This window comes from Lepeophtheirus salmonis, chromosome 4 (assembly GCF_016086655.4).
Source record: "Lepeophtheirus salmonis chromosome 4, UVic_Lsal_1.4, whole genome shotgun sequence".
In the NCBI taxonomy this organism is placed as follows: domain Eukaryota; kingdom Metazoa; phylum Arthropoda; class Copepoda; order Siphonostomatoida; family Caligidae; genus Lepeophtheirus; species Lepeophtheirus salmonis.
In genome coordinates, this window is record NC_052134.2 from 26,468,731 (window position 1) to 26,757,088 (window position 288,358).

At 28.6% G+C, this 288,358-nt stretch overlaps 1 protein-coding gene and 2 long non-coding RNA genes across 4 annotated transcripts; 2 read left to right on the plus strand and 1 right to left on the minus strand.

The window, feature by feature from the left end:
- Window positions 1-3,957: 3,957 nt before the first annotated feature.
- On the minus strand, window positions 3,958-238,023 carry LOC139905189 (uncharacterized). Its single transcript, XR_011779753.1, has 5 exons — window positions 235,450-238,023; window positions 235,303-235,387; window positions 234,817-235,236; window positions 134,681-134,801; window positions 3,958-5,097 (listed from the first exon to the last, which is right to left on the minus strand). It is a non-coding gene; the product is annotated as an uncharacterized lncRNA (long non-coding RNA).
- On the plus strand, window positions 123,953-203,302 carry LOC121116750 (zwei Ig domain protein zig-8). Of its 2 annotated transcripts, XM_071887762.1 has the most exons (7): window positions 123,953-124,222; window positions 159,246-159,438; window positions 188,991-189,202; window positions 191,875-191,994; window positions 201,233-201,344; window positions 201,417-201,528; window positions 202,638-203,302. In XM_071887762.1, exons 2-7 carry the CDS (start codon window positions 159,387-159,389, stop codon window positions 202,978-202,980), a joined length of 951 nt encoding a protein of 316 aa, XP_071743863.1. In that variant the 5' UTR covers window positions 123,953-124,222; window positions 159,246-159,386; the 3' UTR covers window positions 202,981-203,302. The 2 variants fall into 2 exon arrangements, with proteins under 2 accessions (XP_071743863.1, XP_071743864.1); XM_071887763.1 differs by lacking the exon at window positions 159,246-159,438 and having other exon boundaries at window positions 123,965-124,222.
- LOC139905063 (uncharacterized) lies at window positions 230,465-231,375 on the plus strand. Its single transcript, XR_011779534.1, has 3 exons — window positions 230,465-230,990; window positions 231,045-231,184; window positions 231,247-231,375. It is a non-coding gene; the product is annotated as an uncharacterized lncRNA (long non-coding RNA).
- Window positions 238,024-288,358: the final 50,335 nt, after the last annotated feature.

Sequence of the window (288,358 nt, forward strand, 5' to 3'; positions counted from 1 at the left end):
TTACAAACCATATCCGATACATAAATATTATGTGAGTATTTGCGTGGATTTCTAGTTCACATCTCCTTTTTCTATGTTTCAAACGTGCTATTTGGTACCTTAAAATTTCGGTTCCAAATACATAAAATATTTAAGAAAACATTATAATTTTAAATATTATAACTACAAGGTGTTCTAAAAAGTTTCTGACCTGAACGTGAAGATAAAAGTACTTGTAAACAAAAGCTTTTCATATCTATCTTGTATCTGTTGACAGTTACTGACCAAAGTTAGAAATTTTCAGACCACCTTCGTATTTCTATATGTTAACAAAAGAAAGTGTAACATAATTCTTTTTTTAGAAGTAATATTTAATCCCAGTTCATTTACCACGATTAAAAAATATGTTTACTAGAGTGTCTGTCATCCAAAAACCGAGGCCCTCAAAGTTATTCTTAGCCAGCACCGGGACATTATGACAGAAGACTACATCCAAAGCGGCTGCCAGGACTTCTGCTGCCTGGAAGCCATCATTGCCATAAAGAGCGGGTATATTAATGATTCAGAGAGCTCATACATACATCTATTTATAGTATTAATTTTGTGAAAATGTAGTTGTTTATCAATAAATTATATCTTGCCTAAGTTTAAAATTCAAAGTATTCAGATTTTAATGTACCACTCGGGTATCTAAATGAAGAGACGGATAAATGGTCATTCAATAGCTAAAAAAAGTATATAAGAAAAAAATACTACAAATAGTTATTTGATATTATTTATATCTTCTGTTCAATAAGGTAAATCACAATGCACGATTAAAACTTAATTAAATAATGAGTTAATTGAATATTGAAGCTCTTCAGACACAAAATCGAATCAACGCTTGCGTGCCATGGCGATTTTGCTATTTTTTGAGCTGTTAGATAGCGGATATTTCTTTGCCAGCAGAAACGATGTTGTTTTAACCAATTTTAGTGAAATTTTGTGCACCATCTTGACGCTGCACCAGATATAAAGAATATTAATTTACAAAGGAGGACGTGAAGATGATTTTTGTCCGCAAAACATTGAGATTCAAATAGGGAGATCTCAAATGTGGGTCTTGGGGTTGCCAACAAGATTCATCACCTTGTGTAGTCTCAGACAGGTTATTAAAGTAGATTTGTGAATACTACTATGACTTGATTGGGAAGGAAATATGGCTCGCACTAGTCCAAATCTAATCTGATGGATTATTTTGTGTGGGGCTGCATTGTATCTACAAAAAACAAATCGAACATATCATATAAAATATAAATAAAACTCTCTGATTGCCTCTGTCAAAGCGACAATAACCAACATGCCAAGGAACTAACTCGTCCATGCCTGCCACTCCTTCCGGACTTGGATCAGGGATATAATTGATGCTGAATGTGGAGACATCAAATTAGTTTCGTTCAACATTCCTATATAAAATTCAAGTTATTTTTTAGTAAATCTGGCGAAAAATATGGCCTCAATGACTATATAACAATTTTTGAAAAATAGGTCGATTAGATCTTGACACATGATTGATGGATGATCACTATCTACGTAACCTCTGAAGATCACCTTCTCAGTTAGTTATGCAAAGAATATTGTTCATTACTGTTGTGATACTTAGGGCCTTTAATAATACTTTAATTAAATGTGTGTGACTCGTAAAAAGTAAAAGAATCAGTTCTTCAACAGCAGCAAGTCTTCGGGAGTCTTTATTTCTTCCTCAAATCACGAGGCTGATAATTATTTACTTCATTGTCGTCATATGGGATTCAAGACGTCAAATTTTACTCCGAGACAGCAAGTGTTATTTCCTTAGCTATAGTGGCGGAGGATATCCCCCTTCTTATGTAATGACTTTAATAAGAGGAAGATGAAAAACATCCATCTAATCGCCCATTAATTTGGATGGGCCTTTCCTTAATAACCTTAAAATTCATCAAACAGGATATAATAATCTATGTAGTTTAATAGATTTCCGGATCATTTGTTGACGAGTTTTCCTAATTTACATACTAAAATTTCAACATATAGGATTATATCTACCATATCTTTATAAATTATCAAACGCATTGAGGTTTTCAAGGAAGAGTTATTACCATAAGTGTACGGATATATTCTATTCACATATAGCCTTATAAGTATATAAAGATTACCCGGTGTGACAACGGGATAGTTTCCCCACCAAAAATGAAATAAGCTAGTCAATGACTCCTCTTAAGTCATTTTCCTTATCCCTTTCATTCTAAACCTTGCTTATCATCCTCAGGCCATGAGGATTTTAAAATACAACTCCTTTCGTTGTTTCCTTTACCGTTGATCCCATCATTGACTCGGTCTAAGCTTCATATTAATATATTTTATGAGTATTGATTAATAATCTCCTAATTAAATAAATTAGACATTTAAACTTTCTCAAATAGTATAGAATTAAAGCTCAAGGAAACACGAAAAATCCAATGATGAAGGTTTTCAGACTATGGTATTTGTGAGCTTCTTAAATTGAAGTAACGTTTTAAGATCATTATTATATTTCAGATTTAGTGTTTTTAAAATCTTCATCAAAAATAATGGTCAATTTAATTACTTGCACGAACTTCATATAGTTATTAAAAAACTTGCAATGACTTTGCTTCATCAATGTTTCAAGAAATTTCGATGTCATTTCAGGATCCAAATACTGTGTTACATAAATACCTATAATAAACGATTGGAACAACGGAATGGAGCCCGACTAAACGAAACGTATTGTTTTTTGTTTTTTTTTTAATGTTAATATTATATTAATTTAACTATTACACTACTATTTACATAGTCTGTTCTAAATAGTTTATATTGTTTGATTTAAACCCACAAAACCTAACTAAATAAGAAAATTTGTTTTCAATAAATTGATGTTTTTTTTATATTTTTATAATACAATTTTTAGAAGATGAAATATATTGTTAAAATTTCATGTCGGCTGTGTTGATAGTTATTATATAATGCAGATTTTTTGGTAATTACATTTTTAATGTTGTTATATATAACAATACATAAATTACTACTTTCAATATGTTAATTAAATTTTATTAGAATTGTATAGTTGTTAGTTATGAATTAAAATTGAGTTTCATTTAAAAACTCAAATAACTTGAACTCTTTTTGGAAAGCAATTCAAATCTAACTTTTCCTTCAATTCAGATAAAGACGAAACATTATCATCGTCCAAAAGAATTTCAGACATTTGATTAAGTTGATTCATTGTTTTCTTCCTTCCTGCTTCATCACAAGAAGATTTCGATGTTCTTCTGGTGCTCTGCTCAATCATAGAAGTTTTTTTATCGGCTTGTCTGAGCGTATTTATTCTGTATAAAAATATTCGTCTTTCAAATGAACAGAATAGATAAGTTTGTTTTTACTATCAACTAATTTTCCATCCAAAAATATTACAAAAAGTTGATGGGTGATGTCTTCTAAAATGTATTTAAAAAAATATTAGAAAAATATAATTTTTAAATCATTTATTTTAGAAAATAAGTTGTTTCCCAGTTCAATGCTAAATAAAGATTCATTACTGTTATTATGTCTCTTGAATTTTTAATGTAGTTATTTCAAGTATGATAGAGTTCCATTTTTCTAAAATCTCTCCATTTTTGCTAGAAAATCGATGAAAAGAAGCTTATTTATGCTCTTTAACATATTTTCCAGCAACTTTTCTAATTTTATAAAATGGAACTACGCATGTAGCACGTATATATTTTTAATAAAAATACTATTATATATTTTAGTATAATGTGAATTTAGAAGATTTATACGGATACTTATAGTCAGTTATATTTATATTGTTTATAAATATAAACATTAATTTTTTAAATCCAAAATATTCCAATGTTAAACTTGTAGGTCACTCCCTGTTTCAAAATTCCAATACAACAATTTATCTATATCATCATTCAATGTGTTTATGAAGGACTACTAAAGAGTTTAAAAAAATTTCTTGAGTTATTTTTAAGAGAAAAAAGTGAGCTTTTGAGGTTACGTTGACTTTTAAAATATCCACTCATCCATATATCTAGTAATTCATGGCGTGTACAATGTACATTGATAGTTGACTTTGACAGGCAAATCAAAATTGCTTCTAAATTAGACACTCTTCGCCCAACTTCAACAAATGATTGGTTACTCATCTTATAAATAAATTCTACACCTGTAATGCTTCTATACAGAAAAAACAAAAACAATGTATTTTTTTATATATTTAGCCTAGACAGTTTTTAAAACAGTAAATGTTAGCAAATAATATACTAGTTTTATTTAAAATATTTTTTCTTATGATTGATAAATGTATAGTTTATAGCATAATTTAATTCATAGTTTAAAATATAATGAACAAAAGACTACTCGGACAGGATATTGTAGCAAATTTGCAATAACTATAAGAAAATATTTGTATATAGAACTAAATTAAATTAATTAATTATACTTAAATAATAGATTCCATAAGATTTATTTTTGCTTAATTTTATGGAAACTATATAGTATAATCAGGAAAATTACATACAAAACAAAAAAAAACACAAATTTTTTACATGTAGGAACTTGTATGCAAACTTCAAAAGCAATGTCAATTACTCCCACTTGTCTAAAAAATCAAAAAAAAAAAAATTACTTTTCAAACGAACTGTGATTAAGAGTACTCATTGCACAAAAGTCAACAAGCTTCTTCTAGTGTTACCTTTAGGAAAAAAATATATCTAAATTTCACAGAGAAAGGAAGTCAATCTAGGAACATTTACATGTTACAATGGGATTGAAAAAGAAAAACAGAGAATCCCAAGTTTTGTCGAGTTCCAACCTTTTGAGTTCCCAGTTTTTGGTGTCGTTTTTTATGCATTTCATTAAACTCGATAAGTAATTTATGAGTTTTACTTGTGGTACATCAGTAGTGCTTATAAAAGACGATGTCTTACCTTCAGGATGTGTTGCAGAGTTATCTGAGTAAGTCTTTATTGTAATTAGAGTAGAATTGGGAATCGACATCGGAGTTATTTTTGCACAAGTCCTTTTTTATTTCTCTCTCTCCATCCTTCCTTGTCGCAGATGATTTTAGCTGATCTTCTACGAAAAAATAATCCAAATTATCAGGGGTACCACGTGGAATGTCGTTTTTTTTTAACATGCCATTTTACACAAGATTTTAATTGTATACGTACATAAAAAATGGATACTCGAAAAAATTATTTGTCAATGAGCATATTATAATTTTAGAAGAAAATATATTTACCGTATACTACCCAAAATGAATTAATCATTTACGGAATTAAAAAATTTGAAATACTCAGCATTAAAATAAGTCCCTTGTGTTTACAAAAAAAAACATATCAATTATATATCTATGTGTTTATATAATTTGTAACGTAGGTATCAAGTAAGTCAACCCATACAAAAAAAGGTATTATACTTTATTATAGTAATACTTAGTTACGAACTGTTATAAATTTTTTCGTATCCTAGGACGGAGAACTAAAATTTTCAAAAATCCATAGAAGTGTATGTATGATATAACCTTCAAATAATTAATTAATACCAGAACAAATAGGTAAAAACTTAAGAGGTATTAAGGGAAAGGGAGCAGTTGTAACACTAATGATTTGACTCAATTAAACCAAATAGACTGTTCACATATCTACATTAGACCTATTTAAAGAAGCAACAACACTTGTTTAAGTTTTGTTACATTTGTGTATTTTTTCACATGATTTGACATGTGAGAGGATAGAAAATCATCTTGCCAAAAAAATATCATTTACCGTAATTTTCCTGCAACAAGACATTAATAAATTTAAATGTCAATTGTTTAAATCTTTTACAAGTTTTAAATATAAAAAACCTGTACTGCCAACTATTTTTCCAATAATTGATAAAGAAGTAGTATATATATTTTTTTTTTTTTGAAAAAAAGACAATTTTAAAAACTTTAAGCAAAAAGTGCGAGGGTCTAGGGTGTATTCAGAACCCCCAAATTATTTTCTTTGTTCTTTCATAACAAAGCATGGGAAAAATACGAAAACCTATCAAAATTCAAAAAAGAATTTTTTTGAATAGGTCTAATCTACATACACATGTTTTATCTTATTTAAGGTTATTTAAAGGAGGTGTCAATACAAAAGTTTTTCAACAAGTTGCATTTTAATGCAGCACATTAAATTCTACAACTGTTACCGTAGTCCGGAAGAGTTAAAATTCTTACAAATATATCAAATTAAAATTAAAAAGTTTTAAAAATCAAACTAATACTCTTTTATGACGAATAAATAACTCGTCTTTTCATGATGTACAATGATTAAATTTCAATATATTACAGTAGATTAATATTTATTTTATTAATTGGATAAATTCACTCTCAAATATCTTCAGTAACCCTGCTTCTACTAAAAAACATCTGCTGGATGTAAAGTGTAACTATTAAAAATAATAAAGAAGAATAAAGAAATTGAAGAAAATTGCAGCACTTGATGCAACTGTTCCCTTTGTACTGAACCTTAAAAAATCTCTTTTTTTTCCATTCAGTGCGTTTTAAGTTTTAATAAAATTATATCAAATGAAAAAAATTCTACTTAATGACTCAAATGATATTTGGAACAAGAAAGACGATGAAAAATGGACTTCATTATTCAAAAAAAATTATTTTCAAAGATGTACTTAATTACTCAACTGCTCAAAACAGTTTTTATCCAATATCTCAATGGAGAATAAATCTGTATCATATTATACAATTGTGATGTAAAGTTAATGACTGGTTTTTTTTGTTAATATAGGAAAAAAAGAGACTGTTGCAAACGTCCCTTATACCAGCTGTCCCTGTTATCCTCTACTTTCATATTTACTTATTTATTTCGACCAGTGGCGATAAACAAAGACTATAAGGGCGACTTATTTTATAAAATAAAAAAAATATTGTTCTTAATAATAGTGATGCATTCATAATACAAATGTTAAAATACAAAAACAAACAAGAACAAGTGTCACACACAAAAAAAGAATTTACTGAAAATCGCTTGAGTTCAGCCTCACTTCTCTGGTGAAAGCAAAAAGTGATGGTGTTCCAAAGAAAAATAGATCTGTAATCGAAACTATGCTTCAAAATGTCCATCTTCGATTTTGGTAGGTATATGGTATTTTGAGCCTTTTGTAGCCTTTATTTAGTACCCAGGTTTGGAAGATAGGTTAATTTTCTTGCTTAAAATTCGGTCTAGTGTAATCATATCTATATTTGCTCAACAATTGAGACAAAGTGTCTTTTGATTTTGCATTCGTAGTTCTTGTTATCTCCCAATGAAGGAAAAAACGACACAAACCTTTTCTAAGGAATCAATCAGGTTTGATTTGGGGCTAAGTCATTATAAACATTGATATGCCCTAATACCAATTTATTATTTATTATAAAAATTAATAACCTAATTTTACTGTAAAAGTAAAATAAATATAAACATTGAGAAATTTTTGTAATAAATATTGAATTCAAATCATATTTTCTGATGTAATAGACCCTTCAGAAACTATGTTTTCAAAAATGAAATATCAATTCTTAACGCTTGAAATAAATTATTTTTCTCAGGAAATAATGAAAAACGGAGATGTTATTTATCTTCAACAAAACCCTCCCTTAAATATTATATTTAAGACATATTTTGATATTGATTTTATCAAGCATGAGTTATCTTTCAAAAAATATAAATACCTAATGTGTAGGTATTTTATAAAAAAAATATAGATCTTCACATTCGACCAGGTTTTGAGCCGCAGAAACAACAGATTTATAGTAGAATCACTTCAGGAAGATCAGGGCACTTTCAGAACAAAACATCCGGGCCAAAAAATATACTTGTGAGTGGTGGCCTCTGATGGAAGGTCAATTATAAAACCGAGGCTGATGCCTACTATAAGCTCCTGAGGTAGATCATATTGCCCTGGTTGAAGGCTAAATATCCTGAGAACAACAATGTGTGGACCCAAGATGGCGCCTCTAGCTTGAAGACACAGAAATTATGCAAGGAACACTTCGCTGACTCCTGAGACAAGACGTTCTGGCCCTCTTCCAGTCCTGATCTCAATCCCCTCGACTTCAGTGTGTGGAGTGTTTTAGTAAGAGAGTTTGGGAAGACATCACACTTAAGCAAGGGGCCAACATGTCTGGCGATTATATTGGGGCAGATTATGCCAAGTTCCAACCTCGTGTGGAGGCTGTGATAGAGGCTGGAAGCGGGAATATTGAATCATTTTTGAGAGGATTAATGATTAAAGTTTTTTCAATACAATTTTCCACTATACTAATAAAATAAAAGTTATTAAGGTTTTGGTTTAGTGTTTTGCTTCTTGATCGCAAAAATTATTTTTCCACTCCGTATAATTAATAGTTGATCAATAAATAATTAGTATAAGACATCGAAATTAAGTAAATTCTTATTGTAAAATAATTTTAACAACATGAGTTTGTAATTTCAACACGATATAGTTTGTGATCCTTATGTTAAAAACATTAAATTTTAATTTTTTGATTAACATTTCTATGAAACATTCATAATTGTATCCTAAAGAAGGTAATCCTTTATTTATTAGGTTTTGGTTATTATATAAAATATTAGCTACAATATGATAAATTGTTAAATAGTTTTGTATGACTCAGTTGTCACATTAAAAATTAAAAGAAATCAAAAGCAAAACAAAAGAACGACTTTTATAGAAAAAAATTAACTAAATTATCTGATCTCAATTGATATTGCTTAATATACGAATTAGACCTAACAAGTCGTTTTTTAATACAAATTAAGGGTTGCTTATTATCGGATTTAATGTTTCAGGAACATTATGAAAAGTTTTGGCAATAAAATGTAGATTCAAAGGAAGAAGAAGCTATTTTTTAAATCTCGGTGTGTAAAATATCCTAGTGGATGAACAGAAGGTTAATTACTATAATGGGACCACTAGATATAGAGATTAAGAAAATCAACGACTAAAGACAAAAAAAAAAGACCCCTGGGTCATTTATTAATAAAGGCTTCTTATATGTACATACAGGGGGAGAGGGGCCCGCATATTGCAGTTTCAAAAACTGCGGAATTTGGGGTACAATGCTCTCATATCGCGGTTTTTATATTATGTTAACAAATTTTAAAGGTAACAAGAATTTTTATAGTTCTTGATGAGTTTGTTCATAACGTTCCCAATATTTATGTAAGAGAATTGTATAATTTTGTATAGGGAGAGTGTCCTCAAAGTATTTGTTTTTATACTTTAAGACTTTTGGCCCATAATTATTATAAAAACTTACAACTACTTTGCTTGCAGAATATTGATAGTTTAAGTTCTGATTATTTAAATTTTATAGTATTGAAAAGACTGAATTAAAAATCAATTTTAATATTCAATTTTATAATTATTTTACATGTATCCTGTCTGGGATGTATTATTTAAAATAATTTATGATGAATAAAATGTTTTATCGCCCTAACCATACAAAAAAAAAAAAAAAAATTATAGTAACAAGTGGAATTTGCAATATAATTTATCTCATTTTATGTGTTTTAGTACTTAAAATGTCCTCATACAACCCAAATTTCATCAAACGTGATTTTTCTGTTTCCCAAAAACCGCAATAAGCGGGGCTCCCTGTTTATAGATTTGTATGTTTTAAGCACCGTCAGTATTTAAATAAATATACACAAAAAAGAGGGCGTGTTCTTGACAATTAGTAGAATCTTTGAAAGAAATGCAGCTTTTATAAAAACACCATAAACAAAAAAAAAGTCTAAATAGTGTGTGGAAGAAAAAATTTTCAGACAGATAAATTGAAATAAGTTTTCGGTTATTATTATAATACCATATTCAACGAGATCAAATCAGTTAATTAAAGTAAAATATTTTAGGTTATTTTAACTAGAATCAGTTGAATTAGTTGTATTATATCAAACAATAATTTATTTGTACATTCACATTTGCTACCTTTAATTTAATCAAATATAATGAAAAAAGTTGTTACTCTTCAAAACAAAATTAAAACAAGGTGTGAAAACTTTACCATTATTAATTTTGATATTTTCTTAGGCTTATTTGTGTTATAAATTTATATAAGCTAATACATTTAACAAAAACAACAATATATTTGTAATTATGCTAAATGTCATCTTGCATAATAAGTTGTAGATTATTTTCTATAAATATATGTAAGTAAGTGTACTTTTAAATTTAAAAAAACATTAATAAGTATATGAAATAAACACTTATATATTAATTTATTATATATATCAATAAATATATAGAGGGTCATCTAAATATTATTATTATAATAGTACAATAATCAAGGAATGACTTTTATATTGATATATACTTATGTTTTTATCAACTAAATATATGCTTAAACTAATTTCCCAGAATGCATTATATTGTCTCTCTTCATCTAAAACTTTATACATATTCGGAAACTTCTACTTTCATTTATATAACACACATAGTATAATCTTATGTTTATATAGGTATAATTAATTAATACCGTTTTTCATTCCAAGCTTGTGTTGTAACCAATTTGAAATCTATTCACCGCCCACATATGGAGCAACATTGATTAAGAATTATTATACATTTAATAGTAGTTTCACAGTAATACCATTTTGTACCGGTTCCAGTACCGAAATTTGAATTTGATATTTTTTATACTTTACGACTAAAAATATCAAACAAAAATGTTATTAAGGCCATGCATGTCTTGATGTTTTTGGTCATTTGTTTAAGTCACATAATGGCGTTGTAATTACCGTTTATATACATAGTGATGTATGATTTTTGAGTTCCAAGTCCTTCTTTCTCACCAATCTGGTAATGAATAGTCCGTTCTTATCTATGGAACTGACCTTTTTGGAAACTAAAAGGTAGTTACATGGGGTCTGTGATCTTCTGGATGCAATCCTTTTTTTTACGAGAAAATTGGAACATATTAATACTTGTTTGTTGCAATTTTTTATAAAGTATTTGTATATATACATAGTCGAAAAAAAAGTTTAGTTCTGAAAACAATTATAACCTTCTATTTTTATGAAAATAAAAAATAAAAATAAATATTTAAGCTTATATTACTTATGGACCACTTTGCAGGGTATGTGAGTGTCTTTTTTTTGTTGTTGTTGTGGTTACCAAGATTGACTCACAGATTACAAAATACGTATACGTATATATATCCAAAATTGTAATTTACCAGATTATGCCTCGGACATGAAATTATCTCTGGACTTGAATTTGAATTTCAAGTCGTCCTTGGTGTTAACGTTCAAGTCAGACAAGGACTCGTCCTGAAATTTGAGCGAGTCTACAGCCCTGTCCAGTATCCCTGAATCACCATCTAACCGGTATACACGAAAACTATCGTTTATATATACAGTTATGTAAAAGAAGAACAGAAGATGCTTAGCTCATTAAAATATTTAATAATTAGAAGCAATTTCCTCTCTTCATTATTACAATCTCATTTTTGATGACGAAAAAATAAATGATGTATGAAAAGCGGTTATTTTTTTCACAAATACCCCTATGAGTATTTAATGTACTTCTTATCATCCGCCTAAAGTGTTAATAAAATAATTATTTTAACTAGTAATCACTTTACATGTATAATTGATCTAGATTAGATGCTAATAAATTATATCATAGATAATTTTATATATATGAATGAAAATTTAAGTGGTCAAAAGATCATTATGTTTTTAATTAGAGATACAAAGTCAATATTCTACTTTTAATTTTTATCTCATACATCATTCATATTTAGATAATAATTAATACATATTACCATTCTAGACATTCCCACACTGAATTTGAAGACCTTGTCTGGTGTATTTTCTGGATTTACTTCACTATTTTTGGGGAAATTCGACTATTTGACTTCAATAATCAAAACTCGAAACATTTTACTTATAATGATCTAAAATTTATATTATCACTGAATAGGAAAATAAAAAAAACTAAAGACACACAAACAGGGTTGTCCCAATTTGCTGCTTACACTTTTAACAAATAAGCAAAAAAGTGGTCACTAATGAAGACGACGAAATCAAAGATGTATACTTATATTAGTGTAAAGCAATTGTCCCAAAATTATCAGAATCAGCAAACCTAATTTTGAAACTGCAGCTATGTAAATAAATAAAAATAAAAAATTGTACCAAATTTTTTTCTTGCACAATTGCAATTTTTAAATGCATATGAAGCATTTTTTGTTGTGTTTGTTTGTTGCTTTAAAAATATGTAGAGAAAGAAAATATGAATATAACCAAATACAGATTTTCTTGTTTATAACTTTTTTTTTCTCTCTACTTTCCTTGATTTTCGCAAACAATAAATGATCTTACCTAGACTATTTTTTGAATACATGAACATTATTAAACTTCACTTAATGAAAGAACAATAATTGAAAAAAATAGTTTTTGCTCTTTAGTTATTTTCTTTTTTACTACTTATCCTCTTCATATAATAACAATAATTTATAATTTTAATTAAATTAGTAACAATTTTACACATATAAATAGATCATTTGTCAATTTTTTAATACCAATTACTTCTTTCTTTCTTTCTGTTTCTGTATTATTATGATTATTATGTTTACTTTATATATATTAAACAGATATAATTCCAATATTTTATTACTTTATCAAAATACAATATCCAATTATTAATTGAAGTCATTAAATTTTTTTTGCAGTACTCATTATATATATTTCTATATAGCTTTTTTGCTCTTATTTTGGAGTGAATATTTATCAACGACTTGAGGATGTTCTGTAAGTTTTTTCTCTTTTCTATCTTTGCCCAAAAAGTCTTGCACTATTTTGACCCTTCTTTCTGCTCAATCGTTAACCACAGAAAAGTTTTCGATTTTATTTACGCTAATGCAAAAGACATGATCTGATTCCATTTTTCAACTGCTTTCTGAAAGAAGCTTTTATCTCTAGGCTCATAATATTAAAAAAAAAGACCAAAAATCTTTGCAAATAAACCATGATAAATTCAAGTCATCTATAGTATCTTTTAGAATCTGTTGGACGCTAGTTTTCCATATCTTGAATCATGCCTCTTTCTGCGAAGTGTTTGTTCTAAAGTTAGTAATTCTGATATCGTCTTTGTTTTGATTTGGTTTCCAACTTGATCACAAAATAATGCTAATGGTAAGAGTTCTTTAGGTAGTTACCCCAAATATGCCGAGAATGTCTTGATTACTGCATATGCAGAAGCTTTATAAATCATCAAGTTAAAGCCTATTACAAGTTTTTCTTTAAATTATTTGATTTTTGCACAGTTATATATTCTTGGAACATAGATTCAAACCCTTTGAACCCCTTTCACCTTGGTGATTGTAGTAATATGACCCTTATGGTAATGAGTATCACTTCTTTGTATTTGATGCAGTGGCCAAATTGAATAAATTCATAATTGAAATATTTGTAATGGCTAAATTTATTATTCAAAAAGATTCCAATAAAATTAGACTTGCAGTTTTTGATTTAGAGCCAATTATTTACGGACAATTTTAAAAATCAACTCTGTAATACAAGATGGACTCAATCTTTAACCTAATATTAATACGCCAAAATTCCAACCCAAACTAATAAGAAATGTACCAACTTTTTTTGAACATATGTACACGGATAATGTAATTAATGTAAGCATAAAGTAGAGAAATGTCCACATCATATTTCAGCATAAATGTTTTGTTTTTTTGCTTTGACATTTGTCTAATGGATTTTCCGTACTTAATTGCTTAGTTCAGCATAGAGAGACGTTAGATATCATTTTATTTCTATGCCAGAATTAGGTACATTTTTTTAAATGTATAACCAGAACATCTACAAGACAGGTCCTTCATCAAGCTATGCTGCAGTACTACTTTTACTCACTCAAAGCAAAAAAAAAAATATAAATAGAATAGTTATTCCTTATTCTTGTTGAACGATTTGTATAATACTATCTTAATTTACGTCGAATTTATAAAACAGAAAAAGAATTATAGATGGTTTTATATATTCAGTAATTCATATTTTTTCAATTACTTCCGCCAACGAAGTTAAACGGAGTTTGTATTTTCTCGTCTTTTTGTTTGTAAGTACAATTAGGGAAAAAGTTAACATCAATAGAGATGAAACTTATTACTGTTAACAATAACAGTCATTCAAATTTAAGAATTCAAGGTCATCGATCATAACGTTCGATAAAATGGGATACAGAACTCAAATTAAATTTTTAGAGGTTAAGTACACACACAAAAATGATTTACAAGGAGGTTTGGGGCTTATTGACTGTACATTCTTGTTGTAATCCTTTCTTGTCAACTTTGAGAAAAAGTTGTTGTTAAAAAATATATATACCCTGGATATAAGCATTGAATATGATTTGATACATTGTTAATACAAAATTTATATACAAGATTATTTGAACAGAAGTCAAAGTATCTATCAAGATCAGTAGCTGTTTTCTAATTTATCATTAAAAAAGAACTGATTATGCTGTCCTTTTTTTTCTAGGTCAATGACCACCTTCTGTATGCGGCTTTATTTCAAGGTAATACAATTTGTTATCAAATAAAACAGAAGGAACTAAATAATAAAATAAAATCCCTTTTGAATAGAAAGAATCGGATTTCACAAATATTTTATTATTTTTACATCCCTTGGATTACTTAAGGTTTTATAATAGAAAGTAGAGAATGTCCAGTTAATTCTACCTCTGAAATAATAATTTAATTTTCTTTATCGGACTAGTTCTAAAAAAATAAAAATAAACCAATTTAACCAAATACTGTATGGGGTAAGATAGAGGAGTACATATTATTTTTATGGTATTTTCCTTTTACTGCGTTACGGTCTAGTAGATTTCTATTTACAGAGAGGAATCATCCCCATCAAAAAAGATTAATTTGACCAAATAAAAATAAGAATAAATAAAAAAGAAGACATAAATGGATATTATCAACGTTAAAAGTATAGTATTATCCTTGTATAAAATATGTAAGCAACTGATTATACTAAATGCACATCAGTCCTTATATAACTTAGAATTACAGTCTTGTCCAAACATCAGTCCCAATAACTGAATCAAAATTATAAGTGATGACGCCATGAATAATGTTGTTTTTGTTAAATCTTTATCAAAGTTAAAAAAAACCTTTTAACGTAATTTTAATTATTACTAAACTTTCTTTTGTAGGATTTGGTATTTTAATATATTTATAGATTTGAGGTAGTGTATAATTTATACACTTGTTACGATAATAAAAAAAAGAATTTGAATAAAGTAAGTAATAAATACATCATATAATTTCAACATACATTATTATGAGGTATCATAACTACAAGCCCTTTTTCCTCTTCTCGAAAAAAGAGAGGAAAAAAAACAAAAAATAAAAAAAACACTACCCACCATATTTTTCCTTAGCCCCTCGAACACCTTTCTCTACATATACGTATAAATTTTGTTTAGACCATTATAAAACAAATGCCTTGTGGACTAAATATTGTTTAGTGCACTTGATATTTAACATTTGAGTTTACTTATGGTGTTTTGAGCCCCTTGGTCGATATTGCCAGATTCTCCAAAACAATACAGGAATACCTGGCTTTTGATTGGGGTTTTGCTTATAGTGAAGACAAAACGATGTATTAAAAAATTATTTTTTGACTTACAATTAGTACATTTTATTAGTTAAGAGATAGTTTCGAGAAAATATGATTAAAATACTCTGGTGCATTCATACCTTTATTTACTTTCCATTAAAATCTTAATTTGAATACCTATCTTATTATTATTAATTTTTCAACACCTCAATTCAAAAAGTCCTACTAAGATCATTTTTAGAAGGATTTTTTCCTTACAGGGTATTCTAGATATAGATATGTATATCAAGAAACAGTCCGATCGCTTTGATAGAAAAAGAAGCAAACTTTGGTAAACCTATGAATAACACAATTCAACAAAAAAAAAATTATAAATTTCAAATCCAATTAATTGATAGATTAGTTGTATTAATTGATTAGGTGATTACAAATCTGTAATTCGTTAATTTGGTTATCTCTTTAATCCCTGCTCGACGATTTGGTAGAGCACATTTTGAGTCACCATAACTTCAATATTTGCAAATAAATATATATTTTTTAGTTCAATTCATAAAAAATCATACATGTTCTTTAGGATGAACTTTTACCATGAATCGATATCTAAACCGTTTGGTAGTTGTATATCAAAAAAATTAAAAGTCTGTTAAAAAACAAACATTGATTGTTATTTTTTATGGTGTTTAAGAGTTAAAATTTGGGGTTGGAAAAATTTTGATTCTAAATTTAGGAGTATTTTTACCTATTTAATAGGTTTAAGTAACTTTTGATAATGTAAAAAAAATCAATAATCGCATAAAAGTTATAATATTGCATTGTTTAACGACGAATATTAGGAAATATATATTTTCTTTATTAAAAATTTCAGAACTTAACGTCGATAAACTTTAAATCAATATTGCAGCTTAAAAGAACTTTTGAAACCAAATACTTATTTGTAAATATAACCCTAATTATTCCTTTGGTGTAAAAAACAATTGAGAAACCAATAAGTTTGTTTTCCAAACATAACTCATTAAATATTTAGGTTTTTTTTTTAAAGCTTTAAAATTGTATTTTCTCGGGGTTAGATGATTGCATATCAAATATGAGCACAGATTTGAAATTGACATACAATTTCGCAAAAAAGAATTGTAGTTCATCATGTATTACTAGAATTGAATGTCAAAATTTAAACGATTTCTGAAAATGTATATTTTTGTTGACTTGTGTAATTTATGAATTAAAAATTAAAATAATTAATTATAGTTTAAAATTTTAGCATTTGAGTAGAAGGCTAAGCAATTATGTAAGTTTAAATATCACTTTATCAAAGAATTAATTATATAGTCTACTTGAAAACATTTTATATTTTTGCCGCAAACCTCGATGAATTACGATGTTGAGAGATTATTTTTAGGACCAAGGTCGTGTAAATTCCCAGATTTGTCTTTTTTTATATACTGGACTTGCTGGAAACAAAATCATGCATTTGTAAATAGTATGTAAATGAGATAAATGAAACTTGAATCCTATTGTATTTTCCTGCTGACAACTCCAGTGGTCTAATAATATAAAATGTCTTGAGGTATCTCTGAAATCAAATAGAATGACTAAATGATAAGATATAATAAATATTCATAGCTTAATGAAAGTTAAAATGGCATTCTGTCATGAATTATTTTCAATGAAATGTCACTGATAGAGTCACAATATAATCAAACCTACCTATAATAACGATTTCCCTTCCAATACCTTTTTCTTTAAGAAGAAGAATTGACTCCTGTTTTATTCTCTGACACATATACATACGCAATAAAACTTTTCTAATATATGTATACCATGGAAAGGATTGGTACAAATTTATACACATATACATTTGTTTATATAAGGAATTTCAACTTATCCAAACTTTGTATCTCAAAAGCTAAAAAGTTTACAGATGGAGGCTTACAGAAAGTTAGGAATTTGTTTCCTTTTGTTGTAAATATATATATATATTATGTACATTTCAGAACTTTACATACTACTATGTGTTTACTATTTAAGTTGTTTATCAATCAAAGGAATATACAAAATTGATTATTCATGGTTGAAATTCTATCCGTTTCTACTGTTTTCTTTTCTTACTTTTTTTTAAAGAAAGCTGAAATATGATAGAAAGTAAGATATCTTTTAATAGGATAAAAAGTGAAGAATATTCAATTTTTCTATACAAAGCATAAAAAAATGAGATTCTTATCTGTAAAAAAACAGTATATAATGGAGAAAAAGATGTTTTTATTAGTGTTAAGTCGGTTCTTATTTAAGAACAAGGACCGTGGTCCAGGTCAATCCCACTTGTCGCTCCTTAAAGTAGGTAATATTGAGCCTTTGGGACGTCATTGAGAGCGTTATTCGTTTTTTAAATAATTTCTTTATATAATATAATAAATTATATAAATAAGTAACCGTATAATATGATCGAATTATATTGAAGTATAATTTAAAAAATAATAGTTTTTACAAGGTCTGTCCAATGATCTGAATTAATATTAATAAAAATTCCAATTCCAAACTTGTACCATGAACAGACAGTCTTAACGTCTGTTCCCAATTATCGACAGTCCTAAGGACCTGCCATAAGACTGGACTTGATCTATTAAATAAGTACCATTACAACATTACCTATCAACATTTTAATGACAATTAAAATACCGAAAAAAGACATAACTGAAGACCTACAGTTCTATGGACCGTTCCCAAGAGCTGACACAACACTACTTTTTTTTTATCAAAATAGATGTATATTTATTATGCTTTAGGGACATGGTATTTTTTTTTTTCATCCCCTTTACAACAACAGGAGACAATGGGACGAAAATCAAATCAAATTAACAAATATGGTGCATATTAAATATAGAAAATATTTAATACATTCATAAAAAAGAATCTATGTTATAATTAACCTAATAAAAAAAGAAATTTGAGTCTACATTAAACCCGTTCAGAAGACTGGCTAGTTTAATGACGTTTTTTTCAATCGGTGATGTTATTTTAATACTTTTAAGGCCTTGTTTTGGTGCTATTAATTTTTGTTGTAAAAATGTGGTTTTAGTCGATGAAAATATATACCTCCATTAGGGGTATATGTTACACGGATGTCTTCATTTAATTGGAGATTTTGTGGCTTAAAGGGGATGTGGCTATCCCGTCTACGTACCCTTAAGGTGTGTAATAGTAGAAAAAAATTATAGTATTCAATTACATTTTCTGAGTATTATCACAAATTGGTACTTTACCCCCTTATATAATAGATCTTTAATTGATTTGAATAATAATCACTTAAAAGTGACGTTTACTGACATACATTGATTAAAGTTGTTTCATATATGTATAATAATACACAATACTAAGAGGTACCCGTATTATATAATTTAATTCGTATTATTTTATTAATGCTTTAAATAAGAATTTAGTAAAACTTGATTATATACAACATTTGGAGTTCTTCTATCCCTTGGGCCATTATAATTAGATTAATAAGAAATATGTTCTTCTTCCAACAATTAAAAAGATACATATTAAGACTAACTAGCTAATTCTCTTCCTAATTCCCTTTCTAATTCGCATTCAATATACGTTCTCCCTTTTTCAATTACTACAATAATTTTTTTTTTGGTATTTTTATTTTTTTCTTGCATTTTCGAATTGACAATCTATACCTTAAAAAAAACTTTGAGATACTACAAATTGATCTTGTTCTATAAAAAAAAATCAATTTATTTAAAAAAACCAAAAAAAAACTTGCCCTCCAGAGCCCAGGAATCTGGTCCAATCAGAAAGAAATATAGCTTCAGGGACGTATATTAGAATTCTAAACAACTTTTATTATCTGTCTAAAGTCTTTATTTGTCTCCTTTTTGAAAAAATACTCTACCCTATGCATTTTTATTAGGGGTATAGATCCAGTATAATATTACATTATAGTAGATTAAATAGTAATTTATCATTAGTTATATGTTTAAAATACATATTAAATCAACCAAGAAAAATTCACTAAGACTCTAATTGCATGTTTTGAGATAAGTATAGTACAAAATAATACAAATTGTAATAATTATTTCTTATTTAACCCAGGACTTCAGTCCTTGCATTGAAAAAATAAGATTAATACTAGAATCATATGGCAAAACAAAGGAACAAATTTAAACAAAACAGTAAATTAAATTAATTACACTAAAATTTTAAATTTGTAAAAATAAGAATAAATTTAAAACAAGGTATTATCAATATAAATAAAGAATAGCAAATAATCTCATTTAATGTTTCAGGAGCAAACTGAGAAGTATAAGCAATAAAATATAGATTAAAAGGAATAAGAAGCATTGATAAAATATCTTGGGGTGCATAATTTCTCAGTTCACAAAAATTATTTAATTAGGTCATTTGAAGATTTTTAGCATGTATTTTGTTCTTATGCATTTAGAATTTTTAAGAATTTTTTGATATTGTCAGAATCTAAAACGAGAAAAGAAATGCTTAATCAAGAATCACTAATAGAACTGACCAGTGTTAACTCTTTTCAGATACCCAGGTCACCTGACTCTAATTCTGAAATATTACCTTACGAAAATAATGAACAAAAAACCTGAAAATTATCCGTCCATAATGCTGAAGAAGTCTCGCTGGGCAAAGCTCATATTCCAGACCTTTTATCTAACAATAATTTAGACCCCCACGCGGAGGACCAAACTCACTATAAAGAATAAGATATCTATGGGCTCTTCTTAGATAACGTTAAAGAAGTAATAATAGAAATAACCCTCTTCCAGACCTTTCTTCCGAGAATAATTTTTACAACGCTGCAAAAAATCAAACCCATTGTACTCCAGACAAAATATAGCCCTCCCCCTAACTCTAGGGTGGACCAAAAGAGACATTCTCCATCTCCAAGTTGACCAGTGCCCCCCTCCAACAAGGAAGGCGACCCAATGTGGTTCAAGGGATTCGAACCAACCTCGCTCCACGACAGATGTCTTAATGAACCCTCTGAGGCACTCTAAGGATATAAAAAACTCAACATCATCGAGAAGAGGCTCCACATCTGGTATTGAGAAGGGTACGTATAGAATAATCAAACAACCGTAAAAAAAGGACATAGTTGTTAATATATATTATGTCTAGTCTATTTACTCATAAAATAAACTCAATTTCAACAATTGAAAGAGCAGAAAAGGTTTTTAGTTATTTAAAAGTCATTTCACTTCCGGAAGTAATCATTTTAACAGGTACGAAAGTTGATGATATTAATAGCATATCACACATCCTTCCCCAACCACGTGCATGCTTTTATGCTAAAGCTTCAAGAGCGCAGTCCCGTCCAGCCAGAGGCGTTATAGTGTTAATAAAAATTTCTTTAAATCCACAGCAGTTGTTTTCAGATCCAGAGGGAAATTATGTTTTTGTGAATTTTGACTTTCTTAGGATAAGAACAACTTTGTATGTTATTTAAGGACTTTATTATGATTATAGGGGCTGGTTCTCAAATATTTAAAAAAACTATATATCGACTCACTTTGGTGAGTATCTTGTGGCTGGAGATCTGAATATTATGCGTCCACCAGAGAGAGATGCAAGGGGATACAGAGGGCCAAATAATAAAATCAATGCAAGAGAAATGGAAGAGATCATCTGAGAAAAAAACCTTTGTGATTTAGGTCTAATATCAAACAAAACGCTCCCTAAAAAACATTTAAAAAGAAGAACAATGTTAGGTAAAGAGAAACATGGCCGACTGGACTACATTCTTGCAATTCTTCGGGTGTCTAATCTTTTTGAAGAGATCTATGTTCTGCCTTCATTCATCTATAATCAGCGTCCTTTAATTTCTGTTTTCAGGAATCCATGTAAACCAAGAAGCTCGTCTTGGAAACTAAATGTATCGTTCTTGGACTCAAGGGAAGCTCACCATGAAATATTTAAAACTATAAGTGATAATAAATTAAAGTTAGATTCTGGAAGTATTTCACCGTGGGAAACGTTAAAAAACATTGAGTTAAGTGCAAAAAAGATATTTATACGACGCGGTAAAGAAGCTGCCTTAGAAAGGAAACAAGTGAGGATATGGTTAGATAAAATGGTGACGAATGTCTAGATACAGAATCAAAGTTGTAGAAAACAACCGAATACCAAGGTAAAGGAGCCATGGTTAGATTAAGAAGGAAAATAGTAGATCTTAATATAAAGGGGAAGGTATCCTTCAAAAACTTAGAAAATTTGCTGAGGGGAAAAAATTATCCTGTTTAAGGTGAGGTTTCTCAGAATTCTGCTGAGGTATCGAAGGAAGTAGGTAGTTTCTACTCTAAACTGTATGTTTGCCCCTACTGTACCACTGATAAAATGTGTGACTTCTACAACTTCAGAATAAGAAAACTCAGAAAATGTATCAGAATGGTTTCACTAACCACTTAAAAAGATTTTTTTATATATTGCATCACTAATCAATATTTTAACAATATAAGTACAACTCTTAAACAGTGGCTAGAAATTGAATAACGCCAACTTACGCCTTGCACTAACTAATCTCTTGCATATTATCGATATTAAAAAGTATAAGTGGGTACAATGCTGGCAATCTTTTAATGATAAAGTAATTATTCTAGGAAATGGTGAGTTAGTCTTTCATGGATAATACAGAAGAGGAGGAAAGGAACTCAGTGGGGGTGGGTGGACTGAAAGATAATGCCCCAAGGTTCATGAGAAAGTTGTAGTACTTTACATAACTATATGTGATCCCTCAGTCAGATGATTGACTCCCTATTCCCCTCCAGATACTCTATAAGAAACCAACTCAAATCCTCATCCACATAATGAGATCATCCATCTACTTTTATGATCTCCCAAAGTTATAATTGTCCAAACATATAAAAACAGTCGAGATTGAACTCCTCCTACTCCAAAAATATATTCTTTTTAGTGAAGTTATTTCCTAATTATGAAAAGGTTGCGATAATTGAACATCGACTTTTCACTATAACTGTGTACAATTTTGAGATAGAACAAAATAAGTATGACGTGCGGAGAAACTGATACAGTATACCCGTATATTTTCGTAGTGAATCCACATTCAATTTATCTGTAAGTTTATTTTTGTTATGTCTGAACAGTATGCAGCACATTTTACTATGTTGAAATAAAAGCAAGTATATTCAAAATACCTGCAACAAGAATAACTTCTTCTTTTTTCTTTTTTCAAAACAAGAAAAGTTTTCGAAGGGATTTTGTTTGCTTAAAAAGTTTTCTCTTCTTAGTTTATATGGTATCCCCAATGGAATACAAAAATTATTAAAGCTTGTAACAACATAGAAAATACTTAATCGTTGTTATATGTATACCTATATGCAAATAGTAGGTATATGTACGGTAAACTGGATTAGAGCAGAGCTTTACTCTTCCAAATCTCTTCCTCCTATAAAATTTTTACCAAAATAATATCCTATTTTTTCCCTATTTATACTCAAGATTCAATTATTAAAAAAACAAATGTTTAAACATTAATTTCATATTGTGACATTTGTTCTATTTATAGAAAGTTAAATGGATTATATGAAAAACCAAAAATCTACTTTATATAACAGTCCCTTAGAATATTCAAATAAATTCTGAGTCATCTTTGTTTTTTTTTTTTTTTTTTTTTTTTTTTGTAATTATCATTTAATAAAGAAATGTTTCATTGTTTGATTCATGTTATTTTCTTTTTTTGAATAATATAAATTTATATTTGTATTATTCAAAGAACATGTTATGTGTTGAGCCATTCTTCAATTATAATTCTGTATCACTCTACATAATATATTATGTACAAAAGAATGGAAAGACATTCAATTCTGATTCCTTTTATCATATTATTCCAACCCTATTTTTTGAGTTCCCCCTAAGAGAAACAACTAGGGGTGAGGGGGAAAAAGTGAAGTTTGGCGTTGGTGAAAGCCATACATAGATATGTATTAGATACTCTACACTATTACTTGCGTAAAAACACATATAAACTTATAGGAGAGGGAAAAAACTTCCCAGGTGTTACCCATTGATTTATATCACAACGAATGGAAACTTTTTTTTTTCACAGCCGAATTTTATAGAAAGTAATATTGCATTAAATTACGATACAATATTCTTTTAAGGATTCATTCATGATATTGAGTACTCTTTTAAACTAATTCAATTAGTTAGATTGCTTCTGTATAGAAAAATCCTGGGATTGATAAGAAGAATGGATAATCAAGACAGAGACTTTAAAATTTACTAAAAATCAATATTTTCGATCAAAGATTCCCTATTTAATGATAACATTTCCTTTACTTTTATATTTAACAAAAACGTACTGATTAGAAATCAAAAGGGGACAGAAATTGTATTTGTTCATAAAAACTCCTTCATTGATTGGATGGATTGACGACTACTAATTAAAGTGAGTCCAACGTATTTCCTAATTCCCTTTGTATCACAACATAGAAAGCTATCTCCTCCCACATGCAATGTTCACAGAAGACACAATACTTGCCAAGATGTTTTTTTAAAAGGATATAAACGATGGAATATGTGTACATACGTTATTTCAATACGTATAAGAAAGATTACTCCACTTTCTATATGAAAACTTTAATTTTTCAAAGCTCAAATGTATTTTCCTTATTTAAACTTCAGCATAAATTTCTTAAGTTACAATAAAAAATTGACAAATTCATCAAATAACGGGTTTTTTTTATATGTATTCCTGTGCAGAATTAAAAAAAGCACGGGTATCGCTCGCAGTAGATTTGCATTATAGGCAATGAGATTTCGAAGGATGAACTTTATTGTTTCATAATTATTAAATTAACCAAACGATGAATATGAAAAAGAGTGATAGAATGGGAAAGAGAGATGTCTAGTAAGGAAAATTGTGTGTATTTTTTTATGTAGTCTGTTTTTTTTTGGAATTCATAATCAGAAAAATGAATTTTATATTCCTGAGCTTTTATCATTATTATTTAATTCCTGAGTAGTGAACTTTACTCAATTATTTGGAAAATGTGATTAAAACTTTTGTGTGTGCCCATAAAAGACGGAGAGTAACCTTGAAGATTTGTTGTAGAGTTAAAATTGTGAGCCCTTGTTGGACTTGGAGTAGAATTGAGGATGGACACCGGAGAAATTCTTTCTATAATCCTTTTTTATTTCCTTCTCCCTCTCCTCCCTTGTCACAATGGATCTATTGAAAAGTCATGGCAGGTAAGCTTCTTTCCTCTAAAACAATCTTAAAATTGTCTGAATCCCTTTTTTCAACGTCGCCTTGTTTTTCTAGAGGAGATTCATCTATTGTACAGGAATTTTATCGAAATGAGGAATGTATTTTGTTTCTGAACACAAATTTGGATAATCAATATGTCTTTTTAGATTTATTTGTAAATCCAGATGTATTTACCAAATAAAAATAACAATTAAAGGAATGTTTCTTTGGTTCTTGCCAAACTATAGGTACTCCAAACGACATCTTATTCAGTTTTCCTTTGGTTCATAGAGGAAAACTACCAAGCTTTAAAATATAATAGAACGGACTATTTCATTTGGAAGGAGATACTAGGATCAAAAGAATAAAGAGATCCATTCACATTGAGTAGATAATTTAATTTTTTTAAATATAAATAGTTAGTAATTATTATATTTGAATTAATTGATTAAGAGCGTTATTACTTTATGATATTATTAATTATAATAAATTAAAGAGTATGCCGTCATTATCATGACATTGAAATTGTAGTAAATATTAACATAATGTAGTCTATTTGCTAGTTCACCCTCGTAAAAAATAGGATTACTCATAAAATACCAAATCGAACAAAAATCCATGAAGCTGCATATTTTTGAATAGATATTTAAATAAAACATAGAATATTTTTCTATAATATAAGATATGATATTTCTAATCAATTTGAATGTTGAATAAAATATAAGGGTCTAAAGAAGAGTGTCGTTTTTCATCCTTTTTCAGCCTAAAAGAGGAAATATATTGAGTTTTGAACAAGATACAAAATTAATAAATCACTTTTATGATTATAAAAATCCCTTTTACATTAGTTTTATTCATGCTACTTTTAATTTGGTGATACCCTTAATGGTGAAAAATGTCATTTGAACAATAATAGACCCAAATTACTGTAATCCCAAATTTTTCTGAAACCTGACGATCAGATAAAAACTAAAATTAGTTATTGACTTTGCGCTCACAGGTAAATTATATACTTGCCTTCATTTCATTTTATGTTACCATGTGAAATTGTTCCTGTAAAATTAATACGTATTTGAATGAAAAGTTAGTCATTAGTTGGGTAATTAAGTATGTATTATAATCAATCTCAAAACTCAGATACACAGGTTTTTAGCGGATATTTTTGAATGGGGGTCATTTGGACCTTTTAAGACAACAGTTGTACATAATCAGTAAATACCATACTACTATTCATTAACATATAACACGAATGATCTAGGGCGAATAAACAACTATATATGTCTGTATATAGGTATAACGTACATATATTAATATCTTAGTAACTTTTTAACTAGAATCACGATATTCTATTGTAATTTTATGAATCTATGTTTTTCATTTTCAGGAATGTGTGCCATTCTTGGCACATATATACATAAATACTTGATTGCAAACATAAATCAAATATAAACGACTTTTTATAGATATAATCGAACCACATTGCTCAGAAGCTCATGTTTACAATCTCATAAAATGAATAATCGTTCATCTCTCATTCAATAAATATTAGCAAATTCAATATCCTTGTTCCACACTCCTTTAAACATTTGCAAGTTTGTATTAATACACCTGTGCTTGTATATAAAGTAGGTATGTATAAAGTGTGGGTGTAACTAACTGTTTATTTATATTTTAAGACATGTATTTATTCGCTGATTAATCATACATGAAAAATTAGTGAGTTAGTGGTAAACTGCCTATCATTATATTTTTAAAAGTACTTTTTATCATTCATAATTATGATCGAATGTTCATGTTTCATATATTTTGTTTTTCAAAGGAACCTCATTATCAATGTTATTATAACAAGGTTAGTCAGCAACAATTTTCAGATCTGAATGAAAATTTACAAGCATTACAAGCGTAACAGATGACATCATTAGGACCCCCAAATATAAGAATATTATTTTAAAGGAAAAACATAAACATAGTGCGAAGATATAAGGAATCAATGGAACGAAATAAAAGTTTTTCTTCATTTTTTACTTTTCATGAATTATATTTACCAAACAAATGTGACGTTGATGTCACTATAAAGATAAGGAGAGAGTTACATTGTGTTAGCTTAACAAGTTTCTTGTTGCCTAACCTTACTCCAATAACATATAGCTCATTATATGAAACATCAGTCACATACCTTGGTAAAATAGGAAATATTTCAATCTTGGTAAAATTGGGAGATATTTGCCACTTTATTTGTTGCTCAATTTTCTGGGAATCCTCTAATTTGATGAGTTGACAATGTATTTCCAATTAGTTCATATTTGATATCAAATCAAAGTTCTTATCACTTTTTATTTTATTTGATAAATGTTATTTGTATTTTTGTAAATTTTTAGCCCATTTTTCATGTGAAAGTTACTTGAAAATATGTTGGATAACTTCTAACAATCCCTAAAAATTTCAAATATTAAAAATGGGGCCACTTCGATTGTAACCCATTTATTGGATTTGTTTTGATAAAAGCAATGTGCAACATAGTTTACTCGTGATCACTGATAATTACAATGATCTGCAAAAAGAAAAAAAATCATGAAATTTATGGACAGTTTTAGTTTAATTTGAGGGTGCTGAATTCAAATTTGATCTTATATTTTCTCTATCCAATAACGTTTTTAATCTATAGGTTCTTTATATATATATATATATATATTCTTATATTTGGTAGTGTAGCAAAAGGGCTGGATTAAAGGAATTATTTTTGTAAACTTATTTACTACTTTTTAAATTTAATTATCTTGAACCATACATGTATATATAAGTACATGCAACAATAATACTTATATATTATTTATTCCGTAGGAAATATTCACGAGGAAACAGAGTTGAGTAAAATTTAGTATGTGGTATTATTGACAGTAGAATATAGCTCAGAAATGGAACTTTTTATATGTAACTCAATCCAAATCTGTTTTTTGAGGTCTTTAAGATAAATTAATTGGTAATTTGATAAATATTTGATTAGTGATATCTCGTAAATCACTTGAATAGAAATTCAGATAGCTTAACAATAGATTTATCATATTTTTATTCATTTTCAATATATATAAAAAAAGAAAAGAAGACCATAATTGGGCTTAAATTATTTTAAATTTTAACTATTTGAAGGTAACCATGTTGTGTAGAAAATTACTGGAGTTAAGATTAATAAAAATCATAGCACTATTCATATTGTATTTTTTTTTAAATAAAAAATATCTGGGACCATAGATATAAAGGAGCAACTATACACACATTAAGTATAAAAATTAGACTAAAAAATTGTTAAATTTTTGAACGCACAAAGTAAAAATTGGTTAAATAGTTCCCTTTTAAAACAAATATATATGTATATATATATAATTACTAAATTTGATGTCATCTTATCTCTTTTTCCTAGCAATAAAATATTTTCACAATATAGAAAGGAAAATATCGCGTAATGTATTGATTTTTGTTTCTATATGCTTGATCATTATTCATTAGTCATTGCATATAAATCATACATATGTATCATGTGGGAGAGATTAATTCAATATAGAAAAATTTAGAATCAAATTAATATTCAATCCGAAAGTAATCCGCACGATAATACATTATTCATAATTGCATCCTTTTTTTCCTTTTCTTTTTTTAAAGCTGAAAGGCATATCTTGTTTCTAAATAATTCATTTACTAAATCAAACAGAAAAAATTAACGTAACTATACGATATCATTATAATGTAAAAAAACAGCACTTGTATCATATGTTTAATTAAAATAAGGTTAACGAGACAAGGAGGAAAACAAAAAAGAAAAACCGGCACATCCATAGATCTGATAAGTAAATCAAATCATGAAGAGTGGATCTTGAGCCTTGCTATGAAAAATAAACTTTGGTAAATATTCTATATCGATGGAGAGGGAGTTGAGGATTATAATTGCATGAGAGATGTAATCATGGAGTCACGAAAAGAGTTCTTCGATCTTGAGCTTCACTGCGTATGTTATTCTTTGTACTTTGGAGATAAGCCACTCAATTTTTCACCTATCCTTATACCGTGGGGATATTACAATGAGCCAATCCCTGGGACTCAGTTTTACTTCAAATTTTATCCAGATATCTTCCTCCACCATTCCAAGGGCCGGTGTATTGTTTTTTTTTTTTTACATATTCGTAGAATAGATGAAACAAAGTCTCCAATTCTTCCGAACAAAAATAACATTTTCTCTCTTTAGGGATCTGTCTTGTTTGTAAAAATACACGATGTTATTAGTCTGTACCTCAACCCTTTTTAACGTGTATCAGTGAATGAATTCTTCAAAATGACATTTGAATCCACATGTTCCACACTGGAATATATAAAACAACACGAAATCCTATGTATTTGATATTAGTTTTAATTTTCTGTGTCTCCTACTCCTGAAGATTATTCTGAACGTTGATTCGTAGAACTTTATTTGGCTGTACTTAAGCTGTGAACAGTTATCTACGATTAAATATAGAATAGTGACACATTTGGAAAAATTTATTAACAACCATATAACTTTTAGCTTTTTATCTTTTGTTGTGAAAGAAAGGTTGATATATTTAGGGAAAGTACTGGATGATATATTCAGTATAAAACTTAAGTACTTTATTTGCATTGAAGAAGAAAAATCATGTTTCAACTAGTCTTACCCACTGAAAACACACGAACCTACGTTGTATTTTTATGGGTATTTACGTAATACTATTTATGATCAAAAATACATCGTCAGAAATTTATAAAAAGTTATTTAAATGAAAAGTATCACTAAACACTATAGTTTAAAATTAGTCTCTATATAGAATTTTCAAATTTAAACAAACTTCCTTAATAGATGCAATATGAGGCATTCAGAAAAAGCATAGACAACTAAATTGAACATTCTTTGCAATGATTATTGAAGATGATTCAGCCCGTACCCACTTGAAATTGGGCCGTGAATCTCCTGCCATTGGTAATCCTTTTGGTAGAATTCATTAACTGACTTTTCCATTCATCTGTTAAATTTAAAATAAAAATACATTTTCTACATACAATAATTACTATGAGCTCCAACAATTTAAGAAAATAATTGAACCACCTAAGAGTTTATCAGTTTCATTCCAACTAATCAACTGAAAATCAAGGTCAAGGAAATACTAAACCTCTAACCAATCAATATCGGGGTCCACAATTAAGTAAAAAAACAACTTGTTGCAAAAATTGGGCTAGATATTAAAATCGTGGCAAGACCACTTCCAAATGGTTCCTTGCTTCTTTTTATTGCAGAGATGTGTTTTATAAAATAATTTTTCTAGCCAACTTTTTTCCTTTCAGATTATTATAAATGAAGTATTTTTATACAAAATCCATGGAATGAGTTCTGTATTGTATAAGTCGATCCTTTTTTTCTATATTAAATTTACTCAACCTTTATTAACCCAACAGCGTATGTGGTTTTAGATGAAGACATTTCCATCACATTTATTCCAGTTTCATCATTTTAGCCATCAATATATTCATTTTTTAAGAAGGTGACAGTTGCTACTCTGGGAACTTCAATCCTCTCCTTGTAAGCATATAGCTTCGTATTTTAAAGATACTATTTAATTTCATCGATAATGCTCATTATCACTTTCATTATTTTCTTTAGATATTTTCGATAGGTAATCTGACCACTTATTGTTATAGCTTTTAGCAAAGTTGCGAATTACCTTTTGGACATGTTTAAGGTTCACTACTACAACTAATTTTGGTTTTTAAACCTTTAATGCAAAGAAATCTTGATATTACACACTTAAGGAGCATGCTTAAAGCAGATTTGCCGTTATTTTATTCCTTTAATCTTCTTTCCTGAAAAACACAAAGTTTGAACGATTGACAATTGTTCCATACTTCTCACATTTTACATTTAATTCTTCATTTTTCACATCTTCATGCAATATAGTAACCTTTTTCTAAACAATAATAATATTTCCGAAATAGTCTTTAATTGGTTTTTAAGCTTCTTACTTTTCCTTTAATTCATCCGTCTTGAACAAACACTTTCCTGATGATAAACTCATTTTCAACATGAGCGAAGGTAACTCCAATGCTCAAATCTTTGTTAAGGACTATAATTATAAAATTTCAAGCGCCAGTGTTAACATGAATTTCTTGAAGTATAGCCCTTGATTACAGGGTATCTAATATATATTGGACAGAAAGAGCCGGTTTATTTTTAATCCTTTTGAATATTTTATTCCTCATAACATAGTAGATCAACTATGAAGCTATTTAAATTTAACCAATAAATTAAAATTCATGCATTGAAGCCCCAAAGTTCCCTTAGGTAAATTATCACCATCAATAGTATTAAGATATGTTATAACTAGAAATGTACAAATACAAAAATGTAAGCCAATTAAGAATGAAAAGCAATCTATATAAACTATCTGACACCGATTTTAATTATTGATCAATATTATATATAAAGGACTTACATATACAAATAACAAAATGATTATATTATTAATGTTTAACTTTTTATTCACTACGGCTTCGCAAAAAAACACATTAATACATCAATCATAATTATGATTATAATTGGTCTTATATAATTTGAAATTTCTTATTACTTAAAAAGTTAGTTCCTCTTTGTAGTCAAAAGTCAAATTATTACTGGTTGGTTCATATATATTACCCGCCACACTAAAAAACCTAATATTTTCAAAGGATGGACCTAAATTTTGTTATCCAGAATTGTAATTTTTGTATTTATGATACGTTAAAATAAAAGAAAAATAATTTCATCGGGCCCCAATCGGTAAGAGCCTCTGGTCTTAAAATAAGATTAATCTCACATCCTTTGATTGGTTTGAAGTAATAAAAATTAGAATATTTTTTGTGCTTAATAATGAATAAGTAAGCACAATTATTGATAGAATCTGCAATATTGAGGAAACTCAGATACTTCAAAAAAGGCAGATTCTTACTTATTTCGATTATTATAGATCTTCTTTTAAACCACTTAGGTAATTATATGAAGAGTGACCACCAGCCATTAAGTTCGAAATAAGTTAGCTGGAAAGCTTCCAAGGAAGGACTAAAAAATGTCTGTCTTCCTGTATTTCAAGAAAAAATAAAAATAAACAAAATAGCTCAACAAGTATCCCTTAGCTACTTTAACAGGTGTTCTACCATTTTATATTAATACTCAAGTAGGTTTTCTCGGCGTTGCTAGGGATATGAAAAAATGATAGTATAAAATATAATCTCCTTTTTAAAAATTGTGCAATGATACATACCAAAATTTAACGAGAATAATTCTTAGAACTTTACAGTCTTTATTTTTGTTTTACATGTAGTAGTCGTTTATTAGTCAATTTAAAACAAAAAAAGACTATTTAAGGCTACCATGGCATTGAAGAGTAAAAAATGGATACCAGAACTATTTTTTGAGCCTTTAAAATCTACAAGAAAAATTTCATAGAAATCCATTCATTTGTTCGGTCGTGATTACGGGGGCTACACAAACAGACATTTCCATTTAATGAATATATTAAATAATATAATTAAAATACTAGCAGTAGTATCCGGTATTGCCAGGAGTTATTAGGAGTCGAAGAAACATTTTTTTCCTTCAAAATCGAGAAGATTACACACCACGCAATCTTGGTGTTACCCTCCTTTTTTCACTAAGATACTCAAACTTAGCTCTTCATTCAATACTTCAACATTCTTTCCTTAAGAATAAAAAAAATTATATGATTTGATGAATTAGGGATAAGCTCGTTGGTAATTTTCATTTTAGGTCACATTCATTTTTTTAATTGAATGTGAAAGCACTTCTTGCATTTTTTTTTTTACTATTAGTTGAAATAGACAGCTGTGAGATTTCATTTATTTTATACAGTGCTCCTTGTATTTTATAGTACCTTTTTTTTTTTTAAATTATATATTGCTATGTGAATCAGAGAGCACTCACTATAAGTAGTGTACCCGGTGACGTGTTTTAATACATTCATAAATTATATTTTACTCGCTAGATGGCACTAAAGTTGAATCATTGCTACTTCTTAAATACCTTTTCACAACAACTGGCAAGATTTTTTTTTGTCGAAGAACAAATGTTTCACTCAATTCGGTAAAATTGTATCAACTCAATAATGACTACAGTTTTGTGTTTTTTTTTTCAAAAATCTATAGGTATTCTCAATAAGTTAATTTGTTTCGGAAAAAAAATCCAAAAATCTACAGCTACTTACAAAAATTAAATTAAAAAAAAAAAATTCAAATTTTGATAAATATTTCAAAGATACACAGCCATTGAAAAAAACAGTTAAATTTAAAAAAAAATTAAAATTAATTTTTTAGGTAAAAATTTCAAAAAATATATTTCAAATAAAAAAATTTACGGTGAAAATTTCGAAAATCTTTAGCGCAACAGAAAATTAATTTAAAGAAAAGATTAAAATTCATTGCTGTTTACAAAAAAAATTAATTTTTTTTAAAAAAAGCTCCAAAATTCAATGTTGTTCAAAAAAAAAAAAAAAAAATGTTACATTTTTTAGAAAAATATTTCAAAAATTACTGTATGTTCACTAAAATTTAATTTAAAATATCATTTTTTTATGAGTTAATAGTAGTTATTAATATATAGATAGATGTTGTCTATTTAAGAGTTAAATAACAATGTCACATTTTTGGAAAATAAAAAAGCTTGTTCAGACTTACAAATATTTAGAAAAAGTCGTTTTTGCTTTTTAGGACATATTTTATATACCTTTTTACAAGGAAAACTATATGCAGCATAGCATCATTCAAAAAATAATTTATTTCAGTGAATCTTCAATATGTACTCAATAATTCATTGAATAAATTACACAAAGGAAATTTATATTATTTTATTGCTAAATAAGAAAATTCATGGGAAATTATCGTAGGTTTGAAACCCCTATAAATTCTAGGAAAAACGTTGTGCTGAGAGAGAAATTATAATTCGTAAGTGTATAATCTGGTGTATGAATATTTCGAAACAAAAGGAAATATAGTGCCATCTGGAAAGTTTACAAGAACTATTATTACATTATTAGTAATTGTAATTAGTAATTGTCACCTTTATAAAAGGTGTGCCATCTCTCTTCATATTACGTATAGATCACACTGAATCAGCTCTTTAATCAAATTATTTAATATTTAAATATAAAAACAGTATATGAAGATATATATGTATTTTTACAGAGGGCGTTTGATAACATAAGTACCTTGCTTTTGTAAATTGTTTACTCTTTCCTAATATGCCTTAACCATTGAAACCATAAGCTTTTCTTTTTCGATTCAATATCAAAAATAAGTGGCTATAAAATTACTTAATTTCAACAGGATAAAGATTTAAAAAATTTAATTGGTGTTTGTATCTATACATTAAGTGTAAACGTTTGTTTGGGAATCACGGGCAAACCAATGAATAAATTTTGCTTAAATTTGCTTAAATGGCAACATTTTTTTAGCTTTAAAATTTTTATAAAAAAAATTTCTACTCTCTTGCCATAACTAATAGTAGCTAACATTTAAGTTATTATCGATATTTCAATACTTTTTCAACTAAAAATATAAAACAGAAATGTAATTGAGTTCACTTATAAAATCATCTACTAATCAATATTTTGTGAGGTATATAGAATGTTAGTTTAGAAATTTGATAAAATCATTAAAGATCATTCTCATCTATAAATTGTTTTAAAAAGAACACTTTTGTAGCTGAAAAATTTGAGGGGTTACGCCATTTATGGGATACTATATCTTTATGATATAATGGTACTATAAAAAACATGGTATATTAATAGAATGTACAATGCCTATATATAATTTTTGAATTTCAGTAAATAAGTAAAATGCAAATATTTATAGTGAGTCTTTATAAAGCTAATAAGTTGTTCAAACTACAATATATGTACATACATAATATTAATTTACTTTGTATTTCTAAAGAATTATTCATATTGTTTAATATACTAAATACACAATTATTCACACATAAATAATTTGCTTAATTATTCGTTTACTGCATTTGCATTCAAATGTGTGGTACATACATATTTTAAATAACTTTTTGTACCAAGCCTTTTCTCGCTCAATCCTTCATCATCTAATCAAATTTCCATATATGAGTACATTGTTTCATTATATATACAATGAAAAACCAAATTTTTATTTTTGCCCTGGTCTCTTCTGCAAACAAAATCAATTAGTAACATTCTTTATATTAGCTTAAAATGTGTAAAGTACATTTTTAAATTTTACAAAACGACTATATCAATGAGTAAATGGTAAATTGATACTATTTTTGTGTACTTTAAAAGCTACTATTTGCTATTATATTTATTTTTCTCCGATTCTGAGGGAGGGTGAAATTAGTCACTTTTTGTAAATATTTTTCATCGTAAAAACTATGGTCGTTTACCCAACTTTATAGATATGTGAGAATAAATTGTTTTGAAAATAAGAAAATAGAAAATGTATGATTCAACAAATAACATGACACAAAACATTTAATTTGATCTTCTATGCAACTACTTATTTTTATGAACTTGTGGTTCAATATCAATTGATTTTGGAAAAAATTTGATTGAGCTTACTGGGATTATTTGAAGTGGGTAATAAAACCATTTTAAGGATTTGGTAAATATATATTGGAATCATTGAAATTTATATTTTAGTGATACTTGAAGAAAACTTATATCCTTTTTTTTTTTTTTTTTTTTTTTGTTATATATTTTGCCTTTCCTAAGATACTAAGTAAATACAATTAAAAAGAAGTATTTATTTAAGAAAATTAAAGATTTCAGATATACATATAAATTTATGTATATAACTCACTCTTCATCTAATATATCCAGTGATGATATATATGTGTATTTTTTCAGAGAAAGCATATATCTGTCAAGTATACATACATACATTCATATGTTAAAATACATTTTGGGTAGTAAAGAAAAAATGTTTACATACAAACCTTTTTATCCCATTCATCACTTTGTTCTCTTTCAAATTAATTAAATTCCTTATTCTACAATAAATAAATAAAATTTTATTTAAGTTTCAGCAAATAAAAAACTAACTTGATTAAATCCGTTGGATTTTTTGCTCTTTCTATCTACCCAACTCTGTTGTTACATTGAAATAATCTATCTATAACTTTGTAACTAATACCATTTTTTTCACAAGTAACATAATACATTCTTTATAAAAATATTATTCAAATTAAACAACTATATTCAACTGTGCTATTTTGACATATGCTATACATTTAGCCATTGTCTGATGTTATTTTGCTTCTTTATACTTTTCAGTTTAGACTGAGTTGATATAGAACGAGTAAGAGTTTAAAAAAAATAAAGAACGAAATAAAAAAATTACTCTATGCTACAAAAAACACTTAAAACATACAAAAAGTGTCAAAATGTATTCAAAATGAAAACGAAAAAGTACAAGAAGCTGATGTGATAGAAAAAAATAATGTAGATTAATAATTCACTCGTCGTATACTACTAATATATACACGGCAGAGAACCAAAACTAAATTTTTTATTAAAAGCACTATATCTCTTCTTATGTTCATTTAAGGAGGTTGTTTACAAACACATTTTAAAGTTACCATGTGCATGTTGTTGTTTATGCTCATGAAGTTCACGTAAACCGAATTAGTTTTAAAAAAAAATGAGTTTTTGATTTGCTCTTTGCATTCAGTAGCCAAGAAACTGTTGCAGACGTTGTTGGTGTATCCTTGGCCACACTCTATAATATCAGGAAGTGGTGGATAAAATAAAAGTCAACGAGTTTTTTCCCCCCTGAGTATGGGCAATTTTTAGTTCAGTAATAGCCGGATATTAAGTTTTTGGATTATACTATGTAGAGCGTTTTGGATTCCAAGACCAACAGGACCTCTCGCCCCAGTGTGGAGTCTCTGAAGTCCGCCATCACCAAGGAATAGGACAACCTTTCTTCATTAACAGTTGCTTGAACTTCAGACCTCGTGTAGAGACAAAAACTGAAGAAAAAGGGGAATGTATTGAATAAAAATTTTGGTTTAAGTAATTTTCCATATGTTTTATTGGACTCATTTATCTCTAAAATCGTTTCTATATGCCACATTTTTTCGAAACAATAAAACTTTTAAAAAATTGTAATTTTATCGAGTTATTAGTTATTTTAGTTATTTCAACAGTATTTAATGAATTTTATTTTACATACAGTGGAGTCTCTATTCTTGAACCCTTCATTAGCACTTGTTGCCTAAAAACAATAATTAATTTTTATCTAGCGGTGATAAGAGAAACTAGAAATGCAAAAAAGGAACATTTTAAGCCAGTTAATTACCCACCAAAATAATAGAAACTGTATGTGAGCAAAAATCAATTACTAAATAATGGGTTCTGAATTACTGAAATATTTATGGAGGTATGACATTGAATTTTATTATTATATTATGTATGACTTCCCTAATAAAAAAACACAACAATTTTATGAGAATTTGACTCGATTGTCAACTTTTAATTAAATAATTATAACTTAAGCACTAGTGTATAAATTTATAGACAAAAATAATTCTGGGGTGTGCTCTCAAATGATTTTCTTTAGATACTTTAGATTTGTAATTTAGAACAAACTAAGACTCTATGAGACTTATCTCTACAAATAAACACGTTCGTTAATTCATTTTTAGGTCAGATTATTGGTTAATATAAGTTCTATTAAGAAATATTAGGTATATTCATGATCCATTATATATAGAATAAACCTTTAACAAGTATTAAAATAAGGACTTCTTTAATTCTACATAATTTACAATTTCTTACTATTCACTTCATTCACGTTTGAAAACATTAACGTGGTTGTCGGATATTTTTTGACTATTTTGGACCAAGTGTTTACCCTCCAAGCTCTGCAGACCTAAATCCCATGGACTTATTTTTGTGTGGGGCGCAGTTGAGGGGCACGCAAACAGATTATCCTGGAACACAAAATCCGAGATGATATCCCGGATCTTGGATAAATTCTGTAGTCTGCCTAAGGAGACTTTTATCCAGGTTACCGTTTCCAATGTCGAGTGGAGGTCATTACTGTCGATAAAGGCGATTATATTGAATAATAAAAATCGAATGATTTATAAAGGAAATAATCCAATTTAAAAAAAAATCGTGTTGATTGTTAAATAAATGTCGCTTCTTGCATAAAACGCTCCTCTTCTTTTGTCAAAAAGTCAAAAGTATTATAGATATATTTTTAAATTTAATAAGTAATTGATGAAAAAAGATTAACGTTCCTGGAAAAAGGGAGAATGTAAATTAACTATTTTTAATGACTTCAACGTAATTAAAGTACTTTTAGCTTTGATAATATAAAAAAAATGAAAAATCTTCTGAACAAATTCCACTATGAAAAAAGAAAAAAAAATGTCACACATGAATGTAAAAATTCTTTCATACAATGTACATTTGTATTCAAAAATTTAAACTCCTTTCATTGTATACATTTGTATATACATGTACGAGTACATTGAGTATACTTTTGAGTTATACATTTTATATGCTCAAATGATTTATCTCCCTCATTGTATGAAATATAATAGCAGATTAAGAACTGGCAAAAATATTAATTATTTATTTAAATATTGTTTACTATCTTTATGCATTTACTTCTTATATAGAATCATAATTACACAAATACAAATAATATATTCAGTATTATTACTATTATTTAACATGTATGTACATAAGGGGGACCTGATACTGTTGTAAAATACCCTTTCCCCTAACATCATAAGTGGTATAGTTGCAAAAGTTCCTTCACAATTATTTAATAGAACACAAATTAATGTCCATTAACATTTTTCACGACTTTTTCCCACATATACAATGAAAACTGATTTTCTGGAGAGAAGTTATTGTATTGGAGTTACATTTTTATTTTTTAAATAAAACAGCTAGTGTTTCAATGTGTTTGCTATATATCATATAAATTATTGAATATGTTACTATCAATTGATATAACTTATACAACTCAAAAAATCATCTTTGATGATAAATTGAAGATATTGTCAAGCTCATTACAAATGAGGCAGCTACAAAAAGTGTTTCAAATTTCCTCATATAGTTTATTTTTTTATATTTACATTTAATTAAAATATATAATAGCCAGGACCAAAACTATAAGTTAAGTAACGAAATGATTACTACGTGATTAATTTTTTCATAATTAATTCGGCTATGATAATACTTTTTGACAGTTAAAAGTACCAAATATGACATGAATATTAATCTATGTTTAGCTAACTACCCAGTTTTTAACTTTTTTAATTGAATTAATCAGTCTAGTTCTGTATAAAAAAAATTTGCAAGCATCACGGAGGAATATGATCTTTCATGGCATTACCTCGCTAACAAAGTGCGTTTAATGTTCTCGGTTGTCAATTCCCAAGTCTCATTTGATTCGTCATGGCTATTTTAAAATTTATTATTTTTGATAAATAAACAAAGAAATAAGCTATATTATACTTATGTTCCGTTTTCAAAAGGGGAGGGACACAATTTCTTTATTGATCCATCGTCATGTACATATATGATTATGTTGTGTAAAAATTCCAATTTTGTACAATTAAACTGTACAAATTCCTACCAAAAAAATGATGTGACTTATTTTTAAATAAATGATTTACAAATTTTGGGATAAACACTATACAATAATTCAATATTTAATGGATAATCGATATATGTATTAGTGGTACAATTTTGAACTTTTCTAATAAAAATACTATTCCTATACAAGTTATAAAGTTCTAATACTCACAGCTATATTACTCATAAATGTAAGCATGTAGTTTTAATGGATCAAAATAAAATTATTCTAAGAAACTAATATTTGGTAATTAAAATTATAAATTTTATAATTAATTAATCGATTGGAGTTTGTTTATGTCAGTCAAGTGTTAATGAGTGCTCCATCCCTTGTCTCTTGATTTTAATTTAACTTCTGTGTGTTTATTGTTATAAATACGTTTTTGTTTACAAATAAGTGATTAAAAGTGTACAAAGTATGTTTTTATCAACATTTTTGGATCCTCAGTGATAGCCTTAACCTTTTTTTCTCGTCTGAATCTATTTTTGAGGAGAAGTTGTAACTATAATAATAAAGTTAATGAGAGTATAAATATGAATGGGAACTTTGAATGGGAAACTTTTGTTGTTCTTATTAGGACAAGGAAGAGAGTGAAAAATGATGTTGAAAAATGCTGATGAAGTAAAAGAAGAGGAGTATTTATAATTGAAAGGCATTGATAAATTATCCGTTAATAGGAATAAAACTTGCGTATTACGTAACTTAATACGTTTAAGTGCGTTGAAGAACTTAAAAATTTTGGTTGGTTAAAACAATTCGGAGAAATAATTTATAATCCCAAGGATCAAAGAGCTGAGGAATTATTTACTCAGTAGAAGAATATTTGGAGGGATAGTTATTATATAATGGAAATAGTTGCTGCTCTCATTTCACTTCCTCAAATTATACAATTTCGAGGAACTCTTGTCAGGTGAAAATTTGTAGGAAGTAAAAGGCCGTGTCAAAATTGTTTTAAACATTATTATAATCTAAATAGGATAAGAATCCTTGATTAAGAGAGAACATTAAAGAACAGAGAGAGAAAAATTAAAAAAATAACAATAAAATAAAACTAAAATGGCCAGAAGGAAACAGCTTCAAATGCAGAGGTGATTCCCAATCTGCAGGGAAGAGAGATAAGTAAGGAGTGTAAGTCTCATCATGTCCTCATGAAGCGTTTAATATCAATATAGCCCGGTGTGATATATCTACAAAATGTAAAAACCGCTTTAGCAACAACTTGTAACTTTTCCTGCTCTTTATGTCTTCCCAGCACGGCGTTACCTCGCTAACACAAAATACCCTAAGCATTTTGGAATCTGCTGTCGATTCCTTCATCTCCCTTGATACATCATGGCTATTTCATAATTTCTTCTTTTTGATATGTAAACAGAGTAATAATTTATTCTATACTTATGCTGAGTTTCCTAAAGAACAGGCTCACAGTTAATGATCTTATAACTCTAGTTTGCTTTGATGACTAGAAGGAGATAATCATAGGGGTAGAATGAATCTTAACTATCAGGGGAGAGAGTGGACCAAAAGGAAAACCAGGTAGCTTATCTGTCACCATCAGAAGAACGCCGCCTATAAACAATGGGACTCCCAGAATCATTGACCTGATCAACTGGTCAGAAGGAGTGTCAGAGCCACCTCTGAATTGCTCCTTAGCAACTTTCAAGTTGAAGAACTATATCCAAACACCAATGAAAGTGTTGAAATGACCATGCCACACACAAAGTTGTTAGAGGGTGACAACTGATATGCCCTGGCCCGGCATATTAATCGGGGTACAGTGTGAGGCGTTTCTGAGTGTAATACATCAATTCACAAAGAAAGATTACTTTGAATCAAGTCCTGTGGACATGCTGCCGAGCATCAAATTGTCTATTACTCAAAAATATTATTTATCTAATTTTGTTAATTTGTATTCAAATACAACCTATAAAAAAACGACTTATATAACAAATAAATAGATTTAATTAATAATAGACAGATCTAATTAAGTATCTCAATTTTTTGTGTTTCTAAATCAAATTAGCTCTTATTAAATGAAGAGAAACCAAAAAGTATTCCACCGTTTTTGATATTTTATGCATATATATTTTTTCTATATCTGTACAATTTAAGAGGGGCTATGAAATTTAAACTAGGGAAGTATATATTTAAAAAAAAATTATTAGATACATTATCAATTCTACCGATAAAGAGTATTACTTTATGTCATTGTTTTTCGAATAAAGATTTTGTACTAACTTATCTTACTGATGTATTAAAATTTATATTTAAATTTATAACCATTAATAATGATATGAGTAGTAGTCATAATAATACTAGAAAATCTTTTTCTACGAAATGAAAAAATAAAGTATTTTATCATGATACTCATTTTACTCATACTCTTTAAAATATTATAAAAGTTGTTTTAATAATATGCATTCATATACCTATCGAAATATGTATAAATGCATATTGACAAGTTTGGATAAAAAAATATTGAAGAAAACGTTTAAAAAGCGAAACTAATATAAATATTCGTTACTTGATGAAATATTTCATTTTTAGATCGATTTTTGGTGGAGCAATGGACAAGGTAGAACTATGCCTTATTTCCCTATAGAACTTTAATAATTTTACTTGGACCGTTGCTCCACTAAAAATCAACCCAATAACTATCAAATTAAAATTTTAAAGTTGATTATTACAAAATGATGTTCTTAGTATAATATTTGTACAGGCCGTTTCGACTGCTAACGACTCTGTCTCGAAAAAGTACGCATACAGAATCCCAGCAAAAAATTCTAAATCTACAACTGAGGCTTATAGTTTACTTATGAATAACTCAATTTAACAATAGCTGAATCTGCTGCTGTTTGAATTAATAGATTCTGCTATTTCCAAAAAGGATATTATTTTATTAATTTGAAAATTATATAAGTTTTTTTGTTTTTTTCAAAATAAACTAATTTGTCTATGCGGCTTGTACACATCAGTACGGTCTTTTATCTTCAATAATTTACAGAGGAAGTTATGAAAATTATGTTTTTAATTTAAGTATCAAATCCAATCCAAAGAGTTAGAGAATTACTTATGACTTATTTGGCAATGTTGTTAGATGTGAAAGATTCTGTGAGTCTCTATCTAATATATATTAGATAACACACAATAATTAAGGAGCGCAAGATTGGTTTTCCCACTTTATATTTAAACAATATTTAATTTTTTGTTCCTTTGGTATTTTCTCCTTGACATCCAAAGTTATCAAATGTAGTGTGAAGCGACACCATTCCTGGTTTAGGGCAATTATTAAAATTAACTCCACTGTTAGTGTGTTTTAGAGATATGAATTTGAGCCAACACATAAGACAGTCCAAGTTGATTGTATTTAGAGGAGGGAGGGATAAAACTTCAGTGCAATTTTTGGTTGTGTATCGGGCAAAGAGGAAAAGTAAATATATATTCTCCTTGTCTCCTCTTTATTACCTATTTCCCGACCTTTGCATTTTTATTGGAAACGCTCTAACCATTTTCCCAATTGCGTCATAACTGTGCTTGTATATTTTATTTGAATGAAAAAATAAAGGGAACAAATGCAATCCTTAAAAAAATAACTATGAATTAAAAAAAAAATGTTCAACAACATTAGACTCATATTAGACTCATGAAGTATATTATTAAGTTTGGTGTTCTTAATCAGGAATTCGTTTTGATTCATCCAGTACAAATTAGCCTTTTTGACAATTAAACGACTCGACCTCTTCCTTAAAGTTTCCATAAAAACGATGCAGGTAATAAAAAACGTACCATAGAACAACGGGTCATTGATCTACTTTGTTAGTTGCTCCCACCAAAAATCAAAATAATATTTTCGATTTGTTGGAAGGTACCCAATTTTATATATAAAAAAATAAATTACATTATTTTTATGTTTTCTACATTTTACCTGTTTATTTTTTTTGGTACATTTTGACGCTTTTATATAATTATAAACGGTTTAAGGATGTTACACCCCAGGGAGTTTAGCACTGGGAAGTTTTGCCCGTAGAAGTTACCCCCTCATACATATATTATAACATAATGTATCTTCCACATATAATTAAATGTTTAAAATGAGTCTCCCACCCCTTGAACTAATTTGTTATGTATTTTTGCCCTCATTTGTGTTAAATGAGTGCATTTAATTCAATTTTAATATATTTTAAAATAGAAAATATCAATCATGGATGTTGCAAATTTTTATAATGATTTAGAACGACTTCTTTATAAGCCATTGTACTTCTTATGGGAGAAAAGAGGAAGCAACTATATAGACAAATATAACATCATGAGATAAAGTCTTGTAATATCGCTTAGAAGTTCACTGATGAAATGCGCTTCGGGAAGGACCCCTACCAATAAGGAGTTGGTCAGGAATAGCATCATGAACTTCTTAATGAACCAACAGATCGCCATCAGTGAATCTTCCCTCATCTAAATTACTCCTGTAAAAAAAAAACGGTTTGAATTCATTATAATAAGAAACAACATTTATTTCATATGAATTACTTCAAAATGCCATCATTTCATTATTAATTGAAATTGACTTCAAGTAAAGGAATTCCTTAAATTATATGTGGAAGATACATTTATGCTATAATATACCTATGTATGTGGACATAACATCCGCGGGGAGAAACGCTAGGGCATAACTTCCCAGCGACTGCATAGGGCGTAACTTCCGGTCACCATTACATATTAATCACTTTGATGTTTTATATTTAGTCAGATGAGACGTGATTGATTACTTTAATGTTCAGTAAGCACTTAAAATTTTTGTAGTTTAGTTGGATTTTATTCGCATATTTGACAAAGTATCGTTAGGAATTGGAAAACCTTTAAAGTTCGAAAGTCAAGTCTTTTACCAATAATATTGCAATACATTATACTTTAAATTCATTATAAAATTACCTCGTTTTTATTAATGTACATATTTGCTAAAAAGTACCATATCATGACAACCCATATTAAAATATTGTATTTGAAAAGAGAAATATTGACCAATACTAACTTTAAAAACGCCATGTCGTGTTATAGGATACTTACATCCCTCATATAAATGTAAAAACGATGTAACAGATTTAGTTAGACATATTTTTTTCTATAAGTTAGTACTCAATTAAATTATAATTATAGCAAATCTTTGAGATGATGTAAAAGTTTTCCAATGGATATTCGTTTTTAATTTTTTTAAACGTGACTGTGTACAATGTACATAAAAACTGGAATCAGCAACCTCTGGATTTGTATTGGTTACAACAGATTGCGTCATATGCCGTTAAACACAAAACAACAAAAGAAAAACGATTTACCTTTTTTCTTGAAAAACTAATTTTGGGAAAAAATAAAGATAATTTTCATTTACATAAAGTATTTATTTGTTTCCCTAGTAGAAATCACAATCTTCAAACTCTTTCTTGGAGGTTTAATGATTTACAAATACTAGGGGAAATGACAAGATTACCTAATATCCTGGCCCTTAAACAACTATATTTTGTTATTCTTTGTCTCCATTATTTTTTTTAATGTAGTACTTTGTAGTACTTTTTGAGATTTTTAGGATTCATATGGTCTTTACAGCTTCTTCATGCCTCTTTTACAACCTAAAATACAATATCTGTGCTTCAGTTTTTCTGCCTTTGTGATTCTTTTTTTGTTAGGGATAAGGAAAAGAAGGTGATGTACAAAAAATGTATAACTTTAGTGGGTTAGTACGATGATATTTCATCCAAAAAATGTCCAAATATTGAAATTAAAAGGAAACCATGCGTCAATATAGCCTTTCTAAGACATATAATGTAAGTAAATAAATAAACCTAGTAAAAAAAAAAGTAAACTAGAATGACCATAAAAAGGAAGATTTGATAATATTATTAGAAATGGGTTTTTGTTTAACTACAATAAGTTTATGTTTTCTTGGGTTTTATTAATAACTTGGTTTTTAAGTTTCTCAAATATTTAAATGATTATATCATAAGCTATTTGTTTTTTTTTCTCAAAAAAATCTCTGGAAAAAAAAGCTAGTTCCCTACAGATTAACTTTTTAGCAAATTACTCAAAATTAATCAGATTGTAGAAGCGATGTTTTTTTTTTTTTTTTTTGGGGGTTATAATTAAAACAAAATGTAAATTACCAACAAATAATAGTTATTTTATTCGTGGTCCTTGTATAATTTTCAAAGATTTCAACATATAAGAAAAAAATGTGTCTCTGTAATAAATTACCCAAAGCTTGAAGTTCACCTTTTTTGTAATAATGTCATATTAGGCATATAAATTCATATACCCAATAAAAAAAAATAAAGTAACATTTGCAAAAGTATAAATTTGAAAGAGAATATTTGGGTGTTTTAAATTTCAAATTTCTTACTCTACATATATTCATATTTATTCACATTTTCTCTGGGGATACAAGTAGAACACAGTTGTATATAAGTACATTTACTACATAGAATGTTTAAATGTATTTGGTGAGACAAAGCAGGGTAGTCCATCATTTACTTATGAGTAGGAACATAAATATATTCATTCCATGAACATATATTCTAAAAAAGAAACCAACAGTGTATCTGAGACTTTTCTTTTTTTGGAAGTATCCTCTAGAGTTTACTTTTTCAGAATTGTATTTAAATTATACATACAAATATTTTGTTTAGCACTCCTGAGGAATAATATTTTTTAGAAAGTGTATATTTTTTATGAAAATTATCATTTTGATAGAAATAGGAAAGGCCTCCGAAATATCATTCTATTTCCGAAATTGAGGAATTTTGGATTTTATATGTCTTCCCGAACCATTTCAATCGATCCTCAACACAATACAAAGTTATGGGATATATTTTCTTTAAAGGAAATATTCTTTTAAAGCTATAGATGAAAGAATGCTTTTCATTCATTTTTGTGTTATTAAAGAGGTGTGTCTAAATCAACACTATGAATTAAAATAATAAATAGATATAAATTATAATAATTAAAACATTAAATAGATAATTTCGCAGTGAAAAAAAGAGTGAATGATATACAATCTACTTGGTTTTTCATTTTTTTTAAATCTATTTTATGTAGATAGTAACAAAATTACAATAATACATATTAATAATGGTTTTTTTATGCTGATTAAGATTACATTGCTTAAATGTTAAGGTGATACATCACAAACATGAAAATATACACTGAGCTTTTTGTTAGGTGTCTATATTTCTGCTTATTTTGCCTTGATGAGGGTTTAAACCTGGAAAAATTAATTTCGAAGTAGCTCATGTTAAGTTGTGAACAATTCGAAACGGAAGTAACAGGGAAATAACAGATTAATGTATGTTAAGTGTAATTATTTTCTTTTTAAAAAAACCAGTTTTTATGCTCCAAGATAGCATATAGCTAGCTAAACTATGTTTTTTATATCTACATTACATTATTAAAATGCTGAGGGGCTTGTACAATGTATGTAAACAAGTTTTTAGCTTTGAATCCCTCCCCTCTTCTCGCCCATGTTTGCACTTTGATAAACATATAGTAAATACTTTGATATAGCTTGAGTAATAATTTGAATTGTATATTTCATGGGAGAATACTTTTATTTATTTTTGTGTTACCCTTTTAAAACTAAATAAAGTTAAAAATGATTCATAATTTGAGAAAAATTCCAACCTCCTGAACTACTCAATGTTGTTTTTTTTTGGGTAATTTAGATTAACAATCCAAATGTAAATGCACAATCAATTACAATCGTATATCTGACACACTAAATTTTACCAATTATGTTATTCTTCCAATGCGTTGGACTATTTTTTATTTGACGGTTGATATATGTTCATATTTAAATCTTCACTAGATATAATTTGGGTTATGTAGATCATCTATCAGAAGAACAACAAGGGACGAGAGTAGATAAATTGACAGCTTGCCAAAATATATCAGAGTTTTTCGAAGCTGTAAACATACTATTTTGGTTCATCTAATGTACTCATACTAAACATTATGAATCTGTGAATATTTATACTATTAAATTCACAATAGTTCAACAGAAATGGAATGTGATACAATTGGTTAATTCGCATATAATTGCTAACTTTTATCTTTTCTTTTTTTTATGAAACAAAGGATGAAAGGTGCATAAAAACATGGAGTTGTATATAAATAAATTTATAAAATAAAACATCTTTACATATTTACATTTATCTAAATAAAACTATTATTATAATTATCAATGAATAACTAAAAAATTGTTGTTGTTTTTTTTTTCATTTTCTTCAAAGTTTTTGGGAGATTTTCTATTTACTTTTTTTATGAGGAACTAGTCACACAGTTCAATTGTTACGGACCCATTGTATAAACGACCATTTGCAGATACACAGGACTGCCTCTATCTGTAATTTCCAATTTTTTCATCACTAAAGAGCCACACTCTACTACTTACGACCATAATAAATATTTATTTATTATTCAGGTAATATATATATCGTAAATTCCTTGACGGTACTCAGAGAAGAACTGGTATTTGTTATAATTTAATAGACAAGTTATATTTATTCTCTTTTAATAGGTAATCACTACTAATTACGATACTTAAAATTGGTTTATTATAAATACTTACACATCAAACAGACAGCAAATACAAAAGTGATTAAGTGACTAAACTTTTCATCGTCATCTCAAAATATAAAAATCTTTCTCTCAGAATGCTGATTTACTTAGAAACTAAAAACAGTTGCTACATGGCCATTTTTCGCACATAAAAAAAAAGATACAGTAACATAATTGACATTACATTTAAAACTAACATGTCAACACAAATGATTCTTATTTATACAATACAAATCAACAACAAAATAATAACTCTATAGCTTTTTTATATGATAATTACCAACTATAATCTATTAAGAGTTTAAATAAGTACGAGGATAAATTGATTAGTCAGGTGAAGAACATTTTATTGGACATATGAATTGAACGTACAGAAAAATTTATATTGATATTTTAGTCTTGATTTAAGAGCTTTTCAAATAGGACAAGTCGTTCTTTCTTTTTTTTAATTGGAAAAATGTTAATTTTATTATAACATCACTTTTTACGTAAGAAACTGGAATCGAAAAATAGTTAGATTATTATTCTTGCGAATCTTCTGCAAGTGATTCACTGAATTTTGTAACAGTGATCTATCACTTAAGACGCCCCTAACATATGACTTCCCATTGAAGAGCCCACTCTCAAAATTCCACGATATCGTGTTGGGAGACAAGCTAGTGAAGTTATGAGAAATAAAAAACACTGTGAGCATCTAACAGGAACGATTTTCAAACATCTTGCATTAGCCTTTCTGAATTATAAAGCTTTTGACAAGGTGAATACTATATTCAACAACAATTAATGGAACAGCGTTAGAAAGCTCATTCAGTGGCTATTTCAAAAAATAATTTTTGCAGTGATTCATTATTTTATATAAAACATGGATATATTCTTACACATATAAAATAAAACAAGAGTTGCAAAATAGGGTAGAAGGAAATTAAATAGCTGTAAAGAAATCCAAATCTGTTCTTATAGTATACAAAGTTTTCTGAGACACACAAGGTAAAAAACTATCTATTTTCTAAAAGTGAAGATACTGAATGGAGTGTAATACACTTAAATCATCGAGCGGTTGAATAAAGAGATATAAGCAATGCAACCTCATCTTACACTTACTTCTGCCATTGCAATGGCGAAGATGCTGGAAACACGCTAAAAAGTCCTTTCTTATCCACCAGGACCTGGTTTCTAGTGATTTTTTGTTAATATTCTCAAACATAAAAAATGGCTAGAAGTTGCATTTAAAGAACAACAAATGTCAAATCAAACACAAATTAAAATATCAACATGAATTTTTCAGTAAGTTCCATCGCAACTATCTCACATCAAAGATGTTAAGTTTTATCCCTTAGTTTTATTTATTTATTAAATTTTACTTGACTTATCAATGTAAAATCTTTTATATAAAGTTATTTGGTTCATCAAAATCTAAGAAAGATATGAATATTGAAGACTACACTATTTTGAGAAACTTTAGTTTTCATTAAGTGGAACTGAATTTTTATAAGCAATGACTAGCACCAAATCTGCAGGAAATAAGACAAACTCACCCGTAGAACAAAAATATGGTTAAATAGTCTTTATTTTTTACAAAACATTAATATTAATTTCGGAACAAAATATTGTATTCAAATCTGTAAAATATTTTGAATATAATAAATAGAACGTCATTTTCAAACCTTGAGCAATCACTATGTAAGCCATCTGTTAATGGAACGCAAAAATGGAAGGAATGTGGAAAAAAAATATTTGACCAGTAGTGATGTCCAAAGGCAAAAAGTACATTTTGATAAACATATAGGTATATATAATTATTAGACTTAAGATTTGTGAGCAATAGCTCAATGTCTCAAAATGTACACTCACTTTGACCTTTTGGAGAAAAAACTGCTTTTTTTTCCCTTATATATGTAAAACTTGCTTATTTTTCTACACTGGTATAAATAAATGAAGAAAATTTGTGTTCTAGTTATATAAAAAAACAACTTTTGATTGTATTTTTCGAGGGAATATCCATCTCCAAAACCCCTTCTTCACTAGGCTCTCTTTTTGGAGGTAAAAATATGAATAATAATGAAATCAGAGTTTTGATTACATGATTGGAAATATGAGGGATGGAAAGGATAAATTTGACGCAAAATTAACATTTGAATAATCCCCCTTGAATCCTGCAAAAAAGGGAAATACTTATACACCAAATTGCAAAATCCTGATCTTCCATTTATTTAAAAAATTAAAAATATTTTCTTTTAAATTAAACTTTATAAAATGAAAAAAAATACGAGAGCTCTGCGCACGCAAAAACCGTCCGTTATTATCAATATCGTATGTTTATGAAAAGTGATAAAAATCGGTTAAATTTTTCTGCTCACCCTTTTTTTCGGAGTTGGTAATTTGAAGAGTAAGTTTTCTTATCCAGAGCTAGGTCTATTAACCCCTTCAGCTTTATAATATTAAACGGATATAAATAGATAAAATATTGCGTTTATTTTTTATCCAAGACAACTTGGGGAATAATATTTGGGATTATTGTATATTTTTATTTTAATTCTTTATCTATGTAGAGCTTTATTTGTTGCTTGTAGGCAAACAACAAGTACGATCTAAATACATGTATATGTTGCTGAAAAAACAACAACAACTAAGATTATATTGTTCAGAGTTGACACTCAATATTTTTTTGAAAGAGGGACTATGTACGTACTCATATATGACGCAGGATTTCGTGTTTATACCAACTTAAATACATAGCTATATGTACTTTTACAAATAATGTTCGATAATTATGGATCATAGTGAAGCCTTGGGCCCTCTAATTATAGTTGCTAGATTATGACTAAACTATGAAAAATATGTTTTTAAACATTTGTAACATTTATTATGTGATTAATCCTAATGACTATAACAGAGGGCCAAAAATTTCAGCATTCTTTTTGAAACGTTATTCTTTATTTGTAGCAATGGCGATACGAATAATTTTTCATGGGATATGGATACTAAAATCCAACAAATACGTTTTAATGAGGCAAATATCGATCATTAATGCAAAAACTTGAAGATTCAATAACACAGTTTAAAAAAAAAAAATAGTCACCATTTTTTTATTCTTATAGATCACTACATCAAAAGCAACCCCTCTATCATGATTTTAAAGTTCTACAATTGTTCTACTTGATTATTTTTCAATATTAAATTAGTTGTAGTAGAGATCACAATTACCTTTTGATTTCATTGATGGCCGTGGCTATATATACAATTATGTACCTATAAGTTGATAGATTTTCGACAATACATAATGAAATTATTTGTTCTATAAATTCTATGAAAACTATTACATATTCAAATAAATATAATTATTCTATTTATAAAATCATGATCAAAAATTAATACGTAATAAAAAATTGTCATTTCTGGGGTTGCATGTGTTTAGTAACTCCATAGCTCTCGATCTTGTTTTGTTTCTTTGTTTTTAAAGAAAAATTTTTATTTATTGTTTTTAAATTGTTAATAATCAGTAAGCTTTAGTGGATTACCAATTATTTACAAACAAATAAACTAATAAATCAGTCGATTTCTAATATATACATATTATAAATTTTTATACAAACTATAAAAATGTATTTTTTTTATGTTTCATTTTTCATATGATTTGTACATGCACAACCAAAGATTCAATACAGAAAATGTCCATTGGTTATAACGCATGTGCCTGCATTTTGCAGTACTGATCTATATATTTATAAAATATGTACTTTTAAAAAACATTTATATCAATTCTTCAGGAATATCATTTAATTTAAAATGTATCTCCATATGTAAAATATATGCATTGGGATTTTCATGACAGCCTAGATTATTTTTATATTGATAAAAAATGAACATTCATTAATAAATACTTAAATAAATGTACATAAGAGCAAAGGAAAATCTAATTTCTTATTCAAATCGATCAAATAATGTTTGAATATATAAAATATTATCTTCATAGACCCATATTGTACAATGTACCTACATATGTGAATATTTATTGAATATAAATATTTATGTGAGTATGAGCTCTATGTATGCAGTTGAATATAGATACAATTATTCTTAAACCATTATTTAAATTAAATAAGCATAACGAACAAAACCACATTTGAATTAAGCCTTTAATGTATTATATAGAAATATAGTTGTAAACTTTTTAAATATATATATATATTAGGGATCAAACGGAACGCGAACCCCACCATTAAATACAAATCGCAGTACACCATTCAGGGTACGCGGTTCAGTACATTATAATAGGTAAATGTGTTTATTTATGATATAATTAATATAGTTTTTAATTTTTTATTCTTTAATAGTTGATTTTCTGTATAAATAAATTAATCCTAAATATATTTAATAATTCTAAAAAATAAAGCGATATAAAACCATTTACACGAGTTGTATAATACTATTCCATATTAATTTATTAAAAAAATGAAAAGATGAGTTTGTCTAGATTTTGTGCCAATAAAATTGACTAATAAACAGTCACAATATTGCCAGCTGTAAAAAATAATATTATGGTTGATACAGATGAACCTGCTGTTGCAAGGTATCGTAAAGCTAACATGGAAATTTATATATATATTCCCCTTTCTCCTATCACTTGGTTTTTGTCAACTGGGATGGATTTCATTACTTTATAAGTCATTATCACTTTTTTCTATTTCTTTTGGATGGTGTTTTATTTCTTTTAATAGCAATTAGTAGGTAAACCAAATATTTATGCTATGAAATTTTTTTTAGTAGGAGGCTATTTCAACCGGATAATGGATTATTGTCGAATTGACTTCTTCAGATTTTTATCAATGGATCTTTTAATAATAAATAAACAAATACATAAGCCATTGATTATATAAAAGGATACTTATGGATTAAAATATTACCTCACTATCTAAATCTATTAATTTAAAAAAAATGAGCATAATTTCATAATAAAAAATATTTAATATGTTACTATATATACATACCGAACTAAGGGTAAAAACATAGCCAACTGAACTATTTTTCCCAGACCTAACATATATGTATACACATTATGAAGTTGGAATTGTTACTTATAGGTTTAATACTTGATTATAAAGTAGAGTGTTAACAACATATCAGTCGATTGTAAGCTATTTGGGTAGTATTGTGATAATTCTTATTTAAAACTGAAGACAGCAGTCTTTTCCAGTTTAGTCTCAGTCGAGTACAGTTCAGTCCTACGTATCCATTTACAAAACTTATAAAGTTTGTTCATTCTTTGTTTAATCAGTTCTAATACTGACAGTTCTAAGGACTAAAAATATTAAAGAACGGTCCCAAAGACAAATGAGAGAAGTCCTAAGACTAGATTGTTCTTAACCGAATAAAAAAGTATTTTGTGAATAAAATTTGTCAATTATTACACTATGCAACAAAATTTATTATCAGCGGGTAAAACCCCATTATAGGTAAGTGTAACTTAAGCCATAGAACAAAAAAAAGTTCATTTCAAAATTTCAATCGAAGTAGGTAGCATTTACAGCCATTTTTATATACAATTACCTGACAGTGAATGAATGAGTGCATAGATATGAAATTACATCTGAATATTTGATAAATCCTAAATATTTTATTTGAAATACTAATTAACACTTAATAGCGTTGACAAAATTGTTAAAACTAATATTAGTATAATATTATAAATAAAATAACTATAATTCCCATTTGGAAAAAATGTTACAAGTTTTCTTGGGCTCTTTTAAATCTAACTTTTATAAAATTTGAAACTTTAGCAAAATTGCCACAAGGCTACGTTTTGCAATTCTACCCATATAGTTTATTTTTATTTGCACTTCTATTAAAATACATGAGCCATATACATATTTAAACTGTCTAATAATAGGACTGTGAGTGTACGAGTGAATTGAATTTATATCACAAATAGGTGATTTTTCAATTGTTGTACTATCTTGAAAGTGAATAATTGAATAACTTGAAACGTGCAGTTATATATTATTTAAAAAAAATTAAAATCCAGTTTAATTTTCTAAATCAAACTCGATTTTTTTACTTGTAGTAAACGTCCCTGGCAACGGAGACAGGTACAACATTTGAGACGTTGCATTCATTAAAAAAAAAAACTTGTACATATTGTTAGTCGGTCGGTTTTCTGGCAAAAAATGATCATTTTCCTCATAAAAAGTGGCTCAGCCTTATTCTAATATCCTCTTGTATTTTTTACGTCACTAACTACGTAACTTCTCAACCATTAATTAGGATTGAGGATCACAGAATTATTTTTATCGAATTAAATATCAAAAAGTAAAATCCCGAGAAGGATGCCTATTCTCAAATACTCCACTTACACTTTAAATTCACTTAGGAACCATTAATTTTTATTTTTTTTCACGGATAGATAACTAACTAACACATTTCAGCGTGACAATACATAAATTTGCCTAGCTACTTTGTGATTTTAAGTACTAATATTTAATTGAACATTTAACTAATTAACTCCATTTAACTCTTAAAGTAACCATTCTTAATTACTTTTACAAATTAAAAAATGATTTGAAGATTTAAGTTAATATTTGAAAGTTAAATCAACATAAAAAAAAATTAATTTAGGTTGTAAATTCAATATAGCTTAGGATTGGATGTACTCACAATCTTCATAGAGCCGTAGTAGCAATAATTAGTGTCTATTCCACAAAAATGCTGGAGCATAACTCTTTGAAATTTGTTAAAAATTGAAGAATGACAACTGACCCCGTACGACAACTAGCCCAACTTACCCATAAGTAAATGTAATATTCACATTTAATTATTATTTAAAATAACTCAAATTTAACAATGCTAAAAAATTTTAATGAATAAAAGATGTGCACACTTTTTATTTAACTAAAAAAAGCTCTTCTCCTTGAGTAGCTGAAGCACATCTTTAGTATACACCAATGTATGTATTTCCCTATTGTATAGCTTAAAAGATTTTAAAGTATCAATATATGTTACCCATTCATTTTTGAAGTATTCTTTCATATTAATTTAATCTATACAAATCACATTCATTGTCCCAGTTTTTAAAAACATTAAAAATTTGTAAAAGGATGAAGGCAGAACTGTTTATCCCATCCGAATAAAAACCGTACAAATTAGTTATTTATACACAAAAGATTGATTTGTTAGCTTACAATATGATGTTTGATAATTATTCAGAATAATTAGAGGGACCCCAAGAGTCATTTCTTCTTTTGATTGAAAATAGAAAGATAAATACCTAAAAATGTTTCATGGCTTCAAAAAAACCGCCAACAAAGAGTAAAAAACTGTATGAAAGATGCTATTTAATTCTTGTAAATTTAAATGATAGTTCCTGAAATAAAAATGGAAACTTAGTAAATGAATTTTAAGATACTATTGTTCATGAAACACCTTCAAAACAGGGTTATTTGAAACAAAACAAAACTTTAAATTGTCTAATTAATTGCTTACAGGAAATATTCTGGACTGTTTTGAGACAGTCGGTATTTAAGAACCTTACCTCTGATGAGGAGTAATATTTATTTTGTTTTTATTTAAGTTAGCGGAATTATCTTTAAAATTTTTAAAACTAAGTATTGAATACATAAGCTATTATTGTTATGACTACAAATTGTTTCTTAATTTCAATTATTTTTAATCGTATTTTAAATTTGTACATATTAACAAAAACATTTCTAGGTTAATTTGAAATATGTCAAGTTGTATTCTTTATCCGTTTTTATGTTATCATTTTTGCATTAAAAAATATATCTTTTAATATAAAATTTGCAGCAAAAGAAAAATTTAAGATCTTCTTTGGTATTGATATGGTGACAACAATAGTCAGAACCAAACATAGGAAAATTTTCATGCAATTTAATAGAACATACTTTTGTCTTGATGTTTATTTTTAAAGCGACTTTAAATTTTTAATTTTTTTATTTATGAAGTCATTGAATCCAGACGTTCTTATGACTGAGTCTGTTCTTCGGTTGAGATATATTTAACCTATTATTATTTTTTTGGGGGGTCTTTTTTTATTAACTATTAAATTTCCTCACCTATACCTCATCTGAGAGATGATGTTTTTTAAAAACATTCACAATATGTTTTAAATTTTTCAGATGTTGTTCTGATTCAGAGGGTATGAACCTCATTATGTCAGAGGCAAAGTCCCATAACTTTCCATAGACTCTTGATATTTTGATATGAAAAGCAACGTATCTTGCTGTGGCATCTATTAAAATGCCTCAAAAATCTTCTACTCTGATCGGCTCTCTCAATGTGAGTTTTTGGAATATATGTTCCTTGGAATTTAAAAGTCAATTTGGTCGACAATTCCTTCTCACGGATAATCCAAAAACAATAATGGCCGATAGATAACTTTACTTTGTAATTATGAGACCCTTCATATTTACAGATACAAATATTCTAAGTATTTCCAGACGGGGGTACTCAGAAAATGCTTGGATGACCGAGATATACTTCCTGGCGAGATCTGAAACTGAGCCTTAAATTTATGACCGTCCAAGATTCCACAAGTGGATCTTAGTATTATTTTGATCTAGATTGGTGTGAGTGTTTAGTAATCTTATGTATTCGTTGGAAACCTTAATTTATTCGTCTAATGTAATTTCTACATATTCTAGTTTCAATGGCAAAGCTGCAGGGGCTTGGTTCTGCTTTGAACTTCTTATTAACGGATATAGTAACTTCCCCTTTGAGGAACTATTGTCCAAGAAAGCGTGATGGAAAGAGATAATATTTTTCTTCCCCGCTTCCAAAACTGCTGCATCTCCTTGTTGCTTTAAGAATTACTTCTTTTTATAATCTTGGTGGATTGTCCACAATGGACTTGTACACTGGAGAACCGCAGAATTCTTCCTGCTATAGACAATGATTCTGATATATCACTAATATGATTATTTGATAAATTTTTATCAAACAGAATCTACTTAAGATCTCTTTTTGAAAAGATATATTCTTTCCATTCAGCATCCTAACTTTTTGTGAAATCAATGAATATATTTTTATACATTTTTGGCTCAACTTTTTCCAAAAAAAAACTAGGCCTCCACCTAGATACTTCTTCGGTCGTTCGAGAGCAGTGATATATCTACGTTGAATTTTTTTTTCTAACCAAGACTTTTCTTCATTGAAAATTAATTCCCCCAATTTTGAGTTTGATGCCTCCTTATATAAAACTAAACGAACTACCTGGTTGTTGTAAAGGTCAATACGTTTTTGGAAGTTCAAATGTCTACAATTTTGCATTTTTATCAAAGTATGTCAATTCAATTTGGATAAATTTTTTTTCGATATCCCCCCCCCCCAACTACAATTTTTTCGAAGGCTTTCATGAATACAACGGAAAAATGGATTCTCATTTTTGTTTATTGTGAGACTAGTTCTGACCTAAAAAATATCGAAAAATTTCCAAATAATTTCATTCCCCTTTTTAGTTATTTTTCTGTGGTCCCCTCAATTATTAAAGTAATATCATCAGCATCAAGGTCGATGACATGCTTTGTTGTCCAAAACTTACAAAACTCCTGTATTTACGTTGAATTATTTCCGTAAGTTAGTTAAGAGAAGCTATGAAGAACAGCAGTGACATCTCATTTCCTTCCAGATTGCCTAACGTGACAGTCAATCTCCCATTATAAAATAGAGCTCTTATTGAATAAGAATATTCATTTGGAAGAAGTTTTTTTATAGGCCCCACGACATGTCTGTTTTATAGAGACAAAAGCTTTGGAAAAGTCAACAGCGATCAAGGCTCCATATGATCTCAATCAGACACTGCTTCATTTGCAAATTGGATATTATTTGATATTCTCCTTCCTTTTAAAACACTTTTTTGCTCAATACCAAGCTTTGTGTTCAAAATAGGGTCAATCTGATTTAATAGTGCATCTGATAGAATTCTACATGCAACATTTAATATTGTTATAGGTCTCCAATGGTTGAAATAGGTGCCATTGCCCTTTTTCGGTAATAGGACTATTCTTCCTCCAGTAAGAGGCTTTGGTAACCATAGATGTTTGGAGACTAAGAGGTTCAGAGAACTGTGACTCTGTTTTTTCTTGATTTATCCACTCATCATTTTTATCCGAGACACTTTTGTGCGATATAGAAAGGTATATGTGGACCCATGTTCGGTTTTTTTTCTTTTCCTATCTACTCATTACAAAGATTCAAAAACTTGTCAAAGAATACCATAACGTCAAAAAGAATGGATTTTTTATTTTTTTATTTTTATGTTAAAATTTGGGACCTCTAGTGCCTGTACGTAAATTTTTTAGTATGTAAATATCTTTTTACTGTATGCTTATGACATCCTACTAATGAGGTCTTAGAAATGTCCCTTCTCTAATAGGATAATAATTTTTTTGACTAGCTAGATCTAACCAGTATCGCGCCAATTGACCATATTGGCTCTCAAATAATTAAAGTTATTATGAATAAGTTGAAGCAAGAATTTTGTTTTAATTTAACAAAATTTTAAAAGTTGACATGAATATAAAGTTTTGGTCTGTTGTTATATCATTCTGGTTTAAGAGGTTTTGGAAATTAATACAATGCGAGAATAATTTTTCTTGCATCTATAAAATATCAAGCTCATTAAAGCTTTTGAAAAAGGGATTGATTGCTTAACCATTGAAGCATGAATAACAGTTTAACCAAATATATTTGAATATGTGATTTACAGACTTCATAGGATCTCCATAACAATTGGGAGACAACTATCATTCAATATTATTCATCAACAAAGTATTTATGATCATTGGTCTGGCTGAAATAGTTAGGGATTTGGTTGTGCTTCATGGTCGTGATAATACTTTATTTAATGATTATTCTCCCTAACAAAGTATATATATATACAGCTTTTAAACGGAAGCATAATGTACTCTCGTTTCTCCATATAGCTGTTCTTTCTTATACCATAGAAGGGCCTCCCAAGAAATATTGTTTAGCTGAGAAGGAAATATTTGATAATAATATGTAAATGTAACATATAATTTTGTTAAAATAGATTAATTTAACTTCAATTCAATCTACAACAAAAAAAAGAAATATATTATTTTCCCTTCAAGTTAATTTTGTTTTTATGTACCTCAAAAAATGTAACATACAACTTTCAAAAAGGAGTTATATGCACTATGTACATGGCAGGAAAGTTACTACCTAATGGCTATATATAATAGTTTACATAAATGACCATTGACAGTCCTCATGTCATTGAGATTATATATACTAGTATATATTAATAGAAAAATAAATATTAGTAATTTTTAAAAAAACAAAACAACTTTTGTCACAACTCATGGTACATATAATACTTTTTTTCCAAAACCTACACTAAACATATGTATATTGTACGACATAAAGAATATTGTAAAAAGTGTAAGCCTGAAAAGTAACACATAAACCTGTCAAAAAATAACTACCTTTCACTTTGTTCCACCCTTCTTCATGCTTCAAATGATGAATGAATCCTTGACAAGCGACCAAGAAAAATCAAAACTATGTTTTCTCTCTTTTTTGCTTAAAGAAAAAAAAGGGAGGGACGAAGCAAAATCAAAATGAACAGAAATTGAATTGAGAATTTTTAAATGTTTTTTTTTTTTTTTTTTTTTGCAACTCATTTATCTTTAAGTAAATATGTTTGGTATATTATTTTAATTAGTGTTAGAAGGAGGAAGGGGAGCTCAAACACAAGCAAACACTGAAAAAGAGATATTATAACTAAGATACATTAATTAAGAAAATGAAAACTCAACAATTATCACAATTAGAATTGAAGATTCTATTCATATTATAATTTTGCACAGGGATAATAGAATTTAAATGAATAGTTAGTTAGTTCATTATGTTTTTCAAAAAATAAATAAATACTGAATTACTCTCACAATATCCCCATAATTAATTTTTCTATCACAAACAGATGGAGAAGTTATAAATAAATTAATATTAATAGAATATTAACATATAATACAAATGACTTAAATACAATTAATAAGTTATGTAATAGAGGTAAGAAATTGAATAGAGCCCATATTTTATTTTTTAATATAAAATGAGTATATTGATTATGGAACAAAAGTTACCACAATATTTTATTGAAGTTTAATTTATTGTAAATACATTTAATATTTTGTCCTGTCAATCAACCTTCTCACATTTAAAATTATATTTCTATGAATTGTTTCTATATTCTATTGAAATAATATTTTATTTTTTTTGCATTTACTTTAATCTAAATTATATCTTAACATTTCTAGAATATAGAATTAAGGGTGTCTAAGGGATAAGATTAATTTTTTTTAAGAATTCGAACAATTTTTGCTTATTATCAAAATGAAGAAACATCTTTTGAATAAAGATAAAAACAATTCAGTTATGCTTAAACTTTGGTTATAATTTAAGTTTAAAAAGGATAGTGATATTTAAATCCAAATACGAATTATAGGAAATAAATTCACAAAAAGACCTTTAGATAAGGGGTATATTTATCGTCCAAAAATTGGGTATATCTAATTTGAATTATCTTGAATTTATTAAACAATAAATTAAGAATATTAACTTTCATTGTGCCCTATGTTTTAGATCAGATTTCTAATTATCTAATTTGTAGTTTTTTACCTAAATTACTTGATTTTAGAATCTCAATGAAACCCTTCCCACTATGATATTTTGGTTAGAAGGTTAATTTTTAATATAAGTGAATTTACATGTAGTTTTTTTGATACATATGGTGTTTTATAAAATAACTCAATGCCCTTTAAAACGTCCTAAATATCCTATATAATTTGGACCATTACTGCTTAAAAAACCATAGTTCCAGAGTGAGATTTTTTTTTCTTATTCGTGTAGTTAAGATCAAATAGTAAAAATATGCATAGTAAAAGAATATTTTAATTTTTTGGGGACGGACTAGTGTAATATACAAGAAGAAACAAAAAACCAAACTATTTATCAATTAGTTTATTTTACAAAAAAATATCAAATTAATAACTCATTACACCGAAATATAGGAATTCTTTATGCTAAATACTTCGTCAAATAGTTGAATAAAGATCGTGTATAATTACAAAAAAAAAATCAATCTAAAAGTATATAAGCAAAAAATTAATATCAAGTTAAGATATTATCCCTCAACTTTGATTATTAAAATGTTATCTCTGTCCATGACGCTTAGTCTGACAATAGTTTCTCAAAGTGGAAGTTAATATTCCTGTTAATAAGAAGTCCCAACTTCTTCGAAATAAGTATTTTGATTCAATGAGAGCTCTATTGTATTATAGGACATTGCCGTCACGTTAGGTAATCTGGAAGAAAGGAGATCAACAGAATGAGAAATTATCGTCAGCGCTGCCCCATGTCACTTCTACTCTTCATTGCTGCTCTAAGCGTTTTTACTGAAATAATTTAACGTAAATACAGGGCTTTTGGACAAAAAAAAAGCGTGTCATCGACGTAGATGCGTATGATATTACCTTAATGATTTAGGCAAACTCAGAATAACAACTAAATATGAAGGATTGAATTGTGTAAATTATTATTTTTTATATGAATATTTCAATAATTATTAATTTAACTTATTTTCCAAAGTTTTATTTCAATTTTTATTGTGCGTAAGTATCAAAGAAGGAGAAAAATCATACAAATTTAATGCAAAAATATTACATTTGAATTTTTTATGAGATATTCTGTTAATCATAACATGAAAAGGATAAAATAATAATTAATGCATTTACTAAGTTTTAATCATGTATCTTTAATTATAGCATATGTTTTATACCGTTCGTCATATTATGTGTTAAGGATGTAATGAAGAATGAAGTCAATTCAATTAAGTGTGTAAATGTTTTTTTAATATTTTTAAATTTTATTAAAACATAATCGATATTTATGCAAATTTATGACAAAATGAGGTATGTATGAAAAGCAAGGACCAAAAATAACCCAATAATCACAATTTGTATGGGTTATTACAAATTGAAAATCGATGGATATGGATTTTTAAAGTCGATATCGTTTATTGAGGAAAAAAAACTTATAACTAAATAATCTGCCAATTTCCCACCTCAAATTAACCCTTTCAAATCAATTAAAAATTATTACTCAAAATCCTAAGCATATCCATTTCGACCAAATGCAATGTAAATCTAGATTTGCAAAAATGATTAGAAAATCTATCTTACATATAATTTTTTAATATGGATATACAAAAGATAACTATAGATAATTAATTATAAAATAGGCTTGTTTTTATTTTATTCATGGTTGGTATGACCAGATCAGAAATCAGTGGCGTTTATAGCCCCTTTTTGGGAGGAAGTATAGCCCCCAAAAGAGTTTTTAAAGCTTCTCCTCAAAAATCATATCATATTTATTAGTCCATTTTTTATGTTATTACATATGACATCCAAAATGGTCGAACATATAAGTCTGAAATTTAGAAAGTAGATATATAAAGTACCATGGATGGTATTTGTTTCACCTCAAAGTTCATTAGGAGCCTGTTTATACCATAAATAATAGTAGTTTACCTTATGAGTAATTTTTCATTTATTTATTATTTATTTTTCTATCCTATTATTAAAAAACAAACAATGAAACTAATTATAAATGGATGTTTTGAATATAAATTGTATTTTTATTGTAAATTTCTGATAGTTTTAATATATATAAATTCTAGAATTAGTTTTGATTAAAATAAATGTCCATACAATGCAATTAAATTACCTAGAGTAAAAATTTACTGATCTTGAGGTAACCTTGTTATTTAAGTTAATTATAAGTTAATTTTCACCAAGAATCATGAATTCTAAGCAACTTTTTGTGTCTTTTAAGTTCATCTTCTTTTACTCTGGCTTGTTAAGTAGTTGTTGCAACATTTTATTCTATATTTAGTGAATGACAAGGGATATCAGGTAAATTCAAATGTTTCCTTTTACACAATTCAAAAGTTATTTTTAGTCTTAATACATTAATTGTCAATTTTTGAAGTTGTTTGCTAACCATCGTAACTAAAAGCAATTTTTTGGGAGTTGCAATCTTCTTATCTTTTAATAATGTATTGCCAGTGGTGGGCATCGACCGAGTGCAAGGAAAACGTGGGAGCGAGACATATGGTACTATTGATTAAAGGTATGTTTTCGGAAGATAAAATATCACGTGATTCTGCTATACAAATGAGAATCTTCAATTTTTCAAGTAACACTAGAACAGTTAATATAAAAAGTAGTCGAAATTTTGAAATTCAGGAATATTTGATTTACTTCGTGAAACTCATAATAAAAACTTTCATATTTCTTTATTATAGATAAATTAACATTGATATATCTTACATTTTTTCTTAAAGTTTATAATAGGATATGTTATAGATAGTAATAAAACACTAAAGGCTAATACTTCAGCCGTAGCAGTAGATTACTAGTAAATTGATAAGTTAAAGTATTATAAAGTATAAATGTTATATTAAGTTAAAAAATTATGGGTAAAATATAAAAACAACTATAAAACCGATTAACAATTACAAGAAATATTAATTGGAAATTTTAATAGAAGTTACACATAAAAAATCAAACAGGGAAGTTATACTAAAAGGATATTAAATAACACATATGGATTCATCAAATTAAACTGTTCAACAGCAAAAATGAACTATTTGGAATAGTAACTTCTTAATTTAGAAGCATAGTTGTTCAAATATTAATTTAAGGTTTAAGTCCTGACCCTATAATATTTATTTCATTTTAAGTGCCGCATCATGTATAGTATATATAGAAAAAAATATGTCAACTTTATCCAAAAATCATTAATTATATAAATTTTTGAGTTGTAGTGGTACCTCAAAATAATTATTGAGTATTCTCAAATATTATAGTAACTATTACTCGGATTGAGTTTTCATTATTTTTTGTAATAAAAAATAGCTTATTTGAAGGTCTATGATATGCCTTAAAATTTGAAAAACGAATATTGACTCCTCTAGCTTTTTTTTTCTCAACAGCAAGTTTTTTATTCATCATTATTTTTATAAATATAAAAATAAAAACATAAAAAGAAAATTGTGTTTGTAAAAATATAATTCAACATTTTGGTTAAGAATTAATTTCCTTTTAAAGACCCAAAAATAAAAAAACAATCACATTAACACATACACTATTAGATTATAAAAACTTACTAAAAAATTATAAAGAAACTTTTTTTTCATGTAAAAAGCATGAAAAAATGAAATTATAAGAACTATAAAAAAGCAAAATAAAAAAACAATAATTCTAAACTAAATATCATACACACAGACTAAATTTTTTCTTGTACTGTTTTTCTAAACTGTTTCATCATTAAATTTTAAATTTTTAAATCTCTGGCAGAGACTGATGAATAAAATTTCATTAAATTTGCAGCAAAATCCCAATTTTTTGCATTCAACTGTGAAATTCTGATGGAAAATATTGAATATCTTGTTGCTACTGAGATCATTATTCCTCGAATATTGTATGGTTAGATAAGTTTTTCTTCAGTTAATTAATGTGCTGCATAAGCTTTGACACAACTGATGTCGAAATTCAATGTCTTTTTTTCTTTTGTAATATTTAACTTACTAAAAGTAATGTCCAATAACAATGTAGCTTTTATAACATTGGACTGTGTTTTTCACATTCAAACCTAAAAACTTATTACCTTTTCACAGAATGAGACAATCAAAAAGGCATGCATTGTATTTTTGAAAAAATTTCCCTCAGTCTTTGTATGGTTAAAAATAACCTATGATATCATTCCATATCTGCAGATAATCACCTCCAATTATGAATTCTAATAACTGAACACATTATTTTATTTCCCAACATACTGGCAGATTTAGTATGTATATATACGGTTCAGTAAGATCAACTGAAGTATAGACAAAAGGTTTTGATGATTTTACTTTAGCTTCAAGTAGGTCTCTTATCATTTGAAATTGAGGACTAGGAACAGATTTTAAACATACCACACATTGTCTACAAGTTTAAATAACTAACCTTCTTCAACCAGTAATCCAATAACACAGACGTAGCGAAGCATGAGTAATACTATGTCTGACATTTTAACCTCAAATATTCATAATTTGGCTAATAATTTGGAAAATTATTAGTTAAATTATAATTGAATGTTTTAATTCTTCTTATAATTCTTTGATATAGCTCAAACGACCTCCAAAAAGAATAATATTATAGATATTGTACATAAAAATATATTATTCCATAATCAATCTTTCTTCGTGAGATGTTTATCACTTTCCAATTTAAAGCACAATGTTTTAAAATACTTCATTTACTTATGGCCTACTATGCTTGCTTGCATTGAGCTTTTTTGAATAAATAACACTAGTTATACACTCTATTTTAAATCATCCTTAAATCTAAAAAACTATATAACTCCTCAAAATAAACGACTCCAAATCGAAAAGTATTTGATAATTTATGAAGTCCACAACTTTTGCTTAGTTCAATAATAACATGATTATGTGGACTTTTTTTCTTGTAAATAACATTACTTTTTATATTTCTATTAATTGATAATTTCTTCGGACAAAAAAATTTAAAAACTCGCAACCAACTAGGCCTTTGTCTCCATAATTTTGTATGATATAATTATTTCGCTAATAACCCTATAATCGCCGTATCTGCTGGGTTTTGAATACCATCCATTTTTTATAGGAATTATTTTATTATTAACCACATATCGTTTCTATCTTGCTGGATAAGACTGTAACCAATACGAACAATAGTCGAATAAGCCCACGCACACAATTTTACCTGAAGACGTATAAGAGGTAAACATTCCTCAACAATTTTAGATGCTAATATTGTGAATACAATAGGATAGAATTTGATACTTTGATTTCAAATATGGCCTGATTATTTCTTTGTTAGCCCAATTTCGAAAAATTCTAAAAATATGAGTTCCTAGATCTATGAAATCAAGACATAATGAATGAATGTCTAGATGAGGGATGATCTTAGTCCTACAGGAAAGTTAATTTTTGTTTTGAATCTTCATTCTATGATTTCCTTAAATGACTCTGATTATTATTATTAATTTTCAGATATTGATGAATATATATTTACCTAATACTAATGTGATAATTGTACTATGTTCAAGCCATTGGATTTGAAATGTGTTTAATAAATGGTGTATGAATTGTAATGAGTATGTAATGGTTTAAATAACAATAAAGATATCTTACAAAATTTGAAATGAATATATGTTTTGTTTATCAGCCTGTATAAATAAATCTAGATCAAAGCATCTCTTTGATACGAACGAAAGTGTTGCTTTGATCCAGACTTAACTTTTTTCCAAAGTGTCTCAAAAATTTTATTTTTCATAAACTGGCATAATGTAATAATTCTTTATTCATTTTAAAGCATATTTAATATAAATTCGTGAAAGTTGCTAGAATCAAAATAATTTAACTTAATGTTGCTTAATTGGGAAGTAGTTAATGGAGTAAAATATTGTGTTTCTTATTGAAAAATTTATTCTTAAACATATGTGCTTAATATTTGAATCAACAAAAGTTTAAATTATATTAAATAAGATAGGTATACAATACTTTGATCCTTCCAGATTAACATTGATAACTTAAATAATTCAATTTGACATGAATATTATAAATTTCTAAGTAATTTTGACATCTGCTTCTATTCGTACTGAACGACATATGTACATGATCATAAAATTATAATATGAACCTTGCAGTCAAGGAACATGTCATATAAACCTGGGATATAATGAAAAAGGACGGATCACGGAGATTGAAATGAAACAACGTCGTTTTTGCTGAGGGGAACACTCATCCGGGGCTTTTTTTTAATCTCCTACTTGCTTTGTTCACAATAATCACACTTTATGGATAGGAAGTCCAATTGAAGATATGATGGATAGGAGCATTGACATCCAATTTCGGTAAATTTGCCATTGCATGATTATTAGTCAGATAAACGTATAACTAATTTGGTTTATTCTATATCTGACAAATTGTTGCTTTGATTGAAGGAGTGAAATATATATTTGTTCATTTATTAATTCCAATTATTTACAGCGTCTAGCTTACGAAAATGCCCAATTCGTATTTCACCTTTCACAAGATTAAGGACTGTATTTCGGGTTCAAAGATTGATGGGTCTATATCTTTTTTAGATTGCTACATTTTATTAGACATCGTCTTCAAAATATGACATGTGGAACGGCAATTTGAACATAACCTATGGGATAATAAAGTCCTTATTCAAAAAAATAATGAGTCGACATTTGAATTCTTGTGAGTGTATTATCCCTTCTATAGATATTTTTAATCCATAGCCTCCAATGACTTAAGATAGTTGGTTCCATTCCTGCAGCTTACGACACAGCATTAATCAGAATGGGAAAAAATCATTTGACTCTAAGTTCACGTCGAATCTCAAGGGAATGAAAAATTTCCATTGAGTCTGTATATGTCATTCAAGCTAATTCAGCCCTATAATATAGGGTCCATATTGTTAAATACTTAGTCTACAATATACTATCTTTGGAGACCAAGCAGGATCCCAAGACTAAGCTATGGAGTCCAAGTAAAGTCTCGAGTCTTTAATTGTGAGATCATCTTCAAAATAATAACTCAAGTTGAACTCGAGTCGCAAGTCTGGAGTCCTAGTTCCCACTTCCGGCAATAATCGAACACTATATATTAAATTATACATTTATTATTATAATAACATTTAATAAAGTATAAACGTATGATTGAAACCTCTTCTTCTTCTTACTGGGTTATTCAAAAACCAAGTAATAAAATAATTTATTTTTTCCCCGCAACAATTTTAGTGTGTAAGGCTTGCTACATCCCTCTTTATTTTGTCCCAGTATTAACATTTGTGCACATATTTACTTTAATTTTTCGATACATTTATTCAGTGAAGTAACATAAGAATAAATCATGAGCACAGTACCAAATAATGAGTAGAAATATTTGGTATAAACAATTAAGAAGTTAATTAGAATAATTTGATATCTCAAAGTTAGATGGCGCTTAGTAGTGAGAACGTCTTGACTTGGTTAATTTTTTCTTGCACTAAATCATCGGTGTTAATACAATGAAGACAAGAAACATAAGACCTCCCTGGATCACATTTCTATGTTTTTATTTAGCAACAATTCTATCTAGTAAATTTATTCTCTAAAAATAGTTTTTTGTAGAAAAAATGCCATAAAATATTCTTTATCAGAGACAAAAATCTTCATAGAGCCATTATACTAAAATATCAATAGAGAAATAGAAAAAAAATATACATATATGTATATAAATGGATATTTTATTTTGGATTTACAGTACAAATAGCAGTAATAACAATTTAATGTATATCTATGTTAGTACTTGTCTTTGATATTTTTACTAACTTATATGTTATTTTCATAATTCCTCGTTGTTAAAAATGGGTATTCACTATTCTCAATAAAAATATATGTACGTCATTATCCGAAATCGGGAATCGGATTAAAAACAAAATCAACAATTGAAACAAATACAAAGATCAAAAACTATTCAATTATCTATCCGATGAAACTTAAAACCTAGCTTAACCCTTTGTTACTTATCTAGGATCTTAAGACCCTTCCTTTTCTTTTTTTGATAAAAGTTTTTATAGTTTTTATACTTATGTTTTTTGTTCTTTCTTAAAGTGCAGTACCTGACTTATCCTCATTATTTTATATCTAATTTTCATTGTTTTGTCTCTTTCAGATCGAAATTTGTTATTTTATAATCTTATTTTGGCTTTATTTATTTTTTGTTAAAGAAGTAAAAGTAGATAGAAGAATCATATACTCAAAAGAAATAATAAGCACTTTGCCTCATTATCAGTTCTCCAATATATATCCATCAGGTTCTCATTAAGGTCTCATTTTTATGAAAAAATATATTAACGAAACAAGGCAATGATTACGGCAAATAGATACATAAAATCAAATTCTGATTTTAAAGATTTTACTTGCATATGAAGGTTGTATATTGGATATTAATAAAATAGTTGTGTAGACTTTCTTTTAACCTTTAAACTGGCAAAAAAACTGGCATCTCTGTTTCCATTTTGCTCACCAACTCCAATACAGCTCAAAGTGTTGATTGTCTTATTTATATTGTAAACAGTCTTAGACAGATGTTTACAGTCTTGGCAGTGTCCTTTTTGTCATTTGTGCGTGATTATTTTTTGGTTGACTTCCTCCTCGGTCATCCTTCACAATAGAAACAATTTTGATATAAATGAAAAGAAGATTATTCAAGCTTTACATAAAGATACTGTTTGACTTGTTACATATACATATAAAAGTATTAAAAATACTCTGGAATATTTTGTAATTAGCCCTTATGCTATAAATGATAATTAATATCGATTAAAAATTAGACTACCCATAAACATTTCACAGGCACAGTATATGTAATATATATAAAATTAGCACCACTAAAGAAAATACCGTAGTCATAGTCTTGCCTATTGTAAAACAGTACTGCAGTATTTTAATAAATGAACGTAACTGGTTACTATATACATATTGAAATAATAATGCCTTACTTGTGCCTTTGATTACTTTTATTAAATTCATTTTTATTCAAATTGGAATATGCATGGATGTTTTTTTAATTGTTTGTGTCATACTGTGTTTGTTTTTAATACAATTTTACGTTTTATTGGGCCAAGAATTTTTTAAATAAAAAATGCGAAACGTTATAGAAGATTAAGTAAAAAAAATCCATTATTTGTCTATTTGATGGTTTTAGTAACGTGTTGTTGAAATGTGACTGTTTACATTATATGGTGTTAAACAGATAAAATTTTGTACAAAAAAACTGTTAAAATAGTTTTGTAATTGTTTGAATCAGTATAATTTGAGCGTGCGTCAAATATACACCAGCAAAAAAAAAAAAAAAAACACCAACGTCATATTTCATAGTTTTTCTTCGAAAGATGCGTAAACGCCTGATGGGCAGATGAATATAAAAAAGTGTAAATGGTTTTGATACTGTAACACCCAACTATGCACTTTTTTTTGTCGAGTCCGTTCCGGTAGGTTTGATGTCAAAAATGTAGCACGCTCTGGAAGGCCAATTGTAGAAAAATGCTGAATGTACATCCTGGAGTCCGTCCGTCATTTAAACATTCTTTTAATTACCAAGGAGATTAAGATGAACTATAAAATCCATTAAAAATAATTGTTTTCTGATTACTACTTCTTATATATATTATGTCATTCTTGACTAGGTAATTTAAAAGTTTTCATTAATATTTGTGTTATCTTTTTATTTAAAGTTGTCATTATAGGTTTCTTCTAATGAAAAGCCAAATATTCAAATCACGTGTTATCTTAATTTGAGATGGAAAAAAGAAGATTATGTAGCTTCATTTCTCACATTATTTTTCTTGTTTTTTTTTTGGATGATGTATTTATGGGTAGTTATATATATATATATAATTTTACTTTCTTGGTCTCATTAAATATACAGTCAGAAGCAGGCCTTTCCAATTTATTTTCAAAAATAGTTCTTTTTATATATATACTAATAAGTAGGTATATCAAATTGTACTCTCATCTTTCAATATGAAAAAGAGCTCCAAAATTTACATAAAAATAGTTATTTTAATTAACGTTTGTTTTAGGTATTTCATAAGAATATTAAATATTTACATAACTAAATGTATGTAGGTATGTGAGAGCCCACTAAGCCAGAAGATTATTTTCTTTAAGTACATTTCTTGGAAACAAGAATAAAATTAGGTATTGTCTTTTTTCAAAAATTATTTCGTGCTACATATGATCACACTGATCATTGTTCAAAAAATCAATAATTTTAAGTCATAACTTAGATTAGGGGCAACATCTTTCATAGAAAAAACTTTCTTGTATCTCCCCCCCCCCCTTTTTATCCGAGAGAAGAAACAGAAAGGAGATTCATAATCAGCTACTAGTAGTTCCACAATTCTTGCCAACAATGGTACTATTCTTCAGTTAACCCTTTAATACATTTTACAAGATATTTATTGTCTTCAATTTCTCTTTTTGAATTCAGAAGCCGCCATATTTCATCTTAAATGAAATAAATGAGGTAATCTAAAAGAGAGATAGTTTTAGTTAACTTAAACTGGGATTAGAGTTGTTAAAAAGATAACCAGTAGTTTTTTAATTGAAAAAAATTAGGCCTAAACATATCAAGTTGAAAGTAGATTAGATTGTGACATAAATTTTAGGAAGTCTTTTATCAACGTGAATCCATGATTATGATGACTTAAACAGGCATGAAAGAAACGGATTTATGGCTTGTTTTTGGAAGATTTAGCCTTCCCACAGAGGATCGATTTATTCACTGATACAAGATCCATGGGTCTTTCTTATCTTAGTTATTATTAAAGTTGATCATTCTGAAGAGAAAAACGCGTGCAAGGAGAAGGGGGGAGGGGAAGAAAGACTTATAGTATCATTATTTAAAATACTGATGTGATTATCAGCTGCCAGCTTTATTATGATTTTTGAGAGTATAACGAAAGTATTTATTAGCAAAATGTTTAATGAAGATATACTACGTATAATTGACTTAGACGTTTTTTATCCGTAACAGTAGATTTGAAAACGTCACACTCCATGAAATTGTAATTCATTATGAACCATATTCTCAGAATAATAACTAATGAAACGACAAAGTAGAGTATTTCGAAATATATTTGAAGTTCCAAGTTTAAAAAAGAAGGCTTTAATTAATATATTTACATACTAAAAAATAAACCATCATACATTTATGTTAAATATACAAAATTATACAATTGTAATCATATAACTAATAATAACAATAAATTATAAATACAGAATATTGAAATAATCGATGGATGCAAATAATATTTTCTTGTTCTCACATGAATTCAGTTAAATATGTCATAACTTTAAGTTGGTAAACACAAACCAGAGGTGGAGTTTAATCAAAAAGATCATCACTCTTTTTTCCTAATGTGGAAGTTGCTATATACAACTGTGCACATCATAAATATATCTCAACGGATGAAATCTAAATAATTATTAATAATAAACTAAATGTCAAAATAATAAAATTAGACAATAAATATACTAATTTAAAAAATGTTATAATTAAATCCATCGTAAGGATTTAGTGCAAAAGCTAATTATGTAGTAATGTCCAGCCTTATTACTCCTTATTAGGGTCATCAAAAAAGATTTCCCCCCCGTTATTTATGCTTGTATAACAACATACTATTATCATGAAGGATACGCACCATTGCTAATTATAATGCTACACCCAATGTAACTACCCCCGTTGTTGTGACCATTTAAGCACTTGTTCTTGCCATTTAATGAGTGTATCATAATTCTTGATAATTTTAGCTTAAATAGAATCATATTTTATTATTTGATTTAAAAAAAATGAATACTTACTGTTAGATGGTACAAAATTGAGAGTTCCGTTTCGTAATTTGGTGTGAATGACTCTAAACATCATGAATTATCTTAACTTCACAATTTACAGTGGGGGTATTTCTATAAATGACATCATTACCAACATCCTCCGTTAATTTAATGATGATCCCTCGGGAAGGGATGGGTTTACCCATATATTTCTTCATCAATTTTTTGAATGTAAGATGATTAGGAATGGATAAGGTTATTTAAGATGCAATAATTATCTTTATGAGATCAAAGTTAAAGTCTGACTTGATGTATTCAACGTTAACTTGATTTTATAGATGAATATCCCTACTCTTGTTATGAGATGAGGATAATGAGTAGCGTGTAATTCTAGACAGGGGACTAAAGACACATTTATATCAATAAATCCGACAAGCCCTCTGATTCTCATCCGGTAAGTATTTCCCAAATTCCTGGGCCTCAATTTTCAGAAATCAAAACAGAAGGCGACGTTATTTTAGGCATTTTTTTCAGTTCTCTATTGATTATCAGCACCTAATATTATATTAATATTGAATAATAAAGGCGGGAATGATAACGTTTTTAATAGAAGATGTATATTATTTAATCAATGATGCCATAAGTATTTCTTCTCTTCTCCTTGCACGCTTTTGTATTCTCACTAAAATTATCAACCTTTGTTATGATACTTCTCTCGTAGTAGTGATGATGACAATTCCACTCCCCTCAACAAAGATTCATATATCGATGGCTGTCTTTCAGGATTGAGGCTACTATATTTATTTAATATTGTGTCTGGCGTGGTTATTTTACTAGAAATAATAATTATTATCCCAAGAAGTGAATAGATTTGAAAAAAAAAAAAAAAAAAAATCCGAAAAGGGGTTCATACAGGATGTTTTCAATTTAAAAGTGAAATTCTAAAGTTTTCTTGGAAATAAAATTAGTCAGTCGTTATCATTCCGTGGTGTAGTTAGAAATCTGGGTTTGACATCGAAAATAAATATTGCCAAAAAATGGATTGACAGAAAATTTTACAAAATTAAAACATTTGAAAGTAATTGAAATGTATCCCTTAAGTTAAATGCTTCAATTTCTAGTCTTAAAAAAAAAAGATTTTTTCAGCTCATTTTCATAATTTGAAATTTGTAAAAATAGAAACGCAAAAAACTTCAAGTTAATAATGCTAGAGAGCTTAAATTGGCACCATTGTATCAAATATGCTAAATTTTTTAATTACTACAATTTTTCTAATTCCAGTAATTGGAAATGGATTTATTCCAGATAACCAACATTTTAAAAATTCTTTAGAAATCGCTAATAACGAATTACCTAATCACACTCAACAACAACAAAAATTGATATGTAATTTGTTAATTTTTGTTGAATAATCTATCCCTCTAAAGCCTTTTTATTTAAAGTACATTTAAAGAGGTACTAAAAAATGTAAAAAATAAACTAGAAAACTCTTTTATTGCCTATTGGAAAAAGGCGGTTATGTTGTTTCACCCTGTAGTAGGGAATTACAAAAAAACTCAAATAATTGAATATTTTTCAAAATCTTATTCTGTTGTTGGACAAATTTGTAGTCTTCCTCAAATCTACTAATAAATAAATTTCCCTATTATGACAAACTTCTTAGGCATACGCTAAGTAAGTTGAAATTACTTCTGTCATTATATAGTTTTTGATTGTTTTACAAACATGACATAATCATAAACATTTCATAAGTCCAACTAATCAATTTCTATTTTCATTTTGAGACTGTACAATGTAAAGAAAAAAAAAAGAATGTAGAAAATTGGTTATTGGCCTTGAATATTTTACACACAACAACAAAAATCATATACAGCACTAAATATTGCTTCTAAGAGAGACACAAAATAACTAAATAAAAACATCAAGGTAGTATTTTTTGTACTTACTAAACAAAATTGAACAAAAAAGGTAATTTATGACCAAAGTTTGACTATATATGTTAAACTTTCTATTAAAAATACAAACATATGACTTTGTTTTTCAAACCTTTATATTATAGCTATTCAATATTTATTCAAGATGAATAAATAGACTTTTTTTAAATTAATGCCACAAATGTTATCCAATATTTTGCAATACTGAAAAATATAAAAATATCATTTTTGTGTTTAATTTGAATGTTGCATAACAATGTTTGATACTAGTTATTGCTCACAGTTAATTTTCTAAGGAAATAATATTATAATTGTCAAATACTATGCATAACTTTTTTTTTCATAGTGCACAGTTTGACATGTTAAAAGATTAATTACAACTTAGTTTAATTAATTATAAACAAACTTACTTAAGATTCATAAACAGTTATTTACAATGATATGATGACAAGATTAATCATTCTTAACCTATTATGTAACTCATTCATGTTACTTAAATATGACTATATATGTATGCTTTCTTATCAAAAATGATGATGTACAATAATAATCATGCTAATAAGCACTACGTATATACCGAGTGGTCCATTAAAAAATGATTACTTTGAATTTTAAACTTCAACAAGAAATTATGTATTGATAAACAAAATTAATACCATAAATAGGTGTCCGTTTAAGCTCTCTTAATAATTAATATAGCTGCCATTGGCGGCAATGATGGTTACCAGGCTGCGACATAAGTCCTTGCACATGCTCTGCACATAGTCTTCTATCATAGCGCCTCCGTGCTGACTTACAGTGGCTTTAAGGGCCTCGGTGAATGACAGAAACTACAAGCCTTCCCCTTGACATGCACTCAAAAGTTGTTATCGAGGGGGTTGGCATCAGGGCTGTAGGGGAGGGGGGGGGGTGGCAAAAGTCTAAAAAAAATATTCAAAAGAGTCATTCAAACGAGTATTGCAAAAGAGGAGATTGGTTTCTTTTATTGTTGGTGTCAAAAGTAGATTCTCCGCCCTCACAAGGCTCATTCCACCCAATTTTTTTATAGCTCTCTGGACAATCTGTTGTGACACCTATATATATCTTGCACAGGCCCTCATAGCTATGAGGGAATTGGCTTGTGCTGTTTTCATTCACTCTTCCAGTCCGAAAGAGCCCTTCTTCTTCTTCAACGTTTCGGAATTGCTGACAGCGTAAGTGGAGGTACTGGCGACGGCCAAATACTGGGAGTGTACAAATGGAAATTTGTCGATTAGGTTCAAGTGTCATTATCTCAACTTGTACGTAGGTTAGAGAGCTCACATTTGTTTTGTTTTGTAACTAAATGTATATTTTGTATTAGATTGAAATATGAATTAATTTCAATTACTCCACCTTCATTAATTATTTAATTAGTTATTGTTCAGATTTCAATTTTTAATGAGAAAAAAAAATAATCATGTAAATATTAAGAAGTAACCAATGATTAAATATATATTACTGAATTGCATGAAAAAATATATTAGATAAAGGGTTTTGATTGAATTTTTTTTTTAAAGAATGGATTAAATTAAATTTCGTTCAAATGTACTGTTTTGTATTTAAGAGACTAAACTACTAAAATTATGTTCAGATGAATGTGGGATTTTCGCAAAGTTCCATAGCAAGAAAGCCACGAGTTAGAGGGAAAAAATCCTAACTGACAAATTGGAGAGAATGGAGGTACAAAAGAATGAAATGAATTAATTGTAAGGGAAGATTCATTACAAAAAAAAATTATTTTATTTCTGATAAAAACAAGTATATCTATTTGGTTTTTAAGTAATATAATATAAAATAGGAATTTATATGTTAATATAATTAGTAGCACAATTCATCTTAATGTATTATCTAAAGGCACCGCTTCTCCAGCAATGTGAGAAAGTTGTTTCTTAAATAGAAGAGGACAGTTTCAAAATTTATTAATACCAAAGATACATAAAATATCGATGTACATGGTTCATACTTGAGTTGGAAGTATTACTTATGTTGGCTAAAGTATCTTGAAGTAAAAAATAGATCAACCTAATTCATTTTCTCCAATAGCAATTGTTGAATAAAACTATCAATGATCCTTAAATAAAGATATACAAATGGATATGAAGCAAAAAAATAACTAAAAAACTTTTACAAAAATTTGTTTATTTTATATTTTTAAGACAAAATAGTTTCAAACGGATGGCAAATGACATTTCAATATGCTGGTATTAATCAAATATACATATTGAAAAAATGTATCTAAAGTTTGAATTGATGGTATATACATTTGTATACTCGTACGTATATAAATGGGAATTATCAACTCTGCTAAAAGGTTCTCTTGATTAGATTCTTTTGAGGTGGAATGACTAATGTAAGGAATTTTCTCACAATCAAAGACATCTCTCGATATACAATTTGAAAAAGAACACTCTTTTAACTTGTTATGTTCTTATTTTTCTAGCTGACAAGATGTGCTCTCTAGCAGTGCAGTTTTGTCGCATTAAAAAAATCTGTGCAGGAGTGCAATGTATCCGAACTCGTGTACCCATCAGTATAAAGATCTTATAACTAACCCCAATAGATCTGGACTCAATCGACCTACTTCTTCTGCATAGATCACTTCGACATGGAGGATCATGAAAGAAGAAATCATTGTCTGACTACATAAGATACCTAGCACAAAGAATGAAACGTACTTATTCTGAACTATTACCATCAACCCAGAAGACCCCGCAAAACATTGAGAAACAAAAATTACTGGAAGTGGTGACAAATCTCGGTGGAACTTAAGATGAAGAAGACCCTATAGGTGTCACTGAATGTAGACAATAAGTATATAGACAGTCAGCAGAGGATATAAATATCTAAACAAGGCAATACCGTTAATCTGGAGATCAGATAAGTAAAGAAAGAGAGATCACCAAATGAAAATGAAATGGCAGCATCCAAAAAAGATAATCATTGCCAAAATCATAAATTCAGAAGTTAATGTATCTAAGATCTAACATTAAAAAATTATCGGGAAGATTCAGAGTTATTGAAGCGAATAGAAATGACTAATGCTCCAATCAAAACATAATTTCTTTGTTTAAGTTCTTGAACTCATTAAATTTTCTTTTTGGACACAAGAATACAAAAAAATGAAGGATGTCATTTTTTTAAATTCAAAGAATATAATTTTTTCATCAAACACGAATTTAAACAAATACAAAATTTGAAGTGCCCATCAAGGGGCTTACCAATATTTGTCAGAATTTGGTAAACTTCGATCAACATCTTTAACAATGAAGCTGTTATTCAAAAGTGTACAAAAATGATAAACCTACTAGATAGAAACTATATGAAAAGTTACTCGGAACTGTTGAAGTTGAGAAAGGAATACAAAATGCTATTGATGACATTAATTTGTACTCACAAGATGCAATTTGTTCATTAGACGCATTGGTGAATATTTTCGTTTTGAGTTAAACTATTATTTAGCGTAAGTCATTATTTTGTTGTGATTTCTTAGACAGTAGACTAGAAGAGAAGAAGAAGATATCCTTCAGCTTTGCAAAATGTTGTGCACTGAGACTTTAGTTTGAGGGAAACTGGTAATGCTGGTAATTCTCTACATAAGTGAGGAGAAAGAATAAAGGTTTCAACAGTTCATCTGACCTGGTATCTTACAAAAAGTTAGGTGGATCTCTAAGTTTTTTAATGCTATAACATTCAATCTGCTCACCAAAAATATTGTTCCAGAATTACCTAAGGTATTTGTCACTAGACAGCAAAATAAACTAAATCAATTTTGTAATTCTTTGTTACGTGTCTTGGTTTTTTACAGCTCCACTTTCTTCAGCAGCAACTTTGAATGATCTTATACCAATCAATAACTTGATCAGTTATATGAACGTCTATAAAAGTTTAATCAATCAAGGCATTCTCTGAACATTTGTGGTTCCTAACTCTAGAACTCGTACCATGAGCATTATATTTTGATCAATTTAGAAATGACATCAAAAGATACATGGTATCGAAATTACTGATTTAGAAACAAATTTTCTCCAAAAAGAGGCATGGCTCAAAATATTCCCTACCTAATCAAAGAAACAGAAAGCAAAAAAGAAATTGGTATTTAAAATTGACGAATGATCCATTTATTTAAATGTGTAGTAAAGTATTTACTAATTTAATTATAATTATAAATTATTCAATACTATTATTTAATTTGTAAAAAGGAAAATAAATAAAAAGGAAAAACTATTATTATATTTTTTTCTCAACTGAAGTTTAATTATGTCTTTTATATTTAATAAACAGTATATGCCCAATCTCTTATTATTTCATACAATTGAGGAAAGTAAAGAGAAAAAAATAAATTATAAAACAATACAATCTTTACTTGATTATAGAGATACGTTACTTTTCTAAAAGTTTTTTATATGACCCGAAATAAAAAATATTTCGGGTCTTTCATTTTGTATTTATGTTTTACTTACCTAGTTGTAGTACAAAAATTAGCTTCTGCTTATTCTGATAATACTGGGGCAACTGCATTACCCTAAAAAGTGAAAAAAATAATTTGGGGTTAGTGAAAGTGGGAGATTAGTTAAATTCTAGAGGGGTTCATCCGCTATTGGTGATGCTGAAAAATCAACTTTAGTAATACTCATTAAATCCAAAAAGTTACCACATCAACTATTAGAAACAACATCCCTTGGCAAGACCATGAAGACAAATTTGAGGAGGCTGTGATGGAAACAGAATGAGTACAGGAATTCAACAAGTGGGTTTGGGATTCTATCATCATACTAAAGCAGAAATACTTGAAATATCATATCTGGTCTCAAAGAGTTCTTCTAGGACGAGCAGGTAATCTGCAAAGAATGTAACAAAAAATAAAAAGCTTAGGATCGTATAATTTGAGGGACCGCAAGAAATTAGATAGGGTGTGGAGTCCAAATTTGGTAGGAAGCCATCACACCACGAACTCTTCTTTGGTTTTTGGAGAGTTAGCGATCTCAAGTGAGTTGCCTAAAATGTTCTTAGTAAATTACAATCCTTATTATCAAGAGCACAATATAATAATGTTTATCCCATGAAGAATTTTGCTCTTGTTTCTCTAAACGAGTTTGTGTGGACAAAGTCGGCCGATGAGAGAGAAAAAGATAGAGTTAAATGAATAGAATAAAATAAACTATCTAGCCAAGGCTAAAGTTCTAGGATTAATAATCTATTTACCAAGCGTCGGATTAAATAACTGGATCATCTCTTCTCTCATTCATGGTTCTCTTCCATTATGAGAGTAAGTTACTGTGACAAAATTTTGTATCAAAACTAAATTTTCAACTGTTTATATTATTCAAGCTTTTATTTAATAATTATATTGTTTTAAATGGATTGCAATGGTGAATGCTTAATATTTTTATTTATTAATTTATTAAATGCCTGTATTGCCATATTTGGAAAGTAAAAAATAAATAAATAAGGTTCCTATTTGGATTTATTTAAATAAGTATAGTTAGTTTATGTTCAGAGACTCTAATAAATTACTGTAATTTTGTTTGTGAATATTATATACGTTTTGGTTGACACTCTAAGACTGGTTACTCTTCATCAGGACACTCAACAAAAAACAGATTGTTTCAACTCGGGTCAGCGATATCAATTTTCCCACAGAAGAGTTACAAAATATAAGCCTTTACAGCTAAAAGTAATGTATGTTAATATTTAAACAAAAATAGTTATTAGTCAAAATATTGATTATTGTATAACTATCTATGACATTATTCTTCGATGATGCCTCAATAGTGCACTTTCAGTTGGAATGATTATGATGATAATGTAGAACATTAAGATTCAAAATATTCTTGCCAAGTCACAGTTAAAATTATGAAAAACATAGTTTGTTTTATTTTATTTGTAATGAAATGTTTTTTATAACATAATATAATTTATGTGCCTTTAGTGAATAATCTGTTTGGCTCTAATGTAGAATGATCCCATTTGTTATAATGCATTTAGACTCAAACTTTGTGTGTAGGTTTTATGTATTTATTCAAAGTATATTGTAAAGATATCAGTTTAGTACTCAATTTCTATTAACAATTAATAAATTACTGGTAAATAAAAAATAAGTCAATATGTTTGAAAAGTAAAGAGAACAGATCAAAAAATGAAAGGGGCATCTGTAGAATATTTTTTTTTAAAGGAAACAAATAATTTTTTAAAGATAAAAAGGACATTTAAAATCATTTTTTTAATTTTAATGTTCCATATCAGAGGGAGTGAGGTACATGTGGGGGAAAAAAATGAGAAACACTACTCTAAATCGATATATTTATTTAGCCAAAAATGTATTTAAGTCCACTTTTTCTGAGTCCAAATTAAATATGAGGTCATGTCATTCCAAGTCTTAGCCAATATAAAATATCTCGAGTACAACAGCACTTGATATTAAAAAAAATATTAACATGATTTAATATTTTTGATTTCAACTAAAAATTGATATTTGTTTCCTTCACTTATACAAAATAATCAAATGCATTATATTCTCTACCATTAATTTATGCTCCATTAAAGAAGATTTTTTTGTCATATTGAACATCCTGTATTTATATAGCTACAAGTCGAAATGAGAAAAATCGGCATTGTCCTGAATTAAGAATTATATAAAGTATATTTGAAAAGCAAAATAATTCATGTGTAGAAATGACAGCTTTTTCAAGAGGAATCAAAGTAAAAATTACTTGAAATTCTGAGGCAACATAGGTTTGAGTTCAAGATGTGTCTTAATCCCTTAAACGAATGACTTGAATATGAGTCCAGACCCAATGAGAATAAATTTTACTTGATACTCCTAGATATATCTTTAATTTTATGATAATAAGTTTCAATCATTATCAAATATGTAGATCAACGTTTTGAATATAGCATACTGTTAAACTTAATCGAATAGTGAATAAATTTTCCTTATCGTATATATTGACAGCTGTTGCTGATCCTGTTTTTTTTTTTTCTTGTAAGATTCGATTATTCAAATAATGAATAATTGATTTTGAACAATAATTTTTCCTAATGTCATCAACAACTAAGTTTTTTGTTGTTGTAACAACATTATTTATTGATCAAGATTATTCAAAAGTTTATTTGATGTGTTTACAGTTTAAAAACAAAAAAAAAACATTGTAGTCTATTCCTTGGTAACACATTATAATTAGAACTGTTAGCAAACAATGTGGGTGTGTATTTTGTAATCAACAAATCAAATTTGCACATTTTCTTTTTTTTCCTACGTTTTCCTTTCGGTGTTAGACATGCTATATCTCAAGTTTTTTTTATATTAATGAGTCTTATTTAGAAATTTTTTTATTTTTGATACTGGAATAACTTTTTTTTTTTGACTTTTTCCCAAAGAACAAAGCTTTTTTTTCTTTTATTTGATCTAATACGAAGAAAATATAAAAGAAGACAGAATACATGAAAATAATATATAAAATCAAGAATGAAAACAAAAAACTGAGAAATTATTTTATAATCCCTCTATGTATTTTATTAATATGATGAATGGGGTAGACTTTAATTTTATATTATTTTCATAATTAACCATAAATTGACTAATACTGACAATTTGAAGAATATTTGGACAAGGGGAGCTTAGATGGCATGATGTTATGAGAGGATATAGTAAACACAAACCCCAGCAAGAACATTTACCAGAATTACTCCGATGCCGATCCTAAATTCTACTAAGAGTCCAAATAGGTAGTATTGTGTATGTCCTTATTTAGGGCCGAGGACTGCGGTCTAGTCCAGTCACACTTATCAGTCTTCGAAGAGGGTAAAATCGATTCATGGTGACGTCATTCAGGGTTATTTTCCTTTTTTTAATTATTATGTTAAATACATTAAGTAACTGAGTAACAATAAAATATGTTCGTTTTATATACATTCCACTGACATTTTTATTAATAGTTTCAAGGACCGTCAGTTCAAGATCGGCCCTCGGACTGGACTGAAACGAATAAATCAGGATCAACAAAACACTACAAAAAGGGCTTACACATATAACTCCCCCAACAAATCCTCCGTGCTCTTCTCCACCTTTCATGAGGACAAATACTGGGGTTTAATTTATACTAAAAAAATATTTTTTTTAAAGATGAGAGAATAATAACAACAGGTTGGGGAAATCAAAAAAACAGTCTTTAGATGACCTACAACAAATGATTTCCACGCGTTTAAGGTCATATATTCTACAACTTTAATTATAACTCATCTTAATTGTTACAATTCCAATGAAAAAGAAACGAAAGCGAACGAATATGATCAATCAAGGTAATAACCCCATTAACCTATACATATATATTCATAAATTATTTAAGTGATCATCCAATTTTGCTTTATTTTATTTTCATATAAATTTAAATTAAAGGTTCTATCCTTCATAATATTATCTTATTTCATAGGAAAGATAAGAAAATATTAAATTCAAAACCATTAAAAATATCATAGTCATACTTTCTAGGTATTACAATATGAAAAAAAAAACATTTTTTTTTCAAATAATGTATGGGATACAAAATTGAAAAATGTTCAAATTGATACAAATACATTGATTGAAATATTTTGTTATGGATGTGAGGAATTTATTCTTTTAAAAATTGTGAATTTATATTTTTTGTGTTAGGATAATGTATAAGACCAAGAAATTTATCACGTTAGGATTTCTAGGAAAAAAGGAATGTTAATTATATTTAGTGATGTGCTACGAGCAAAACTCGTAAATTACTATTCGAGTTTTATTAAGTAAATAAAAAAAAAACTCAGAAAACTGGCCTTGTAGGCATAAAAAGCCGAGAGTTATTGGGAAATCTTAAAAAGGTCGGAACTCTTCAAAACCTTAGAACTTGTTAAAACTTTGGATTCTCTTTTATCTTTTTCGATCCCATTATAACGTGTAAATATTCTTAGACTGATTTCCTTTCTTTAAGAAATGTAGAACTAATATTTTCCTAAAGACTACTCTAGTTGAAACATGTTGACTTTCGAATAATGTGTACTTTTAATCCCAGTAGGTTTGCAAAGTAATCCTTGTTGAATTTTTTATAGACTAGCAGGAGCAATCAAAATTGATTGGAATTACACAGGCTATTAAGCACATACTCAAAAAAGTCCACCTCAAACTAATATACATATTAATCAAACTTGGGTTCATTTTGATAGATGAATGAATATTTCTAAATTCAAGAGGGAGGAGCCAATATTAAACATGTATTTGAAAGGTCAAATTTGATTTTAAATCTACTACATTCTATTTTTTTTTAAGCATATCCTTTAAGATTTAAGTTTTAACATCATCTCCATTCCTCTAGCACTTGCAGTATTTCAGTACTAGAGTGTTATCTTAGTAACTATCATTATCTTCTTTGTTTAAATATTAGGTAAATGTTAGAGTAAACTAATTTTTAAGAGAAATCTTTGAAAATAATTACAAAAACATTTTTAAATTGGAAGTTTCAATAATTCTTTAAAAAAAAATATATATTTTTTTTTGTATAAAGAGTTTTTTAGTGCGTAAAAGTTTTGGTGTAAGTAACGAGCATTCAAGCAGGTAACGAGTAAAGCTCGTAATTCCTCCATTATTTCTTTTAGTAACTCGAAAATACTCATGCAACAAAATTCAGCTCCAGAAACATCACTAATTATGTTTATTATTCTTTTATTGTTTTACAGTATCCAATTATTCAACTTTGAAAAAACTAAATTTATCTCATATTAATTATTATGGTTATAAATATTACAAACATGTAGATACAATAGATAAGAAAAGTTTTTCCACTTTGAAGAGAAAGATTAAACCAAGTTATTACTCTATCAACATAATTAAATATTATTTGGATGGTAAAACAATCAAAAGTCAAAAGTAAGTGTTTCTTTATATAAAAGAAAAACAAATTAAAATTTGATTTATATAAAATGTAGGATTATTTTTATATAAAATACATTTTTTTACATTCTTTGTTTTATAGCGAGACGTTAGCTCCCCAAAACAAAAATACCCAATATCCCTCTTCTAAATTCAAACACTATGGCTATTTCATAATTTATTCTGTTTAAAGAATAAACGAAATAATAAGCTCATCCCATATGTCATGGCCCTCTTATTATTTCTATGATGTAATTTTGGCTATCATATAAAAAAACAAAAACAAATGTATAGCTACTTTGTTAATAAAATATTTTTAAAAAAACAACCAGTATTATATTACAGCATCGAATAAAATACTATGTAGATTTTGATATTATGAAATATATATATGTAATCCCTTTTAAAATTTTTAAAGAAATAATACGATGAAGAAAGTCTAAGAGGACTTACGAAATAAACAAAATTTGATATAATTTACGTATTTGGCAAACTAACAGAGGGTTTTGGGCCTTTTTTCAGTTTTATTTACCTATAATTAAAAGATGTGTTTTTAAGTATTTATATTGAGCTAACATGAACCAATAAATTAAAATTAACGTGATGCACAATCGAAATAAAAAAAAGGGAATACATTTATTATCATTAAGTTCATATTGTATATATCTTTATGTTACATTGTGTATAAAATAATTAAGTCCACCTAATGCAAAACCTTAGATTTGGATAAACTTCGCTTAAAGCCATTGAATACAAAAGAAAAAACAGTGAGTTAAAGCATACGTACGTGTACATATGATATTTTTAAGCTAAAAGATATCACTGGATTTCTACCAAGTCCAATGGATCATCATACATTTTTCTAAATATTTCTCAATTTTTTGAAGCTGTGTTACATAAAATTTAACAATATCTTTTGGGACATATTACATATAAGCCTTAATTAGCTTATGCTTATAATAAATATTAAACTTTTTGAATGTGTTCGATAAGTGTTAAAAACGGTCCTGCCTAAACAAATAATCTTCGATTTCCGCAAGATCTTCTTTCTGAAAGAAGATCCTTTACATTTTGTTCCAAATAAAAAATAAACATATGTTCCTACCAGCTTTAGACTTGGATTTTTAGGATAAAAAAATTAAAAAAGTATTCGTTTGGGTAAAATTTGACTTTATCTTTCATACTGGGAACTCCAATTGTGTTACCACACTAACATAAAAATGTAGACGATATGTAGTTGTCAGCTGTTGATTTTTCTGCATTTTTACCGTTAAAACGTTGATTGGTTGAATTCAAATTGGCTCTTGTTAAGCTTTTGAGCAATTCCTAAAAGTTATTATGTAATAATTTAACAAGCGGGAAGATATGCCACCAAATAATTTTCAGCCTTTTTCTGTAACATTTTGAAAAAAAATGTTCCAAGATGCAATTAAGGCTATGACGTAAACAATCAGTCAATCTAAGTAAGATTTGAAACAAATTTCCTTGTTATATTTGTCTTAACGATGCCAAAATAATCTATTGACAATGGTAGAATACCTCGTTTTTAAGTATTTCTTGCTTAAAGTGTTACTGAATACTACGTTTCCTCTTGTATTTTTCTTTGGTAAAGTTTTGTCAAATTAGTGCTATTTAACTTCAGGCAATCCAGAAATACATATTAAAAATTGAACAGCTGTGTTGCATTAAATTCTCTTTAAATTATTCCATCAAAAGTTTCAATTAAAAAAAAAAACTTTTGTCATAAATTAAAACAACAAATAACAAACTCACATGTAAAAAATATATTTTAACATTTTGGTTGATTTATAGGAAAATGTTGGAACACAAGTTTATTTACTAATTATATTTCTTAATGCAACTCTATGTCAGCATAAATTGAAAACAATAAAAATACAAAAACTTATATAATGACTTAAATTTATTTTATTTTATTTAAAAATTTGTAAAAAAATATATAGGAAAATATTCTTTTGGTCGATACAATATTATATTTAATTGCATTATTAGATACATATTTTGATATAAAACATGAACTATGAAAACTTTTTGACCAAATCTAACAAAATAATTTCTATATTTAATATTCCATACTATTTTTTTATTATTTGAACCTAAATTAAATACAGTATGAAAAAAGACACATTAAAACGGGCATTTAATAAATTTATAAAGAATGATGGACTATGAGCTATATTCTACTATAAAGCTAAATATAACAATGACGTGTAAAATGTATTTGTGAATGAATAAGCATATCAAAAGATGCGATAGGAGTTATTTAGCACAATATTTTATATACAACTAAGATTTTTTGGTTTGACCATTATTATATGATCAAAAGTGCATTTAATTATATATATATAAAGTGCTTTTGAAATTGTGGGTCAAATATTCTAAAAGTGTAGTGATAACACATTCAGAGAGGCAACATATTTTATAAGAAAATTCATTTCAATTCATCTGCTCCAACAAGGCTCAGCTACGCAGGGGAGACCCAGTTGATTGGCATAACATCTTTCTTCCCATTGAAGCTGAGAAAAAAATAATCTAACCATAATCTTAGTAGGAGCTTTGAGTTGCGATGTCCTGTTATACCAGAGAGGAGCTATAGATTTGCAAAAGTTATTACCCATACCTTTTTTTTCAATTATATATTTTTCAGAGGAATTTTACATCCTGTTTTTTTCTTTTTATGTAGACAATGAATTTCTATCTTTTCATCTTTTTGAATTAATCTAAAATTTGATCCTCTCCCTATGCTCTGAAACCGCTCAACATATTCAGCATACGGATGCTACCTCCCCATCTCCCTTCCTATGACTTCACTACTACCTTTATTCTGCTTCCAAATATGATATTTGTAACAAAACTAATCATTGTTGCTTTTAATCCGTACTTCTTCATTTGACTTAAGTAATTGGGATATTTTAAACTTTACTTTGTTTGTTATAGATTAAAGTTTTTAATAAATTTTAAATTTTTAGTGTTCCTACAATTTTAGATACAGGTGCAACTATTAAGATTTTATAAATTATATCTATTTAATTATGAAAATACATCCATAAAGAATGTAAAGGCATTCTAAATATTATGATGCATAGGTAGACATTTTGAAAAATAACTTTCTCTGAAAGGAACTTGGGGGAATGTTCATTCATATGGCAATATTATGTAACTATGATTTCCATTCATACAATTCCATTTTAATAGACACAATATTGAAATAATTATTTGCCACGAGTTGCTTTCATTTAGTGTTCATTAATTAATTATTTGATTCATTTAAGACTCTTTCTCTTCTTCCAACATTTTTTTTCTTTTTAATCTATTTATTTATTGGGCAGTTGTCATTATTTTTGTCACAATAGTTCTAATTCCTATTTGAGCTAACTCTTGAAGCATTCTAATGACGAAATGAATCGATTATTAATTGATAAAATTGTAATTAGTATACATTATCTTTTACAATAGGAGTAACATGAATGGGAATCAAAATTTTTATTAATTCATCATGAATCACTTTCAATTTTTTTTAAGCATAGTCTCCTAGAACCATTAGAATGTTCATATTTTCATGTTATTGCAATCTTGTAAACATTTCAATCAGAATATAGGTGAAACTATACAACTTTGAAAATGATAAAATTATTCATCAATACACTAGCCTAGAATATCTTAAAAATAATTTATTATAAATCGCCATATTATCATTTGTGTTAGGAGGTTTAAAAATCTTAGAAGGGAAATCATTAACGTTAGAATTTGAAGGGGAAGTAATAGGAGGTTGTTATTGATGATGTGAAGTTGATTTTTAATATCATTTACCTCTATTTTAATATTGTTAAAATATGACTGTATTAATTAATTATTTAGTTGCTGATTTTTAATAAAAGTTAAGCCATCATATCTGATCGGATAATAGGAATTGAAGATGTTTAATAGATATTTATGGTTTTGATAGCCACACTTTTATTAATTTATTTTGCAGGAGATTCTTTTTTATTTAGGATTTATATTCCACCTGTATGCCTTAAAACACATTTGATCAAATATTTATATCTTGGCAGTTGTGCTTCGCTTAAGTGACAAACACTTTCACAAATATAATAATTGTATTTTATAGGAGTTGTTGAAGCCAATACGAATCTTAATAACAGTTATCATTTGATGGTCAGTTTTTGGCCATTCCTATTGCACCTACTGTAAGTCCAGTCTACAGAATTCTAGACATCAGTTTAAGATGTCCCAAAATTGATTCACTCAGTGCACATGATGCTGAGTTTTTGAGGAAAAATTACAAATCTGCTATAAAGATTGTGTATTGCCTTGTGATGTCAACGCCTATACAAAAGTTTCACTTCAAAATAGACTACTAAATCAATAAAATGTTATTTATTCTTTTCGCAGCTAGATGTAACAACTCTTGCATATTTATTGGTCTAAACATACTCTTTTCAAGATCCTACGAAGTGTTGGAGAGGTTTGATGTGAATGAACTGCTTATCGAGAATGGAAAACTACACATCTAATCTAAAATCTTTTTTACAGGTGGTCCAAATTGTCAAGCACATAATCTAGATAATCATAACTTTTTTAATTTTACAACCGTAAAGTAAGCAGAATATGCTTTAATGATGAAGAAATTATGCAAAACCTTTCTCATGTACGATATTTTTCTTCATAATTGTGACTGAGCCCTTATTTATCTAAACAAAAATAACTGGAATTATGGGTCTTTATCTTGTCATTTGATCAAAGCAATAATATTTAAAGGATAGTTAATACATTCGGTGATTATATTTTTGTGTCTTAATTATGTACGTACAACTGCAACAAACATTATGAATTCTTGCCATATTTATGAACTATTTAATTATGTATGTACCAAGGTATTTCTATTATTGTGAAAATTTAGCTTCAAACTTGTGTTTAAATATATAGTCAACTTACAATAAAAAAAATATGGATACATATTTATTCTTTTTCATAGGTCTTTTGTTCTAAACAATGATAAATTTATTTTATTCTTAATACTTATTCGACATTTGCGAGATTTTCTTCTTTGATTTTTTGGTATGTAAAACCAATTTGTTCGGTATGTTTAAGGAAAAGAGAAAAAAAGTCATTCGTTATAAACTAAAGATATAGTAATACGCATTAAAAAATTATTTTTTTTTTTAAGTTATGGATTAGAAGAGAAAAAGTACTTTATATTCATTAAAATGAACTTTTAAACAATTTACAAAGAACAAATAACAAAATATTTACTTTTCTAAAGGAAAGAGAAAATTCTTATAAAACTATTTTTTTTTACATGTTCCATATATTTAGACCCTTTATGTTTTTAAGACTTGGAGTTAATTATTACTACTTTATGTAAGTTGTTTTGAACATTTACAGTTGATAGAAATAAGTACAATAAAGTTTCAAAAATAAGCCAACATGGAATTTATTGGTTAATACATAACTTTTTTTTTACCTTTTCATTCCCGGAACGAGGAAAAGAACATCATCAAAGAAATAGATTATTCAATCACATTGCTACTGGAAAGTTTGAAAAACCACAAATTATTGAAAAATGCATTGTTTTTCTATAAATATATTTTCCTTTAATCGTGATATCACAATTTTAAGACTTATTTTTGTACTTTGTACTCGCAACTTTATTATCTTATAAAAACAATAATTTTTATTTTCGAGCACATTAAATACAATATTTTGCAATATTGCACTAAAATGCTAAGGGAATAGTTATTTTTGTACTTCTAAATTTATATATAAGAAATTGTACCTTTACAGTAATATAATTTATTTCGTCTTAGTCTTGGCAGGTATAAAAATATGAAAAATCTTAAGACTAAAGGCTCAATTTAAAAATAAATTTAAAATCTCAATTACTTGGTCTATTACGCTAAACTCGCTTGAACAAAAATGTTGGGATGTCTCCAGTGATTGTTTACAAAAGAAATATGTACTTTCTTCCGATGTTTTAGCATATAAACTTCCCAAGGTTAGTAAGCTATTAGTTACTAATATCTACCATCCGACTATATTCTTAAAGCCAACCCTATCTTTATTTTTCTTTATCTGCTCTAAAAATAGATTTACTAATTCAAAGCATTCTGAGCGTATTCTTTCCTATCATTTTCATATAATCAAAAAAATTACAGCTCCAGGGCCAATTTATCTTCTCTTAATATTATTTTACTTTCCAAAGTTTAATTTGCCATACACCCATTATTTTTATTAAAAACATCTACAAAGAAAGATATTTTTCTTTTTATTCAAGTATCCGAGTTTTATAAAATAGCAAATTAGCATTATTAATCATAATATCATAACTTTAGGACTTTCATTAAAAAATAGAGAAACAAGTGATTTCACGATTAAGTATACCAATCTGCCTTTTTGTAAAATAGGTTAATAGCATTTTATATTTTCTATAATTTCTGGACTTGATTATGTCGATAAAACTTGAATATTTTATTTATTTGACAAAATTGAGAACAATGAAATGAATCATCAAATACAATTCAATATTTTAATGTAAATTCTTATGATTAAAAATTCAAATTTGAGAAATATCTACAGATTACAATATTATATAAATAGCCTTCAAATCATTTTTTGTTTCATTTATGGGAAAACATTGACGTGATTTTAGTTTGTAATGTAATGGCATGTCCAACAACTTGTGTTACTTTCTTTACTACATGCTTTCAGCTTCCTTAATTACATGATACATAAATACAATGTCATGCAACCATTTCCCAAATTTCATTTATCATATTTGAAAAGGGAATATCTTCAGTTGTATGATGTAATTTTGTTTTTGTAGTTTATCATAATGGCCATTTGTGACTTAGTGTCCACTTATGCAAAAAAGCGTGGACATGTAAATCTACACATAATTAATAACCACTATAATTGTCAAATGAAAATTTTATTTTTTAAAATGTATAACTTTATTATATTTAAATAGAAAAAAATCGACAAATTATTCAATATAAATAAAGTTTATTAATGTTATCAAAGGTAAATTCCGTAAAATTTGCAGAACAGGGTACCATTTTTAATTACTTTAGTACATTGGAATGTATACATACTTACTTATCACAATTGAAAACACTAAATCAAGCTAAATTTTTTTTTTTAATTGCATTTGAATTACCATTTTATTCTTCAAAAAATTATCGTCAATTTCTATAAACAATCTTGTTCTGATTAATTTTATGGAAAGGTTTCAAATTGTGCATAATATATCAGAAATTTGAAATTGAAAGATATATATTGGGTGGTAAAATTGAAATTTGAACGCATACTATTCAATAATTAATGAACATTGAGTGATTGAAATTAATTCATATTTCGATATATCAAAGAATAAAAAATTATTAACAAAACAAAACAAATTTGAGCTCTCTAGCTTACGTACAAGTAAAGAATATAACACTTGAACATGATCGTTTAATGCCAGATTGTCCTGTGAGCTAAAAAAAAAAGTGGGTGGAAATAACCTTGTGAGGGAGGACAGGCCTCTTTTGATAAGTGGAATAAAAATAATAGTATCAAAAAAGTTGAAAAATAAATTAAACATGTGTATACAATATTTTTTTTTTTTTCATGGCTTATGTTTGTCTTAACTAAAAGAACAAAAAATATTCAACTTTTATTTTAAAAAATCTGTGTATATTTCATCAGTCCATAAGTCTCGGACCTTACTACCAGATGGTGCCACTAACAAAATTCAAAACGTTATTGTGAAAATTACATGATGTTTGGATTTTAATATATCGAGTTACAGTGGTTTAAGTGACGCTACTTTTGTGATTCTTAAGAACGATGAATTGAAAGCAATTTCGTTTGTTGATTTATCACTGCTTTTTGATGGGAAAAAACAACGTTCAATCCCAAGCTTGGTTTGAAAAATGTTATTCGGATTCTGCCCCATCGAAAACAACCATCAAACAATGTTTTGCCGATATCAAACTTGGTCGTATGGACACCGATGATGCTGAACGCCCAGGTCGGACAAATGAGGCGGTTATTCCAGAAAACATTGAAAACGCAAAAAATCGTCATGGACAATCGCAAAGGGAAGTTGCAAGTGATAGCTGGTACTCTGAAGTTATTTGTTTATGAAAAAGTTGTTTTCCAAATGGGTTCTGTGTTTGCTCACGCCAGAGCAAAAGCAATAACAAAAACATTATTCCAAGAGCTGTTTGGAGATGTTCATGCAAAAACCGAAGAAGTTTTTGATTCTGTATATCACAATGCATTCAATATAATTATCAAATTTTTTGTAGCTTGGACAGTCTCAGTTTGGTATATCCACTGAAGTAATTACAACCCAGGTATGGAGTATTGGAGTCCTCTACATTTGTTAAGTTAGAAGACATTACAATTGGGTTACATGTCTTTTAGACATTGTGAATTTAAGTACGACAATTATCTAGTTTGCCTGAATTAATATATATATTGAGGTCATTTTATTAGACCTTAAGAAGTTTATAATACTATTGCAAAAATTGATACTATTTTTATTTTTTTTGCAAACTTTTAAATCAACAAGTAGAGTATGGACATAGGATACCCATTTATAACGGTTTTTGGGAACAATAAAAATCCTTGTTGTATAGGAACTTTTTCGTTCCAAACCCCGTAAAATGGAAAAAATTGTTTATCAAAGTCCTTTTTTTTTCTTCTTCTTTTTAGAATTCCTAGAAAAATAAAAACCTTTTATACATCATAAATGGATTATCAAACCAGATAGTTGTAAAATAGTTGCAAAATGTAATCTGAATCGGGTATTTACTTGATTAAAAAAAAAAAAACCCGATCCTTTCCTAACTTTAAAATTTAAATAATCTGAACCTGACCGATATTATTTCAGCTATCTTTTGAACTGCAAGTTTGTATAATAAATAGTAATCAAAAGTTTCAAGTCTAGGTATAAAATCTAATACTTATAAAAGCCTCCCCCCTTTTTAAATTTATACCTTTCTATCATAGTAGGAACAAACTCATCAACAACTACAAAAATTCTTGATTCCCTCAAAATATAGTTTTATAATTTATTATCAATATATAAAAAAACTCAATATGAAGGAAATATACCGCATTATACGGAGAGACAGAATAATTCCGAACTCCACGTTATGCAGTGTGCTTATGAATTTTTTTATTTGCACTATTGTACAACTTTTACCCTACTTTTGATGAATCATTCAAGTCATGCATACTTTAAAGTACGCAACTTGTACTTTAAGATTATTTAATAGTGAATCAGGTAATAATAAGCATTCATCTTATATTGGAACTAACAAATGAAGTGTTGTATGATAACTAAAAAATGCATTTTCATAATAATTTATAATAATATACCTAGGAGTCAAACGCTTGTCAAAATATACAATTTTTTTATAGGGATGTACACAATCATGTCAAATTTTAATATAATATTGTTTCATTGAACAGTAATTTTTACAAGTCATTAAATAATCATGTAAATTCAATTGATGTATTATTGGATTAATCATCAAAATGATTTTCCAAAATTATTCTTTAAAACATTTTGGGAAAAGGTTATTATAATTTTTTGCAGACAAAAATGTCAAAAAATGCATAACATATTTGCTCAGTATTTTTTATATGTAAAGCTTTTTTATTGCTAGATGATATCATATTTAAATAAACATTACAATAAATAAAATTCGAATTTATAAACTTCAATAAATTATAACATGTACTACATTTTGTTTGTGTTTTAAAAACCATTTTACCATATATGAATATCTTAGACTTACTCTCTTTAAGTATTTAAGTTAGTAAATGTATTCAATAAATTCAAATAATTTTTAGAATTAATGATATCCATCTGTAATTTTTCGGAATTTTCGTTTAATGAACTTTAACATAGTACATTATTTAAGATACAGAGTTTTTTACGTTATTTTTGTAAAAATACAAAAATAACAAGGCAGTGAAATGCATCTATTATGTTTGTTTGCTAGGAATCAATCACGTATCACCGTTTTTAATAGAATTACTTAATCCAATTCATGTACATATAAACTAACCAAATTCATGAATTGACATATCAAGTTCATTTTATTACTTACGTCATAGGTAAATAACAAATTAACAGTTACGATGAAAAGGCTCCCCAAAAGGAGTGAAATATATTTTTGAATACTAAAAAAATTGTGTTTTTGTATCCTGAGTCCAAATAGGAAAATTGTTGGTTGTGTTACTCCAAAATTAATCTTCAGTAAATAACAATTTAAATCAATTATTGGTTATCCATGATATTTTAAATAGAGTAAAAAATTAATAGTAATTTAATGATTGGTATGTAAAAATTGACAAAGTCATGTCAAGGGCAACTATTTTATCTGAAAAACACCGAAAGAAAAGTTATTCTCCGTTAAATTTGGAAAATTGTACACACAATTACATATGTTTAAATATTTTGTTAAAACAATGGATTTTAGAAGGCTCTGGGCAAAGATTTTACTGAGTTTGGACCTTTGGGGATAGTTGTGAACTTGCCTTTTCGCACTTGTCGAAGGATAAATAAAGGTTTTTGGAATAAATCTTATGATTTAAAGTAAAAGATTAATTAATTATGTTTTCTAAAACGGGTGGACGAATAAAGTCAACTGTTCTACTGAAGAGTCGTCTTGTGTTTTACTTGCTGTTAATCAACTATTTTAACAAATAACTTTGCTTCTTTGTAGACAAAACCATTTTAAATAGTATTTCAATTTCCCAGTAACACCCATAATAAAAAGTTCAAACGAAGAATATCATCACAATGAGAAAGTGCTAACGTCTCTATGAATATTACTGTTGTTTTACTTGTTTAAATTGTAGTTAGATTAAGATGTTCTTCGTCTCTTCATTAATCTTCTTTCTTATTTAAAGAGTAGAAATCAAATTGCACAACGTAGTCACTCAAGGGAGTTGAATCAGTGGAGTTACATATCTAAAACTGGGAATTCATACCTCCAATGGATCTCAAGACAAGTTATAATACCTTAATAAGTGACTTATACACTCCTTCAACGAATCTTTGAGTGTATTTTCATAATATGATACAATGACATTTGAATATTCAACTTCATTTGCACTAGTAAACATCAGCGATATTCATCAAACCATATTAATAATACAGCTTTATATATCTATTCATTCCAATTCAGAATGAGAATCCGGCTACCACTTTATTAATAATATTTATATTCATTCCTTTGTCTATGTTTAATTCCATTTACAAGTACAAAGGAAGTTGCATATTCAAATAAAACCTGTTTGGATGTAGCAATCAAGGCATTTTCTCCACATTTGAGGTGCCTAACTGAAGAACTTATACCATTAGCGTTATTTTTTGATCAAGTTAGAAATGACATCAAAACATTTACAGTATCAAAATTACTACTTTAACACAAAAACCCTGTAGCATAAGGAATGGCTATAAAGAAGGATATTCCCTTCCATATCAAAGAAATAAAAAGCAATAAAACTATTTGGTATTTCAAAATTGACGAATGATCTATAAATTTACCTATATCAGTTAAGTAGTTGCAAAATTAAATTATAACTATAAATTTATATTATTATATAAAGAACATAATTAGTAAAAAAGAAAATAACTAAAAAGTAAAAACTAATATTATTATTTTTCTTATTTTCTCAACTGAAGTTTTAATAATGTCTTCTTTATTTAATAAAAAGTCTAAGTGCGATTACATATTGCTTGAAACAATCAAGGAAAGTTAAGTGACAAAAAAAATTGTAAACAAGATAATATTCCTGATGATAGAAATATGTTATTTTTCAACATGTTTTTCTAATAAAACCGATAATAAAAAAGTTTTACTTTATACATGTTCATAAATTTCAATTTTGCTAAAGGTAAACATTTACCAAATCTGGTAAAATTTTGTATTTTTTTCTACTTACCTAGCTGAATTACCAAAATTAAGTTTTGTTTATTCTGATAATGTTTGGGCAACTGCATCACCCTAGTTTACATTGACTGGAAAGACAAAGAATATAAAAATCACAAGGTTTTCAACAAAAAGTGATACTTTTCAAGAAAGTTTTCGAATTACTATTACTCAAGCAGAAAGAGATTAGATGGTGTAAGGACTTCAAAAGTGGAGCTGTATTTATGATACTCTCTTTAAAAAAATCATCATCGTAATACATAGATTCAAGAATATACATAGAAGGACGGTTAGTAACCGATGAAGGGATTTTCCTCAGTATAAAATGATTTGAAAATCTTAGATCAGCTCAAAATCCGTTGAAGGTATTAGTTAAAAATGGCTCTGGAACAGATATGACGTATCTTAGGGAAGTTATGACGGAGTTTGGTGATATTACTAGCGAGGTAGATGAGGTTTTATACTCCTAACACCAGAAAATGAGAAAGAATTCGAGTTCTGGGAAACATGAAACAAGATAAGTTTTGAAAGATTAAAATTTTCAATAAAACCAAAAAAAGAGATTGCTGTTGATAATTCCTATCAAAGTCAAGAAGGTTTAATTAATATCTGGCATGCAACAGTGTTTTAGATACCTGAAGTTTGCTCATACCAAATCCAAATGTTCGGCCGAAATAAGAACATCCTATATGGTTTTCGAGAAATATTTTCGAACTGAGCTAGGTGTGCCCCAGAGATTTGAAGATGCTGAGGAAAGAAGTACTATTGAAAAAGCTGCCATCTTAGAGGAGCAGGAAAGTATTGGAGAAATCAAGAATGAATACCTTTAACAGGTACCAGTGTGCGAAACTTAAAGTATATCTCTATCACCACATACTGATTATAAGATTGACACCAACACAGCACATAAGAATCCACTCAGAGACTTTTTCTACAAAACCATAGATTTTTTTTTTTGTCTGTGGCTGTTTCAAATTCATCTCACACCTCCAGGGGAGTTATCTTGCTTGTAAGAAAGTGTCTTGCTCCGCTGTAAACACTAAGTTGATTTTAATAATCTCCCGAACTACATCTCAGATTATTTTCCAATCCTTGTCAAACTCAAACTTGAAAAAATCAAATGCCGCTCACATTCAAAATTAAATATATAGCTCCTCGAAGATTTTTCTTTAGTCAGGCCATTCAAGACTCGAACGGTGAATGCAAGGCAATACAGAGAGTAAATTTATATCTCCGTGTGATACACTAATGCGAAAAGAGAGTCTATCAAAAACATATATTTATTCGAAAGGACATAAGTACTGCGGCAGAACGAAGGGAAAGGGTGGCTAATCTACAGAGACTAAAAAACCTCAAAGATAACAGCACTGATTCTACCCAATGAAGATACAGGAAGAGCTATTAGATCCAAATCGGAGCTGATAGAAAATATTATAAAGTATTATCTACCCTTTTTTACTTTAGAAAAAATGTACAAAACTCGAGAAAAATGTCTGCATTAAGATTAAAGATGGTTCTATTATTAAAAATCATTCATGTATTTCGTAAGAAATAAAACATTTTTACTCAGAGTTATACAAATGTAGAGACTGTAAAGAGTAGAGTGTATACCATTTCTTCCTAGAATGGAGAAGAGAGTGGGGGAAACGCTCACTGAGGTTGTCTTGGACGATAATATCTTCCCTGAAGCAAATGGGGGTGATACCTAGGGGTTTGACTGCCCCATTTCTAAACATGAGATAAATAATTTTATAAAAAATTACAAAAAAATATTAAATCACCTGGACTGTCAGGGTTGCTGCTTGAATTTTATGAAAAATTCGTTGTCGAATCGGCACTCATACTCAATGCTTGTTTTAGTGAAATCCGGAACATTAGACGTCTTAACTCTGATTCTAAAAAAATAAAGACTATCTGGACATTAATAACTACAGACGTTGTTAAAGAATTCCTACAAGATACTCAGTGGTATTTTAAATAACAGACTGGCGAAGGTTCTTCCAAAAATCATCAGATATGCACAGAAAGTGTTAATGAAAAATAGAAGGGCCGAAGATATTCCAAACTCTATTCAGGACGCCATAGATCGTGACAATAACAAAAATCGAAAATATTCAGCAATGTTCAGCGACTTCCAAAATGCCTTTGAGTCCGTAACAAACAAGTTGTTTTCTTTCGTAGCTCGGGAATACGGCTTCTCACTTGTGTTCAATAAAATGAAAACAACACTTTTTTGAAACTTTCATCAACGAGACTGGAGTCGGCGGAGAAGATATATTCTTCCGAGATAATAGAACGATAAAATCCGTTTGAAAATTTTAATGATCGTGGATAGCTACTTAGCTTTATCAACACCCCTGTCGGTCTAGTCAGAAACTGTTCTCTTTGCTTTGGTAGTAAACCAGCGAAGGAGGTTCTGATAAACTTCAGGTTAATTCTTAACTCTTCGCTCAATCTTTTTCTTTTCTCTAATATATCATTCATTACATATACGACATATATGAAGTAGTATCAATCAACTCTCTGTTGACTTCAGGACGCAGGAATCCTTATCATTTATTTAATTCAATAATAACATGTAAGAGCAATCTCGAATATCTCCAGTCTAGAGAATTCCCTTGTAAGTTGGTAAGCTTTATATGAACTCAGCTAGAGTCTTTCTCTCTTCAAGCGTCTAAAATAGAGATGAACATCCCTATGAGTTTATTCCGGTCAATGGGTGTGTTGGAATTGCAAGACCTGGCTGCATAGAGCACTTGTAAAACTTTAATTATTAGGTATGTTATAAAGTCTGAAAAAAGTCAAAATATGAATTTGAAAAGTGGTTTTTTCGTTATATATGGAGTGTATCTTCCCATAAATATATCCATTATTAAAAACCACTAGCTATTCACTGAGAAATCAAAAGATTCGTGTTCGAAAATTTAATCCGTCTTCTCCTTGAATTGCACGTACTAAGAACTGGTTTCTTAAGACTGGCGTATTAAATATAACGCACGTAGTTTGTTATTATTATCTCACTCAAATTATGTTATTCTACATTTAGGACTGAAGATAGTTTAAATCACGAAACCTACACTTTCTTAGATGTGAATTGTACCAGGCTCAGTGACCGTAAGAATGAACATAACATAAAATATGGCACTCCTTTCATAATTAATAATTGCATGATCAATTTTTATATTTTTCACTAATGAATAGTAAAATATTCAAGTTTTTTTATGTTTAAAAAAAGTCTTTATTAATTGGAAGTGTCAGTTCAAGTATTTTTTAAAAATTTCTCAGCCCAATAAAAGGGGTGATTTTTTTCTCTAAACTGCCACGCATATCTGCAGTTCATTACATCCTCTATTCATTAGCGACTGCAAAGTGTTTTATCTCATATTAACTGATGCTCTTTATCAATTTATATATTTTTTTCACTAATGAATAGAAAAATGTTCAAACTTCCTTCTATTTAAAAAAATCTCTATTCATTAGAAGGTTCATTTTAGACCCAAAACGTCGAAGCCAAATTGGAGGGCATTTTAAGTTATTAAATGAAGCTGTATATTGCGACTTTTTCTTAAATTTTTGCAATTCCAATATAGTTTAAACCCTCTAGAACATTATTAGTGTAAATTTTTTGTAATATTTTAAGAAAAAGTCATCAAATTTATGATTTAAAAGATGCATATATTTATGGCGTTTTATACGTCACAAAACTTCTTACTGATCAGCTATTTGAGCAACTTAAGACGTGGGGGAGAAAAAAAATTAGAGCACTCCCTCTTTTGTAACATATTTACTTACGATGGGCCTACGTGGAATTATGCATCCGATTTAATAAAATGATTTGCACAGATTTATGTACTACAATAATGAGGTTACATTTCAATATATTAATTTTCAACTATAATGTTTAAATATGTTTTTTATATGAAAGCAAATATTCTTGTAATAAAGACCTTGCTAGTGAGGGGAAAAAAAGTTCCCATTTTTCGATCCACCCATTATGTGTTAACCCTTATGTAGTTTTTACTTTTTATACACATCTTTTGCCTTACAAGTCAAAATGAACCACTTTTAAATGTTAACTATAGAACAACAAATTTATTATAAGTTCAAGATTAATTATATTTTTTATGAAGAATTATCTATATTATAACTAATTTCCAATTATGTGTTTATTAACAATTACTATTAAATAACCACATATAATTCTAAGTCGCAGAAATTGTTTCCTATATTTGTTTAATTTGTTAATAAATCGTATAAAAACCCATCAAGAATATACAATTTGCAATATGATTCTTTTAATCTTTGGAGTGATGAATAGGCAGGATGTCCTTTGAATGGGGTATTTCATATTTTGTAGGGTCAGAAATCATTGTGATGAGTAGAATTTCTACCCTTGTTTGTATTTTTTACCAATGAGGACCACTCAATGTTGCAATTTTTCATTTTAAATTTTACAGTGCCTTTAGTTGGATTCCTTGTGTAAAGAGTCGCAAGAAATAAAACAGTTTGTGTGAGGAAGATAAAATAATATATATAGATATGACTTTTTATTTAAATGAATATAAAAAACAATTATTGACAAGAATTTTATAGAAAAGAGTATCACATCTTTTGATAAAATAGTACAAAACATTATAAGAACGACAGAATATGTATTTATACAAATGTATAATCTTCTAAGATCATACTAACATCAATTCCTATATTTTCAAATGAGAAGAGAAACATGGTGTTGATTTGAACTTTTTTTAAATACTCACTAATTTATCTTACTTCTACAAGCCTGTCAAATAATTGATTTTATTATTGATTTTCATGGTTAAATCGAATCATTAGTTATTAAAATTTATATGAATGTGTACGATATATATATATTGATTTTTTTATAACCTTATCTAAGAGTATTTAAGACATATCACAAATTATTGCTAAATAAGACCAAATCAAAATTATTTTAAGTAACTTACAATTTCCAAAATTGTAACAAGTATTTTCTCAAATATTTATAAGATGAATATATCTACTAACGATCAATCGTCAATTGTTTTGACTTTGGATAATGTGAAGAAATATTTAAAATTATGGGATGACAAATTTTATTGAATTTAGAAGGCACCTCTAATATAGGACTTATGATTGATCTCGTGCTATGAAATCGACCCTAGTAAAACGTTTTATAAATACTTATATTGGAATATTGTTCAGTAAAACTTCAAATTTTATTCATAATAATTGTTTGCCACTATTCTTAAACTTTGTTAGTGAACTGGGTAAAACCAAAAGAAAAAAAATGTATTTGATTACATGATAAACAACAGTCTAACTATAATAATAACTACGTCATTAAAATTTTATATCATTTTTTTTTTTTAATATTCCATTCATATAGCACTTGTAAATATCAATTAAAATGCTAAAAAACCTATTATGAATAAAAACATCAAGGGAAATCAATCTTTTTTTTTGACAACTTGAATTTGGAGATTCAACAAGATATAGTATGTTATTATCATAGAAAAAACATTCTCTTTTATTTATTGATTTTTTTAATTTGAACTAATTTTTAAGCAAACCAGTTAGTGAAATTCACTAAACCTCAATTAAAAAAATGGCTAAATATACTAATAAATATTTAACAAAACATTATCAAGGTAAATACAGAAATTGCATTTAAATTGACAAAATGTTTCAGGAGCATTATGAAAAGTGTATTGGCGATAAAATGTAAATACAAAAAAGAAAATAAGAAGCATTTTGATAAATTTAGGGTTGTATAATATACCAGTTCACTAGCGGGAAAAAATCAAGACCTAATTATATGTTAATAACTCCAAAACAGATTGTTCACTGGTTTCTTGCCTCTGATTCTAACCTATCTTTAAGATTTAAGACAACATTTTAAGACCAATTCTTTCATAAGTCTTTTTAAATATATTTAAGATGGGTGATAATGTCACAATGCCCTCTTTTTAAAATTAAAAAGTTTATTTTAAAGGTATTTAAAAATAAAATTTTGAGACTTTCAAGTATAATAACTTACTCAAATACTAACGACTCCAATTTGTCTATAAGTAAATGAGAAACCAAAACAACCTATAAGAAGAGAGGATTATATTTACTCTTATCGTTACAATTTCTATAGATTTGATTGTTTTATATAAAATATAGCAATTTGTGAAGTTGTTATCATATTTTTAAAATGAATTTTGTACATATTTGTAAATTCCAGATTTTGAGTTTATCTCAAAACTATAAAATGCATTTAAATATTTTGAAATGCTCATGTCAATAAATGTCATTCATATAAAAAATTAATTATAGATTTGTGGTCTTTGCGTTATGTGCTGCTAAAATTTGATAGGAAACAAAAAACTATTTCACTTGTACTCTCATTATTATGAATTAGAAATTACAAAATAGTTTATTTGTTAAAAGTTATTTTTGAAGTTGCTATCAAATAAAAATGTTTGTACATATATATGTAATTTCCTATGAAACTAACTTTCATCTTTTACCAAACCAGTATTTTTTCAATTCATTACTCTTATCTAAATCAAAGTTTCGAGACATTTTTCTTAGTGTTAGAGAAATAAACTTTTATATTACAATTTATTATATGTACATACATAGGTATTTGAATCTGTTTTTGTTTTTTAAATACATGCAATTACTTACGTTAATGTTTGTAAAGTTTGATTTAATTATAATGTCGTAACTCTACATTATTTGTATAATTTTCATCAAAAATATATAATTTAGTAATAATATTTTGCGTTTTCGGTACTGCCATGTTGTATCAGAATATTATTCCATATACGTCTGCTATTTTCCTACAAAACATAAGATTCTTCAAAATTGATATCATTAATAGTAGTAAAAGATATTTATGTAAATCATGTGTATTTTTTAGCTGGCACATTTTTTTTTCTTGGAATGTGTAATCTGAAGAAATGATTTTTCTTTTTCTGAGCTTCAGTCATTATTATTTAATTCCTGAGTAGTCAAATTCCTTTCATATTACTTTCAATTATATTTAAAACCTGATAGAAAATTCGTGTGTGTTAATAAAAGTCTTTGTTGGACTTACGGTATACTTCAGGATTGGCATTGGAGTAAATATCGTGAATGTCCTTTTATTTCCTTATTCCTTATCGTCCCCCATCAGAGATAATTTTAGCTTGTCTAATAGAAAGTCATGACAACTATGCTGTTCTCCTCCAAACATTCTTCAAATTGTCAGGGTTACTATGTTTATTTTCGGTTTCTTTTTTCTTTTAACATACCAAATAAGACACACAATTTTCATAATTAGTTATAGAAGCAAGGAGAAAGCTTGTAGGTTCAACTTTGAAAGTTTAGTAGGATTTTGTACAAAAAGTTAAAACAATAAACAACTTTTGGCACCAACATTATATCGTAGTTAATGGTACTTGATCCGTAATTTCACGCTATTATTTTTTGAGCTAAAATCCCATATCAATAGGTATATTGGCGTTGTAGCTTTACTTGATAAAAAATGGTAAAAAATAATAGTATTTATTGATATTATTCAAACAACATTTAATGTTACTGTAAATATATAAATCGAATTTTATTAGAAAGATAAAGTAAAGTTGATCTCTCTGTTGACGCTAAAAAAATTGATTGTACAAAATAAAAACGAAATTCAAAAATAGATATACATATTACCAATATATATGTAGCAGAGAAGAAAACGAGAATAAAGAAACTCTTTTTTCCTCCGTTAGATGACACTAGGATATTTGTAATTATATTCGAAAAGAAAGAAGTTATTTTATAACCTGTAGAAGTTTATGTTCCTCACTTAATACATCCTACATATATGTTCTTATGTAGAATAGTACTATTTGGTAATTAAAGCTCAAGCAAGGTTGAGTAGACTGTCTGAATTTATACATAATATGATTAAATCTTTTAACATTTTCTTCAAAAACAGAAAGAAAAAAGACTTTTATTTACATGTTATGACATTTTCTTCAACATATGAACTATTTTTTAAGTAGTAGAAGGGATATAAATTGAGGTCAGCAAATTAACAATTAAAACAATAATATAACACAAGTATATAAAATCCACAGTTAAAGAAAAAGATTTGTAAATTTTCTTTTAAGTGGACCATATAGTGATATATATATTTTTCCCGTATTGATTCCTTGAGCTCCGTTGTGTGAAATTTTATTTAAAATTAACACTAACTACCTTGCAGATGGGTTGTAACTTTAAAGTGGGCCATGAATCACATATAAGTTGGTTAGTTGGAAATAGCTGATCAAAAAAGTAAGTATAATATTTTTTATCACCCTTCTGCTTTGAATATTCCAAGGTGTTAAATAGTTCAAAGATTTGTAAAGGCCCCCTTATAAAAAAGAAAGATCTTTGCTTTGATTCACTCTATTCAATTACTGTATTACAACTACTTTAATTTCTTAAAAGGTCTACAGATTTTGTTTTTATTCTGTTAATATGTGACTCTTACGTTTTCATTAAAATAATTGTAATGTCATTTATATATTGGAAACTATATTTATATTAAACTGTATTGTAATGACAAAAGTTCGTAATTTGGTATCCCGGATTTATACATATATATATATTAATCTATTTTTGCATTTTTTCCCTTTAAACAATCATGTAACTATCAATCCTCCAAAAAGAATGTTACTTCATGAATACTTTCTGATTTAAAAATCAGTAAAATGTCAAAAAAAAAGATTAAATTTTTATGTTCTTTCTGTAAAATTATCGATTTTTATTTTTTGTAAGTATTATAGATTAAATATATATTTTGCAAAAATATTTAAACAATCTTTCTCTAACAATTTTGAAAAGTTTTTTAAAAAAATATTTACAATATATTCTCATGAAAATTAATTTAAAATTTTAACAAATACTTCTTTGAAAACAGATTGAGCTGTAGGTACAATAAGCTTTCTTCAGTACACCATTTTACATATTAAATTATGGTGTGATTGTGCTATAGAAAGCGTAGGATCAAAAATATGTATTAATAAAAACGGATAATACATATTGTTTATTTTGTTTTATATTTTTTAGACAAATCTCTTTCATTTAGGCAGTTTTAGGATTCTACTTATGAGCGTTGGACATATAAATTATGGTATTGTATTTACTAATGTAGGTTTATGATGTGATACAGCCTTTCTTTGAAAAATTCTCCCAATCAAATCTCTTATTGCTTTAGTACCATCATAAATGTATATATATATATATATATGATAGAAATTCTGTTGCCCCATAGAACTATAATCGAGTTTTCAGTGACTAACCTGTATGGAAAATAAATCTCATTTAACTTTCTTCATTTTTAGTATCTACCATTTTTTTTTTGTGTGTAGCTACTCATAAGTGGCTCCAGAATATTAGAAACTATTTATTTTAAGAAACGTTTGAGATCACAAAGATATGAGAAAATTAACTCTGTATGTATAAACAACATAAACAATATGTTAAAGTCATTAGAGTAAGTGGGGCAAACTTAGTAGTAGAACAACGTCTTATTAAAAAGTTTGAAGGAAAAGTTTATTGTCTACTACTTTACCCTATGGGAGCAATGGAGTATATATATTTACTTATATGTAATATCTCTTTATTTATTTTTTACTCGCAAATACATGAATGTAAAATATCATTTTGTATTCATAATAATAGTAAGATACTTGTTCTATGATTTGAAGGTTATAAAATGATTTGAAAAATAAAGTTTAAAAAGAATCAAACAAAGTTTTATTGATTCTCATTGAAATCATTTATTTATGCGCAATCAAAAAATGGATTATCTTATATCATGTTGCTAACTAATTGCATGTTGCTTTGAGTGGGAGAAGAATATCATTGTATCCTTTAGAAAGCTCTCAATATGAAGGATAAGTTAGTATATACATATTTCTACTCCTTTTATATCCGCCCTCTTCAACCAATAATAGTTGACAGCCATGAAACCATAACGTCTTGAATATAAATACATTTTTAACGTTTGCCTGTCTGAGAGATGCAAGAGGGGAGATACTTACGTATTAAGTATGTATATCATGCTTTTGAACCATAAATAAAACTACATACAAAAAAAAATCAGTAGCAGTTCAATTGATCTTGGATATTTAATAAATCCATACATGGTGAACTTTCTCTACACACATATGATGATATATGAATGTGTATATAAAATCATTTTTATACATATGTTTATCTAGGAGTAGGTTAAAGTGTTTCGGAATTGTAGTTACTATTAAAGCTATAATGAAGGACAGTATCCTTGTATTATTTAGTTTAATTTAATCTAATGTAAATTAATAACATTTCAGAAAAATTGCCTCAAATTTACATTTTTATCTTCACATCCCTCGTAATAACGTTGAAAATACACTGACAACTGAATTAATTTGGCAATTAAATTAGATATGTGCTTGTATTTATAAAATAACAATAATATTTGTTTGAGCTAAAACTATTACTTAATTTATAAAAATGAACAGTTCAAAAGTGCATATATGTCTTCTTCATATCTCACAATCTTGATTGTTAATCGACTCTGTTAAAATAACATCTCAGAAATACTATTTATCTAAATTATCTTAAATTGACACAAATAATGAGAAAAGGCTGTCCTTAACGGCAGATTTATTTTTGACTAAAATTTTGATACAGTTAAATGTAAGTCCATATTGATTAGAAAAGTTTGATTTTTCGTTTCTATCTATTACTCCCTGTAGCCCTTGCAACTCCTCAGATTTTTTGTTTGTGTTAATATTATTATAGCTGAAAGATCGATGATCTTCAAAAATATGTAAATATAAAAATAATTGACTTTTAATGAAGATGAATAAGGAACCACGGGAGAGTTAGAAATGAGAGTAAGGAAAAATACATAGAATGATAATTGAAGAGGTTAGATTTTCAGAGAAATGAGTATGTACGTTGATACCTATGATAAAACATATTAAAAACATGTATTCACCTATGAAAAAACAAAGATGGAATTTATAAATGATGTTCTGTCTATTTTATGTCTTATATGCGCACTGTAGAGTGATATCCTGGAACTTAATTCCTGGTTAATAAGTGTTGCTAATCTAGACGGGCTGACAGATTTTTTATTAAAAGATATATGTGTTAAACTAACCATCAGCGTGTTATATTAGAAACCAAATAAATATATATCATAATATATGTTGACTTTTTTGGGATGACTAAAGTAAGAGACGTTGTGCTTGAAGTCATTGGTTATTCAAAGAATAAACTGAAGACGTGATGCTCTTGGTTCAAACCATCAAAACAACATCTTTTTTTTAATTAAAAAAATTACTTGATACATATACTTCAAGAGCTCAAATTTAACCTGACTAAAATGTATTGGTTTTTAATCATGCATGAGAACTGGGAGTGACCTGTAGCATGGTGGAGAACGCTCTTGAAATCAGTGTGTGTTTGTTTGAATTTCAATCGCTCGGCATTATATAATCCGTACAACTATATCTGACTAATAAGGGAGGGGGGAATTGAAATAATTCAATGTCATGGATCGAAATGATACATAAGTCATCATAATTCAATTCAAAATAATAGTGATTGCACTGAATATATATCTACATTTCAACAGCATTCCAGAGAGAAAATTTTCTATATAGAAACATACTGAACAAATATATTTTCAATCTTATTCGTATAAAATATGTATGCAAGTAAATTTAATATGAGCGTACTTTTTTTGATTTGGTCCTCAAAGCAATCAAAGTGGCTCTTTTTTTCTCCATGTAGATAAGAATTTATTTATATTAATTTAATGCATCATTGAATTGTATTTTTATAGTCGATGTTGATGGGTTACAAAATTATGTCTTTTGATCCTACAAAATAATTTGATGTATGAGGTGATCCATACGTATATATTCATAATAAAGAAATACAATTCTTTAGTGTGGCTTGAATGAAGTTTATAAATGCTTGTACAATAGCTAAGTATTGTTTTCTTCTATTCCCATAATTTTAAATTAATAAAGAGCGCACACTTGATTACAGAAAAATCCTACAATCCAGTTCATAAAATCTTTATAAATTAAGTAAAATGTATCTGTATGTATGCATCTTTGAAGCAAATGAAGGTATTTTTGATCCAAAACATAACAACATAGTCAATGTAGATCTTGCAGTTATTTAAAATGTAGCATAGAGGGTCAATACAGGGAGCATTATATATTGTGATCCTTGATGTATATGTATAACCCTATCATTATCTAAAAAATAGCAATGTAGTTGTATTAATGAAATATTGCAGGTGTGTATTTATTTGAAAAAAAACCTGTTTTTTATTTTTATATACATCATAATTCAAATGCATCTGAAGTATATGTTAAGATTTGAATAAAATATAAACGATCGTAATGTTCTCTCGCAGGCGTTTTCTATGTAGTATTGCGCATCTATAAAGGGAAAATTGTTTCCTTTGTTTCTGTTAGTGAGTAATCAAGGAACCAAAGTACTCACCATTCATAAGATCTAACTACATGTTTTTTCTAGATCGCTTACTAATATTCTTTCATTCTTGAGGAGAGAAAACAAATGAATAGATGTACGTTTTGAGTAGTTACGTGTTCAAGTGCAACAATATGATTTGTTAGGAATTATCGTCTATAAGATATAAAAAATTAAGTTGTCTTTAAGCTTAATTACCCAATGTCGGGTACTACTGCTAAAAAATAGAAAATAAACTATAACTGCAACCATTTTCGAATAATTCATAACATTTTTTTTAGCCAATCAGGGTTAGTATATTTATAAATATATTTATTTATTAATTATTTTAAAATATTGTTAATTATTATTGTACAATCAGATACATACTTAGGTCAGAGTGTTTGTTTTTAGTTCAATATATAAGGAGAAAAACTGCCCTTATAGTGTATAGAGAGTAGCCCATAAAGGGCAGATATCTGCACTTTTTCAAAATGCAAAGTTTAAAAATATAAAAAAAATGCTGTTGATTTTTTTTTTTGATTCCATACAAATCACATTTTTCGTTATTTATACTTATGGGTACCTGCAAGGTTAATAGAAATACAAGGTTTTACCATAACGCCTGTACAACTGATGTTTGACTTCCACCACACTTTTAATATTGACGTCATAGTAGATGAGTGGTTGCGTGTTTTGTCAAATTCTGTTTTTCTTGCCGAGCAGTCGGTACATTATATCAGATTGAAAATTCTAGCTAGCCCGATTATATTATGGTATAACCTTGTATTTCAATTAACCTTAGGTACCCGTGCTTTACAAGCGCTGAAAGGTGCTCATTCGCCATTTTTAAATAAATTCCCCTTACAGGCAATTATAAAATAGTAAGTGCCTTGGCATCTGTGATATTTTACTAATTACTTAAGTATCCCCCCCCCACCCCAAAAAAAAAAAAAAAATATAAATATATAGGTACATCAAAAGTACCTGTCTAGTCTAACTCTCACTATAGTATGACCATCATAATTGAAGATTTGATAAACTATTTATAATGTACTTCTGAAATCTGGTTATAATTTGACATTTTTTATAAGATAATATTTAATAATTTTTTAAGGCTATGAAAGGATTATCATTGATTTTAATCAATTGATTTATTTTACTCATTAATAATTATATATTTAACTGCATTTAAGACATTTATAATCATGTTTTTTTATAATCCTTTTTGAAATCTTTTATTAGTTAAAAAATAACATAATATTTTTGATAATGATTATTATAAGAATAATTTAATTAAATATATAAATATTTTTTTATGTAGTCGTTTTTATGGCGTCTAACTACAATTAACCACCATTTACACTGTTACTAAGCCAATTTTTTATACTTATAAATGTATATTAAATCGGTTTAATTTTAACTTTTTTTCGAATTTCGATTACGAATAGGGAGGAAAAACTGCCTTGGGGTATGAAAATAAGGTGTACAAAATTCAATCACTCTACGATTTCATCTTAACGTGTTCAAAGTTTTTGGAAAAATGATAATTTGCCCTTTTTTTTTTGGCTATATTTTTTGATAAACGCATATATCAGATTTGTTTAAATATACAATTCTTAAATGTTAGTACAGTCTACAGATATTATTTCCTTTAGTTTTTCATAATTTATCCTACAAAAACGACACATTCATATCAATTTTTTGATGACACGCGGATAACAGGTACCAGTTTTAAAGTATTTCAATGAATAGTTTAAATAGTAATTCATTAAAAAAGTGAATATCCTTACATTCACTCCTGAAATTTGAATAGAAAGACAGCAAAATATATAATTTTGGTAAATATCAATTTAATAGCTTGCGACTAATATGTAATTAATTTCATTTATATATTAGTTTTTTTCATCATATCTTCAATAACCTAAAAAATTGAATCATTTACGATAAAGGATGACAAATGATTTATTTATTATTCCTAACTATATTCGTATCAACTTTAAAACAAAAGCAATAAAAAAGTATTACATAATACTAAAAATTTATATTGAGCCTTAGTTTTAAACACAGGCATTTTTTTCTTGATATTAAAGTAGCTTTAACAATTCAATTTCCATTATTGTCTCCATATACACTCTCCGATGATTTTGTAACTAATTTTATCATTCGCTCTACCACATAGTTGTGGATAGTATATTGATATATCGAAAAAGTTTTCATATTTTCCGTTTGATATAATTATTTCTTGTATTCATTGCTGCCTTGCAAACTTGTGATAACTCGTTTTCGCCACTTCTCAGTAGAGAGAAAATTAGAATTTGGACTTATTAATTTACTAATAACTTTTAAACTATATTCACTATAATCACCAATTTTGGGACACTTGTCTAAAACATCAATTTGCTGTTATATACGTTTGCAAAATCTTAATTAATATAACCAGTTTGTTGTCATTATAAATTTATTGAGATATTACAAGTCTACGAAATGTTAATTGAGTTATCACAAATCAACAATTAGTTATATCTTTTTTACTATTTCAACATAATTTTTTCACATGTATTAGATATCATATATTACATACTAATTCAATCATGAAAAAAATTGTCAAAATCAAGTTATCCCAAGTTTACAAAACAGCAACGAATTTGTTTGTCGAGTGTATTGTCATTGGCGCTTCTGTAAGATTTACTTCCTATTCTATCATTTCATAATAATATTACTAATTAAATTGAATAGTTGGAATTCTAAATTTTCTAACCATGTCTGAAACATTATATTTCCTTGCTTGCAATATCCGATGCCACCCAACTTCACGTATTTGGCTTCTGTCATTGGTTATCATAGATATCAAAATGTTTTGAGGATGACAAAAGTAGCCACTTTGTTATATAATTGGCTTGACATTTTTTGGATTAGAGGACACAAATTTCTTTGCAATTATTTGTATCCGTTTATAACAGATAGTTTACTTTTTATTTTCAACCACATCAGACCATTTACATTCATTATAAAAATAACAATTTATTTCATGTTTTCAGATGGATTTTTGTAGAAACATAAAACCTTAAAATGTTATGGTAATCCACCTAGAATGTGACATTTTCCCAGGATTTCTATTAGAAAGTTAGTTGCTACAAGTACCTACAGATACTGATTTGGAAATATCTAATATGTATTGTTGGTTAATATTGAAGTTATGAATATTAGGGGAAGTTACTTAAAAATTTGAAATGGATAGGTTTGTATTGTACAATTTTAAAATTTTGAACTTGTCCATGATATTTCCCTAATTCTCCACTTAAACCTGTGGGTCCGAAGGTTTTACCATCCAAAGTTGTAAAGAGGGGGCTTAGCAGAAGCACATTTTGATCTAAAAGGGAAATCACCCATTGAAAAAGCCTTCCACAAATTATTTCTAGGTAAGAAATAATCCCATTATTGAACCCAATGTCCATCACACCCGACTCCCTGTAAGTCTTTTATAATGACATCTTCATTTTTTAGAAGACTAATAATGGAAGAACTAATATTTAATGCAGATACAAGATATCCTAGATAGTCAGATCCAGGTTCTTTTAAAATCTATATGTGTTTCTGAGTAATTACTTTCAATATTTTGGCATCAATCGAAGTTAATGCTGTATCTTTCTGTCTGTCAAAATAGATTGTGCTAATAAAGGGTGATTCAACACGAGTGGTTTTTTCCAGTAGGGATTTTTTGACAGGCATGCGCGAATTCTGTCAAATTCATACGTCATTTTTACTCACTATTGTTTTACAATTCATCATGGAAAGATATACACCACAACAACGTGTAAAAATTGTTCAATTGTACTATAAAAATCAGCGTTCTGTAAAAGAAGTTTTTCGCAAATTACACCCAACTTATGGTCCACATAATCGACCTTCAGAATCCACAATTCGCAGAATAATCGAAAAATTTGAAGGGGCAGCAACATGTTGGGATGTCCCGTGGTCTGGTAGGCCACGTACAGCTCGCAGCGTAGAAAATATTGCAACCGTAGCCGAAGATCGTGAAGAATCGATTCACTACCTTTAACATACTTTTTGGTACCTCAAATTGAAGCACATGGTCTCCACGATATTTGGTTCCAACAAAACGGTGCCACTTGCCACACAGCGCGCGTAACAATGGACTTATTGGGACATAATTTTGGTGAACAATTAATTTCACGTTTTGGCCCGGTGAATTAACCACCAAGATCGTGTGATATCACACATTTGGACTATTTTCTTTGGGTTTACGTAAAAGCAAAAGTCTATGTGGATAAATTAGCGATAATTGAAGCATTGGGAGCAAATGTTGAGCGAATTATTCTTGAGATTCCGGTCACAATGATCGAACGCGTCATTGAAGAATGGACCAGTTAAAGGCCAGTTGCGGCCAAAATATGAAGGGGATTATTTTATAGAAATAATTGTAAAGGATTGTTTTTTCGGTTCATAATAAAGTGTTGACCATAATATAACATTTTATGTGTTTTATTTCTACAATCCAAAAACCGCTCGTTTTGAATCACCTTTTAGTTTTATGTAGATTTGAGTTCATGTGAGCTTCCCAGTTTTTAAATCTTTGTATGTAAACCTTTTGACGATCAATCATGTATATTTTGTTTTGATGATCAATTATTCCAAAATCTTGAAGTGCTGTAATAGCAACCATAGGCGTGGCACGATTAAAAATTACTGTTTGCTCACAAATGTCGCTTACAGCTGCTAGGTTTTTGTTGAATTATTATTTATATGTTTGGCAAACTTTCTTGATAATCAGACGTGCCTGCACTTGTACAACTTGAGGTTTTCGAATACTCATACATAAGATGAGTTGGCTCAATGTTCTTTTTAACTAAATTATATTCTTTATCTAATAATTTGTGACTTTTTTTCTATTTTGAATCCATCAGTAAAATTTTTTAACCACTCCACAAATACACATTAATCTAAGTCCATGTTCATTTACTATAAAACTCCTTTCTTCTTCTGGTACTTTCATTCTTTTTTCAAATTCACATTTTTCGAAACCATTATATTGGTTTAAAATATTTTTGAATAGTATTCACTTTTTTTGATAGTAAGCCGAATTTCTTCTGTCCTTACTCACTTTAGGTAGGCTTTGATATTGATCATGGAGGTTGTCAATCTTTTAAAGTATTCTTGCTTCAGAGACGATAGATGAAAATAATTTATATATGCCGGTAAGTTTCAAAATAAGTGTTTTAGAAATGAGTTTACGTGACGGATCCTTCGAAGTTGTCTTTAGTTGTATTCGATACCATAAATAACTTCTTAATATGTCCCCGATGGTTGGAAATACATTTGATGGCAATTCTTCCAGCTGACCTGCAAGTGGACAATTAGTTTTGCCCCTTGTAAGGTGATGTTTTTTTATGATATTGTAACAATTGACAATATACATTAACTGAAGCTCAGTTTAGAGTTGAGAATAAACGTATATATCCTGCTTTCTTTGTGAGATCAATCAAACCCCAAACAAAGGAACAAATAGAAACGGTATTCCTTGCTTATATATATAATGAGTATTTAAATCAATTTTTCTTTTTCAAAATCAGTTGGGTGCTTTTATAATTTTTTAGTTTATTAAAGAAATGAGGAAAACTCATATTTATATAAAATTTATTACAGATTAGGTGCAAGTCATTAAATAGATATTTACCAAAATTAAATATTTTCCTATCTTTTTATTCAAATTATACGAGTGAATGTAAGTAAATGAACTTTTCAATAAATTACTATTTAAATTATTCATAGAAATGTATTAAAACAGGTGTGCGTCATACGCGAGTCATCTAAAAAATTGACATGTATTTTCCCTTTTTACAGGATAAACTATCATTTTTTGAAAAAATTAAAGAAATAGGATAAGAAGTCTACAAACTCAACTAACATCTAACAACTGTATATTTTAAAAAATTGTTATATGTGTTCATCAAAAAATAGCCAAAATAAGGGATACTTATCATTTTTTTTTTTTTTTAATTTGAACAAAATGTGCCACCTGAAGATGAAATCGTAGATCGATTAAATTTTGTGCACCTTATTATCATTTCCCAAGGCAACTTTTCCGCTCCATTTGTAATCGAAAATCAAAAAAAGTTGGAAATCAAACCCATGTCTAATGTACATATTGATATGTCCCACATTGTAGGTTTGTATATTACAAAAGGAAACAGAAGTAATAAAAAAACTTAGCTATAATAAAGTTAGAACATCATGATATATATGTAATAATACAACAAGGAGAGAATACAAAAAGCTATAATGACTTCATACCAATGCAGCATCATATAAAATTATTTGACGCAAAAGAGTATAGTATCTTATATTTCTTTATTTTATGTGTTTGCTTCTTGATTTGAAACATATGAATTCATGTTTCAAGAGATTTCTTTCCCAAATATAATACGCATCAAATCAATTTCAAGAAATATAACTTATTGTTGAATGATGCACAATACTTAGTACATGCATAGATGGTCCTTCAAGAATTGATTCTGTTCAATTCCTTGAATAAATAAATATATGTATTTTGATTTGAATGCTCTCTTGAGAAATCAATTATTTTCATACATTATGAGACTTACTAGATATTAGGCAAAATCTAGTAGATTTTACATATGTGTAATACTTTGAATACAAACAACATTTCTGCCAGTAAAGACTTTGTAAGGCAAATATGAGTAAAATATCGCTACTAAGAATATATTTGCACTTACTCGTTGGTGATTATGTCTTATTTTCTAACAGCTCGCTGGTTCTGAAGGAAACTTTTTGATTTATATTTCAGAATCTCTACATTTCCTCATGGAACTTTAGATATGTGGAATAAACCTGGCATTTTCTTTTTTTTGTCCCACATGAGTCAATTTTTCAATTATGTGTACAATAATGAATAAGAGTATAATAAGGACTTTAAAATTTCTCAGCTCTCAATATATAAATTTTAGCAAATATTGAGTTCCTAACATATTTTTATTACATATTTTAATCTTGACAAAAATTTTAAACAAAAAACTCATTACTATACACAGATTTTGTTTTATTTCCAAATAATTATCATCGACCAATGTATCTACATATATATTTTGCAATAAGAGCTTTAAGTGAATAAAGTATATGTAAAAAGGTATCTATGACTTAAGGGGGAGAAAAAATACGTTGATGGACTTCAATTTGCTTATAATTCTATGCTTTCTTATTTTAGAAAAAGAGAATTTGCAAACTTGTTTTTTAATACAAGGCATTTAGCAATTTTAATTCGACCCCCCTTCTTAAGAAAGTGTACACAATCCCCTACAATGAACCCTTGAGAAAAATATACAAACATGACGTTATTGGAGCTTTTAACCTCTTACTTTATTAAAAAATTGGTTTACTTATCGTAAATTATCCACTACCCAGGAAGTTGGAAGTAAATTTAAAAAGACAAATGTGGAAAATCCTCTTTTTTCAGTATAATTATTTATTGTAGGAATTTCCTCTTTTAGTTATAATATATAGGAGCATTCTTTCGGTTTCAGATAACTCTTTCGTCTGCATGATCCAAACTGTCGCCTTTTTGACATTTTGTAGCAATATAGACTGTCAAAAAGCTAATGCTGTCCCTACAAAGGAGAAATACATTTGAGGAGTTTTAAATATTGTATAACTGTACGTGAGTGCTTTAAAATACCTAGAACTTTATATATTATTTCTATTATGCGTGTTTCTTTTTGTATTTATTATCAATGATGTTGTTCATTTAGAGAACAAAATATAAAGAACGTATATGTATAAATAAACATTCTAGTTTGATTTTAATTATCTTAAGCAAAGTCAGACATCTTAAAAAGTTGCTATATATAATGTTATTAATCAATCTATTTTCAGCAGAACTTTCCCTCTAAAAAAATAAATATATTTGTATACAAATAAACAAAACAAAGCCACAAAATAGGTAAAGATTTCATATAAAAGAATGAACATTAGTTTCTTAATATTTTAAATAAAGAGACAAAGCATTCATTAATCTGTAGATCCAGAATATCTTTTAAATTTCTTATAATTCTGTATTAAACGGCGCAAAAATTTTAAGTTTATATATGACAATGAGTGATAGTAGTGTTATGAGCATCATTTGTTTAATCCTCCGTCAGTGAGCTGGGATATCATACACCCGATATTTATAAAAATGCTTCTTATTCCTTTGAATCTACAATTTATCAACTATACTTTTCAGTATGCTTCTGAGACATTAAATCCGATGAAATGCAAATTTTTATTTTCTTGATAATGCCCCATTTAACATTTTTTCGTAGGCTTGCAAATTTTTAATCGGAGGTCAGTTAATTAAATTAAAGGCTTTGCCTTTGTTTTTCTTTTGAATTCGAGGACTTTTCTTCTTTTTTTAAAGAAAGGAATGAGGCGTACAAGAGTATTCACGAAAATGTCATATTATGGCAATCATTTTTATGTAATACCCGCAAAACCTCATTAAAAAATATTGGGTACTAAATTAATTTTCAAAAGTTGGGTAATGTAATAAATATTTCACAATTTTATTATAAGAATAAAAAAATTATATCTTGTTAAAACATCAACCACATGTTATTAAGATGATTTTTAAAACAAATTATTTTTTTAAAATTTTATTTTTACTTGTATTTTAATCACTTTAAATGATATTATTGACTCAAAATGGATAGAATTTATACAAAATTTAAATGATACAATCCTTATAATCGTTTTACTATTTTTTATGTAATTTAATTCGTTTTATTTTTGGGATTAATTCTTTTACCCAGTTTTTACTGACAGCATTATAAAAATGATGTTCTCTAATGGAATATTAATATTGAAAAGAGCAGGAAGAGTTGCATTCATTAATTAAAACAGATTCATTCTAAGCTAAAATTGTTTGAATAACTAAAAAATTATATGAATTGAATAATGTACTCGTAGTCCCCCTCGAAGAAGACTTCAAATCTACGCTTTTTTACCTTAAAAAATATTTATAAATACATTGTTTATTCATAATTTTTGGTCATTTCTCTTTTTTACAAGATTAAAATGGTCGTTTTCTTTCAATATATTGTCAATTAAGGTTATGTATTCAACTATTTCATTAAATATATGCAACATATGCCTTGATAAAGAAAGTGTATTTATGATTAATTAAGGTAATGTTGTATAAAAATATCAAACTATCATATTATAATAAATCAAGTACATATCCCTGAATAATTAATACGTTTATCCAGTATCTTACTTATATTATGATAAAGAGGAATGCATATATAATATGTAAAATTTATATACAAATACCTAGATTATTCTATGAACCAAAAATTGGTGGTCATTTGTATCCTTGAAACATCAGATAAAAAAAAACATATGCCAAAATTAGAACAGAAATAAGTAAAACTTGAACTTGTGACTACTAAGGAAAACAAAAAGTTTTCAAGGACTTTTGTTTAATGAACAATAACTCATTATCTGATGACACAAAAAAAAATACGAAGGGTCCTATTTTTATTGACAACTTTTTTTTTCTCCATAAGTTTTTCAATTATATCTATAAAAATATTTTTGTACAACATCATTATCAGTCTTTTTTATAGAACATGATATACATACTTAATGTTATAAATTAGAAGACCTGTCGGTATGATTAAAAATACCAAACGAAAAATGACAAAGTAACCCATGACAATTTAAAGAATATTTTGGAGAATAGAAGCTAAACTGTTATAATGCTATATAATATTTGCTTCAAGCAACTCAAAGAAGGGAAGAAACACAAATCTTACACTTTATCTAGCAAGAACATAGGCAAGATTTACTCAGATATTGATCCTTAATTCTACTCTGAGTCTAACTAGGACTTGCACTTATATCTTTCCAACAAATCCTCAGCATTACTCTCTATCACTCGTGGTTACACTCCATATTTTAAATGGTATCTCCTCAAGAATTAAAGAATAGCGTAACACCTTTGAAATAAATAAAAAAGACAAAAAACAATATTCGGATTACCAGCTAATAAAAAAATCCAACGCAAAGTTTTGTTTATATTTTCTACAACTCAATACATATGAAGAGTTTTCAATCCAAATAATTTTTTTTTTTAATTAATAAATTAAATCTCTTTAATTAAGAATTATTTTTACAATATACTATATTGTTTACTATTAATTCATTAATTTCAATTTCGAATTGTCGATATTCCAAAAATGAGTAAATAGTATATTTAGTATTTATATTAATTAATTTCTCTGATATTGAAAAAAAAAAATTGATTAAATAATGAAAACCAATTAATATTGGTTCTCCCCACGTTAAAAAGTGCATACTCATATAAACATTACAATTTCATTAATTTTGTGCAACTGATTACATAATATATATAAGCTCACTGATTTGTAACTTTGCTTACTCGATTTTTTAATTGTCAAAATGTTCTTCTTCATTTCTAGAATGCCACTATTGGACTTATTCTGTTGTTATGTATACCTATGTCTCATTACGTAACTTGTTATTATAACATTAGACTCTTGAATTACCAATTACTTATTTTTATCATTATTTTGATTTGTTAAAATTACACTTTTATCACGGTGTATGTATTTCAAATAATAGAATTGTAGCCCCTTCAATAATTAAACATATAAAATTTTTATGAATTAGCAATATTCATTAAAAATATAGCATTATACTCTTAAGACTCTAGAGATAAAGTTATAATCAAATAATTGACCTATTCTGATAAAAAAATACTTCCAATTCTTTATTAAAAATGATTAATTTTTTTCTTCATTGTAACCTGTACAAACTATTTATAAAAGTAATAATTTAGGCAAAATCCAAATTTATAAACAGATATATACCAACGTACATGCTTTTTTATTGGACTCTGAAGTTATCGAATAAATCTAACGATAAGTGCAACCAATTGTTATTGTGGAATTATTGACAACAAAGAAATAAAATTTGATGTTAATAATGTGTTTGACCTCCAGACGGGCATTACAAAAATACTCTTAATGTTCTGAAATTCTTGCGTGGGAACTGGAAATAGCCTCTTAGGGTGGAGATACTCTTAAATCAGGTGGCTTAATACACAAATTACAAGTATAGTATTAAGTATACAAAAAATTGACAATAAACTATAAAATCATTACATTTTATTGGTCAATGAAAAATAATAAATACCATGTATAATTAACATAACAAGACCTAAAGAGTAGATATAATCCTTTATTCAAGTCATTTTCTACTTCTAGGCAACATTCCACAATCAATTTATTATTAACAATAATGCAATAATATATTTATATTATTATTATCCGCTAACACAATAAATATATATTATTAATATCATGATGATTTAGTTTATCTTTATAAATATTTCATCTTTAACACTAAAAGTGTATTAAATAAATATTTAAATTTAATTTAATTTCTAAATTTCACATTTAAATAATTTAAAAGGGCTTTTCAAATGTATTTCTTAAGAATTCAAACTCTTTAACACGAAATTAAAAGAAATTAATGAAGCTATTTATTTGAATGTGTAATTTTGTCTTATTAAAATTTAGCAATTAGGCAAGTCAAAATAAATACGATATGAAAAATGCCATGAAAAGTAAAAAGAAAATATTATTCATAGTAAAAATAAACGTTTGCAAGAAGCCTTCTTTTGTATATTAAAAACTAAAGCCACAAAAATTACATTAAAATTGTATGTATAATATATTGTAGATTATTGTGAACAAAATCAAATTAATTTTTTTCAACTTTATTTCTAGATATTGGGTAAAAACTGACTTTGAGGGATTAAAATTATTTTCGGGGGAAATGTTGGTTTTGTAATAGCATTTACCATGTTTTTATTTTTTAAACATCAAATCACTACCAATAATTTTATAAATGCTCAAAACTCACACATTGAAAGGAAGTTGTGTCTCTGATCTATAAAATAAATATAATTAAATCCTAATCAGCTACAATAAATGGAAGTTTATATCTGAATACCTTAAAATTAGATTATTTTTCAATAAATTTTATTAAATCTAATTTGGCGTGGCGACATTAGATGGGTCGTAAATGGAATTATATAATATCTAAATAGATATTCAAACAGATGTCGGTATAAAGTATAAAAATTTAGTGTGCCTGAGTCAAAACAAATCTGGATAATTGAGCCAAAAACAAAAAAACTAGTAACTGTCTTGATCATAAGCGTTTTAATATAGTAAAAAATCCTGATACAACAATACCTAAGGTTAGAAAGTAACTTGATTAGATAGAGGGGTTGAGTAACCATTTACAATTAATAAACGGTTTATTTTTAAAACTTGTTTTAGTTACTCTAAGATAACTAACAAATAATAACTCAAAGATCATTAATGGTAAATATAACATATATGTATGTTACATATTTAGCATGTGGCCAGACACATTGATAGCTGTCATCAAATGCTTGTAACTTTTAACAAAAAAACAGATGTTAGTTTATTTAATGTACACACATTTCTCTGATACAAAAGATTTTCCTAATTGAAGGTATTGCTCAATTTCATTTTCTATGGAAGAAAATGCTCATTATTAACAGAAAAAAAATTGACACCAAGATAAATTGCCTCATCGCAATTTATCTTCGCTTTATATCCATACCTTAGTTCACCACCATAAGTGTTACATTATAAATATACATTGTTCTATGTCAGAACCAAGGTTCATTTTATTCGGAAATAACTTTGAAAAAGTAAATTTGCTAACTATTCTATCGAACTTAATCTGTGTAGCTTCGATTTACTCTCGCTAACTACACAAGGAAATATACGTTGGGTATTTGGACTTAAAAGACAATTCCGATGGAGTAATTGTAAAATTAAAGTATTTCCTTATGTAAAATCTGTGTAATTCTATCTGACTATTTAAATGAATAAATAAAAAATCTATTGATATATAACTTTAACATATCCGCTTAAAATATGTTGAAATAAGAAAATATCCATGTTTTTTTTAAAGGGATTTTCAAAGACCCCTGGAAGATAACGGAAGTCTTATCCTCGACCCCTCTCTTCCACGGTTAAAAACGACTGTCATAGAAGAAAGAAGATAGGGGAGAGGCTAAACAGATCAGATTTCATCTTTATCAAAATATATAGCCAACACTCCTATAAAATATTAACGGAAGGAAAATAAAATTTGTAGAGATTTATCACAGATTTCTTTGGTCGTCATTTTTTCATTTTCCCCGAATATCCTCGACATCTCTTAAAGATAACTAGAGAGTACAAACAAGAAGGGAGTTTTTTTTTATTTTCACCTTAAAACTTAATAATGCCATTTTTTTATAAAAACAACAATAATTGTGCTACTTAGGACTTCAAGTGAAGGAATACCCATTTTATTTTTAAGCCCAAAAAATAAGTAGCAAGATAACTTTATGTTATAATATATTTATGAGGGCAAAATTACCCTGGGAAAAAATTTCTATTGTCCGATCACCTTTTTTTATCTATGTGTAGGGAATGATGGTATTTATTGAGACTAAAAGGGTATGTGACAATTATAAAACATTGAGGTATACCCCAATAAAGCCATAAGTACATAACACATATACGTATATACATTCCAGATTATTCGGTTAGAACAATTATTACATGAATGTAGAGTTTACATATATACTTAAATGATTTATGTGAATGTCCAGTGCTGTATTTATTACTAAAGATTTTTTTATATGTTTTCACATAATTATGTGCTATAATAGCCTATATATAGTCAATAAATTATTACTCAAAGTAGTTGTAGTGAAATATCGTTTTTAGTCAATTGGAAAATGAAAAAAAAAGTAAACTCTACTCATAAAATGTGTGTTTTTAAAAAGAAAATATGGATAGAAAGAAGGAGGAAATCTTATAAGGATTTAGTTAAGTGTTATAAACTTCAGAAAAATAATTTATTGATTTATAGAAGTATCATTTATGATACGAAGCTTTAAAAAAGTAATTGTTTTTTTATAAAATAACCCTTTTTTTAATTCATTGGAAAAGTGAAAAATATGCCACACTTGTTTTTTAATATAGAGTTTTTATTTTTAAGATATACGACAAAAAAAGAAAGAAAGAAAGAGACTCAGAGCCAAATAAGTGGACTGAGCTTTTCAATAAATATTCATAAATTAATGTTTTATTAATATAATAATGATAGAGAAAGGATCAGTGATGTAACCTGATCCCTTGGTAGATATTCAACATTTCTCGATACGAAGAGCTAAGCCGAAATGTCTTCAGCTGTTTTTATCCTTTTAACTTTAACTAAGCCTTCACACACTTGAATAAAGGCTTTAGACATCCAATCTGCTGCCTCCGTCTCATTCTCGAGTGCAATTATATATGCTTTCTTGATTTGCTCGTCTTTAAAAAAAATAAAATAAAGGTTTTTCTGTGTCTGAATGTGCACCATTCAACTCTACGGCTTGAGTAAATTCATGACAAAAAGTTAAATAAGGGGATGGAGATGTCATTCAAACTATACCAAATTGAGAGCCTCTTAAGTAGAGCTCTTCCTTGACGCGAGCGGAGACGTATTTTCTTCTGAAAAATGATTTTGTAATGAAGTATGTGCTATATTAGACAAACTAAATAAAACCTTTCATCAACTCTATTGGCTAAAGAATAAGTCTGAGGCATACAAAAATGTCATTATAGTTCCATTGATTACGTTTTCTTCATGTTCCATAAAATATGAGATAACATTTTGCAATATATTCTTGAAAAATTCAACTTAAATCTATTTATTATATTTTCCAGATCAAATAAAGGATAAAACGATAATTTGAGGGATCCATTGACCATAATTTTCTTTCTTGGAGAGTTCTACAAGAGTTTACATATTTGAATTAATAATTTTCACTGATTATCGTTGACGGATACATTGTAAAACTCTCAACTTTTTTCTTTATATACCATACATATATCCCTTTAACAATTTCTCATAGGGTGAGCGCACCACCGTTTAAAAGCTCCAAGAAGAAAAAAAGAAACAGAACGACATTCCCCTCTGCGTTTTACAAATAACTTTCGTCAGTATTTTTCATGAAATTCTTATGTAAAGAAACAGCTTTTTTCTCTCTCTCCTCTTTTCATTCTATACTATAATTTTGATTCTAACGTTCAACACAGTTCAATCCATTCAACTAGATAAACGATACTATAGGTGTGCTGCTTTGCAAATTATACTTAAAAACTTTTTTAAAGCCTATTGAAGAAGACAAGTGTCAAAAAAATAAGTGTAAAAAGAATACCAAAAACATTTTATGAATTGGCTTAGGGGTAAGTTGAATATAAAAATACAAATTTATTTATCTTATTATTATAGAATGTCATTTCATTGAAAAATTAGTAAATTTCAAATGTTTCTTATAAGTAAATTTATGTTAATTTTGATTATATAATGTATTTAACATATTTTTTTAACAATTTCATTTTCTTTTGATTAAATAAAAATGATTTGCATATTTGATATAGACCTTCAATATTGAAATTTTCAATTATTATTTATGAAACAGATGTAAATTTATAGTTCTTTATTCTTTAAGACCCAATATTATTTATTGGCACGTGCAAATATTTTCGGGGACCATTTTTTTGGTATTTTCCCCCATTTCAATTATGACAAATGTAATAGCTATCATTGAATTTATTTTATGTCTTCACCAATACATACTTTACAGCTTAATTTATAATATACTTACTGTCACAGCAATATTTCTCATTACCAATGTATGTTTTTTTCTAGAGAATTTTCTTTCATACAAAAAGTTTTACTTATATCATTTTTTTTTCTTTTTAAAAGATATTAAAGGGTGATATTCATGTTGCGTAATATTTGCATTCAACCATTGAATCTACTTTACAAAATTACATAAACTATGTCTTCCTAATTAATAATTCAAGAAACGTTATTTTATTCATATTTGTATTGATTAATAATATAAAAATATGTATCAGAAAAGAAATTTTATCAATTTGTATTTATATATATATATATAATGATTATCATTTAAACATATGTTTAATCTTATATGATGAATTTGTATCTGTTCATGTAGATAATGAATTAATTGTACATTTCGTGACCAAATAGTTTCTCATTTGATAAAATGATGGTGGGAGGGATCATAAAAATATCAGTAATATCTCTTCTGTTTTAATTATTTATTTGAAAAGGATAAAATATATAATCAATACATATATTATATCACAAAAAGCTGAAGACATTGAATCTCAAAACATATAATTTTACCAAACCCTGAATGTCATAACTAAAGTAACTTCATTGTTATTTTCAAAAAATGGTACTCAGTGTACTTTTGTATCAATACTGTGAAGAGAAGCATCTACTAATCAACCATAAATGTTATTTTTAGAGTAATATCCTGATACGTATTATTTCACTGAAATTATAACTAAACTTGATTTGTTAACAAAGAATTGCTTAATCAAATCACTTTCAAACTAATGAGTATAAATCCCTACAAATATTCAAAAGCTTACTATGTATGGCGCATAAACTTAAATGCTGTTTTAAGGGAGAGTAAAGTTTGAAATCCCATGACTTAAATCATTAATAAAAAAAATACTATACATTCTTTAGAATACACAAAAGTTTGTACAAAACTATTATATTTACAGGGTTCTTTAAAACCCATCCAAATAAACAATGATTTACTTCTCATAGAGTATGAAAATAATATTTTTTTGTTTGTGTAGATATAGTAGAATAAATAACTACCTAGACTGTATATGGTTTTTCAGCAAATTTCATCCAAATTGGACCAAATCAAGTCTTACAATATTATAAATAATTAAATCAAATTAAATTAATGTGTTCATACAATAAATAGAAGAAAACAGAAAAATAACTTGATGAAAATGTGATCTTTTAAAAAAATAAAGCAAACCTTATCCAGATCCTTTCTTATAATTCAATAAAATAAATAATAAACTTTTCACTCTATGAGCATATTTTAATTTAAAAAAATATGGACTTCTCGTAGAATAATTTGTATTTCTTTTAATTTTGTTTCAAATATATATATTATAATAATTTTGCAATAATTTATATTAAAATATCTATTTGATTCAATTTTATAGATTTTTTTTTGCTCCACTGTACATTTGATTATAATGATATATTAAATTTTAACTGTTGTAATCTCCATAGTATGACAAAACAACTATCGAAACTAAAAAGAATATTGTGTTTTTCTAATTAATAAATTAATTAGCTTTAACATGGAATGAATACTCAAGGACATATTCATCCCTATATTTTAAATATACAGTAGTATTTGAAAGTTTACCTACTGATAAAGATTTTTATAGAATTAAGGTCTGGAGACTGGCTATGTTACTCCATGAACTTAATGTTCTTCTTCTTGAGCAACTCCTTTGTGGGCATGAACAAATGTTTAGGTTCATTCTCTTTCTAAAGGAGCCAATTTCAGTTCCCCTGCTCGGGGAAGGGGGGTTTGTTCCCCATGACATCCATAATACATGACCCGTTAGAGCCGTATTTTTTCCTTATCAGAGAAACACTCCCAAAGCAATATGTTTCTACCCCCATGCTTGATGGTGATATAATAAATAATATTTGATTTCATATTGATGTTTTTGTCTTCCATTAATAATGATTGGGTTACAATTGACAGATCTCTACTTCTTTAGATTGTTTCAATCCATTTCTCAAAAGAGGAATTTTGACTTTTCTATTCGAATGCGTTATATTTGGGCGATTAAACTCGTGAGGTTTCTTTACTCTGTAAATTCAATCAAACCAATCCTCGGATGTGTATGCTTCTTCCAAATAAGTCAATACATAATTTATATTCCCAATGATGGGAATATCACGTTTTAGTACAGTTCGACTTATAGAATCTCACAATATAAACAGGAAGGTGTGATACTCATCTGAATACACGAGATGGTTTAGAATCATAACACAAATCATCTACGAATAAATATAGATTTGTAATTTGTCATTAGCCCGTATGATTTACGGATAATTCCAATAAATAAAAACTTAGATAAAATATAAATAACTACTTAAATGATTATAAAATATTTTTGAGATAGTCAAAAAAAAAAGGCTCTATTAAATTCATAACGATCAAATCGTTTTTACTTGAGTAAAAAAAGTATTAAATATACACTTTTCTATATAATCGAAGGGAGAGCAAAAATAGTTGCAACTCTTTAAGTTTTATTTTTCAAGTCGGTGGGACATCTATATATTTTGTTTTTATTTCAACCAGTGGCCATAGTAAAAGTCTATAATGGTCAACTTACATATAGTTAGTACAAGAATAATCATTAAAATATTAAGTTTCATTATAGTAGTACATATGAAGTAAGAATATTAAGATTTAAAAATGTAAAAGCAAAAAAAATCTTAAATATATAGATATTACGCCTTGGACAGAACGCTAAATCCATAGTTCGGTACAAACCGCAGAACACCTTTTCACAGTACGTGGCTCCATGTAGTATAATAGTAATTTGTTTTTTAATGGAATTAATGTACTTGTTTAAGTTTTTTTTTTAATAATTTATTTTCTGTACAAATGAACTACTCCTCAATTTACATAACTTCTCAAAATAAAAAATATACACGGTTTTTAGGTTACTGAAATTCATATATTGTATGTTTTTGCAAATAGATGATCTTGTCTACATTTTCTATTAATTCCGCTTGGAAGTATTTCATCATTTTGTAAGTAATTAACTTTTTTTGTATATAAAAATATGGAAATTATTTAATAAATGATGCCATGGATTATATTCTTATTTCACTATTTAGATCTATTAATTAGAAATTAAAAATAACTAAAATTGTATAATATATCAAAATATTTAATATGCGATTATATATATATACGAACTGCAACATACCGAGAGTAAAAACGTACCGAACTGTGGTACAACCCCAAACTATACCAGCCCTATATTATCAATATATACATATATGTCATATAAAAATGAATAACCTAGAAACCGCCTCAGGTCAGCTTCACTTCTATGACGAAAGCAGAAAGGGATGGAATTCCAGAGACTAGCCGATCTACAATAAAACCTATGCTGAAAAGGATTTAATTTGAGTTTAAGAGGTAGATGGTGTTATGAGCCGAGAGTGTCGTTCCGTGGAAGAAGTAACTTTTGTGTAGTATCCCGGTGGGGAAAATTTAGGTATATCTTTTTGTTGAAAATTCTATAAACTCTTATTACATATTTAATAGCAACATAGAATTGGTATAGTAGTGATTATGTTAAGTCTTTTAATTTTGTAGATTTGGAAGTTGACTTTGGAGATCTCTCTAACTGAACAACAGCTGAGATCTTCAAAGCCACACCGCTTAAGTTTTTTTTAACCCTTTAAACAATCTATACGAGAGATAAGATTGCAATTTGTCAAGGCAATTTCACTTTTACTATGATCATCAAGCCACGTTTCTGTTTTGTAGATGATTGCTGCCTTATAATTTTCAATACTACACTTTAAATCTTCAAATATATCTAAAATACTTCTTATGTTTAAATATAAAATACTTAATTTTTTTTGGGACAATCCCCAAAATCCCTTACTTTTGTATTAGTTGAAAAAGATAGAGCATTATTTTTTTAAGCATGTTATTAATTGTATTTATAAAATATTTATATGTCCAATTGCAAAATAAAAATAATATCAGTAGTAAGTTAGAAATTAAGAAAATTAGACAAAATAACAATTTGTGTGGTATAAGTATCTAAAATTTACAATGTACTGAATTATTTCTTATAATTCAGTGAAATCACACATTCACAATTGCTATAGCCCTATTTTGACTATATGAATTAGTCTAAAGCAACGTCTTTTGCTATAATTCCTTTTGTACTGAACCTTACAATATCTTAAATATATTCTAAAATACTTAGTTTAGAATTTTAATGAACAATATCCAATGATAACAAAATAATCTATTATTGAATCAATAGTCATTAATGAAAGCAAAAATAATTTCATAAGCACAGTTTTTCAAAAAGAAAAAATACTTTTACCCTTCAAAATCAGTTTTGATTTAATATCTTACAGTCAATTTGACAAAAAAATCTACATTTATCAATATTCTTTTTGTTCAAGAATTGGATTTTTTTTAGATAAAAAACTTCAAGTTTGTAATTAGAAACGATTAGTATTATCTTTTTTTTTTTGAAAATATGTCCATTCTTTGATAAACTTCGGGATTTTAACATCTCTCTCTTTCTGTGAATGGAAATTGGTTCAATTAATTTTTTTAATACATTATATACAATATACAAATATAATTTAATGTCTTTCCCTGCACTAATGATATACTAAATGTATATCACTTTAGCTGTATTACTTGTAACAAACAGTTGATGTTAAAAAATATACTTAAACTCAAAGTATATCAGTAATCTTTTTATCTATTATACCAGCCAGACTTGGCGTGAGGAAGATACACTGAATTTGTATGCAACCCTGTGTTGAGTGACCATTAGTGGGCGATATATTTATGTACCTAGTACTGTCTTTTCATGCTTTGTTGTCAACGAAATACACTGTTTTTCCCGACCCGACAATCTTTTATCAGCACCCTCTAGCTATGACATGAAGGAAATAAGCATAAATTGCACTCCGTATTCGACAAATAAATAGAAGGGAATCACTACGATGTCAATCCTCAATTGTATTCCGAGTTCAACAATTACTTATTCTTATAACTCTGTAACAATTTTATCTATTTTTGTGGAGTGAAGGTCCGTCGTTCATGGTACATAATTAAATCTGAAAATTGAAGTTAGAGTTGTTTTTATAATTGAAAAAATGAATATTTGGAATTCCGAAGTTATAAGCGATTCAGTTAGAACTGACAAGTAGTGTATAGTTTTATTTGATGACTTTTAAACGAGGTTTTTATTACTATCGGGAATCCTTTTTGACATATTGTCTAGTAGAGATCGTTGCCATCTTTTTATACAACTACTCTTCACTCATCGCACTCTGAATAAACACACAGAAAAGAAAATCGGGTAGGGCTTTCTTCTTTTTTTTTCTTTTCTTTTTTTGGATTAATATTTTTACATTTATGACAAAATAAGATGTGATAACGTTGTGTAGTGGTTCTATTTGACATATAGTGTAAAAGAGAACCAAGTTAGCTTCGTGTTTTTTTTCTATATTTACTAATCTTTAATACAATTTTTGGTACTTTGGCTAAATACATATAAAAGGTGATGGATACCCCCCACAGGCGAAGAAGGATAAAAAAAACCTCACTCATTCAGAAAATAAATGGTTGAAGTTCTTATTATTTGTCTGTAAAGTGTGTAATGGTAGAAGGGCCTCATTCCAACAAATTAGTCTAGATAATGTTGCATGCATAGCTAGGGATGCATTAGGCCTTAATTTAATGGAGGTAAGATCTGTCACATATGAGACACCGCATAGACCTGAAATAAATTTGATGAAACCTCAACAGCAAATAATCAAATTTCCTTCGTTTATTGATCTGAAAGATACGAAAAATAATTATTTCAAAGCACTAGTTGAATATTGGGAATTCTCTAACAGTTTGAGTAGAAATAGAACATTCAATATACGACTAAAAAATGCATGGGGGTCAGTGACGTATGATGAGGTGGCTGACCATATATCCAAATTAATAAAAGTAGAAGGCAATAAAGTTGCGCAACCGAAGAACAATGAAGAATGTAACTCTCAAAAGGATGAAAGTAATGGACGGCAAAAATAAAGGAAAAAAAAAAAAAAACTCAGAGGAAAATATGAAAATTCCAGACAAAGACATATTACGGGATGAAAAAGAGGATACTAAACAAAAATCTCGCACACCCAATGAATATCAAGTCGAGGTTTCAGGTATTGATTTGAAAAAACCAGCTTTGGGGATACACATTCTGAAAAACAGGAAGGTGCCTTAGAATAGTTTAAGAACCCCAAAACACGTTAACATAAGTGACTATATATTGACATTATGACCTAAAGCTGGATTTGTTTCCAAAAGATCCTCCTCTGATATAGGATCATCACTCAATAGTAAAGAAACGCCCCACAATGTGCAAAATAGCTAAGGCTGTGGTGATTCTTATTCAAGTTTAAATCTATTTTACTATGACACAGAATGTGAAAGAAACTATCGTAACCTAAATGACTATGGAATATTATTCCTGTAGATTATATCCAGATTATTTTGAGATAAATATGGGTTAGAAAAAAATTAGTTCACTTAAACAAAATTCCTCAATTGGAGAAGAGAAGAAACGAATTAAAAACGCGAATAAAATGGAGTAATATTTTGTTCTATGTATAATAATGATAATTAGCAATAATTTTTCCAGTGGAAAACAGACTGGCTTCAAATCTAGGTTTAGAACTGCTTAAGATAATATATGAAAATAGAATCACAATGGCACTTCTTATGGAGCCACCTAAAAAAATGGCCGTTGGTCCATAGGCATCCATGTTATGACAATTTTTCACATCAATATTCCACAGGATGGAGCGTAAGGGTGGGTATTATGGTTTTGAAATGTTTAAAGGTGGAGAGTTTAGTTGATTATTGTAATGGAGATATGGTGACAATAACATTGAAGCTGAAGAAACAGCAGACTGTTGTAGTATCATATTAGGGAGATATAATGTTAGAATACAGGTTTCCATTTCCATTTTAAAAAAACTTAGTAGAAAAAAAACTATTCACATTGCAATAGCAAAAAGACTATCCTCGTTTAAGGTTAGTTTTTTGGAACTATGTTAATAAAGGTCATAATCTAGTCACACAAAACTCTCACTTCAGCCTATTCCTGGCGTTCTACAAAAATAATATACCTAATATCGATGCTAATAGACCAAAGTTGTCTTTCTGATTGTTTGAATAAATGAAGATGAGTCACGGGATGTAGCGTTTAAAGTGTTTAATAATATATGTAATAAAAATATTTTGATCCGAGAATTAATAATGTTGACGTATTCATGAAATATTGCAGTCTTGTGCATATATCAAGAAGGTTGTTTCTGTTTCTTTTTGTTATTGGTCTCTTAACTATACAAAGTATTATTCATGAGCGGATATATTAAAATTTTAATAAAATATAAACGCTGGTATTTTATAATGAATTTTGTTTGTTTCTATTAGAGAGAACTCCTTTAGACGAAAGTACTCATAATTAATCCATAGATATTTAAAAAAACTTAAACAATAATTATTATTCTTTCATTCTTGAAGAGAAAACACGTATATGTAAATTGATATGATTTATATTGTATTGAATGGTTACGTGTGAGTGTGCTCATAAAAACGGAGCGTACCACTGAGGATTTTCAGGGAGTTTTCTTCTATATTATAGAAGAAAAATTTGTCCTTTAGCTGGCGCCTAATTATTTCGGGTAACGCCAGGTATTACTGCTAGTATTACATATTTCTAAACTTTATGCCTCTAGTTTTTTGATTTTTTTTATGCTTGAGTCATAGGGTTTGTGTTAAATGTACTTGTTCTCCACTATAAACATGTGTTTATACGGATGGTAATAAAAATCTGATTATTATTTACCCTCATAATAAGTTTTTATTGGTAATCATTCAAAATGAATACAAATGTGAATTTCTATGCCTATTTAAATGCATGAATATATATTTATATGCCTTTAAGTCTCCCATAAAATCGAAATCATATTTATGTTTTATTCATACATCATTTTAATAATACATTTCGTAGATGAACCTATGTAGGTGTATGTATATAAATACATAGGTACATTTGTATGTATGTTTTACAAATTAGATTTCATAAAATTATGCAAAAAATATTTACTTATAGTATTATGCCATTTGTACATTTTGAGTGTATATATTACAAACATGTCAAAATTTATGTAGGAATATGGGAAATACTTTCTAATACTAATACTACTATTATTAGATTTCATCATATGAGGACTTAGGCTCAAAAATTACAAAAACTGTAATATTACTACTGTTTATTTTAGAAATATATGATACAAAATCCCCCTCCTAAAAAGGCATAAATTGTGTATCATTAATTGATTATTAATATAAATGTGGATTTTGTAGAGTCTAAGGGAGCAATACTAATATTACTACTGAATTAAGACCTGTTTGATGATTTAGGAAAAAGAAAATGAAGTACTGCTATAGAGAGGAGAACCTTCAACATTTCAAATAGTAATAGAAAATGATAAAATAAATAATATTTTAAAATTATATTTATATTATTATTTTATGATGTATTTGATAAAAAATATATCTAAAGGTGGGAGGAATTCATCATTCAGAGAGAGATGATAGCACCACAGTGATCTATCAAAGAAAAAATAAAATGATAGCAACAGCCGTTTTATTATATTTTCTTAATCTTAAAACGGTTATTTTTCTCTACGTTTTTCCCGGATACCTAATGCTCAATATTAACAATTCCCTAAAATATATCACTTTGACCATGATTCAGAATAATTGATTGGTTTTAGTTGCTTTTTATTCAACTTTCCCTATTCAGTAGAAACATAATAGTATCAAACAAAAGTTGGGGTGGACCTTGTAGTATAAATTACATCTTGATTTAGGTAATATATATATAACTTATTCTCGACAGCATAAATCCATCACTGAGACTGAAAACCCCTTTGAGTTTCTTAGATGAACCATACTTTTCCTCAACCTTCTACGTAAATTCTTAATTTATCATATACTTGTTCTTTTTCTTTTTTTTTTTTTTTTTTTTTGTATGTATAGTAAATTTTTACAAAATCTAGGTTTCACTACAGGAGGGTGTCTATGTAGGTTTGGGAATTGATTTTTACTCCTGAATTGATAAAAATCAGTGGAAATATATTTCCTTCGATAAAATTGCTGCCCAGACCAAAATAGATGGAGATTCAACATGTCTAAAAATTATTTTATCTTTGGCTAGGATTTTATGTCCTTGATTATTTTTAATAGCTTTCATAGTGAAAAGCTTTTACTAAAGGAAAACGAAATGCTAACCTCACGTGACTTTTTCAAGGAGGTTTCGAACTCCTTCTCTTCTTTTCCTTTTGGAATCGTCAGAAAGTTGATGTTGGAGCCTGGGTCTGCAGCAATTCATCTTAAGATCCTGTATTGACAATTCTTCTCATTTTTATAAGACTCATTCCTATTGAATGAGTCATCCTAGTTGTTGACTGAATGGTTTCAATAGATTATATTTCTGACGTATTTAACTACATCAGGTGTCCTCACAATGCAAATTATTTTTTACTAGGCTTCCAGTGTCCCGATTGGGCTTTAGGATTTTATAAATCTGCCTTATGCTCATAATACCATTTAAAATACGAAAAAATTATATTTTCTTATTTCCTTCTTGACAAACGGAAATGATAGCGAGCTAGTATAACTTGTCATCACGTAATTTTTGGAACCAAATTAAGATTTACAGTCTAATTTGAAGAGTATTTATTGTCCTTATTGCCCAAATATTGTACTTACTCAGTGCATTTTTCCCCCATGTTTTCTGAGTTATGAGTAAATTCTGAATTTAATTATCCAAGTTATAAATAATGTTTTTATCGGTTTTATTTATTATTTTTCTCAACAATAAAATAAAAAAGGGAGGTGATTTATTCGGAATAAAACAAGTCTTGAATTATGAAAATTCATTAATTTATAAGTTACATATTCTCTTAAGTCTACAAAATTTAACATTATTAACTCTTACCGCTACAGGACGTCCCCGCAGAAAGCGATTTCAAACACTGCGAATTTTTCTATGTATAGTAGTTGAGGCGTTAATGGATACCTTGACTTAAAACTTAAAACTTATTACTTAACAGACAAACCTGCAATTAAAAATGTTGTTGATGAATAAATATTGCTTAAGTACAGATTATTTAAGTTTTACAAAATTAAATTGAACTGCTTAAAAATCAAGTGAATATCCAATTTAGAATTATTTTACATGTATCTTGTCTGGCATTCATTATTTTAAACAATATATGACGAATAAAATGTTTTATGTCCTATCCATTAAAAAAAAAAAAAAAAAAAAAGAAGGAAAAATGGTAAAAAGTAGTATTTGTTAAAAATGTATCACATTTTACGAGTTTTAGTACTAAAAAAAGCCCTTGCACAGTGCGAATTTTTCTTGTTCCCAAAAACTGCGATAAGCTAATAAATGTAAAATATAAAGATAAAAAAAGTATTCAATTTGTTCACTTAGGATTGAAACTAGTTGTTATTATATGTAACAACTGTTAAAAGCAGTTATATGTTGTATTACTAAAATAACCATTTTAATGTTGGAGTGGCTGAAAACCTCCAGGGAAGTTCTCGGGCCAGGATTTGAAGGAAAGTAACTGAGAGTTAAATAGAAAAAAATCTATATTATTACTGCACATGGTCATTATTTCTTAATTGATATAGTCATACAACCTAGATAGAAACATTGATTTATTTGAAAGGGTATAATTATACCTTTGCTCATCCTTTATTCATATCAATTTATTAATCCTACAGTATTCTTTTGCAATGATAAAATACAAATGTATGTAAGGTTGAATAAAAAAGATAAAACATGGCCATAAAAGGAAAATTATCTTCAATAATTGCGAGCAAATTGAGGTGTATGTAGAGAACATGTATTTTTATAAGGTCCACATATTAATTTTTTTATATACTACGAATAGTACTTTTATAGCATTACTTACCCCCGTAAAACTATATACATATATATATGTACATATTTAGAAACTTTGTGTCTAAAAGCCGTTTTTTAATAACAATATACGGGGATCTAGAATAATTTGCTTCAATTACTCAAACTTGATTTGCCTTAAATTTCTTAAAATATAATGCATATGCCTGCTACTGCTAAAATCTATTTGGATTTTATGTGAGTCACCAGTTTTTCTACGAATGGATTTTTCATAAAATTTGTTTAGAATTTGAGTTTGAGTAAAAAGGTAAAAACATGATGCTAAATATTATTTTTGAAAGGACAAGTTATTAGATTTTTGAAGACCTTGAAGTATTAGCTTTCAATGTACTAGTGATAGCAGATTAAGATATATTAAAATTTATATTATCAATTATTTATTAATTTTATGAATCAGAGATTTCACAATCACAAGCCTTTTTCAGGCCCTGTTCTGGCTAATAATCATGTTTTTTGTAGAGTGTAATATAATATTTTTTTAAATAGATGTAATACAAGGGCAGTTGCAACACATATTTCAACTAATCCTTTGTATTGAACGTTACAATATCTGAAATACCTTCTCAAATTGGGGGTTCTGAATATTCATAAAATTAGATCAACTGATGGCCAATTTCAAAAACTATGATTTTATATCACTATTTCTATAAATACAATAAACTTCAATGTTTTTATCAAGAAATTTCCTTATAGTTAGTTATATGGATAGGAATGATTGCTAATTATTTATCTTCTTATAAAAAATCATTGCTTATTTACCATTTCTATAAATAACTGGATGATTACAAACATTCTTATAAAATAAACTGCTATTCAAACCATTATGTTAGAAAAATCTGGGAAAATAGCTTAAGGTCCATCTACTTGAATATAAAAACCTACGGCCACAAAGTTTCATCACATTTGTAATATATATATATTTATAGAGGAAATTATGATTTGTGAATTTTTCTGGGAAATATTTGAAAGTCTAAGAGTAAATTTTTCTTCAGCATTGTTTTATTATTTTGTAATAATACGGTCAATGTTTTATAACTTTTGCTGTTAATAAATTATTTGAATTACCCGTACTTTTAATTTTGTTATTTAGGCTGTCGAACACAAAAATGACTATTAAAACCTTCAAATGGCATAAGGGCTGCCCTTTAGATACTTTGAAAAAAATCAAGTTTTTATAGTATTACTACGTTTTAGTGCCAAATTTTAATGGTAATGAACTATATAGATGAAAACAAAAATTATATAAAACCTTTTATATTTCTTATTTTTTATCAAATGCTTTAAATTATATCTAAAGTTATTGAATAAAACATATATTTTTAATGACTTAAAAAATTGTCAATTTTGATTTATTTGTTAATTTAGTTTTTAATGTTTACTATAAAATTGAATAAATAAACAGTTGAAGTTGCGATCATTAAAAAGTTAAAATGAAATGGGGGGGATATACATTTATAATTAAATTATCCTAATTGAGCAAATATTAATAAATAGAGTGGACATTTTTGTAAGGAAAATTAGAGTGGGAGTATAATACGGGGGAAAGACATATGATACTACTGAGGTAGGATCCTTGTTAATATCAGCTGTCTGTTGCATGAACTTTTTTTGAGTGGGGAATAGAGAAAATGAATTACTTCTATAATAGGAGATTCTTGTACATTTCAAATAGCAATTTTGGAGGGAAAATTTGAAAATAATAATGATATTTATTTGATTAAGAATTTATACCAAATATAGGCAAAAATGCTTACTTTTGATAGAAAAGTTTACATTAATATGAAATAAGAAACAAAAAGAAGAAAGAGCTCACACAACAACCATTTTTTTCTTTTCTAATTGTTTTTGAATATAAAGCATTGATAAGCTTGTTTTTATCCCGTCGTCTCTAAGTTATTAATTACGTATTTAGTCATAAACTCAAAAGCAAATCAACGACCCAATTTTATAGAAATCAAATACTATGCATGCCTCAATTTATTATTCAACCATAAAATAAGATTTTCTTTGCAGAAAATTTTACATTTTGCTACATAATTATAAATATCGTCGACTATGCTTTTAATACATAACTGTTGTTTATTTATTCGATCTCAAAGTGACATATCTTTAATATATAAATATTGGCCATTTCTATGTTAAAAAGACATTGGTTCTTTGAATCCTAATTTCAGTTTGACTGATTCAGCGATACGAAGTGTAGTACATATTTAAATGCATGCCAATGATTTTAAATTGTCTAATAAACAATATGTTGGTAAATCAATTTAAATATTTTATAGAAGAACAAGTGACTATCAAATACAAACTTTTACATTTATAGTTATAATTAATAAAAAAAAGGCGTAATTTTGAAAATATTAAGATTGCTTAACAAAATGTTCTGTTCATAGTTTTTAAGATTTTGAAACGATTCAAGGGGACTGAGATCGGAACTCCAGCACAATGAAAATAATAAATGATACTAAAAATACTCTGGAAGCGATAAAATCAGTCCAAATAAGGATTATATATATGACGTTGTTAGATCAAACGTACATTAAACTTGTTTTGAAAGAAAGCCACAATGTATGATTAATTCCATTCATTAATTTCGTTCATTTTAATTCAAACTTTTTTTAATATGAAATGTTTACCTTCAACTTAAATAATCCTATTTTTTTAAAATAGATTAAATATTGCCTCTAAATCACAAAATAGCTCGAACATAATACTTCTTATTAACTAGTAATTGAATATTTAAGTAATGTAGGCAGTCTTCATTTCATTTACCATGATGAATTGATTGTCATTTTCGATTAAATAAAAGCTTCTATTCATTCATTTCGTTCATTTTAATTCAAACTTTTTTTTTAATATGAAATGTTTACCTTCAACTTAAATAATCCTTTTTTTTAAATAGATTAAATATTGCGTCTTCATTAACAAAAAAACTCGAACACAATACTTCTTATTAACTCGTAATTGAACATTTAAGTAGTGTAGGCAGTCTTCCTCTCATTTACCATGATGAATTGATTGTCATTTTCGATTAAATACAAGCTTGGTTAGTAAAATTCCGATGAAAAAAAAATTTAAAACCAATTACATTACGTCTTTAATGATGTAAATTGTGTGTTTTTTTACATGGCCAACTTTTTTTGGAATTTTGAACCCGAAAAAAGGAATTTTCTATTCATCAGATGTTTTCATAGTTATTTAACTCCTGAGAAGTGAATTTATTTTCTACTACATTCAAAGAATCAAAACCTAATTGAATATTCGTGTGTGATCATAAAAGACGGAAAGTAACTTTGAGGATTCCTCCTAAAGTTACAGCTGTAAATATATGTTGAACTACAGGTAGAATTGGGGATCGACATTGGGGAAATCCTTACTGATTGTCCTTATTTGTTTATTTTTTTCTCTCTTGTCACAGCTGATTGAACTGATATAATGAAACATCGTGAAGGCTGAGTAATATTTTTTTTTAATTGTAAGAGTTAACATATTCATTTTTGGTTTTTTTTAATAGCCTATAATACTCACTATTTTCATTACTACTTATCTTTCGAAAATGATACTAAATGATATTTTAGCACTCAATCTTGCAAATTATAATAAACTCATTATGAAAAAAAAATTCATAGCCATAATAGTTATATTAATTAATCATAAAATCCAATGAAATAACATTTTTATGATATTCTAATCTTCTCCTTTCAATAAATTCCTTTCAATAGCTAATGCGCAAACTTCCCTGGGGTGTTTCGCTACTACAAAATTAAAATAGATATATTAGCAATAAAGAAATACATTTGACAAATGATGTCTACTATAATCATCTTAATATATGTTGTGTCTTCGAGACACTATACCAATACTTTGGTTTTGAACAAGATATAAAAATAATTTCTTTAATCTTTAAAGACGAAAACACACCTCCTTTATCTTTGATAGTACATGGATAAATTAATAATAAAAAAGGACAAGAAACAGACTTACACAAAAAAAAGAAACCCCAGAAAAAATAAGTAATAAAAACTAGAGGCACTTTCCCCCTTCGATTAATTTTGGTATTTAAGTTATAGACTGATATTGCCTTTGGTCTCTTTTGATTTCTATAACAAAAAATTTGCTTAATTTTCCTATTACTTTGAATGGGCTGCTATAATGAGGATTTAGTGAAGAACAAATTGGAGGGTTTAATACATATACATGAGTTGATTCTTGAAGTCTTTTGTTAACAAATAAGTTAACAAATTTTATTAAAGTGTTATGTACTATTTTTGTGTTTAATTATTTTATCACAGGGCAAAACTGTCCACCAAAACCGAATTTCCTCACCAAATACCATTTTTGCTCGTGAATACTTTTTCCTAGATTTTATAGTGTCCTCAAGGAATATAATTACTAATCCTTATGACTTTATTTGTACCTAGTTTAAACTTTTTAAAAGCTGGATCTAATTCTGGAAATCATGAAACGGTAGGATTCTTTTTTATTTTTGAGTTTTATAGAAGGAATTTAATAATTCGCCCAGACGAGGAACAAATACCCCATAATAATTAGCCATAGCAATCAATTTCTTGAAATTTTTCACAGTCTCAGGTCTTGTTAACTGTTTAACTCAGAATTTTTTCCATCTATTGGAGAAACAGTGAAGGCAACAAAGTAAGCCTCCGTTTTGAAAAATGGACTTTTTCAATGTTCAAACTCAATTTATTACTTTGTAACAGCTTTAAAATCTCATCTACTTGTTGATGATGTTCCTTTTCCGTCGTTGAAGACAAAAGAATGTCATCAACATAAGAAAATCATCCATTAATACTTCCCAACACTCTGTCAATCACCCTTTGAAAGGACATTTTTTAGGCCAAATAGCATCCTCAAATAATGAAAAAATACAGATGGAGTTGATATGGCTGTCTTTTATTTTTTAATAACTAACATGAGAATTTGATGATATGCCTTAATTGAATGTAACTTTCTAAAAAACATGACTAAATAATTATTATTTTAATAAAGCTTTAGATTGATCATATTGGGTATCTATCAGCCTTCGTCACATAATTCAAAACCCTGTATAATCACAAGCCCCTATTCCATTTTTTTACAAGATGTATTGGAGATCACCAGCAAGATTTGGAGTGTTCAATAATTTACTAATTAGTAAATTAATCATTCAGAATGATATTAATATCCTTCTTAATTACTTACATCTTTTTTAGAGTGAATTTTCTTTGTCTGGAAACAACAATCATTCCCATAGTTTATATGCTATGGTATAGTCTGTGAAGACAATCTTCACTTAAATCTTATAATCAATGGCAAGTATTTTTTTTTATATTTTTACGTGCTTAAACACAAGCTGTATTATATTCTATATGACCATTTGCAGCTAATAATTTAACTCCCAATATTTTTATACAAATTGATTCCGAATGTAGAATTAAAGAGCATTTAGCTTCCGTATCGATCAAAACTAATCCATAGACCTCCTACATTGAATAATAGGATCAGTAATGTTAGGTCTTATTTTTAAAAGATATTTACTATTTATAAACGATTGATAAATATTTTTATTTACATATTTTTTAAAGGAAACTTTTCTAGAGTGTTTTTATTAATTATGCATATATTTATGAATTTGCGTCAGGTATACCAACCCCATATCATTGGTTTTTTTTTTATTTTGAGATAATAATGGAAAACAAATATTAGATGTAAGACAATGAAATGAGTTTTTTTAAAATTTGATATGAAATGAGCACAGCCCTTGAGGAGGTAACGATTTGAATGTCTGTTTGCTTAAGTAGAGGATTTTTACGCGTAAAATAATGAAGATTAAGAGTTTTTCTCCTTCTTTCGACAATTTTAATTTCTTCCACACTATCTCGCAAAGAACCAAGGGCTAGAGTACTCACATAACACATTTTTTCCCCATCCTAGTATACTCGATAAATTCTTCGTACAAAAGTTTCTCAAATCTTTGATGCGTATGTTGCCGTGATGAAGAGGCGAGGCAATTGAGTACCATTTGTTTATTAAAGTATCTTTGAAGTTTGTAACATCATTCATACTTCATTAATCATATAAAAACTGAATGTTATAAAATACAAATAAACACTTTTTCTTAATTTTTTCAAAAAAAAAAAAAAAAGGATAGGCATACAAAGAAATTGGAGATAATTGCATTTTTTATTTTTTTTGCAGGTGGAAAAAAATATATATATTGGATTTGTAGGTAAAATAATGTTTGTAGAAATTTGTCTGGAAATTCGTTTGCATAAAAAAAGGAGTATAAGAGTTATGGTTAACTGAAATGTTTGTAATTTTTTGAATCAATTTAAAAAAAATTCCAGCAAAAATCCATTTTCAATTTTCAGGAAGAAATGCCAGAAGACATATTACATAATTTTTACAATATTTGGAAAATGATTCAGTTATTGTGTTATTTTTTTGACAACACTATGATCCATAATTTTATTGCATTCGGATGTACAAAAAAATCTTGGTACTTTGTGTTATTCTTTACAATGCTAATAAATGTTATTAGTTTCTAATTATTTTTATTTTTTTGGAAAAAAGTGCAAAAAGCTTTTTGCAATTTTCTTACAGAATTTCGATTTGGCAATTTTTGACAACAAAGGACTTCACATATATAATTATTTTTTTATTCACTTATTTTGGTATTTTATTTGAATTTTGTAACATTTTTTATTTTTATTTAATTCATTATTATACAATTAATATAATAGACAGAAGCTATATGATAATGCCTGTAAAAATACTCTAAAACTCGCCCGAGCAACAAAGTGTAACCCATTGCTAGTTAGTGTACAAATGTATTCTTTTTTACCATTATATTAACAACTTTTAATTCATAATCTTTTTTTATTTTGTAGACGGTAAAGTAATATAATATTAAATAAATATTAAAAACCTTCTCTGAAACATCGATAATTAATTATAGAATTTTTTAATTACTCAGAATTTAATTCAAGTATCTCCCACAAAGTAATAAATACAAGAAGGTAAATAAAGAATTTACATATTTTGAAGGTAGCACAAATATGACAAAAACAAGATAATAGAAAGATATCTCAGTTTCTGAGTTTGATAAACACCCTTGGGAAGTAACATAAGATTTAAGTATCTTTTTGAAGAATTACATACACAATGTGAAAGTCTCTTTTTAATTTAAAAATGATACATTATTACCATGCTCAACATTTATGAATATAAATAAAAGAACACAGAAAGAAAGGCATGAATTTATAAAAAAGATAATAATTAGTTTAATAGGATTATAATGGTTTTCATATAAATCAAGTATTTATGAAATAAAAGTAATCTCTGAGGAACAGATTTTTTATATATTTCTGCGAATATTGTGTATTTATAAATAAAAAAAGACTTTAGCAATAGATTTATATTTTGCTTTCAGAGTGGATTAGCTTTACTTATTATAAAAAAATGAATTAAAATTGATTACACCCAGAATTATAGAGAAATATTATCTGAAATCATTTTGAGGTTTTTGTCATTCATACCAGAACAGTATTTTTTGTTTTCAAAAAGTAGTTATCATTATTATTTCATTCTTGAGGAGAGAACATCAAAGTATAATTATTGATTTGTGTGTTTACTTATAAAAGACAAAATTACGCAATTGTGAAGCTTTTTGGGGAATATGACTGTAAATCCTAAATGGAATCAAAGTAAAATTAAGGATCTACTAGCCAATTTAATAAAATGTTAGGATAGCTAAGTTTCTCTTTTCTCTAACTTTCTTCAAACTGTCAGAATTACTACGGTATTATATATATATATATTTGTACAAATCTAATTATAACAATAATTTATATATTGATACCTAGAATTGATTTTACTTTTAGTGTGAATATATATAAGGGTCTAGGTTTTTTGTATACAATACATATATCTAAAAATAATAAAAATAAAAATATAAGATAGAAATAAACTATATATAAAAAATTGTTGACAGAATGCCAATAAAATTGTCAATATTTTTGACGCATACATATGCGTATATATATGTACACAAATAAATATTTACGAAAAAAAAAACAAATATTCAAAGTTAAAAACAATTATTTTTGTCATGTTTCTATTTTGCTTGAACTTTTAATATGATTTCTTATTTTATAGAGACGTCCTTTTTAGAATAAAATATTTTAAGACTATTTAATAGTCATAATTACATTGTTTGCTGTTGGTTTTAATTTTTCAATTTCTAAACTAAATTTTTACATCACTTGGATGTGACACGACAGATATTCAACTATCCTAATTTTCCAAATCAAGAAGCTACTGACTTAAGAGTTTACTTTATTTTATGTAGGATGGAGAAATGCCAATTAAACTTCATAATTTTAGTAAAATAGAAAAATTAAGGTTATATTTCGGGGCATTTTCCTTCCATTTAGTAAATAATAATTTCCACATTAAAAAAAAAACTTCTCATAATATTCAGAGTTTTTAAAATAAATTGTCAGTTGATTTGTTTTGTCTTATGACATTCATGTGATGTGATAGTCCATCTAAACCCTTTCTTTTCCTCAATTTATAAATTGATATAAGGAGTACTATACTATTTACAAATTCAGAACTTATAACTTTGACTATATTCTTTTGGAGCACCGATGCAAATGCTTGTTTTACAGCAATTATAGATTGTTGAATTCGAATCTGGCTTTCGTTTTTTTTCTACTTGCTATAATTTGATCATGTTTTGTAATTATCATAATATGTATGATGAAGGAAATAAAATTAAGGAATATATTTTTAACAAATCAACAAATTATTTAATTACAAAAAAATACTGGACTAATTGCAATGTATTTTTCAACGGCTAAAAAATGAATTATTGCATCAGTCTATTCATAAGAGATCCTACCTTAACATGTCGTTACCTTTATCATATCTCAACAACTTTTACTCTTATAAATAATAATAAAATAAAAAAAATCTGATGATTGTTAGCCTATTCTTCCAGACTATAAAATTATTACTTAATTATTTTAGGGAATTATTATCAAGTTAGACGAGTACATTTACTTCTAACAACACAATACAATGGGTATTTTTTTTAAATTACGTAATGCTGTGGACAAGAGCTATTTCTAATTCAACCAATCAACATACTGATTAGGCGAAATTAAGCAAATGCATCGACAGTTGACAACCAAACACACAGTAAATCTGTGTGCTAGCACGGTAACGCCGAGTCAAGTAAAAAAAAAAAGAAATAATGACCACGGGATGTGAGGTTTGTATTTCATAATAAATGTCATACATGTATTTTACGAATATGCCACAATCTTTCCTCTCTTCCTTATGTATCAGATAGAGTTGCACAAGAAGTTATAACAAGACCCTAATCACTAAAGACAGTGGGGCTTGAGCCCTCAATACCATTTTAAATAGTTGTATTTAGATCTTTATTATTGGTAAGTCATCCATAGTCACTACAACCAGGACTCAATTACATAACAATGGTTAGGGCCCTTTTTAAGTAAACATTAGTGTACTACAACTAATTAATTCAACTCAGAAAATGTATTTGAGGTACATAATGTATGTATTATTTCCTTCTCTAGAAGCAACTGGGAATCGAACCTACACATATTGATTTCAAGAGAATAACTTCTACCGAGAATGTCATTGTATATGCTATGTCGTTCCAACTTCATTACGTATCTCAACCTCTCCTCCTAAAAGATAAAGTAATCTACGTCATTCTTTTGGATTTTTTTTATTGAAACGTAGGAATATTCAAACATCAAAGTTTAACGAGAAAAAATTTGTGTTCAAAAAATCAACATTCAGAACATTCATCAAGTATGAGAGTAGAAGAGCAAGAGTTCACTTAAATAATAAAGAATTGTTGATGTTTTGGGAATACAATTTTGATGTACAATGTTGGTCAGAAATGTTTCTGACCCCTACGTGAAGATGGCAGTAGTCGTACATAAAAGGTAGTCACATTTATCTAGCATCTGTTGACAGTTACTCACCAAAATTTTAGCCATTTTGGGCGTGTAGTAATGTAAGAGTCCATTTGTGGAATGGAAAAATAAGTATCACTGTGTTGGTGCAGTTTATGTGCACTAAATCTGAACTTTGGCACCGATTAGTTACGTTAGATAAAACTTGGATACACTATTATACGCCCGAAACATGAATACAGTCAAAACAGTTGACAAAAAAATATTTTTGTTAAATAAAGAGGCAATCACCTTTGTATATGACTATTTTGCAGGAAGAAACGCTGAGTACTATTTGGACGGATTACAGATATGGAAGCATCACTGGCAGATGTTTGTAGATTACAAAGAGACTAATTACAAATTAAAAAGAAGAAAAAATGTATTTCGTAAGCTGGGAAACTTTTCTTACCAGCTGCGTACGTGCTAAAAAGAGGCAACTAGTACAAAAGAGGGATAAAATAATTATCTGCTTAATTTACAGTTTAGATTAAATTCTCAGTCTCTATAAATAGATACGTACCCTTATAACCATGAACATTTCGACATTTCATTTTCGAAATTTATATTACATGGTTATTTGAACATATTATACCTACAACTTATTTTACTCAAGCCTTTATCTTGTAATAAAATACATATATGCCTATGTGTATGTGTGTACTTCAAAATTTATACATATATGTACAGTGATGTGAAAGAACCCAAGATAAACCATTATCGGAATCCAATATTAAGATTTATATACCTCTCTTAAGAAAATGGAAAACTAAAATGAGTGGAAACTTAAATTTCAATTTTATAGATTTCCATAATTTATCTATCTTATTTTTTGTTGCTATTATTCGTCGTATTATGAGGATTTGAAAGATTTACTCTATAAGAAAAGAGTAAAACCCCCCTAGCAAAAAAGTATTAATTAGTTGCTCATCTTTAAAAGCTTACAAAAAAAAAAAATACTAATCTAAGAGTTTTATTCAATAGACATGTAGTTTTTTTGTATCACATCAGGTTCTCGGATTATTGTCTTCTTCGATATTTAGAATCTTTTAATATGTTTCTTCGATTTTAAGGAACAAAATCACATATAAAATAAATATATTTCCAATCGATATTGTACTTTTTTCTCCGGAAAACTCAATAAAATACTCTCAAATTTTAAATTGCATTATTAAAATCTTCAATAAGCATAAAAATAGGCCAATTATAATACTTAGTTTTAGATTTTTGACTTTTTGCTTATTTTAGATTTTTGTTGATGTTGGTATTTGTATAAATCTTATTTTTTTCATGTTTATTTATTCCATATATTTTTGGTTTACATTTGTAACTAAATAGGTTTTTGTCATTAAGTACTAATTTTAAACTACAATGGTTTTTATATTTTTTCAAAATGTAATTACCCGATGAATTAAAAAATAAAATGTATTTCTAGTTAAAATTAAATGTTAAATATATACGTGGTGGGAATTATAAAGATCCAGAACTAGTTTAGCATTCCCTATTTTAGTAACCCTGAGATCTATGTTTCATGTAAGTGTGCTCATCTGATTTAGCTAACAAAACCGTATTAGAAAAAATTCTTGAAATGTTCTACAAATACGAACGCAGTGAAGATATTATTGAGTGCCTCCTTGCCGGGTACAAGGACGCAAATAAAAAGATCGATAATAATTATAGAGACCTTAAATTGATGTTAACAGATTTTGTATTAACCTATAATTTTAAATTGGTCCTCTTTTGGATCTGAAATCCTTGGACTGTTTTGTTTGAGGAGTCTTTAAGAGAAAGTCTAATAAAGGTAAACATTGCCTTGTTGAATGATTGGGAGCTTCCATTCTCGAGATAGTGGCAAGAATGGACAATAAGTTCATCTTCAAGAGCTGTGATGGTTTCGGTGACAGGCTAGAGGCTGGGGGTTAAAGTTGGAGGTAGTTGGTTTGAATGATTGGGTTCACTATGGACTCCTACATGCAATAGTAAAATATTCGGGAATTTCGGAATTAATTTTGGGAAACTAATTGTTATATAAAGCGTGAGGACTCAAAAATTAGAATCATCTTCGAGACAGTTTAGCCTCAGTTCTCAAAGGCTTACAATTTTGTACTATGCACCATTCGAAAGAACTGACAAAAACTACTTGAAATTTGTCTTGTTTTTGGGCGATCAAAAATGTCCACCAAAAAGCAACAGCAGAGGGCGTGTGGTCTCCTCCGTGCACAAATCGATCACCGACAAGAAGATATTAACGGTCGATGCTGTTCTGAAGAGGAGAAGGGATCGTTTCTTTGGTGAATCAAGAGAGTGAACCTTCAGGACCAAACATCCAGTTCGGGGCATGGGCATCGACGTTGTAGCGTCCAACCGCAGTAAGACGCCTCCCTACTACTTCAAGGCCAACGAGAAAGTCAACACGGACGTCTACTACAAATTCATCAGGTGCCATGTCTTACCATGGTTGAAGAGCTCGTTCGCTAGGGACAAGTAAGTGTTTATCCAAGATAGCACCCCGCCCACACGTCCAAGAAGGTGGAGTATTTCTGAAGAGACAACATGAATGCCTTCTGTCTTTCGTCTTCATTCGCGTAAACCCCTTGGACTTGGCTGATTGGTGGATCTTGGAGGGCCAGACGGACAAGACTTTCACCCGAAAGACTGTGATCACAGAGGAGTGGATTCACTTGTCCTCAAACTTCATCAAGACCAGCTGTGCTTCTGTTGGTCCCTGTATGGAAGCCATCATTCAGAATGGAGGAGGACATAATGAATGAAAATTGTTGACTTACCAACTTTTAATTCAAAAGTTTGTCATAAAAATGGAAGCAAATAAAAATATGAAGAAGTGAAAAGGACTTTTAAAATTTTCCAATTTTTGAGTCCTTACCTTGTACATTATCCTTAAACTTTTGGGATTTGAAATTTCTAGTCTGTAGATGTATTCATATTTAATAAGACTGTGCAAACATATTATAAAGATAGAATCGTCTCCCTTTTAATTTTCTTGTTTGATGAATGTATAACTTATTGATTAAAGTTTTAATAGTTGATGTCCCATATTCAAAAATGTGTACTTCTCCAAAGGGTCCAATATAGAAGAAATACCTATTTGATCTCATTTTTTAAAGACAAAACACTTGTTTGTATAAATTTAGTTACTTCCTTTTCATCAAGACAGTAAATTTTGCATATCTCAGCTTTCAGATAACTGGTCCTCAAATGATTTATTTCTCTAATATGCAGAAACAAATCGAATTTTACTCAAAATATACCTTCTTTAATCTTATACTTTTGAGAAAAGAAAAATGAATTACTTTGGATTCAAATGCTCATATATATATATATGGGAATTTAAAAAAACGACATAAATAATTTCATACAAAAAATCTTACAGAGATTATTTTTTGACATTAACATCTCTCTCTCTCAAAAAAACAGCATATTTTATTTTATTAATGCAATGATGTATATCTATGGACAACTTACTCATAAGAAGTTATTTTCTGGAACTGAATGTGTGTACTGATTACGCTCGGTTCACAGTTACCTAAAAAATGAAATTTTAAATTATGTTTATGGACTTCAAAGACCGTTCCTACGTCAGATAAAGTAAATGTAACACTATAATATTTGATTCTACTTTATCTGAAAATTTAAAGGAACATTTCCAAAAATACATATTTGAACTTTGTATTTGAATTTTGTAGGGAACAAGTTTACTTTTAAGTTTAAGATTGTTTTTTCCTTACTTAAAGTACAAAAGACGTAAATATCAAAAATTAGAATTTGAAAAAGGGCAATAACCTAAATTGATCAAAAAAAATAATTTCAGTTTGGTATTTGACTAGTAGAACCGGTTTTAATCTTTAATTTTCTAAATCTTAATTTATTTTTCCTTGTTCCCCATCTTTCAAAAAGATATGCAGTTTTTTGCTTTAAATTACTGCTAATACTAGATATGCACTACAAAATATAACGGATTTCATTGCATACATTTTTTAAATATATTCATACTATAAACAATGAAAAATGATTAAAAAGTAGTGACCGGTAAATTTACTAAGAAAGTTATCTATATTGTTTTATCTCATTTGTAGAAGAAGGCAAAAATAGAAAATAGTGAAGAAAGGATGAAAAGTAGAGCAAACCAAAGAGGTTTTAACCAATAAAAAAAATTGTTTATTATTTTTGAAACGTGCACTGAGGATCTGCTGACCTTTTATGGTTTTTAGAAATCTATAATTTTGGTAATAATTGAAAAATTATCCTGAAGTCCTGTAAACAAATCAATCCCAAAATGTTACAAACTTTAAAAAAAGTTTTTACATTTTTTATACACAAGAGAGGGTTTTTCTGTTGTTGCCCTGGACATTAAGAACTTGCAATTAATACTGAACTCTTCTGATTAATAAATACGAAAATAAAAGACTGTAAATTCTAAGAATTATTCTCCCACATGCTGGTATGAATCTTTTCACCAGGTTTTTTTTTTAAATGAGGTTATAAGGTTTAGAGAAGAAAAAATATTCTAGCATACACCATTGAACTGTTTTATGCTCAATTTTCATATTATTGTCAAAAATCATTTTTCTTATTTGCTCATCTTTTTTTCTTCTTTAACCTTTATAATCTTTTTTTTTTTTTTTATGTGTGCAAAGATACATACCAACTTGCAGGGACGTGCAATAATTCTTAGAAAATTATGGTCCTTATTTTCAATTATATATGAAATATTAGTTTGTTAGTCAAATAGTTTGTTTTTTCGAAAAATGCTATTTTAAGACTGTCATATCTTGAAGATCAATAAGTTCTTAACATAACCATTTATTAAGCCTTAAAAGCCTACATGAAAAATGTTAGTAAAATTCATTCATTGGTTTAACCGTAATTCAGGACACACACATTTAATATATAAAAAGTTAGAAAGTTAGTAGAGAGTTAAAGAGAGTTTTGGGTCGTAGTGTATTGCAAAGCTCACAGAAAAGGTTATAAAACTACAAGCTAGCTTCGTAAAGTTAGATCAAAAATTTAAAAGAGCTTTATTTAAAAAGTAAATCCCTTTTTCAATCAAATCCCCCAACGGATTAACAAAATCATATCTTATGTATGAGTTTTTTATACTCACAAGACATTATGAGTGAATTAATATAACTGAGTTGTATACACTATGAAAAAATGTTTATATTAAATGAGATGGATTGATATTTTATATTCTCTTTTTTATTTCATTAAATAAGGAGTATATTATTATAAATGTATACATGGTTTTTATTATCAATATGGACAACATAAATTAATTTCAGGTGTTTTTTTTTTTTCATTTTAATAAATATAACTAAGATACTTTTTTTAAGGTAAAGTTTGAACGTATAGTACAAAAAGAAATGAAATTTGGCGACAATGTCGTTTGGCAAATTTATCAGGAACAATATAATGAACTCAAGTAATTTTATTTACAAAGTAATTCATATTTAAAAAAAAGTTTGGTTGCTTATGTACAGGTGATACGTTTTTCCTTTATTGCTTTTTTGTAACTATGCACGTAACTCAAGGAAAAATGTATAAATAAAAGTTAAAAGACACTTACATGCAAAATATAATTTCATTTTTATAGAATACATTTATGTAGCATATAGTATAGATTAAAAAGTGTAGCTAATTGAAAGGCAATGAATTACGTATATATTACTACAAATCTGTAAATATAGGCACTAACTCGACAATAAAAGTAGATAAACAGAGAAATTACTTCAATGATACATGTACTATGAGTTCAGAAGATCGTTTCTAAACCATCTTCAAGAACAAATATTTTTTTAAAAACACAGTTACTATAAAATTATTAAGTTACAACATCAAATCTTGCGTAGGCCTCTTCTTTTCATATTAAACATGGCAAACAAATTACCCTCTGACCTAATACTATATCTTTGCAGTTATTGGTCGGTTTGCATACCCCTTTTTGTACCGGAATACTTGACAAAATAATATCGAAAAGGAAATATTCTTTCTAAAACATTAAGATTCCTAATAGTTTGATTCAAGCTTCAACTTTTTGTCAATTTTTAATATTTTACCACATCCTAATTTGTATGAACATAAAATATCACTTTTTAAAGGCAATTTTTATATATTTAACATGAATAGAAGGCCTGTCAAGGAGGGGATTCGTGATCATAAAAAAAAGATGGAGGAAATATAAGAAAATGCGTGTACGTCGAATATTAAAGTAAAATAATATAAAAAAATTATGTCACTAAATGTCTTTCACATCTTTTTTTATTCTTATTTACATCATCAGAAGAGTCCAAAATCAAGGCACTAATAAATTAACTTTTTGATGATGCTGATGTGTCTTATTATTTCTACTTCATTACTTTTTATATGTACCTAGGCACATAAAAGAGTAGTTTAAAAAGTAGATTTGTCTTGATACTGTGGTACTGGGTATATAAATGAGACACTTAGAAGATGCTCATAACATGGGTTATATTTTTGTGATATAAATATATATATTTTTATGCAGGAGAAGCGTATAGACTATACCTCATTTTCTCTTTATTTCAATCTACATGTATTTTGCTTTTTTTTTAAATCCACCGCCTCTAAATTAACTCTCAACTAATAAATAAAAAAGTATTTCTTGTAAACAAATAAGAAATGTCGCATAAACCTTATATAATAGTATTTTTACCTCTCTAGAGGCTGCAGAAAAGTGTTTTATTCTTTTTCTTATGATAAAGGGAATTGTCCCCCATCCCTCTTTCTTCTTGTTTTAATTTAAAAAAACTTAATTAACAAACTTGAGGCACTGCTAAAGTTTTTTATGTGGATCTTTGAGTAAAACTCTTTGGGGACAATAGAATATGAACATATATTTAATTTGTGTTTTTTACTTACTCTTTTTTTAAAGTTCGTTTTTATCTATAAATGTCATCAATGGATATGTATATATTTTATTATATAATTTAAATTTATAAAATGATGCAATTATGTCAATAATTGAAATTGTATACTGCTATTGAATAGATAATTGAATGATATTTCTATAGTATTCAATTGACTGCAAAATTTGACAAGAAAAAATTTAATGATGTTATAAAAAGTGTTATTCAAGCTTGAGAGTCATTAAAAATAATTCAGTGAACAACTTTTTTTCGTACAGAATAAATTATTTTTTTTATAATAATACTTTTGAGTAATACTTGACTCTTTACATACTATAATGTATTTTAATGATGTTGGGCTTTTTGTTAGACACAAAAATCTATATACCTTGTCTCATCAAAAAAATAAAATTACTTACAGATTATAGCTTAAATTGGAATGTGTATGAATAATTTTTTCCATTGTCTGTCCCTGCAAATTTTGAACAAATTTCCCCCAAGCTCAACTTATTCAAGATTCTTAAAAAGTAAAAGTAGTAAGGCAATGAAAATTTATATATTAAATTTCCTTTATATGTGTATGTAAACAATTAAATCACAATAGCACCCTTGGCCTCGATCATGGGCCTTGCAGATACTCTTATATATCAAGCCTTCTTTACGACAGCCTTTAGGGCATCTGCATTCACATGAAAGGTGGCACTTCTCAAAAGCACCATAAATTGCAAAATCAAGAGTCTTGTAAGGACGGATGACACATTTACCAGTGCCAGAAATTTGCCAAGTTGTCCTTACACCACTTTTGAGTTTTTTTGTCCTTGTGGATCTTGTCCCACAGGAAAACATAATTGCCTTTAAGAAAATGTACTTCAACCCAGGAATTATCACTATCTCCATGACCACCAGATACACTGCTGCACCTATCATGATGTCCTTTTGAAACAAAAAAGTCTAGCAATTCTGATGCCCTTTTCAAGATTGGACTACTACACCGAAGCTTTCTCTCAAGGCTCTTGTTGTTCTTCTTCATCTTAGCAATGCAACCATCGGATCAATGAATGATACGGTAGATCTCGTCATAACTCATTCCTGCATGAAGAAGTGATGTCAACAATTTATTTTGGCCTCCATCTTAGTTGTCCTTTATTCTGAGGAACTTGTTTCAAAATAATTGTTTGTTTTTATTACTCTTGAGTACCACTTAATAAAATGAAGAAAAAAGAAACAAAAAAAAACCCAGTAAATTAATTAAAAAGTCAATAAAAACTTTATAAAGTTTCATTGACAATTCGCTGGGACACACCGTAGGTTTAATATTGTCCTACAATTGATTAATATATTATTCAATTTTTATGCCTTTCTTTTATACAACATGGCAAATACATTTTGTCACTGATTAATAACTAATATGCATCAAGTTTTTGGAATTTTGCTTACATGGTCATCGTAACTGTTGCGTTTGAAGAGATTACAAGACACAAACTACCAAAGTAGGATCCAGAATGACAGAGGGAATGAAAGAAGTCTTAGAGGAATAAGATATAATAATATATTCTATTTACAAACGAATATCATAAATCTCTGAAATTTGCAATCATGTTAGGGTACTTATAGAAATCAACATAAAAGTACTTAATCATAATTCATATATAATTAATAAACATAATAATTAAAAGATGAAGGGAAAGAACGTCCATCGGGTCAAGAAGAGTAAATACATAACAGTATCTATCATCAGGAAGTTTTTGTTGAATCTGAAAACTACAATGACCTCCTCTTGACCATACCCTACTTTGAAAGTTAAGGGGATTAAGATAAGGTGAAGAGTTGTGGGATTTAGTAATACAAACTTTGTTCAAGTTTCAAAAAAATAAAAAAGTAAATAACCTTAATTGTAACTACGATAAGTTTTCAAAGTTTAATTTGTTAATATTAAAATAATTCGAAGTATGTTTCTATAATTGAGATAAACTTATTTAAGCATGGTATTATTATGTATTTCTCTTAATTTATTAGGGAGGAAAATTGAAACTCTAGCAGAAGGAATTCCAGAAAATATAAATTAAAATTAATTCATCAAATGGATTATATAAATGTCTGTGAACTTTATATACTGTCATTTGCTTCCTCTGAGGGGTTTTGAATGTTCTGTAAACCTTTTTTGAATATTTCTCTTGAAATTTTCATTTTCACATATTACCTTTGTTTTTAGATAACATTTTCTAATAGTATAAGTGTATAAATTATCACTAACAATAATTTTTAAATAATTGAAAAACTTTTTTGATACTCATGATACCATTTTATAATTTTATTATTAAGGTAAAATCAAAAATTTAAAATGTAAAAAATTTGAAATCAGTGATATAACTGACAATAAATTATACTTATTCTTAATTATTTTTTTATTTTCTTATAATAAAATACAAATTCAAACATAATTTATAATTTAAATGAGAAAAAAAAGAATCATATATACAAATTTAAATGAACACACACATTCTCATGATTAATATTCTCCTTATCACTTTTGGAATTATCATTAATTAATTTTCTTCTTTTCATCAATACTTTTTGGTAGTTTTTATTATTTCCTATTTTACGAATCTCCAAAATTTTCGATTTATGCTGCTTTTCAGTTTGTTTAGCAGTTTACATATTTTAAAAATATATACATTGAATTTGTCAAAAGCTGAGATTGAATATAAATTTGAAGCAGATGGACTAGATGTAAACGGACTGAAAGATTTATGATTTAAAACATTCAATATATCCATATTTATTACTTTTTCACATCCTTTATTGTAATCCGCTACTTTACAATGGACATCATGACAACCACAATTTCTGAATTCAGGTGTTCCAGTGTTTTTATACCTGATAAAGTGTTATGTAGTCAATCTTTATTTTCTATCATTTTTCTTTATAATTTATCTTTATTTCATTATATGGGACTTAACCACATTTTCTTATCAAGCAACAAATTTTTTCTTATTCTCAATAGATCATTCCAAGCTTTATCAAATACGTTGAGAAAAATACGTCTTACTCATAACCCATATATGCTCCTTAGCAAAATCATTTGGATTATCGTTCTGATATTTCTTTAGAAGATACATCCAACAGTTGCATTATATGAAGTGAATGTGCAGGGAAATATTACAGTATTATGTTGCTTACCTAGCAAAAAGTAGAAACTGCTAAATTTACGTGCTATATATGATCGCCTATTTGGATGATGAGAAATACAATCCTTTCATAAATAGAATAGTCAAAGAAAGAGTTTGCTGAAATCCAGTCACTGAAGGATAAGTCTAAATCTTAGATCTTCAAGATTTACATAATTCAATTTATGTAATTGGTCAAAATTCGGGAAAAATAACGAATTGCTCGGAAAAATTACGCAAGCAGACACACACAGCCTAAAACAGTAATTTGTTTCTTTGTATTCATTGTAAGCTTTTTACATTCTTAGCTTCTTGATCACCTTTAACTTTCTACTTGTACTTGCAAAAGGGAAACCGGTTTAATCTAAATAATTAATTTTATCTTCTTTGGACTCTTTTAAAAAGCCATCAACATTGATTTGGCGTTTCTTTTCTGAATCATAAAAGTATTTCAATATTGTCAAATTTTTGTCTGTGTCTTAGATGTTCGAAAGTTCTCCAAGATAGTTATTTCACTGTGGTGAGTTAGGAATCTATAGATATAGTCATTACTAAGTATATTATATTAAATACTTTTATGTCTAAATATAAACTATCTTGGTCCTCTCGTCGAGATTGATCCAACATTTTTTTTGATGAAAAGTGGGATGTCCTTCTTGGCAAACCCGTAACCAATTTTGACCATTGTGATAAGGTAATTTTTATTTTGTCTTCCATTTCCTAAATAAGAATGGAGATAGGACCCGATTTGTAATTTGCTTTTGTATACTTTCTATAGTACTGATCTCGTAATGTTGAAAGAGGTATTTCGTATTTAATAGCAGTTGATTTGAAGGAAGAAACATTTCTTACTGCAGCTTTGATAACTTAATGTCAAAAAATGATTTATCTTTGGTTATTTGGTATTCTAAGATAAATATATATCGCTATATTTAAAAAAATAAATAATGGGTATAACATGATATATTACCACAATAAGTTTACCAATATTCAGAATTCTGACGACAAAAATTAAGATTTTTTTTTTAAATGGCAATGGTTAGATATTCCGTTGCATCAAAATTCTTTTGGGTACTACTGTCAATCAGTTTTATTAATGACTGTATTTGTAAATCTGATCAATATTTATGCATGATACCGTTATTTGAATATCATCATTATTAATCCAAAACTAGTACATGTTATGCCACCAAATTTTAGCTAAGACATTATTATTGCATTCTAAAAGATAGCACTACAAAAACTTGATAAATTATAGATATTTCTATCTTTACCGGTATTTATGGTAGAAGGATACATTCACGAGAAGTAATTTTAAAAATTCAATAATTATATATAAAATATATTTACGTGGAAGTGAGATACCATGTAGTACTTAACAATAACGAGAGATTCTTATCACGTCGACAAATCTGCTTAAACTGAAGACATGAATGTTTTAGATGCATTTTACTTTTAGTTGACGGTATTATAGTTGTAAACGACAATAGAGTATTTACCTTATACTATGTTTTTTAAATCATAAGTTACTCCACGCTAGTGGTGTCGGTAGTCCTTTTTTTTTTTTTTTTTTTTTTTCTGAGGTGGAGGTTTGGCTTATCCCCTAAAAAAATATATATCTTTTATATATTCATAAGTCTATCTTTGGTGTTATCACACATGGAATCCAAAATGGTCGCACAGATCAGCCTAAAATTTAGCAAGCATGTTCTTTTTATATTATTTTTTCGGCCTCTGATGTCATTAACAACCTGTTTTTGAACAAAATAAATTTTCCTTTGACTTCTTTCTTTCTATATCTAATCTCCCTCTCTCTTTTGTTTTATTTTTTTACTTTGCTCTTCTCTTTTTGTATCTTTTTACACCCTCTCTCTCTGTATCTTTTATTCTAACATTCATTCTTTGTTTCTATTTCACCCTGCAATGCAGGCACTTTTTGCTAGAATATATATTATATAAACCTATATATATGAGTAATTATATAACGGTGTTGATATTTTTGATGGCTAACCCCCCCCCCTCCCCCCGGCCAAAAAAAAGTTAAAAGGTAGTAACGCTTCTGCTCCACAGTTTAACTGTTTTTCTTGTTGTGTGCAGTAGTGAAGTTATTTTTTTGGCCAACTTTATTTATTTTCCATAAGAAGGTTGTTTAAGTTGTACCAATTGTTTATTGATGATAATGATTCAATACTACGATTTTTATCCAATTGATCGCACCAACATCAAATAAATTATCTACTTTTTTCCAATTTTATTTCTTTATTTAATCATTTTTTCTTTAATAATTTTTTCTTTAATTTCAATCATTCCTCATAAATTAATATTAATTTCTTAATTATATCCTTACTTAATTATGTTTGAGTTATTGCTGTTTCCCAGACTTACAACATATATTGGACGGCGATTCTTGAAGCCTTATTCGTGATGTGATAATAATTTATTTTATGGTGCATCAATAATGCAAGTTTCTTCTCTTTTTGACTGAAGGTTGTAAGATTTTAATGTTTCATGGATTGACAAATTAGCTATTTATCAGTATTAGTTCATTATAGATGGTGGGAACGAGTCATTGTTCATTAGTGGAATGTTATAACTTATAGGTATAAAACAAAGAGACTCGTCAAACAGTAGACTTTACATAGGACTCTTAAATATTAGATATTGATTTTGTTCATACTCAAAATGTTGGCTTAAACCTATAAAAAACATAAAAATACTCTAAAATTTCAAATCAAAATTTTTGAGAAACAGATTTTATACGAAAAAACTAATTACAGATTCGTGGTCAAATCGTAAAGTACTCCTAGAATTGAATACGGAATTTAACTTTACTTTTATTGCCTCTGTATCAATTTATCTCACTGAGATATAGGTATATACAAAATAGTCAAAAGAGACTGGCGTCCCTATATGAATCCTACAAAAAGATTCATAAGGCTTTTCTGGAGACAGATGATTCCAGATCCATCATCAGCTGCTGGCTGAGTGAGCACTTCTATTACATCATAGAGAAGGAAATATGTACCTTTAGCATTCTTAATCTGATGTATTATTTTTGAGAGCTATATTAAATCCAAAAGAAATTGAAGAGATTATGCTATAAAGGACTTTCAGATTGCTTCCATCAAGAAAACAAAGTTCAACATCCCAAAGAACTATTTTGTCTTCCTTCCGAGCACGGAAACAGGCCGTTATTGATGTTGGAGGCAAATGAGCCTGAGTGACAATTGAAAGATTTTTGAAGAATGTGCCGATTTGATTTTAACACCATGTATAAGAGACTTGCATCATTATTGAATCTACGGCTGTAATACAGTATGATAACTTAAGTATTTCCCATCATATTTTAAATTATTTATATCTAAATGTATATATATATCCATGAAAGGGTATATCAACGTTTTATATGTAATTGCTTTTACGAATAGAGCACTTTCTTATATGTATGAAGCCTTAAGGAGTACAAATATATTCCGTTTTTATGAGTTAATAATTATTCCATTTTTTTTTTTTTTTTCATTTGCAGCATTAGCTTCATGAAAGTCAAATGGTGTTGAATGGTCTAAAGGCACAAAAGGAAAAAGAGAAGCAAATCGTACTTTAACATAACAGCTTCTTTTAGAATAACGTGATCTACATATTCGCAAAGAATAATCAAATAAGGAAAATGTTTCTCTCAAGTGTTTCGTATATTTTTCTCTTCATAACAGTTGTCTCAGGTAAGTGCTTCTTCCATTCATACAAGGATTAATTTATGTTTATGACAGCTGAATAAATTTCTTTTTTAAGAGACAAGTAGATACATATGAACCAACTAATCAGATTACACAATATATACATTATCTACAATTTGTATAGCTATACATATATACAATTTCGTACGTTCATTTAGACATATTTCAATTCTTAATATTGTTAGGTTGGTAAGAAAGAAAAAACCTTAATTTAATTTTATGTTATATAAAGACCTTTCAAAAATAATGCATTGAACATTGAGTATCATTAGCATAAATCAGCTTAAGTAATATTAAATAAAAAATTAAAATGTATACTTCTTATTGATTAAATTACTATTCACCAGTTGATGGACAGTTTATTATAAGTATAAAGTAAAAATATGACCCTATTAATTAAATGAATAATATATAGCATTGTTGTAAATTCTAAGCACTTTCTCACTTGCGAATTTTTCATAGTTGGCTATGTGAAAACAAATTTTATTTATTTTCTAAAATATATAACATCATGAAAAAATAGAGTTGAAGAAGGAATACTAAAATAAAAAAATGTCACCTCAATTAAAGCCCGCCATTCCACTTCTATTCCTTTGAAACATATAACACCCAAAAATAATTTTCATAAAAAATATGCAAAACATTGATGTAGCTAAAATACACATGTATTGATTAAAATTACTTTCTAAAATGAGAAATGCACATGTAACCGAGTAACATATACAACTTAAAAAAAAGAAAAAAGAACGTTAATTAAAATAATATCAAAAGCCGACGCTTATCTCACTCTTTACTTACCAAGGAAAAGAGCATCATATCTTTTCTGCGGATGCAATAATTCTCTTCCTGATTTCCCCCTAAGCGTAGTTCATCGCCAGATGTAAGTCGACTTGCTATAAGAGCTTTGGAACTTATTAATTCATAATTCACCGCACAAATTTCTGGTCAAGAATTTAAAGTAATCCTGAACAAAATATCGGCTTTCATATGGTTTGAAGGCAACCCCTCCAAGCCCAACAAGTTAGCATTATGTGTTAATAAACACAGCAGCTCCGATATCACTTGGCACTCTACGAAAGCATGTAGGACTGTATTGTATATACTCCCACAATCCTTGCAATGTGGAATGAAAAAAAATACATCCTGTTGAAACTTGGAACTGGGCCGTAAATTTATTTTCCTCCCTGACAATTTTTGTCGATAGCATGATTATTTTCTCCCTTATTGGTTGGAGATCTAGTAGATCCATATATTTTTTACATATTAATACTGCATCAGAAAAAATGTCGGGATATATGTCATCTTTAAATTAATCTTTAAGTAGCGGATATCGAAATTTCCCATGTAATAGTCCTGTTCTTTTATTAGATTTCATAACATGAAATGTAAGAATTTCTTTATTTATGGCTTCCGATTCCCGTTTTGCAGGGCTTTCACTTGGTCCAAAGAAAGCCTTCTCATAATATATTTCCTTATAACGTCTACTGTGGAGCTCCAGTCAAACATTGGAGATGCTCGCCAAATTATTTTTAGAGAAGCCCAAGAAAAAAGACAATGCACATACTGCAGGGTTCGATAGATCTGTTCCAGTCATGATGTATCTCTACACTTAGCTATTTGAGATCACTGATCGCAACTCCTTTTCTGCGTTGCATGACAGATCAATAAAAACCTTCTTGTTTGTTTATGGCAATGCAATTCCAAGCTGAACTATTCCTCCACCTAGTTGACTTTTTGGTCTACTGAGTGCCGCAATATAATTGAAATGGAATAAAATCCGGAGTCTTTCCTCCTCTTGCTCCCCCGCCCACAGCAACACTCCTGATGATGTAGTTGCAACATATAATAGGGACGAAATTAAATAGGAACTGTAAAGATCTATACGCGTCTATAAACATAATTTCCTCTATTGAAGTAATCTAAACTTGATATAGACATTTAAAGGTCTAAAATTCAATTCCAACCCCGACGTTTTCTTAAATCTAGAAATGAAAGAGAAAAGAACACAAATCCTCTTCCTCAGTTGAGATTCTGAATTTAGTTCTACTAACAAGGTGATATCGTTTGCATAAATGTCAGAGAGTGAACGTTTTTATCAGGGGGCTTGTCTGTTGGTTCATCGGGCATCTTAACAAGAGGTGAATATGAAGTACAAAAAAAAAAGAGACGAGGTCTAATGCACACTTTCTTTCCAAAAGGAGGAACAAAATAGTGATAGATATCAATTAATTGATTCCTTAGCTTGATTCTCTGAATATAAGGGACGAATTCCAAATCACGCTCCTAGATATCTGGGTTTCGATTTAAGAAAATAAAAATAAAAGAAGTCATTTTCAGTGTCAAGCATACAATCGATAATTCACCGTAAATAAATAAGACAACACAGAATAGTCACTATCCACTAACACTAAATACTTATTAATGCAGCGGAAAGGAACACGTCTGCATGCAACGAATGATTTACATAAACTCAGTATTTTTGTAGCTGGCCAACTTTGTTTGGAATTGATAATCTGTAGAATAAGCAATCTTTTCCTCAGTTGTCATTATTATATAGCTTCAATTTCTACTAAATTCAATTATAGCCCAACCCCGATTGAAAATTCGTTTGCGCTTATAAAAGACGATGAGTCACCCCGCTTATTTGTTGCAGAGTTATAATTGTAAGTCCTTGTTGGATTTGAGTCTAATCGAAGATTGATATCGGATTAATTGTTGTCAATGCCCTAGTTTATTTCCTTTCCCCACTCCTTTCTTGTCAAAGATTACTGTAGTTTATCTAATGAAACGTCATGACTGCTCAGCTGCTCTCCTCCAAAATATTCTTCTAATTGTCATGGTTACCATGTTCATTTTTTTTGGATTTCGGTTTTTTCTTAGCTTGCCCAAAATATATACGATTTTCATCACTAGATATCACGTCTAAATATGGAGTAGCCACGAGTCCGTGTGCTCATGAATGACGGAGAGTCACACTTATGATTCGTTGGGTGCAATTCCTTATCCGACTCTAAATAAATAAATTTCCGTCTATTTCCTTGCTAGATAATAAATCAGATGTATGTCCATTTCTTTTTTCTTATAGCTGCTAGCAGCTAATCTAGTGAAACTTCACGAGAGCTAAATTTCTCTACTTCAGAACATTTTCTAAATGGTCATGGTCACCATGTTCATTTGGAGCTTTTTAAATACAAAAGTACTTAGAATTTACAAAAATAAGACTTAGAAATATTCCTACTGTTAAGAGTGACTCATGAATATATAGAAAAAAAATGAGACTTAAACTCCTATTTTTCATCAGATTCATTCAACTTGAAATCATTTTTCTTCTGCAGAGTATAGTTATTATTGTTATATGCTATGTTAAGTGTTAAATAACACTTTAGGGGGGAAAAAGCTTTATTTACTCTATGTATATAGTTTTCATTTGCATATTTGAAGGAAACAAAATATAAATATTATACATGGAGTTTTTATTTCTTGATGAAGCACAAGATTGACGTATACGATTTTTTTTTACTTGCTCTTAAAAGAAACACATGAATTCTGCTCATTTCATTGCATTCTTGAGTGATCAAAGAAATAATAAATTGCATGCTAACTGATGAGACAATGAATCATTACTATTACTTAAACATTTATTTATATACATACAATGTACATATAAATATTAATTCGTAATATTTTTGTATAAAAAACACGAAATCATTAAATTCAATTTACAATATTTTTTTTTCAAAAATCAAAATTCTATTTGTAGAAAAATTAGACCTTGAATGACAATTTCCCTTCATAGGAAAAATGGACCTCCGACGGTAAATTGTAATTACTAGAATTTTAGAAGTTTATGACGCAATAATTGCAAGTATGTATTAAGTTTTCGTATTAAATTTAGTCTTTGAGATTTGTCGATTAGATTTTTTTTCTTAGTATTGACCTTGTATAGATTTGAGACAACTTTTCAGCAAGAAAAAAATATTTTATCTATATGAACATTTTATATTAAGTTTGAATATGATTTTATACCAATTTCATGTGGAGTCAACTAACCATTAGAAAATACAATTTAAAGGGGAAAAAAACTAACTTTTGTTTTTTTTGGATTAACAAAAAATAAAAAAACAAGTGGTTATTTTTTTTTTCATTCAAAACTCTTCAACAAACTTATTTTTAACCCTCTTTTAGTGAACTTAGTGCAAAAAGAAAACTCCATTAATGAAACGTATTGAATTATGTAATAAACAGCTGAACGATTTCAATAATTATGTCATAGAAATTTGGTATTCTTTTTTGAACAACTCAATCCATTTCGTATTCGTAAATTCCATACAAGAACTAGAGTGTTTGATGAATAAATACCTATGATGATATCTACGGCATCAGATCTCACTTTAAAAAAAAACAGGAAACTAAAAGGAAAAACAAAAGAACGGCTTTTAAGTAACCAGGTTATGCAGTTCACTAAACCTCGATTAAAAATGTTAATTAAACGAAGTAATTCTGAAAAAGATACTCTCAAAATGAATAAATAATTGTATATATTTTGATTTATTGCTTCAGGAGTATACAGAATAGTATTTGCGATAAAATGTTAATTCAAAGGAATAAGAAACATTTTTATATATCCCGGGGTGTATAATATCCCAGATCATTAACGTAGGGTAAACTTTCAACTCCATTTTGTAGGATTGGAAAGTAGCATTGTGTTCAAACCACACACATACTTATTTATGAAGGATCATTATATCTGTAAAAACAAATAGAAAGGTAATTTTTTTAATTAAATGTAAAAATTGTTTAAGCACATTGCAGATATATGTATGTTCAATGTGTTTCTATGTATTTATATATAGTTATATAAATAATTTATTCTTTAATAAATTATAATACTATTAATATATATATATATTTTTTTTTTTTATCTATTTTTTATGGGTCTCATATATATATATATATATTATTGTGTAAAAGGTGATGACGGTAAAAGGATCTTAATTGTATGTTTATGTGTAAGAATTCTTTTGTACCTAAGAAATATTTAAGAACAAGACTTTTTCTTCTTTCCAAAGTAAAAACAGCCACATAAGTTTTTTTCTTCTCCTTCATAAAATACCTTGTTCGTATATTTTCCGATTAATTTACAAGATATAAAATGAAAATAATCTTTTAGAACAGAAGAGAAAATGTAAAGAATTTCTTTTGGATCTTTAAAAAAATAAAGTTCATTATTTGAACAAACGTGATGCAGATGATCATTATTAGAATGTGTTATTATTCAATAAAAATAGTGCTTTTTTTTCTATAAGGTATTTTTTGATGACTATAATTGATCAAATGTTAAAATATTTTTGCAATCATAGAACTAATTGTCGTTCATAACATACCAACAAAAAAATAATTCTAATTCAAGGAGTTATCATCAAATCGGCGTTTGCATTGGCCGGCGATTTTGTAATGATGCAGCTCTCTAATGGTATTTTTTAGTTTTCGGCAAAAACACTGATGTATTTACAAGCTATAGTGAAAATTTGAGCATCATGGTCATAGCTGCTGCAGATATAAAGAAGATTGAATTTATTTAGGAGGAACAGTGTTGGGCCGTGTTTGTCCAGAATAAAAAGGAGATTTCAAATGAGCAGGTTACAAATACGGCTAGTGATGGGCTTAGAGTAAGACAACAAGACTCCTCAACTTGTCATATCTCAGACATGCAACTGAAGTGGGTGATTGACCACTACTTTGACTTCATTGAGAAGGAAATATGGTCGCCCAGTAATCCGAGTCTTAATCTCATGAATTATTTGGTCTGGTACTACATTGAATCTAAAAAAATCGAACATATCATGCTGTCAAGAAGACAGTTACCCATATGCCAAGGAACTACCTTGTCATCGTCTGATCCTCCTTCCAATTCTAGATCCAGGCCATGACTGATGCTGGAAGAGGATACTTCAAATGAAGTCTTTTTTAACATTCAAATGTACAACTCAAGCTAATTTTTAAGAAAATATGCCATAAAATGTAGCCTCGGTGATCATTTATAGTTAGTTATAAATTTCAAGGACACCTCCGAATTGGATGTCAAATTTATCCAATATTTTTAATTTTCTGATAAATGAAGTAATCATAAATGTTATTCAAATATGTCCTCTTCAATCTTGTTCGAGTCTCTAGTACCTCATTTTTATAAGAATGAATAATACTTCAATTAAGTATACGAGGTGTGTTCAAAAAGTAAGGTGACTCTGTATTTTTAGAAAAAAACAAATTATTAAATCATCAAAGTTATCCCCTTCCAAGTAATCCCCCTTAGATAAAAGATACTTCTGCATACGATTTTTCTGATCCTTGAAGCACTTCTCATACTCTCTTTTTGGTGAAGCCTTGAGCTATTCCAGCAATGTAGTGTGTATCTCCTCAATCGTTGAAAATCTGATTCTTTCATAAGTTTCTTCAGTTTTCGGAATATGAAAAAGTCAGATGGGTCCAAATCCGGTGAATAAAGTAGCTGAGGGTTGATTGTGCTGTTGTTTTTGGGCAAAAATCTCTTACAAGTCAAGATGAGTGAGCAGGGCATTATCATGATGCATAAGCCATGTATTGTTTTTCGAGAATTCCGTATGTTTTCTTCGTATTGCTTCTCGGAAGCGGTGCATAACTTCAAGATAATATTTTCAAGTGACCGTACGACCATATTGTAATAACTCTTGATCCACTTTACCACCTTAATTGAAAAAAAAAACCAACGTGCAAAATTTTGACAAGCGAAGCTCCTCATTAGCATCTTCCCAGCCATCTTGGAAGAGTTTGTACCACTTTTAATCGTATTTTCTACTCAAAACTGTTTGACCGTATGCCATTGTCAACATTTTATGTCTTTGGGAGTTCTTAATTTCATTTTTTACAGAAAATTTGATGCAAATTCCATGTTTTTCAATAGCAAAAAAATCGCCAAATACGCAAAATGTATCTAACTCCCATGCCTCTCACAAACAAATTGAACTTATTGTATAGATGAAACAGTAAATATATTTTCGTGGCAAGTGTAGTAACATAAAAAATGAAATAATAGTGTACACTGAATGTGTGTTGTCCTGAAATTTAAAAAGTCATCTTACTTTTTGAACGTACCTCGTACATTAAAAATAATGGAGGCTGTGCATGAAAAATATTCGAAAGTTTAAATAAACTTAATTGTCCGGTAAATTGAAGTATTTTAGAAGGCGCTTTAAAGTTTAAGACATGTTTCAAGGACCCGTAACAGGGACTGAACTGGACAGACAGAAAGTGACACGAAATCAATCTCATTTTAGGACCAATGCAACCTTAGTTTTAATTATCATATTAAAACTTTGTAAATATAAATTAACCATTAGTTATTTATTACTTTTAATAATCAATTAGCTTCATGTGAGATTTGGATGGGATAGTTTGTGGAACGAATCAATAAACTACTAATGAAACATTAATTAACCATATATAGGTAATTTCATCTTTGTAGTTATATAATTTTCTTAACCAGATATCAATCGCAAATATCCCAATGTATAGAGCTAATTGGCTTCCCTAATACAAATAAAACATTACTATAAACTCTTAAAATTTTAAATACTTTATATTAAAAAAAAAAAAAAAAAAAAAAAAAAACATTTATTTAAAAAAAATCACATAAGAAAATAAATAAAATAAGATTAGTCTTCCATCATTTGCTTTTCCAATCATTAGTGATTAAAATTATGATAAAAGAGGTACATTATATAAGTATTACAATTTACAGTACTAATTCCTTGCTGTATAACTTCATACAAAGAGGATATTTCGTTTCTCTGAAAAACGACTCTTCTTGTCAGAAACAAACCATTAAAGTATATTTAATATGAAAAAAAAACACATATTAAATTGTACGGTATCTTTAGTTTGAGCTTTGAAAATGGTGATACTCGTGAAATTAAATTAGAAAAGGGATGACACATTGGGCTTTAATCCATAAGTTATGTTCCTGATGGCAATAATAGATATTTAATCACGTATAAATTATCTATACATATAGAATAAGTTGAATTTATAGGAATGAATCATAAGCATAAACATTAGGATGCGTCATAAAACCAAAAATTGTGATACATAGTCGCTCGCTTTTAATTTTGTTCCATTCAAAATAAAAACTATTTCAGTGTAAACATTCAGACAATAGATTAATATTTAGAGGTTGCTTGCTCATTGCCCACAATTTATCAAAGGACTTCTGATATTCTTGTCGCGTCAAGGTCAAATAAGCGTGTTGTCATTTCATTATGATTGAACAGCTTACAACATGAACAGATATCATTTGTTAGAGTAAGGTATGAACTAAGGAAAGCTGCTTTATTAAAATACGCAATTAATCATTCAACCGACTTCATTTGATCCTGCAATATTAACTCTATTCAAAATTATTGGAAAAGTGGATTATTTAATGAAATTAGCATTATTTATTAATTAATTACTCTTCATTGTCTTTACAGTTTCGAGAGGAAAATTGGCATTGGAAAGTATGAAATTTGGTTTTTAGGCAAACCAATCCCTAGATTCCCTGGAAATAAATTTCCATGCCGTGGTGAATATAGGAAAGTTATTTTTTATTTGCATAAATCAGAACCCGAAATGAAACAATGCTCCAAAACGATTGCTTCCATTATTTCTGACATCTGGGATGAGGCAAAAATACCATCTATCACACCAAATAGAAGAATTGATAAACTCAATTAGCTTCACCCAGAATAATATAATTTGCACAAAGTAAAACTGAGAATCAAAAGATGTTTGCTCTAATTTTAGAAAATCTATTTGACATATCATATCCAGATGCCTTACACCTGTTAAAAATTCAATAAGACAAAGATTTTCTTATTGTGCAATGCAAACCAGGACGGCCGGGTAGCATGGATGGAGAAGACAGAAAAAGGGCTGCTCAGCAAACTAACAAAAGAAAAAGGTTGAAGGAGGAATAATGGCGCAGCACCCCTCAGATCAGTGACTGAAGAGCCACGCATATTTTACTTCTTTTTGAAGTTCATCCTGGTCATAATATAGAGGATCTTGCCATTAGCCTGAGTTCCATAAGAAGGAAATGAATAACTAACCGTACTCTTCTGGCAGCTGAATTGAAGGAAATCTTTCCTCCAAACATTGCTTTAACATTACAAAGGACGTTAAACTAATGCCTGACTTGGTTGGCAGGGAGAAAATCGAACGTTTAGCAATTTTAGTTTCAGGTGAAGTTGTAGAGAAGATTCTTTCATTGCTCAAGATTTATAGGGAGTGTTAACTCAATTGTTTTGGAGATCATATCAGTTTTAGTAGAATAAAAGGCAGAATTAAATCACTTTCCTTTCACAATACAGCGACAAATACAAGATCTTGAACGTGAGCTCTGAAAACTTGCCTGTCTACATTAAATTTGGATATTTTTCTTTGTTCTGTATTCTCTAACCTCGTGATAGAACCATCAAAAAGTGCATATATTACTTTGTTTCTACACTTTAGAGATTGCTACCCTAAAATTAATAAAACAGCCCTACAAGAAATTCGACTCCAAATAAAAATCTTCAATTTTCTCAAAATTTCCTTCAATCTCACCAACGATGGGATGATTATAAAGAGCTCTTGGAATTATTTGTTATGTTTCTTTTATCTCTTCGACATGGACGTTCTTCAATTTTTTTCTGTATTCCTGATGCTGTACATCGTGCATGATGGATGGTTTGAGCAATATATTCTATGAAAATATAAATGTTCCAAGAGGATTTTGAGACTTCAACCACGGTGTGCTTCATCTCGTGTTTCATTTGACGCACATTTTCGGAGCAAACTTGATAATTTGTGTGTTTTTATAACTAAACATTACTTGTTCTCATGGTTTACAGGTACAGATGCTCAAAGGGGCCTTATTCAAAGAACTCGAATCGCATGAAAACCATATTATTTAAGAAGTTGGTACAAAGGCGATGAATCGGCATTTATGGTATTTATCTATGGTAGTTGGGTTTGCTCTCTTTAATGACGGTATAACGAATAGCCATAAACTCAAAATGATCTCAAATATGAACACCGTTCCTCCAGGGCAACTCCACATTCAACAGCTGATTGGGGAAGCAATGTTCTATCCAAAGAACTTTGAGAATTTTTTACTTTTGGCGACGAAGAAAATTTTTTCTACCGTTTAGATATTAGTAGCACATTCGTATCGTTACCATCGGAAGAGTAAACCCCCTCCAAAGAAGAGAAACAAGGAAAAGAGAAAGTCAAGGAACTTTTTGTGACAAATGATGCCGCTAACAGAGGAATACCTTTAATGAAAGATTTTACGGCAAATGGCTGCACCAAGCACGAAGATCAATTTCAGTTCATGATTCAGGTGGCACAAGAACATCGGCAGACATATGCAAAGAGGGCAGAAAACATAAATTAAATAAATTTTTCTTTCAGGAATTTATATTTTTAAAATTAATAAATATTACATTTCTTTAAATAATCCAATAAATTACCATTAAAAGTATTACACAGGGAGAATAGGAAAAAGTTAAGAAAAAGACAAAACTTTACAAGGGATATTTCGCAATTGCAGTGAAACTTTTTGTGGGTTCTTTTATCATGGAGTTGCACAATTAAGAAACTGAGCCAAAAAATTGGGACATTTTAACTTTTTATCCCTTATCCACTGACGCACCCTAATGAACACATTTTGGAAATCCAACAAGAAACTAATTAAAACGAGCGATTCATCTTTTAATTTCATCAGTTTGTCTAAAGATGAATTATAAAGATTATAAAATACTTCCTTTCATTCATTTTAATAAAAAATATTTACTACATTCTCAATAGCATGGAACATCTATGATAAAATAGTTTGTCCAAAAAGAAATAAAATAAAATCATTTAATTCGAATTCGTTTTCATTCCATCAAATTGAGTTATACTCAATGACACCATATTTACTTGTTCCTAAATATTGAACAGATTTATTTCCTACGTAGCTTTTGATTTTATAACAAATTCAGTTACATATACACTACACAACATTGCACAGTTACAGAAAAGAATCTATTCCCGAGGATTTGAGTTCTAAAAATGAGAATTGTTGAAAAAGTGATATAATTGATACAGGACAACTACGAACTTTCTATAAACCCTTTTACAATAACATGATAATAATACATGAAATATATAATCATACATATTTGAAATTCTTTCTGATATCCTCCTTTATAAATACTTCTTCGCGTTCCTCCCTTCTACCATAGCGACAAATACTTCTATAAAGGAAGAGATTTGATATTATTTATTTACTATCATGCCCAAATGTATAATCTTTTAAAAAAAGAGCTTTTATGGACACAACAGAACTGCAAAGAGAATTACAAGGCTTAAAAAGCATAGAGGATAATTTGTTGCAGATGTTGGTCGAAATATCACAAACTCGACAAATGCGATATTGAAAAGGAAATTAAATGTAAATAATGTGAAAAAATGAACACAATGCCAAAGTTTGTCGAAACTCATACCTAAGCAAACCATGACGTGATAAAATCTGGCCTAACTTTCTGGCATCAAAACCTACACCCAGGCAGAAATCTCAGTTAATAAAATGCATAGTCATGAAATTTTACCTATTCCAGGAACCACTGCACCCCAGTTATCAAATGACTTAGTAATAAAATATATTTTCTTGTACATCCCCATATATACCACTGAGAACAACTGTCACGCCGAGGCTGCAGTTAAAAATGCAAAATATATACTCAATAATTGCCGTGTTTGTTGGCCATTGTTTAGAAAGGAATTAAATACGTTGCAAAATATACCAAAAGAAAAAGATATTTCACCTTTGGAGCTAATGTTCGGAAGACACACGAGAGGTAACTTACCGACGATACATAAATCCAAATCTATGAGGTTCAACGTTGAAGGTGAAATGTACTTGTACTAAATACACGAATAAAGCGATGGGATAGGAAGGAGGCGTAACATCTGAAACTCCAACGAACTAATTGTTAATGGAAGAACTTACAAAAGGAATAGACTACAAGAAAACCCAATAATAGTGTACCTTATGTAGAAAATGTATTATTTTTACAATTGTTGTGGTTTATATAAATAAATATTAATACATATATTTTGAGATGCCTTTTCTTCTATTCAAATTGTTTAAATTATTGTATACTCACTCTTCCCTACGTAGCAATTGAAATTATAATAAATTCAGTTGCACATATATATACAACACAACACTTAATTAAAATCAGGAAATTTCATTAGAGCACGTCTTAATAAATAAAATCTATCAATAGACAATTTATAATTTCACAACTCCATTTACATTAACAACAATACAAATGAAAGTATGTTTGAGAATAAATATTTATCTCTGCGATCGTTTTTAATCACTTTTGAACATTTAAAGTTAATAAATCAGTATCTTCTAAAGCATCTTTAAAAGTATATTAAGGATCAAAAACACTTTATAGGAATTTTCTAGGATTTTGAATACTTTGGTTTTGATTTAAAAACAGAAATTTGTACATATTCAATTTAACTTTCTGATATAAATTTTATTGTACTATTTCTTCGTTTGTTCTTTTCTAAGAAATTATTTAGTAAAGTATAAAAAAGCTTTTTCCATCTTTCTTTCTATAGTAGAATTATACAGAGTTTCATTTAGAAAAATAATAAGAACACCAAATATGTAAAATATTTTTTGTTTTTTTATTCTTCAAATTACTAAAAAAACTATGAAAAATAGATATACAACAGAAGTCGAAGAAAAATCAAAAGAAATGTCCGTTTTATGCTTGTTTGTATGAATGAATTAAATAGAAAAAAAACATAAATAACAAAAAGAAAGCTATTTGTATTAATTATTTTTAAAAGTTAAATTTAAATATTTAAAAAAATTAAATATAAAATTTTATTAATCAAACTGTTATCAACGAGTCAATTATTATCTAAAGAGAAAAGTATTTAAAAATATTTTTCAATTCTTGCTCCGAGAAGAATACTTTTATTTTTATGATTTATAATGTAAAAATAATAAATAGGAAGGTTGAATTGTAGCCCCACGAAAAATAGAAAAATAAAAAATCGAACAGAACATAAAAGAAATGTATATTTTTGAATATATCTTTTTAAAAATAAAACTTGTGATATTATTCTATAATGTATGTATATTATGAAAACTTCATTTATCATATGCATGATAAATATGTCATAAGGGTTTAAAAATAATTTGTTTCCCCTCATGTTCAGCACTTCAAAAAGGATTTTAAAAATTTCAACACATGATACATAAACTGCAAAACATTTTAAAGTAATAAAAAATCTAATTTTTGTATTTTACCATATCTTAAATTACACTCTAAGTACATACTTTGTAATATTTTTTTTTTTTAAATGACTTTGCAGCAGTTTTTAATAAGATTTCCAACAATAGAGCATCATCTTTCGATGCCACTTAAAGCATCTTTCCATTCCTTTGAAACTTTTTTTTTCTGCCTTAAGGCAATTTTATAGAATAAAAATAATTAACTAAGAAAATATTTTTCCACAACTTTTTCATTACAGAACATTTTAGTTGTATTTAAAAAAAAAAAAATTATTTTTTCTATTTCTTTTTAATAGAAAAAACATTTAATTCTTTTTTCAAAACTATATTGGAAGCAAGTATTAAATTTATATTTATATCAGATTAAACTTGAATCAAATACAACAATTCCATGTGTATTTCTCAAAATCAAAAGAATTGAAAAATACTGCAACTTTTTTTTTTTTTTACAGGAGCTAATATAATTTATTTTCTTAAATTATATTATCATTTCCAGCAATTTATTTTATAAATGGTAAAATTCAAAATGACTATGACAAATTATGTATTCGTAAATTCATTATAATTTTGATAATCAGCAATAATTTTTTACTTCATTGTATAGTAATTAATTTTGAGTGATGAGGGATATATACATAATTTATTTTTTTCACTTCAAAATACCTATTAACTCTTTTTGTTATTTTATTTGTATAGAATTAGGTACTCCCATAAAGTGTGTCTACAAATTTCTTGAAATAGAAAAACACGCGAAAATTATTACATTTGTACAATTAATTATTATTATTTTTGAACATGACTTCTTTCATTGTATAAGGAAAGTATGTATATTTTTTTTATTTGGCATGTAATACCAACATACTCCAACATGTATAAATAAATATAAATGGATATTTTTCCTTTCTTTTTTTGCAAAAGTATTTACTTTAATTAGTTAGTTCTAAGGTTATCATTGTATTTTTTGAACAGACAGATTTATAGCTCATTTTAAAATATTACCATGATTTGATTTTTATCTTTTTTCGAATTGGATTACAGGTATTGTGGAATAGTTGTAATAGTATGAAAATTACTTAGGTCATATTGCCTTGTCCTACGAGGACACATTTAGTTCGCACATCTCAATCAAATTATGAAAAAGGCATCTATAGCGTATCTAGATACAAAGAAGAAAATTTTAATTATTTTGCTGAAAATAATTTTCAGAGGGTTTTCTTTTGAAAAATTTAATGATCAGCGTAAAGTGTGCCTCTTCTTTTCTTTTTTACATTTTCAGAAAGGAAAGATCAATTTTTTTTATGTTATTCCCTCCTTGTGTTCTATATGGTAGCTTTAGAAGATAACTTACTTATCTTTTTTATAGATTAGAATAAATATTTATACTTAAGTTAAAAATGTGGAATTACAAAATAGTAAGATCCATAAACTAAAATCCAAATTATAAGTCTTAAAACATCAAGCAAGCACTTAAAGAACTTTCAGTAAATATAAAACTGTATTAAGATATTTTTTGCACCAATAATCCTTTATTTCTTAAACTATTTAAACCAAAACGTCCCTGAGAGTTATGAAACCCATTTGTCTGCTACCTCGATAAATGTTCAAGACACGAAAAACTATTGGAATTAGGGTTTTTATCAGTTTACAAAAATCAACTAACCGTTTGCGTGCTTCATACAACATATATTTGTTGATTGCTATATCTTGTAAGGCTCACACAATGTGGCAGTAAGAAAGATTATACCCACAGTTGAAAATAAGGCAACAGGCCAAATTAGGAAGCTTTTACTTCTCACTAATAACTCAGTTCGAGGAAGAATAGATTAAATGGCTGAAAACATAGATGATAAATTTTGCATAATTCTTGTTGCAACATAATTTAGATTGCAGTTAGATGGGTCCATTTTACTAGAAAATGAATATGTACTTCTTGGTTATGTTTGTTTTTGTAGGAAATCTTATCATAAATACTAAAGGAGAGTCAGTATTTGATATCATTGATAATTTTTTCCAAGAGAAAAACAACACAAATACTAACATTCTTGAGGTGCAAAGGAAGGTGCACTATCCATACCCATGTATAAGATCGTTATCGTTCATTCATCAGTTTCTTGAAAACCCGTACCTGGTGTTCATACAGAGCTTTTTGTAATCCACAGCGAGCATCTGGTAGCATAACATTCTTAGTGGTCGACTACACAAATCAATTAATACTGTTATCACAGCAGTAAATAAGATCCAGGCACATTCCCTCAATTCAGGAATTTAATAGCTAATAGTACCAGACTGGGTTGTGGAGCCATTCTTAGAAGTCGGCAGTGAGGAAACAAGAGGGGTAGAGCAAGAATTATTTTTAATCAAGAACGACAGGGACATTATATTTTTTTATATACATTGTATAAATTTGCACGCACATCGTACTTTCTCTTTATATCTTGACATTGGCACAACGACAATGGATTATTGAAATTAAACTATTGCAACCTTTCAATAATAAGGAAATAACTTTGCAAAGCGAAAAATATATTATTAAATTATAGGAGATGGATCTTAACTTTTTCAAGATATTTGGAAAATTAGCACATTGGAGGATTAAAGTAAATGGAAGGTCACATTGTGTGGAGGAGGTTATCCACAGACTGAGAGATGAGGGCGCAAGAGATCACATCTAATTAAGTACAACACTACAACTTTTTCTTGTATCTACCATGAATAATTAAAGTATAATAACAGGATGAATGCAGTTGGTATTATGAAAAGGAACTTTTATGTCATGAAATCAAAAAACTCCTTAGGTAGAAAATTCATATAAATATACCGTATATATATCTTGATTCTCTAATCTTATTTGGAAACTTATTCGCGCAATTATGATCGATTGATTAGAGATCCCTGTCTTCCTACTCCAATAATATATTCTTCGTTTAAAAGTTAATCAATTATTTGTAAAAGGTCGCAATAATTGATTTAAAACTATCTGCTGTCGCTGTCTACAATTTCTAGAAAGAAAGATAAAGTATGAAGTGTGGGCAAGCTTATGCAATGTACCCATGAACTACATTGAGCTAAGTCTAAAGCTCAAAATATTATGCCAAGATTTTTGTCTACAAAAAAAATTGATTTCATCTTTATCGAGTATTATGAAATAAGGAAAAAATATATTTTATTGAGTTTCCATCATCATATTTGATAGAACCGCCATCCCATTATTTTCATTTTGGAAGAAAAATTTATAAGTATTTATTGGGAGAGGGGGCACTAGAAGTGTATATTGAAGCAAAGGGTGCACTAGCCAGAAAATGTTTGGCAAACCCTGGATTAAAATAATCTCTATCATCATTTTTTTATAAATAAGACTCAATGCTGTATTTTAATATTAATTAACAAAGGCAATAACTTTTGTCTCCTTTCAAAATTGGAACTCTGAACAAGCCATAATCGAAATTGGAAAAAAGATGATAACAGGCCTATTAGATAGGTTATACTAATTTTGATTGATCATACACAAATGTATACAGTGTATATACAAATCTATACATTTATATGTTGACTTTCACAGTATTATTTTATCAAGATAACTTTCCTTTGCTGTTTCGAAAAATAATGGAAATTAATTTCAGCCAATTTTAATTCTATTTCAGACAAAAGTAAGCATTGAAAGATAATTGACAATCTCTTGTCATTTGGTCAAGAAGTATTTTCTTTGTGCAACACTAGAATGTTGGGAATGAATTCAAGTTATTGGTTTTTAAATGCTTTTTTAAATTATGTTCTGCTAGTCTCTGCAATTAAAAAATTAGATTATCATCCTTCAAGGGGAACTTTTCTAATGAATAAAAAGGAATTAAAGCCTAAGTGGTTGGTCAGAAACGTGGGTGGTAACTATTCTGTGTGATCAATAAATATTCAAGTGCTTAAAATCTTATGAAAAGTCATGCATAAAATGTACTTTCAACTCAGCATACATTGCTGTTGATATATTTAATGTAATATAAATGGATGAATCTTTTATGTAGTAGTTAGAAGAGAAAATTACCGGTGAAGAAATAAAAGAATCAATTAGGTTATATAATTTAAAAAATCTTCTGGACCAAATGGATTTCCGTTGGAATATTATAAAAAGTATTTTCGTTTCTTTCTCAATTGTTAGAAGAAGTTTACGAGGAACGGAATTTTAACAGTGATTTTCGAAGACAAGTTTCAATAAGGGATATTTTTATACCTAAGAAAGATAAGGATTCAAGATCAATAGAGAACCTTTGGCCTTTAAATATGCAAAATGTGTCTTAAAAGATCTAAATTGGAATTTTAGAAATGAGATAAAAAAAGTTTCCCCTCATATTTTAAACTTGCCACAATAAGAGTTTGTTCAAGGTAGAGACATAGAAGATGTCGTCAGTGGTTCAAGCGAATAAAATCTTGCAACAAACGTTCCTTGCAAATTATGGGCACTGCAATAGAGGGGGGAGAGAGAACGGGGCACGTAAACTTACATGGATAACTATGAAGAAGAAGAAAAATTAAGCAAATAATGGGTAATTAGCTGAAAAAGTATTTGAAAAAATAGAATGGCAAGAACCAATTTTAGAAAATAGCAGACTGGAATATATATCGTATACGTCAATGAAAAGAAAAACATCGCTCCTTGGAGAGGTTTTTAATAAAAATAATGAGTTCATGGTAAATAAGATATTCAAAACAGTAATATATTTTAAGAAAGTTGGTTTTAAGACAAAAGAAATTGGCCCTAGGGATAGTTTTTTTAATTGTATAAAATTGATTGGAAACAATAGGCGAAGAATGCTTTTAGTTAGTAAATAAATAAAAAATCAATCTTTAGATCAGATAAATATAAAAAAGAAAGGGTTGGTTTCAAAGCCTTAGTCGAACATATAATCAGTGGACTGAATAGAACGATTGTGTTTCATCCAAAATAAGGAATAGTCAGAGTGATTACAAACTTACTCTACCTTGTGTAGTTTATATGTTAGAAACCCCCGGAAGAGAGAACATGTTTTGCTTTTATATATAAACAAACAATCACAAGAAACATCCCAACATTTTTATTTTTTTTGAGCGTACTCATATAGTTAGTATAATGGATCAAATAATAAAGATGATTTTTTCAAGTTTAAATTGAGTCTTGAGCTGCAAGATTTTTCATATTTTTATACCGGCCGATATTAAAAGGAAATAAATTATATTGCTGGAAAGATGAAATTTCTTACATAATAAATTTAGAAGCACAAAAACACATTTCCTAAGGATTTTATTATAATATTGCTAATTATTATATTTAATTCCAAAAGTAATAATAATTGTTTTTATAAAATACTAAGGGGAAATATAGTTATACTGAAGTACAAATAAAAATGGAAGTGAATGAATAAATCGATTAGTCATGAAATTATTTCTTCCTTACTAGAAACAAATCATGAAAATATTTCAAAGTAGTAAAAATTGTTTAACTAATATGAGCTATTGGTATGTTTAAAAAGTGCAATTATGATAAGGATATTATATTTATCTTTGTACGTTGTTTGAATAAAAAAATGAACACCATCCTATTATTAAGGAATCGGATGATTTTTGCTACTAAATAAAACCTTAAGAACTACATGCATCATTTTTAATAAATCCATATTTGATATCAGTGAGATATAAGAACAATCTTTACCAAATAAGGATATTAATGAAAGGATGAAGTGTACGTGGTTATATCAGAATGATTTTGAGTGACAAGAAACAGTAATAACTATTTGTGGCAGAATCAATAATACTTGGGGTTCTCCCTGTTCTTAAATCTAACAAACAACTAAATTGTATAACAAGACTGAGCAGTAAGGATGAAAATAATCTATTGATTGCCTAGTCCAAGAAAAAAAGCTTCAGTACTTTCCTCTCTTACAAAATTCAAAACCAAAGCAGGGAATATCAAATATATATCAAAAATAATATATGAAGATAGAATGTGTTCATTCTGCAGTATTGAAACTGATGCGTCTTCTCATCTGTTTTATGAAATTGTCACATTTTCGAGATACAAGGAGTGTCTGTAAATAAAATATCTCATATCCAAAGATCAAGAAACATCATATGCTGTATAAAAAGATCTTTGCCCTGTCCCAACGGGGTTTGAAGAGTAGGTCTCTACTTGTTTCACCTACCTTGAATGCTGTTCCTTTGCCAAAAATCAACATAATAAATTCTTCATAGTTTTTTTTCTATCTCCTTTATCCACATACACCACAATACCATGACCACTTTAATCCTGTATACAGACTGATCGTTATTTATTAAAGTCGTCGTTATTAAACTAGCTGCGGATTTCCTTATATATTTTCTTTTCATCGGGTATCTTACATCTTATTTAAGATCTATCTCCTCGTGGTATCTTAGTAGCTGGACTATTGTTAAACTAATTGTTATCGAGCAAATATGAACATAATATTTAGTAATGTCCTTATATTTAATATTTTTATACCTTTCTTTCGAAATAATTATATATTATTGAAAAAAAGTAGCCCTAACTACTTATGTAAATATCCTTTGCACTTATATTATTTGTATTCTTGATACTTTTTAAAGAATATTTATTTTATTTTTTATATTCAAAGTGTGCACTAAAGTTGAAATTGATTAAATAAATGAAGGATGCACTTAGACTGATAGCCCAGTGAAAAGCGTGCATGAATCTAAAGCTAATAAAAATTCAAGAAATATACTTGAGAACATAATTTTCAGTGGGTTGCTCTATGTGCTTATTTTGATTAAGTGCATTAATTTTTTTTTAATGTATTTAGTATAAGAGATGTATATATTCTACTAATAAGACGGACGCATAGGACGAGGGCGCATTTGGAGACAAAACGGTGGAGGTCAAATAATTAAAAAAAATAATGTTATTCATAAATTATGAATTATCAGAATTACCTCTAAACAAGTATGGTGTACGGCAACACTCCCATAGTTAGGCATGCTTTGAAGACATCCCAACAAATTACAAAGATACCAAATAATTCAGTAACAATAAGCAATCGACAGATAGCTACGTAACAATCCTCTCAGTATGTAGCTAAACCAAATTTATGATTAATAATTTTTTTGTTGATGCTTTTTTTGTCAAAAAAAAAAGAAGTCTAATAATAACCTTTGTAAATTAAATCCTGTTCAACCCCATGTCAATAAACTAACCCTACGCCTAACTTGCCTAAAGTAAATATCGATTAATACATGTACAGATTACATTATAATTACTTTACCTACAAATAAATTAGTATCCGTCGTAACATCCAATGCTTCATAGAATGCTCATAAGTGTTCCCTTCATGTTACTACCTCAAAAAATTATTGAACAGATTTAATGTTCATGAGTGTTTATCCAAGACAAATTAACAGGCTAATATAATGTCCCCTTCCGAACGAATTTTTAATAGTAGAATGAAAAGCAAAAACTGTTGCTAGACAGAAAAAAAGCGGAGAGGAGGAGGAAGATTGAAAAGTTTATTTTTGAATATATAAGATAAAGGTTGGGTAGAACCTCGTATGATAAATATTCCGACATATATAAAGTATATTGTCTATATAAATGTATTATCAAGTAAATATAAAATAAATACGTACAGTTCATTTATAGCATATAACAATGTTGGTTGATAAAAATACTACTATAAAAATTTTTATGTAAATAAAAAGCGGGGGAATTTTTTATTCATATGTAGATTAGTCTATATATACAAATATGTATATATTGGCTATAGTATAACATTTAATCATTGGTGATTTAAATTTTGTTAAAAAATAATCATATATATTGAATATCTGTAATCAATTGAAACAAATTCAGTCTATATGTTCTTTTTATAGTTATTACTATACTAGCGATGGTATTGCATTGTCCAGAGTTATTAAACGTCGACAAACAGACACATTTTACTTGAATAATATAGAAAATAACTCTTCAGAACATCTTTGTTGTTACTTTTCATTTTTCATGAGCACACTCACATGAAGTTAGAAGAAAAAAAAAATAATAATAGCTCGATAACATTTTTAAAAATATGCTTTGATGAACCATGGAGTAATTTAACTCGTTGCTAAACCTAATTAAATTAATTTGTTTTTAAATTTTTTCATACAATACTTACCTTTTATTCTTTTTTCATATGAGCTGAAAATAACACTCGCAAAATTCCATTCATTTTTATATACCAACGTATATTATTCAACTCTTAACATATACCGTAAGTGTTCATATACATTTACATACATGTAAATCCGGTTTGTTTTTTACCTGGCCCGTTAATGTGTAATTGGTAGTATAAAGAACGAATTTTATTTTCCTTAGTAGTTGTCATTATTATTTAATTCCTGAGTAGCGAACCTATTTTCCTGATTATATTCAAAACCTGATTGAACGTTCGTGTATGCTCATAAAAACAGAGCGTAACCCTGAGAATTTGTTGCGGAGATGAATTGTAAGTGTTTGTGGGACATCGACATCAGAGTAATACTAGCAAATATCATTATTTATATCCTTTTTTCCTTCCTATCTTGTCAGAGTTGATTGTAGCTGATCTAATGGAACGTCAATAGCATTGTTCTTTCTCTCCTCCAAAACAAAACATTATTAAAATGTTAGGGTTACCATGTTGATTTTCAGTTTCTTTTTTTTTTTAACAAGTCCATTCTACACTGGATTTTCACCTTTATACATTTACATTAGCATAGAAAAATATTATACAGTGCTTTCTGTATACACGCCCAATGATATATGCAAAAAGTCTTCTAGATTTCATAAATATAATTAAGTTATTATTTCTTAGATCAAAAATTCCCATTTTCGAAAATCTAAACATACTGATACCCTTTGCTTTATTTGTATCAATGGTATGTATAAAACAGCGTCATTATGACGTTGGAGCTAAACATTAACCGGTATGGAGACAATTTATTAATTTGTAAGCCTATCAAAAAAATTAAATGGCAATTTTTAGACCATGGTAAGAGTTATTCCCCGCCAAGACAATCAAAATAGTTAATTATATATATATCAGAATTAGCTAGTTCTTCTACATGAAGTAAATACTACTTAGGTAAGAAAATTTGAAAGTAATTATTGCTTAATTACGAAGATATTGACATATTAATTTGTAAAATTGGATACATTTTTGTTCAAAAATGAGAATTAAACTCACTTTAACATTTATTAATCGTTATTCAATTATGCGCAAAAATTGTATGTAGATAAAATCAATCGTACTAACCCCGAAAATATAAATTAAATATCTGCAAAATGAATAATTACAGAAATATAATATCTCGAATAAGAGCTTGTCATAACTTCATATACATATCTTCAAGAACAATTTAAGGCATGTGGCGGAGCAAGCTGGAAAATAAAAATTACTTTTTCGTAAAATACATATGTATACTTGGCTACACTATGATAAAAAATCAGGTTAGGAATCTAACCAGTTTGAACTTATTCACAGCTAAATGAATGGCTAGCAACGCCTCAACGTAGAATGACCCATAATTGAAATTTGACTAAACAAATCAACTTTATGAATATGATAAAATAAATAAAAACACTTCCTCTAATTTTACAAACTCTTTTTAAATTGCTTGGCAGACCTATTAAATTAGTCATTAAAAGCAGAATTCGTAATTATTTTTTTGTTATTGCGTAAAAAAATCCCCTTTAGCTATGTACAGGACTCAGTTTTCTACGTATAGATTTGGCAAGTGAAAATAAAATGAAAACTATAAAATCGAATCACTACAGAAATGAGAGCATCAAAAATACTTGGTCAAGAACAAAAAAATATCCATATGTAAGTGCTTTATCCAGCTATTATTAGCAAATGTCTTTCCAATCTGTGGGTAATTCCTCTTATAATCATGTTTGTAATGCATACATAGATATCATCATTATCTGTAATGATGATATATTTTGCCAAAAAAAAACTTTCTTGAATAGGAATTATATTTGTTCCAGTGGTTATTTGCTTTTATTAATATAAATAAACAAAACAAATATTCATCAATAGAGTATTAAATTAAGTAAATTATTCTTTTTAAGCGTCTCACCGCACTAAGCGGCATTATACAGTTTTCAAATTTCGAATGGTTACAAATTAAGAAAGCTGGTTTAAACGGTGACTTGTTCAAAGCGATAACTTCTTCATTTTCCCTTACCTTATCACTTAATACAGGTTTGATTGTACACGGTCTGACAGATAAATCCGTACAAAGTTTGACTCCATAAAGATGAATAACGAGAGCATTTCAGTTGACTTAATTCCACCCTTGGGAACACTGTCGTCATGTGAATAAACAAGGTTACGGCCGGGAGCCCGTATAAGTTCCAAGAAGACTCTACTCCGGTACAAAGCCCCCTAATTCCAACTCCAAGATTAACTCCGAGCCAATGTCCCAGCTTTCTTGGACGTTGAGGCCTAGCCCTGCTCCTCTGACATTAACCTCTTGCCAGCTACGTTTAGGAGCAGTTACAAGGCAAGCCTTTTTTTTTGCAAAGCTCACTTTTCGTGAAGGCAAGTATCATGTGTACAGCCTGGAAGCTGGATTCTACTCCCATCAGATAACCCTGTGCCAGCTTCATGTACGTGTGGGTGGCTGACGGCAACCAAATCGAATAAAACGTTATTTATTTGCTTATAATATTAAATAAAGGCCGTCAACATTAACCAAGTCACTCTTGTAATTGATCTTGATGATATCAAACATTATCTGGATATATCTTTTTTATGCACATGCATTAAAAATTTACATTCTGTTGCTAAATCGTATCTCCTAATAATTGGTGTGACAAACTAAATGCTTTTCAGCAATGTTTTCCATTTTCAAACCCCTTTCTCCTCTTTACGTTTGTGCTATAATATAATTTTCAATATTTGCTTTTTTAGTAAGTAATTGTATGTTACGTCATGTTATTAAATACTCTTATTCACTTACTTTGATTATTTTATAAAGGAAAAACAAAATGAAATCATATTATTTTATATTTGTCAAATATTTAAATGTAAGCATTATTTTAAATGAATATTTTCTCAGTAAATTAATGAAGGAGATATATAAAACATTGATAATTTTTTTGAAAATATTTCATTTTATTTTAAATATTATATATTCAAAATATTTTACCACATTGATTATAAAGGCACTTTTCAAATAGCTCAACAGTTTACAAATCAGCTTTCTAACATGGCATAGATTCAAGTTTTTATGGAGTAAATGACCAAATAAATTAAACATGCAAACAATTCAGACATTACCAATATTGAAAACAAGCACTAAGTGTCCAAAAGAACCATCAACTAAGTGTTTGTAAGACAAAGTGCATCACAATTACCGAAAAGCTATTTAGCTGCAACTTTAATCCCACAAAAATATGCTTTAGCTAACATACTCGTAAATGGACGATAAAGTTTCTTTATTTTTTAGACTCAAATCCATTTGGATATTTTGGAATAACGATAAAGGTATTATGATTCTACATTCATAAAGAATATTTCCGTAAATCTATGTTAACTGAAGATAGAAAAATTTCCAAAATAAACAAATAAAATTTATTTTCTTTGAATAATTGATTAGTACAACTTTATGAGTTATGTATCTCATGTGGATATAGCATTAAAATAATTGCACTTTTTTGAACAACTTTTTAACAAAGCATTTTCATTGGACTATATGTATAACTTTTTTGTTTGCACCAATTTTGTGCAAAATTTATTAAATAAATATACCATTATTATATATATTGATACATAGTAACTTATGTGATGCCTTTAAAAAATCATAAATGCATTAGATTCAACGTAGCCTTTAGTAAATACAATATACATATATATATATACAAATATCAATATCAGCTTCATTATCATATTTTTATTTTTGTGTACATGAACATTATTTTCTGAAAAAATCTGGTGAGAAAAGTAATCAGTGTATATATAAAATACAGATTGAGTGTGTGTCGTTTATGTATGGCATACCATGGGGAATAGGAGGCTGAAATTTTGCGTTGGTGCCTCCTTTGAACTTGGTCCAGTAAAAATGGGGGTGCGTTTTTTAGGGGACAAGGTAATTTAAGAGGGGCCTATTCGATACAGAAAATAGCAAAAATGTTTTTGGATCTCAAGAAGACTAGCTAAACTCGTTGAATTATACATCTAAAGTGACTTACGTTTCAGAAACAACTATAAGAATAAAGGCGTTCTTTAATATTTTTTTTAAATCAAAAAAGTGATGAGCCAAAAAAATTGTGAAAATTAAACTTCTTTTTTTTTTCGGGTGCAAAAAGATAGGATTATTGGATTCGTAGATAGGTAAAGTTTGTAGAAATTTGTCTGGAAATGTCTTTCCATTTAATTTTGACCCATAAAAGTTGACGTAGAATTGAAATATTTATTTCACATTTTCTATGTAACTAAATTTTTTGTTCATCAAACGTAAATATTCAAATTTCAAAAAAGAAATGCCACAAAACACTGCATTTGTCATATAAAATATAAGCTCTAACAATAAAATCTAGAATTTTCAATATACAAGCCATATTTTATTGATTACATAATATTTGCAAAAATGAACTTGTTATCTAGGGTTGTTTTTTCGATTACATTATTTGCCATAACTTTTTTGGTTTTGCATGTAAACGAGAAAAAACTTAGTAGGTAATCCTTTTTACAATAAACACTATTACTCATTTTTTTGCAAAACAGTCTTTTCTAATTTTATTCGCAAATTTCAAGGTCTGACACAAAGGCAAGCAGCGGATCACTCAAATTTGGCATGATAAAAATCGTATGTGTAATGGTCATGTTAAATAAAAGAAACTAAAACCTAACATGGTAACCCTTGACAGTTTGAACAATGTTTTGGAGGAGATCAGCTACAATAAGGAAGAGGCGTGTGTTAGTAAATGATATTGTGGAAATTAAATTTTAGACCAACTTTTGGATGCTAGAGCTTCTTTTGCGCTCTCTAGAAAAAATAATTTTGTCCAAATCCCCGCCCCCTACCCCGAAACTTACAAATGTCGTAATTATGAAACCATTTTTATGTTTAAAGCAATATTTAATAACATTTTGAGTTTGTAATGTTCAGTTTTAAGGTTATATGCAATCACAAACGTCACAAAAAGGTCAACTTCTTCTACATTTTTATTTAAACGTGTGTACGATGGTGTCTAATGTTTAGGTTGACCTCTTAATTCGACCTTCTGTTGTATTTTAATGAAAAAGTTTTGTTCCTTAAGGTTTCAGTCTTCAAAGGGCGTTTTTTGACCTCTATAGCCATTTGAAAATGACTTTTTTTACGACATTCTCCATTTGTACAGGGATTCTGAAGTTTTAATTTTTAAGTAATATTGCTGAATATCAGAAGTTTGAATATCAAAGTTATGTTGTTGAAGAATAACTAATTGTAACTCTCTTCAGGATCGGCTTTAGACTTATTTGTGAATAAAGGGTATGCTTTCATTCCATAACGATGCCATTTGTGTGTGAAATAGTTTTTCATAATAATACTTAGATAAATGGACTCGATATTGTTGTTCAGGTTTAAACTTATTATTCTTTATTCAACTCTAAATTATGGTTCCTCAAACTTGGGAGCCATTAATCATTGCCGTTTTGATTTTTTAATAGAAAGGAACTTCTACTGCCATGAAGAATGGTTTGGGAGGACCAAGATAAACTGACCTATTAGTAAAAGTACATGATAACTTCCTTATCCTTATTGATAAAATGAAAAACATTCAACATTGTTTCTTCCTAGGAATGTAGCTGACCAGTAGAAATCAGACCTTTCCTTGTATAAAATTCATATCTGGTGTTTTTTTTTACATTCAACTTTTCTTTAAAAATTATGACATAGCTATATTTGACCATTTTAAGTCATTTTTTACATTTAAAATGTTAGTAATACAAGTATTTTAATTTAGTACTTCAAACTTCCTAATGAAAGAGACCATAGTAATTGTGAAAATAAATAGACGTTATATATACACATATAATAAATCTCTAATAAAAAGCTATTTATTATAGAGATTTAGGGTTGTATAAAAAATAATTATATCTTAGAAAGTGTCGGTTGGCTAAATTTTAAATTTAAAAAAAAATTTGAACAAGTTGTGAAATGATAAATATTTAGGCCTAGAAAGAGCCACCAATGAAACATAACAAAAATCTACGTGTATATGTAGTTAGTAGTAAGTTCGAATCATAAATTCTGAGTTCGAGCTTTTGAGCACTGTCTCAAGTTGAGTTCGTGTTAAAACAATAAACACCATTTTTGAGTTCCTGTTTTTGATAATCTCCAACAATGCAATGCGGGTTCTATAGTTCAATAAAACCGGCACGTCTGTATTTTTTCGCCGTTACTTTGAGTGGTACTATAAATTTGACTAATTATTTCTTGAAAGTTTTAAGTTCTGATTAATTGAGTTTTATGGAAAGTAAAATTTTCCAAAAAGTATTTCAGTTGAGTTGGAATCGTTTTCAGAAACTTGTTGGCTTTAGTAGGATTGAGTTTTTTTTTTTTTTTTTTTTTTTTTTTTTTTGGGGGGATTCGAAGAGTACTACAGCCCGACACAGCCATATACATATATATTTAAGGTCTCAAGAAAAACTAAATACTTTAGCCTAATACACCTACTAAGTTCTTGTGTACTCAAAGTTTTATGTTTACTAGAAATTAAAATACTTGTCCATTTTGAAAAGCAAAAAGGATTATTTGTCTATTGAAGATCGATCAAAATAGCAGCAGTGTGACTAAATTACGGAAAAAGTTATTTTTCCGGAATCAAGAAAAGACAACTCAAAACAAATTTGAGATATGTTAAAATAATTTATTTAGCTATTTCTTTTATTCTGAATGTTCCCCTTCACAACCATTAACAACTTCGTTACATCAGAAAATAGACTATCAGCTCTTGGTGATAAAGTATCACGTTGTCATGATGGAAGCTCAAAATGAAATTGAACTTTGATTAAATGTACGTTGGACATTTTTCTCTAAGTCGTTCTAAACGGGAAGGTCAGAGCGGGAGCTGGGTCAGAAGTCGGTCATACTTGGAAGTTTGGTTATTCTTGGTTTTGTGGGTATGTAATAGACTTCTTAATGTTGATCTCAACAGTCTTTGCAGCCTTTTTGACATTGACACCGCCACAGAGGTGACCACACAGGTTGATCCCACATTTTTACACTTAGATACATAGAAATGATGTAGAAAAACTTGTTGATTTTTGTTTCAGCTGTCATTTAACTGCGTGATGAAACCTTGTAATAAAAAATAACGGCGATAAAATTCTAATTAAATGATATTGCCAGTTTTGGATTCCCAATCTGTAGATACCTAATTTTTTGAGATATACGTAGTACTAGCACTTTTTTGATGATACGTTGCTAATATTAAAATGTGATACGTAGGACATTCCAATTTATAATTGACTATTTAATTACAATTACATATAAGAATTTCTTGCCCCTAAAAATTGTATAACTGCTCAAAACAAAATTATTCTAAAACTCAAGTATAATGTAGATCCTTCGAAAAAAAATATCCTTTTGAAATGTTCAATTAAGAAAAAAACCGGATATAAGTTAATAGATTGAAAAAAATTACAGGTTTTTTGGGTCATCATTTGTTATAGTGCTATATTTTTTTAATATTACGTGCATATCATATGTATATAGATATATTTTATTTTTCTCCTAATTTTGTTTTGTATGTATATATACTAATGTATTCAGAGAGGCAATTCTTGTTCATTAGAAATAAAAAACACTCATAGCTGCATTTATTATTAAATAGACACTTATTTAGATATAATATTATATAATATTTTTATACTTATATTTGTTATGATAAATTGAAGCAATAAATCACACCATGGAGTATAGGGGAGAGAATACATTTAAAAAACAAAACAAAAATATGAACTCATAAACTAGGATGTAAAATTTTAGAAAAATTAAGTAGTATATCATGCTTATAACTATAAATCTTTATATGCAAATTTAAGCTATAATTTGCATATTGCATTTTTAATTTCAACTTAATCAAAGGAAGGCAATAATTTAAGGCATTATTTATGCTCAAAAATTCAACATATAAAATTCTTCATATACATATCTCTTTTTCTTTTTTCAGATGGTTCTTTAGGGATGAGGGATCATCTAAGGCACAATCATCATGCTCATCATCGATATAATTATCACCGATCGCCATCAGCAATGCGTCATAGAAGAGAAGAAAGCTCCGGCTCCATTTTCGGAAGTCATAATGGGACCGTTGTTCGTGCACATATTGGATCTACTGCGACTCTTAGCTGCATTGTCAAAGAAAAAAGCCAATATGGAATGGTAGGTTTTATACCTTATAAAAGAGTTCATTCATCATCTCATTATTTAAATACGTGGATTAATCAACAAAGGAGATGAAATATTTTAAATGTATCATTTAGGTAGATTAGTTGTTATAAGTGTAATGTAATGATTGAAGCTCTCATTGACATTCTACTACACTTTAAAAATTCAATTTCTAACAGTTTTATCCTTTATAAGTACAAAATAAAGTAGAATGAACACTCGGTAAAGGACTAAACTTCACATATTGTCATTTTTCTAAATTGTATTTTTCTTTTATGAAGCATCTTTATTATACCTTCATAAAAATACCAATTTGAACTCTGTACCTTAATATGTTAGAAAGTTATACATTTTTTATTAACGTTTTGTGTTACTTTGACCTTTGACCTCTCAAATTTCAATAACCTCTTACTTTGAACATATATCGTTCCAAGTCTGATCACAATCCATTTCTAACTTTTGCTCGTAGTCCTGGTGACTAACAAACAAACAGAGGCAAAAATATAAGATAAATTTGTTACATAGTTAATCCATAATTTTAATAGATCAAAATGAAACAATCGCTTGAGTAAATAGTAGGCAATTACAATGACTGACATCATACTTACATAAGGATTTAGTATACGTATTGATAATTGTAACTTGTTTTTATTATGTACAATAAATTTAGAGTAATCCATTAATATTATTAAAAAAGACATTCTTTACATAGACAAGTATATTAATACGAACATGTGACACAAAATTAGTTGAGAAGTGAGCCTTATTATTTTTTTTTAATGAAAGCAAAATACTTATTGACTCAGAACCTTGCTTCCTTTTCTAAGGGCTGAGTACAAACAATAATGTCTGAATAAAAACTTTTTTTTTTTAAATTATGAAATACATTCACAAAAAACTAGGTCTATTGGGATTTCCATTCATTCCGGTCTCTATATTTTTGTATACATTTTTTTTTACAAACTCATACAACAGGTACTACAGTTCCCTGTTAAATAATATTTACATTCATGTATGTACATTTAAAATTAACTCTTTCAGTGAATGAGTAAAAATGAGAAACACAAGGGGAATGGAAGGGGGTTAGTTGAGACAAAAGTCACTTTTTGGCGTATTATTATTTTGTAGAAAGGATATTGACAAGGATTTTTTTTATCGTTGCTATTGGTCAGATAGAGTTGCATTGATTAGATATACCTAAGTAGATATTTAAGTTCTACAATTAATTCACTGGACATTGGTGATTGAAGTCAATATACATAAAATATAAATATTTTTTTCTCTTTTTTTAACCGGGTAATTGACTTCAAGAGAATAACTTCTCCCAACTGAGTTGTTCACGAAGCTACGTCGCACCATTTCTTTTTGGAAAGTTTATGCAACTCTGGGCACCAAATCCATAGTATAGTTCAGAATACTCTAGTTGTAACACCAATTTTAAAGTAGGGATTTCCTTTTATCAACTACGCTTAGACAGATTTGTTTTTTGTGAACACACGTACAACTATATTTACACTTTATTTTGCCTACAAACAGCTCATCCTTAACAAATTTTTTAAAAAATCACAACACAAAATACTATCTAACAACCTAGAAATAAAGATAACACACAAAAAATTAAAAATAAACATCAAAACATTCTTGAACTAATGATCGTTTGTGTTTCTCTTTGTTGGCGTAAAATTTACTATTTTATGTTGAATAAAATTATTTGTTATTAGAGTTCGAGTAAATCTAAGTTTATACAAGATGATGACCATTTTTGTAATAATAACATTAATTTCACATTGAGGGAGACCCACGTAAATAAAATAAAAGTTTATTTGATGTATATCTTTTTGGCCTTTACATTCTGACAAAAAAATGAACAAGTGTCTCTAATAGTCTCTCTTCTAGGCTCTTTCCATAAATACTTCCCGTTCTAAGCTTTTTAGTGACAATAATATATTTAAACTAATAAACAAAATAGCCAAATTTTCCAATAGACTTTTAAGGATTTTGGGTGTTGGTGATTCTTTTTTCAAGGAGTCTCTCTTGCAATTCATCTTTTGAGTGTATTGAGTTTAAAAATCAAAAAAAATATTGTTGGATAATTTGTGATCCCCTGACCTATAATTTCCAACCTTTTCAACATATAAGATTCAGTTTATGCTTTATACATACTGACAAAAATTTAGGAAAAAAATAACTTTTTCCTAATTCAAACACTAATCTCTCGCTGAGTACAGAACAACAATAAGTTAACCAGAAATAACTATATTTTCATTAAATATATACGGATTAAGAATGTCAACTAATACTTCAATTGAAAAAGAAAATTCAAAATGTAAATTATGAAAATATATCCTAGCTCAGGATTGAGTTTTACTTAAGGGTCTCAAAGATCCATTAGTCACCAAGGTTTTGAGCAAAAATAGCAAAAATATCAAAACAAATATGTCAACTTTCTCCCCCTCCCCCCTCCCATCTAAGCTTTGTTTGTTTTTTAAACCCTATTCATATAGAAAATAAAAAATTTGCAGCAGCTTCATTGTAATGAAATACATATTATTTCAAAATTATCCACTGGAAAATATAACTAAGGATTATAACAGGTTTTTCTAAAAAAAAAATATTATTTTTGAATCTGTTTATCTATTTAAATTGAGATAAATCATATTTTATAGATAACATGGGCACGATTGGAGGATGAATATCGCCCTTACTCAGTTCTAACAGTGGGGGATTCTACATATGTGGATGATAAGCGAATATTGGTCGCTAAGCCTTTGCAACAAAACAAAAGGGTAAGTAATTTTTGTACACATAAGATGACAAAAACTTGTTTTTTTTTAACTTTCTTTAAATCCATAAATAGCATTGATAAAAATATCCAAGTAGAAAAAACAACAATTAATTAATCCACCACCGAAACATATTTATTTTTGCGTGTCAGTTAACAATATGACCAAAATGCATTTATGTTTTGTTTATTTATTTTGTAGTATTTTATTTGAGGTTTTTTTGCTAATACTTTTACGTATGAAGGTAGGATCAGTTAGAACAAATATTTACTACAAGGATATAGTCATTTTATCTTGATAGCGGTTGAAACAAAACAAAAAGCTCACTGTTATATTATTTATTATGAGAAATTGAATAACAAAGCTACAAACAATAACAAAATGGCTTTTTACCCATAAACACGTCAGATTATGGCATTGAGAGGTGCATTTAAATCATTAAGCCTGGAAAGAACTTTCATTAATATATAATTAAATTTAAAAAATGAATAATAAATAAAAAATCGTTAATGAACTCGTAGAAATATTTTGGGATTTTTCTTTATGTTATAGATAAAATGAACTACAGTTACTAAAGGAAAGCCAAGATTAATTTATTTCTTCTACTTACTCATATATACATATATGTTACAAATAAATAAAACTTCAGTATTTTACACAGTTTAATCATATTGAAATAAGTATTTAAAAACTGAATATGATACTTTAATCTGTCTGCTCTTAGTAACATTAATTTCCAATATTTCATTAAATAATTTAGGAACTTTCTCTTTCATGTCATAAAAACATACTTTTTAAGAAGAAGGGTTCTATGATTTTAGAAAAGAAAATAAATGACATGCAATACAACAAATAAATTAGAACGAGAAACCTCCCACATAACTCAAGTCATTTAAACAAAATAGAAAATTAATATTAAAGTTCATGTCCGTCATTCCAACTCTTAAGTAAACACATGAAAAAACTAAATATTCAATTTGACAACGATTGTAAAATCCCTTTCAACCACGGGAATATCAAATTTTATATAATAACATGTATTAAAGAATTAGTTTTGTTTGAAGAAATTAAGTGGCATTCTACAATAAAATACGTATGGTAATTTTTAAAATTATTATTGAACCATTCCCTAGGCAAAAAATCATGTATTATAGCAAGAAAATATAATTTTTTAGCTCTTAAGTTAATTTACAGAATAACCAAACACTTCTTGTAGTAAATTCAATTGGATATTAACAAAAATACTTTTCAGTTAATATTTTTTTTACTCCTCAAAATTTGAAGTATAATTTAATTAAACTAAAAAATGAAAAATTGACCTTTATTTGAGAATGATTTTTTTTTTCCTAGTAAAATACAATAAAAAAGCAATTGATACATAGGTTTTAATTTCGGTATACACTCAATTTTTGATAACAAATGCAAAAATATGAACAAACAAAAACTAACAGATCTGCATATCTCAGACATTTCTTTTGAATACGAAAAAAGCCACAAAAATATAATTTTGTAGTCTAAATCAAGGAATACTCTTTTTATGGAAGAGCATTGTTATTTTCCTCTCCTTTTTTGACCAACTTTGATCTTTTTTAAAATGTAATAATACTTATGAAAAATAATAAAAATATTATTTTATCAGAATAATAATTAAAAAAATACATTTTTTCGAATTTCTTATGATAAACATTTTTATAAATTCACTTTTTTCTATCATTTCTTAACTATTTCACTTTTAGAGAAATATCGTTTTGTTGGTCCAAAAAATGAAGATGCCCGTTCCATGAATGTTTCATTTGATGTTACATTATGACAAAACTCCATGGAATGGTTGAGTAATGTTCATAGTCTTTATTTTTTAGCTGGTCCACTTTTTGGAATTGCTAACCTGAACAATGATTTTTATTTTCCTCAGCTGTTGTTTTTGTTATTTGACTTCTGAGTAGTCAACTTGCTTTTCTACTACATTCAAAACCTGTTTCAAACTTTCGTGTGAGCTCATAAAAGACGGAAAGTTAACTTGAAGATTTATTTCAGAATTTTAATAGTAAGTCATTGACTCAGAGTAGAATTGAGGATCGACATTGGAGTAATTCTTGCCTTTTTCCTATTTAATTTCTTTCCCCCTCCTACCTACCTCCTACAGCTGATTGTAGATGATCTAATGATATGTGATGACAGTTAAGCTGCTCTTTCCCAAAACATTTTTTAAATTTTCACGGTTACCTTGTTGATTTTCGGGGGGTCATTGGCAAAATACCCACAATTTCCATCAATATTGACAACCATGTAACTATTTGATTTGAAATGACTTCTATTGAAACTTAATTTAGCATTTAAAGTTACCAAATACATACTTACAAATTTATAAAATATCGCTCTCTTTAATTGTGGATACAAATATTTTATGGTTAAGATTTTGTCCTATTTTATGAAGAAAGTGCCGCTTTGATATTTTAAGTTTAAGTTCAATCCTTTGAGCAATGCATAATAATTATTTCAAGTTTTTTATAAATAATTTGATGTATGTTTTCTTTATTCAAATCAGTATGTAGATACATATTTTTGTTTATACATCTTTATAAATAAATAAATAATACAATGGGGAATTTAAAAATTCGCAGAAATATTTATTTTGTTGAAAGGAATATATATGCAGAATTGCATATATGACATATTAAATAAAGGTAAATACATAAATACTTTGAATGCGTATAAGTATTTTGCTATACATTTATTCATTCCTGATTTAAAAAAATAATAATTACTTAAAATTTATAGGCGCATATGTATAATAATATAGTTAATAAAATATAATTACTAACTTTTTCTACTCGTTGTTCATATGTTAATACAAAAACAATCATAAATCAAAAATCAAGGGGAAATGCTCCATTTAGTTTTTACATCATATACAGTGAGTTAAGATCAAATAGGCGCTTGCACACAATAGTGATTTTATTATGATACAGCTATCTGATGGCGGCTCTTCCTTTTTTTATTTTTTTGCGGCACTTAATTGTATCACCAAACTTTAAGTATCATGGACACAATTCCTAAGATATCAAGATGATTTAAATTCAAGGTTGTCTCAAGTGATAACTGGTCGAAGTGTCAACAGAGAAATCTATCCAAAGGTGATGGAGGAAATTGTGCTGCCTTGGATCCAGCAAATCGCTGGAGATCGGATTTGTATTTGGCAATAAGACTCAGCACCTTGTCATGTCTCAGACAGGTCGCTGAAGTGGCTGATTTAGCGCTTTTATGACTTCATTTTATAGGAAATATGGTCACTCAGCAGTCCGAATAATTATATCTAGGGCTACGTTGAATCTATAACAAATCGAACACTTCAACTTGGCGAGGTTATACATCGTTAAACCCTGCTCCTCCTTCTGAGCCCGGATCCAAGCTGTGATTGATCTTTTAGGTAGATACATCACATGATCCCTTTTTCAATGTTAGTATGTATAATTAGAGCTAATTTTCAAGTAAATCTGCCAAAAATGTTCCCTCAGTGGCAGTTTAAAGATTCCTAAAAATTACGCAGATTTGATCTTAACACCCTGTATGTGTACAAGTCTTTATATAAATGTAGGATCCAATCGGCATAAAACGAACTACTTCTTGTAAGGAATTGATCTTCAAGATGATAAAAATATATTTACTATTATAGTGGGGAATTAAGTATTACATGGGATTCAAATCGTGATTCTGTAGAATATGGAGGATGAAAACACAAAACATGTAGGTAAAATAAAAAAGATACCATCAAAAATGCCATTTAATGTTATTGGTCAGTTCCATCAGTCAAACAGTTCTAAGAGGACATTCCATATAGCTTAGTCTGAAAATAGATTGCAAGGAAGACTGGATTACATTCACAAGGAGCATTATACACCTTTATCAGAAGTATACAATGATTATAGTTAGTCGAACAAACAAATCTTATACAGACTCAATTTTGATAAAAATTATCTGAGCTTGCTTTTATGGTGACAGAAAACATAATATTTATACTCGTATTTGTTTATTAGGATTAAAAAATTATGAATTGGGTTATTCCATGTCCAATTGATAAATTGATCATTTGTTGTAATTCTTTTGAAAAATGAACTTATTGTATATTTTTGTTAGCTACAATCCACTGTTCATGAAATATGGCCGCTGTATCCAAGTTTTCTTAGTTCAGATGATTCTTTTTTTGCAAGTGTCATGCAATTTTTATAATTTTTTTTATTATTGAGGTTTTAATTCTAAATGCACAAATTACATAAGAAATAAATGAAGGAAGTAGGATCACGTAAAAAGATCACATCAATAAACATTTTAGTTTATAATTCTCCCTTTCCAAAAAAAACATACTCAAACACTATACACATATTACTTATCAAAAACAACTAAATAAAATCCTTCATCATTCAGAATTCAGAACACACGTACAAGCATATAACTAAAACTAAAATAGGATCAAATAAGAATAATATAAGAAGCAATCCACCATTAAATGTACAAACAGTCTCCATAGTAAGATTGTTTCTATTTAAAAGCTTTTTAAGATCTTACAATCCACTTTAAAGAGTCTAAATATTTTGTGGACATCGAGGAGTAATACCTAATAACATGGCCTTCATATTTCCATCCGGATCCAGAAACCATCAAAGAGAAGGCAGCCTACCTTGGAATAGCTGAGATGATAACAGCTCTTGTCTCTTCAGCAGCTAAGTGTTCATAATTTGTTATTTTGTTGGCAATAAGAACTTTGGAATTTAATACGGCTAATTCTAACACCTTCGTCTTTCCTGAAGATCCCTTTCGTTTTGAAAGCCGAAACAAAACCAGTGTTTTTGTGAATTTTGATTCTTGATCATCTAGTCCCATTACATTTAAGGAAATAAATACTTTTAGAATTCAAACGCTGGGAGAATCTACAAAAGCGTGAATGGAGGAATTAAAAGTTTCTCCACAGTCATTACATGGAGCATTATAATAAATGAGGCCAGCCGAGATTTGAAACTGCGCAGTGAATTTTTTGTCGTCATAAATACATGGTGAGGATCTCTCTATTTGTTTATCCCAAGATTTTGAAAGATCTAAAATTTTTATAAAATTTTCTCATATCACAGTAATAATACTCTTAAAATCTTTTGAATGTAACATTTTCAAATGTGAATGTGGTTCTTAGCAGTCCTAAAAAGCGGAAAACAAAATTTACCCTTTACAAATACCGAATCAGGGTATTTTGGAACAGTCAAAATATATTTATTTATAACCATACTTTCAAGGCAGCTCGGATCCTCTATATTGTTCAAAAAATATTTCGTTGCTACGTTTTGATGAATTATATTTATGGTTGTGTTCGACTCATACATTGGCGTTCCATACCATATAACACGATGAGCCGTAATTTTATTGATTTTTTTATTATATTTGATATTTTGTATTACATGAACACTTTAAAAGACGAAAAAACAAACGGAACAAAACTCAATATTGATATTTTTGAGATAATTTTTGGAATTTGTATGGTGATTTTCGTTCAGTTATACAATATTTATACTACCAAAGTTGCAATGATATTGTATTTGATATCATATATGACCAGGTATCAATTTTATCATTATGTTAAAACAATTAAAATAAATTATCGATCATTAACAAGAATATTAAATTTCTCTTTTTTTATAACATTAGGAAATTTTTTAGTATTAATAGACAAAGTTGAACAGACAATTTTGAGTTATATCTTTAACTTACTATGATGCATAGTGTATAAGAAAACAAATTTACCATACGAGTAATAATACATAGCTATGATGAAACTTGATTGCCTCTTCTTTAAAAGTATGAAATTTGTAAGAGCTATATGTTTATGTTGTAAATAAATGTATACTTTGTAATGAGATAGTTTATATATTAGATTAAGTTATATTGCTTCTATGTGACGCAATGGGAATTATTATGTACATAATATATGAAAAAGGTAAGTAAATAGGACATTTATCTATTTCATAAAAGACGAAATGTTACTTTATAAAAGGGAAATGGATTGTACAAATATTTTCCTCCTGGTCACTGCTTTATATCACAACAGCATTGAATAGAAGGGTTCTAACTCTATATATATATTATTTAGAATCTAGTTACGTGAATTCCTACAGCTTATAGGGAGACCCTTCCTGTTAAAGTAAACAACTCTTAAAACCAACTAAATTCCCCTACTTCAAGGAGAAGTGATTTATGAGATTTACTTTTATTGAAGAAAATGTACTTTGTACATTTTGATATATCTTATTTTTTAACCCTTCGTTATTTCCTTTTCAATCCAAGCCCCAGTGCTTCACTCAGTTTTAGCAACCCCAATATTAAAATACAATTTTTAGAAGTTTAAAAATGAATTTGATCTTAGTAGTTTTTGAATATTAAAATACATCTACAGAGTGTCCCTGCGAATTATGGACAAAATTTCCGGGCCTAAAATTTATCAAGATTTTAAAAAAGTACAAGTAGTATAAGAATTAGACTTAATACATTTACTAGAAAAGGATAACCCTGCGCTACTCAGGCCAAGAAAGGAACAGTAAATTACATCGACAATGGAAAATATTATTTGTTCTTAATGTTTAGCCCCCTTCTATTCAGTTTTATGTAGGTATTATTATAAATTTTTAAAAAATGGTCTTATAAACTTCAAGTATCATGGAAAATATATGCTTCAAATTTTTTTTTCTGGATAAGACGTCCATCTTTTATTTTCGTCAACAAATTGTTAAATATAATTTTGTGAAGTAAATTGAAAAAAACGTTTGAACTAATTTTACGAAAAAATAGTTAAGTTCATTTATTAGCATTTTAAAAGAGAACACAATCCTACAAAGATTTTTTTTTTTTTTTTGAACATGAACAAATATGGAAAATAATGTCATTTAAAAAATAAACCTCATTAACTTGTTCATTTTTGCTAATATTGCAGAAGTTATGTAATAATAAATGTTCCAAAAAAAAAATTTTAAAGTTTTATCAAATTTAGGTTTAAATTTTTATGTCCAAATGAATTGTTCTGTGGTATTTTTTTTTTTTTTTTTTTTTTTTTTTTTTTTTTTTTTTTTTTTTTTTAAATTGAAAATGAAGCACCCATAAGGGGCCGCACGCACCTCTCTATTTTTGATATATATAGATTTCACTTTATATAAATAATAAAATCTGAAAGTGGTCACCTTGGGCCTCCACCATTTTTAATGCTCAGCCTGAAGGCTTTGCAGGTTTTTTTATACTAATTTAATTGGTAAAATGGAATTGCAGTGATTAAGTATAAGTAAACATTATATTCTTAAAATGAATCCATCTGTCATAGGAATTATCTTTGAAGTCCATATGCATTAAGTATTATGGACTTCTCTAGGAACGACCAAATATCGAACCTACGCACATTGAGTTCAAGACAAAAATTTCTCATCAGCGCGTTGTCCATGTCTAATTCCTTCTCATGTCAGCCCACTCCTTCTTTACGCCAGTATTTAGAGCATTTATATTCACAAGGAATGTGGCAGTAAGCCTTCGTCTTGATGGTACCCCAGATCCCTAACTGAACATAAGTTGAAACCTGGTGAGGACGGAGACCAAATTACCCAAGGACAGAAATGCAAAGTTTTCTTTGCCCCTCTTTTTAGTTTTTTTCCCCTTGTGGTCGGGAAAACGTAATTTTCATTGGAGTAGTTGGATTTCAACATAAGGAAATATTACTGTCCCCATAACCTCTCGATATAAGTATGTGCTGATCTTGAGGCCCTTTAGAAACCAAAAATGTCCTGGAAGTCCGCTGTTCTTTTTCGGTTTTGTCAATCCCTTCCAAGCTTTCTCTCAAAGTTTCCTTTTCTCTCAAAGTTTGTTGTCGTCCTACAGCTTTTTAATCGTGATAATGAGACCCTGGGAGCAGGGAATAATGAAGAAGATATCGTCATAACTCCTTCCCACGTAAAGAAGAGCTGAAACACAATTTTTTTGGACTCTATGTCTGATGAAGAAATTTTTTTCATAAGAATTGTTTTGTTTTTTTACACTACTATATCCGGGAAAAAAATCCGTAAATTATTTATTAAGTAAATGGAGGCTTTCTGAAGTTTTATTCACGATTAGCTACAACACGCAGTAAGCATCAGTAAATAAATTAAATATTTTTTACTATTTTTTATACTCATGAATTCATAATCGAAAATAGTAGCGGAACAAAAGAATATTAAATTTCGTAAACTGTGAAGTAAAAGTTATTTTTAAATTAATGTATCACATTCAAACAAGACATGTCTAAGGAAATATTTGGTTGAAATAAATATGTAGAAGGAGATCGGAGTCTAATGACGTCTATGAACTAGAATAAATGAAAACTATTGTTACAACTACATATGTATATGCCATTAATGGACTCATATTTAGGGTCATATTTTTATGAGTTTGCCTTTAAATTTTATCAAAAAACTACTTTTTGTTCAACCATAATTTGAACACAAGTAAGTAAATATCAATAAATTACTTTTCAAAAGCTCTGCATACTTAACTTAACTATTTACTAGTGTTGAGTATTGAATATTTTATTGATGTTTCATTCTGACAATATATTTCCAACTTCCCATCAGTCTCAATTCAATCCCTTCAATTTTCATATTAATCATTGGGTTAAATAAAAAATAAAAAGTAATTAATTCAATCTTTGGCCTTCCACAATTAATTATAGAATGTGTAAATATCTCAGAAAATAATGAAGTGCCATATCATCGTCTTTGGGTTGAATGATCAGTTAACATCCTGGAGAAGTAAAGGACGGTTCAATTCAATTGATTTCAATGTATGGAGTATATTTATAGTATTGCTATTACAATAATATATCAGGGTATATTAACCTTCGATGCATTTTTCTTATTCTTTTCCTTCCTTCGATATTTAATTAGACGTAAATGAAGATTTATACTTATTCATTTCACATAAATTATAATTCTTCATTATAATCAGTAAAACCCCCTTACTAAATTACATATCATTTATCATTTCTATAATGAATGAAGGAATGAGCATTCAGATAGAAAGATGTAATTTTTGCTATTGAATGAAGGCACTTATCTAATCAAACATTTACCTCCTCTTCATATATCTATATTTAAAACATAAACACCCATTAAATGAAATTCTTTTTTCTAATTAACTTCTCAAAAAGCTATAAACTCATCAAAGTCCATGTATTCTCTTATAGAAGGATTGGGCACTTCAAATAAAGAAAGTAACGACGGAAGACGCTGGTCGCTATGAATGCCAAGCAACAACTCACCCCCCACAATCCATTGTTATTCAACTCAAAGTAGTGGGTAAGATGTTTTTTTTTTTTTAAATAGGCTAAATCAGCAGTTATTCATACTTTATCATCTCGGACATTTCAGAGGCATTTGCCATGATCCTTGGAAGCAAAGAAAAGATACTCAAAAGTGGTTCAAACTTAAAAATTCACTGCATTCTCAAAAGAGCAACAGAAAAACCCTTATATATATTTTGGTAAGTTTACCCACATAATATGTTATGCTACATTTCAACACATCAAAACTTTTTTTTTAAATATTATTTCCTCTCAAAAAAAATCTATATACTACGTATTTTTTTCTTTCTAGAATACATAAAATAAATTACATTTATATATTATTTATGTAAAAAAACTTCAACATCGTTATAGACGAAAAAAGACTAGATGAGAATAATTTGGTACAAGCAAAAAATGCCTTTAAAAACTTTTATTCGAGTACTTTTATATCAATCTATATGGGCATAACAAGTACTAGTAAAAAAATTATTAGTCTTGATTACTTCATTATATTTAACTATACTAAGTATATTGCAAAGTTTCAAATACTTTGCAATGTATTATTTGTAATCATATAAATAACGTTATCTATTTACTTATTATTAACATAAGTTCATTTATTTATTCTAATTTTTTTAGTTTACATTGTGAAAAATTATTTAAAACGTGTTTATTTAATACTAAACAACAGCATGTTTGCCTACATGTATCACTAAAATGACCATTAAAAGCTTCAATATCGGCTTGTTTGTTTTTATTGCGCTTTTAAAACTACAATTTTGATTCAATGCCATTTTTCGACATCATATGTATGTAGATAAAAGTCAAAGTTAAAATCAATTGAAAAAACATCGCAGTAAATACATGATAATTTATACTTAATTTCAAACTTTTTGTACAGAACCTTAAATTACTTATTTACTTAATATTGCATAAGAAAATTAAAAGTTACATAACAACAAGTCTTTCTGGTTGTATATAAGCTGTTTATTTTATTTTTAACTATTGTATATAGTAATTGGAAAAAAAAATCTTAATTTTCAAATAAAATCCTTTTTTACATTATTTTATTTTAACTATAAACATACATAGTAAGAAATAAGGCTTTAATCGAAATTATACTACAAAAACGTTACTTTTTGAAAAAGGATCTAAAGGTTGTAGGTTTTTGTGGTCATTTTTTGAATTTATGGCTTACAAAACAATAATATAGATAAGTTTTATCCGAAGGGTATTCTAAGGCCTGAATTCTGTTGCATAGTGTAATTGATTCAACAATAAAGAGCTTAAATTTTCTTTGCCTCAGGTTCCACGATGATAAAATGATTGCATTTAACGCGGATCATGGAGTTGAAGTTATCAATGAAAATGATTCTTCCACTTTGTACTTGAGACGTCCAGCCGTGAAAGCCGACTCAGGAAACTACACATGTCACCCCTATAACATTCGCCCAGCCTCTGTCTTAGTTCACATCATTGATGAGCCTCAACCCTCAGGAAGAGACTCTGCTCCTTTAAAGCCATCAAAAGGTAAACCAGAAAAAGGTTCCATGAGACCACCTCCATCTGCAGCAGTTCTGAGTTCTGGAATTGTTCATCGACCCCTCTATGAATTTATATTTTGGATGTTATTACTTTACTTTCTATAAAAACCCAACTTTGGACCCTATGTGCGTACATATGTACGTTCATTCATGCATATTCTAATAGGTTGATGCATATGATCTGTGATATCATGAGGAACATCCTTTGAATTTTTCTTTAATTCAACGAATCAATAGTCTATTTAAAATATAAATGTATTTTAACCATTACAAATAATAATATTTATCTTAGAGAATTTATTTATCAATTAATTGTTTTGACTCTTAACAAATAGAATATAATTTTTTTTTCTACAAAATTATATATTTAATGTTTGTTATATTATATATTTACAAAATTAATTTCAAATATACGTATTTCCATTTATTTCTTCAAAGAATCGTTAGTATCCTTCAAAAACATACTAGTTAAACATATAGTGAATCAAATCTTTCTTAATCTAATAAGTATTCCTAAAGTTTCATTCAAATGTCTTGGAAGTAAATAAGTTAAGATATAAAGTAGACTTGATTTCTAGTTCCTTATAGGGTTTGTTGTTGTGTAAGACTCTTTTGTCTGCATTGGTAAGAGCTAAAATATACCAATTACTCTACATTATCTATTGGGCTGTTATTATATGAGTATAAAATGTAGATGAATAAATAATTTCGATGCTTTTTACGCCAAATGATGAAATAATTTTATTTTAATAATGAACTAATCAGATTTTTGACGTAAACGTATTTAGGCCTGTTTGACACATTTGATAATGTGCATATTTTTTAATTTTTTTTCCCAATATTCATTCTAATATCAAATAATATTTGATATGCATCATAATTCTACTATAAATTTATAGACATTTTTTTCTCAAAATGCTTATAAATCATCATTTTTATATAAATCTAGCCTATAAAAACTCACGTCAGTTATATTATTTTTTAACTAAGGTACTTTATTTCAAAATGATTGATGAAGTTAGCTAGGACAAGAAACAAAATGATGCCCATAATAACAACTTTTCTTAAGATGCACAAATTGAACATATTTATATAGGTATCCGAGTATCATTTATATAAAATATTAAATCTCAATCTAAATGCACTCATAATTATAGATTTCTCCCAGAGTTGGATTAAATATTTTATTTGCTCATGTGGAGTAACTAAAAAAAGTCCTTCATTTATAAGCAAAACACTAATTCATAGTTTCATTTAATTTTTGCCACTTCTAACTACCCAATGTGGAAGCCATTCATTATTTCTTTGAAATAAGATTACTTAATAACTAGAGTTGCATAAAATATGAGCGGCAAGTATTTAAAAATATAAGAAACCAAAAATTATCGAAGTAATCCTCACAATTTGAAGAATATTTTAAGGAAGAACAGATTAGCTATGCTGCGTTCTCTAGTAATGAAAATAATGTGTATTATAGTCATGTAAAAAATAATTAACATTGTAACGCTGACAATTTGAAGAATGTTTTGGATGAGAGCAGCTTTACTCTCATAAAATTTTATTTTGATCAGCTACCATCAGCGCTGTGACAAGGAAGGAGGGGGAGAAGGAAATAAACAAAGACATAGATAATAATAACTCCTAATTGATCTTCAATTCTACTCAGAGACCAAAAAGGAGTATAACTCCACACCAAATTATCAAGGTGACTCTCCGTCTTTTAAAAGCACACGCTAAACTTCAATCAGGGTTTGAAAATAATTGAATGTAAGTTCACAACTCAGGAGTTAAATAATAATGACAAAAGTTAGAAAAATTATTCTTCGGATTACCAATTCCAAAACCTTGGACCTGCTAAAAAATACACACGATTTTTATCATCATCGATCTCCAATTCTACTCTGAGTCCAAAAAAGACTTACATTATATCTTTTAAACAAATAGTCAGTGATACTTTCCGTCTTTTATAAACACACACTAGTGATCTGTATATATATAAAAGAGATACGGGCTGTCAATTTGGGGGGGGTTCGATCCCCAAAATTTAAAAACTTTTTTTTTTTTTGCAGCTTAAGGAGACTGGATACGGGGTTGAGTTTTATAAATCATCCAAAAGTGATTGGTATTTCAAACAAAAACTTCACAAATTACTACGTTTTCATCACTATATATTCAAAATCAAAAAAGTTATGGGCAAAAAAGGAAATCAGAGAAAAATACAATTTTTTTTTCAGATACAAAAAAATGCAATTTTAATAAAATATTGGAGTAGAAATTTGATGGAGAATCGTTTGCAAATTAATTTGACTCATAAAAAATTATGTTTGACTGCAATATCTGGCATTTTATGAATCATTTTTTTCTTTTTTTTTTCTCTCATTTTTTCATTAAATGCAACACGATGCTACATTTTATATATAAAATTTTGGAATTTAACTAAACACTATAGTATTTTCAATTTCCAGAACATGTTATAACATAATTTTTCAAATTTTTGCAAAAATGAACCAATAACTGGGGGTTATTTTTTCGACAACATTAGTCTTCATAACGTTTTTGGTTTTGCAAGTACGATTTTTTTTTTTTTTTGGTAGGTTTGTGTTTCTCTTTACAATTTCAATAAATGCTATTTATGACTTTCTTGGAAAATTATCACAATAAGTTTTTGGAATTATCTTTGCAACTTTCGAGTTGAGAACCTTTTTTTTTTTTTTATTTTTTTTTTTAGGGGGGGGGGTATGATGGAACTTTGTGGATTTACTTACTTAACCAGATTGATATAGTGTGAAGAATCCAAGAGAATTAGAATTTTCAGGATATATTATATTATAATATTAGGATATGTGTTTTAATTTTTTCAATTATTTTGACAATTTTCATTGTTATTTCCCTTTCCCTCCTCGGGTAAACCTTTACTATTTACTTTATATCTTATCTATTCTTGAATTAAAAAATAATAATAGCAATATTTACGTCTCCATTAAAATATACATTCTTACATAAGCAGTGTTTTAGTTGTTCAAAAGAGTATGGCATACATTGACGAAGCATAATAAGGTTTAATTACTTTAGTTTAATTAAATAAAAGTATTTACCCCTATACATACATAACTAGAACTAATTTATAAGAATTGCCATATTTGAAAAGATTATTTATGGAAAAATAATTTAAATTTAAAGATTTCAAAGTAAGGTGACATGGTTCATGAACATTTGATTATGTCATTAGCGTACAATACATACATCCATGCATAGAAAATGGGCGTTTGTGTAAATATTTAACTTTATTTCTTTGCCTTAAAAATTTGCATATGCCTCTCTACTACATATAAATGTACGTCTGTATGTAGAAATATACATACAACATGTAGCAAGGTGCATACATCTGTATATGTATAATGAAAAAAAAAACTTATGAGAAGACTAACAAAAATCTTTTTTTCAGAACAAAATATGAATAAATTTATCTTCTTTATGCAATCGTAAATTACATAACCCTTATCATAAAAACATCTTTTAACCCGTATGTACTCTATTTTTATACGGCCACACGTAAATAGGAGGTAGGCATCACATAATATCAGAAAATTTTAAACTCGCTCTCAGATGTTGTTTTTTTTTCTTTTCTCTTTGCTCTGGATAACTAAAATATATCAAATGTGAAAGCTCTTTCTTTTAAGGGGTAGTAGTGAGATTTTGTCATTATTTGGAGGAAAATCATTTTGATTTGATTTAGAAGATACTGTTAATTTACTTTCAATTATACAAAATCTACATTTTATTCAATTTATTATTAGAGTAGTAGAAAACATGACTGAAAGAGCACGATAGTTATTGTATTTGCCAACTGGACATTATTTTATACTTTCCAAAGAAGTTATTATCGAAGAGATGACATCTATGCATCAGTATAAAATAATGCTTCTCCTCATGAAAAAGAAGAGTTAAGGTGTGCTTACTCATGTGCTTATGCATATAAATCTTCTAGCTTTTTGTTACTATTCCTATACTTATGTCGTAACTTTAAAATTTACAAAAAATTATATGTTGCATAATAACAAAAAGAGAGAAAATATGCGTGAGTAAGCAATGCATTGAACCCAACCCTAGCACCGATGATTTGTCACATTCCCACCTTTATTGTGTCACACAACCTTTTCTCCTAAAAGAAAGAGAGAGAAAGCCTTAAATCAGTTGGTAGTTAGGAAAGTAAGTCAATCACACCAACTGCTATTTGTATTGAGTAGCTCCTGTCATTGTCATATAATTTATCCAAAAACAATTTAACTGAACACCTGAGATAAACATGAAAATTTTCCGACTTAACAAACGTACAAGCATTTTTCTGAATTTTTATTTTATTTATGAACATAGCTTCTTTATAACTCTTCTCACTTATTTCAGAGATGGTCTCATCTCTGAAACCCGTTAAAATAGTACTCGGCGTTTTTCTCTGCAAAAGAATTGTTGATGAGACACTTTTTGCTTTTGGCTCAATTACTCCAAGATTGATTGATAAACATCAAACACATCAAATTTCAAAACAACGAGCCTTTATATGTCTACTATTGGCTGAATGTATTTATAAGTATCATTTTCAAAAAGATATATTTATTAACAGCTTGATATCCAATTTTGTCCATTTTCGAAAAAAACCATCACATCAACTCACTCAAATGACTCTTAAATAACAACTGCACACTGGAACATTGGTAAGGAGCTATCAAGAGATGCTAGATAAATGTGCCTAGTTTTTATTGACAAGTTCTACCATCTTCACTTTAAAGTCAGAAACTTGTCAGATCTCCCTGATAAACATATTTCATATGATTAAAATCCTACATATTAGTTTATTCGATACTGGATTATAATATTGCTTTTGAATATTTTATTAAAAGTGTAGATATACATTTGTAATTTTAAGATGGTGGACATATATACGACGAGGGATAGACACAAAATCCGCTTTTCTATCCTTTTGACAACGTAGCATAAGTATAGTATAATTTATTACTTTGTTTATTTACCAAAAAGAATAAGTTATTAAATAGACATAGCATTCAAGTGAGTCGAGGGAACCGACAGTTGACAAAAAAAAAATCATAAAGTGTTTTTGTGTTTGCAAGGTAACACCAAAATGTGTCCGGATTGGACTCAATGAGGCTTGATAATTGACATTGGAGTAGCTCTTGCATATGTGGTTGCTAGATACAGAGAAGGATTGGTATTTATTTCCTACTTCTCTTGGCGATTTGCAGCTAATCTAAGCTTTACTTCAAAACATTCCTCAAATTGTCAGGGTGATCACGTCATTTTCTGTTTCCTTTTTAGCATACCTACAGGTTATACTTTATACAACTTTATCTATTAATACACTCTTATAGTTTACTTAGATTGCAAACTGAAGATGAAAATTAACCACAAATAAATATACATTTGTGAAGATATTATCAACCTACTAATACATACAAAGAAAAGTTTAATAATAACATGATATGTTATCATAAAAACCTTGTAATCAGTCCTTTCTTTTTTACCCTTTATGTTCATTTTTTTCCAACGAAGGTATTGTAATTTGTATTGTAGCAACATTCGAATAAATATTTCAATTTAATTTCATTTGAAAGGTTTCAGAAATCATTGCAATTTGAATTGAATAATGATATGTAAAATCATATTAATGATATGGAGCAATGATTGAATCGTATATTTTACGCCTTCATAAACAGGGTGTTAAATTACACAAAGAGTGTGGTTTGTATTCAAATATATGTACAAATTGCCCTGCGATGTATGAATATAGGGAACAGAGAGTGGACACCTTATCTCACGCGTATCTACACATGTGATTCCACGAGCTAAAAGCCATTAAAGGATATAACCATCACTAAAAATAGTCTGAGAGTCAAAGGCCAAAGATATGAAGCTCTACAACTAAGCCGTTTATCATAGCCAACGATCAAATAAGCACCACTTCCTTATCCCTTCCATCAACCGTCGTGTCAACAAAACTCTCCGTTGCATATACAACAATTCCTGAATATACACAAATCAATTAAACTAGATCCCCTGATTACAGGTCCCAAAAGCCCCTAACCTTATTTAAAGTGACACGCCTGAGGAAATTCATTTTGAACACTCTACAAAACGTAACAAAATTTAGAGGCCGATCCATTAAAAATTGGACATAATCTAACAAAAATCCTTGGAACTGTCGGTGGATATTTTCTCATTTAATCAAATTGAAAATTTTTAAAGGATAATTAATTTATTAATTCTTCCTATATTAATTAACTATTCAATCGTGTAAGTACCTACGTGTTTAAATTTTAGTGAAAATTTAGATTTTAATATGGATTTATGTATTGAAACATAAGATTAACTTATATAGTTAAAAACAAATATTGTCCACTGATTCACCAAAATTTTATTGAATGCACATGTCCTTTTTTTCGAACAACTTGGTGGAGACGCCTTGTCACTGACTTCTGCAATATTTTGCACATGCAACCTTCGAAGATTCTTTTCTGAGCTTGAAAACTGTTCTAGCTTCTCTCTAGACTATACCCTACAATGTGAAGTCAAGGGGGTTAAGATCAAATAGAGATGAAGGTCAAAAGAGCTCCAAATTGTATCTTTACCATTTGTGCACTTTATCTGCTTTGTGGAATAAAGTTCACACTGCAACATATTTTATGACAAATTGTTGTCGCAGTATTTTGGACTAGATTAAAGAAATCTCTACTCGTAAAACTCATAATTTCATGAGTTCATTGGAATTTTAATCTGGATCACCCTATTGATACTTGTATAATGTATAATTAGGGATGTGAAAATTCTCCAAATCCTCGTTAGAATACATTTAAAAAAAAAGTATATATAGGTAATCTGCAAGATATTAGTACTCTTATTAATTATTTATCCCTATTTTGAAAATTCAAACGTATTAGTGAGTACAATACATGATTCGGTGATATTTTTCTGGGAACTACAAAACTGCCCATGGAAGATTGCCATGAAGAAAATTGTCATGGAGGAAAATTGCCTATATTTTGATCAATCGTCATTCTGCATAATAATACATTATAAATTTCTGTAATATTATTTATGACAAATATCCCCCAAGGGAGTATCTTCAAGTGTGAGTAATATTATTGCAATACATTTTTGAAATTCAATGCAATCTTCTAATAAATGATTGGTAAGAGGGGGGCTGGGAGATAAATAGCTTAGGGCCTCTTAAAATATGGTTGAATACTCTCCGCCCTCGGATTGGCCAATGTCCCAGGGGTAGTGTGGGGTTGTTTGTTAAAAACTACCGCCAATACATCGAATATCCAAGGAAACCCTATAACGACATAAACTAGTTTTAAGTCCTCGGGTTTGCCGGGATCCGGGGGTAGTGTGGAATAGTTAAAAACCACCGGCAATGCATGATATACATCCAGGGGACCCCTCTAATATCAAAAAATAATTCCAAAGCCCTCGGGTTGCGCGGGGTACTTGAGGGTACCCCTGGATCCTTAAAAACCACCACCAAAGCATCACATACATCCAAAGAACCCTTTAATACCAAAAAATAGTTTCATCGAGTACACTAAATTTTAAATTACTTTTTTGCTTTTCTTTATGGAAAGGTTGGAGTATCTAACTTTGATTTCTGTTGGAAATAAGTTATTTAATTCTGCGAGTAAATGGTAAATGAAATAAAATTTTAATAATTGTAATTTTTTGTCAACGAATATCTATATTTTATAAATTCTTACAAAAAATTCAACAATAAGATTCTGACAATAATTTTTAAAGAACTAAAATAAATCCAAATTATATGATAAATCTTTTTAAGTATAAAATTTAATATTCATTTTCGTCATATTTTCTAATAATATTGAGAATACGCTTATTTATTTCTTTATATTTTTTCTTTTGTTGAAAAATATCACCTCTATCGTCTATCCATCGTGTTGAATAAGCTTCGATCTGGACATAAATTCTTATTTTTTAAATGCTTCAATTAGAAGACAAAGATTAGGATGCGAAGATCTTCTTAATTACATTATGGAATCCCTCCACCCCATTGTTCGTCCTGGGATCACCATTCTTTGTTCGATTTAACAGATTCCATAATTTGATGGAGTAACTTAGTGCATCTCTTCGCATGATGTTTCTTCTTCCTCTTAATTTTCCAATGTACATCAATTCGAAATAGGCAATAAATTCAATGGGGACTGTTTCATCTTCAGTTAGTTCTTCAAATATATCGATCACATTATTTGGTGGTAGAAATGCGAGTGAAGAAAATTGTCTCAATTTTAAAATGAAGTCACTTTCTCTGTGATAACGCTGTTTAAAGCCAAGATCGACAATTTTGAGAGAAATGAAAAAAAAAACCATTCAATTTACAATGAGGGAAAATAGTCTGAAGTGCGTTGATAGGGGCCACTTCAAAATCATCTAAAACAGAGTAAGGAGATTCTGAAATCATTTCTTTTAATTTTTGATAAAATTTTAAGTATATTTCTTTTATTTTACTTGGTAAGAGTGCAAATATTCTTGGGATAGAAGTGTTAAGAACGATTGCGTGAATTGTAACGACTTGATAGTATAAGTCTGGTGCAATTTTAAAAGTCCCATCTATTGCCCATTTTTTATGGTTTGTTGCAGATTTGTACCAAATATAAGAATCTGATTTTTGTCATTTTCCCCAAAATTTTATAGTACAAAATTTTCTCCATTCTCTTGCAATGCTGTAAACTGGGATGGAAGGGAATATACTGTCCGAGAGAGAGGAACAAAACTGAATATTAATTTGAATTAGGCGTGGCAAACATAAAGAAGATTAATAACAGAGTACCCTATAAATTAATGCGTCATAAGTAAAACAAAGAAAAAATCCAGTGTTCAATTTTCAATCAAAATGTATTTGATGTATTAACTTTGATAGTACATAGATAAATGCGCAGATCGTAAAACAAAGAAAAAATTCACTGCTTTGATCGCACTGAGAAGTACATTGAAGATATCATTTATGTATATGTTATAAACAATTATGTTAAGAAATTTATTATCACACAATTTCTCGGATTTTATGGGGTACCATGAGAGTCACAGAAGTTGTAAAAGGACAGGTACTGAGGTAATGCCAGAGCCATCGTATGGATTGTACAAAATATAGAATACCGTCCTCACTCCACGAAAGGGACTCCTCACTCGGTTAATCTTTAAAAAAATTGCATAATGACTATATTTTATATGCCATGAAGGATGGTCAAATAAAATGTCAACAATATGTGCGTGCTGAAGTAATATTACAGAAGTATACATTTAACTAACATAGCATATAAGATTTTTTTTTAAATTAGCGGCCTGTGACACTTGGGTTTCAACACTATCAAGACTTCCACGCAGATCCCGAGGTCTTGAAACTATTTTTTTTGTATTAGAGGTGATCTTTGGATATATGTGATACATTGGCGGTGGTTTTTAAGGATACAGGGGTACCCTCAAGTACCCAGCGCAAACCTAGGGCTTGGGCCTATTTTGTGGTGTTAAAAGGGGTTCCTTGGATGTATTGGCGAGGGTTTTTAACTATCCCACACTACCCCCGGGACATTGGCCAAACCGAAGGCGAAGAGTATTCAACCATATTTTAAGAGGTCCTAAGTTATTTATCGCCCCCCCCCCCTTACCAATCCTCTCGATCCATTTATTAGAAGAAAGATGGATTTTCAAAATATGCAATGAAATTGTATTGCAATAATATTACTCACACTTGAAGATACTCCCTTGGGGGATGGAACAAACAAATATATTTAGATATTTGTCATAAATAATATTCAGCAAATTTATAATGTGTGTTATAATCCATCATAAAGTTTGATCAAAATACGGGCAATTTTTCTAACTGACAATTTTCTCCATGGCAATTTTCCACAGGGACGTTTTCTGTGCACTATTTTTCTGTTACGTCGTCTATCAAAGTTGCTAAGATATACTTTTCTTTTTTATTTACACTCACGAAGATTTAGACAATTTTCCCATCTCTCTGTATCATACTAGAAAATGATGTTCTTGGATATATTTTTTCTTACATTTGTGCATACTACATAGTTAGGCATAAGAAAGGCTTGTTTTTACGTTATTTATATATTTATAATATCTACATAATATATTTATGTGAATATTAAGGAGTCTTAAATATTAAATCTTCCCAAGAGTTATGCAATTTTTATTATTTTATTTCATTAGTATCAGCCATTATGTTTTAATATTAATATTTGGTTTTCTTTTTTTATATGGTGTTCCTTTATAGGCATCTCACTATTACGTATGTATATGCACCAAAACCACACAATTGATTGAGATCACTTTTAATATGTGATTGCTAGTGATGAAAATCGTGTATATTTTGGGCCTGTTAAAAAAGGTATAAAAACTTATTATATATTCATATGGTTTTCGAGTATCTTAGTAAATTGCTACACTTCAGTATATATTAATTCTCTCTTTAAAAAAAATAATTTAAAGGCCTAAGGTTTGTATACTCTTTATTCCGGTGAGCACTCGTTATCTCTAGTACTCCTTGCCTTAGTTGAGAAACCTAATAAAAAAAAATATATCAAAAGATGGCACAACCCCCTTTGGTCCAGTTCATATTACTCAAATAAGGAAAAACTACCAAAAAGCAGTAATCAATAATGATATTCAACAGCCAAAATGTCACAAAGTTAAAATAGTTGAGTTTGATCTTATGATTTCCAATACGGTCCCTTCTCTATCACCCTCAGAGGCATTCGAAAAAGGCTAGCTATAAAGTTTTTTTCTAATTTTAAGATTCAAAGCGTTTGCAAGTGATTTGTGTTGAAGATGTGTATAAATTATTTAAACATATATTTCAAAACTTAACATTCAAAAATTCCATAACAATTTTTGAAATATATTTAGTTTAGAACTCAAGCTATCTTGGTCTTGTTTTTTCTTTTAAGTATCGTAACTGCAAGAATAACGAATCCAGAAATTTTAAAAATATCTCATTTGATACTTGAAAGTCTTAACTATAATTTGAAAGAAGATCCTCCATAAAAATGTTGTATAAGTAGTTAGGTCATCAGAAAATTTCAAGAATACACCTTCTTTTTTAATTGATCTTATGATGAATTTATTCAATTATTAAAAAGCCATAGAGGATGAAAAAAAAAGGAAAATAAATGGCATAAAAGACAGGGAAAAGAGGCGGAAGAAATAAAAATGTGTCGGAAGAGATCCTTCTAGAGCGTGGAATCCCGAATACGCGATCGGTTTTCATCAATAAAGGAATCTATTGATGAAAATTCAACTTTTCTTGTAATATGAGGGATTGAACTCCCCCCACTTAATTTTCTCTTGCTACTAAGATTGGATTGGAGAGGTAGAGGATCCACTAATTGGATTGTTTAAAAATGATGCTACCAACATTGTAAAATAAATAATTAAAATAGAAATATACAAAATAATTGGTAAAACCACGAAGTTAAAAATTATTGGATTTTTTTTTATTAATTCAAGAGAAAATAAAAGAAAATTGAATACCAAGTGAGAGGAAGAAAATTCTAGCATTTAAATGTACGTCTGAATTCAAATATTCTTGTGAATTAGAAAAAAAAATATATTTGATAATAATTGTAGCAAGAAAAATATAATTTCAAAACAGAATGTGTAAAGGGATTTACGCTAAAACAGAACAATAAAAATTGTTTAACATAAAATATAGACTCCTCGTATTTTTACCAGAGCAATATTTATATAATTGCCAAAAATTTAACAAAAAATGTTAAAAAATCAGATTTGAAATATTGCTAACTTTTCGGCTAAAATACAATGGAGTATTAATATCTTTTATAGAATTTGTAATACGGAGTTGAAATATTATTTTGATGTATTTTTCTTAAGATTAAAAAATTAATGAAAAGAAATAGTTCTTTAAAAGTGTCGACTTTGTACGTGGACTACTGTAGTGACAATTCGATGTCCAACATGAATTATATCTTCCTAATATATAAAATAACATTTTCTTGGGTCATTTCATGTCTTTTCAGCAACTGAAAATCAATCAAACATAATAGAATTGAATGATTTTAGGTACTATAGCACGTATTTAGAAGAAAAGAACGTGTGTATAATTGCAGAATGCAGAAACCAATTTTTTACGCAAATTTTAAAATAATGTACAAAATAAAAAAATAAGTACTTTTCATTAAAAAAAGTCTTTACAAAAAATAGTCAATTATATAATGGTTAGCAAGACTGAATATAAACCAATCAAATTTTAGAAACGAGAATGAAACGTAGTGCTCTCCTCTGGAGGCATTTCAGTGCTACATGATGCCAGCCTTAACCTTGTCCACATTGAAGTGAGGAGGTCTTTATAAGATTGGTCTCCAAAACAAACTAGCTAGGATTAAAGAAAATAAAAAGATAGCTAGAATGTATGACTGAAGGATCAAAGTACTGAGGGACTAATTGTTCCTTAGGACCGTCGAATAGTAAGAAGATCAGACCAATACAAAAAGTGTAGGATAAGATTGTTTAGGAAATTAGTATTAGGACCGATCCAACATAAAGTACAAGCTATCTGTACCACAAAAAGATTTCTTGAAACGAAATTTTCTCTCCAACTCGTTATCAGATTTGAAAAATAATACCAGATTATGAAAGATTGATGGATTCTGATTTATTTTATACAAAAAAATCCCGTCCCACCTTAATTTCAGTCGCTATAAATGGACAAAAGCGAAAGCAGGCCTTCTTTACTTTGTCCCTTGGCATATCCTGGAATTCCTTCTTGATCCCACTGATAAATTCGTTTTTGGTGTTGCAGAGGGTTCGGATGGTTTGTCGTTTGATCGTGCCTCACACAAAAAAATCCATTGGATTCCTATAAAGCGAGTTTTGGAAGTCATAAGTGCGGCGAGATGAAGTCGTCAATTAGGGCCTTTGTATAATTTTTTTCGAGGTGTGGCAGGGAGCCAAGTCCTGCTGTCACATTTAAGGTATCTCATTGGCAATCTTATCAATCCAGGGCTTGACAATAGTGTCTAGTACGTGCAGGAAGGTATCAGTGTTGCTTTGAGGCCATGGGAAAACACATGAGGAGGCATGAATTGGACTTCTCTTTTTAACCATCCCAAACAACATGACGTAGACTGGGAACTTCGTCTGCATGATTCACCAAAAGGCCAACCACCTATTGCCCTGGTTTTTGACCTTTTGATCCTAGCAAATGTTTCTCCTTTCTGAGAAAAACCAGTTTGCCTCGATGAAGTAGGTGATTTAGGAGCTTTTGAGATTTTTTTGTAAAGAGTTGTATGTCTAGTAACAAAGGTCTTCTGTGAATGCAGAGCTGGATCAGCAACTCTAACCCGCCAAATTCTTGATTTATTGTCCTGACGTATCCTCATTGATAATTTTCTGGGGTCCAGACACAATCATTTAAACCTTTTACCTCATTCCACATTTATATTGCCTTAAATCACCTTTAGAGGCCTAAAATTTCTTACTAACCTTACAAAGAACGTCTTACTGAGTCCCAGAGTTGGAACAATTGTTATTTTGTCGCTCCCAGTCGGAATTCAAGGAGGAGTACGTTTTTTTCCCAAAAATTTGGACAACAAGTTGTCTATTGATTCCATTTTTTTTAACTACCAATAAAAAAATAGCTGCTAAAGTTCCTGCGTTAGCCCAAAAAAGCACGCCAAAGGGACGGAATAGATACCTTGCACACCCTTTATATGGTATCAATATAGATATTTTTGACAAAATAATGTTTAGACAAGACAAAATGGAATGTGGGAAGGAAAACAAAATTGTTGTTTATTTTGTACCGAAATATAACTTTATTTTTTTATCCCGTTTATCAACTTTTTATTTATAAAAATAATTAAAAATAATATTTCCATGGTGGAAAAAAAAGTGAGAATAATCCTTAGCTTTTAAAAATGTTTTGAAACAATATGTGGGGTTAAAAAGGCAAAAAAAAAAAGCAGAATAAATCATATATGAAAGGGTTTTCACAACTAATTTAAGAGTAAACTTATATTTTCTGGTAGTGGTGTTTTTGTTAATATAAATTTGTATATATCGTCTAAGCTTTTGTAGTAATAAATTGATACCATCTTAACCAATAGAACGAAATATTAAAGCTTTTATTTTTTATGCTACCCATAATATGAATCGATGCAGCTATTTCGCCTATTAAAATTGTGTTGTCGTAGTAAAAATGTGTATCTATTTATTTCTAATATAAACTAAATCAATATATATAAACCATCTTTCGGCCCAATTTTTTTTAATTTTAAATCTATTGTATATTAATATTCTATATCTTTCTAACATTTTCTTCAAAGATACTTCTTTCTTTTTATTGAAGACTATAAAAAAAGTGACGAGACAAAGACGAAACTAATTGAAAATATTGACACAAGTCCAATGGAATTTAAATTGTATCAGAAAAGCTTACGATAATTAGTGTATGTAAATTAGAACGGATTAATTTTTGTCAAATAAATATTTTCATTCCTAAAGATGTTCAAATTTAAAAAAATATATATATATATAACTTAACAGAGTAAACGAAAATTAGTCATTTTATGGATAAATATTTTTTATAAATTCCTTTGCAAATATTAAACAACCATTAACAAAAACGTATCGACATTAACACTAATAATAATGTATATTTCCAGCTGAGCTCATCCCATGTATACATTGTACATGGTTGCTTGGAAAATAGTTATTTTTTATTATAGAATGTATGTCTGAGAAATGGTTTAATAATATCAATCTATACTAATACAGCAGTGTTTGTTTAAATGAATGCCGTTAAGAAATAAAAATGTAGCAATGAGTGTGTGAAGCTAATGCTGAGTGTGCAGAGGTAATGCGAATTGTGCCAAGCTAATGCTAAGCGTTTCATTCTTTTTTGTTTTTTTATATTTAAAAAAAATAATAATAATAACAGTAATAAAAATACTTTGTAGTAAAGCTCAGTTTGCCATATTAGAAAAGAAAAGAAAAGAAAAAGGGATTATAAATGTATAAAAGCAAAGTTAATCGACGCGTAATAACTAAAGAAGGGATATGGGTAAGGAAAAAACTAATTTTACTTACTAAAAAAAGTTCATCTGCCAGCTCTTTCTTCTGATTTGTTCGTTATTTAATAAGCCGGAAGTGTGCTAACATCTCATTGTTATATTTACATCATTATTATATAATTTCTTAAATCATATAGGACATCCATAATCTCAGTTGTTGCTGTTGGGTGGGGAGGGGGGAATAAAAAGAAAAATGATGACTGATGGAGTGGTGCACGCTTTCAAAATATTACTAGTGATAGATTACTATTTAGTATTGTATATTATTTTTTATATATTTTTTACCACAAATCCAATATCTAAGATTGTAATTATTAATCACCGGTAGGTGATTAATACTGTGCTGTTTTACTGTTTGTATACGTACAAGATTTCTAAATAATTTATAACTATTATTTTATTTTATTTAATTTGGGAATAAACGTTAAAAAACCTTCATAAAAAGTCAACGTCATACTAACGTTTGTTTTCATGTACATAAATATTTATACAGACGTTTTCCTTCTGCTAGAAAGAAAAAAAAGGGGGGGAAGAATAAATATTGATGCTGAATAAACTGTTATAACTATGTTGGCAACAGTTATGTTTGAATATAAAGAAGAAAATAATTGAATTCAGAAGAATCAAATAGGAATTTAAAATTAAAGATTTGTATTATATTTTGAAATTGGTTTTTAAACAATTTTAAACTCTTTGTTAGTAAATTAAATCTATATTCCTTTAAATCCGATAAAACTTTTTTAATTTCAGAAATGTTTAGTATGTTTCTGAAACGTTTGTTCAGAATAAATATTACATTCTTTTTAGTTATAATATTATCTTTTCGATGAATTATTCGTATATTCTCAAAATTTTAATCGAGATTTAGTTAATTTAAATAATTTGTTCTCTTCAAATTAATTGATTTGTTCAATTTGAGGAGTAGTCTTTGATAACAAATAAAATATTAGCTGTTATATCACAAACAACCTCACCAAAATTGATGAGTAGGAACCTATTTGATATACAATATTTATTTAAAATAATGAATATTTTGTAGAAAGAATTATTTAAAATGAAATTTCAATTATAATAAATTGTTGAAACTCCAAAATTATATTTTTAAGACTAATTTTTAAAAAAATTCCATGACTTATAAAAATAAATTGATGTTGTTGCGAAAATGGCTGATTTCATTAAGAAATAGTACAAATTTAATAATTGTTATTATTGGGATAATGATTTAGACTTCCACTAACTAAGTAAAAATTGGATGCTCATTTACGAAGAAAATAACTTTTCATTAAAGCGTTAATTATTTCAAAAATGATCCATCTTTTTTCCTATTAAAACATAATAGAAATTACTGAATAACTATTATTTATTCTAACTCAAATTCGATATTTTTTAACTGTTGTAACAATCTTAGGCTACATGGACAGCTGATAAATAAAGGGCATACCTTAACATTTATATATACATATTTTAAGCATATATGACCTGTATTTTATTTAGTAGGTACAAATTTCTTAGAACACAAAGTGTTTTGTTCTCTAATTATTACTCATAAACAAATAAAAACAAATGAATATTGAACTAATTTTTATTTTACTTATTTGCACACGCAATGAAAAAGATTTTTGGAGAGAGATAAAATATATAATATCCTTTTTATTAATAATAGAATTAATGAAAGAGGTCTTTCATTCCATAAATTTATGCATGCATGATCCCTATTGTATTTAATATTTGTATTCACTATAATTTGTCTTTTCTGCATCTTCTATTTTTCATAGCAAATGCAATCAAATTTTTTCAGTTGATGTATTTATATTGCTAAAAAATGGTCTTATAGCTAAAAATACGAATGAAAAGAAAATATGTAAACTCAAACAAAGAAAATATTTACTTCAAAAGTGGAAATACAGTATTGGGACAATACGTGTGCACACATATTATTAAATATAAAACCCAAATTTGGGCTCTGTCAAAAAAAGTTTTTTTATTGTTTTTTATTCATTATTTACAATGTAAATAAAAAAATATTTTTAATTTGTTCAATATATTTACATTTTACATAGCTGAAAGCTGGATAGATTGACCAAATATCCCTACGTAAAATAATTCGAAGGATTGAAAGCTGGAAAACAAGGTGTCCAAATTTCCTTTGGCCAAAATCTTATATTTGATGCCCACTAATTATGTGCTTTTTTGGAGGCATTACTGTGTTCATAGTTTTATTCAAAAGTATATCTTTTGTTCCTCGTTGCCTTTTCTACGAATTAAGGCTTCATAACCATCTCCAGTATGGTGTCTATTATAGGCTTAGAAATTGATTTTTACTCCTTGATCGAGAAAAATCATTGTGAGTGGGATGAAATTGTTGCCCAGACCATGACAGATGGAAGATTGAGACGCCTCGTTATTATTTTCTTATTTTCTGCAACCTTAGAGATATCATTGACTGGGATTATATTTCCTTGATTCTTTTTATAGCCTGCATATTGAAAAGCTTTTTGTCACAGAAAACGAAATACCCACCCAAAATAACTTTTTATAAGAATTTTGGAACTCTTTCGCTTCTTTTCCTTATGGAATCCTTAGAAAGTTGATATCAGTGTATGAGTCCATAGCAACTTATCTTAAGATCCTTTTTGATAATTCATCTCATCCTTTCAAGACTCAATCTCATTGAATAATCCAGCTATTCATTGACTGTATACAGTTACGATATATCATTTTTTTATGGATTTAACAACTTCAAGGGTCTTCACAAGGAGAATTGTCTTTTTACGAGGGTTTGGTTGAGCACTTATAGTGTTCCGATAACGACGTTTTTGGATTTTAGAATCCCCCTTATAGATTATAAGTCAATCTAAGATCCGAAAAAATTGAGCAGGCTTATTTCCTTCTGAATTCAAGGAAATAATAGCTTCCTTTTGATTTCCAATCATGATTGACAAAGTATTATTCATGGTCAAATCTTTATATGCAATTTTAGGAAGATAGTTTTTTTTTTATTCCTTAATTTTTGGTCCCAAAATGTTTGCCCCAACTCAAGATTTGCCACCTTTTCAGAAAGTACATACAAAGATTATTCCAATACTGTATTTGGATGATTCACTTTGGGTTAACTCAAATTTTTTTATAGAATGTATAGTAGAGTGCATCAAGCGCCCCATGTTTTCAAATGTTTCATTGCATTTTATTGTCAATTCTCTCAAATGTGAAACCTCCTCATGGAAGCATACATGTAAAAAATCAGCGAAATCGGAGGTCATCCTGGGGGCCCACCGAGCCCCTAAAGTTTTTTGATTTCTGTAAAAAATGTTTGTCTCTCTTACTAAAGATATTTACAAAAATAAATAAAGGGTTTTTCTTTAAATGCGCCTACGTTTTTTTTTAAATAAAACAAAAACAGTTTGAGATATCGACGATTTCTTTATTTGCCGTTAAAATAAATTCAAGTTAATTTTTGAATGATATTCGATGTCGTTTGAATGACCACCACGTGCACGTTTTACGAAGTCCAATCGTTGAACCCAATTTTCGAGTACTTTTCCTCATAAATTGGCTGAAACTGCAGCAATTTTGCGTTGAATATTTGTTCTGAGCTCTTTTAACGTCGACGGATTATTGGTGTCGACCAGGGCTTTCACGTGACTAAAGAAAATAGTCTAGAGGCGCTAAATCGTACGAGCGAGGCGGCCAATTGACTGGTCCATATCTGGTGATAAGATGCTCACCCAACTTACTCTTCAATAAATCGCTTGTAACATTTGCTGTGTGTAAAGTGGCACCGTCGTGTTGAAACCACATATCGTCCAAGTCCATAACTTCCAATTCAGGCCAAAAAAATCGGTTATCATGGCGCGGTAACGATTTCCATTCACAGTAACGTGGCGATTGTCATTGTCGACGAAAAAGTACGGCCCAATGACACCACCAGCATGCAATCCACACCAAACAGTAATTTTTTGGGGATGTAATGGCGCCTCATGAATCACGTGAGGGTTTTTTCCGGCCCAATAGAGCATATTTTGCTTGTTAACAAAGCCACTGAGCCAAAAATGTGCCTCATCGCTGAAGACGATTTTACGTTGAAAATCAGGATCATTTTCGAATTTTCCTTCAGCCCATTTTATAAATTCCCAACGTTTGAAAAGGTCAAGTGCCTTCAGTTCTTGTGTCAACATGATCTTATACGGGTGTAGGCCAAGATATTTTCGCAAAATTTTCCACATAGATGTCACAGAGATGCCCAACGATTGAGAACAGCGCGTAAGAGACAAATTTGGGTCAACTTGAATTGATGCACTTGCGGCAGCAATATTTTATACACTTAGTGATTTCTTTGTCTCACTGGCACAGGAACATGATGTAGCGTGTATGCGGACTCAAATTTTTTTCACCAAACGTTGAATTGTTGATTTTGCAGGTCGTCGATTACGTTGACCATAAATTGGCGTTAACGCTCTTAAAGTTTGGATCAAAGACTCGCCACTTTTATAATAAATTTTAATAATTTGCAAGCGTTGCTCGAATGTGTACTGCTCCATGATGAAACTACAATTATTTTTGAGCACAGCTGTTAAAGAAACAATAACAAATATGACGTCGTTTTCGAAACCTATCAATGTAAAATGTGAGCGTCCCTATTGAAAACTTTATTACAACAAAAATCATTCGTTTTATAATCTTAGTTTATTTATGATCAAAATTTTTTAAATATTTTCCTATAAAAATAATAGATTCTAGAAACAAGAATTAACTAATTTATACATACATACTTTCTAAAACACTAAATTAGAAAAAAAAGAAAATCTATCATATTACTATATATTTACATTGCATTTAAGTACTATTTTGATGGATTTCTTAAGTTTGGAATTATTTTCCTATTTTGTTCCACAACCTGTAAAACATTTTGATACTGTTTATATTTTTTGGAAGATGGAAGAAAATCTGCAGCAAGCTTGACAGTTATTTCTGCTGAATAATTAATTACGTTGATGCTTTCAACAATTTTCTTAGATATTTTGAAATCTTTGTCCCATGTTTCTATATTTTCTTCAATGAAATCTTATTTAAATCTAAAAGATTTGTGGTGAACCATGAGTCCTCGTTCACTAAATTAGCTGAAGTTGTTTTTGACTTTATCTTCGGGAAAAAAAGCTTTCCAACTTTTTATGCTTAATAGCTATTTAAGAATCTGAAAGGGTTCGACGTTCTTAAACAGGTACTATATAACAAAATAATGATTTAACAACCATTTCTCGTGTTACGTACCATCAATACCGATCAAAGGCTTTCAAAGCATTTATTGAAATAGGAGCGTTTACTTTTTGTATTCCAGCAGAGTCTTGTACAGACACAATTCCGACCAAGGAGCAAAATATGCAGCTTGAGTTGTGAGCCACCAGCCAAAGTAAACGTAAGCAAAAAAAATTACAAAATCCTTGAGTTTTGATTGCTGATAACTGGTTGCTACACTTCCATTTAAAGAAATATGTTCTTCAAGTAAACAATTTTTTATTGAATAGAGAATGTTAAGACATCCATCTGGTTTGATGCATTGCTCCTGGTTTGTGAAGCTCTTTCTTTGTTATATCTTTGCTAGTGAGAACAACTTTACATAATCGTTCCATTTTGTATCTCTAACAATATGAGGTCACTGTTTGTAATGAATCCCAGACGCATATTTTGTAAGATATAAGTATTTTTTTGGCATCTCCATTGTATTTTTCCAGATCAACTTTTGACAATTTTCTACGCTCCACACAAAAGAAAAGTTCCCAATTCACCTGAAGTCTCCTTATTTAAAATAAGGAGACTTCAGGTGATTTTGAGGGCTCAATTTCATGACATTTAAAATTATCTCTCCAACATGATGACGAATGCTGACCACAAGAGTGCACGGTCAAGTTTAATTTGTATACAAATACAAGCAGCTGTAATACTTCCATTATTCGAAGCAGTTGTATCGAAACATAGATTTACTACCGATTGCTTGCACTGTCATTCGTTTAAGAATTCAAGAGTATGTTTTACAATTATATAGCCACATCACCTTCCACTTCTTGAGAGATTTCTTGCTACCCCAAGTAATTTGATTTCACTGGCGTTTCCAATTAAAACTGCTAACATTTATTCAACTATATTTTTGTTTCTTAGTGTTGATTTCTGTTTGGTATCCCAGTGTAGTGTTGGGAATACGGGTGCATTCCAATTTTTCAGAATTTCTTTGGCAATAGCATTTTTTGGTGATATCCTGGCCTTATCTACAGTGGAGTACGATTTCGCAATGCAAGAAATATATCACCTTCTGATTCCTGGATCACCACTTAGGTGAGTGCAACCTGTTGAGCAGGATTGATATTCAAACGGGTCGCAACAGAGACTACCGATAGCCTTTTTAAAATGTCGTAAGGAATTAGTGCATGTGTACTGGTATAAGTTAATCTGTGGTGGCAACGTTTCTTTTATATGGTGATTTTCTCGATCCTATCCAAGCTACCAGTAGGCTCAGAGTTGATTTTAGAAAACTTACAGGCTTTGTAAGATACTTTAAGTTTGAAGATTCATGCTGTTTTAATCTTGATGCTTCAGATCGACTACGAGCTTCTTTTTTACGCTCCATAGCTGCTTTCTTTCTGGGTGCAACACCAAATGATGCCAACCGATCTGATTTCATAAATGCCGAAAATGCTTAATCTTCTTCATTAATCATTTTTTCCATAGTCTCGCTAACCCATAAACAATATGTTTTATCAGGTCGTATTTTTTCAGCCTCTAGCTTTGTTAAGGTATTACGATTTCCCCGACGAGACGCTGAAATTTGACGTTATTTGCTGTTTTTGCTGAAAAGATCATGTATTAGTTTACAGCATTGATGATCCGAAAAGATAGAAATATTCGCCTTCTTGTAGAATATTTTCAGCTGAATGAGGGCGGTATTTGCGGATTTTCATTGATGTAGCTGCGTTTACTTACTTTGCCCGACTTCTTTTAGGACGTGCCACATCAGGCATCTAAGTACCTGCCCACAAATTGGGAGACGGAATCCAGTTAATAAACCATCCTCCACTGTTAAGCCAGTACCAGCACCAAAGATAGCACTTATTGATCAAGTTTTGTTAGTCCCCATAGGCACAATTTTAAAAGAAAAATCGCAGAACTATTTTGCACAAAGTTTATTGACTAAGAGTTTCTTTTTCTCAACTTTAAAGTACATCAACAGAGGGGTATACTTTGTTTTTCTTCTCCTTTGTTTCAAACAAAGGGCATCAATGGGAATTTAGATTTAGATTTAAATACAAGAAAATAAAAAAATTATTTTTATAACAATATATTGGATACCGAGTAATTTAATGTCAGGAAAAAGTGAGATGGAATTTTTACTATACTGCAGCTTAGCTCCAAAACTTCAAGAGCTCAGAGGTCCCCCAGGACCACCTCAGATTGTGCCGATTTTTTGCACATATTTTTTTCCACTCACGCATTTAGGACAATAAACAAGAAAATCAAAGTACATAAGGGCGTTTGATGCACCCTAGTGAATAGTAAAAACAATTTTTATTTCTCAACCTTTTTTATAAAAGAGAAAGAAGAAACCCCAAAAGTATATGATATTTTGCAAAGTAAATAAGACTAACTTTTAACTAATTTCAAGTCTTTTTTCATCTCATTAGAAGAAAGGTTTACAGATTCAATGAAGACTGTTAATTGTCACATTTAAACCAATTGTTTGAACAGTATTAATTTAATAATAGATATATTCAAAGATCATTATGATTTAATTTGAGTATAACAAATCAACGTCCAAAAAACTTAAGAGACAAGAGCAGACACATTGAAAGCTGACAAGCTTCAGATAAAAATTGAATATATATTTCGGGAATAACATTGTAATATGGAATAAGTAAAATAAATTAATATCATTATGAGTAAGATAAATTACAGAAACAAGACATTAAATATACAGTGATTTTTATAAAAAGATGTTTTAATAGATATCAAACCCCCGAGATATATGGATTTTTATGCTATTGGACTCAAAATAAGGTTTTTGACTGTGAAGATTGTTTTATTTAATGAACTATGCTATTGATATTTTTTAAACAAAAATATGAATATTTCTTCCGTATAACATTTTGCATAGAAAAAAGAAGTATATTTCATTTACATATTTTATGAACCAAATAAAGAAAATTCCTTATATCACGATCTCCAATATCTGCTTGGAAAGTAAACAAAAAAAAATGGATTTTAAAAATATATCTATAAATCATCCATTGTTCACAGCAGGACTTTGTACTAAAGCAAAGTAGATAGAAATAATAAAACTATGGACTGATTCCATCTACCATGAGCAATCTTTATGACAATCTATAAAATATGGAATGTTGGAACTATTTAAGGTTTAGGTAACTTTGGCAAAAATTCAGGCTACAAAATCGTTTATTATAAGATAAGGCTTTGTGATGATATAAAAAAACATCAAAGATGACATTGCTGATTGTCAGATATATTAACAAAATTCAATACAACTAATTGACATTTGCAAGAAAATTATACAAATCATTTCTAAGATGGATCTTATCTCCATCTTCCTATCTAAGTGTAGGTTAATCAAATGAAATTTAGCCCACCATGAACTTTAGCAGTTTTTTTATTTTTTATTCCGCTGTGAAATGGATTCAGAAAATAACATATACAATTATTGCCTTCAATTGTATTCTGCTCTCCTAGAAAAGTTGCAACGATAAATGTTGGAACAATATCAAGATCTTTTATACTATATTTATAGTAGTACTAGACTGGGTTTTGACTTCCGTTCTTAGAAGTCAGCAGTGAGGAAACAAGAGGGGTAGAGCAAGAATTATTTTTAATCAAGAACGACAGGTACATTTTACTTTTTATGTACATTGCATAAGTTTGCACGCACATAGTACTTTCTCTTTCTATTTTGAAATTGGAGACAACGACAATAGATTATTGAAATTCAATTATAGCAACCCTTTAATAATAAGGAAATAACTTCGCAAAGCGAAGAATATATTAATAGATTTAGACGAGAGGGATCTCAACTTTTTCAAGATATTTGGAAAATTAACACATTGGTAAAGTAAATGGAAGATCACATTGTGTGGAGGAGGTAATCTATAGACTGAGGGAAGAGGGCGCAAGTGATCATATCTAATTCAGTAAAACACAACAACTTTTTCTTGTATCTACCATGACAAAATTAAAGAATAATAACAGGATGAATGTTATTGGTATCACGAAGATAAACTTTTATGTCATCAAATCCAATAACTCCTGTAAAAGAAAATTAATATCAACATACATAAATAGAAATATACAGGACAAACTCTAATCCTATGTCGAAACATATAAGAGCAATTATGATCGATTGAGTAGATATATCTCTCCTCCTACTCCAATAATATATACTTCGTTTGAAAGTTATTTTATTATTATTAAAAGGTCGCAATACCGGTTGTAGAAAAAGTAATAAGACCTTATAAAAATAATGTTTGGAATAGGTTTCGTTGATTAAATCTTAAAGTACCACTTATTTTTTAATAGCTTAGATTCTAAACATTTGATTGATGTACTGGTAGTTTGCATAAATACGCAGATTAATTTTTAAACACTTATATCTCGAGGTTCCGTGACCGGAAATAAAAAATTCCAGAACAAGTAACTCGGTAAATCTTTTGGCTTTGTTTTGTAATTCTTACTCGCATCAAACAAAGTCGTTTACGATGAATGACGAGGCCAAACGTCATATGGTTGCCACTCTCCTCCGCGCCGGTAGGTCTGTCAAGGAGATAATCAAGGACACTGGACTATCCAAGACTACTGTGTTCAAGGTCCAAAAGCTTGACAAGAAGGGAAAAGATCTGAAATACCTGCCCATCCCTCTGGAATGACTCAAGATTGGCTCGCTGCCAACATTCCATTTTGGAACAAAAACATTTGGCCACCTTAATCACCTGATTTGAATGCCCTCGACTACAGTGAGTGGTTGCAAATTGAGAAAAAGGTCTTTGCTACCCGCCACCCGAATTTGAACTCATTGAAGGCCAGCGTCAATGAGCAATGGGCAGCCATGGAAGACCATTACATCATCAATGTGTGCAAGGCCTTCTGCGGGCGCTTGGAGGGTATTATAGCAGCTGATGGCGGTTATATTCAGTAATTATATTAAATTTTATACCAGAATAAATTCTCTATTATATAATTCTCAAAAAAAATAAGTCATACGAATTTTATTACACATTTAATTATTTGCCACAAATAGTCCGCGTATTTATGCAACTACCATTACATGTTGTAAACAAAAATTATGTTTATGTGATGATGGAGGGAAGAAGAGCTATCATATGCAATTTAATCCACAATGGACATCATGAAGGTCTTATACGTCATAAAGGGCACAGTCTGTCGGGTCAGAAATCGTTTGGCTGATGGAGACAACCCTAAGGACAAACCAAAGAGTGGAAAAGCCACTTTAATTGAAATCTTAAGATGTCATGGAGGCCTTTAAGGTCAACCCAACGATTAAGATATCAGTGTACGCCAAGAAGAAGAAGGTGCACCGGTTTATTGAGGGCAAGGCCTTCCCAAAAGGCTAAAGGAAGGTAGCTTAGAAGAATTGAGAGGTCACTCCCGTCCTAACGTCAAAAAGAACTCCGTCTTAAGCGATGTTCTTGAATGATTTGAAGCAGGAAACAACCAGGTAATTATTTCCTACAATGAAAATACCTTTACCGTTAACCCCGTCTACAACAAGCAAAATAATTGGGTGGTATACTTTGGCAAGGCTGACAAAAGCATCAGGACAGTCGCCAAAACCAAAATATGTTGCTGGGGATTATGGAATCAACTGGAGAAAAAATGCCTTAAATTTGGTTACTTGTTCGATACCAGTTACCCACGGCCGACAGTTTGATGAAGTTAAAGAAAAATGTAGTCCCATAAACACCAAGAACGTGAAGAAGTTTAACAAGGACACGTACGTATTTCAGCAGGACGGGGATCCGTCTCATACTGATAACATTGTACAAGAATATATATATAGCAACATGAACTTCAATCCAAGAACCATTGGCCCCCTCAAAGCCAGATCTGAATCCACTTGATTACTCCATTTGGTGTAAAATTGAGAAGAAGTCCTGCAAAGTCCGTCAACAGAATATTGATATCCTGAAGACCTCCATTAACTAGCAGTAGAGGATCATGAAAAAGAACTACGTTACCCATTTGTACAAGGGCTTCCAGAGGCGGTTGGAGGCTGCCATTGAGGCTGATTGTGGCCAGATTTATAATTAATGTGCCTTTTAATCGTAAATATATTCTAATGCTGTAAAGTAAAAATTTCTATGTACAACATCATCCTAATCAATTATGAGCATTTTAATTACTACTTAGAGACAGGTCAAAGTACCTTTTCTACACCTGGTAGAGTGAATGTACAAATGTGAGCATAATATTTCTTACTGCAAAATCGTGTAAATCTTACCAGATCTTGCAATCAGCAAAGATATGTAGGAAGCACGCAAACTGTTGGTGGATTGTTGTGAACCGATTAAAACCATATTTTTAATAGTTTATCGTTCCTTGAACTTTTCTCGAAGCAGAAGACAAATAGTTTTCATGACTCTCTTTTGGTTTCAAATAGTTAAAGAAATAAAAGATTATTGATGCAAAAAATATATTAATACAGCATTATAATTACTGTACGTCCTGTTTGAAATTTTAGGGTATATAATTTGGGTTTTAGCTTATGGATCTTACTTTTTTGTAATCCCACGTTTTTATCAAAAGTATAAGTATTTACTCTAAGTAGTTTGTTTGCATTTGAGAGTAATAGTATGTATATTGCCTATAGGATAAAATATAAAGGCACAAATAATGAAGTATAATAATACGATCTGGATTTTACAAAAAAAAATGTGATACATATTTATTTTTCTGTTTAAACTGTCTTTTTATTTTAAAATATTTTTTGAAGATTAACAGTTAATCAGAAGAAATAATAATAATGTTTAAAAGATAGCAGTGACAAGAGATGATGCCAATAAAAGTCAAATACATCACTTATAACTATGTACATAATTAAGTTGAATTAATCATTCGTATGATTGTTGAAAGAGTGAATGTTTGGTTGGTATTTGTTACATATGTATTATGTAAGTAATATGACATAGGAATCCCATTTTCATCGACGATCCTGCATATGACTCAACAGCGTGTGCTTAAAATTATTTATTTGACGCTAAGATCAATACTATAAGACTAAAAGATAATAACTAAGGGTGATAATTTTGGTAAGAATAGAAAAGCGTGCGAGGAGAAGAGAAGAAATACTTATGGCATCATTGATTAAATAATATATATCTTCTTCTATCAATCATGAATGTTATCATTCCCGCTTTTATTATTCAATATTAATATAATAATATTAAATGGGGATAGTCGATAGAGAACTGAATAAAAGGCCTAAAATAACGTCGCCTTCTGTCTGGATTTCTGAAAATGGAGGCCTAGGAATTTGGAAAATACTTACCGGATGGGAAACAGATGGTTTATCAGATTTGTCGATATAAATGTGCCTTTAGTCCCCTGTCTAGAATTACACGCCACTCATTATCCTCATCTCATAACAAGATTATGGATATTCATCTATAAAATCAATTTAACAATGAATACATCAAGTCAGACTTTAACTTTGATCTCACAACTATGCTTATTGCATGTAATATAACCTTATCCATTGCTAATCATCTACGTTCAAAAAATTTATGGAGAAATACAAGGGTAAACATATCCCTTCCCGAGGAACCATCATTAAATTAATGGAGGATGTTGTTACTGATGTCATTTATAGAAATACATATAAAAAAATTTTGAGTCATCCACACCAAATGACGATCAAGTTATCAGTAAGAAGTATTTACGAATATCGAAATGGAACTCTGAATTTTGTACTATCTCACAGTAAGTATTCAACTTTTTTTTTAAATCTAACCATAAAATATTATTCTATTTTAGCTAAACATATCAAGAATTATGATACACAACTCAGTAAAGGGCAAAAACAACTGCTTAAATGGTCACAACAACGGGGGTAGTAGCTTTGGATGGTTTGCAACTAGTTTGTCTGAGACTACTTACTTTGCTTTAAGACTTGGGTATGATAATTAGGTTTTCCAATATTCCATAGTCAATAAATATTACTTTTTTATCACTTAAGGCTTAGTTATGGTTGATGGGCTCCAAGAAATGGTGTTCAGAAAACTCATAAAAGGCAAAAACAACTTTTTAAATGGCCACAACAACGAGGGTAGTTACATTGGGTGTTGCATTATAATTAACAATTGTGTAGTATATCCTTCATGATAATAGTATGTTGTTATATAAGCATACCTAAATAACGGGGGGAAATCTTTTTTGATGCTCTTAGTAGGGAGTAATATCGCCGGACATTACTACATAATTAGCTTTTGCTCTAAATCTTTACGATGAATTTATTTCTAACATTTTTTTTATTAATATATTTATTGCCTAATTTTATGATTTCGACATTTACTTTATTATTAATAATTAGTTAGATCTCATCGGTAGAGATATATCTATCTTGTGCACAATTGTATATAGCCTTCCACATAAAGAAGAGGGGTGATTATCTTTTTGATTAAACACCACGTCTCGCTTGTGTATTGCAACCTAAAGTTATGACATATTTAACTGAATTCCGATGTTAGAACAAGAAAAAATTATCTGGGTCAATCTATTATTTCAATATTCTCTATTTATAATTTATTATTATTAATAGTTCTATGATTTTAATTGTTTAATTTTGTATATTAAACTTTAATGTGTAATGGTTTATTTTTTAGTATGTAGATTATATATAATTAAAGCCTTCTTTTTTTAAACTTTGAGCTTCAAATATATTTCAAATACTCTACTTTGTCGTTTCATTAGCTATTATTCTGAGAATAAGGTTCATAATGAATTACAATTTCATGGAGTGTGACGTTTTCAAATCTACTGTAACGGATAAAAAACGTCTAAGTCAATTATACGTAGTATATCTTCATTAAACATTTTGCAAATAAATACATTCGTTATACCCTCGAAAGTCATAATAAAGCAGGCAGATGATAATCACATTAGTATTTTAAACAATGATACCATATGTCTTTCCCTCCCCCCTTCTCCTTGCACGCGTTTTTCTCTACAATATTATCAACTATAATAATAACATAGTAAAACACATAAAGTACAATGAACATTAAAGAAGGAGAGAAGAAACAAGTTGAATGCACAATAGTGTTTGGTCGGTCCTTATTTAGGAAGTAGGACCGTGGTCTAGTCCAGTCTGATTCCATCCAGTCTAGTCCCACTTTTGGTCCTTAAAAAAACGTACAATTGATCCCCCGTGACGTCAATGCAGTTGTTTTTCCGCTTTTTAATTGTTCCGTTATATAATAAACTAAATTATATTACTAATTAACACTATAATATTGTATTATCGTGAAAAATATAATATGTTTTGTAAGATTTGTGTAATAATCTTAATGAATATTTCATATATCTTACTTGCCTAAATAAACCATCGATATTTTTATGAAAAATTCCAAGGACCAACAGTCTTAAGGATTACTCCTAAAGACGGACGGTCCTAAGACTGGACTGGACCGAATAAATATGGAGCGATACAACACTATTTATTGTAATAGGGGGATAGATTGTAAGCTGGGGAGGGGAGGGATCAAAGATTTATATGACAGAAGGCCCTAGAACCGACTCATACATGGTCATACTGTCCGAATAACTCGAAAGAGTTAAGGTTCCACTCATCTTACTAGATTATTATATCATTTGCTTCGCATAATAAAATAACTTTTCTTTTTATTAAAAGCTTGCAATAATAGAATTTTAATCTTTCCTCTACGTTGTTCCCAATTTTGAAATACAAAGAGAAACTATGACATCTCGGAAAAATTGTAAGACATACCCCCTATGTTGTTATATATTTTGATTTTCAATGAATGTGAATTTTAAAATGTGTTTCTATTTGAGTAAAATTATATATATTCCTAACTGCAAGAAAAAATAACATAATAAGAAATGTTTTCTATCTTCCCATTCCATAATCGGAATAATTGTCAAACTACTTATATATTTAAACATTCGGGAAAATAATATTACAACATTAACTGTTATAATTATTATAATTTCTAATTATTTTAAGACATGACATGACAGTTGATTAAACTTAATTGTATATATTCATCAAGTAATAACATAACCAAAACATATATTTATTCCTAATGTTGCTAGAAAAAATAATTATATAATATATTTTTTCTAAGGACTTATTTTTGATTTTCTTATACTTAAAAGTATAATTCGTAAATTATTTTCAACATAAAGTTGAGTTTGGAGTATACAAAAAATTAATCATAATGGTTTGGGATTTACTCATGTTAAGGTTATAAAAATGAATTAAATGGGAAGTAGGTATTCAATATCATAAATATTATTTATGGTATTTCGTTATAAAATTTAAAATTTAAATATTTTTTGTTTACCAATACTTTAATCGGGGATTCTCGCTTTTAGAAAGACACTAATCGTTGTAATTTGTATTTCTGACATCATATTATTTTAGACATCTGATAAAGTTTTGCTTGCGATAAAAAAAATGTAGAAAAGTTTGTTATAACACGAATAAAAAGTATATAGTCCTGTATAAGATTTATTATATTCTGATTATGATACTGAATCAACAAATTTCTCGAAATCACTGCATTCTTCACCCTAGGATGAATAATCTAAAAGCTTTTTTCGCTCTGTGTTATAAGAGCTTCAAAGTCAGCTCCAAGCTTATATAAGACATTATAACAGAAAACAATAACCCGAAGAAATTGGCATTGCTTATAAATTTATACTCATCATAGAAGGGTAAAAGATGCAATGAAGACTATATTAAAGAAAAATTGGAGAGAAGTGTCCAATTTTATATAAGACCGCCCTCACGCGCTTTGAAAAAATTAAAACTTAAGACATAGATATACTACCTAATAATGTGTATCACATTATGAGATATGTACCACATGCTCAGATATTGTGTGAAGAACTATATAAAATAAGGGAAAACCTAGTATGGGGATTGTATGGTACGATTTTATATAATATACATTTTTACTTAATAGAAGATTCTTCTTTAAGAATAATATAATAGAAAATTTAGATATTTTATTGAATAATAAAAAAAATAACACTCTAAATAACTTATTATCATAGCAGAAATAACAACGAAATATCAATTCATGTACCAACTTGCCTCTTACAAAGTGTATCAACTCGCCCAACCTTATACCATTCAGTTCAAAAGTCATCAAGAAGTAAACGAAAAAAAAAATAAGCTCGAATTTAATCATTCAAATTATTTCTAATAAACAATTCAGACAGGTGAAAATTAATAAGATAACCATGTAAGTAATAGACATGACCCAAATACTGTAGTGACATCAAATATGGAAATTTGACAAATATTTAAATTTCGATCCTTAAATCCTGTCCATTTACTGAATCTTTTTATAAAATTTAATGAAAAGTCAAATGTTAAAAGTAAACAACACTGAATTTTCTATTGTTATTTCATATTCAGTGGTGTATCAACTTACGCGGGAGTTGTGACTTGTCTCACCTTCCCCTACAACCATCATGATGTTATAGCCGTAAATTTAAATATACAAGAAACGACTTTTTAATAATTTAAGGGGAAAATTGAGTAATAAAAATATATTACCTTTCCGATGGGTGAGGGCCAATATAGAAACTGTAGAGCCTTCTTGAACCTCACGTTTCACCAAAAGGACATTCAATTATATGCTGATTTGAATTTTTTTTTAATTAGATGTGGACGTACTGGAAAGAGATGGTTTCCTCGTGGAGATCAATAATAGACTACGTGCAGCCACTTTTAGTGCCGGACGAGACCATTAACTTTAACACTCGTCTGTGAAGTCTTGATGAGTCGTGAGATTTCAAAAAACCATAGGATTACGTCTATCGGTCAGCTGCACTCAAGAAGCGTTAGCGTACTCCAACTCTGCCACATATTGCACTAGAAACTGTTCCTCGTAAATGAATAAGAGAAGCCTTTTGCAACACCCTTGTTATGAAACACCCTCCCACTCTAGTTCAGAGAAGAATGAAGAGACTGGACCTGGAAAGAGATATAAAAAGAGTAGAAATATTATTAATTTTGAAAAACTCCTTCGGCGATTCTTACCTGAAACGGCTTAAGTACAGCCTAGCAATATCATCCTTTTTACGAATACATCGAGAGGGTATCCGGAGGATAGAATGTGTTCATTCTGTAAGAAAGAGAGAGATCATCTCATTTTTTTTTTTTTTTACTTTTGCCAAATGATTTTACCCATGTTGGGGGTGGTGAAAGACATGGTATGGACCCACTACGGAGTGAGGCTCACCAAGATAGATTGGCTGTAGTCACGTCTCCATCATATGAGAAGTATCTCAAAATAAAGAACATTGTTTCCAAGATCCAGGAAGTACTCTACGCGGCGAAGCATACGAATAGAATTATTCTACTCGGAGTCCAAAGCTGCGTGTCCACTTTAATTAATATCATGGACTCCTTCTCAGGTGGAGGCACACCACTAGCGACATAATTTTTTTTTATCACACTGTTGACAAAGAGCGTCCATCCAAGGGGTGTAGTTTGTTTAGTCTTCTTCTGAGAATGTTTAGTGAGAGATTTACTTGTTTGTGATTCTCATTGAAGAGGGGAAGAGAAAAAAAAAAATATTTCATTACTTTATGTTATGGATTTATATTGGGGAAACACATATTCAATGACTATAAATAAGGTGTGCAGTTTTTCATTATTTTATCTCGTTTATTTCTTTATAAATTATTGAAGTATTTTGCTGTTATTCAGATAAAAAAGAATCTTGTCCTTAGTATTGATGGTTAATTCATAATACAGTAATTTATTTAGAAAAAAAAATAATGATAATTAAATTGGTTTTATTAAAATTCACTTAAAACCTGTCTAATCCAAAAATTCTCTTTTTAAGTACATTTTTATTCAATAAGTTTTATTTTATACGAACTTTCGCCTCCTTAGATCAAATTTGAAATAGGCAACTTTAGAAAAACATAGCTTAAAATTGAACCAAGACTAAGTAATAATCGTTTGTGACCATATTAATAACATTTATTTAAACACTCATATGAATAAAACTGTTTAGGTCATATCTGAATATTATCTTTGCATTATACAAAAATCGTATTGTAATCTTCAATCTCAGTTATTTAGGTCTTAAACTTAAGAATTTTTGACACATTCCCTTAATATTCTGTGGATTTTCTTTTAAATAAAATTAAATCCAAAATAACGAAAATATATTTTTCTTCATTCATCTGAGGACTTGGTCAGACATAGACAAATCATGAAAATTCAATGATCCACTTTTTGAATACGATTTGTTTAAAAATGACCTTGAGAGTCTTCCACTATTCTCAATAATAAAAAGGACCAAGAAATCAAATTAATAGCTATTAGGGTGTTGGAAGTGAGGATTGTATTGTACAGGATTTGTTATTTTCTATTAATACTGTATAGCACAAATTCATCTCATCAATATGTTAGAGATGATTAATTTGTTTGTTATCTATATTAAAGACACGTAAGGACTTAAATAGATGTTAGAATACTTAGAGTTGACTTAAGGAGATGAAGTAGCTGGATGATGATAACTTCCCCCTGATTCTCATTGTTTTTTGTTTTTTTAATTAATGTTTCTTGCTCTAAATCGAATTCATCACTCCTCAGATCTAATAGGAGTATACAATGATTCCTTAGAGGAACTGGAGTGGCTGATGTATTCTTGAGTAGATTATCTACTAGATTAGAAATCCATATCATGGACCTACATATATGTTAAAATGTATCTCCACATCAAGTTAAAAGCTTGCTTGCTCTTAGGTTATTTATATAAATTGATATGAATTCATCGGAGTAATGGGTTGATGCAGATACATATATCCCAATTCCTGTTGAAAAAGTACATCAAAATAAAATTAACTGATAAACCAAAACTTTGGAGCAACACAATTAATACTCCTCCTTTTCATATTTTTAAACTAATAGGTTTTGAAAGGGCTCACATTCTTATTTACTAAAGAGAAATTAACTATCAAAAAAAAACTCAGGTAGGGATAAGCGTTTTCTTAAATAATATCACGATAGATTAAACTCCTTACGAGTGGCAGCACTGCTAGGGAGGCAAATTTTTTTTCATAATCTTCTTAATAAGTACATAAGTTATAAGAGATGCATCTACGTATAAGTACTTTTGCTACAAAAAATGAATAAAATTAAACGCGAAAAAATGGCAAAAAATATAATGAAGCTATTTAAAAGGCGTATAAAGAGTTCTTCAACGTTACTGTGTGGATGGGGAAGTGGTGTGTAATGGAATTTCCTTTCCTCTTTACATAACTAAAGCATTAAACCAAGTAGCGTATCGAAGGCTGACGTCATTATCAGCGAAAAAAATATATATAGGTCAAAATTTACTTTTTTTTGTCCGCTAGAGATATTATTATTTCAAATATGCTTTATAATAATATGTATATATAAAATATTTAAGACTAGAATAAATTATAAGCGTATTATTACTTATTCAAAATAGTTATTACAACGTAGTACGACGCACAATAAATAAATAAGTGACATCATAAAAAGCGACATCTTGCGAGAAATATTATGACAAATATTGACCATACTATTTCTTCAGGCTAAGGGTGCTCGATGCGCCCCTTGGTTAAATGCTTTAGACAAAGCTTTTTAAGGTATATTTTATGCGTAGAAAAGTGCGGTCAGTGATAAATGTAGCACGCTTCAATACACGATCCCCAAGGGCCTCGACAGTCTCAAGATTCGAATGTTGGATCTCTTGGCTGTGTTCAATGACATAATTTTCTAACAGAGGGATAAATAATTTATTTAAAAATATATATTACTAATGTACAAAGATGACTTAACTTTTTTCTACATTATTTGAGAGTTAACACATGAAAGAAAATTAATTAATTCTGCTAAGATTTAGTATGTATGTACTCTTCCATTGTACATAATATTCTGAGAGAACATAATTATTCATAATAACATAAAAAAAGTACAGAGTACGAAGACGTAGATTATATAAAAATATAAACAATAGACGAATTATGCAGTAGCTTAGAGTAAGAAGCTTTAAAAAAATTCAAGTATACTTATATCCTAAAATGTATAGAGGCAACATTACACAAAGACATTACCTACTCTCAGAAAGAATAATAAACTTAACAAGCATAACATATACAAGGGTGGTCTGAAAAGTTACAGACCTCAATGTAAAGATGACAGCACTTGACAGAAAAAGAAAAACCTGTGTCATAGTCATGGATCTAGCATCTGTTGACAGTTACTCACCAAAGATTCAAACATTTTCAACGCGCAGTTGTTATATAACAGTCGTTTCAGTGAGTTAATATGAGCGTTTTTGTGAAAGAAATTCTGAATTGAATTCTGAAAATGACTCAAACATCTGCACTTACAAAATGACTAAATGTGACTAGCTTTTATTTACGAGTCATGTCATCTTCACAATGAGACTTTTCAGACCACCCTCGTATATTGGTCATTTCATGAAAACTTTAAATGGGATTGTATTTCTATATGCAATTTAACATAAAATTTACATTGTTAAATAGCCTATTATACGGAAGCTAAACAAAGAAAGTTTAGATTTGTAACACAAACCATCTCTGAATTTTGTAGCTCTTTTGAATGATTATCTTATTATAAATGGTCTTAAATACCTTCAACATCTGTTGTCAGTTATAATTATTGTAAGGTTCAACCATTTTGGACCTGTAGTTGTTATGTAAAAGTTGTTCGAGTTTGTTGATGTGAGTGTTTATCTGAAAATGAACAAAATCAAGTGTCCCGTTGTTATGACTTTTTTTCTGGAAAGTGTTACCTTTAAATAGATTCAAAGAATAGCAGACATATAAATGTTTGTTGTATAAACATTTGACGCGTCTAAGTCAATCCAACTCGGAGTAATTGAGCCAAAAACAAAAAGTGTCACATTAAGAATTATTTTGCAGAGAAAAACGCAGAATACTATTTTTATGGGTAACATAGAGGGGAACATTGCTAGGAGAAGTATTTAGTGTTACAAGGAAACTAGGTTAAAAAAAAGTTCAGAAGGAATGTCCAATATTTTAGATAGGTCGGAAACTTTTCAGGCCACCCCCGTATATCATCCCATAGCTATTCATCTAGACAAATAAATTTGCTTCTTAATTTCCTTATAGAAATGTTATAAGAAATATAGTTGATCTCGACAATATATTTTTACCCTTAATATCTCAAGCATCATATCCTCTGGTTTTGAAAAAAAATTGTCTTACTTACATGGTATATCATTATTGCCAAATAGTATTTTATTAAAAGCGTAGCTCTACATTTGTATATGATAGCCAATATTTCTTCATAGAAATAATAAGATGTTCAATATATATCTTATAGGTACGACAAGAAATCAACAAGAAATTGTATTCCTATAAGAATATTCTATCTAAAGGGGGCATTTTTGTAAGAGTGGGGGGAGAAGGCAGGTGCGAGACAAACATAATTATTGAATTTTGATTTTGGGCGGAGAAAATGAATTACTACTATAAAGAAGAGAACCTTTTTTTTTCTATACTGTTTTATTACTTTTTCTAGAAAGACAATCATTACGAAGAATAAAAAATGTCGGTTTATATGAAACAGTTTGAATTTATAAAGTAAAATAATACTAGTTCAAAATTGATAGTATTACATAATCATTTTCAGATCCGATAGTGCTAAGAATGTTATTTAAATATACAAAAATTTCAAATGAATAACATGTAAAATAATATGCCTTATTTTAATAGATGAATTGTTTATCGCAACAAAACAAAAATGAATCCATTCCATTCAATCAATTAAGTTGTATTAACATATTCCTCACTAAGTCACAAGTTTGGCAGACTCATTAGAAGTTGAAGCTATAATATCAACGCTATTCTTGTCAGATGATTCAACAGTAGTGTCAGAAGTTTCACAACTTTTTTCTACACTGAGATTGGACGGATCAATAATGTGAACGGCCACTCTGGGGCTTTTATTCACAGGCTGCACCAGAATAGGTGCTTGGAAAGTAGGGTTAAAGTAAGTAACAACACCAAGAACCTCAGCATAACCTGTGTTGGAAGGAGCACCATCAGAAAAGAACCTTCTAGATTGAAAATATAATTAGTGTTGGGGAAAATTTTATTATTATATTTAAATTTCTATATATTTATTTAATAGATAGGGGGTTTTAAAACTATTTACACGAACGATGAGCAAGAATTCTTCTCTCAGAGGGAAAAGCTAACGCCACGATGACTAATTCAAAAATGAACTAAAAAGTAGACAAAGAAAACGCAACATCTTTTTTTCTTTTGTAATCGCTAAAACTTAATTTTTTCTTTACACCCCTTGTAAAAACTTGTAAAGAATAGAATCTTTAAGTAAAACGTAACATATTTTACTAAAGAGAAATCCAGGAATATTATTTTCTATAAGAATATAATTCACTTAATTATTATTTGATATCAGATTAAAAATTCTCCAAGCCTGTTGTCCCATAGTAAAAGTAAGATCTGATGGATTTGATCCCCCTCGATTGACTAAATCAAGAAAATTAGATTTTCTTTTGTTCAGTTCATCATTAGTTGAACTTTCAGCTAATATAGTAGAAGCATCCTTCGAAGAAACTAGCATCGAACAGCAGCTATCACATTTACAATTTTTTTTGAAAGATATCTAGATAAATAGCCAGATATATAAAAAACAAGAGCTTCATCACTATCTTCTTCTTCTGGACTGACTTCACAGTCTTGAAGAAAATTTAAGATACTATCTGGATCCTTGGAATATGAATTTGCTTGATTTGATTCATATTGAAAGAATTAAATCGGGCAATAGATATAATTTGTATCTTTTTTTCAGCTATAAAAATATGACGTACTGAAACAAAGTAATTAGCACCCGATAACTGCCTATGCCAGCTAAATCTTGATTAATGAAAATCACTCTGAAATTGTCCAAGAAGAATATATTTAAACTACAGTTTTGAATTAAATATAAAGTTATTCCAATAAGTGATTGAGTTGAGAGCTCAAGAGCTGTAAATGTGTCCGATGTTAACCCCATCTCCTGATCTTAAGCTTTCAATTTTCCACTGAGTTAACCACGGCAAAAAATTATTTAAAAACTCATAATTCTCATGGTTTAAAGTTAATGGTTCCTTAGAAGAATCACGTTTACGTGTGCCAGGACTTGGTGTCCTGCAATTCACACTATTTCAATATTTCTAATTAAAGTTAAGAAGTTTTTCGTGTCTAACTATTCAGGATTATTTAATGAGTAATAATTCAATGCTCCAATAGTACATGAAATATAGAATCCGCAAGTAGAACATTTGTTTTTTCAATTGAAGATGGGAAAAAAGCTTTGTCATGAAGTTTGTGAGCTAACTTAGCCATTTCCATGAGATGATAGAAATTTGGAAATGCCATTTCGAGATCCATAAATTTTGGATATTTTAATTTTTTTCTTCTTTGAAAGGAGTTAAATATGTATTTAAAATTTTGAGTGCTATCCAAAAATTAGGCATATTGGCTTTTCTTAAGATGCTGGGTTTCGAGTTGATTCGTTCCAAATGTTCAACTTAGAAGAAAATAATTTTCTGTTTGGAGCCGCATTATCTGCTGATATTCCAATTATGTGATAACCAATGTCTTCTAAACCATGAATTATTGGTATAATTATTTCTTAAAGGCTTTCTCATCTGAGGTTTTTATGGGAAATAAAGCTACCGTGTTTCTATACCTAAAACAACAAGACTTCACCATAAAAACCAAGAGCTTTTGTAATTTCGTTTTCATTTATTCCAAATATTTTTTCACCAGAAAATTCTATTCTTTGAGCTGTATATACTTCATCAACCATGAGGATTCTCTTTCTTTCTTGCCAGGACAATTTTTCAGATCTGCATCTTAAATAATTGATAGTGGATGCAGAAAAGCCTTTGTCCATACTAAAGCCTTTTGACAAACTTGAGAAATATCCTGATGAATGTACAATGACGTTCATAGACGTAAGCATTTGGTTGTACAAAGATAGACTAGAGTTATGCCAAATTAGGGATGTGACCAAAAAGTCGGGAGAATATCTTCTTTGATTTGGAGGGAGATTGACATTTTTTAATTGTTCAGAAGTGAAGGCTAGCTTTTTTTTGTTGGAATCGGCAAACATTGTTTCAGATTCTTCTATCAATTTAGAAAAATTGTCCAATATAATACCTTTCTATCTTCAACAGGTAATATATCCAAACTTCTCAAATGACTCACAATATTGAGAAGCGAAGACACCGAAGTTATCATTGGCAATGAAGTAATATGACTGATACAGTCTTAATTTATCAATATGTTTTCATAATAAAAATCAAAGGAAAGATTTGAGCTCATTGACACAGTACATTTGACACTAATTGGTCCATTTTTATCAATAATTGAATATATTGAAATACGTTCTTCATATTCTTTGATGAAAGTATCTGAAGGTATTTTTGGCAATGGAAGTTTATTCTTCAAATCTTGAAACGTAGCTACTTTATCCTCCTTAAAAAAGGTATTCTCGTTCATTAATATTCGAGAGTTTTTCAAGCTTCTTCGACATGAAAACAAGGCTTTTGATGATCTTGATGTTTTTATTTTTTTAGACGTAAGGATGGAAGATTAGGGAATATAAAAGGAATAGTTTCAGGGGACAGATACACCTTATTAAGAGTCATATCATCACAATTATTTGTCATCTGGTATTTTTTCTTGATATCTTGTCTGTTTTTTATGAAATCTTGAGGATTAAAGTGAAGAGAACACACTCGAAAATTTGTTGATGGAGCCCATGATTATTTTGGAATGGCTCACATACAGGCTCCTTTTACTGATTCTTCTTTAGGAAATGAATAGAGTGAAATCTTCTCTAAATGATCTTCATTGTTAATGGCAGACTTACATAGTGATACATAGCATCTATTCGGAATGTTCATGTCTAAAAAATAAATAATAGCGGGAATTAAGCCTATACTTAAATGCATAAGTAGGGAAATGTCCACATCTTCAAGTGGTTGTTAGGCTATTATATTTCTTAAGTTTTCCTTTTATTCAAGCATTGTTATGTTGCTTAGCCCACGAATTATAAAATGCGTTTAAGATGGTATTACCACATTAAATCAAAATTTTAAGTGATTTTTTTTTACCTACCACGGATATTGTTGAATGTATTTATTTGCAAAGAATTACAAACGAAAAATGTATTTTAATACGAATTATAACCAAAAAATCGCCAGAATGACTAAGCATTATAATTTATAAATGTATAAAGCTTATAAGAGAAGAAAAATCTATTATGACTCAATTGGGAAAAAAAAGGAAAAATATGACGTCGTTGCACTTCCATGCATATAGAATTACATGCATAATCTTAAACCTCCTTGCAGATATTAAATATTTTTTAGTTTGCTCATGCCCTGTTGTCCTTAATATTTTAACACTAAATTTCATCATTTATACTATGTATATTTAATTGAACTACATACGTTCCGATTTATTATTTATGATAATAGTTGAACAGAGTTTTGATTCATTCATTAATGGCAACCATCTAATTATTGTATATACAGAATGTCCAATGATGTAAATACTATTTATATAAAACAAGACCACTCATAATACTTTTTTATACAATTTTAATCAAATAATTATATTATATGGTTAGATGAATACGTATGCTGAGATAAGAATCTGTATAAAATTTCGTAATAAATATTAACACAAAAATTTAATTTTTTGATATTCATTTGGTACTACAAGAAGTTGAACACATCAGTATTCTCAGCTTAAAGATATATCGGCCATTTTATGAAAATGTGCTGCAAGGAAGTTCTTTAATCAAAATATAAATAGGCATTTAATGTCAAAAACACTGGCAAATATAGGCAAGAGGTACTACTGTATATTTTTATTACCTCAACCACGTTCTGAAAGAAGGATAAAAAAATACATGGTCAAATATTATCTATCAAATATGAATGAAAAATAAATATAAATCCTATTTTTTTAAAATGCATGTATATTTTATGTTTTATTGAAAAACACGAATCAACTTCAAAGGAAACCCTTAACTGAGGGAAAAAAAGTTATTCAAAAAAGCATCAAAAAGTATTGAAAATCATTTTAATGACAATTTGAGTCTCTATTATAATTTTTTTTTCTTTTTTCAGAAACATTCGTTTTCTGAACAATCTTATCACCTTTTAAATTTTAAACACAAAGTGTATAATTGATTATCTTCATGGTTTTTATAAATCATAAGTAACCAATACTATTTCATTGATGATAATTCGGCAGCCAATCAAATAAGCTATAATTTTTTTCTCCAGAAAGTTACTGTTATTCTATACTATTGCTATAAACATTTCACTAAAATGACGATTATATTTGTATTTTTATCAGTTGTACTTTTTCTTGAATTGGCTCATATTAATCTTATTTACGCTGATTGAATGAACTAGATAGTAGACTTAATAAGCAGTAAATATTCTTAATATTATAGAAAATATATTCCAGTGTTTGAACAAATGTCGTGATTGACAAATTACTAACTCTATTTGACCCTATTTTCTTTTGAAGGAAAACTTTGAAATATATTTCTTTTTCGTAAAAACAGAAGAAATTTTGTATAATTTATTTCAAGTCTGATTAAGCATACATTACTTAACATCTGGATAAGCATTAGACACGCATCCTCGTTAATGGACCTAAGCAAACAAATCATTCTTCCATTAAATAATCATTTTAAAATATAAGAATGATTTTTTTGTTAAAAACTAATTAATCATGAACGCAGAGACATGGAGATATCCCATTGTCCATTGAATATCCTCATGTGGGATTAAAGTAATTAATAATGGAGGTATGGAACCCTGAAAGGTTTTTTTGGGGGTGAAACTTAACAGAGTGCTCTAAAAATAATTATAAACTATGATTCAATTTAGTAAAAGAAATAACTAATATTTAAAAGTAATTTCCTCCTATTTCTTTCACTTATAACTTTTAATCCCACATCTGCTTTATTAATGAGTACGGAGGAAGTACTTATTTTTAAATCTCATCGAAGGGAAATCATTTTTTTAAGATGAAATAGTTACTATATTATCAGTTCCTTTTAAGTTCATCATATTTCGCTTGTATTGGAGAAGAGTGTCTCATGATGAACCTTTTTTATGGATATATTACTTTACATTAAGTAATTCATATTTCGCCTAAAAAATTAAATCAAATAGTGTATTGAATATAAAGAGTAATATTAATAAGTGTAATTTTAAAAGTGAATAGTTTATCCAGATGTAAATTAATCTATGGATTAAGACAGAATACCTATATATTATTATACTAATTTATATAAATTCAATTATATAAAAATTATAAAGTATGATGTCTAACATTTTCTTTTTTTTTAAATAAACAGGCAAAAAATAGATAAATACTTATTTGGATCTCAACAAAGCTGTCAAAAAATATACACACAATACAAGTAGTTGGATGTAACATTATAGTTATTGAATTTTTGATGTATGTTTTTTTAACTCATACATCATTTACGTTCACAAAAATATTTTAAAAACTAACTATATAAATGTACATATGTATATATTTTTTTTTAGAGATATGAAGGTATATAGTTAAATATACTTATAGAAGGATTAAAAAGAAGTAGCTATTGCTTTCAATATAGTATTTGAGGCTTTTTTTTCCAAAATATTCAGACACATTTTTTAACTCATTTCATTGACGCTTCTGAGTTATTACAAATAATACAAAATATTTAATCACAATGTATATAATAATTTCGCTATTTTTTAATTTTGTATTTAAATTAAGAAATATAAAAAACCTTAATCTATTACGTCAAAAATGTTAAGGATAAAGTTTAATCTTCAATTTTAATATGAATTTACATACATTTATTCATCACACTATAAAGTTTAAGTGATAGTGTATTGAAAAAAGGATTGGAGAGTAAGTATATATTTAAATACACACATAAAAAAACTTGAACTTAACTCTGCCAAGAAGTTTTCTCTTAAACTAAGATTAAAGCGAAGAAAAAAAAAGAATTAAATTAAAATTAAAGATAAAATAAATTTAAATCCAAGATTAGTGAAATAATAATGTTAATCCGTATGGGTATTTATATTTACTAATTTTATTTCCTAATTTAGTTGCTTAAAAAATATGTATTCATTTCCAAATATTATGGGTAGTCGTCTGTACCTTTTGGTATGTTATAACTGTTTGGATAATGAATTCCGTAAACATGAGTTTTTTTTGCAGTTATAATTAGATAAATGCACAGAGTGAAAAAATCCCCCTAAATTGATATTTCAGGAAATATTTTAAAAAGTTTTTATGGGTTGTATTTATTGTTGACAATATAAATGATCGATTTTGCTGCCACATATTAGATTTCTACCTTATTTACTATGCGTATATAGTTGTATTAATTAACTGTATAATAGTATTGTATAATATAGGGCACTTGTGTGCGCCGGTAATTTTGTTATAATGTAGCTGTCTGATGGCGTCTTTTTTTTTTTAACAGAAACATTGTTGTATCAACAAACTTCAGTAAATTTTGGGCATTTTGCCGAAAGCTGGTCCAGATATAAAGCAAAGGAGAAACAGCATTGCACCTTGACAATGATATTTATCCATAACAATAGTGATATCCCCTGGCACAAGGGAGAAAGCCAGAAGTCAGCCATATTCTACCTACAAAAGTTTGTTTCTTCTTGTTTGTATGTGATTGTAATGGATTTCAAGATATTGAGTTCATATATAGTTATGCCAACGGTATCTGCAGCTTTTTTTGGCACTTACAGCATTGCAGAAATGATTCCACAAGTGTTATCTTTTTTGTCCCGATATTTTTATATGAGACATGTTTATTTATGTTTCGGATGTCCTTTGGTTACTTAATGAAACCTTATAATTACAAATAACGTGGATAATGTCGTAGTTTTGGATCCTCAATCTGTATATAGAAACTATTCACAATTAATTGTAATATTACCAAATTATAACAGTTTATTTTGAAGGAAAAGAAAGCTACAGCTTATATTTTTGAAATTTGTAGTCTATGAAATAAATGAAATCCACCTAGATAAGAATTTAAACTACAAGTCGAACTAACTAATATATCCCTATCATTGTTTTTATGTATTGACAACTAATTATTTAATTATGAGAGATGAAGGAAGCTTGCAATAGTCCATTTTATTAAACATTCAAACAGCTACAATCCCAAAATCTACATTATGTTTGTATAATATAATGCAGATTATTAAATAATAAACCAATAATTATTGTCAATTTTTTTTTCAGATTTTGAATAAAATCTGATTATCAGGAGTACAATTTTTTTTTTTTTTTTTGCCGGATCAATATTATTGTACTACTGACGCAATTTTTTAAGATTTCTAGTATTATTTAAGTTATTAAATCTTGTAGTGTTATTCGATTTTCCTTATCAAAGTTCAAAACTAACCCATTAGGAAAAAACTTGAGGGACTGTAAGATTCGGTGCAAAGGGAACAGATTTTGCTATTATCCCGTATTGTTCATTATGCAATGCTTGTATAATAATTAAGAAGGAATTGGATATTATGAGGGTACAAATCTTCGTCAACTTAATTTAAATTTAAATAATACTACTTGTTTATAATTTAAAAGTTATTGTTATTATATATTAATCAAGATGTTTTTGTATTTTAATGCCTTACAATATTTTGAAAAGTTATTTATTGTAAATTTTCTGAATTTTGAACTGAGTTCAAATTTTTCCAATGTTACAATTGTCTTTGTAGCCAAAGAAAGCTTCACATTTGACATCCTGCATTCAAATTAATGCAAAGGAAAAAGTACTGAAAGATATAATCTATAAGTTTGTTTAGTCGATAACATATTTTATATATGTTACTTTAATGGATCTAATGAGTTGTACTGATGAAGTATGACTTAACATTTTTTGTTCATGCATAAAGTTTAACCCCCCTGATACATAACTAAGGTATTCACAAACCTCAATTCAGTTAAAAAATGGTTTATTTTTTAACTTAATTGAGTTTATTTTTCTTTTGAAAGTTCCTATTTATATTCGAAACTATGCATCTTATTTTTAAAGTCTTTTTTAAAAATATTATATTATATACATATAAGTATAAAAAAATTAAATTGATAAAAGATGAAATGATGACAGGAATGGGCGTTATACTAACATGAATAAACATTTTAGTTTAAAATTAAGACTCTAAATCAAGACTTAAAAATATTCATATATTTCAATAAGACGAATAGAAAATATCTTCCAAACAATCACTTATTAAATACTTCAAATTATGGTAACAATCCGTTGGCCTTCCTAGATGAAAGCGTGCATACTTTTTAACAAGTAATGTACCGAGCCAAATCTGACTATTTGTATTTGAGTATGTCAATAGAACAATCCCATGAAAAATTATCTATCCTTGACATTATAGCTATAGAGGACAAAACTATTGTTCTCAAATTTGATCTATGAATTGGCTCTCTGTGTTTTAATTTATTATATATAGGTGCTTTGGTGCAAATAAGGGGGAAATGTCTGGGTAGATTTTCAGAGGATTGTCGTTTTTGCTATATCGGCAAGCAAAATAAAATTATTGCCTTTATTATTTCAACATTTAGAGGAACAAATTCAAATAAAAGGAGAACAAAAGGGCGCTCGACAAAAACACTGTTAAAAAACTTTCCACAATCCATACAAGTATTGTAGAAAAAAATATATATACCGTCAAAATCTGGAATTTAATTATAAATTTTGATGCTTTGACAATTCCAAAAAATAATTTTCAACTCATATGTGCCCAAGACTCTATCAGAGTTTGGAAATTTGTGACAAATTTCGATAGATACATTAGATCACAAAGGGAAAATTCTCATTTTTAAGTGTCATAGCTTTAGATGTAAATAATAATCACAGTACACACAGTAAATCTTCATTTAAGATCTTGTTCAATAGACATATCAAATTAAGTTTTGATGAAACGATGTAGCTCAATTAACAATGCACTCGAGAAATTTTTTCTCTTGAACTCAATGTGCATAGGTTCAGGCACCAGTCGTTCCTAAATAAAGAAATATACATATATGGACTTCAAAGACCATTCTTAGGTCAGATGGAGTGCATTTAATGTTATTATATTTACTTTTACTTAATCAGTTCAACTCTATCTGACCAATTAAAGGAACACACACACAAAATAAATATTTTTGGAGTAAATCTCTGCTCAAGAATAACAATCTAACACCTAGATGTTTTTGAAGTGTACTTGGATATAGGAAAATACGTTTTTTACTACAGGACATGAACGCTAAAAACGAATGTGTATATTTTACAAGAACTACGTCGTATTCATTTTCTTATTAGTAGTTGATATTATAATTTATATCTATATTACTTAATGTTAAATGTATACCTATTCTATTCATTAATTATCATCATTATCCATTCACTGTTCATGAACCACAATCTTGCTCGAATTAATTGAGTATTAATTTTATTGCTGTAAAATTCTTAGTTAATATTTTTAACATACACTGATACTATTCGCTTGAAATCAAGCAATCAATATGATATTAATATTATAATTATGTTTACAAACTTTCTGAGAATGGTTTTCGTGGACAAATAATGATTAATAAATAGAAAAGAGCAGTTCCAAGAAATTAGGCACCAGGTATAATACCTGTAGTATCAGTTACATCGAAGATTATTAATTAAATTACTATAAATATGATTATTACTTAATCATATTTATTGCGTCTATCCAGAATTACACATAATAAGTCTATTAGTGTAATATTATAATAGCATGTGTTAGTTATTTTCTATAACGAAAATATCTTTATCTAGTACAAGTCTATATTTTTACTTTTGGAGTTTATGTATCCGCAGTCATTGATGAACCCTTTGAGTATTTTGTGATGATTTTTGTATTGTTATACTGTCATTTGGCCATCTTACAATTTCTGGTAATTTAGTATTTAATATGCATTTAAAAATATCCTTATAAGTTTGTACAAATAGTGAATCAACCTTTTCCCAATATTGAGATCAACAACACTTATAAAGATATCAAGATATAAAGGAGTCGTCTTTCATATATCAGGAAATATATAGCAAGGATAATATAAGTAACAAAATGCCAAGAATGTTATAAAATACAAACATTTTTTTATTTATAAAATGATGTGTGCAAGTTGATAAAGCTCAGCCATTTAAAATAAATTTGATTAAATATAAATAATAAATGTTGATTACTTCCATCTTCTTTTATAATATATTTCTCTTGTGTCTACACTATACAGCTTAGTATAGAAATTATGAACGATGATGAAACAGGGGCATTAGTTTTTCTTTCAGTCAGTCAAATGACTTATCTTCAATTATATATATAAATCGAATTCAAGAGCAATCAGAGTTCAGTTCCATATTAGCCATTGGATGTGATAAGGATCATTCTTTTGTAGAATTCGTTCGATATGTATCAAATAGAAATTCAATGTTACGAGTATATCGTAAAAGGAGCTGTTCACAAGTCATTTTTACGACCACTAGTAGAATTTCAATTATTGAAGTCACAAAAGTAAAGTCGAATATAATACGAATCCACGTAAAGTTTTGGGTATATGAATTATTGAATTTCAAGCCTTGTGTCTTATTAAAATCTGAACCTTGTCGATTTGACGACAAATTCTAGTTGAGTTAAAATACTTTCATTTAGAGTCCTAGTAAATTCTGAAATTTCTTTTATCTAGTCCAAATCGAGTCCTCTTGGTGTAGGAAGTCCCAATTTCATAAGAGCTAGCTACAACCCATGTCTGAGTCTCCAATTCTGATTAGTAAATTATAATTAATTTATGACCAAATAAACTGAATAATATTTTCTTCACTTCACTTCTATGTATTGAATGTAGCTAAATAAAATAACACTCACTTTCAATAGGTCGCGTGATCCATTCTAGTTCTGAAGTAAAATATGTTTTTGGGATATAGGTATTGAGAACAAGATACAAAAGCCATTTGATCTCCTCTTTTATTACCAAATCTCCCAGCTTTTTCTCCATTATTTGTGGAGTTATTATCGATTATTTAATATTTTAGCTCTTTTTGATTGATGCTTTTTGAAAAAGAAATTGGCAGTAATCGCATTGTAACAAACACTGTGTATTGAAATTTAAAAAGAAAAGAAAGCAAGAATTTACTTGACCCTTTCTGTCAAAACGTTGCCCGTGAGTAACACTTCACAATATAGTCTCTATTATCAAAAATATCAAAAAAAGGATGACCTGCAAAAATTAACATGTTAATATGTACTTAGGGATAAATATCATTGCATTTCTCAGGTTGTACAAGTGAAGAACTGGGCCTCAAGGGAGTTTAAACTGCATCGCCACCGCGTTTCTAAGCACCAAGAACAATTTTTTGGTCTTTGGGCCATGACCATTTTAAAAATGGCATCATTTGTTTACCATTTTACGGTACAACTTGAGGGGTTGAGAGTATTTTGGATATTATAAGGGTTCTTTGATGTTTAGAGAAGTGGTGGTAGAAGAATTTAACCTGCCTTAGGGACCAGCAGCCCACAATCCGTGGCGGGGTGTATTCTAGCATTTAAGAAGGGGTTCCTGGTGCTTAGAAATGCAGTAGCAGGGCAGTTTAAACTGCCTTGAGGCCAAGAACTTCACCTGCAGAATCTGGGCGAATGTCAGTGTGTATTTTTATATAGGTTTATAAGGGTCAAGAAATGGTTTTGGTAACCATTTTTTTTTTGCTTTCAAGGCCATAGTGGCTTTAAAATATCCTACTAGGAGCTTGTTCTAAACCCAAAACACATTAAAAAAAATTGGGAGCTCAAAGTGAATAGATAGAGTTGAATTATAAATCAAAAAATTTAATTTTGTATTAAAAAACAACTATAGGATGAAAAACAATTTCTAAATTTATTCAAAATCTTCATTGTCACTAGATAATTTTTTAAAATTATTTGCAGTCTAAATAAAAGTTAAAAAAAAGTAATGGAAAATAAGAAATCCAAGAAAATTGAAGTTTATTTTTTTTTTCAGGTATAAAAAATGGACTTTCAATGGAGTATTGGATTTGTAGAAAAAAAAAGTTTGTAGAAATTTGTCTTTAGATTCGATATCATATAAATTATAAATATGACACAAAAAAATTACTTTTAACTAAAGTATTTGTCATTATCTTAATAATTTTTCAATTCTTTTTTTATATTTATTTCTTTCTAAGAAGAAATGCCACAAAAAGATACAAATTAGGCAAAAATAAAAAATATGATGTACCTTAACTAGTATTTTTAATTTTCGGAACATTTCATTACATAATTATTGCAATATTTACAAAAAAAAGGAAGCAGTTATCGAGGATTACTTTTTTTAACAACATAATTTTCCGAAACTTTTTTGTTTTTGCAAGACCAAAAAAATTATGTGTAGGTTTGTTTTTCTCTATACAATGTCAATTAGTGTTTTTTGCTCCTTTTTTTAAAAAAATTGTGCAAAACTGTTGTTTGTTCCCTTATTTGTAAAATTTGTGGATACAGTTGCTTGTGATTTTCTTTGCAAATTTTGTTGTGGCAATTTTTTGACAAAATCAAAAATTGACTTCTCATTTTTTTAGATATATATAATATTGGCATGTTATTCACAGTTTATAATACTTTTTTTTTTTTAAATTCATAATAATACATATATTATTATGCTCGACGGCACCAAATCTAAAATTTAAGAAGAAATAATAATTACTATAATTATTATAATATTATTTCCTGTTTCCTCCTCGGCTCAAGGAACTCCGGATAACCCTTTACTAGTTCAAATTAAAGTTAAACGCTCTGGTTTAAATAATATACATATTCTTATGTTTTATTTTATCAAAAATATATCAAGATCATTGAAAAATGATGTTCATATTTTATTTATAAAAAAACAAAAAAAAAATTATCTAAAAATGGTTGAGGTATTAAATTGAATAATACTCAAATTGTTCAGTAATACATATATACTGATGTAGAACTAATTTTTATAAGGAAAATCTTTTTGTTTATGACAATGTGTAGACTTTTTGTGTTGTATTTTGCTCTAGCCAACAATTATTGAGGTAGAACTTAAACTAATAACTTAATTTCTTATATATTTAAGTTGCAGAAGTAATTGCCTTACTTAGTCAATTTTTATAAAATAATAATTAGTCATATTTGATTGAACCAGAAAAATGTTTACATTAAGAAAAATCAAATCAAACAGATCCCAATTATTTTTTTCTAAAACTAAATTCCAAAAATTACTTTTCCTCTCAGCATTACTTAGCTAATAATACTTTTTTACACGTTATTCATTTGTCAGCTGTCGGTTTTTTTTTAAATTACTCTTACCCCTTATTAATGTTCTAAACGTTAATTTGTCGAACTTGAATTAGCTCTAATTAAGCAATATATTATTTCCTAGCTTAAAACGAAGAATACAGGGTGATAACTGAAAAATTAGAATCCTCTTCGAGGCCGTCTAGACTCAGTACTAAGAGTCTGACAATTTTGTACTTAGCGCCATTTGAAAGAACTGACATAATTTATAATTTGATGAATGTTTTCTTTTTGTGCGATCAAAATTTCTGAACAACAAGCAAAACGGCAGAGGGTGTGCGATCACAACTATTTTTTCCCCCGAGAAAGTGACCCAGCAACACGTCCAAGAAGGTGCAGCATTTCTGCAGGGAACGTGAACCCCTGGACTTCAATGTTTGGTGCGTTTTGGAGGGCAATACGAACAAAACTTCTCACCCGAATGACGATGCCCTGATGGCTGTGATCACAGAGGAGTGAAAAAACTTGTCTTCGGACTTCATCCAGGCTAGCCGTGCTTCTGTTCGTCCCCGTATTGAAGCTATCATTCAGAATTGGGGGGGGGGGATATATTGAATAAAAAATGTAGAAAATTGTTAAATTGCCAACTTTTTCTTGAAAAGTTTGTCTTTAAAAGGGAACACACTGAAAATATTTAAAAGTGAAAAAGGCTTTTAAATTTTTCTAATTTTTGAGTTCTCACACTGTAATTCAACATTTGGGAAAAATTGATCAAATACCAAGAGTTTTTCAGCCTTTTTTCTCTTTGTAGAAAAAAGTTTGGTAGATACAATAGACATCTTATCGTGTTCTCAACATGAAATGGTCTCAAGTCGGTCATTTGATGGCTAATCGAAAAAAAGGCAATTTTTGTAGGTCAAATAAGAAAAGGGACAGACTGTTAAACTAAGTTTTTTTTTGTATAATCATTTATATATATATCTAAATCATAATATACAGTTGAATCTTTAAAAAAATCATTCTTTTTTCAGTTTATTTGCTAAATTTAATTCCTTAAATCTCATGATATCCTCTAAATGTAATAAATTTATTCCTTTAGAAATGAGTTAGACAAGTCTAAATGAAAGCAGCATTAACACCAGTTCCTATTATACAAGTAATTAAATGCATAATAATATTGTGCTTTATTTTTCTCACAATGCATCAATAAGAGTAGCAAATTGCACTGAGCTACATTATTTTATAATTGCACAAAATGTATTTATTATTATTTATTGCCTTTAACTAGAAGTTCCTATGATATATTTTTTATGTGTACCTACTTAACCCATTACAGGCGAAAATTATTACGGATAGAAACATTTTTTGGACTTATTTAAATCAAATAATAAAATTACTTTTTCTAAATTCTAAAAATAGGCGAGGTACCCTGAAAAGGGCTGGTTAATTAAACAACCTATTGCCAGTATTAGTAGCATTTAGATGTAATAAAAAAAATGTGAATTGGAAGCATATTTGTTGTATAGTTATTATATACAAAACATAAAATATTATATAAACCTTAATATGAACTCTTTTTGTGCTTACATGAACCAAATTTCAAGAAATAATATAAAAATTACTAGTATATATAATCAAATTCTGTGTAAATTGGTTAATTTCTATTAAATGTCTCACAAAACACAATATGCAAAGCACTGGACTATGAAATTATCTTGCATGAAATAGGTGGCACTAGGTAATTTCGCCTTATATTAATTTGCTTCATGACATTTTATATTAAACTATTTTACCTGAGGATATTTCGCCTTAATATGTTAACTAATGAGATTTATATGTCGTTTTTGTTATTCTGGGTTAAAATTGATGTTCCCCGGGAATTTTTAATCAACATATGTCATATGTATTACAATAAAACGCATTAAATGTTTGGTTTCTGTTGTAAAAAAGATAAAATTAAGCACTAAAATTTCAATGTACACACAAAAAAATCCCACTTATGTAATGAATTTGATCCAGAGATATAGTAGATAATAAAATTTGTATTATGGTCAGAAAAAACATAAATAAACAAACACGTCAACGATTGGAATAAAAAAAATGTTTATCCATTCTCCGTAAGTAATTATCATTATACATAATGGATTATTATTCATACAATAAAATACTCATAGATTGACGAATAAGCATAATATGAAGCAAGATCCTTATTTTATTCGTTATTGCTAATTCGTTCATTAAAATCTGGATTCTATTCAAAACAAGTTAGTGAATAACCAACCAAATTCAAGCGCATTCAAGTGTATATACATTTTTTGTAATATACATATTAGCTCCGATATTTTATAGGATGCAATCAGAAAAAAGAAAGGAATAGAAAATAAAATGTTTTTCAATTTTTCTAGCCAGTAAATGGTGAGTTAAGTAAGTACTCACACTTAGAGGTATGAAGGAATGTAATTTTTATGACTTACTACTATGTTCTTAAAAAATTGATATATTAAGTTTGCCTCCTTGGTAACATTACATTATGTAAATATCTAACATAATTTTTATTCGTTACCAAGGCTTGTCAAGTATGTCTTCCATAAAAATCGCTTTCTTCTTTTAAAAACTGTCAGCTTGCTAAGAAGAGCTTAAAAAGGTCGACCACATACATTTGTATTTTTATTACATTTTTCCCTGATTGATCAGATGGAGTTGCATTGACTAAGTATAAGTAAACATTATAAAGTTATAATTACCTCATCAAACCAACAAATTTATTTTAATTGAAGTCCATATAAGTAATGCATATTTTATTTTCTACGAGTGACCGAGTAACGAATCCATGCCCAAGGAATTCAACAGAATAATTTATAAAGAGTGGTATATTGAGGTACGCCTCTCCATTTTGTATTTTTAGAATTGTAAAATACACATTTCACTTCATCATCTCTTCAATGAATGATAAAGTAACTATTATGAGGGTGTAAAGACCTCCATTCAAACCATATGAAAGAGTTATTTAAAAATTAACTTTTCTAGCAAAATAAACAATATATATAAATTGAATTATTTCTAAACTCCTACCAACATTAAAACCCTTTAACATATGTACTATAATATGTACATTCATTAGTAAATGTATATTATATGACAAGTATATTTTTGGGCAAGATTGTTGTTAATTTTTAAATTGGCTCCTATAATTAAAAAGTTTTACCGGAAACTATAAAGATTTCTTCCTCTTTTATAGTATTTAAGTTCAAATACGGAGGAAAATAGAGTTCTTACCCCCAAACAAAAAAAAAATATTTGTTATATTTTATTATTATTTTGTCACTATTAAATAGGTGTGTCACTTTCCAGATCCAAATCCCCAAATGAAAGGTCCAAGGAAAAAACAAACTTCAGAAATAAAAGTAATCTATTCAAAAATTAATTATAGAGCCCACTTCCTTCACTCCTAAAGTAGAGTAAGGGAGGATTAGTAACAAATAATTTAAATTGAATTTTATTCTATAAAGAAGAACAAGTATTTCGAAGCTCATCCTCTACTCAAGAAGAAAAAAATACGAAAAGTATGATGGTTTTTTAAGGAATAACGATTCAATAAGATTTTTGAAATTAATACATCCCTCCTCTTCCTCGTAAATCGTATAAAAAACACACATGAAATGTCATTATTATTATTCATAAATAAATATTGTAACTAGTGAGCTGTAATAATTATTTTCACAAGCAGTTGTACTTACGAGCTAACGTGGTATGAATTAGGAGTCTATGCGTATGGATGTAAAAGTTGTCTGAATCTTCGTGAGTATAAATCAAAAAGAAAAATCAATGTTGACAACTTTAATAGACGACATATCAGCTGATAGAGGTGATTATAAAAACTATGGTGCTCCTTGCTTAATAATAAGTTAGAATTGTCAAAATATGGATAAATAATTAATATAAGCACTAATGTATCGCCAAGGACATCTTTTACAACAGGACTAGAATACTTCTGCGTGTGCACGAAAAAAGAAAGACGTCCTATTCAAAATAATTTTTCCTCGTCTGAAGATTATCTTTTGTCCGTTGATATTGTGATCGATTGTTGGAATTATGGATCTATTATTATCCATATCATTTTCTCATTGTTCTATCACTGATAGATCCATAATTTGAGTGAATTGTGTATGGTCATGTCATCCTATCTCAGCGGTGGATGATGCATTCGTCTAATAAAAATAGTGATTTCTTTAAATGATGGAGTACTATGAAGTTATTTGGTGCTCAGAGGGATTATGAATTAAGCTCGGCTATGATTCAGATGATAATTACTCTCTTAGGATACATTGTTGCTACCCTCTTAAATTTTGGAGAGGACTTGGTCTTCTCTTAGTTTAAGAGAAGAGTTATACAGATTGTGGACATTGAAGGCACTATTCCTTAATTCAGATGATTAATTTGAACGTTGTCTGATTTTCTTCGGGAAGATGCTGTTGATCTTTTTGTCGCCTTCTTCGTTACATATTTTTTTGACAAGTAACATCAGATTTTCCATCTGAATTTTTTTTGCATTATAAAGTATAAATTTATTTTAAATAAACTCATTCAATTGTGTTGAAATCAACATATAAGGATTAAAATACATACTTGGTGCCTAATCTCTGGGTATTGCTCTCTTCCATTTAACAAAAAGTTCATCATCTTTTGGAAAACCATGTAATGATAGCTTCGAGGCTCCACACTATCACTTGATGATTTTTTGCAAAGTGGAACAATGCATTTTGAATTTTTCCCGATGTTATAGTCTAATAATAAAAATATGATAACTTGCTTAAACTCATCCATAATTCATATTATTTAGAAATAACTATTTCAATGAACTCACTCAATAACTATTGAATGAACTTCATTCATAGAAAAATAATTTTGAATTGGACGTCTTTTTTATATTATAGCGCATACGCAGAAGCATTCTAGTCCTGTAGTAAAAGATGTCCTTGATGTCTTTCAGTTTTAACTTATTTTAAATGCATGCTCACAAGCATTTTCGACAATATTCACATCACTATCCAAAAAATCCCTCCTCCTCCCCCCTTCCATTCTACTCACATAAATAATTGAAAGTTGGAATAATTATAATTGACTTACTTATGAACACATTAAAGGTCAAATTATTTAGGTTTTCAAAGATTTCGGGGATATAGGATCACTTACTTATTATTTGAATGAAAGAGTTATATTTTTTTATGTCTTAAAGGACCCCTGAGACCTCAATAGGGACCTGTTAATTAATGAACCTATTGGCAGTATTAGTAACATTTAAATATAAGCATAGATATAAGATTTTGAGACATATTTGTAATTTTATCAAGGGTTTAATCTTGAAAAATTAAATAAAAATATTCAGATAAATTGACTTTGTATTTACGGTAATAAATTGTCATGAAAAAAAAAAATGTATATTTAATTGCTATTTTTTGAGACAATATAGAAGTAATGTAGATATAGCGCAATATCACATGTAGAACACTCACATGGCGGTATTTCTTTCAACATTGGACTTTTGCAACGTCATAACCTAATAAGGTGGATACCATTGTCGCCTCTCAACTATTGCCAGCTGTTCAATTTAATAATAGATGGAAACACGGTTTTTATCTCTGTGTGCTCCATGATTAAACCTGGTCTATTTTACAATACCATGAAGGAATTATTTATAAGTTATACATTTGTTCAAGCTTTTATGGATCACCAGGCTTGAACAGTAGGACTACTTAGAAATTAAATATAGGCCACTCTTGGTAATATTGGATCTCTCAAATTTCGTGACCAGAAAGATTTTCATATTAATACAATATCTTTTTATTAATCAGTATGTTTATCCTACTGTCGAGAGGTTAATTTTTTAACCACCTTCTTTCAAAATGAAATAAAACTGTACAAAAATGAATGGAAATGAATGAAAGTGGATTCTGAGCAACATCAATAATCACAAAACATTTCCAATGGAAGTCTAATATGTAGACATTATTCTTTTCTTTGAAAACATAGTTTTCATTTTAACAACATTTTTGATTCGTCTATACATTTGAGTAATGCAGTGTCCTAGTAAATAATTTAAACCTTTATATACATAATAAAACGAAAAATAATTAATAAAACTTGCAGGTAAATTGCCAAATTCATGCTTAAATATTAGAGTAAATTAATTACCCTATTGTCTGTAATGGGTTAATGAGCAATTGGGACATTCTATGAAAAATTTAGACTTAAATAAAATTTGGTATGTAAAATAATATATCTATGGAAACTTTAAAAGGAAATTTCATAAATCAAGTTCTGCATCTTGAGTTTATTTTAATTATTAATTTGATGAAAACCCGTCTGGGATCCTTGTTTTTTTATTGTATTTAGTAAATTGTTCATCAACCTATAATACATCATTTGATAGCTATTGTGTTAAGTTACAAAGTATATATTTCAATTTCATATATTCTACTATAAAAAATTGTAGTTGACATTTACCATAGTTTTTTTTCTTAAAATATCCCAAACATTGTTTTCAATGATTTTGATGAATAGATTATTGAAACAAGATAAAATCAATATTTGAAACATGATGATATAAAAAAAATTAAAAACATAATTTCTTTCTTTACAATCAAGTGGTTAAAAAATATGTTCTAAGCAATATTTTCTCTTTACCTGCATGGAAAAATTCGAAGCATATATTTTTATCGTGAATCAATTTTTAATTGTAGTTGCATGTATGGAATCATCAATTAGGAGACTAAAAATGCATTAATTAATCAAAAACAAATATAAAGGCTAAAGTTAGGAAAATAAGGGGTAAGCTACACTCAGTAAAAAACTTTAATATTTGTCGAACAACTATGAGAAATAATAATGGAAAGAAGAAAAACGTCTAGTAGTTTTCAATTGAAAATTCAAATAAGCACTAAAGTCAATGAAATGAGAAACTATGCCGAAGAGTTAAAATGTGTATGAATTTGAAGAAATGTCTCAGCTTGTACAGGACAGAAACTTTATCAATTAACTGTCATACTTTGTGTACATATTATTTGAGAGAAAAATTACGTGTAAAAACCTTAGAAATAGATATGAACTTAAATATGAGTTCATTTCGTAAGAAACTTTGTATGAAGTTTCTACAGTGGTTGTAGTTCTTTGAAATGGTAGATATATTTAATCATTTTAATTTTAAATGAATTTCATGTATTAGCTGTCCAAAAAAAAAAAAAAAAAAATCTCTTTTTGTTACAAAAAGATGAAAAGAAAAATAGACTCTCTATTAAATAGAATCTCATTTAAAAAGAGCTATTTTTTAAAAACAGTTAAATTATATAATTTTTGCTATACAACTACTTGTACCGATGAAATCATTTGAAGTATTTACACAAAGGATAACTTTCTTATCATAATTCATTTCAAAAAAGATTCTTTTGATCTCCAAAATATTATATCATTATAAAACTACTCATCTGTACCCTTAATATTCTCAAAAAATGTCTTAATATACATATCCAAGTCAAATATTGACATATTCATATATATTTTATTAATATATATATGTTTTTTTTATCATTACTTCAGCAGGGTCACCAGTTTCATTTAGAATCTTATATATCAAGTTCATTTTTGTTTGGACATACGTACGCTTTAGATTGTCTATACACATAATAAATTGCTAAAAATGTCCTATAAAAATTTACTTTCATGTAAAGATAGCAAAGTGTATGAATAATAAACTATACTGGTTAAAAAAAAAATCAAACTTTCTTTATTCATCAGAAAAGATATTTTTAAAAATTGTTTGAGGGTCCAAATGTCAAAATTTATTGAGGTTGACTTCTATCAACATGGGAGGTTCCTAACCACTTGCAAAAAATATTACATATATATATGGTAAATTAAATTTTTGTAAACCATCAGGTGGCCATTATCTTATATTGCCAAGCAGTAGAGACTGACTGATGATTAATAATGTACATTACAAATACTTTTTGGATTTGAAAATTTCAACATCTAGAGCTTCAACAGAATTACTGTCCAGTATTGTACTAAGAAAAAACTAGGTAATTAATGCTAATAAACCCTAATAAAGAATATTATATTTTCTTCTACGTATTCACAAAGTTACTTGATTATGTTAGCAACACTATTGGATTTATATATTACGATGTTTTAATCTAAATAACATTTAGTTATATATGGGAAAAACAAAATGAAAAAAAACATTTGATATCTTAGATAGAACTTAAATATGAGTGGAAAAACTAAGGATGAAGATCTGTCTATTTTCGTAAACTTGAGAAAACTACTTAGAGGTAGAAGAGGAATAAAGATCGTTGGAGCCGCAAACAGTGTTTTTGTAGAAAAAATCCCCTCATGACGGGACTAAAAGATGAGGGTTCCAATAACTAAATTGCATATCAAATACCACTTAATCAGCTAAAGATACCCATTAACAGAAGAATAAAAAATCTTATTCTTCTAAAAAAACGACCTCCGGCAATTTGAAGAGCTACATTTCAAATCAACTTTTGAAGAAGCTTTTACAAAAATTAAAAAAAAAAAAAATCCTGGGTTGAGGAAAAAGGAGAAGAAAAAAATATATACATATTTAAAAGTGTTGTAGAAAGAGTACCTAGAAACTTAACCACTAAAAATCTTCACACATTGATCTCAGAAATAACTATGTAGCAACAAACGTGTATAAATGTCGTTCAACATGTCGTATTAAAGATAAAAAAGGGGAAGTAGATATATAAAAAAACAAAAGGAATGTTACTGTGATGAGGTTTAGCAAAAAACGTGTGTATTTGAAGCTATGAAAAAGGAAAAAAAGAGGGAAAGCATAGATAAATGAGTTGTGAATTTAGTATGCAAGTTATGTTGTTTTATTTACTTGATCAATGTTTCTTTATTTTCTCAAACTGTTATTATTATTCTAGAGGAAATAACATTTAATTATTGAGTAACTACGTGTAAGTGTGCTCATAAAAAACGGATAGATACAGTGAGGATATGTCGGGGAGTTATCTTCTATATTATTAAAGCAAATTTCTTCTGTTAGTGAACGCTTAATTACTCCGAGCAATGCTGAGAAGTACTGTTGCTAATTAATAATAGGAGAATTACAATTTATATACTATTAAGCTAACTAATTTGAAGTGCTAAAATATCTACATATATTTTAGTTCTGTAGATATGTAGTGAAAATATATATATATACTAAATTTAATTTTTGAAATTGTGACAATGACAGTTGTAAAAAAAATGATCACAACTTTTAAAAAAATAAAAAAAATATACATAATACAGACTAAAACATATCGTTAAGAATACTTGACACTCGGGAAAAAGAGTCTTTTTTTTAAATCTCTTGCGTTGAGCTTAATTATTCATTCGTAACCTCTACTATCAACAGCGAGAGGAAAAATTGGAAAAAATTTGATGTATTTTTCTTCCTGCCAATTATTTAGATTCATAATTTTGTCAACATAAATATCAAAGATAGATCATTAAATTACACAAATTCTAAAGGTAGAGTACTTGATTTAAATAAATTTATATATGAATAAAAATCTCATAAAAATCCCCTTCTTTTAATTCGTAATGTTATTATTTATTTTTGTTTTAAATCATAAGAGATTCAATTCAAGAAAAAGGCTGGAAATAAATTAAATAAATATTTATTAATTTTAAAAAGCTAGTCTTGTCTAGGCATCGATTTATTTTATATCTCTTGGAATAGTTATTAAGGCTTAAATGTACTCTTTCTTCCCTGATTCTTGTCTTCTTGCTAATAGACAATAGACCCTATCTAGTTTCAATTTTTAGAAACTCATTTCCTACAAAAATTATTATGCCAGATTAAAATAGGCCTATAACCATTTTAAGAAAATCATAGATACAAAATTTCAACTCTTTATAAGCTACCGATTTGAAATTTGGTTGGAAAAAAGTTTGACAAATCAACTAAAACACTGTTTGACAAATGTGATACGTACAAAAAAAAAATCCAACAAATATTTTTTTTACCCCATAAATTAATTGTAAGAACATCATATTTCGGTCAATTGGGGGCTTTATATTTAAATTTTTTAGGAATGATTTGAAATGTCCAATATTGTTATTTATAGTTTAAAACATTCACTTGATTGATATAACATTATTTGGTCACATTATGCCATTTCAACCATAGGATCTATCTCATTATTTATCTTTAATTATGTAAAGGAATATTTTGTAATCTTTAAGTGTTGATTGTGCTCCCATCAAAGGAGTTTTATGAATATTTTATAATCAGAATTGTAAGAAAATTGGATAAAGAATAAATATGTTATTCAATCTCAATTTTGGAGGAAATCATCAAATGTTGCTTTAATGTTAAATAAATATGAGTTTAAATGTTTTGGAGGGTTGTCCGCTCAAATGGAATGGGTAAATACTTACAAATGATATTAATTAATAAGTGATGTGTATATTTATATTTGCCTTCAATTTCAATTCCTTATTTTTACTATAGACTTTTTTTCAAAACATTTATGATTCATCTTTTTTCTGAGGAAATGAGTCCAAAGCAGGTCTCCTATCGAGACTAAGAAATGAGGATAACGCTTCCTAAAGCCAGTCATGCACACTATGAGTGCTCTGCCGATGTATATATAGATTTTTCGTTATTGATAATTGTAGAAATGTCAAACTTACAATAATTTATTTAGAGAAAGATCATACTTAATTAACGGCAAAGATATGAAAACATAAAACAATTACCGTTATGACAGTTGACGACTGAAAAAAAAAGTTAATTACGATTTAAACTAGAATATATATAATATATCATAGGAACGTAGCACAAATTAGTTACTTATATTTACATATTAGTCCAATTGTACAATTTAAGTATCTGGGTTGATCTTATCTAGTGTAAGATATTTTATTTTATCCAATTATTCAAGAATTAAATTTAAACGGAATGTTTTCTCAAGACATTTATTTGATAAAAAAATCATTTGAAAATAATGCTTGGCACAATTTTTATTCAATAATTGAGCCCTCAGCTCTAATAATTGCCTCAATACGAGGCCTAAATGCCTTAGAGACCTTAACTATCTTGTCAGACTCAAGCTTGGCCCACCCCTTCTTGATGGAACCCTGTAGAGACTGGAACCTCCAGTGAGGAGTAACACATACCCTCTGTTTCAGACGCTCTTCGATAGAGTAGTCCAATGGGTTCGCGTCTAGAGAAGAGGGCGTCCATATATTGAGCTCCAAAAAGTCTGGAAAGTTATTTCTCAGGGAGGCCTGGGTCTTAGTGGCGCCATGATACGGAGTTCCCTCTTGAGTGAAAAAAAAAAAAATCCTCGAACTTATCTTTGGCCCAAAGAAGCACTTTCACATCCAGAAGTTCGATGTAATCCTCTGGATTGAGCAGCTCCTTCCTCCCCACAAAAATGGGAGAGAAAACTCCACAACGCCCAAGAACATGGTTCCGGCTGGATTTTTTGTCCTGGAGAGATGTCTCCCTAAAGCTGAGACATTGTCTGGATGTTGATTGTGATGTAGAGGTTGTTTTGCTTATTCTCAGGGGCATCAACGGTGAAATTTTTTTAATCAAAAATTTGCCCAAATTTTGGTTGGGCTTGAGAAAATTTTTAATCGTCTTTACTCTCTCCCCCGTCTCGGCTTTCTTTATTCAGAGGTCAGATTTCTTGTTGTCTTCCTCCTATATTTTGCACTAATGTCATTCCAGATTGAAAATAATAAAATGTGTACTTCTAGATTAGATCACCTTGTACTTAATTATTACCAAGAAATACATCTATGTGACTTTTGGAAGGTCTTATCATTTTGGGTAAAAACGTAGAAAATCACTAAGATAAAGCAAATTTAAATGTTTACTTCTCATGTTTATTATACATAATTGTAGAAACTACTAATATTAGGAAGTCCATAACACACCCATGATCTCAGGTTATAACAGATAATGGAGCTCTGGGTGTGTTATAGATATATTTTATAAGCAACTCTTATTTGTTTAGACATTATATATTATACCTACCTTTGAGATATTTCATTCATAAGGTGTTGACTTTTTAAAACAAATTTCTAGATAACATAATATACATTTTTTAAATAATAACAAAATACTTATATAAGTAAAAATTGTCTTTAAACAAATTTACACATTATCTTAGTGCATTGGGATTTTCTGTATCCCAAATTAAAAAAAAAAGAAATCAAATCTGTTTAAAAATATTTTATTATTCAACTTGAAAATCCTTCAGAATAAATGCAACTACTTGTAGCCGTAAAAATGTATTTGCATGGAATTATTCATAAATTTTGAAACTTTCAATAAAGGTTTTGTGAGTTTGTTCGCTTTTTAGTCGTTTATTTGTTTTTTTATGTTCATTTTTAGGTATTCACGTTGCTACTTATGTAATATCAGCTATTATTCTATGTGCTATACACAATTTCATAACAATAGATTTTCAGAAATAAAATTATAATAATCACATAATATATCTTGTTGTTTAGTTTTGTTTAAAAATAAATGTTTTTTTGATTACATAAATTAATATTTTCGAGTGCAAAATAAATGAAATACTTCGGACAATATTAAACAATTAAGTAGTTCAATTTTTTATCTTCTTAGATTATGTATCATGTTATTTAATATTTGGAATACTGGTTTACCTTAGTTCACTAACTAATTAAAAAAGGATGTTCACTAAATGAAAGTTAAATGGAAATAATATTATATGAGATGAATATGTATGATATATTGAGTTAAAATGCATAACTTTAACACTCTGTTGTCAAAAACATAAAACTGTCGTAGGAATGTCATACTTAGTACATTTTAATAATTTATTTTGAGAAACATCAAAATCAAATTTTGCAAAATTTGGTTAATAAATACCAAAGATATGAACATGTAAAAAAATTTCGTTCAAACAGTTGAGGCATAATAAATAAGATACAAGTAAAATCTTTTTAATTAACTTCCAGTTATACATTGAAACTTTATAACGACCAATTTGGTCAATTTATTTTGATTTGAATGAAAATATATTTATTTAAGAAGTAATGTCTACATTTTTAATACAGTGACAGCAATCTTTATTTTTAATCATGATCAAAACTGTAGTAGTTATTTTTAAAATTTTATATTCTAAATAAACGAAATCAATTTTTTCTTTTTTGAGTTCTATAATATTTAATGTCAATTTTACCATACAATGAAATATAATTCAACAAATAAATATGGATTAATATTTCTATGTTGATGTAATTGCTTTTATAAACTACATGTAATTCGTAAATATATCATTTATAATTCAAGAAAACGTTTTAAAAGATATAAAAATAAGTAAAAGGGAGTATTTTTATTTAGGGTCTGGTAATTTTATAGTAATTCGTTAAATTGGTGAACAAAAAGCTATTGTAAAGAAAATCATTGAATTTTAACATAAAGGTAGGTAACTGAAATACTAACACTCTTCATTTTTTAAATCTATATATTAATTGAAAATGTCTGTGTGTGTCTGGAAATTACGCCGAAACCAATAAATGGATTTTGCTGAAATTTTTCATGTAGGTTTTTAAAGCTCCAAAAATAGTTTTGGTAACAATTTTCCGGCATTTCTAGGCCAAAAACGGTCTCAAAATTGAATTTTTCTAAAACTAATTTTGATGCACAAACGACTATTTCATATATGTAAAACAAAAAATAAATAACGTAAGATTTTAAGAACTATAAAAGCTGCATCATTGAACCCTTTATTTTAAAGGAGATTATAAGGTTTAAAGAAGAAGAAGAAATAAGAAATTCAGACATATAAAGAAAATGTTATGTCTGTCATTATTTAAGACCGATTACTGCAATCTGGTTCAATTCAGTAGAGTGTAGTCCCGTCCTACTTTGTAGTCCTTAAACATAAGGAAAAATCAATCACTCGTGATGTCATTAAGATCTTTCTTTCTTATAAATTAATATTGTTTATCTGAAGTTAATGACCAATCCTTGGGACTGGTCTTAGAATGGACTGCATAAATTAGGACCGTCACATAACTTTTTAAGGAAGAGTATATGATATATAACAAGAACTATCTATTCAAAATCACTCTTTATCAATGAGAAAAAGTTATCATACTTATTTAAAAAAGTAGGCATTAATTTTGTGTAGAAATATAAATTAACGATCTTGAGTCATAGATTGGGAAACTTTTCCACATAAGTTTATTTAGAGTCTAAATAAAGGGAGATTGGATCAATCTAGTGTTCTTTAGATCTGTTTCAAAGAGACATGGGTTGCATGAAATGTGTTCTTTCCATCTTTCACCTTACACATTATTATGAGCGTCTAAAAGTTAATATAGTAAAAAAACCGTTGAACATAGTAGTTAATTTCGCGGGAGAGGAGGTATTATACCTATTTAAAAAAGTTAGCACTTAGCCTTTCGGGACCCATATCATAAACTCAAAATCTTAGGTATCACTGTATATTTGTTTACAATAACTAGAGCCTTTTCTATTTTCTTGATATTGAAGAGTTTTATCATCATCTTCTTAACAAAAAAATTTAATCATTATCAATTTTTGAAATACTGTAAGAGTCACGAATGACTTTCCAATATATGTTAACAATCACTTTTGAGACTAATTTAATAGTATGGGTAGATTTATAAACTTGTAAATAAATTGATAATGTCAATGATATACTTACATGCACTATTTCTTCTAATGATATCATATGAATGTAATTTGTTCAATGAATCAAAGTAAAATTACTATGACAAGCACTTAAAGTAAAAACTGTAAGTGCTTGTTATTATTGCAAGAGCCTTTATTTCATTTATTGTAGATTGACGAAAGTCTGATTAAGTAGCAAATAACTTTTTACACAAATGAACGTTTAAATTCGACATATATTACTTTAAAACCTGAACTCAAGATAGCATATGAATTGAGTTAACACAAACATAATCTCAAACCAAAAAAAAGAAGAGAAAACGTCCATATATTTTATTTTTACATTAAATATACAGGGTAGGGATTTTAAATCTGGAAAATTGAAGGATAATATATATTACAATTTATTTCCCCCAATTAATTAACAAATATTTTGTTTTTACATGTCCATTTTGAAGTCAATGCCTCAAATCAACCACCTCCAGCTTCAAACACAGCCTAGACCTGCCCCTGAACATGCCCCAATCCTTGATGAGGAACTCCTAGTTCATGTTGGCCTCTGCCTAAAGAATGGAAGCCCACCAGGAATCAAAGGTGCTCTGTACATGTTTATCGGAATCACTTTCCAATAGATAGTAGCCTAAGGAGTTCAGATCCGGCGAGCTAGGGATCCACATTTCCTTTGCCCAAAAAACACAAGGATCTTAAAAAGGTTTGTTCCTCCAGAATAAATCTGATTCTAACTACCAAGTTGGGACAAACTGCACCAATCCAAAATTCTAGAATGACATTGATCTGTTAACATCAATTTAAGCTCTCAAGGAGTAATTTGCATCCTTGGGCGTGCAACTGGCACAGATGCATACAATAATAGCAGCACAGCATTCGTATTCGGAGGACATCTAAACGATTTTGTACTTATTATTTTACAGTTTTGTCAGTTGAATATGATGATTACACTTTCATAATCATACATCCAAGGGTTGCCAAGATATTGAGGTTTAATATTTGAAAAACATATTGAGGTCAATCATAGGCTTTTTATTATATTTTTTGTGAATAAATCCAGAGAGCCGAAAATGTTAATTACAATTAACAACCATAGTTTTAGCCTATTTCTTTTTATTGTGACAAAAATTACTGCTCCTTTAAGTGCTATTTGAGGCGTTTCCAAAGGATCATTAGTAATAGTTTTATTTATTTATAGAAATAACCGATAATTTAATAAGGAAAACAAATGTAGTCAAGACTTAATTTTGAAAATAATTTTTCTTGATTGTATTTGTGCTGAGGGGTTACATATACATAATTATTCTATGGAAGCAAGTAATTATGTTAAGTAATGTATATAGCGTAGATGAATATTTGAACATATTATATACATGCACATAATAAATATGAGTATTTATATACGTAATGTATGGCCAACATAAGTCTTTTTATAAAATACTTGAGAGATTACAGTGCTTAAAAAATAAACATTATCATGTGTTTTACAGGGTAACTCCTAACAAATATGCTCCAACTTACTCATTTGTATCTTAAGCCATACCGTACATGCAAATATATATATACAAAGTATAAAATTAATATAATTTTAAATGCTAAGGGCAATTGCGTTTTAATAACATAAACACGCATTTTACCTTAAAATTAGATCTCCTTCAGACAAGGCCTACAACACAAAATAAAAAACAAATTATCATTTTGACTGATGAATACGGGTCGCCTCGAATACCTTCACAATGTTCTTCAAAGTTTTTAGAAATTGAATGCATCTGTTAGCCCAGTAGAATACAATGTTGAGCGCTGTAACAAATTCCTTACCGTCAATATTGGGGATCCTGAAATCAAACACTGCATACCTTCCAGCTGTGGCAATAAATATCACTCATAATTATTCTGTAGGTACTTTTACTTCATTATTTTTTTATAATTTGTGCAATTTAAGCCTTTTCATTTAGCACAACAAATATAAATGTTTTTAATATGGGAAATCTCTATCATTACGCGATGCTGATCCAAAAAGAGTTATGGCATTGATTGTATTTTGAATCAACAACCTCTAGGCCTCTGAGGTTCAAAAATACAAAATAATTTAGAATATATAACAATGTACTTGCAGGAATGAGGGAATTTTATAGTTTTATACAATTTAAACATGACAAATTAAAAAAACATTAGCCCTGTAGAAAAATAGAAAAAAAATCTCACCAAACACCAGCATGTCCCCGTTTATTTTCAGTGGCAAAGGAATTAAAGACTTATGGAACATTCTTGTTCTCCGTAGAGAAAATAAAAAAATCCCTTTTCAAGAATATTTGATGATATCCTACATGGTATATCGATAAGATACCTTTTTGCAATGCTTTTGTTGCTAATTCTTTAGGATTTTCAGTTTTTTAAACCTTCTTCCCGAAATTTTGTCTAATGATATCAATTACCAAACTTAAGACACAGATTGGAGAGTTTTTCTACATCATTCTATACTCAGTCAAAATAAATTAAGATAGAGAGTGACAATTAAAGATGGTCGTGTTCCAATTTCCCACTCTTTTTCATTTACTGCTTGATCTGTTCAAAAAATGAAATGATAGAAATGAATTGTTTTAGCAATACTGTTTATACAACATTATCGTCAAAAAATTATTTGAAAAAGTTGTCTCAGTTGTTGTCAATTGCTGCTGAAATAATTTAAGTCCAGAGATGGTGGGTAGCTCACAAGGGAGGAGAGAGCCAAGAAGTCTTGGGAAAAGACGGAAATTTGCAAGAAAACTGCCATCTAGGCTGACTACAAAGGGTTACAAGGTGACTAAAGATACTTTGAGTAATTACTTAAACAAATATGTTGTTGCTAAGGCCTACAAGCAGGCTTCCAAAGTCTTGTTGACAGACCGAATGAAGAAAATGAGGGTTGTTTTTGCCAAAGACAAGCTGGGATAAAGTCTGGATAACTAGAAACGTATTGTATGGTCAGTATCATACAATATCATAGGCTAAAAAAATTAGTAAAACTATCAGATATGGCCAAGGAAAAGGATTATGTTCCGTACGTCCCAATTGTGAAGCACCCTCTAAAAATCATGGATGGGGGAGCTTTTGGAGCTCTAAGAGTGAGGGATGTTCATGTAGTGGACTGCAAGAAGAAGATTTATTGTGTATACTATCAGACCAAGATTCTTTAGAAGTTTGCATTGCCTACAATGTGTCGTTTGAGCTCCAGGGGAACAATTCTGATCCGAAAAATTGTTCAATTGCCTTCTTTTGCTATCTTTATGAAAACAATGCTCCATGTTATGCTTCAAAATCTACTCAAAAGTGGGGTTCTGAACAACTACTTAGTTTTTTGGAGAAATGTCAATATCCTAGGAACAGTCCGGACTTGAATCCAGTAGAAGATATTTGGGGCATCATGAAGGATAATTGTAACACTCTGCCCGTTGTATATAAAAGGAGGAGCTAGACAAACAGGTAAAATCTGTATGGGAAACTTTGGATCCTAGAGTCCTAGATAATCTTGCTACTGACATACCCTGGAGGATGAATGAAGTTCTCAAGAAGAAAAGAGGATATATGGATATATTACAGATTTGATATTTTTTCATAAGAGTTTAGAAAAAAGTTTAAAAATTGAAAATTAAAATTGTTTATTTGTTATTATATTAAAAATATCGACGTCACGGTGTAACATCTTTTTTGGTAAAGATAGTTTGAGGTAGGAAACTGACTTAAGGCAGGATGAGTGTTTGAAGAATTTTGTAGAAAACAGATTTTAGGTAAGAGGAGAGTTTGAGGTAGGAAATTTACTTTATGTAGGATTAATGTTCGAGTTAGAAAACGGATTCAAGGTTGAAGAGGAGTATGGTGTAGAAAGAGGACTTGAAGAAGACGAGATTGATGTCAATAGAAGGGTTGAAAAGTGATCCATAACTCCTTAATTACATTTTTTCCATAATGGCTCACAATTGATCAGGGAAGCTATACCTATTTCTTGAACACCGTCCAAATTATTTTTATGGGACTATCAATTTTACATGCCCAATCGTCTAAATAATTTTTTGAGGATGGACTTTTTAAGCAAGGACACTAAAGCTTCCGAATGATCGTAACATATATGGCAAATGTCCCTCCGCCTTCCCATCGTTCCTAGTGTTGGGGACAAGCTGTCTTCCACTACTATTTTTATAAAAATATTTCTTATAAACAAAATCTTGGGATGATTGAACGTATTTCTGGTTCAGTATGTATTTACTCTCATGACTTGGAAAACCAACAGCCTTGAAGTCCAAAAGAAAATAAATAAAAACTCTATGCTCATTCATAATCAATTGATTTGATAAAAGTACATGATTGGAGACTTTTAAACCTCCAAAAACGTATTGACCTTTACAATACCCCTTTAGTTTTATATAAAGCGGCATTAAATCTAAAATTGGAGGAATTAATTTTAAATCAAGAAATTTTTTTGTTAGAAAAAGTTTTTCACTGCAGACATATCCCTGCTTTCTAACCACCGAAGAAGTAGGCCTAGTTTTGTTGGAAAAAGTTGTGCCAATAATGGATAAAAATATATTAATTGATCTCACAAAAAGTCAAGATGCTGAATAGAAAGGATATATCTTTTCAAAAGGAGGCCTTAAGTGAATTTGGTTAGGTACAACTTTTATCAAACAATCAAAGATACAAAAAAGTGGTATATCAGAATCATTGTCTATAGGTAGCAGGAAGAATTCTGTGGAGATGTTCTCCAGTGTATGACTCGAGTGCCACAGAAGACTTCATTCACCAAAATTATAAAAAGCGGTGGAGAAAAATATGATCTCTGCAAATATATAAATTATTAAAAAAAAAGATATATATTTTTGTTTAACGTCAATTTTTATGTGTCAAATTTATATACAAATGAATTTCCTGAGAAATTTCTGCAAACTTGATTTTTTTTGGTAATCTAATATTTAATTTGTGCTTTTTTTTTTAATTCCGAAAAAAAAAAAAAATTACAGCTTTCACAGATTTTTTTTTTTTTTTTTTTATATATCTTTTTTTATTTTGAATAAAACCAAAAAATTGTTTTTATCGTATAGTTTTTTTTGAGACACTACTCACTTTTTGATTTATAGTTTAATCCCTTATCTACTCTTTCGAGCTGCAAAAATGGTTTTTGTTTTTGAACCCCTAAAAATGAGCAACACCGTTTTAGTTTGATCAGGTTCACATGAGGCACCCATGCAAAATTTTAGCCCCTTAAGTTCGACGGTAAGGACACATACACAATCTTTATTATATATATACAGATTAACAATTAATATCTGAGGCTCTGAATATTATCAATTATATTCAAAAGGTCATAATGTGGCTAATTCGCGTCACATTAATTACTTGAAGGTTCTAAATTATAGCTAATATCCTTGAGTATCCCATACCGTCCCTCAAATTTGAGCATAAATCCCATACTGGACCAAATATGTCTATAAACTATTTGGCTGTTAATAATTACAAGGGGAATTTCTGAATGACTTAAATATTTACACAAGTGTCATTTCCAGTTGACTTATCATATACGTACTTATATTTTTATGGGATTATCCCATTTTAAGAAACATTTAAACTTTTCAAAACCACAACTTCTTATGGTTTTAATGGGGGGGAAAAATAACTCTATGGCGTTTCTAATGTTTTTACGTCAGAGAAATGTAATCTAAGAAAATAAATCGATATTAATACTAAACTAGACCATTTTGAATCAAAAACTCATTTGTAAATGAAGCCCTAATTACATTTGCTCTTAATTAATTCATATGGTGTAAAAAGAACTAGGAAACCAAAGGTAAATATGTAAGACTATTGTAAATATGATATTCATATTGGCTCGGTAAACCAATTTTATGAATCAAAACCATTTTTTTGAAGAATAAATGATATAAAAAGTTGAAAAATGTCAAATTGTTCAATATTATACATATTTTTAATTGCTTTTATGGACAAATAATTTCATTAATCTTCATAATTTGAATCTTTGTGTTGAGAAACTTAAAGAAAGTTTTTTATGGTTACGATTTCATGGAAAAGGACGAGATGTAAAAAAAAAATGTCTTGTTTATGTCTTGAAATATGTTTTCGAGATGAGCACAAGTTATTTCCGAGCATCCGCTCTTTCATTAGAATTTTGTATACAAGTTATTATTTTATACAAAAAATATAGCTTTAATTACTTATAACTAAAGGTACGTTTTTCGTAAATTAATTTTTAAATTTCCTCCCTTTATATACATAGTTTTATCTAGTCTGACATCGAACTTTCTTTTCTTATACACATGTATGCATAAAGGACATTACCATTGTGTAAGCAAAAAAATTATATGCTTCTATATTTATCCATTTGCGCCACTCTTATCCTATATTTATATATATATATAAAATATGTACAAGCATATCCTTATTATTTTTAAGAAATAGGGAATAATATCCTTGATATACACCCTAAAACTGTAGGTGACATTTGAATTTATTCTCACATAATAAAATTTCATATAAGTGCGTCTGACTTTGTTACAAAAGAGCTCTACTTTCTTACTCGTATTATTAAAAACCATAGTATGAAGAAGAAGAGGATGAAAATAGGAAACTACTCATTTAATAAATGAAAGGAAAATGGTTTTTGCCCCTGAAAGCTACTTTTCTTTGACATTTGTTTTAGGAAGAAGATTAATTTATGAAGAGATGAGAATAAATGCAGTTGTATTATGGTTCATTGGTATGAATGGAAAAAATATAATTTTCGTGTTTATTAAATGTTTATTACTTCATGTTTACAATTTGTGGTGTGTCGGACCGTATTAGTTCAGTTCAGTTCAGTTCAATTAGGTCATACGATACGTTCTATTGTCCTTCACTGTCAGTCATTAGACATTTTAATAAAAATATCCATTGTTTAGTATACCCAATTAGATAGATGATAGCATTAAGAGTATACACATAATCAAAATAATCATATTTTCATTGTAATACTAGAGTATTGTTGCCAAGGACATTAAGATAGTAAAATTCTGGTTAATTAAAAACAAAAAATAAAGACCGAAAATTTCAAGGATTATTATCATGTTGGTTTTATGGGTATGAGTATACTAATCTAATATATAGACAATATGCATAGAGGCACTCTTCCTTCAAGCAATGAGGAAGTAGTTGATTTATTCTGAGTCAGATGCAAGACTGCAAGTCTTGCATATGCTTCCCAGAGCATAAAGGAAAAATTTAAGGTTGTAAATTTAAAAAAATCCGACTAGTATGAATTTTGGGCATTCAAAATCAATAAATTATTTACTGTAAAATTGTGTTATTGATAAGTATAATATACTATCATTGTTTTTATCAAATCTTGGAGGTTGTTTTCTACATCAATGTTTCTTGTTAAATTCAGGATCATCAGCAACGATTTTCTTTAAAAACATTACACCTGCTGCAATTTCCTCATTCATAGAGTTGGAGTCATTTCTTATCATTGACAAGCTTTTGACTGTTGATTTTTTTAAATCAGTTGCATCAATGATGTTAAGTTCCCGCATTTGTAAGATTTCTGTCATCAGCTATATCCTCTGCATAATATTTACATGAAAATCAGTGAAAAGACGAAGTTGACGCTCAGCAAATTACCAAGCAAAGATGTTGCAAGGTTTGTTTGTATCGAAACAAGAAAGTAATCTTAATTCTTCAATTAAAGGGTCAAAAATAATCCATACGGCACGAATTGATTCTGAACGAGCGAGTCATCTGGTCTTTGACAAGTTACGAGGTTTAAACAAGTTTTCAATGTCCTTGGATTCTTTTTCAAAACTTCTATCCCAAAAAAAGTAAACTGATTGTTGTTTGACCATAATGTGTAGAATCAATAATTAGCATAACAATACTATTTTGAGCAAGACTAGAGTACTAAGTATGTACCTTGTTTAGCGAATACATAAATACTGTGATATAAATCGAAAATGTTTCATAATCATTTACAAATATAATGCTTACCTTTTGGTACTACGAGTGAATAATTAGTATTAAGACACAAATATTGTAAACATTGAAGTACTTAGTTTACTCGCATTATATCCATGTTCAACCACGGTGTTGCTACAGTATACATATTTGAAAACCAGAAATAAATTGACTCTTGAGCACAAAAAGGAAGTAACTCTTTTAAATTTAAATTTATATTTATAAATGACTAATTATAATCAATATTATAATTGGTATATTTATATATTTTTTTGCTTAGCCCTAATCTGTAGAAAGTAAAACATTATAAAAGTATAGAAATGGGGTGCATTGCCCATTTCGTCCAATCAATTCTTGCAGTATCTGTTGTGCTCTGTTGTACTGACCAGACATTGTATCAGCAAAGTCGTATGACTGTGAAACTATCTTGTTTGTATCCAGTTGGTTGTTTAATACTGCTCAAATAATATCCTTGGCTGTACCTTCCCAAGTTTTACTCTTTACTTGTTTAAGAGCCCAAACTCCTTCATATTTTTTACGTATCTCATAGCAATAGTCATTTGATCGTAACGAGATAGATCAGCTGTTGTGTCAGCAGATATTCCAAACATTCCTGGAGCATTAATCTCGTTTGTCATCATCCTTCGTACCTCAGTACCCAAGATGTATATCATCTCGTTTTGGGACTGACTTGACATATAAGAAACAAAATGCGTTCGCCCGTTTCTATTTTATGCCCCGCGTTCCATAGTCAGACAATGTCGAGAAAAAAGATTTAAAATTTGGTTAGTTTCCTTTAGATTCATTTGGGCCATCTCCACGAAAGGGGATGTTCAGTCTAGCTAACGTTTTTACAACATCAATCAAAATTTCAAGAACTTAAGTAATTTCAAGTCAATCTACTTCTTCTTGAATCAGAGGGTGACTACGAGACTTATCAACAAGCATATCAACGTGGCATGATGGATCTGAAAACAGTGTAGGACTAGCTATGGCTTCTCTATGTTCGTTGGATGAGAAATGCACACTTAATTTACCCTTCTTTTGCTTCCCGACACTTTCCATTTTACTCCAGGTTGATAAACCATTTCTCACCCATGCATTTCTCTATTATGCTGCTGAAAGAGAGAGCAAGTAAAGTAATATGCAGCACCTTTATCGATGCTATAGTTTATTATCGGAAACTCGTTGTACCATAGAACAGAAAGTTTTTTTTTTTGTGTCGAAATGGTTTTGCTCTTGAGGAATGTCTTAACTTTTTGGCTGATATGGCCTTTTAGCCATCAAATATCGGTGCTGGGAATAATTTAACTTTTGTGGTGTAAACCAGGATCTAAAGACGTTAATTCTTATAGCTGCAAAGATTGTCATAGTTCGTCATTATAAGTATTTTTTCTTGTAAGACTTGACAAAAGCTTTGAACTGGAACAAATATGCTTGCTGATATCTGTCATTTGGCAAATTACCACTCGAGTGTTATGTAATACTGACGATTTAATTTTGGCCAATATGTGCGATTTTCATCAATGTCCTTCAAAAGGTGTTTGAGAGCAAAAATTTATGTCACACTAGCTGCACAAAAGAATTACATACTTCTTCGTTATCAGGATCAGAGTTGTTGATACACTCATAGAACACTGATAACACTATTCAACAAAATCACACTTTTTTATGCACAAGAACAGAGTATGCTCAACATAGTACAGTTTGATCCCCTGATTCCAATTAAGGCCTTATTTTTTCTTTGATTGCCTCGTGGCTTTTGGAAAAAGGTTATACCTTTTTTGTTATTTTTGGCTATTTCTAAAAGCAGTTTCGAAGGAGTTTTATGCCCTCAGTGTTGAAGATAGGGATAAATTATATTATTATATTTTAAAGCCGAACGTTAAGAAATTATAAAACTATTTTTAAAATGTCTGCATTCACAGTCAATGTTCACAGTTTGTGAAGGCGAACTGCTGGGTCCGAGTAAAGTTAAGTTCTTCGAAAACCATTTCCCTGAGCACCAAGAAATCCTCAGTATATCCAAAATACACACCAGCTCTCATGTTGTACAGTTGATATGCTGGACCAAAATACATTTGAAACTCTACTGCCGCCGGTTTTCTTAACACCATTGAAACCTTCTAATATTCTATAGTACACCCCAGCTCACTGGTTTGTGTATATGAGCAACTGGTCCCAAAGGCAGCATTAATTAATCCCACACCCCTTCCCAGAGCAACCAAAAAACTTTTCTAGCATCACGAAATACACAACAGTCCTCAGGTTGTACAGGTGAAGTAGCGGGCTTGAAGACAGTTTAACTGAACTGTCACTCCATGTCTTAGCACTAATAACCCTTCCAAATATGCTATAATACACCAACAACCTTTGGTTGTGCAGCCATACTGCTGGGCTAAGTCAATTTAAATTCATCCTCTGCTGCTTCTCTGAGTATCAAGAAGCCCTACTAATATCTAAAATACACCCTTGTGCTCAGGTTGTACAAGTGAAGTACTGGACAGAAATACTGTTTAAATTTTACCACCGCCGTGTATCTAAGCACCAAGAACCTCTTCAAATATGCTTGAATACATCTCCGCTCACGAGTTGTGGGTGGCTGGTCCTCGAGGCAGGATAAATGACTCCACAGCTGTTTTCATGAGCATCAAAGGACCCTTATGATATCCAAATTACACTCCGGTCCTCAAGTTGTACAGGCGAAGTACTAAAAATGTTTTTAAAGGCCGCCTGAGAACCCAAAAGAAATGTTACCGGAACAGTGTTTGGTGCCTATGTAAAACTTACATAAAAAATTTCTACAAAATCCATTCATTGGTTTGGCTATAATTGACACACATATTTAATATAAATTATTGTTGTATTATATGGATAATATAGTATGTACATATTATATTTTTCCTTAGTTAATAACAAAATAACCAAAAAACTGAAAGAGAAAAGAGGATCAATTTTACCTTCTTTAAGGACTGACAAGTAGCAGTAGACTGAACTGAATAGATTGGACGACAGTTTGGTTCTGTATAAGGACCAACACAGCACTATTTAAAATATTTTATCTTAATAATATTTTTTTAAAAGGTTGTTTAACCTACATTACCTTTAATCACTTAAGTATTGCTTAATGTAAACTACTCTCCAAAAAGAATCCAGACATAAATTTTCTATTATAAATGTGAAAATGGTTAGCTTGATATATTGAATTCTTACTGAGGAAACATTTTGTTCAAGCACATCGGTACATTTTTACAATCTCAAGCGAGGTAAAGTTGCTCAACATTAGCTCTTATTGAGTAAAGGTAAGTCAATTAAATTTATTGCCAAAGATATTCCTTCATTACAGCTCCATTGGGCTACCGAAGAACCCCTTTCAACAACTTCAATTGTAACCAGAAGGAGTTTGGTAGTCGTAAGTCTACAAAGCGACCAAAAAACTTACTGATAGTGACAAAACTGAAGCTTAAACGACATTAAAAAAATATAATGGAGAGTCACATCATCGCATCATAAGACTTAAACCATACATAAAGAACAATATGTACCATTTCTTGTATAGCAGAGGCTTCAAGCAAAATAAACTTTTGTGTATTCATGGATTTTTGTCTCGTTACAAAGAGAATATAATGAAGTTCGAGCAGAATGTTTACTTATCGACAAAAAAGTTGATCAATTACCTCTTATTTCTTCATAAGAAATTAAATATTTATAGCTTAGAGGGCATCCGGTACTACTATTCAGATCCTAGAATAGTTGCAGAAAGCTAATCGAAACTAGTTAATCGCGGAGAAAGTGTCATGATTTGATTTCAAATTGGAAGCAACGTTAAGGTGGAGCTTCAATTCATTGAAAAATTCTTGAACTTGCATAAATGGTCGAAGAATCACTTCGGATTTAAGGGAATGAATAGATCTTCCAACAAATGAAATCCCACATCCATGTCTCCCAAAGTAAAACAACCATTTTAAATAGAAAAACATTCAGCTTGTATGTGGCTTGTCAATTCATCATCGTAGACAAGCTTCAGAACGCTATAAAAGGGGCTAAGACTTACATTTCAATAAGGTTGCTCCATAAACATAACCTTGTGAATTCAATAACAAAAATACTAGTTCTCAATCTGAACAAAATGACTTATAATAAAATACTTTCCTACTAATTATTCGATATCGTTGAAACATTACATAATCATTTGCTATAGAAAAACTGCTTCTATATTGGAAATTGCAATTTCATACACCTAGGCACTATATACAAAGTTATTAAGTGAAATAACCTATCCCTATATTTTTGGTAGAGTTTCTTAATAAAATCATTTAAATGCAGAATTATTTACATATTATAGACACACTGCTCAACTGTCTTTGATTTTGTTTATCTTAAACATATTTGAATAGACTCATTAATAATTAAAAAGCAAGGACCCGTCAAATTCTTTGTAAGTGGACCAAGTAACTTACAAAATTAATTAATTATCAAAAGCCACTTATTTAAAAGATGGAACCAAATGTTTGGAGACAAAAATACATTTTAAAGTGAGCCAGTTGAATCTATTGGTAAGGAAAAAGAAAATTATATAAATAATTTTCTAGTTAGAGAATATTTTATGTATGCATAAATGAATCAAACTAAAAAATAATTTAATTTGTTAACTGTTTTTTGGTTGTCAAGCCACTAACAAAGAAAACTTGTAACTTTATTTTGACAGTTAGGAATCCCAAGGGATAGACATGTATAATTATTGCATGAAAAGGTTAAATAAATATTTTATTAAAAAAATTTCACTCATTAAAAGTAACTTTGAATGCATTAACTTTGAAGCATATGAGGGAAAGCAGAGCTAGTTGATACAAAACTCAGGTTGATACATATAACTCAGATTGTATAAGTGGTATTAACACTTGATTTTGTCTCCCAATGCTTAAAGCAATCCTCCACTCTAGCAAAAATCTTATAAAATATTTAATTACACTTAAAAGTAATTATTGTGTTGCTAGTTTTTGCTTCAACTTACCTATCTTTTTCCTTTTAGACAAGCTTCAGCCATTTATGATGTCCCCTTTTCAATATTGTCAACGATACTTGAAAATTAAGTTGTAATTAAGGAAAAATAAAAAAAGGAGAAGGAGAAAAAGTGGACTAATTAATCCCTTCCTTAAACATTTTTCTGTTTTTTTTTATAGTTTGATTAGAAACAATATCAATTTATAATAGTCTTTGTTCTCCTTCGTTTTCGTCGAACATCACCAAGAGGTCCAACGTTCGGTCCACGAGTTTGAGAGGGAAACAAATATCTCTAGCTTCAATTTGCCGATATTTTAATATATCTTAAAAAAGTACAATTTTGGAGGAGATGTCATCACACATCTCTCCGCCAGGGTCACGAAAAATTTTAAAGACCCTTCAATACGCCCTTGAACAAGCTTCACTATATTTCTTACCGTACAACAGTCATAAAATATTTATTGTGAGGTCTCTGAGGCCATATTTTCGGATTTGTTTACAAAGAGTGTCGAGGTTGTCAATCCAGAGCGGATCCATCTTTCTTTATAGTTCATAAAATGGTTCTATTTACGAGAGAAAATCATTTTATCATTATAGCGTTCCTAATTGTGTACTGTGAAGGATGTTCTGTGGTTCGTACCCAAACTTGTACTAGCGTACTGTCCCAGCCCTAAACACTTAGACTTGTACACATACTATAGATGTGGTAACCCGGCTTTGCACATAATTCAACTGACATCAGAATATGCATGAACAGTACATACAATATTGTCGTGGAGGTTTGAATAAGTATACATTCTTACAATGAATAACTCATGAGGGATTATAATTTCGAAAAATGAGATCATATGTATATAACACTTTTTGCATGCATACATAGGCACGTGAATCATGTCTTAAAAAGTTGTGTTAAGGGCAAAATATAGTTATAATACAAGATTGTCAAGAACAGGGGTTGGCAAATTTTTCAATCATGGTCCATGTTAACAATTTTCTAATTTTGAAGAGGTGTATATTTTGAGAATCACCTTCTTATATTCTAAATGCATAGAAACAAGGTATATTTTAGACACTATTTTCATTAAAAAAATTGAAAAGTAATTCCCAATTTTGTGATATAATAATTCTTAAATTATTATTTGGAAAAAAATGGCTAACTAAAAACTGATTTTTTGCCTTTCATGGTTTCGAAAAAAGTTTGGAAAATTGATTATAATGGGTTATAAAAGAAAATAAAAATAGTATCATATACGTCCTAACCTTAATTACAGCCGTACCTCATACACACAAAAATAAACATTTCATTTTGTTGTCAGTTGTGGATGTTTTTCATCTTTTCTCCTAGTCTGTGTCTCTTGTTCTGTAGTTGGGAAACTACCAATTGATTTTAGGCCTTCTTTCTGATTATTTTTGTATAAATGGTTGTGTAATACAATAGAGGTAATACCATTGTATTGTATATCACATCATTCCTCTGACAGAAACAAAAAAAGGCTCAAAGTAAGTTTACAGTCCCCCAATTCTGTGTAACTATAAAATTATTATTAAAAAGTTATTGCAAATTATTTGCAGCCGAAAAAAACTTATTTAAATTCAACCAATTACATTTTAAAAGAGTGAAAGGCTCAAGGTAACGGAAACATTGATTGTTGACAACAACAAACATTGTAAATTTTTGTATTACTAAGGTGCCAAATCATTAACAAATTTTATGATTTTATTGTGAGTTGTCAGTTCTTTACTTTTTATACTATTGGAACTTATTAGTTAGACGCAACAAAGATATACTCATTTGTATCATGACAGTAAGGATTAAAAATATTCAAAATTTATTGGAGCAGAACATAATTTAGAAGAACAATTTACATAAAACATATAAACAAAATGATTTTATTAATAAAAGCTTTCGTTAGAGTATGTAATGGAATCTGTCAATGTACTTTTATTATTTGAGTTAGTGATATACAGGGTGCTCCAATATAAGTTTAACTTTTATAATGCATAGCAATCAGACTATGGAATTAGTAGCAGAGCCTGCGGGGTTTTAATCTAGAGACCTTAGCTCAAGTTTTCTTAAAATTGAAATCAGTTGCTCTCATGGATGGATGACTAGGGAACGTTCGTTTATTTTTCACAATAAATATTGCAAAAAAGTGTTAGAATATTTTATGGAATTAAACTAATTGCAATTTAGTTCTTGAGTATCTATTAGTTCGATTAATAAAAATCAGTTAATTGCTTCAGTTTCTAATATACAAAAACAATTTTTTAATTCATTTTTATCAATCAGAATTTGCAGAGTTCTTAGAATGCAAATAACTCCACGGCAAATGATTCTAGAGAGCTCAAGCTTGTGTCATCATATCTAATGCTATCGTAGAATTTTAAATTGATGCAATTTATCCGAATCAAGTAATCGAAACCAAAGTAAAACTTTTTGACTTATAAACCTTGTTTTCTTACTTTAAAAAAAAAAGTTAGCTTGAAAAGTTATTTATTAAATCTTATATTCTTTCGTTGTCTTGCTTAAACCATACAATGAGATTTATTTTAACTTAATTTTGAACCCAGATGTTGGTTGGAGGTCTTATATTTCCTCGACAAGAATTTGGAAGGGGATTTCGTTTCGAACGAAACGGAGGTGTTTCAATTTTTTTCTTTTATTGGGGCAGTTCATAGAATTTTGTGGTTAAACGATGTGGGATTTGACGCCAACTTGATAATAGACTTAATACATAAGAACAAGGGAAAGAGGTATTTCTTTAAAACCAAGGAAAATCCGATAAGCATGGAAATGGAAGCGTTGGATAATAACGTCATTTCAATTCATGATGTTAGATGTGATAATATTTTATGGAAAGAGAAGCTTTTATTTCTTTTGCAAAGGCCAGCAGCAACACACTGTATGCTGAGTCCTTGGCCTACAAAAACGGGCTCATTAAAAAAGTATCAACCGAAGCCATCATGATTTGAAGAAAATATCTCCGTATTCTAAGTTTGAAGGAATATTGGACAGGCTATATAATGAATTCAACTAAGATAAATTGCCGATGGCAGGAAATTCACTGCCCAATTTCAAGTGGCTAAGGGTTTTACAATATTTAATGATTGTTGTTAAGACTGTGGCAAAGTTTTTAATTTAGTTGTTTTATGCTTGTGCTGAGTGTTCTTTTTGCTGTTATTGAAGAAGTTTGTTAAATGGAATATAGAAGGTCATATTAACACCTCATCAAAACTATATCTCGGGCATAATTCTGTTTGGGCGTTGCAAAAATAAGTTAATTCCTTCGAAGAAGGCTAAATCAATCGGATTTGCATACTTAACTCTAAGTCTTATATTGTGAAAAAGTTGACCTTTAAGGAACCAACGGATGGCATAGAGTTAAGAGACATACTTATTGCGTCGGCGTCAAGATACATGGCTTTTGAATTGAAAATACCTAAGGACGATACATGGACATTCGATTTAATGCTGGATATTATATGGTACTTTCCGGAAAAATGAATCAAATATTTAAAATTTTAAATCCCATTATCAAGATATTCAGTAGACATAAAAATAGGCAAATCTTAGATACTTAGTTTGGATTTTATGTTGTTCTTTGTTGTTGGGCCTTTTTGTTGGTCTTTTTTTAATGTTTATTTATTGTATATACTTTTAGTGTACTTTTGTAAGTAAAGGGTGTTTGTCTTTGGGAACTAATTTTAAACCACAATGTTTATTTATATTTTTACCAAATGTAATTTCATATTTATTATGATGTATTTTTTTATGTTATATATATTGTAAAATAAAAATCTTAAAAAAAAGTAATGGAGAATAATTTGTTGGAAAAAAAGACACTCAATAGCTTGTTCATCTTTGTAAATATTGCAAAAAATATTTATTAAAATATTCTGGAAATTGATAATATTAAATTGTATTAAATAAATATTATTATACATTATTTGTTATTTTTGGTTTTATAAATTGATGTCAAAAATGTATTATTTTGTTGTGTTTCTTCATAAATATTGAAAATTAACGTTTTATGAATAAAAGAGAAAAAAATATAAAAATACTCAGTAAGTGACAGATATTTCAATAAAATATCCATTTTCATATGTCAAATGTATATACAAACAAATTTACAGACTAATTTCTACAACTTGATTGTTTCAAAGAATCCAATATTCCATTGGAAAGCCATTTTTTTGCCATGAAAAAAAAATCCAATTTTCACCATATTTTTTTTTTTTTTTGCTACAACTTTTTTTGATTTTGAATAAATTCATAAAATGTAATTTTACTTATAGTTGTTTTTTGAGACGACAATCACTTTTGGAACTATAACTCAACCCTTATCTACATAGTCATATTGAGCTCCAAAAAACAATTTTTATGTTTTGGTTACAGAATAATCCCAGTTTATATGACTACCACCGTCTTAGCATTAGCAAGTTTAAAAGAGCCACCCATGCAAAGCTTAAACCTCCTAGGTCCAATGGTGAAGTCCATTCAAGACACATACACAAAAATTTTATTATGCATTCTTATATCTGCAAAAATTAATTTAATTAGATTGATAGCCAAGTATCCGATTTTTGGATTATTTCTCTCATATAAAGTTGTATGTTTTCATCATAAAAAACACTCCATGTCTGTATCTATCAATAAAGATGTAAAAAATATGACCTAAAAGGAGGTCAAAAGTTCTGTCATTGTCAATCTGAAAAAAAAAAAAAAATCATATGAAACTACTACTATATATACTCCTGAAAGACAATTGAGGATTTTTTGGGGGAGTTTACAGTGTAAGTATTTATTGAGGTCAGAGTAGAATTTGAAAATCAGTATCTAAGTAATTTCTGGCGATATTCTTACAAAATACGGAGTGAAATTTGTATTTATTTCCTTTCTAATATGTAGCAAATCTAATAAAAAGTTAAGAAAGCAAAGTTGATCTTCTCTCAAACAGTATTCTAATTGTGGAGGATAATATGTCATTTTAGGTTTATTTTTTTTAACATATAAACAATTATTATAATTTATAACTTTATTTATAAAAATTCATAAAATTTCTTCCACATCAGTCTTAAAAACCACTTATTTAAGAATGAAAAGGAGCTTTGCATGCTACAAAATAACACTTATGTTATCATTTTTCTCTCTAATCATCTACATTTACTGTTTTACATCAAGATTAAGCACATATGTTTGAATAAAAAATAGATAGTTCATTTTCAAATTCAATCATAAAAAGCATGGCTTACACTATTATACTGATTAATCAAAAAATTTGTTAATATAAATTAAAAACAAAAGTGTAATCGTCATTTAAGCGTTCTTATGGATCTTTACAAAATATAATATTAACCTATTTTTATGTTGACATAAATTTGAAAATAATAATATACAGTGTATCGAGTAATCGGTTTAATATATGCATAAATAAACATTCTAAATGTAAAATAAACCACCTATACTATACACAACAACATAATAAAACACTTATTTAATCAAAACAAAACAAGGATATAAAACTAATAGTAAAACGGGAGTGTACAATGCATATTCAGATATAATTGACATATAACTTTCAGAAACTCGTACCTTTTGTTTTATAATTGATAGATTTGAGACTTACGAGTAACAGAGAAAAAAATTGCATGACGTTCTCGAGATATTATGTATATATTTCTGGATGCAACACTAAATGAAAGTCTGGCTTTAGTTTAATTTATTTTGTAAAATGCCATATCCATGTTTAATGACTAAGATTTTGGTGTTACACTAGAATTTGTGTTTTTAAATGTGCTTGATCATAAATCTTAGCAGTTAATAACATTTTGTAGTTATGTTTATTATTTGTTGTAAACAGACTCATTTATTCATAATTGATATACGCCCAACTATTCATTTGATTTAGTTACCTGGATAACATAAATTAAATATGTATATATATGCAAGCAATCATACTGTGACTACAATGTCCACCTGCTTTGACAGGTACTTTTTTAATACGAATAATTTTTTCATTATGAATAAGGATAAAACCTTACCAATACAATAAAACAAATTTTATTACATAAAATAGAGACGACAGAGACATATAATTGCACTTTTGGTCTCGTACAGATACCTGGAGGTGATTTTTTTTTTCTTAATTAAAATTTATCAAGCTTTTTGGAGTCTGTTTATATTGTTGAAGAGGAAAAAGCGCTTGAAAAAAAAATCTTTTTCGCGAGACAGATGGGCTATGCACCTTGTATTTAAATTTGTACAATGTTCATTCCGATTATATCTCTTTTGTAATCGTAAGTATAAATTAAAATTCTAAGATTATATGAGTTCAAAGCATAGAGAAAAAAATATCTTCAATTTCAAAATTAATCTGAACAACGTTAATTTGAAGTCTTAAGTAGATATAGTTTTTTATAAATATAGTTACAAACATTACCTGTAACTTTGTTTCTGATAAAAATTTCAATAACATTTGCAATACTTTTAAATAAATGTTTGATTGAAAAATTAGTACTTATTATTTTCAATAAAAATACATGTGATATTATAAATAACAACTTATTTACATAAGAACTGTCGTTCTTTCGCTGTTGCTACTCCAGTGATCACAATGGGGTCGATAGTCCCTTTTTAGGGGTTTGAGGCCCCCAATTTTTTTTTCATCTTTGAAAGCTCTATAGTATGTACATTAAATTTTTAATGGTGGTGCATTTAAGTTTAAGCACTGTTAACTTTTTTAAACCTTTGCCACCATTTTGATGACTTTGGTGTCAGATGTTCAATCTTTGCCACAATTCCCAGTAAATCATCTCGTGATGGAATTGTTGGAACTATGAATGAGCTAGTCTGCAGCGACTTAAATGTGTTTGGGAAATACTCAGATAGATCTTGCCTAAAAATTAATAAATATGAGACTGTTTTCCTCCCAACTGGTTTGTGGTGTCCGGATAGATCTACTAAAATTAAAAGCTGTCCCATTTCTGACAAAAATTGTAGTTTTAGGCGTTTAATG

Excerpts from the sequence above, each read along its gene's own strand:
- LOC121116750 (XM_071887762.1), top strand. The coding sequence starts at position 159,387 with ATGTTTCTCTCAAGTGTTTCGTATATTTTTCTCTTCATAACAGTTGTC. Across the intron at positions 189,203-191,874 it reads AAAAAAGCCAATATGGAATG|ATAACATGGGCACGATTGGA; the intron begins GTAGGTTTTATA and ends CATATTTTATAG. Across the intron at positions 201,529-202,637 it reads AAACCCTTATATATATTTTG|GTTCCACGATGATAAAATGA; the intron begins GTAAGTTTACCC and ends TCTTTGCCTCAG.